The sequence below is a fragment of the Cuculus canorus genome, chromosome 1, assembly GCF_017976375.1.
Source record: "Cuculus canorus isolate bCucCan1 chromosome 1, bCucCan1.pri, whole genome shotgun sequence".
Taxonomy (NCBI): Eukaryota; Metazoa; Chordata; class Aves; order Cuculiformes; family Cuculidae; genus Cuculus; species Cuculus canorus.
In genome coordinates, this window is record NC_071401.1 from 32,525,308 (window position 1) to 32,788,670 (window position 263,363).

Genomic DNA, 263,363 nt, shown 5'->3' on the forward strand with positions numbered 1-263,363 from the left:
TTATCCCCTATGAGAAAGGAAGTGGAAGTAATGAGGAGAGGTATATTGGTGGGACTGAGCAGCAGGAAGGAGATGACATTTCAAAGCAGGAAAAATGCAAATGGGAATCTATGGAAGGCTAGTTATGGGGAAGACATGAGCTGAACAGAGGAGCAGCATATGTATACAAGAGTCATTGCTCTTACTATACATATGTTAGTCTTGGTGTCGTGCTCTACGTGCCTCTGCATTGCTTTCCCATCAGCAAAGTAGGGAAAAGTAGATGCAGGCTTCTTCTCTATTTTCTAATTTGCTCAACCATACCAATTACATATTCTTTTCCACCTCAAATAAGCAAGTGAATACAAGAAGACAGAAAAAAATGAGATTGCAAGACACACTCTTTCACATTCTTACAATTATCAGACTAGATGTATCCTTTCTGCAGCTCCATGGAAGGCAATGAAGCTGAAATTAGTTCTTCATGCATGGATTACAGTACTGCATAGTGATTTTTAGGCATCCATAAAATGCAGCGTAAATAGTTTATGCTCAGTCCTAAGGGTGAGGTGTTTCATTTGTTTACTTCTGTTAGATTGTGGTTATTCTGCAAGCTCAAGAAAATATCTGATTGAAAATTTCAGTACAAATGAGAGAACTATTCTGAAAAAAGGGTGGAAAAGAGATACGGAGTGATAAAATGAAAGTCAAAAAGTATCTCCATTTGAAGGAAGCTAGAAAAATAGTTTAGAAAAATACAGTAGATTTGTGTAAGCCCAGAAATGACAGGAAAAGCAAGCAAAGTTATTATGTCCATTTTCAGTTGTTCAAGACAGAAGAAAATTAGAGAGACATGAAAGGCGACATGGGCATCGTGCCAGGCAACTTTATGATGGGTAAGAGTCAGTTCAGACTTGTCATTTTGTATTCTTCCTTTGCCTATGGCTAGCACTCATCCATTAGGTTTTGTTCTACATCTCATCCGTATCCTGAACACAACCTCAGATGGACTCAGTTCTTAGATTTTCTTCTTGAAAGAATAAAAAGTTCACTGAGGTGGAGGAGAATTGGAAGTCGATAACCTTTTAATAAAGAACAGGCTGCAAATTTAGGTCATTTCATAAAAAGTAATCAGAACAGAAAAATTGCAAAAAATCGGATTAGCAGGATAGAAATATAAACACTGAACACAGTAATAACTGATATAAACTAAACACAAGTAGATAAGGAGACTGAACCTTCCAGTCACAATCTGTTGCGTTAGTGCAGAGATACACATATTGGTGAATTCTGTTGTTTCTGGTTCTTAAAGAATAAATGTCACTTCGTGTCCCCTGACTGCATTTGAAGTCAATAAATCCATCTGCTGCCTTTCACGCATGCAGAAAGCATTTATATGTTCTGGCCATGTTCATTGGCCAGCTTGATACAATTAAATGATCTGCATGACACATTCAGATCCTTGAATTTAAGCCATTGATTTAGTTATGCATATTGCAGTCTCTCCCAGCTACGGGAGGAAAGGGGAGCACAAGTAGCAAAGTCCTAATGTGTATCCCTTGCCATTATAGGTTGTCAAAAGTGATGTTAAGGTGTTTGACAAATAATAAATAAAAATGGCAGCTGATTTCGACAAGTGCAGTCTGTTTTAATTTCTTTTTGTAAAATCTTCCCTTGATGTTTTTGGTAGTGCCTCTGTAGACTGAGGGGAGTGTGGAGGATAATGTATATCTCCTTCCGTTAAATGAATATAACAGCTTTATTCAATGGCAATATGTTAACTCATCAAAAGTCATCGTCTTCATGCTACACAATAAAACATTCCTTAATGCAATACAGTACTGTGTTTTCCTTTAGCTCACCCAGAAGAAAAATTCCACATAAACTATTTTGTATCATCTGTTGCTTTGCCTAAGCAAGTTTTCCCTTTAGAAAATGACCCCTGTGACATGTTAATTAACATCTTGTCTGGGAAAAGTCTGAATAAGCCTCTTGCACTGAACCAGCCTTAGCATTCTAAATTATTTTTCTATCCTTCCCTCTCTACACTTTTCTATTGACCCAAAGCATATTTTCTTTTTTTTTTTTTTTCAGAGAAGCTTGAATTTCATTCCAGTTTTGGGAGAAATGCAAGCCCAACCAGCTGTCCATAAAGACTGTCCCATTTTATTAAACATTAAAGCTAAGCAGAATTAGAAGTCTTTAATATTTCTTCTACAAATACTGTGGTTGCTTTTGATCATTCATGTAGACATAATTTCTTTTTTTTTTAAATAACACCATTGCTAAAGTATAATACCAAAGCAAGTCCTCTCCTGACTTACTGAATCCATAACTTCTGTTTTAAATGCAGTTCTTTGGTATAGAAGTAGTATAAAAACCTTTTGGAAGAGAGAATGTTTTTAAGAGAAAAGGTGTTTTTCTCAATCAGAAGAATAAAAGCATTCTAGCTCCATTTGTGTTGCATGACTGAAGTTTTGCCTCTTTGTTCCCATTTTTTGGCTAGATCTGACATACCCCTCACAAGAAACTGTGGATCTCAAGGGAGGGAAGAAGGGAAGAGACTGTAACGTATTATTCACTTGCATGTTACAAAAATACCTTTCACATGTCGAGTGGTACAACGTAGGTGGTTTAACTCGGCATTATCGTGCACTGCTACTCATCTATAACCACACTTTTTAAAACTATCCCTGTCATTGATATGTCTACACAGAATGTGATCGTACTTTTTACTTTGCTGCAAGAAATAGATTTCAAAATACTAGAAACAGCTCAGAATGAGACTGAGTGTTCTTTACTAAAATTTATATATATGTATGAAATATGATTTCAAAGATTTTATTTTATAGGAGTTTATAGAAAGAGACGTTTCTATTTTATAATTTATTTCATTAACCAAAAGAATTATTTGCAAAGGATTTAAAGCAAACTCATACAGTTATACAGTACTGAACTCTGAGGTTTAAATGATATTATTAGCAGAATTGACTATTTTACAATCTACTTGGGCAAGTTCAAGGCAAAAAGCTTTCATGGCACTGCACCTTTCCATGACCCATGTAGCAATATGGGCTCTGGTTACTTGGGCAACTGATCAAAAACTTCACCTTTGTGGTAAATGCAATGCTAGAAAGGGATGAAGAAAAGGAAACACGAAAGAAGTGAGCTAATTTGAATAGAAAAAGAATAATGCATAGGATCATGAGCATGGAAGAAGTTTTAGCTGCTAATAAGTACAAGAAAAAGGATCCAGTTCTTACAACATGACAGTATGAAATTAGGTGGCATTTAAATAAAAGGTGATGAGAGAATTTCAGAGCCCTCACCCATTGAGTTTGACTGAAAATGCCAGATTTTAGTTATATAGAGGATGAACAATGAAGGGAATACTTTGTCCCAGTACAAAATGAAACATGCAGATATTGTCATGTTCTGGCAGTAGGGAAACCTTGAGCTTGAGAAGGTCTAGGTTGCTTCTCTGGGGCACACCTTAAAATTCTGAAAATAGATACTATCTATTCTAAAACTACTTGTTAGCACTGCAATAAAATCTGAGGTTTTTCTACCTTATAATAGTGATGTAAAAATTTGATTCAAAGAGACTGGATATGCATACATTATATATTTAACATGAATATTTTGAAATTACATGAATTAGGGATACAATTCTCTCTATTTCCATTTCTCATTCAGTTTTGTCTCCAGTCCATAAAGATTGGACTTCTATTCTTTTAAACCTTTTTCCAGCAGCAAATCCACAGAAAACTGCTTTTTGCCTTGCACCTTAGAAAGCCTTTCACCAGGAGGGCACAGAGATGTGATCCTAGGAAGAACCAGACCAGTATGAATCCAAGTCTCCAATACTATTACACATTTTGGGGGCCTTATAAGAAATAAGGCAAAGGATACAAGTGCTATGGTCTGCAGTTTTCAAACCACAAGCTCATAGAGTAAGTGTGGATACGCGTGTATATTCTGTGAGGCATCTGATCTGCTATCTCTTAGCAATGTAACAGAATTTACAACAATGAAAAATTAAGATAATAATCAGTGGTTTAAAAATCCCCTAATTGAAAGGTGCCCTATTATCATTAAAAGGGTTTGCTCTTATTCTACAGTGTAATATTATCACAGGTAATTCCACAGCAAGCAAACGTACTATATTGTAACTGTTACCAGATATTGCAGGGTCAAGGAATGGCAAACAACACAGAATACAGGTGACAGTGTGCTTCTGATCATTTGATAAGCTAACTACGAAAATTCTAGGGCAGCAGCCTACAAAATGATACTTCAAAGAACAAAACAAAGCATCTGAGGTCATGGAAGCTAAAGAGCTGAACATATGCTCCCAGCCTGATCCTCTTATAAGGGTGCACACAATCTTTACTGTGCAATAGGAAACTGTATTATCCCTGACATCGGTGCAACTGTCTCTATAATAGAGTGGCCAGCCTTGACACTAGCCTGGACATGGTGAGTGTCCAGTAAAGAGTCGTACAAAAAAGATCTAAAGGTCACAAATCTTCAAAACCAATCTGAATAAATTGCACCTTTTAACTTAATTTCTGATGGCTAGAATTTCTTGCACTTCTCTTTGTTGGAAGAAAGACTACTCTATAACCAAAGTGCTGTTCCACATACTGGAATTACAAATTGTGAGCAAATTAAATCAAACTTTTTCTTATGCAAACTAAGCAGATTGTTGTTTTGTTGTTTTTGTTTTTACTGTAACGCCTATTTTTTAATCTCTCCATCAGTCTAGGCTCTTCCTATATGCTCTACACTTTTGTGGGAGGTGGAAGGGTTGAGAGGATCCATGTCTTAGTTAAAGTTAATGCAAAAAAGATCTCCTTGTGTCCTGAGTGAGGAAGAAAACAGCGACAAAAAGGTGGGAGTTGATGCTGAAAATACAGATTATGGTGTTTCTCTCCATTCTTATCAATAAAATTATTTAGTGGTTGTTTTTTCAGGCATGGTCAGACATCTTCATAAATTCAGGTTGAGGATCATTCTGTGAAGGCAGATGCACAAATTTGACTTCATGCGCTGCAGGTTCAGAGACCAGATATTCCTGTTGAGTAATACTAAGTAAATGTACAAGTTCTTTGAGCCCAGAGTTCCCATGTCTCTCCACAAAAACTAGAATGCAGTTGCCTTTTGCTATTACCTTCTAAAAGCTTGTAATATCTCTAAGTGAGCTTTGTCCCTTCTGTGAAGACTAGTTACAAAATTGTTCTTGGATTTGGGTTTTTTTGCAACTACACATTGAGCACAAAACTCCCTCCTTTGAGGAACCCAAACACTGGAACTGACTTCTGCTGATGGTTTGCTTCAAACCCAAGGAAACTTCAGTGCATGGATACAAAGCATTGTCAGTTGAGAGCTCATCTACAAGATTGTCTCTCCTTTTGAACTTCTATTAATTCTGTGACTGAAATAAGGACAGGGTCTATTTCTGGTTTTAAATATAATTTAATATGTAATTGTTACTCAGTAAATGAGTTTACATGGGATACAATGATACAGAATTTCAACCTTACATTAAAATCTGTCTTACAAACCAGTGTAATGTTGCTGCTGATTAAGATCAGTGCTGTCAAATATTAACAAAATACAGGAAATATGTCCTTCTTTTCAGGAAATGTTTGTATCATTGAGTCAGTAAAACTTTTTCAGCTTAAGAGAATCAGATTTAAATACCACTTACAGACATGCTTAACATAACAGCAATAAATATTACTGGTATATTAAGTGTTTCCTTAAATTCAGAAGCTAGTAGATGAACTAATTCTATGTTAGCTTTTCTATTCCCTGGCATAACATGATAGAACAACTTGATGAAGTGTTTGCTATATAAAAAGGTTTCTGAAAATATTTCAGGAATTGTACTTTCTGTATGACATATCAGTTTGGGGTCTTGTGCTATATTGCACATAATATATGTGTCTTCTTTACATATTACAGGTATGTATTCATTGATAGCTAAAGGGAGGAAAACAGAAAACTATGCTTCTTTCTTAAGGGGTACAAACAATACTTTTATTTTCAATGACAGGATTGATGTTATCTGGTTTTGAATCCTAGAACACTTTATTTTAAATTTAGATTTATTTAAATGCAAGTGAAAATATATGTGGTATCACTAAACTGATGAAACTTCTGATCAGAACTCTATACCTCAACTTTTCCTCTATTTATGCCATGAAAACTATGAGAAAAATAGAGAAAGAAAGAACCATGATGTTGGATCTCTGGCAGCCAAGCAGATATCTTTATGTTCCAGTCGCTTTCTGGAGATAAGTGCAATCACCTTTTTTGCCCTAGAAGGTCTTTTCCAGAGGAAACATAATATTTCTCTTGCTCATAACTTCTCTTGCTTTGTAGAACCTCAACACTAAATTTCCACACTTATTTCCTGCTTTCATCCGTTTGTCGGTTTGCTTCTCTCTCTTCCAATTTATTTCACATATTCTGACACGATCCATGAAAACAACAGATGAAAACTTCATCCAAGTGGGCGTTATCTACGAGGGACTGCAAAACAAGAGCTGCTTTTCCAATAACTTACTGCCTTTCAGGTTAAAAATTCCAGAACCTACTGCAATTCTCTAATGTGAGTCTCAAAAGTGAGTTAGCATAGAGTGGTAGTTTTGGCAGGGAAAGATCTACTGTTGATTTCAGTAAGCTGCGATCGAGACTTGCATTCAAACAAAATTTTGAATCTAACCTCTACCAACTAGATTTGGATACAGAATTTCTAATGTGCAATGCATAGTTAGCACTGAAAATAGAGCTCAGCAGGAGAAACAGAGGTAGTATAAAGGAAAAGTAGGAGAATGAGAAGTTAGGTGGTTACGTGGGAACATCAGTTAAAAAACAGTTGGCAGATTAAAAGGCTTGGGGGAGAAGGGAATGAGGAAGGAAAGAATGAAGGAGAGAATGAAAAAAGGAGGAAAGGAGGATGGGGCAAAGGAAGGAAGGAGTAAAGAGAGAAGGAAGAAGGGAGAGAAAGATGGGTATAAAACATAGGAGGGCATATTAAGTCACGCAGTGGTTTTGCTGAAGTCGTCCTGGGCACAACTGCAATTCTTCAAAATTTTAGGGCTTCCGGTTGTATCAAAAAAAAAACTGCTAAAAAATTAAATAAATGCTGCTAAAGAGTTACCAAAGAAAAGTAAGAAGATTTTTATTAGATTTCCTTTGATAGAAGTGGGACAATATCAGTATCTTGTCCTGACAAGAAAGTACAGTAAATTTCTCTTCCATTGCCCAGCAAAAAATATCGTTTTGATCAGCAAAGAAAGAGGAATGGGAATACTTTGAGGTGCATATGTTGATTAGCTATGAAATGGCAAAGTAAGCATATGAAGCACTAGAAAATTTAGTTCAGGTCATATAGCTCAACCAGTTCAACAGGATACACCTAATTTAATTAATAGTTGTTACTGAAGAAAGGGGTACATATTAGAAATAGTGTCAAAATACAGAAAAAATACTGTCAATGTAAAAGGAAAGGTAAGGGATAATCTTTAATTCTGGGATAAAGGAAGAACACAATGGAACTAGAGCACAGCACATGTCTACTGAGACCACTGAAGAGGTTTCAAAAGGCATACAAAAGAATCATTTTAATTAGATAAAGTAGTAGTTAGGTGGCCTTGTCTAACCTACTTTTGGCTGTCTAAGGTAACTCATTCAGACTTGAGCTAGTGAGGCAAAGTTCCCATAAGAAAGCTCCCATGTTTCAGGGAAAGAATTTAATCTGAACTCACGTACCTACCCCAGGTTAAGATGAATCGCCCTTTCAAGGCATCTATTTTTTTTCTCTGACTATAAGGTGAACCTCCTGTTGACTGACCAGACTCAGATGACTAATTTCTATTTGCTCAGGTTAAACCAATTCAAGGCAACCAAGTATATAATCTGTCACCAAATAAAACAGCAAGAACTTTATTGAGATGAGGAAGAGTCTTGTACTGGGTCTGAAAGGACTGTGCTGAGTTAAATCCAGCCAAACATGCTTACAACTGCTCACTCACTCCTCTCTTGCATGGGACAGGGAATGAGTAACCATCTGTGTGAGTACTGGCTATTGGGTGGAGTCAATCCGCCACAACTTGATGTGTTGGTCAGTCTTCTACTAAAATCCTTTATTTTGCCTGTTCAAGAGGACTTTTTATGTTGGTCAATCCCATTGAATTAGAAGACTGCTACACAATCATTTATAAACTCCCGGAGCTATAAAGGTAATCTGAAATACTCCTATCATTAAACATATTTTGCACTACACAATCCTTCTATCAAGAAACAGTAGGAATCTAAACAATGGCTCTTTCATGTAGACTTGTTAATAACAAGAAATTTTTCCAGTACCAAGAAATCAGGTTTGTGAAATATAGATTTTTAGCAGAATCATTTTGCCTGAACGGACATACTTGGCAAGAAATTAAAATCTAGAGTTCCTGATATGACAACGTAGATAGGGAAGCAAGCTGAGTAAATTAATATTTCTTTTTTAAAAAGGGATTACTATGTTTAATTTTACACACTCTCCCTATTTCTATCACTTCATTTTTCTGTGTGATTTCATAGCAATAGTTTCTTCAGTTTGTCTCCCTCCAGTGGATTAAAATCATAGAATAGCTTGGGTTGGAAGAGATCTTGAAGATCATCTAGTTCCAACCCTCCTGCCACGGGCAGAGAGGCATCCCACTAGATCAGGCTGCCCAAGACCCCATCCAACCTGGCCTTGAACACTTCCAGGGCATCTAAAACTTCCTTGGATAACCTGTGCCAGTGTCTCACCACTCTCATTGGGAAGAAATTCTTCCTAACGCCCCGTCTAAATCTGCCCATCCCCAGTTTATACCCATTCCAAGTCACTCTATCACCACAAGCCTTTATGAATAGCCCCTCTCTATGTCTCTTGTAGCCTCTTCAGGTACTGGAAGGTCGCTGTAAGATTGTCTCAGAGCCTTCTTTTCTCCAGGCTGAACAACCCCAACTCTCTCAGCCTGTCCTCATATGGGACGTGCTCCAGCCCTCTGATCATCTTTGTAGCCTCCTCTGGATCCATTCCAACAGTTCCATATACTTCTTATGTTGAGGATTCCAGAACTGGACACAATACTCCAGGTGGGGTCTCACAAAAGAGGAACAGAGGGGCAGAATCACTTCCCTCACCCTGCTGGCCACACTTCTTTTGATGCAGCCCAGGATGTGGTTGGCCTTCTGGGCTGCAAGCGCACATTGCCAGTTCATGTCGAGCTTCTCATCGACCAGCACACCCAAGTCCTTCTCTGCAGCACTGCTCTCAATCACATCATCCCCCATCCTACATTGAAATTGGGGATTGCCCCGACCCAGGTGTAGGACCTTGCACTTGGCCTTGTTGAACCTCATGAGGTTCTCACAGGCCCAGTCCCTCAGCCTGTCCAGGTCTCTCTGGATGACATCCCATGTGGCAACTGCACCACTCAGCTTGGTGTTATCTGCAGACTTGCTGAGGGTGCACTCAATCTCGCTGTCAATATCATTGATGAAGATATTGAACATCATCGGTCCCAGTATGGACCCTTGAGGGATACCACTTGTCACGGATCTCCATCTGTACTTTGAGCCATTGACCACTACTCTCTGAATACGACCATCCAACCAGTCTCTTATCCACCAAACAGTTCACCCATCAAATCCATATCTCTCCAATTTAGAAAGAAGGATGTTGTGCAGGAGCCTGTCAAAGGCTTTACAGAAGTCCAGACAGATTACATCCACTGGTTTTCCTGTGTCTGCTGCTGTGGTTACTCCATCATAGAAAGCCACTAGGCTGGTCAGGCACAACTTGCCCCTGGTGAAGCCACGCTGACTGCCATTAATCACCTCCCTGTCCTCCATATGCTTTAGCATAGCTTCTAGGAGGATCTGTCTCATGATCTTCCCAGGCACAGAGGTGAGGTGACAGGTCAGTAGTTCTCAGGGTCGTCTTTTCCATGGTGAAGAATTTCTTCCTAATGTGTAGTCTAAATCTGCCCCTCTCCAGTTTATAGCCATTCCCCCTCATTCTGTCACTACAAGCCTTTGTAAAAAGTCCCTCCCCAGCTTTCTTGTAGCCCCTTCAGGTACTGGAAGGTCGCTATAAGGTCCCCTTGGAGCCTTCTCTTCTCCAGGCTGAACAACCCCATCTCTCTCAGCCTGTCCTCCTAGCAGAGGTGCTTTAGCCCTCAGATCATCTTTGTAGCCCTCCTCTGGACCCGTTCCAACAGTTCCATATCCTTCTGTTGGAATTCCAAACCTGGACAAAGTTTCTTGGAGGATCTGTTCCATGATCTTCCCAGACACAGAGATGAGGCTGACAGGTCGGTAGTTCCCAGGGTTATCTTTCCCAAATGGGCACAATGTTACCCTTCTTCCAGCCACCAGGGACTTCTCCTGACTGCCATGACTTTTCAAATATCATGGAGAATGGCTTGGTAACCACATCTGCCAATTCCCTTAGGACTCTGGGATGCATCTCCTCAGGTCCCATAGGTTTATATATGTTCAGGTTCCTCAGCTATTCACAAACCTGATCCTCCTCTACTGTGGGAGGGGGTTTTCCCCTCTGGTCACCATCTTGCTGTCCCATGACCCATGAGGAGTAAGGAGAGCAGTTATCAATGAAGACTGAGACAAAAAAGTCAAGTACTTCAGCCTTTTCCTTGTCTGTTGATACAAGGTCACCATTTTCATCCATCAGTGGGGTATGTTCTCTTTAACCTTCCTTTTCTGATTGACATACCTGCAGAAGCCCTTCTTGTTGGTCTTCACTTCCCTTGCCAAGTTCAGCTCCAGCTGTGCCTTGGCCTTCCTGATCCCACCCCTACACAACTGGGCAGTGTCCCTATACTCTTCCCAGGTTCCCTGCTTGCACTGCCTGTGCAGTTCCCTCTTGTTCTTCAGTTTGACCAGTAGGTCTTGACTCAGCCATGACGGTCTCTTCCCTTTCCTGCCTGATTTCCTACATCTGGGGACTGAGCACTCTTGTGCCTCATGGAAAGCATCCTTAAATATTTGCCAGTTCTGTTCTGCTCCCTTGTCCCCGTGGATCATGTTCCAGGGAATCCTACCAAGTAACTCTTTGAAGAGCTGGAAATCTGCTTTCCTGAAATTTATGGTCCTGACTACACTCCTCACCCCATATCCCTCAGGACCTTGAACTGCACCAGTGTGTGATCACTGCAGCCCAGGCTGCCTCCAAGCCTAATGTCACTGATGAGTTCACTTGTATTAGTGACCATGAGGTCCAGTATTGCACCCCCTGAGGTGGGGGCCTGTCTATGCGTTAGCAGAGTCTTTAATCTTGAATTTTTATTTTTTTCTTCATTCTTACTGTGTGGCCACAATGATACTATTATAATCAAATAATCTATACACAGCAATGCCTCTATTCCATCCCTGATGACTGCATCTTTCAAGCTTATATTTGTTCCTATTGCCCCAGGTATCAGCTGTCTGGGCTACAATTCATGCAAAGTATTCCCAATCCTCTTCTCACTTTAAAGAAATATAATTATAGTGTATTGGGTTTTGGTCATTCTTCTGTCTCCTAAAACAGTTCAGGGACTGGATCAAAATGCAGGTCTGTGTGAATCAGACTTTTCAGCAGTCTAAATTAGGACCTGGTGAATCAAAGTAAAGCTAGGCACAGTCAAATCATGTCACAAATATGGAATGCCTTTGCTAAGCCTCCAGCAAGTATAATCTTTCAGCAACAGCACTATGTTCTCATACTTGATGGATAAAAGGTAACATGGCCTACTCTATTTTTCTGAAGGATCCCTCTGTAATTTTGGGAAAAATTATATTTAATTATAACAAAGACAGAATATGTCTTTGGCTTATTTTTATTAACTGTATAGAGTGTGGTGGATCAGAGCCCTTCTGTGTTTAACACCAATAAACCACAACAGAAAGGAGATTTCCTGCCCCAAAAACCTTATGCTACAAAAGGCAGAGCAGCCAAAGAAGTGGACACATCAAGCAGAAGGTGGGAATGGAAGGAGGTAATAAGAACTGACAGCAGTTGCTAAATATTATTAGCATTAGTATGGGCTGCCAAATATCTATGTAACTGCAGCGTTACATAGGCAGAAGAAAGGTTTCAGGTTTACAAATGTGGATCTGAAGAAGGAAAAGCTCATGATCACTGGCATGTCTGTGTCTGAACAGGCATACCTCTTCCAGAGCACAAGTTTTTTCCTTTGAATTTCCATTCAAGCTGTACTGCTGATTTTCTTGCCTCTTGTGCTTGTTCCAGAAGGCACTGCTGTTCAAGTAGGACATTAAATAGATTGTTGTAATTAAGCAATTAGCTGCACAATTAAATCTGAAGTTAGATCAATGTGACACGTACTTCTGTAACTGCTTGTGAAGTGACACCCAAGTTGTCTGTTCCCTGTTCACTGGGCTACCACCTCCTCTTCTTCAAATTCCTTCTAGTACTATTGGCAATAATAATTCAGAATGATAACAATAAAAATCACTGTTAAGTTCCTGTATACTGAGTTACTCAGCCAGCACACTTTTACTCGGGTGTGTTGCCTCACATGGCAGTGATCTGATTCATATTGCACCAGCTCAGAGAGCAGAGAGAGGACATCATAGTTATCCCCACTTCCCTTCATATGCCTACCCAGGAAGTGATTTCAGGTGTTGATTTAGCATAACAAATATTGTAAGAGGGCATTATTACCTTCTCCTCGTTATCTACTATAGTACTTGCTTCCACACAGCATATCACACAGCGTAACCGTGGTTGGGCTGTCAGCCACTCTTTGTGCAATATAAATCAAGGCCAAGTACACTCAACTCTCACAAAAAAATCCTCCCTGCCATTTATTGTTCCACATGGACCAATTCTGCTAACGCCTACCCACTTGAATAACCGCACTCATTCTTTGAAATCAAAGTATGACTGACTAGTTGCATGCAAACTGGGTTAAGCCCTTAAATTCTGAGCTTTTGAAGACAAAACTGCATCTGACATGCTTTGCAGTGCTCTTGAACTACTTCAGCGTACTGTGAAGTAAGGAAATAAAAGTAGAAATGAAGGCAGGGCTTTTCAGATGTCCTTACACTGACTTTCAGACAAAACCAGTGCTAAACACTGAGAAAGGAACTGTGAATCAAGAAGAATAGTGTCCCAAGTACAAATGAAAGCCCCACAATCCCATTTAAGCATTCTTAGAACATTAAGCCATTTAAGATATTAGGACAGCAAAGGACCATTGTTCAGGACAGCAAGGGAAAGTCAAGGTGGGCTGGGTTACTCCTTCCAATACAGACAGGTACCGTATTTTAGTTCTGAAAATATAGTCAGAGGAATTTGACATCTTTTATTATTTAAAAGGCTCCATTAGAGGCTTTAAAAGTGTTTATTTTAAGAAGCAAAAACCTTACAGCCACTGGTAAAATAAATAAATAAATATCCAGCTCCAAATATATGAGGTAAACATGTAGAGCATTAATCTCCTCATAATTACCATTTTCACATTTCTTTCACTTGTCATAAAACTGAATCTACCCAGACAGTCTGTCTGATAAAATTATATAGTTAGCTACAGTACATCAAAGAGAGCAGGTGAAAGCAAGTTGCATATTCACACATACTGAAATTCTGTTTGACCTAAAAAGAAAGAGGTTTTTACGATCTCCTGTCTTTAATTCTGGAATCTATCCTCACTTAGTGTAGATAATGTTTCTAATTTCCAATTCGAACTGTCTCATCTGAACAAAGTTGAGAAGCAAAACAAATAGCTGAAACAGCAGATTATATAAGGTTGGTCTTTGTCTAGTTTGTAAAAGACAGTGCTGCTCTACCAAAAACACTAAAAGAATTCTAATCAAGTCAGAGTTTCCCTAGAGGATCTGTGTTAAATAGTCTTGTCCTGAGAAAGTAAAGATTTTACTTCGCTTCAGATATGGACTTCATGAGAGATGAATATAAAACATTTTCAAGGTCCCTTCTTTAAGGAAGAAAATTCTGTCATGGCCTCATGACAGCTGGTTTTTTTATTATTATTTCTTAAAGATTTTTTAGGTCATTCTTTAAATACAGATTTAATCAATTTTCAGTTTAAAATTCCTGGAAAAAAAAACCCTAATTAATCTTAATTTCCAGTAAACACAAGAGATTATATCAGTGCCACTCTGTGTGGGATTTCAAATCTCAGACCAGGTCATTTAGAGCTATTTTAAACCTGCACTTTTGTGCATGCATAGCCTGTAGAGGCTTTCCTTGGGTGTTCACGCAATGCTAATGCAGCCGTAACGTACGGGTCACAACGCCTCTTCTTGCACAGAAGGCAAAATTTGCATATTTTATTTACATTGACAAGGTCGAGGGATCGGGCTGCTGGCTATGAACTCTGCTGTTAGATGGACCCAGAACATACGCCAGCAGGGGATTCACTGGCAGCTCCCTTAAGCAAGGATTTAGGATATTAGTGTCTAAATGGAACAGTTGGGTGCTCACCTCAGCCTTCATCATAGGCTAAATCTTTCACCATGTGTCACCCACGGTTCTATGCCATGGCCAGGCAGGCAGGTTGATAATTTTTTGTGAAAGTAACGCCTACAGAGAGTTCAAAGGTTCAGAAATGAGGCAATAAGTATTTTCATCTTCTGGGATTAAGTAAGCCCCACAAATGGCCTCAGGCCCTGCTGAACTAATGTCGCAAGTTCCACGGCTAGAGTAAAGTGAAGTTTTGTTTGTTAGCAGCAAATATGAGTTGGTGAGATTGCCTCACAATTTATTGAAATTTAAATAAGCTTTGTGATACACGACATTAGCCTGTGCTGAACAAGGATGACACTGAATTAAAAGGGGGTGAGATTAAATCGTGTCTTCAGGAACTCTGGCGTTTCACTGATGATGTGTCACCCACACATGCTGTCAGTGACCCTTTACAGATAATTCTGTGCAGTATTCTGTAGACAGCAAAATGCAATCCATCAAGACATAAACGTTAGGAAAAGACACAGTTTTTACAACTTAAGAAGAAAGGAAATCTATTTCAACATGAAACCAGATAATGATTTCAGGTAAACTTTGATCAGATATTTTAATAGAATCATAGAGTCGTAGAATAGTTAGGGTCGGAAGGGATCTTGAAGATCATTCTAGTTCCAAACCCCTTGCCATAGGCAGGGACATCCCACTAAACCAGGTTGCCTTGAACATCTCCAGGGATGGGGCATTCACAACCTCCCTGGGCAACCTGTGCCAGTGTCTCACCACTCTCATAGGGAAGAAATTCTTCCTAATGTCCAGTCTAAATCTGCCTCTCTCCAGATTATACCCATTCCCCTGGTTCTATCCCCACAAGCCTTTATGAATAGCCCCTCTCCAGCTTTCCTGTAGGCCCCCTTCAGGTACTGGAAGGTCGCTGTAAGATCTCCTCCGAGCCTTCTCTTCTCCAGGCTGAACAACCCCAACTCTCTCAGCCTGCCCTCATAGCAGAGGTGCTCCAGCCCTCTGATCATCTTTGTAGTCCTCCTCTGGACCCATTCCAACACTTCTATCTCCTTCTTATGTTGAAGAATTCCAGAACTGGACACAGTATTTCAGATGAGGTCTCACAAGAGAGGAATAGAGGGACAGAATCCCCTCTCTCGACCTGCTGGCCACGCGTCTTTTGATGCGGTCCAGGATGTGGTTGGCCTTCTGGGCTGCGAGCGCACATTGCCAGCTCATGTCAAGCTTGTCATCGACCAGCACCCCCAAGTCCTTCTCTGCAGGGCTGCTTTCAAGCACATCATTCCCCATCGTGTACTGTACTTCTGCTTTGCTTTTAATGGTACAGCTCTACTCACATTTTGTGTCTGCCTTAATCTGAGTTTGGAAAACCTCTGGGGTATGGGCACAAGAGACTGGGATGCTTTTTGCCCAGATACTACCCATCCACTCTACTAATACGCATTGTGTACACTTGTGGCCCACCTCATTTATAAAGCAAAACACTAAATATGAACAAGTGAAGGTTATTTAACAGATATTTTACATCGGTGTTGGAGGTGGGTAGGAGCATGCAAGAGTTGTTTTAAAGAGTTAAGACAACCATGAAGGACACAGGGAAGGACACCAGAAATCTTTGCCAACGAGCATATGTTTGATGCAAGTACAGTTAAATCAAATAAGCCCCAAATGAGCTGATACCTTACATGTGTGATTAAAACATGCGTTCTCGTGTTCCTCAAATTGAAGTAGTCACTGCCCTGGTGCTATCTTTGTTAGCAGGAAGGCAAGGATCTCAATCTGTGGACGGTCTGCCTCTCTCTTCTTGAAGAGATCATTGTCTTTTGTAGTGCCAATGCTATGCTATGTATTCCCTAAATCCATCAGCTCCTACACATGCACTGTTAATGCACACTAGGCTTTATGAAGCTATGAGTATCTGTGAAACCAGTGAAATCATAGTTTCTGATCATCTCATTAATTTTGTATGGAAATTTTCATGTCAACAGCAATGTAACTTCAATAACCTAACAATATCATTTGGGGCATTTAATTCCTGAACACACGACTTCAACGCAGTTCTGAAATCACTAAACTGCTATATTAGTTTGCTGGAGCATTTTGTAGTTTTCTAAGTTAAAAGAACTAACAGTTACAGAAATCAAACACAAACCACTCTCATGCCCCAGAATCCAAGTAATGCATCAGCTGAGCTGCCCCTACCACCCAGACTAACAGCATGAGTGAACCAGGTCAGTATATTTTCAGTGGGATTCATGACTACTTTTGTCAGCAGCAGAGTACTTGGGGCTCCAGTGGTGGCCAGGACTTGCAAAACACAGTGCTTATGGTGCTTTCAGCCTCTGTCTTAATCTCATCCTCCATTAATTTTAGTTCATGTAGCCTTTTACTCTCAGTTTACATCCATCTAGTGCCTTCATTCTCCCCTCCCATTTCCCCTTTGGTTCATTATGCCTAATTCAGCGTTTTCTAACTGTCCCTCTAGGCTTGCCTCTTCAACCCGCTGCTTCCCCCAGCCTGGGGCGAAAAGGAGCACTGAAAGCATGTCAGAGAGCGTCTTTGTCTGTAGTGCCTTGGAGAAGACTTTAGAGCTCCCTGGCCTTGGAGGAGAAATAAAAAGGGGGAACTCTGGCTCAATTGATGCAGTCTTATCCTAGGTCGTACTTCATACAAACAAAACAGGATGAGTTAGCTGTTCAGCTAACTAATGCTAATGCTTTTCCCCAGTTTTCAGAATCTCGTGACTGAGCAAAATTTGGGGTCATCAAAAAGCATCTTTCTGAAACCAGAATGACTGTCTTAGTAGAATTCAAGCTGATTCTAAAGCTTGGGAATGGCGAAGCTCCTAGTTTAAGCACTGTTTTCATGTGGGTAAAACCAGATGCAGATTTATCAGGCAGAACAGAGTTTTTAACCTTCTTTAGTCTCCTCTCAGGTCTCCAATAGCACCAAGGATGGTAGTAAGCATTTCCCTTGTGTTGCGGCTGCTCAATTGTGTAGCCTTCCCAGTCATCTAAGGGGTATAGCTGCTCCCAAGTAAAACACTTCTTTTTTCCCTTTTCTGAAAAATGGCTAAGCTATTTTTGTTCAAGTTTTCAAAAGAAGTTTTCAGCCCGAGGCAGAAATTCAGCATGAGAAATTTCTGTCCAAATTATTAAAGAATGGTGGAGTTACAGACTACTAAAAACAGATGGAGTTTGGCATAAGAAATTACAGATGCCATCACTTATGGCTTAAGCTCTGTAAGATTCTATACTGTAACACATATACGAACGTGAATATGCAGTAACACTGAGCAGAGTACTTGTTTTTTTCTTACTTTCTATGTTCCTTTAAAAAACAAATTATACAGATTTTATGGCTGCAATGACGACCTTCTAGAGATGTGCTGCCAAGTTGCTAGAGGCTGTTAGGTCAAACTTCCAGTGAGCAACCAGATGGCAAGAACCTCTTTACCTCCATGTCATTATGTCTTAAAAAAAATCAGTAATGACTTTATCCTTGCTGTTTCAGTTCAGCTTAGCAGTGCAAACAGCATAGAATAACACAGAGACAGAGGGGTCTGAATAGATATTAAGAAAGCTAATGGAGTGGATGTTAATTTCTTGAAATAAGTTGTCATATAAACAGAGAACAAAAACCTTTCAACCCTTAACCGAAACCACAGTAATTATATATTCTTCTGGGGTGGAAAACCCATTACAAACACAATTTATTGTACAAAATCTAGCTTTGACTCTTGCCTATTTTGTAACAGTGCAGAAAGAAGAGGTTAGTATTCTAATAATCGTTCAATGCAAAGAAAGAAATTATGAATGAAAGGCAGTTTAGCAAGAATGAGGAGATAAGACAGCCGAGATTAAGGACCTGGATATCTTACCAGCGGATCCATTTTTTAAGCCAACTTGGATTAAAATAGCAGACAGATTTAGGGTTCAAGTCAACAAAAGAACAGCTGTCCATTTCCATTTTTATTTGATTTACGTTGTTCCCAATCGATTCCATACCAGAAGCACCTTCTGGTATTACAAAGACTCATTATATTGAATTAGAGTGGCTCCATGGAAATCAGTACTTACATTTGTTCAAAACTGATACACAGCAGAAGAAAACAAGCCAGGCTCTCTGTATATCTGGTATCTAAAGCAAGCCATCAGTGGCTACAGGTAGTTTGGGAAAACAACTATAAATTTTAAACCAAGGAAATTCATTTTGCTTAGTTGAAAAAAGAGATAACACAAGTAACCTCTTCATCTCGGGAATTAAAATTATTGCTAAGCAAGGCCTGCCTCTATGGCTTGACTTTCTCTGTTAGTATCGCCAGATGGAACCCACACCACTAGGGAATTGCATCAATGAATCCTTATAGTCTTCCTTTTTTGCGTCTTCATATTTTCTGGACATAGTTTAATGTTAGACCTACACTGTAGCCAAAGATTTAATAGTAAATGAAGACTGACTGACTTCTACTACTTTGGTTCAGCCAGAACATGTAGGTAAAATTCAGGCCTCACTGCATTCAGTGGAAGATTACCTACAAACTTCAGATGAAGGCAGGATTTCATCTCAGCTGTCTTCTCTGTTCTTGTGCAGGAGAACTGACTAAAACTAGGCAGATACGATACATTGTTCATTATAGTCTGCACCTGTGTCTAATATAGTCTTGCAGCTAGAGCTACATAGCAAAGCAGTTGACAGCTACTAGAGAGAACAGTCTGGAAACTGTCAGCTCACAGAGATGCTTTTTGAGATCTCACTCCTTGGAATAAGTTATTTTCTGTTTAATCAAAGGAAAAGTATTTTTGTTAAGAAACTTCATGTTCCAAATAAGAATGCTGTTAAGCCAGGGAATGAAAATATGAAATAGCTGTTTGTTACCAGTGCTGTAAATCATCTGTGAAAGCCTTCACAAACACACCAGATGCAGATTGCTAAATCCCTCCACTTCATGACAGCACTGAGCCACTGACAGAATCGTCATAGATAGGAGTGTGCAAGTCCCTGATATGTAACACATGTACGCATCAGTTATGATTAGCAAGCAAAGCAGATGCCATATTCAAGCAATAACGTAATATTGCATAGCCAGATAAGATTTCAAATGTGGGTATACACACGTATATACAAGAAAAAGTAGGTTCCATACATTCACATTATTAAATTATACTAAATTTTGAATGGTGTCATGACTGACCATATAGCATAAAAACGATGGAACATTCAAGTTGTGCATTTGCTTGTGTATTTGTGTATTCACAGTATATACAATACAATTTCCCTCCCCATAATTATGCAGAGAGATAACAGTGTTTCCATTAGAACTTTTCCAGCAATGGTTTGAAAATCATTAAATATAGTTCTATTTTGCTGCAAATGGAAACTTGGAGGCTGAATTCAAGGCTGAATTCAAAGTTCTGGAAAAGCTGACTAACTCAGAATTTTAAGACAATGCTTTAAAAAGCAAGACATTTTATAGATACATGACTCAGAAAGGGCTGAAATTTAAAGCATTTAGCTTGACAGGTGTATATATATACACACAGAGGTAAAAGGAGGCTTAGTACATTCACAGTGTGAAATTACTGTGAATCTGTACAAAATTGTGAAACGTCTCATTATTTCCATCACGGCATAACATCTATTCAGTATTTAGGTTATGCATTTAATTGCTTGCATATCTGCTGCAATTTATTACTGTTTATTATATTTTCTATAGATACAACAAGAGGATCAATGTAATCTTCTAGTTTAATATCCCTGATATTAAAGCAAGATATATTCATAAACAATTCCATTATTATTTTGCCTCATTGGTCTTCTACTCTGTTATGTCAGACCTTCTTGTTATCTAGCCTATCTTTAGCCTGCAGCATTCACCATCTTTAGCTTATAAGAAATTAGGGCAATATCCATAAAAGGATGCTTTGATTTAGTTTACCCTGCCGTAGACCTAGAAAGCAGGTTTGCAGACCTATATTAGGTACTAAGAATAGAATTCATACCCAACCAATGTACTAGCCAAAGGGAAACAACGGAAGCTCATGAAATCTCACCTCTCTTGAAGTGTTTAAAACACCTAATACTGAGCCACGGAAATGCGTCTAGGACAAGATAAACACTCATAATGTATAATATCTTTGGGGGGCTTAAGACGTCCAAATTGTTTATGTTTAAACGGATGCTTAGCTCTCTCTTAAGTGGTTGTCCTCTGAGATAACTGTTCAATTCTGAAAACATGCAGGAAATGGGAAATCTACCAGAGAAAAATTCTCCCATCCCCACAGGCAGGATACCTAAAAATTGAAGTGCAGGCAATGGAGACAGTGACTTGACTGTGGTTCTACCTTCTGCTAAGCTCCTTCACTACCTTTTTACTGGTGCTGAGATCCAAGTCTCAACTAGGCTTAGTCTGTTAGCATGAAAGCTTTAGCCTTTCACAAATTAGTGCGAAATTTACTCCCAAGCTTTTACATAGATCCAAGAGCAGTGAGTTGAATTGAAACAAAGCAGTTTTGAAATCTACTTCAATAACATGGTTGGCCTTGATGATCTCAGAGGTTTTTTCCAACCTCAACGATTCTATGAACATCATCTTTTGCAAAAATCTCACATCTAAGCCATGAATGTGTGAAACAGCACTCCTGAGGAACTTGGTTCCTGTTCTTCTTCAAGTATAAAATAACTTGATCCCAAGACCACAAGTGGCACTGGCACAGAACGGTCCATGAATTAAGCAGGATTTAAGAAATCAGAGATAGGTAATACCTGGAGCACATGAATTCACCTCATCCATTGCTGCCCACAACCCACTTCCCAGCATGTTTTAAATGTTTCCAGCTATAGAATTCAGCCTCTTTCATATAAAATAATAGCACATCATGTTGCCCTCAGAGCCAAAGGTGCCATCCCTCTGACTGATTGCACCATGGGCACCAGCCCAGTACTGAGGGGCCCACGGCTGCCCCTGCCATCACCACCCACTTTGGCTAAAGGGGTCCAGGGCTGTCCTGGCCATTGCCCCCCACCCTGGCTAAAGGGGCCCATGGCTGCCCCTGCCATCGCCTCCCACTTTGGCTAAAGGGGCCCAGGGCTGTTGCTGCCCTCCTCCCGCCCGCCCCCCCCCCCAGCCTGCCCCAGCCCTTGTTCCCCACACTAGCTAAAAGGGGGGCCAGAGCTGCCCCTGCCATTGCCCTCCACCCCAGCTAAGGAACCCAGGCCTGCCCCTGCCATCTCTCCCCACTCTGGACTCCACCTGCCATCGCCCTCCGCTCTAGCTGACGGGCTCAGAGCTGCCCTTGCCATCTCCCCCCTCCTCCAGCTGTGGAGACCTGGGGCTTTCCTGCCACCGCTCCCCTCCAGCCAGGTCCCCGCTGCCCCCGGGGGCTCCACAACACCTCCCTCCCCCCGAGGTCCCGGCAGCACCGAGCGTACAACACCCTCAACCGCCGCCCCCGCGTCCCGGCCGGCCCCTCCCCGCCGCGGCGCTCGTTTCCGGGGGGACTTTGTGCCTCGCCGTTTCCCTTCCCCCGCTCGGCCCGGCTAGCCCCGGCGGCCGCTTCCGCGATGCAGTCGCGCGCTCTGTGCGGGGCCCCGGGGCGCCGGGTACGGCTGCTGCTGCGGCACGTGCTGCGCCCCGGGCTGCGCCCCGGGCCCCGCGCGCGGCACGGCTCAGGTAACGAGCGGCGCCTGCCACACGGAGTGCGGCGTCCTGGGGTGAAGCGAGAGCAGGCTACGAGGATGATGCGAGGGCTGGAGCAGCTCCCATGCGAGGACAGGCTGGGAGAGCTGGGGTTGTTCAGCCTGGAGAAGAGACGGTTCCGAGGAGACCTTATAGCTGCCTTCCAGAACCTGAAGGGGGCTGCAGGAAAGCTTGGGAAGGGACAAGGGCATGTAGGGATAGGACGAGGGGGAATGCCTTTAAATTGGAAGGGGGAAGATTCACATTAGACATGAGGAAGAGTTTCTTCACGTTGAGGGTGGTGAGGCACTGGCACAGGTTGCCGAGGGAAGTTATGGGTGCCCCATCCAAGGAGGTGTTCAAGGCCAGGTTGGATGGGGCCTTGGGCAGCCTGGTCTCGTGGGACATGTCCCTGCCCACTGCAGGGGGGGTTGAAACTAATTGGATTTTAAGTACCCTCCAACCCAAACCATTCTATGATTCAGATAAGTAGCTGTATTATTTTAAGAGTTAGACAGAATGCCCCTTGGACAGCCCATTTGCTTTCAAGCAGTGTTTTTCCACTCTTACGTCTTGTGTGCATCATGATCTGTGCTGAACTGATGTGTCTTCTCTAGTCACCTCTGTTTGCATCTTTCCCTGTTTCAAATGCAAGGTCAGACAGAGCTGGCTCCAAAGCTCCAAATGAAGAAGAGTTTTGACTGCTGTTATGTTCACAGTAATATAAAAAATAGTCCTTGGAAAGTAATAGAATGTGCATAAGTTTTCTGGGAAAATTTATCCGTATGCATATAAATAGGAAATACAACCTGTCCCCAGCTCATCTCGCTGCACACGATTGATGGAGGTCGCTCCCTTGTGTTGTCCAGGCCTGGCAAAGGGTGCTTGCTTTCTAAAATTCCAAAATGAGTCTTAGAGTGTTTATTTGGTGGCATTTTGCTCTTGCAGGGTGGCCTGGGGACATCCTGAGTCAGGCTACTTCCTTATGGGCTGCCAGTTTGTGCTGCCATCCCTGTGTCTTCTTATGCTTCTGAGTGTTGCGTGACAGGAAAGGGCAGAGTGCAGCCACAGACACGTAGGAAGCTTTAGTTCAGCTTTCCATGGCTTCATTCAAAGCGTTTCACCTGCAGTGAAGTGAGGAGCAGTCCCGCCCCCTTTGCCTGTGAGCACTGCTCTTTGTCAGGCAGTTTATTATTACACTATCCTGCCATGCTTTCTGTGTCAGCATTGCATGGCTTTGCCCTTCCGCTAAGGCAGAGCTGTATCCGTGTCAGGAGTTGCCAAGGCTGACACGTGTTGGAGCGTGCCTGCAGCGTACGGCAGTGAGATAGGGGGTTGACCTTGAGCTTGCACATGCTAGGAAGGATGACCTGAACAGTCCTGGTGTATCCTCTGGTGACCTTTGAGACAGATGACAGGCCTGTGCAGAGCAGAAGTGGCTTTTGGAAACAGTGGCATACGCCTGTGATAGCTGGGGCTTTTCTGGATAACTGCAACAAAGATACTGAATACAGAGTGAGTGATGAGCAGCTCTAAATTAGGGGCACAGAGTGACAGCGAGTGATTCTGATGGTGTGGTACTCTCTAAAGCTCTTAATTGCACCCTTTTAATAACCATTTATCTAGATTTTTTTTTTAATCTCTTTATTAGTTGACGTGTTCATTTCTTTAAGTATGTGTTTGGCTTCTTAAAGGTTTTTCAAGAAGGAAGCCTTTGCAGAATAGATAACTATAAAATTCCTTCAAGAGTTTTTGAGTAGGAAATATTTTACTTATGAAAAGTACAGAGGAAACTAGAGTTGTGCCGTGTGCATTTGCAGCCCAGGAAGTCAACTGTATTCTAGCCTGCATCCAAAGGAGTGTGACTGCCAGGTTGAGGGAGGTGATTCTGCTTTTCTAATCTGCCCTTGTGAGACCTCAGCTGGTGTACTGTATTTAGTTCTGGAGTCCTCAGCACAGGAAAGACATGAGTCTGTTAGAGTGAGTCAAGAGGAGGCCACAAAGACGATCAGAGGGCTGGAGCACCTCCTGTATGAGGGCAGGCTGAGAGAGCTGAGGCTGTTGAGCCTGGAGAAGAGAAGGCTTTAGGGAGACCTCATAGGAGTCTTCAAATACTTAAAGTGGGCCTACAGGAAAGCTGGGAAGGACTCTCTTTATCACGGAGTTCAGTGATAGGACAAAGGGGTAACTGTTTTAGGGTGAAAGAGGGGAGATTTAGATTGGACATCAGGAAGAAATTCTTCTCCTTGAGGGTGGTGAGGTACTGGAACAGGTTGCCCAGAGAAGTTGTGGATGCCTCATCCCTGGAGGCGTTCATGGGCATGTTGGATGAGGCTATGAGCAACCTGATCCAGTGGAAGGTGTGCAAGAGGATTGGAACAAGATGATCTTTAAGGCCTCACGAACCCAAAGCATTCTATGATTCTATGATTTATCTTAAAAGAAATAGGAATAAAAGGGAACAAGTTAACAATGTGTGAACAAACATCTTACCAAGGTAGCTCAGGACTTTTCAGCCCTTTGTTGGGATGAATGACCTTAAGAACCAGAAGAAATTCAGCAGAATGAAATGACAGCAAATGTGATATTACTAAAAACACTTCATAATTTCAATGTGCTGTGGAATGTAACTTGGCAATATTCACGGATGCACTGTATATTTATATGAAGAATAAAATTATTCCCAGTTAGAATGAATGGTGGTAGTAGTTTTAGGAGAAAGATTTAAATCTCAAAGCTCTAGACAATCTTTTAGTTTATTATAGGCAGGCTAAGAGAGTGAAGTGATTGGACGAGGGGTAATGGTTTTAAGCTGTAAGAGAGGAGGATTTAGATTAGATATCAGGAAGAATTTTTTTCCTGTGAGGGTGGTGAAGCACTGGAACAGGTTGCCCAGAGAAGTCCTGGATGCTTCATCCCTGGAGATGTTCAAGGCCACCTGATCAAGTAGAAGGTGTCCCTGCCCGTGGCAGGGGAGTTGGAACTAGGTGATCTTTAAGATCCTTTCCAACCCAAACTATTCTGTTATATTCTAAGAAATAATATTAGGAATATTTGCCCTCCCAGCACCTGAGACACTTTATTAATTATAGTACTTCATCTGCCTTTATGAATTTGGGATGTTGATACTAGGAACACTGTTGATTATTTACGTTTAATTTTATTAGTTTAAATTTATAATTTGGTACCTTTTAAGTGTAAAGGAGATGATGTTGTCAGTTTTTGTCCTGTATTATGTGAAGGAGTCAGGCTTAGCTGTTTAGCTTTGTCTTTGTAATGCAAATATGGCTTGCTGGTACACAGGGTGCTATGGAGGAACTGCTAGAGCTGTCTAGTGGTAAGGCTTAGGAGAAAAAGTGCAAAACAGAGGCACACAATGACTAAAGGGTAATGGGAATAGCTAGGAAGAGTTTGGATTTGCACAGCTTATTTAATGAGGGAAACTTCAGTTATAATAACAGTGGGAAGCATGAATATCAGTTTCAAATCAGTTTTAATGGAGGTTTCCTGCTTCCTTCCAAAAGACTGAAGAAAAATCAAGGGTTTTGTAGACTGCAGAGTTATTTGTGATGAATTATTATTTTAAATGCAGTTTAAAATAATAAGCTGAACAAAGTGAAATTTTATGTAACTCGGTCCACTGATATTTAATTATTTGCATCTGCCTGTATATGATGTGGAACTTATGAAAAAATCTGACAGAATGTGCAATATCAGAGTTGCCTTAAGGGGTTGGTGGGAACAAATGCTGAGTTTGGTGAAAACTGAAAAGCTGAAATCAGTGCCTGTCACACAGTACAGGCAAAGAAGTGTCTTTTGGGTGCTTTTATGTGTACATAAAACAACTTACTCTTGGTCATTTGTGTAGACCAAAACATATGCTAGTTTCATTTGCGGTTTTCTGCATTTCTGCCTGTCCAGGTTTACTTCCTGTGCTTTCCAAAACCTGGTCACTCTAATTTTCTACTCAGACCTGTGTTTAAAGCCTAAAAGATCTCAATAATACCTACAGCAATATCTACTGAATATAACACAGTCAGCTGTGAAAACTGTATCAGACTTCAGAATCCTGTCATGCTAATCAGCGTGATCTACGTGATTGTGGTAAAAATTTATAATCTGAAAGAAGACTATGAATGGGACTATGTGTTTAGCAGGGTTTTGGAGTGGCTTTTTTCCAGGTCCGTTACTGTCCAAAGCCTAAAGTAGTGGTTGATGATGGACGTAAATGCTTTTCAGCAAATTCCCTTATCATCTTAACCTGTGTCATTATCTTGTTGATGCTCACAACTGGGAGAGTGGTTCTGACCGTATATTTTTCACTGGCAAAACCTATTTAAAAGACTTTGTTCTTTCATCTGTCTCTTAACATTCATGTAACTGTCCATTGCTTCTGTAGTTGTACTTATGGGGCTGCATTGTTGTGACCAAAGTCCAGTGATTTATGGCTTATGAACAGTTGTTGTGTCAGCACAATGGAAAAGGCAGCAAATGGAAACAGAAATTGTCAAAGCCAGTTGTCTGTGAAAGTTTGCAGAGTTATGCCTGAGTTATGTCAAATTGAGAGAAAGGATTGGTGGCAAAAAAATAGTCTTTTCTTAGACACGTTGATATAGCTGGAAGAAAGGGATGAGCTCTCAGGCAGATAAGCTTCTGTACACTCTTCAGTAGGATTTCATCACTGTTCGCATGAGTAGATGTCAGTAAATAGATTCTGAGTTTTAATATTTGTTCAAAGTTTAAATTTTCCTGTTTTACAACTGTTACAGTCCTGATAAGTGTTGATGTGTTCTGTGCATCCTGCCTATTTTACTACATAAGGCTGAAGCTGAACCTTTTTGTCAGATTCAGGGGCTCAGGATAGTTGTGTAGGAGATACTATATGAATTTTAAAGCTCTTTTTTTCTATTTTGATATCTTTTCAGTAAATGGGAAGGTTTTTTTTTTTTAAAAAAATTCTCTTGATTTTCAGTTGTTTCTTTTCAGTTGAAATACATTATTGAAATTATGCTAATGCATTTGATAACTAAGCTCAATTTAGAATAGAATGATAGTTTGGCTTTTCTGCACTGAGCAAACTGTACCTCAGGAATGCTCATGTAGTTTTAAAACGGAACACTAGGGATGGAGTGGACATCTATTACCGTATCAGTAAGAGGGGGTAGTAGATATTGCCTTCTACAGACAGCTAGCAGAAACCTCCCGCTTTTGGGCCCTCATACGCATGGGGGATTTCAACTGATGTCTTCTAGGCAGGCATTCTGGCATTGTGCATGCACTCTTGGTAGCTTCTAGAATGCTTTGGTAAAAATACTGTGATGCAGATGACCGAGAGCTTGGACTGGGTCAGCTCTTTACATTATCTACTGCTCACAAGTAGGGAAGAACTGTGGTTGGACTTCAGCACTGCAGGTTTTTATTTATTCAGGAGAGTGGTAGGTAAAGTCCTGCAGATAGCAATTGTGAAGAAGCAAGTTATCCAGGAGAGCTTGAAGATTTAAAAAAAAAACCCTAAAACCAGCTCAGGAATGAACCATCCCACAGTGCAGGAATATCTGGTGTTTCAGCAGGAGGCCTGCATGGCCAAGCATGGAACTTTTCAGTGAAGGGGGCATACAAAAGTGGAAATAAGGACAGACAACAGAAAAAGAGTGTAAAAGTGCCATTTAGTGTGTCAGGACAAAATCACTGCTATCTGGTAAACTACATATCTTTAGTCCAGAAGGACCTTGATAAACTTGAGGACTGGACCGAAAGAAATGACAAAAAGTTTAAGAAGGAAAAATGTGCTCCTGGGCTTGAGCGTTGCTGTGTGTCACTACTGGCTATGGGGGGACTGGCCGAGTAGCAGCTTTGTTAAAGAGGCTGTGGTGTTGCAGTGGATGTCTGGTTGAATATGAGCTGACACTTCATAGCAGATGTGGCGAACCACAGAATGGGCTGCATTAGGAGGAGCGTGGGCCATGGTAAAGGGAGGGTTAATCTCTAGAAATCGCTGGTGAGGCTCAGCCTGGAATGCTGTGTCTGGTTTTGAGTTCCTTATTTCTAGAGAGATAGAAATTGATGGGAGTCCACTCAAGGGCTACCAAAATTGTTAGGAGCCTTGAGCACCTAATTGTAGGGAGAAGCTGAGGCATCTGGACTTGACCCAGACCTAAGGGAGGAAAAATCCATTGGTAACTTACAAATATGATTACAAAAATTATGAACTCTACTTAATAGTGGCAAATGAGGAGTCAGTCATCACAAACTGGGGCTTGGGAGGCTCAGACTGGCTAACAGGACAAATGTTTTCACTAGGAGAGTAATGCAGCAGGGGAAGAGATTGACTGCAAAGGCTGTGGAACATCCATCCTTGAAGGTTTATTAGACTCCATCAGCCAGAGCCACAGCTCATCACATCTCACCTTGGTGGTAAGGTGATATTGAGTAGGAAGTTGGAGAAGATGACCTCCAGAGTCCTCTCCAACCAGTATTTCTGAGTGTTTTGGTAATCGATGAAATGAGCAGCTTAGCTCTTCTTTCAGTTGGTAAGGCATGTTCTAAAATTTATATATCAAGTCTATGTGAGATCATCATGGCATTAAACATATTTCAAACTGACTTTTCACTTCATAACACACTTGTAATTGAGCATCTTCAGACTCCCTGCCTTTAGGGTATGCTATTGGCCTAAACTAAAAATAGCTCTCTACTAAGATGTGATTGTAAGCTTCCTACATGGTTGGATGTCAGATAAGAGTCCGCTTTCATGTTGTGGATCCTCTACTAATGCAGAAAAATGGAGGAAAGGTGCATTTCCAGGAGTAAGTACAGGGTTTTCTTGTAATGACACTTTGGACTTTCATCAGTAAGGAGAATCATTAGCTTAAAGTAGATGATAGTTGAAAAGTCATGCATTAGCTTCAAAACTGAAAATGAAAAAAAGAAGATCTAGCAATAAGGTTGAGTAGAAATCATTTCACATTTTATATTGGAAGTAATTGTTTTGTTTTCTTAGAAGGAAAGACTTCCTTTTGCTCATAAAAAAAGGGTGACTTAAATGAAGTGGATTTTGTTGCTTAGATTGGAGCTAGGTTTTGTTGTGTAAACATCCAACCCTCCGTCAGCAGCTGTTGTTGGGCTGCAGCATCGTGGGCAGCAGCTGAGCCTCCACATCATCTGTATGCAGGGACAGCAGTGGTCAGGGAGCAATCCTGGCAAGTGTGGGAAATGTGTTTCTCTTCTTCATATTAATGTGCTTGGGAGGCTGCCAGCACCAATGTGAGGTGCAGAATAGGTTAGTGTTACCTGGTGACGGTGTGTAATGTTTGCAGCTGTGAAGATGGCCAGTAAGACCCGGCGTGAAATGAGAGAAATAAATCAGTTGTGTAGACAGGGCTACTTTTTTTTTTCCTTTTTCATTTTTCCTTCTGAATAATGTATTTAGAAAAGTGGAGGAAAAAGAAAAAAAAACAAATGCTGGAATGTGTCATTTGTGTTTCTTCAGAATAAGTTGGCTTCTTGAGGATGAGGGCTGACACTTTTCTGTGCCCTTATGGAAATATGCTGGATAGATATTAGCTAAGAGCATCTTCGGGGGTTTAGTTTTTGGTTGGTTTTTTTTTCTTTTTTTTTCTTCTTTCCTTTCCTTCACATTAGAATGAAATTGAGGCCTGGAAATATACATTTGAATATAATACAGATTTTTAAGTTTCCTGTAACAGGTGTGATCTTATCTCACAGAGATTAGCGTTAGCAGAGCTTAGCACTTTCACAGTTTTAATATGCTCTTGCTGTTTCTGGCTTTTGAGACCAGATGGATAGTCTGTGTACAACTGAATGTGTCATATACGAAGATGACTGTTGGTGTATGTTAATCTCATATAAATTCTGGACTAAAGAGGCCAAAAGTCAATAATTTCAGCCACCTAAAAACTCACTGTTCCTGGAGCTTCAGTGTAGTGCCTTATAAAAACCCTGATAATATAAAGATTTACAGATGGGAGTGGAACTGTTTCTGTTGTGCAGTCAAGAAACTAAACATGTGTAGATCTGTGCAGGGTGTTTTCTTTCGCTGTTGGAGCCTTTTCAAATTTAGTAATTTCCTTCTTTTTTTTTTTTTCTGAATGTGTCATTTCACCAGAAATATGGCAAGGAGAAGAAATAAAACTCTTTTCTGCTTCTTAAGTTTTTCAGTTGTAATGAGATACAATCTGTTTGTCCCCAGATATGACCAGCATTGCTTCAAAAAGAAGAAGAATGTCTGTGAACTTTGAGAGAAGGGACAGGCATCTTGGGTGGACTACAGGGAGGAAGTGAGATCATGCAGAGGAAAAATCAGGAGGGCTAAAGCCCAACTAGAGCTCAGATTGGCCAAGTCGGTGAAAGATAATAGAAAAATCTTTCTATAAATACATTAATAGTAAAAGAAGAACAGGGAGAATATGATCACCTTCTACGACAAAGTGACCAGCCTACTGGAGGAGGGAAAGGCTGTGGATGTATTCTTCTTGGACTTCAGTAAGGCCTTTGACACAGTTGCTCACAGCATTCTGCTTAGGAAACTGTCTGCCTCTGGCCTGGACAGGCGCACACTCTCCTGGGTGAAAAACTGGTTGGATGGTCGGGCCCAGAGAGTGGTGGTCAATGGAGTTAACTCCAGCTGCAGGCCAGTTACAAGTGGGGTTCCCCAGGGCTTGGTACTGGGTCCAGCCCTGTTCAATGTCTTTATCAATGACCTGGATGAAGGCATTGAGTGCACCCTCAGCATGTTTGCAGATGACACTAAGGTGGGTGGAAGTGTGGATCAGCTGGAGGGTAGGGAGGCTTTTCAAAGGGATCTGGACACGCTGGACCTCTGGGCTGAGACCAGTGGCATGAGGTTTAACAAGGCCAAATGCCGGGTTCTTCACTTGAGGCACAACAACCCTATGCAGTGCTATAGACTTTGGGAGGAGTGGCTAGAAAGCTGCTTGAGGTAGAAGGACCTGGGGGTCTTGATTGGCAGCTGACTGAACATGAGCCAGCAGTGTGCCCAGGTGGCCAAGAAGGCCAATGGCATCTTGGCTTGTATCAGGAACGGTGTGGCCAGGAGGTCCGGGAAGGTTATTCTCCCTATGTACTTGGCACTGGTGAGGCCACACCTTGAGTACTGTGTTCAGTTCTGGGTTCCTCTCCACAAGAGGGATGTTGAGGCTCTGGAGCATGTCCAGAGAAGAGCAACAAAGCTGGTGAGGGGGCTGGAGAACAAGTCTTATGAGGAGTGACTGAGGAACTGGGGTTGTTTAGCATCGAGAAGAGGAGGCTGAGGAGAGACCTCATTGCTCTCCACAACTACCTGAAAGGAGATTGTAGAGAGGAGGAAGCTGACTTCTTCTCCCAAGGGATAGGGGCAGGACAAGGGGGAATGGCCTCAAGCTGCGCCGGGGGAGGTTCAGACTGGATATCAGAAAAAAAAATTTCACAGAAAAGGTCACTGGGCACTGGCAAAGGCTGCCCAGGGAGGTGGTCGAGTCACCATCCCTGGAGGTATTTAGAAGGCGGGTAGATGAAGTGCTCAGGGACATAGTTTAGTGGTTGATAGGAATGGTTGGACTCGATAATCCAAGAGTTCTTATCCAATCTAGTGATTCTGTGATTCTATGAAATAATTTAAAACAGTAGTGGCATTTTTTTCTCAACATATAGGAAAAGATAGCAGGATTAGGCAATAGTTTCTTCTTGGGAGGGGGCAAGAGAAGAAGGATAGTTGATATGATACTGGCTTTTAAATAGAAGACTGCTCAAATGTGCCAAGTGTACAATAAAGCTGCATCTTCAGGAAGCTGCCTTACAAAGGTGGTAACATAAACCTCCACCGCGAGCCAGAACAAAGGTCCGTCAAATTCTACTATTCTGTATCGCAGAATGGTGAGTAGGATATGCTGGGGGAAAATAAAAGCACAGGGTGTTCATTCAGGGATGCTCTGCCAAAGTGCTCTCGTTTCCTCTGGCTGCTGCCTCTGCAGCTCAGGGGTTTCTAGGTGAAGGTGGTTGGTTTCTGTTCATTAGCCTTCAGTGGACTGAGTGCAAGAAATAATAAGCCTGCTCACCTGAGGAGCCTTTGTGGGTTACAGTAAAAAGCAGATGTAGGTATTGATGTTGTTATCTGTAAAAACTGTCTCTAAAGGAGGGTGCGCTACATTGTGTGTTGCAGTTACTGGCTAGCTGTATGTGTGTGCAAATTGCCATTTCACAGGGATGCGATTCACACCTGTCTATTCCAGATGCAGTCGAAGAAGTTCGTTGCATGTCCTGAGGCACTATTTTCATATTCCTTATTTTAGAGGGTCTGTTCAGGGTTCCGATGTTGGGTCAAGATCCTCCAGTTTCTAACCCATATTACATGGGATCTTAAACTACTCTGTGATCACCCCATGAATGAGATGTTGCCCTTGCCCTTTGGATTCTGGCTTATTTGGCATTTGTTTTGTTTCAGCAGACATAGCTCTTTGTGTACATTGGACACTGCTTGTACCTGTGTTCCCCAAAGACTGATACCAATTATTACTGCTTTCTGTTTGGGAGATAAGAAAGCAGGGGCACACCTTCACTGCCTGCCTAAGCAAGCCTGGTGCAGGCTACAGAGTCTTCATTGCAAAACCTCATGTGTATAGCTTTTGTCCACCATAGTGTGGTAACAGCTTGTGAGCTGGGTTGGAGTATTTATGGGATACTCTGTAATTTGCAGTAGAGACAAATAGTTTGAGAAATATGTTCTCAAATTATGAGTCTTGCTGATTTAACACCACCATTTTACCAAGCAGGCTGTTGTCAGTTCCTTGCCAGCTGGTGAAACACTGGAAAGACAGTCTGGGATGGCATCTCTGTTCAAAGAGTTTGGAAACCAAGTAACTAAACATGAGATTTCAAGTAAGTACAGAACAAACAAATGGGACCAGGAAATACAGCCCAGGTGCAAGTGTGTGGTAAGATTAGTGGGCTAATCCCCCCTTTGTGCTCATCTAGCTAGGAAAATAGACTCTACTGTCTTGGCTTATTGTTACTTAAAGTTCTATTAAACACTGTTAATATTTTTACTTTGTGGACAAATGCAAGTTAGAGGCAGTGTTTGTCTTCAGGCAGCAACAAACCTGTTAAAAGCTGAATGCCCTGACTGTGCATTACGGATTTTGTGTGCTAAGCTCTCTCCTCATCTTGCACATAGTTCCCTCCCAGCCTGTACTTCATGAAAATGTGCAGGGAGTGTTGGTAGCTGGAATAGTTGTGAAATTTTTGGACGTGATTAGATGTGTTGATCAAGGGTTAGCATGTTACAGATTGACATAATTACCACCAGAAGAGATGCATTTTCTGCCTAGACCAAACTCAGTTGAGTGTTTGGGTTTGGTTTTTTTTTTTTTTTAGAGACTACAGGAAATCAACTAAGGCTTTTCGATACTGTGCCAATAAAATAGGTAGTTAGAATTCTCTCCCGTAGATGATATAATCATTCCAATGTATTGAAAAAGTCTGACACCTTGTTGTCTCAGCATCTGTTCCCTATGGTGTTTTGGATGACTCTATGTATGAAAAAGTATTTACAACTTGAGCTGAGGTGATTTAAGCTAGGAGCTAATTAGTCATATACTCTTGTCGCATTGCATGTTGGCTGGGTAATGGTGAGAAAATAAACTGGCACTAATTTCCTAAGGATATATCAGGCAGCCTGCTCTTTTTAGAATGTTCAAATTCTTCCTAGCTGAGCTAATGAGAGGTGTCAACTTTTGCAAGAATCAGCAGGCTCCTAGGATGTTTTATCAACTTGGATGCGTTTTGGTCCATCCTTTAGCTGTTACCAGTGAGAAAGAGGAGTTGGAGGTGCAGCAGAAGGGAAACAGGAGATGATGCTTAAGCAGTAAGGTAGTTGTCCTTGCTTTAAAACTTAGAGAAGTGGGCAAAGCCCTGGGAGAGCCAAAGCCTAGGTCTTTACTCCCTGCGGTGCTCATGTCTATCGTCCAGTGATTTTTTTAAGCTATATAACACTTTCTAGAATGGGGACCAGGACTTTGAGCTGTTGTGGGACTTTCTTTTGGAGTGAGTTTGAATGCTTCAGGCTGAAGAGGGCACAGTACTCTTCGGTGCATTGGAACTGCAAATTCAACAGGGGCCAAGAAATGATCTAAAGCTTTGAACTGCTGCCTAGTCATTAGCTTGGCCCCTGCTCTGTTTGGGACCATTTCACTTCCTGGCTCCTACACAGATCTGCCAGAGTAGGGTGCTCTAGCAGGGAGGGTGGGAACTGCTTGGTGCTGCTTATCTGTAGTAAAGGCGATGAGCCTTTGGCCACCTTTTACTTATCAGTGCTGCTATTACTAAGGCTTCCACTTTCTGGCAAGCCGTTGAAGCAGTTTATTGTCACTTAAGATGTGAGATCAGCCACCATCTTATGACCTTTTGCAAATATTTTAAGGGAAAAAGAGGGCGCTGATTATTTGGACTTCAGAAGTAACATAAAGACCCACATGCAGGCATGTATGTCAGGCTCCGAATCCCAGTCTCGGCGTTATTGTTAAGCCCTTAAATTTGGGTGGAAATTGGCTATTACCATTTTTTTCTCTGCTTCCTATCTGTTGCTGTAGGTGATTCTCCTCTGGCTGCTATAAATCTAGTCCTAAATGTGGAACTTTTGCCATGGATTGTGTGAGTCATGTCAGAACCTGGGGATTTTTGGCCTTGTGAGATCTGCAGTAACATCTGGGTACACTGGAAGAGAACTGCAATGGAATGCAAAACTAGAGTCACTGCTAGCTGAAAGGATTACTCCTCTGTGTATGAGAGGAGTTTTAGTTGCCTCTGTCAGTTTGGAGAAGCTTCCTCTTCATCCCACTCTGATTCTAGCATTGGTCTTCAGACTCTTTGACTCCTTAAGCAGTGCTGGAGATAGGTGGCTGTAAGCCGTGTCCTCTTGAATGCAGTAGGACAAGGTTAAAAACAACAGCAGGATTTTTAGAGTTGGATCTTGTTCGTGGGCTGTGTCTTTTCTACATCTTATTTATCAGAAAAGCACAAGCTAAAAAACAGTTCCAAAACTTGGCCTCAGTTCATGGAAAGGTACTATGATCGCAGTACTGGGGCAAAACTGCACCCCTGCTTAGAAGTCTTACTCCAGTAATCCTCTCCATCCTTGCACATGCACTGCAGTGCCTGTTGGGCGGTGAAGCTGATGGGATCATAGAGTCATAGAATGGTTTGATTTGGAAGGGACCTTAAAGATCATCCAGTTCCAACCCTCCTGCCATGGGCAGGGACACCTCCCACTAGATCAGGCTGCCCAAGGCCCCATCCAACCTGGCCCTGAACACCTCCAGTGATGAGGCAGCCACAACTTCCCTGGGCAACTTGTGCCAATGCCTCACCACCCTCATTGTGAAGAAATTCTTCCTTATGTCTAGTCTAAATCTGCCCCTCTCCAATTTATAGCCATTCCTTCTCGTCCTGCCACTATGTGCCTTTGCATAAAATCCCTCTCCGGCTTTCTTGTAGTCCCATTCATAGTATCATAATATAGTTAGGGTTGGAGGGGACCTTAAACATCATCCAGTTCCAAACCCTGCCATGGGCAGGGACGTCCCACTAGATCAGGCTGCCCAAGACCCCATCCCCCCAGGCCTTGGGCACTTCCAGGGACGGGGCATCCCCAACTTCCCTGGGCAACCCGTTGCAGTGTCTCAACACTCTCATAGTGAAGAAATTCTTCCTAATGTCTAGTCTAAAGCTGCCCCTCTCCAGTTTATAGCCATTCCGCCTTGTTCTGTTATCACAAGCCTTTATGAATAGCTCCTCTCCAGCTTTCCTGTAGGCCCCCTTCAGGTACTGGGAAGTCACTATAAGCTCTCCTCTGAGCCTTCTCTTCTCTGGGCTGAACAAGCCCAACCCTCTCAGCCTGTCCTCGTACGGGAGGTGCTCCCTTCAACAGCAGTAATGGAAAAAACATTGTTTTACTAGAGTCATCTTAGCTTCATGTTGTTAATACTCTTGAACTAATTTGCATGGCCCAGATGGTCTTTTGAAAAGAAATAAGCTCATTTTCTTGGCTTCAGGGGTTCTGGGTGTTGTGCTGTTTTTCTGTGATGACCGCTGCCTTGGTGCTCGCCCATTTCCTGTCTGCAAACCAGATTTCACTTCTGATTTTCATGAGAAAGTACACAGGGCATATCTTGCAATTTAATTCAAGCCTGTGGATGCAGAAAGACAGGTAAGACAGGCAAGTCCTAGTAAGAGGCAAGAAAATAAAATGGCCAGGTGCTTTAGTTTAGGGGAAATCTGGAACAAGAAGTGCTTGAGACCTCTTAAAGCTTGAAAAGGTGCCAGGTTCTGCAGCCATACCAGTCAGAGAGTGCAGAAAGGACCTGCTGACACGAATGTATGATTTTGTACCTTCAACCTTTCAGGCTGTTTAAAACTCAGGAAAATCATCACCCCAATAAGTGTTTCTCACCACTAGCTCTGCAGATAAACAGTCTAAGGATTTCATTTCAATAAATCAACAGCAGTAGCTGGAGTGGGGTTCTGTAGTAAGCTTGAACTTCATTCCTCCCAACAAAATAAGTTATGGTTATAACAACAGCAATAAACGAAAAAAGTCAAGGAATATTAAGTGTAAATTGTCTTGGTACCTGATCTGTTGAAAAGTAGCTGAGCCTAATTAGTAAATTAACAGTTTTCTAATGCATTAGAAGCTGCTTTCTGAACACGCAGTCAGCTTTACCGTAACAGGCTTATGCTTTAAACTTCTTATATAAGGACATTAAACACTTTAAAAGTATCTGGGAACTAACAGACTTCTTTTCTCTTTTTTTTCTTTAGGTGATACTGTCACTATTGGAGATGTGTCTTTTAAACTCAAAACACCTAAGAACCCAGAACTTGTTCCACAGAACTACAGTAAGAATCTGCTTTTCTTTTGAATGGATTTCAAGGCTTTATTTACTTACTAAAGTCACCTGAATGACTTTGCTAAAATTATCTAAGAGGTATGTTTTGAAAAAGCTTGCAATGTAGGGAATGCTGTCTTTGCTGAGTTCTTTACTTTATCTCTGGTTCAGGTGGCTATATAGGAATCTCTTAACTTTGAATGTAACGTGTCCCATTGGTCAGTGGGCAGTAAAAGGGCCGTTTGTGTATACTTAAGTATTCTGCTCAAAAGGGTTCTTGTCTATCTCATTCTAAAAATAATACAACAATCTCAAATCGTTTGGTCTTAAAACTGTGGCAGCCTAAAATTATTGTTTGTTTGCAATATGATTATTTGTCCATGGAGTTTTCTTCTGTATGGCAGATGTATGGTGTTTTTCTACTCTGGTGCTTAGTATTCCCAGATTGTCATGTTATTATTGTCAGCAAACACAGAGATCTTTGCAGTCCATCAAGTTAATAGGAAGTCAATTACGTAGTGGTAAAAAATGTTATCAGATACTTACAGAAGTCACAGCCAATTATACACATTAACAATGCTCATACATATACTTACAACAAATTCACGTTATATTTTGATACATTATTAAAAAAGCTGTGGATTTGCAGCCATCCGCATTTCCTGTTTGTTGAAAATACATGGCTTCTTGAGCCTTTCCTTTTGCATGGTGGATCAGCAAGTGAATCATGCTTTCATTGTGACGTTTTCCTAGCACAGTACAGGCCAACTATTTCCTAAGGATCTAAAATGTTCACTTGCCATTTGTTCGGTACTTCCACATGCAGGCTGCTGGATGTCTGGCATTGAAATAAAAAAAAAACAACCCATGAACAACTGATTTTTCCACCTAGATAAATTCTCAGACCAAACTCAAGCACACGTGATATTCTAAAGGGATGTGTAAGTCTTTTACTGTACTTAGACGTGTCCAAGCATTGAGAACTCCCAGTGGCTCTCATCACTGGGCTTGCGAGGTCCTACAGTTGGAATCTGAGGATAGTCACTCACTTCAAGCCAATTTGCTTTCTAACATATCTAAATCAATTCCATGATATTTTGAAAAGGACATCAAGAAAACTGCTGGGACAATGGCATTCTTAGGGGATGGAGGATGGTGGGGTTATTTGGTTTGGTTTGGTTTGGTTTGGTTTGGTTTTAGAACAGTGGCACTGATAATATCAGTAGTAGACTTGCCAATGCACAGCTGGCAGGATGGGATAACTGCTGGGTGAGGGATACTGAGGGCAAGAGGGATGTTACAGGTGTACAGGGAATCTTACTGGTACAGTGTCAGAAAGGGCAGGGGCTGCTGTATGAAGGTTCATATTGTTGTGTTCTTAGGCTATAGTAATTAATTTCATTTGACAGGCTTAAGGTGGCCCTACTTGAGCAGGGGGGTTGGACAAGATGACCTCCAGAGGTCTCTTCCAACCTCAATTATTCTGTGATTCCTTATTTTGTGGTAACTGTGGGATAGTACATCTGTGTTACTCTTGGTGTGTTTAGGTTACTGTTCCTTAGCACTCTTCTGGTATGCAACCTTTCTTCTGAAGTATTTGCCCTTTGAGAGCTGTAGCAGGAACGCAGAGGTGGATTTTGCTTGCTTTCAGTCTTTGATGGATGTGAAGTCTGCCGGTAGTCTACTAGGCCAAATTTCTGATCTGCGTCTGGATCATGGGCTGCTGAATTCCCATATCCCACTTAAGGAATGGGATCCATCACACTGTGATGCTTTCCTTCCAGGTGATCTATAGTACCAAAGATACCATATGACATGTCTCAGAGACTGCTGTTACAGGGTAGCCCGTGAGGAAAGATTTTCTGCTTTAGGCTGTAATGACACTTCCCCTATCTTGTGATCACCCTGGGAATGTGGCTGAACAGTTGAGAAATGCTGCTCTGTTTCATTACTTTTTATAGCTTCTTAAACGATCAATTTCTGATTTTCATTGTTTATTCTGTATGTCTGTTCTCTCATCTTTACCATGACTAATGTGATGTGTTTCGCTGGTTTACGTTTCTTGTAGACTGTTTTGTTTTCTGGTTTTCTGTGCCCTGCCAGATGTGTTAATTTTAACAATTAGGCCTCCCTGCCTTTCACTCCTCGAAACCATGCCGTTACATGTTTTGGGTCAATCTGCACTTTTTAGCAAGATAAATGATATTTCTACATTGCTATAGCAGTATCTCATTTAGTTCTTTGGGCTGGGAAGAGAAAAGAATTATGAAAACATTTGGTAGACTCAAAGAATAAAAAATTTTTCTAGTTAACAATAGTAAGAAAGAAAAAGTACTTGAAAACTAATCTGATAGCAAAAAATTATTAAAAATGGAATGCATACAATGATGGGATCAGCTAAAATATGCTACTACAACTAAAAGAAATGTTTGTGAGCACATATTAGGTGTATTATTAGTTGTTTCTCTTTCTTTTTTTTTTACTATTCATGACTGAAAGGAGCCGGTGTCATGCTTGGGATACTGTTTTTCATCAGTATTCATGTACTTATAGTAGGAATTCTTAAAGTACAAAATTTAGCTTAAAACCATAAATATCTAAAGTAGTTAAAATTAGTTAAGGTGTAATACTCATGTATTTAATAGCCCAAAATAATCAAATACTTGAGTACAATTTCCTTGCATATTTAAATTTAGGATTTTTTTTTATCCCTTAGTGCTTCAGTTTTATGGTTATGCTACTATGGAGAACAAAGGAATAGAAAGAAAGAATAGAAAGAAATAATTTGGTTGTCCACTTAAGTAGTAAAAGTCTCTGAAACGGCCTCAGACATTCATAGAATCATAGAATCACCAGGTTGGAAAGGATCCACTGGATCATCGAGTCCAACCATTCCTAACACTCCCTTAAACCATGTCCCTAAGGACTTCATCCACCTGTTCCTTAAACACCTGCAGGGAAGGCGACTCGACCACCTCCCTGGGCAGCCTGTTCCAGTGCCCGATGACTCTTTCCGTGAAGAATTTTTTTCTGATATCCAGCTTATCTGAACCTCCCCTGGCGGAGCTTGAGGCCATTCCCCCTTGTCCTGTCCTTTGTCACTTGGGAGAAGAGGCCAACTCCCTCCTCTCCACAATCTCCTTTCAGGTAGTTGTAGAGAGTCTCCCCTCAGCCTCCTTTTCTCCAGGCTAAACAACCCCAGCTGTCTCAGCCGCTTCTCATAAGACTTGTTCTCCAGCCCCCTCACCAGCATCGTTGCTCTTCTCTGGACATGCTCCAGAGCCTCAACATCGCTCTTGTGGTGAGCGGCCCAGAACTGAACACAGTACTCAAGGTGCAGTCTCACCAGTGCCAAGTGCAGAGGGAGAATAACCTCCCTGGATCTGCTGGTCACACCGTTTCTGATACAAGCCAAGATGCCATTGGCCTTCTTGACCACCTGGGCACACTGCTGGCTCATGTTCAGTCGGCTGTCAACCAGCACCCCCAGGTCCTTCTCCTCTGTGCAGCTCTCCAGCCACCCTTCCCCCAGTCTATAGCACTGCATAGGGTTGTTGTGCCCCAAGTGCAGGACCTGGCATTTGGTCTTGTTGAACCTCATGCCACTGGCCTCGGCCCAGCGGTCCAGCGTGTCCAGATCCCTTTGAAAAGCCTCCCTACCCTCCAGCTGATCCACACTTCCACCCACCTTGGTGTCATCTGCAACTTGCTGAGGGTGCACTCAATGCCTTCATCCAGGTCATTGATAATGACATTGAACAGGGCTGGACCCAGTACCGAGCCCTGGGGAACCCCACTTGTAACTGGCCTGCAGCTGGAGTTAACTCCATTGACCACCACTCTCTGGGCTCGACCATCCAACCAGTTTTTCACCCAGGAGAGTATGCGCCTGTCCAGGCCAGAGGCAGACGGTTTCCTAAGCAGAATGCTGTGAGCAACTGTGTTAAAGGCCTTACTGAAGTCCAAGAAGACTACAGGCACAGCCTTTCCCCCATCCAGTAGTCGAGTGATTTTGTCATAGAAGATGATCAGGTTAGTTTGGCAAGATCTGCCTTTTGTAAACCCATGTTGACTGGGCCTGATCACCCGGTTCTCTTGCATGTGCTTCATGATAGCACTCAAGATCACCTGTTCCATGACTTTCCCTGGCACTGAGGTGAGACTGACAGGCCTGTAGTTCCCCGGATCCTCCCTGCAACCCTTCTTGTAGATGGGCACAACATTAGACAGCCTCCAGTCCAGTGGAACTTCCCCAGTCAGCCAGAACCGCTGGAAGATGATGGAAAGCGGTTTGGAAAAGACATCCGCCAGCTCCTTCAATACTCTTGGGTGGATCCCATCCGGCCCCATAGATTTGTGGGTGTCTAGCTGGGCAAGCAAGTCTCTAACCGCCTCCTCTTGGATCATGGGAGCCTCATTCTGCTCCTCTGACTCCTGGGTTTGTACACAGAGGGAACAACTTTCCTTGCTATTAAAGACTGAGGCAAAGAAGGCACTAAGTACCTCAGCCTTGTCCTTATCCCCTGTCACTGTTGTTCCTTCTGCATCCAATAGAGACTGAATATTCTCCCTCGTCCTCCTTTTCTTGTTAATGTATTTGTAGAAAGATTTTTTACTATCTTTCACAGACTTAGCCAATTTGATTTCTAGTTGGGCCTTAGCCCTCCTGATTTTTTCCCTGCACGATCTCACTTCCTCCCTGTAGTCCACCCAAGACGCCTGCCCCTTCCTCCAAAACTCATAGATGTTCTTCTTCTTTTTGATGCATCTCAAGATCTCCCTGCTCAACTAAGCTGCTAGGATTTCATTTTTTAAGAGCGCCCAGCCCTCGTGGGCTCCCTTGCCCTGAAGGACTGTCTCCCATGGGACTTTGCCAACCAACCTTCTGAACAGGCCAAAGTCTGCCCTCTGGAAGTTTAATGTGACTGTTGCTAATCCCCTTCTTTATCCCACATAGAACTGAAAACTTTATCATCTCATGATCGCTTAGTCCCAGGCGTCCTCCAACTGTCACATCCGCCACAAGACCTTCTCTATTCACAAACAAGCAGGTCAAGGAGGGCACCCTCCCTTGTTGGTTCACTAACCAGTTGTGTGAGGAAGTTGTCTTCCACACACTCCAGGAACCTCCTAGACTGCTTCCTTTCTGCTGTATTGTACTCACAGCAGATATCTGGAAGATTGAAGTCACCCACGAGGACAAGAAGTAGAGATCTAGAGACTGTCCCCAGCTGTTTATAGAAGAGCTCATCAGCTGCTTCTTCTTGGCTGGGTGGTCTGTAACAGACTCCTATCACAAAGTCCCCCTTCTTGTGGGCTCCTCTGATTTTAACTTATAAGCACTCAGTCCCTTCCTCACCGTAATCCAGTTCAAGGGTATCAAAGCACTCTTTAACATAGAGGGCTACGCCGCCTCCTTTTCTACCCTTCCTGTCCTGCCTGAAGAGTTTGTAAGAACTAAGAGTAGGAGATTGAAGTTACCGTTCTTTTACTAGTACTGCATATGATGTTGTTTTCTAGCTCATGATTTCTGTAGAATAGAATGTTTCTGCTCGTGTTATTCTGCCAGATAAAAGCCGTGTTAAAATGCAGTGATGTTGAAAGCACAAATCTATAATATGCAGCAAATTCAAGGGAAGTCATAGCTTCTTCTGAACTCAGCATTATTACTCTAAGCTTAAAAGTAGCCTTAAAAATCTGAAAAATATTGTAACACCAGTAAGGAATATAAATGTATTGCTTACATACAAAAATTCACAGTTATCGTTTTGTCACATAATTAATACTGAAATATTTCATTCTTTATGCTATCAAATTCAACTGGTTTTTTTGATTCCTTCATTTAATCTTGTTGCATTTTGCAGAAATGGATAGGAACAGTGCAGCTGGTTACTTCATGTTTTCATGTCTTTGCTTTTCAGGTTTTATTCTAGGTACCTGGCAAATTCTATGTGAAGTACTCAATTTTGTGTGTTAATGTACGATATTAATTTGTTTTACTGTTGTTGGCAAATGGCTTTTTATTGGAAGATGATAATTAAAGGTACATAAAATCTGAATTGTTCCTATTTTTCTTCTATAAGTGACAAGTGAAAATGAGTCTGACACAAGGGAATTTTGTTAATGGGATTTCTGTCATAACTGTCTGACATTCTAGAAAGAGGGCACTTATTTTTGCACTGCTTGTTCTTTTATCAGTAAAAATAAACCCTATATTTTTAAAATTTCACCGTACCTGAAAAGCATGGTCGTTTCTATAATTATACTTTGGAGAAACTTTGTACAGCTTTCCATGATAGCTTAGATCTAAAATTGAATTGAGAACACACAGTATTTTATTAATTTATTTTTTTTACATTGAGTTCGTGTCAGTACGCTGCTTTTGTTGGTGATTTTTTGAAGTTTTATGAAAATGACAATGTACCTGGTAGTTCATATGTTTATTAATCTTGACAAAACCATTCCTAACATAGGTCTTTCAGGATGCTTTTTTCAATGATCACAAACCCTTGTTAAAGCAGGAAAAGGGATGTTCTCTTGGAACACCTTGTTTGCCCTGCTGCTCCCTGAAAGCATAACTGTATTTGGGAGTTTGGCTGCAGTCGTATTCCATGCAACTGCATTGAACTGTGGAAGGTTAATTTCAGTGTATGGGTTTGTGTCCGGTGTCCCCTGAGTCTGAGCACCCTCCTCAATGTGTGATCATAAGTGACATGCATGTATGTATACAAGGGGTTAAGTGATAAATCCTGTTAGTTTTGTCAGTTGGGATATATGGAAAACTAACTACCATGAGGAATTTAAACAAAAAGTGCATATATAATAATGAAATACAAGAAAGTAGCACCAAATGGATTTTTGTGCTTGAAAGGGTGTTGTTTTAATGTTGAGGAAATTTGGGTTATTTCTCTGTGGTCGGCTCAGTGGTGCCAGCAGTTCCTATTATTTATTCTTCACTTGCAAGATCAGTATTGTCTTCACAGTATGACACCTCAGTGGCCTCCCAGACAGTACGTATGCGTCACGTACTGAAGCGGGGCAAGGTGGGGGGGCATGGAAACCTTCAGCAAAGGTCTAGGTGGAGCTGAGGAAGTGGTCTTCACTGTTCCCTGTGCCTCAAAGCAGGGTCAAATGAACTTGAACCATTCCTGGGAGATGTTTGTCTTCCTTGTTCTTAAAATGTGCCAGTGATGCAGATTGTATGACTTCTCTGAACACTTTGCTGTAGTAATTAACAATTCTTGTGTGAAAAAAACCCTTTTTCTGATGCCTCATTTAGATAAATTTGGACATACTGTGAATTCCCTGGGGCTTGTTCTATCTAGCAAAATCGTGATGTACTTTTTTCTTCACTGTAACTCTGTCTTGCTTATTGGGAAACAGTTGTTATGATTTCCAGCTATTTCTTCTGTAGACTGAGTTCTTTAACTTTTCCATATCTTCCAGACTTTTGATAATTCTTGCTCATTTCTAGACTCTCTCGAACTTTTCAGTGCTGGACTGAGCTGTTGTGCTTGCAAGTAGTCACAATATGTCCCTCCATTTGGAGTCTGAGCTGCAGATAACTGCTCTGACTATGTATTTCCCTGCGAGTTGTACATGCAGCTATGAATAGTTTCATTTATTCCATGGTTATATGTCACTAAGAGAAACTTAGTCTTCTGCATCCCATTCAATGTTCCTTCCAGAGAGCTATTTAGCTTTACATGATTCCTTTATATTCTCTTTTAATTTATAATTACATGGAGAAATAGGATTTACTTATGTAGCTCTTACACTTCCCTGTGAAGCAATTGACTCAGAAGAATGATAAATGAGTTTACAGTCTCACCAAGAAGTAACTTCCCCCCTTCTAAGCCCCTGCAAAGGCTCACAACTTGTTTCCTTACCAGCACAGGAAGAAAAATTTTTGGAATGAGGAGTGTTTCCATGAAAAATTTATGAGGAAAAATAGTATTCCAGTGAAAACTGTCTGTGATGTAACCACATTATGAGACTTTGTAAACTCCTTGGTCTTTGCGCATCAGTGTAAAATTGGCAAAACAGCAATGTTTTACTTGTAAATGGCTAAATGAAAGCAGCTGAGAGCGGGGCACATGTAGTGCCTCCGTTTTCACCTTGGCTGTTCTGCCTCCTTCACCATATCCTGGACAACTCACTGTCTTCCTTCATTTTCCTCCAGCCTGAACAAGCTGCGAAATAAGATTCAGTGAGATCAGGTTTTTTTTAAACATTTTTCCTTTTTGCAATGTGTTTGGTTTTAGTCAAAGGCTTCCCTCGGTGCTGGATGCATTGCAAACTGCTGTGTACAGCTGAAGGACCACCTCAGTAATTGAATGAAAGGAAGATCTTTTTCCCCTGATGAAATTTTGCCTCCCCTGATAAAAAGGACTGTTCTCAGACTCTAAACATGCACTGTAGCAAAGGTTCAGGGAATGCCAAGGTTTGGTTTTGTTCCGTTGAAAACTATATATTGGTGTCTCCTAAGTGTCTGTGGTTATTATGTGATTGACCAAACTAGAGTCATACAGGGACATGAGCTCTAATGTATTTTTTACTACATCTGGAATAGATATTCTTTGGAATCAGTTCATTTAACTGCCTGTCTCTGAACAGTGGAGAGAGGTAGATGTCTCCTTCATTTATGGAATTTCTTCTGTAGGTGGGACACAAGGACTTGCCAGCAGATACCCTCTGCTATCTCCAGTGAATCTTACGGCTTCAGTGAGTGTAGCACGTGCCAAGAATTTGAGTGAGCTGGAAAATTTCCGAGGCTAGCATAGCCATTTCAGTCTTGGTTTTATCAAAAGCTGATTTGTGGATCAAACGAGCAGCTGCTGCATTTGCTTCAAAACCTATCTATAACCATTTTCTTCTTTTCTTATTTGGGGATTTCTCTGTTCAGCTTCAGCTACTCGCTTTACAAAATGTTTGCGCAGATTCTGCTAGGTGTTGTCCTACTTATCACATATTACAAAGCAATAGAATGCAATCGCTTTTACTGGACATCCTGGATACACAGGAATAGCAAATCGTAGCACCGACTGCTCTCCTGCATGTGCCAGATGGTGTCTTTGAGAATACGCTGTAGAGCCTTCCTACGCACCATCCTGCAGATTAAGAATGTAGGGCCAGCCACTGAACTACTGCAGATCAGCAGAGTACCACTAAACAGATTGTGCAAACCCAGTTTGCATTGGATGCTATCTGACTCATGGGATAATTAATAAAATTTGCTGTAATATACACACTGATGCTTTTTTCAGCTAATTTGCCCTGCCTTCTAAATGTCATAGTAAAGGATTATGTGGCGCTTGTAGTAAAGTTAATATACAGTACTTGAACAGAGAGGGAATTTTTCAAGTCATGTTAGAGGAAACGTAAAAGCTTTGCAATGCAGATACCATGGTACAAGAAGTCTAAACATGTAGTAGTGTATAAGATACTTGTATATGTGCATGTGAAGTTGCCTTTGGAAAACATACTGTGCTTTGGAGACAGTTTGCGTAGCATGGACTGTGTGGACAAAGAAGAAAATTTTATATTCTTCTGATTTTAGAAGGACGTAACTGGGAAATTGAAGTAGGCTTAATATCTGAAATGATATACAGCTATTATATGTTAGAATAGAAGGAACTGACAAGTGGAAGCTGCTGTCATGAAAGTTCCCCTTAGGGGATGCTTGCTTTGAATTGTTGGTATTATTTGTAACAGGCTTCCTTTGAGAGAGTTTGCAGATGGTCAGTGTGCTGACTTTGTGATTGAAAACATGTATTATTGAAAACATGTATTAAAATTGATCCAGCTGTAATCTACATGTGAGGATAAGGATGTGAATGGTGAAGCAATGAAACCATTTTCTAGGAAATGTATCAATAAGGAATTGTCTTCCATTTTTTTAATTAAAAAATAAAGTTAATTTAGGAAATTATAGGAGATTTTTAAAAAGTTTTATTTTGCGTATTAATATTTCAGAGACCATTTGGACTATATTAACGTAATGACAAGACTATGAGTGCCTTATATATATCCATTAAGGTTTACAGGGGGATCATGTTCCTTAGATGTTAAATTCTTCTGAATGCTGTACACTCATGTTCTCTTTTACATGGCAGTTTGCCTTGCAGATGCTGCGAACGTTCTTAAATCCTGTTTCTATTTAAGGTACTGCTTTTAAGTCTGACACGAGTTTTTTCTTGAGGCCATCCTAAAAATAAAAAAAGATAGCTACACATATTAATGTGAATTACACCAGAGGTGTTTTGTAGGCATGCTGTGTCAAAGCTGGTTTTGCTGTGCTTTTAATGCATTACTTTTGACATGAAAAAGCGCACTGTTTCAGCAAGATTTCCAGGATTATTTGTCCATTTATGTAATGCAACTTTTGTTGTTGAGAACTACTGTTATAAAAATACAGTAAAGGCACTTTGACCTGCTCATACAACAGGTAGGGGTAACGACGAATGTGTCAGCGTGATCTCAGTCTTGCTTTTTTAATGGTACTTAAATGAAACACTTTGTGTTGCGCTTTTCAAATTACCATGCTTGTACAGTAGCTAAGTTTGGGCAGAGCAGTAGTTCTGCTGTGCTGCACTACCCTTTATTTCCCAAGAAATGTATGTGATAGAAACTTTCTTAATTTTCTTGAAAATCTCGTAGAAAGGAGCACGTTATTCTCTGTGAGGGGTTTATTTGGCCTGTTTTGTATGGTATGTGTGACGTGCATTGCTTTAGGAAAGCAGTATTGCAGTGAAGAAGAAAAGATTCTTCCATTCGTGTGTTCTTACCATACCCTATATGAGAACTAATCTTGGGCATGCTGATGACAGTTGTTTAGAATAAAAAACAAAACGAAGGAGCAAACCTGAAGCGTCAATTTACAATTAACCTGATAATCCTAATGCTCACTTATGCATATGTTATCCTTGTACATATTGGTGGTAAGAATATAGTCCATTTCTCTGGAAGTGGAAGAATTTGAATGGTTGTTCTGAGTGCCAGATCAAAACATTCAGTTAAAGTTTTGGATAGTTTTCTTTAGCCACTTTTATGCTTGAAAAATCTTCCTTGAATCTCATACAATCATGTAATACTGTTTCTATGATCTCACAAAAATTAATTCTAGTTTTATTGTGCAAAGATTCAACGGTGAACTGAAACCCCTCAGAAGGGGCACTATTGCTTGCTGTCCTGAACTCTGCCCTGCATTCACTGCCTCCCCTGTCTTGGGAAAGCTGATGTAGAACCAAGGCTTGCTTTTTGAATTTTGGCTTCTTATTCCAACCAGTAATCACGCTGAAAAGAGCTAAGTAACTATGTATTAATTTGAAGATTTCATCATCTCTTGCTCCTTTCTTACTGCACTTCAGCATCCCAGATACAACCCTTGAGCTTCAAATCCTATCATTGGTCTTGGCAGGTTGTTCTGAGAGCAACCATTTATGTACATGCATACATAAATCTTCCTCCTGGTTTGTTTGTGTCGTCCTTCTCCTCCTGTGCTTGTGCTTTTTGATTGTGTCTGAGAAAGAGCCAGGCTTTGGGAAGGAGAATTCTAGAGATAGAATGACATATGGCAGCGGGAATGGTACTCCTCCTTCAGTGTGCGCTTTCTACATGGTTGAAAGCTGTGCTGCCAGCATTTACATACATGTGGTAATGTTTTTAGTTTAGTCATCATCAGGTTATTACATTTTGAAATAATAAGGGATATGCTTTGAGCTGGTTTTCTGGTATGATTTTGGAAGCTGTATGGTATTGATGTAGTGATATGGCAAGGTTTGTGTTTCCTTGATAATTTGATTCTGTGTTTTATGATGTCAAAACGTAAACAGGAATGCAGTTGGTTTTTTAGAAAATAGTGAATTAAATATAGCCCTGAATGTTAATTTTAGTCTGATGCAAGCGTATTTTTATTTTTATTTCAAGTTTGTGACTCACAGAAGCATTGGGATATAGGCTAGATAAATCTTTTACAAATTAATAATGAATTTATACTAACTGATGCTGAGAAGTCCACTCAAGACCAGGTAATAAATAACAACTTTGCATTGATTGGCATAATGTGAAAAAAGAATCAACAACTTTTTTTTTTTCATTTTTTGGTGTTTGTTTAGTTGGTTTTATTAAGGATGAAGTTGGGCAGAGAAAAAGACAATGGATAAGATAGTATGTGTTTACTTACATGTAAATTACGTAGTCCAATGTAAACTGTGTGGAATTACCTGCTTTTCAGCTGTCCAGCTTTAGGACAGCACGTCCTTGTGTCTATGATTTGTTTTTGGAGAGAAGAACAAAAAATGTGTGAATGGCCAGATGTCTAACACTTCTCAAAATTAAATAACATGTTTTTATTTTTGTGTTTCATTCAAAGTGACAGATTCTTTGGCCCAGTCTGTAGTCCACCATTTAAGATGGATAATGCAGAAAGATCTTCTTGGCCAAGATGTCTTTCTTATTGGTCCTCCTGGGCCTCTCCGTCGATCCATTGCCATGCAGTATCTGGTAAGTATGTTGGTTTGAATTCTTGGAGATGTAATCATTTATGTCAGTTAGTCATTCCTCCACTAGTCAAATTGTAAAAAGCAGTCCTAGAAAATCAGCAGACTACTTGGGAGGTAAATCAGTTTCTCCATAAATGTGTTTTCCAAATTTCAGTTTTTGTTATAGATGAATAGAAAGTACAGACATTTTGATACATGTTTTTCTGCTTAAAATCCAGAGGGGGGGGGGAAAAAGGTTGGAAAACTGTGTTACCATATGCTATCACAAATGGAGAAACAGTTTGTTCTAGGCATTATGTATGTTAGAAGATTAAGATATCTGCCTACTTTACGGACAACGAATCAGTTTTGCTTGGTTATGTAAAAAAAGAAATGAAGGAAAGGATTTGGGAGGGGACTGTTCTGAGTAACATTTGGGAACAGTAATCGTGAGTGATTAGAAAGAGTAGATGCATGGATGATCTTCTCTTGGAATGTGAGAAGGACTTGCCTATGTTCATCTGCATTAACTGTGATGGTGCCACATGAAAGATTTCATGTTTAAATCATCGGTGCCCTTAAATGATCAGGAAAAGGGGGGTGTCTGACTGAAAAAGTGATATGGGTAGGACTTTGTCCACCATGAGGTCTATCTAGAACCTGTTTGGGGAAAAGGATCACTAATTGAGTTGCATAGGCAGTTGTCATAAAGATCAGCCATTCCCTTAAAAATCAAAAGATACTTATTCAAAGACTAGTTATTGGAGGTAAAGCATATAGGAGAAAGCTATAAGATTTTGAACTTTGGAAAGAAGAACTAAGATTTCTTAGTTCAGTAAACCAGATGTGCTACTTGATAGCACTTGATTCCTTAAAATAAGTGAGAAGAGCTTGGTATAACCTGAAAAGAGGACTTAGGAAATTCCTGATATCCAGTCATGGATGTAGAATGTGTCCTATTATTTGTACTGCTGTTGGTATGCACCTAAGCTCTATTAGAAAGTCTGCAGCTTACCGTTTCAATGCCATGCCAAATAAATATGTGAAGGCTGGTCTTCGCATGTGAGTTGATACATGCTGTGGTCTCTTTAAGAAAGATATGTAAGCCTGGAAAACTTTTATTTGCTCGTGCTGAAAGCTGGTACTATGTGTTTACACATATGGCTAACTGTTGAAGAAAACTCTTATGTATTTCACCTGCTGGTTTTTTTTTTCCTTTAGTTATACCTACAGCATAGGAGAATCAGTGGCTTTGTAACCAATAAGCAAAAATTTTTTTTTTTTACTGAAAAAGTAAAAAGGGAGTAATTTTCATGGATTTTTTCTTTTTTTCCTTGATGTTTTTCCATACAACTATAGTTAAAAGCTGCCTTTAAAAGAGATATCTGTTAAATACATCATGCCTTTATTTGAGGGGTGAGGGCTAAAAGCATTTTAGTTAAAATACGTTAGCTAACTGAACGCATGTTAACCCAGATATGGAAGTAGCAGGAACGTCAAGTATAAATACTTTTTTTTTTTCAAGATGAAAAATTCTAAGTATATCTCATATTGAATCAAAATAAACAAAACAGTAACCCAAGGGCTCACATTTTTTAAATAGACTATAATTTTACAGATGCAGACTACATGTCATGACATTAAAGGAAGAGAAAGGGTAAGAACAATGTAGTTCATCAGTGTACTGACAAAGCATGTGCGGGTAATAATCACAACTGCGTCATGGTATAAGTGTAACTGAGGAGTAAGACTTGAAGCTTTTTAATCTTTTACAGAAAACTTATGAGTTTTATTCATGATTTGCAGATGCTGATTGTTTTTCAGAGTCCAGATCCAGATTAACTTGCAGGGTGTTACAGATATTCAATGGAAAGAATATATAGCTGGTTATTATGTTTTTAGAACAGGTTTGGGGAAAATAAAAGTTTATTGAGCAGAAATCTAAACCATTTTGTTTGAGGCAGAACACACTGTAAACATTTTAAAAGTATGAGAGATTAGATTTTGTTCAGAGTTATTTCAGATAACTGTGCTGCTGCCTAGAGCTTTTATTTTACAATTATACCACCAGGCCTATTGTTAGAGTTCACTTACTGGGGTTACAGTCTTATTTTTTGTAATAACTTCAGACTGTTGTCCACAGGAACTAACAAAGCGGGAGGTTGAATATATCGCACTGTCGAGAGACACCACAGAAACTGACCTCAAACAGCGACGAGAGATCCGAAGTGGCAGTGCTTTTTATCTTGATCAGGCAAGTTGCTGCCATGTACCACCTAATTATTGTTTACAAGTAGTTTGAAGGAAGTCATGGTTTATATGATGAAAATTTAGGATGTGGATTACAGACTGACTGACAAATCTCTGATGCACTTAGAAAGTTTCATATGACGCTCTTGATCTCATTATTATCAAAAATGTTAATTTTGCCCAAATCCAAGATTTACTCTGTCTCTTAAAAGTACTACAGGGTTGATTTGTTTGACTGTTTTTGATAAACTTCTGTAACAAGGAGCAAGATCCACTCTGTGCAAGTGGCACTATAGTTGTACTGGGACTTCTCTTGGTGTGTTCCTTGTCTGACAGTGGTAGCACACTGGCTGTATTCCTGAAGTGAATCTCCTTATCTAGTTTCATTGACAAAGAGTCCAACTCATGTATTCTAAGACTGCTCTGTGTTATGAAACCAAAGCGCAATGGACACAGCGGGTGCTCTGATTCAAAAGTTCACTGCTGATCTATAGTAAGATAATGGTTTAAACACTCCTGCTGTCAATATTGCCCCAACTCATTAGCTGATTTAGTGCCACCATAGAGCGACTTTGATTAGCTAAGATTTCTCTTTGTTAGTTTTCAATGCCATGTCTCCCTTTTGATTTTGCAGGTAAAATACACTTCATTTAGGGTGTCTGTTTTCCTGGGCACCTAAAATTTGTATACAAGTTGGATTTCTAATTAAATAGGGTGGATCAGTTCCTCTGATGTTGCGGGAATGTGTGTTACGTAAACCAGTTTTCATTTGGTGATGCTGTATATTATATAAACGTATACAATGCATGTATTGTATGATATTGTGAGCATACAATGATCTGTGGGCCGAAAGGAAGATGGGAACTGCAGAGGGAAAAGAAGATAAAAGCTTTGATCTCTGTCTTAAAGAAACAATTTTGTTGGGTTTTTTGTTTTTTTTTTTTTTTTTAAAATTCCTAATGATCTCTTTTTCAGCCTCCAAACTTCAAAGAAAACCCTTAAATTGATTTTCTTGAAGCCACAATAAATGATATTGTGCAATGGAAGATCCTCAGAATGAAAGATAACTAATCCAAATCAATTTTTTTAGTTACTTCTAGGACTCTACATTATCTCATGCTTATCTAGAAATCTGAGGGTTATGGAATATAAGATAATTTCAAGTATGGTGCTGTGAGTTAGGGCTGTAAGACGCTTCTCATTTACCAGTGGATAAGAGAATTTGTGTAGGCTCTGGGATAGTTAAAGAACTCATGTTAGCTCCATGCCTAACTGCTGTTATGGACAGCCTTATCCTCGCAAGGCTGTGAGGATATCCTTACTGGATAGTCAAGGTAATTTACCCACGGTGAAAGAGCATTAGTTAACTAACATTTGTAAGAGTTCCTGTATCAGGGGACTGATAACCTTGTATTTGTCTGAAGACTGAGTGCAATGTGTGAGGCAGCTTGCTTCACTTTGTACAAGCTGTTTTGAGTGATCTCATACCAGTGAGAACACTCTAGAAAGATTAGCTTTCAGGGCAAAGGTCCAAGATTACCTTTCTTCCTCAGTCTATTGGAAATTTTCATATAAAAGGTTTTAACCAGAATTCAGCGCAGCAGTACTTCAGAAAGAGACTTTCCTTTAGCAAGATACCAAAATACTAAAATCAGTTGGAATCATGATGTCTTTCCTTAGCTCATGTCTTTCTTGTCACATCTCTAATCAATGTCTGTTCAAGCTCCGAAGGGAAAATAAGAAAATAAATCATTGTTATTCAGATGAGTGCTTTTAAAATATTGGAAACATGAAAGATGAATCTCATAAATAGTTATGGTTCAGCTGAAGTTTTCTAGCCCTACATTTTAGTTAGAAACATAAGATATGGTATATGGTTATGTTTAGAGCCATCAAATATCTAATTTTAGCTCAATAATAAAAGGAATAAATTTTTACAGGTTACACTGGGGTTTGAATTTTAGTTAATGCCATGATTTTGAGGTTTGCAGATGGCTGCACCGTGAAATAAAACATTACAGAAGCTGGGCACTACTCTTTCTAAACCCCAGAACATGAACTCTTTCAGGACAGAGAAGGCTATCAGTAGATGGCCGTAACAAAATATTCCCAGAAGCACTTGGATTGCTCACATTGACATAGGTGAGCTAAAGAGAAGGTGAACTCATATGAAGAATTGAAGATACAGGCTATTCTTTTCAGATTTACACACCGTTTCCCTTCCTGTGGAACCTCAAACTTGCTCTTTGTGACACCCAAGAGAAGACAGCAAAACTTGAAAGTCTGATTTCCAGAATATCCACTGTATGAATTCTGTGGGTCAAATAAAACTTAGCTGTTGTTTGAGATAAATGAAGTTCTTTGCCTGCAAGTCATAATATGGTAATGTAATTATCTTACACTTTGAGTAACAATATACTGTAATGAAAGCTGGCATCTTTTACCAGAAATAACTTTAATATAGTGAATCATCAGGTTTACAGACGCATAAAGGTTTGCAAAGTTGTCTGTGAGTAATTAAGATATTATGGTTGTTTATAGCTCTACGTTTAATAGTGACAGATTAAGTACTTTAAATTGATATCTAGAGGTTTCAAGGCATCTGATATATTTTAACATGAAATTATTGAATATGATTGCAATTAGTTATTTAAGATACCTTTGGAAGATTTGGAAGCAGTGATTGAACTTCCATATTGAAATGCATATTGAAGGGTTGATGTATCAAATATTCTTCCATATTAGCATTTCTCAGTCCTAGAGTGAATGAAATGCAAGAAGATTTGGAGTTAGCAAGTTAGAAGAGATATCTGACAAGAGGGGGGTTACCTCAGAAATAGAAGACTATTAAATAAAGATAACTGTTGAAATATCGAATTCATCCCCAAATAAAAACATTTTAAATGAAGGACCTGTTGTTGGGTAATGATGAATTATGTGCTTTCATTCAAGTACTGACAGCAGAAAATTCTGTATTCTTTCCTTTACCTTGGGCCATTAGTTTTGATTTTCAGCTGTTAATTCACTGTTAAAAGCCACAGAAGTGTCATTCCTCTTATTGGGACAATTAAGTAATGTCCTCATTTTGTTCTGTAATTTATTGCATGGGTTAATTAGGTTGTGTATCAATTAATTAGTTAGAATTACTTTATATTACTTAAATATTTAATTGGTACCTTCAAATCTTGTTTTTATTGACAGAAGAGCTTGTCTTGCAGAGTGGGTTTCTCTAAGTCTTCATAGTTGAGCCACCAACTTGATTGAACCCCTGTGGAGATACCAAAATCAGCCTATTCTATTTTCAAAAGTTAAGGAGTTAGATTTTATACTACTATGTTCTCTTTTTATTTTGCCATTTACGATGCAGTTTTGCCTTTGTTTTGGGTATACAGATATAAAAGACGCATCTCTGGCTTAAAATCTCATTACTACAGCCTACTGCATTTTTAATTATGACTTCGTTGTATCGTTGGGAAACCGGTTAAGCCATTTGGTTAGTGCCTGAGAGATGTGTTTCTCCAGGACAGGGCCACAGACCATGTTCCTTAGAATACCTGGTTTTGTTTACTCTCTATCTTCCAGCTTTTGCATTGAATAAAGCTTTCCAAATGCAGACCAGTTCATGAAGTATAGTCTTTCTGTTCAGGACAGTCAAACTAACTGAGGTCAGAATAATTAGAAAAATACTGTATAGTTATGTACTGAAGTATTACAAATACAGTGTCATATTTTTGAATATTTGCTGATTAAGCTGTAGCTGAGTGGATAAGCATCTGTTTGACTGCATATGCAGAGTCAAGAGTCAGTTTTCGTGCATCTTTGAACTGTGTCGTGTGCTCGTTTTAATGGAATACTTTTGCACCTCTAACTACACCAGCATCGTAAGTTATGCGATGATAAAATGTAAAATTGATGATCTTCTGTGGCTTGAAAGACTACATGTAGTAATCAATGAAACATCCAGAGTGACAGAAATGACAGTTTAAAGTATCCTGTCTGTAAAATGAGCATGGTGTGAAATCCTCTGGAGTAGCACTATGCAGACTGGAGTTTGGTTCTTTTAATGAATAAAAGATTAGAAAGAGAATTATAAAATAAGACTTAAGATTAATTGAATGAAGTTATAATCATATTTGAGAGCGTGCATGTATACATCCATATATATGTTTGTGTATACATGTTAAAAAAAATTATTTCTATACTGTAGCAATGAGATGGGTAAGAATAATTCAACTTTAAAAAAATATAACCAGTGAGTGCAAATGGTGTAATTCTGTGACTTATTAACTTACTGCCTTGGAAGTGACAGTGAATTTTTCATTAGCTGGTAAGTTAGCCACAGCAAAGGCATTGCCAGAAACTGTAACTTAGCTGACTGACTGTCACTGCAGTCTCTTCTCTGTCTGTCTAGTACCAAATTTACTTTTCATTCTGCTACCCATCAGGAAGAAAAAAATCAAGTAGTCTATCTCCATTATTCATGACCAGAAGATGAGAATTGTATAGAATGAAGATAAGAACACCTAGATTTCTGTGTTTGTAGGCATTTGCACTGATGAATCTGTTCAGAAACTCAAAATTCCTTGCTCCTGGGCCTGCTCTCTGCCCAAGATACAAAATGTTTTACTTGCTTGATGTAAATGTACTGTTGTACTGATATACCTGGTGTAAAGTGGCTAAAACAGCCAGATGCTGCCTGGGTGGGGACATAATCTTGTGTAAATACAGTCTGCAGGCAGTTTCTAAAACATCTGACTGTTGTGTTGGGGGAAGAGGTGTTGGAAATAAAAAAGATCATTTGAAATGTGGTAGTTCAAAAAAAGGCAAAAAAAAATTGTATGGAGGAAGCTGAAATCAGTGACTGGGGAAGCTAAAATCAATGACTATGAAATGAAAGACTGTTCCAGTTCTTGTCACATTAACATATTTATGATCTTATCATGTGTCAATTCACTTCCTAGAGTAAACTTTTCTAGCCTAGTTTTCTGATTCAAATTACAATAAATTCCATTTGTTTCTTTTTAGTTGTCTGTCTCCCTTTCCCCCTCTGCCTTTCTTTCTTTTTTTTGCCATGGTGTTGCATCAGGAATTAAGTGCTCACTGGTACAGGCCATGCTTCATCACATTAACTGCTGCAGACAGCTACACTGTCTTTGGGTACTAACTGCCTGTGCTGGTGGTACACTGCAATTTCTCTCTCATCTTTTTCTTTAATAAAAAGGCAGTAAATAACATTTTTAAATGCAACCTGCCCCATACTTTTCCTAACCTCATGGAGGAAAATTAGCTATAAAACCCACACGGAAAACCCTTGATTAACTCATTGTGGAGGTAGACCATGTAGTGGAGATACAGCTTTCCGCCATTACAGTGGTAGAAAAAGGTTGAATTATTTATTTCTTAAGTTACTTTTCTAGTTTCACTAACCACATGAGTTACTGTTATATTGATTTTAATAAAACCTGAACATCACCTTTAGAGTATATGTAACTCAGTATATTTGTGGCCTAAATTATATAGTAATAAACTATAGTTTATTATAATATACAAAATGAAAAATTTTGTAACAAAAAATAGAATGTGCAGCTTAATTGTAGGTCTGTTTGTAAACTCATCTTTGAATGGCATTGTACATTCAGAACTTTAATATTAAATGCATGTTATTTTAAACAACTAACACAAGATTTTACAAATATTTAAGGAAAAGGTAGCATAAGTTTTTTTATAAAAAGTTGACATTGTTGGTTTTGAATGTGTTGAACATGGTTTTTCATAGCCTTTTAACTTACCATGTAATTTTTTACAATTCTTCTGTTTTGGAGGAAGTACATTATCATTTCAATCCGTTAAATAGTTATCCATTTCAGCATTGCTCAACAGCTTTCCCGTTTGCTCAGCTCATGAGAGAAAGCAATAACTAAGGAATTAAGATGCTTAAAAACTGAACAAATATATTGAAAGATATTCTTTGGTAGAGGCATTCCATTAGAGATGCTGTTTAGTCTACAGCTATTTTTAAAAATCTAGCAGCATAGGAGATAGCCTTATATGCTTCACTGCCCTCAAAACCTGTTTGTACATCTATCTTTAGACTGTCTCTAAACTTCTAGATAATTTGCTATTTCCCTATAAGTATTATAAAAAAGCTTGATGATCTTATTAGTTTTGTTGCATCTTCTTAAAAGAATAACCTGAGGCACTTACAGAAAATTGCAAGTCTTGGCTGAATGTCCTCTTCCTTTCCCAGTAAATGAGGAGTAAAAGCTCATGAGTACTTTGTCCTGCGTCTCTGTCATTTCCTTTCCTGGTATGTTTTACTTGTTGGTTAGTTTTAATGATTTAAATTTGAAAAATTTGATTAATTGTACTTTACGTATGGAATGCAATTTAGAAGAGGGAAGAGTAACTGGAAAGCTGCCTGACAGAAAAGGACCTAGGAGTGCTGGTGGACAGCCAGCTGAACATGGCCAGCAGTGTGCTCAGGTGGCCAAGACGACCAACAGTATCCTGGCTTGTGTCAGAAACAGTGTGGCTAGCAGGAATAGAGGACTGATCGCCCCCCTGTATTTGGAGCTGGTGAGGCTGCACCTGAAATATTATGTTCAATTTTGGACCCCTTAGTACAAGAAGGACATTGAAGTGCTAGAATGTGTCCAGAGAAGGACAATGGCGCTGGTAAAGGGTCTGGAGCACCAGTCTTATGAGGAGCGGCTGAGGGAACTGGGGTTGTTTAGTCTGGAGAAGAGGAGGCTGAGAGGATACCTTATTGCTCTCCACAGCTACTTGGAAGGAGACTGTAGCAATGTGGATGCTGGTCTCTTCTCCCAGGTGGTAAATGATAGGATGAGAAGAAATGGCCTCAAGTTGCACCAGGGGAGATTTAAATTGGATGTTAGGAAAGATTTCTGTACAGAAAGAGCAATCAAATATTGGAACGGGCTGCCCAGCAAAGTGGTGGAGTCTCCTTCCCTGAAGGTGTTGAAAAGCCACATAGACGTGGCACTTTGGGACATGGTTTAGTAGGTATGGTGGTGTTGGGCTGACAGCTGGCCTTGAGGATCTTGGAGATCTTCTCCAGCCTCAATGATTCTATGATTGTAAGATACCAATTTTCTCTGAGTTTTGTTATATTTGGTAGCTTGATATGTTACAAGGACTCAAAGTAATGTCCACCTCCAATCCCTGGAAGATGGGCTGCATTTAATAGTTCAAGTTCTGTTGGTGTGCTGCAGCCAGTCAGCGTTGTCCTAGCTCAAAACCAGACAGTTTTCTGTTGCCTTTACCAGGTGGTTGTTAAGGATCTTTTTTCACCCTAAGAGACATCTGGACATATCATTGTTGAGATGTTTATGAGATACAGGAGTAAATGGAAAGACTTGGGTGGATGGTGGGAACAAGTTACTGTGTTGCAACAGACATCTGAAATGTAGGGAAACCTTACCTCATTAGTTCTGTTCACTGAGCTACTTATTCTGTTGTTTTTCAGCAGTGTAGTTTTGGTTGCTGTGCTTGAGTTGTCATTACAGGGATCCAGTTTGCAGACCAGGGGCAAGTAATCTTCTAAAACCAAACTTGTCTTGAGATAGATCCTTAAAAATAAAAAATAAAAGCTCTTCAGAATTCCCCAGGAGCCTTCCTCAGGGATTTCAGGGTGAACAGAGTTGTCTGGTTTATGATCTCCATTTTCCTGAGAAAAGAGAGATACCATTTCAGTTCTGGTATTTTAGACTATACTGTTAAAGTTTCTTGTGCTTTTACAAACTATTTTCAATAGCTTTATAAAAATGTTCTCCTTTATGTGGTGTTTGTGCATTTCAGTATGTGCATTGCGATGAGCTTTTTCTGTCCTTCTTCCCTTTCTGACGCTGTATAACTTCTTTCACATGCTTATACACTGTGATTTATGTCAGAATTGAGGTTTACAGCTTCCTGCAGTTGTCATATTTTACACTGCTCAAGTGGAGGAGCTCACCATGGTTGAACTGTGAGAACGACAATGAACGTCTGCTTGGGGATATTTTGTTCCTAAAGTGGTTTTGCTTTTAAAAGATAAAAATATATTTTTGTAGGTGCAGTGTGGAACCAGGGTGAGCAATCTGCATTATGTATTTGCTGCATAGAGCCATTACTCTGAGAGCAGCACTGCGTAAAGGGTTTCTGCTCCTGGCGTGCAGTAGCTGCAGGTATTCCCTGGAGGAGGTACCCAGGTTACCATCCTCACACAGCCCTAGGAGCACAGGTGGGATACAGTAGTGTCTGTCCTCTTCTGATGAGCAAAATAGCCCCTCACTGCAGTTACAATAAATCTGAAAGTAAACATTTGACAAATCCCTCTTCGCCTTTTAACAAGAATTAATATTTTTAATCTCAGAGATATCATGAATTGCACAATATAAACCTCCCTCCATCAAACTGTGTTTTATATTAAACATTTAGTACAGATGAGGCTGGTGAGTGAATAAGGCAGCACAGCTATTTCTGTGTTTTCATTATTCAATTATGAAGATTTGTTTCTTGGAAGCATTTTTTAAAAATGATTTTCAGTGACAGGTTGCAAACTTACTTTCCTTCGTCTGATTTTTTCATGCATTTTAGTTTCCATACGGATCTGTCAATACACAGATAAAACTGAAAGAATGATTCAGAGAATGCCTTGTAGTACGCCTAGCTTATTGCAATAACTTATTACTCATTACCAACCACAGTGTAGATATATCATAGTTCAGCCTCAGATGTGCAGCTGTTTGGATCTTAAGAGTAGACTTTATGCTATTAAAAACAAGATCTTTAGAGACAGATGAACTGTGCATTTATTTAATTGTATTTTGGAGAACAATTTCTGATATTTCAGGTGTGCTTTGAAGATACATAAGGAGCACAATTTGTAAGAAAGCCAATCAGAGTAAATAAGCACCCAAGTGGTGGTGGTGGTGGTATCATTGTTATGGGGTCTCTTTGACTAAGAAGTGAAAAACCATGGTTGTGCGTTCAGCCATTCCCAGAGCTGGTTATGAAAGTACATATTGGTAGCCAAAGACCCTCTGTAGCATATCCTCTGAAATATCACTGTACTGAGCAACAATATTTTGAAGATAAACTTCAAACAGTTTCCAAGCTCTGGAAACCGTGTACTTTTTAAAATTTTGATCCTGTAAGCTGATGATCACAACACGGTGTAGTATGCTTTTTCTCATGATTGCACTGCTAATGGAAAGCATCTTCTTTCTTGAGGTTAATAAATGTTATATACTTCCTGGTAGTCACTGTCTACCTCTACAGCAGATTGCCTTCATGTGTGAGTTCAGGAGAGAGATTTATGTTGGTACTGAAAGCCTGTTTTTTCAGCAAGCCTTCATCCATAATGAGTGTGTCTCAACATGAGTCAAGAAGATTCTATGGATACTCAAAATATTTTGAAACCATATGAACAGTATGTGTATTTTCCTCTGGCTAGTAAAACTCAGTCATAAAGTCTTCTTAGACTTATAATACACAGAATCCAACCAACTTGGCAAATAAATTGTTTGTTAAACCATATTCTGGCTGTACCTCCAAACTACATTTAGACAAAATAGGATTTTGTTCATGCCAGGTATTAGTCTGGCTGCTGGAGACATGGGTTTTCTATTCAAGCAAGTTGGAACAGATTTTTTACTTGACCAGTGACCTTCCTAGAGAAGAATGATAGTACAAAATTTGTCTTTTGTACAGATTTTATGGGATGAGGAGAGAGGGATTTTATATTGCCTGTAGAATATGATGTCCTGAATTAACAGCAAAAAAGAAATCAATTCGCATACTGATTGCTTTTGGAAGGAGTTGGTGATTCAGTGGAAGAGAAATTGAGGGCTATTACTTGTTTAATGGGATTATTCCAGGTTCCTGAGATACTCATTATGAGACTACATATTAAAAAGTCATGTGGAATGACAGAGAAGGGAACTTCATCCAGAGGTATGTACCAGGGTTTGTCAGAGCCTTTTTTCAGTAGTGTTTGCTTGAATCCAGGTTAGGTACAGGAATTATTTCCATCTTAATAACAATGTGAAAAGCTTACATTATGGCTCATTTGCCAATAGTTATTTATACTTCTATACATTACATAAGAAGCATGGAAATTGGTTAGTCTTATCATTTAGTGTCATCTTTATCATCTCAGGTGGAACTCTGATTCTGTTGTATGCTTTGTACCATGTAACAGTCCATTCATTGTACTAAACAGTTCCTTGTTTCTAGTTTATGCTTTTGTCCTTTATACATCTGCTTTCATTTGTAATTATTTTTATTCTTGTTATTTTTGTGTTCCGATACCTCTTCATTATTCTTTCTCATATCTTCCCTCTTTCTCTCTGTCCCAGTTTTTGTCATCTGTTGTATTCATCAAAGATTTCCATCTCGCATCATATGACACGTTCTTCCGTAGGAGTTCATAGGAGAGGTGCTGGGGAGGGATTTCATTTGTTCTCCCTTCGCAAATGTGCTTGTGTCGCAAATTGTGTTTAAATGTAATAAGAATGCAAAGGAAGACTCTTTGGTGCCTCTAAATGTTGCCTATGCCTAAACATGCCCCATTGTTTGGGCTGATGGTTGGACTATATGACCTCAGAGGTCTTTTCCAACCTCCTATGATTCTATTATTATTATCTGATTAAACTTATGCACCTTGGAAGTAGACAAGAATGCACTGAAGTATTTTACTGGACAGTAGTTGTGAGTATTATATATGAAATGTAGTTGATTTACCTAAGTGAATGTCATTGACTGCAAGGAAGGTGCTCAGAATTACCAGCACCAGAGTTTAGTTTTACATTTTGGCTCTGTATTGTGCACTTAAATAAGCAGTCACATATAAACAACTAATAAAGAGAAATACAGAGAATAACTTTCTATCCCAAAGGCTTCAAAAGATTATCAAGTCAATTTTTATTCTGGTCTTGTAGAAAAGCATGTTCAGTGAGGGAATGGAATTCTAAATCTTTTTAATTCTATCACACTTTTTAACATCTGATTATTTGTAGCGCTATTTTGTTTTTATCAGCTATGTTTGGTTTCAGTAGACTTATGTTCTAGTCAGACTAAAATATTGGACTGAAGATGATTTACACTGGTGCATAACCAGAGCTATCGAAAGGAATACCTGACTTTTTTGCAAATGTTTTGTAAGTATTTTTGTCATAATGCTCGGCAGACATGAGAGCGTTTTTTTGTATTAAAAGAGAGCAGACCAATACCTTGCATGAGAGTATTTTTATATTAAATATTTTAAATACGAATTTTAAATGTTGTAATATAATTGTAAATATGTAAACCCACCTTGATTGTTTGTTTTCTTTATGAATAGCTGTCCCAGAATTGTTAGGTTCTTAAAATACGTGAAAAACACAAAATATTATGCAACATCAAATAGAAAAGGTTCCACATATTAATCTATACTGGGTGTACACTAAAATATCTGAGAGGTTTTACATTTTAGTCTGTTGGTACAAAATACTGGAGCTTATTTTTGTCAATCCCGGTAATAGTTAGGAGATAAAAGTCCAGCTCGTGAATGTGTAGCACTGTTTGGGCAATTAGCTATCACTCTTCTTAGTCATTATGATATGAATCATATTGATTCTTACAGAAATGAGTACTGTGTTGGGAAGCACCTGCAAGCTCTTTTTCAGGATGATTTCATGAGATACGTAATGCTTATTTCTATTGTAATATTGTGGCTTTTTTTATTTTTGAAAAGTGTGCAGTTCGTGCAGCTACTGAAGGCAGAATCCTTGTGCTGGAAGGTTTGGAGAAGGCTGAGCGGAACGTCCTGCCAGTGTTAAATAATTTGCTGGAGAATAGGGAAATGCAGCTTGAAGATGGTCGTTTTCTCATGTCTGCAGAGCGTTATGACAAACTTCTGCAGGTATGGAAATGCTATTTAGATTTTCTGGTTTTGTTTTCCTTATAGCGCTGAAATACTTTTGTGAAGGGGAGAGCAAGTAAGAGTGGAATGGGGGGGATCTCAACAAGGTGTTTTTTCTGGGTTGTTCCGTGGACTGAAATAGGGAGGGTAAACTATCTGAGAAATCATACTACTGCTTGCAAAAACAAAGAAGTGTTTTCATCTGTTTCTTGTCTGTTTACATGAAAAAAAGTAGTCCAAGTTAACCTTGTATGATGCCTGTATGTTTCAGAAATTTGAAAGGCACAATGTTAAATTAGCCACTTGTGAAAAGAGGTGTAAGTTGAAATTGTTCCCACGAAGGTCTGATAATGCTTCAGCATTGCAATAGCTTTTAAACTCTTAGGACACCCAAAAAATGAGGTCAAGATGGACAATACCGTATGCATCAGTGCTGTCTTGCCTTTAATATAGAAAAGTATATGTCAACAGCCTATCTAAATTGTTGGAAATAAACTATTTTCTTTTGATAGGAAACGAGATTTTAATGTCTGCTACTATTGCTAGTTTTGCTTTTTTTTTTTTTTTTTTTTTTTAAATATTTGGGTCCTAATGCTTAAATTTGAGGTGATACATTTCAGCCTTTTTGGAACCTCAATAAACTTCATCAGACATTTTCCAGTAGTACCCTGCACCTTCCTTTCAGGTACTGTCATTTCTGACCACATACCTGTCAGTCTCCCATAACAATCTGATCACCGCTCACTTAAGTTTCTGTCTGTCATGCCTAACTGGAGTTAGGTGTATAATTCAGACCCATGTGGCACTGGAATGAAATTTGTAATAAGCCTTCTGTCATTGATCCCAATTTATATGAGGTTGCCAATTATACTGATGTATGGTAGTGGATTTCTGAAAATATATCATTATTTCTTATGCCTCTTATCTGTGGTTACAGTTCTTTTGATCCGTCTCTTTTCCTCTTTATGGTATTAGTAGATGCAGTCGTTGGAAGCATTATTACTATATTTTTAAAGTAAGCTTTTAAAATGTAGCTGTATTTAAAGACTGAAAATGAGAATTCAAACATAGACAGATTTGGTTGCATTTATGCAAAGCATCTTCCTTTTTTATCCTTGTTAACACTTTTCTCATGATGAAATGTTACAAAATGAGTGCCTCAGGCACACTGCTAATAGTATATGAATTAAATAAATCTCTTGCTACAGTGCTAAATCTAATATTATTGTTCTACTGTTTGGGGAATATTGTATTATATAAGCTAATGTTAATTGTCTCCTCTCCTGCATGAATAATTACTGCATCTAGGTCTGCAGGAAATGTACTCCTGTATGGTTTCAAGGAAGACTGAACTGTGATGTCAGAAGATTGAAGAGTGCATTTTTTGCTTGCAGAAGATCTTTTACATGACAACAACTAGAATACAACATTTAATGTCATAATATCATAGTATAGTTAGGGTTGGAAGGGACCTTAAAGATCATCCAGTTCCAACCCCCCTGCCATGGGCAGGGACATCCCACCAGATCAGGCTGCCGAAGTCCCCATCCAGCCTGGCCTTGAACACCTCCAGGGATGGGGCAGCCACAACCTCCCTGGGCAACCTGTGCCAGTGTCTCACTACTCTCCTAGTGAAGAAATTCTTCCTAATGTTCAGTCTAAATCTGCTCCTCTCCAGTTTATACCCATTCCCCCTGGTCCTATCACTACATGCCTTTATGAACAGCCCCTCTCCAGCTTTCTTGTAGCCCCCTTCAGGTACTGCAAGGTCGCTATAAGATCTCCTCTGAGCCTTCTCTTCTCCAGGCTGAACAGGCCCAACTCTCAGCCTGTTCTCATAGGGAAGGTGCTCCAGCCTTCTGATCATCTTTGTAGCACTCCTCTGAACCCTTCATGTCCTCATGAAGGAATCTAGTTCTGTAGTATTGCTTATAACAGAGCATAATTTGTAAGTGACGCTTACTAAATGCAGGTTTTAGTCTCCCTTAAAGTTATAAGAAGAGAAAAAAAAAGAAAAAAAAAATTGCTGGTCATAACCGACTTCTAATGTTTTAAAATGGAATAAATATATATTGTTTTTTCTTTGTGAAAACAATGTTGTAATGATACCTTTTCAACTTTAACCATCTGTGGGGTCTTTGGGAAAATTTCTACAGGCCTGAAAGCTGCACCTAATCAAGCATTCTTCCTATGTTAATTTTGGAAAAACTTGTTTTTCTTGTTTTCACCATCCACAAATTTCACTAGTTCAATGCTTTCTACCCCCTCTGAATGAAAGATAGGGCATTAACACCTTCAGGCTAAAGGATCGGCACTGCTATCAGTCTGCAGCTTAGTGATCATAAGTTTTTAATGATGTAACGAGTTGTTTTTTTCTCGTTGATTTATTTTAATTGATTTAGGATCATACAAAATCAGAGTTAGATTCATGGAAGATTGTTCGGGTTAGTGAAGATTTTCGAGTGATAGCGTTGGGCCTGCCAGTACCTAAATACTCTGGTAACCCTTTGGATCCGCCTCTTCGCTCTCGATTTCAAGCTAGAGATGTTTATCATCTGCCTTTTAAGGTAAGTGTCCTAACAGAAGCATTGGATTGTTTCTACTGAGTAGGGCTAATCTTTTCCTATTGTTTTACTTACCTTCTGTCTGAAAAGAATCCTTGAGTAATAGATTTTTCTTAAAGGCTTTGTTTTCATACTACTAGGGTCTAATAAATTCTTGAAAAGTAGGCTTAGAGTTGCCAAGGAATGCTGCAGCAAAAAAATAACTTCTGCAAAACAATATAAACCTAAAAGAAAGATTTGCGAATAGTTCTTTCATTTTTTTCCAATTAAAATTAATTCTGTGTCAAGGAGTAAGTAGACTCTTCATATCTAAATTAGAGGGGAAAACCAGAAAATGCCTCATATATCATGAGCTGTGACCATGACCACAGTATGATCCCCAAATTAATTTACTCTATGATTTTATGTTCTATTTTCAGGACCATCTTCAGCTATTATATTCTATTGGATCAAACTTTTCCACAGAAAGGTAATTTTTCATAATTAAAAAAAATTGAACAAATTAAGAAAAGCAATGTCCTTTCAGGATTCCTTGCTATTTTTCTATCTTCTGTCTCTGTATAGACACCAGAACTGAAGACATTTTTTAATATATGTGGGTATATGCTGACACAGCTTTTCGTATGCAGCCTTCATATAGTCAATCCTCAGTGCTTTAGAACTTCAATCACACCTTAGGTATTTGTGTTCAGAAATAAAGTAGTTTCAGCATCTTATACTGTATGTAACTTCTTAGACTTTAGTATGTTAAATATAGACAGCATGTATAAAACTCTGTACTTACTTTTTCCTATGCAGAATTTCTCAGCTCCTGTCTTTTGCTACAACTCTCTGCTCTCAAGAGTCTTCTACGTTGGGACTTCCAGATTTTCCTTTAGACAGCTTATCAACTGCAGTTCAGATTTTGGTATGTGCTGTGAAACATGGGCTGTGAAACTGGATGGGCTTAAAATTTCTCGAAATTAGATCTGGATCATCCGTATTGTTAGAAAAAGGTTAACACGAACATTAAAAGATAAACTGGAAAAAACTAAATATGGTTTAAAGAAGAAGATATCCAGTCAGATATCTCTGGATAATAATGTATCCAATTATATAACATAAGATTGAAGGACAGTGTAAGGCAGGACACAGGGTTGGTGATGTGATTGAATGTATCTTGGTGCTGAAAATAATGGGTTTTATTCTGCTAAATCATCTTACTTGACCTCAGGGACATCTACAGTTTGCCTGATGACACTGAGGTATTCAGTGGAGAGAAATGAAAATCACAACCTAAAAGTGCTTCTGATTTAGAGGCATGCACGTAAATCAAATTGATTGCATTACAAAGGTGCTCCATTGGTACCTAAAAGGACCCAAAACAACTATTGAAATGTGTGGGTATAGGAGACAGTTAAGTTTTACAAGATGAAGCCTACAGTAGGACTTTGGGTTGTCTGGTGGGTTTAGAATAATTGTAGGCATAGAGGGTTCCCTGAAGATGCAGATTGTGCACACCTGAAGATGTAATGCTTCCTGACAGCTACCATCCACAGGGAAATATAACATCTGCACAATTGCTGAGTTCACAGTGGCAGATCAGGCAGGTGAGGACTTTCTGCTTTCCCTGACTGGCTTTTGTCACTTGGACTTTCTAATTACATGGTAAAAAGCCGAAGTGAAGACAGAAGGTGCCTCCTGAAGGAAGTCAGGGAAATAGGACCTGTATAAAGAGAGAGAGGGGTTGGTAACCTTTTGCACGGGGGAAGAATTGGTCAACCCAGAAGGGTAAAATACCGGGACAGCTTCTCAAACGCTCTCTCCAAGGTGCAGGTGTCAGCAGGAAGGACTCTTAGGATAATTCTCTCTTGTATCTTTGTGCAATCATTTTTACCTATGGTACTGCTGATTGGCAGATTACTTCTGCATGTTTTATTGGATTATATACATTACAACATACCAATTAACTTATGTTATTGTGGTGTTCAGTCCTCTCAGTTGTGGTGGTTACCTACAGACATTTATTTTTTCTGAAGTAGTTACATCAGATGTTAAAAGGTGATTAAAATTCAAATTCAGAAAAATGAAACAGTATTTGGAAGGTTTTAGGAAAGAAATACATGTTGGATTTTAAAATAAATTGCAACTTTTTATTCTTTGAGCTCTGTAGTGAAAATTTATTTTTAAATGAATGCCAGATGGCTTTCAGAATAATGGAAAGAAAATGAGCCCTAAGCTATTATCTAAACTATAGAATGAAGGAAGCATTTTATTTTACATTACAGAATGTGAAGTGTTATCATTGCATGACAGTGTCTTTTTTAGATAGATGAGAACTGTTTCTTTCAGAATTAATTTTAAGCACTTAGTTTTCTAAGCTGATTGTTCTCAGTGATTCTAGCTACAGAATTTTTCCTTTGCCTGCTGTGTCACAGCCATCTTCTACTTCCAGCCTGGTTGATTTAACTGTTTAAAAGTGTGGAGGGAATGCATTGTAATGACTGGCTTTTTATCTTCTCTCATAGATTCACACAGTTCCAAAATGTATTTCTTAGGTTGAGAGCACCTGCCTGCTGAAAAGAACTTTTTATTGGGTGCTGTTCTAAAGAGGCTGATTTCATACACACCATTGTAATTAGTATTAATTTGAGATAATGTGGACAAATTATATGTTTTCTTTACATATAGATAGAGGGCTTTTAAAATGCAATAAAGGGCTCCTTGATCCTTTAAGCAGTCCATTTACTACATTGCCTTAAATGGTTTATTTTTATTGATCTTTTTTTAATGTGGAACATTATAAATAGTATTACTGATTATAAGTATGAATTGAATTACACATTTCATAAAATATGTATCTCCTAATTTCATTTCTAAGCAACTCTTCTTTCAGTTGAGTGCCTATGTAAATCCAAGTATATAACTGAAAACAGTTGATTTTATTTGAATTATATTATTCTCTTTTTGCTTACTTTGGTGAGGGCTTGAATAAGTAGTGCCAGCCTACAGACTTTTTTCATTAGTGTTACACACAAGTAGTCCTTAAAAATTTGCATGTCCTTTTTAATAAAAACAAATGATCAAGCATTTCTTTAGGGGTTTTGGAACACTTTTTTTCCACCATGAGAGGCTTTATGCATTTATGTCTTGAGTATTTGTAAATGCATTTTCTCTTCTTCCTCTCTTACTGCTGCAAAATAATTAAATCTTTGTCTAGTTCACGCAGCAACTGAAAAAAAGAGTTAGTTCCTAAAAGTAGCAAAGAGATAGCAAAAAAACCAACTTGTTTTTATTTTTGTTTAGAAAGTGCCAGCATATTAGTTACTCATTTAAAAAAACCCACCTATTTTAATCAAACTGTTCAGAAATTCCTAGGAATGTATTTGTTAAGTAGAATCTGTACAATGTAATACAATCAAATTTAAATACAAGAAGTTACTGTTAAAGAGTATATCGTTATTGTATTATAGATTTCTTGTTATATTGATTCTTAGCTAGCAGTACTGTGAAACTCAGTTACTTGTGGTGGGATCTGTCTTTCCTAATCTTAAATGTCTTAGCTAACTGAGCCAGTCACTGTAGCTTCCATTCATGCACAGGAAAGAAAGTAATTCTTAGGATACAATTCCTCTAATCCACTTTAGACATTCATATTAAAATTAATTGCACCTGAGCAATGCCTGTTTTGACATTTGATTGAACACTGCACGTAGTGGTCATTTGTATATTGCCTTTATAGTTTTATTTTAAGTTCAATGCTATAGAGGATTTTCAGGTTAATAGCTGATGATAGAATGAGCCAATGGTGTTTTTAATTTGCATTAGGATTCCTTTCCTATGATGTCAGTCCAGCATGTTATTGACCGACTTTACCCCTATAATGTTTTCCTTGGAAAGGAAGGCAGGACTGCAGTCAAAGATGCGTTGAAAGTAAGTATTGCACATTTATATTACAATTCCAGGAAGCATTGGATTCTGACAGTAGTTCTCCTGACCAATGTTACTTCACTACTTCTGTAAAAAAAAGGTAGCTTAAGCAAACTAAGTGTCTACGTTATTGCTGTTGCTAAAACTATTTTTAAAAAAAACAAATTTCATAAACTAGTAGATTTCATTATAGTGAAATCTGAAATCTCCACGTTCTGTAGAATATTTAGACCTATGTTCAAAAGTACAGGAAACCCCTCAGTATCTAAATGGTTAATTACCTTGAAAGTAGCTACTTATATGGTTAAGGTAGTCAAATGCTTAAAAAATACCTCTAGCATTTGACTTTTAAGAGGAGATGCTAAAATAACGATAGAGATCACATGTACCATTCCTTGGTGAGATGCCACCAAGACCTAGATATTCCTCATAATTCTTATTCTCAATAATGAACTAATGTGAAATGTTGACTTATAGTTTGTTACATGGTTAGTTTTGGATGTATAAAGATCCTTTGAAATGCTAATCTCTTGCTCAGTTGATCTAGTTGGAGTTAGAACCTGTCTTAGGCTTTACTGTCTATCAGCCAACTTTTTCATTTGGTACAAATATAGCTCCTTGTGTCAAAGTTGTTAGCGTAAAAAAAACTGTTTATGGATTGTACACTAGCCCAGCATCAGCGGTGATCTTGAGTGTTGCTTATCACACAGAACATTTGTTCAAGGGCTACCATTTGCAGTATTCATTAGTTCATTAGCTAGCAACGCATGACAGAAGTTCTAAAATAAGAATGATGCGCCTTTGTGTACCCTGATTTAAACTTTCTGCACTTTGGAAACTGTATCAATTTCTGTTCTAATTCTTAGAGAAGATCTTAAATTTAGAAGATGTTGCAAAGAGAGCTATGACTTGATTTGAATTTTGGCCTTTAAAATTATTCTGCACTTGCGGTTCTTATTTTGCTTCCCGTGAAAGAGTTCAGTCCTTTTTCTCCCTGAAAAATTCTCTTTCCTTCCCATGCAGAGAATATTCCAAGAAAGATCAGTTGTCTTTAAATGCCTCTTTTGGACAGCTTAGCTCTTCTGTGGGTTCAGCATAGTGGTTATGTGCAAACTCGTCTCATTTAAGCTCTCTGTTCCTTTGACCAGCTGGATCACCGATGTCTTCTTTGCAGTTTCCATGCTGAGACATTACTGATTGTTAGATTCTTCCATGTTGTCAGAATTCCTCTTCTTTGTTTTTTCTATTTTTTTTCAGTTTGTCTCTCTCATGTGTTTCTAGGCATGCAGAATGTGGCCTGATGATTATGTACTGCTAAATCTCAGCCATTGGTTTTGGTGGCTGGTCTTTTTTCTCTCCTCTTGAGTCTGAAGCAAAGAGATTGCCCAATTCTGGTTCTCTGAGTATCTCCTAAAGTTTCTGGTGCCTAATATTTTCAATAATTATCCTTCCAAGCCACAATTTTTTTTTTCCTTTGTTGCTATCAACTTGGACTCCGTATAGAGGAAGTTGCTTCTGGCTCAGGCATAATCATGGAATTATAGAATCATTTAGGTTGGAAAAGTCATTTAAGATCATCGAGTTCACCCGGCACTGCCAAGTCTACCGCTAAACCGTGTCCCTACACACCACATCTACATGTCTTTTAAATACCTCCAGGGATGGTGACTCAACCACTTCCCTGGGCAGAAGTATGTTTACTGTATTGTACATCAACTTCATGCCACTTGCTGATTCCATATCTAGCTATCATAATTCTAAATTAAGAACTGCATCAAAGATGTCTGTCTTACTGTGAAAGCCACAAACATTTATCTTCATTTCTGCTTCTATCCAGGTATAAGTGTGATAATTTGTTTAATTACTAAATTATCCAATTAGGCAGCATCTTTGTGCTTGCGCATGATGAATTCAAATGATACAAATTCAGTTAAATGAAATCGAGTTGTATAAATTCAGTAAGGACCTGTACAGAGATGGACAGTCCTCTTCCACTGTCCTGATTTGGCGTCTGAAAGGCCAGCTGCAGAACCCTTACTAAGATTTTAAGAAAAAAAAAAAAAACCCCGAAACAAAAAAACCTTGGAACTTTTAGGTTCCCAAGAAATTTATGTACAAGGTCTGCTGCTACTGTCTCCAAATCTTCCTTGTTTGATACAGAGGCTGCTGATGCAGATAATCTTTCTTGCTTGCCAGTTACATTTTTTTGCTGGTATCTTATTAAGAGATTTCAGTGTGGAAGCAGTTTGCAATTTTGTGTATGAGCAGCTTTGGCCCTATTGAAAATGCCATTGACTTATTAAGAATATTACAATTTACTAATGAACATAAGAGTAAGAGCATCCTAGTGGCTTTCTACAATCAGATAACCACATCAGTGGACACAGGAAAAGCTATGGATGTAATCTATCTGGACTTCTCTAAAGCCTTTGACACAGCCCCCTCTCTTACATCCTTCTTTCTAAATTGGAGAAATATGGATTTGATGGGTGGACTGTTCGGTGGGTAAGGAATTGGTTGGATACTTGCGTTCAGAGAGTACTGGTCAATGGCTCAATATCCAAATAGAGATCCATGAAAAGTGGTGTCCCTCGGATGTCTGTACTAGAACCAGTGCTGTTTAATACTTTTATTACTAATATAGACAGTGAGATCGAGTGCACTCTCAGCAAGTCTGCAGATGACACCAAGCTGAGTGGTGCAGTTTTTCACACCAGAAGGACAAGATGTCATCCAGAGGGACCTGAGCAAGCTGGAGAAGTGGGCCTGTGTGAACGTCTTGAGGTTCAACAATGCCAAGAGCAGGGTCCTACACCTGGGCAATCCATGGTTTCAATACAGGCTGGGAGATGACATGATTGAGAGCAGCCATGCAGAGGAGGACTTGGGGGTGCTGATTGATGAGAAGCTCAACATGAGCTGGGCCGCATCAAAAGAAGCGTGGCCAGCAGGAAGGAAGGCAGTTTCATCAAATCCTTTTCCATATTGCTTTTTACCTCTGCTTTTGACCACACAAAGAAAGGTGGACCCAATTCCAAAGAATTCAATTAAAAGAGGTAACAATTTTTCTGCTGCAGACATGAGAGGTAATAGAGGCAAATCAAAAAAGTGTGGCCAGCAGGTCAAGGGTCATGATTCTCCCCCTCTAGTCTGCTCTTGTGAGACCCCACCTGGAGTACTGTGTCCAGTTCTGGAATCCCCAACGTAAAGAATATGGAACTGTTAGAATGGGTCCAGAGGAGGACTAGAAAGATGATCAGAGGGCTGGAGCACCTCTGCTGTGAGGACAGGCTAAGAGAGTGGGATTGTTCAGCCTGGAGAAGAGAAGTCTTTGGGGAGACCTTATAGCGACCTTCCAGTACCTGAAGGGGGCCTATAGGAAAGCTGGGGAGGGATATTTTACAAGGGCATGCAGGGATTGGATGAGGCAGAATGGATTTAAATTGGAATGAGGAAGATTTAGTTTAGACGTTAGGAAGAAATTCTTCACAATGAGTATGGTGAGGCACTGTTACAGATTGCCCAGTCAAGATGTGGATGAACCCTCCCTGGTTCAAGGCCAAGTTGGGTGGGACCTTGAGCACCCTGGTTTAGTGAGAGGTGTCCCTGACCATGGCAGAAGGGTTAGAACTTGGATGTTCGTTTAGGTACCTTCAAACCCAAATGATTCTACAATTCTATTATTTCATGGAAGCGTAGTTGGAGTGTTTCTTAGAATCATAGTTTGATATACTATTCAGTAGGCATTCCTGTCCTCTGTTGTTTAATGGTGTCTGAAGTAGATTGAGCTGTTAGAATAAGAATATCATTTGGTGCAGCCGTTTACTAAAGCACATTTGTCTTAAGTTCATGTTTAAACATGAAATTTTGGTAGGCTTTTGTTCCAGAATGGCAGTTTACAAAGTGATGAAGAGCTGAAGTGTTTGTAAGAATGAGTCTGTATTTCGTTTTTCAACTTTAACAGGTGGTGCTGTGAATCCTAGTAGTAATAAAATTATATGCTTTTTAAGAATTATTTTACATTAGGGACTTCGGTTTAAGAAAATCTTTTTTTTTCAAAGAACTGTAAGGAGTTGGATGACACTCCTTTTTCTCTTGTTTACTCACCTTTCACTCTGTTGTATAGAATAACACTGAGAGTTCAGTAATTTCAGTTAGTGGCTTTTTTGTGCATCAACCCCTCCTTGATATGACTTCCCCTTCCCCAGCAAGTTAGACTTTTTACAGGATTTCTTTAAACAGTTTTCATGCTTTCTGTGTACAGCATAAAGTACAGTATAATGCTCAGAAGAGGACTGGGAAGACAAATGTCCTAGTTTTTGTCCTTTATATACCCGGAACATGCTGAACATTTAATTTGTACAGGTTGTCCTCAATTTTCCTGATGTGATAAGGCAGTGGAGCTAAGTAAACATGTTATTTGATGATTGTTTTTATTGGTAGCCAGATGTTTAGATCTGCAATTGGTTATTATGACCTGCAGAGATAGGTGCTCTATTATTACACATGCTAAAGGCTATTATTTGTTTCTCTTATTATTTGAGTCTGTCAGGCTAAGACTTGGCAAAGTGACCATGTGACATTTTCACTTTACATCTGTCACTGCAATCAGAATAAGTAGATGGCATATGATCTTTTTGTTTTGCTTTGGTTTTAAATGTAAATTAGACCATTGAGAATGTGAACATAAGTATTTGAGGTAAAAGTTGGAGTAAATGGATTTAAGACTTCACAAACAATTAGTCCTCAGTATGCTTCTGGCCCTGTTTTCAGAACAGTTTTAGAAGTCAGAAAGCTGTTCTTAATAATTCATTTCCCCCACCCTCTAACTGCACAGCGTTTTGAGCTTCAAGATTCCAAAAGCCGCTTTCTTCCGAGAAGGATTACAAAAGTAGAAAGTACACATGGCAACAAACCCTTCAAGGCTGATGTAACTGTTCAGATTGGTGAAAAAGAAGTGACATTCCAGGTATGAATTATTGATTCATTGAACTATGTATGTTTTTAGATATCATTAACTTGTTTTCATCTCATTGTGAATTTGACACTTACACTTGATGCTAAAACTCATTTGCGTTGAATGTTTTTGGGCAGTGTAACGCATATTTGTTAGAAAATCATTTAGCTTTAAATTGCAGATACACAAGATTTTATTTCTAGATAAACTCATACTTTCCTGTATGTGGTTCATTTAAGCTTCTTGTGTTAAAAGAAATGCTAAAAAATGGATGAAAGAAAAGCTTCTAAATTTATTTTTTTTTATTGCATTACAATAACAGAGGGTACTTGTGATGCTCTTGGTGCCTCTTTCCCTTGTACTTCTAATGAAAGCAATAGTCTGTCTACACTTCAAATAAAATCTAATGAATGCTTGGTAATGTTCTGACACAGGGTGTTGGGAAAATGGAACAAAAGTAATCATGTCAAATGTGATTAGTTTGAGTTTCTTCCAGTGAAGTTTATGACCTGCTAGGTGGTGAAATAAGGCCTTTTTCAGGAAACAGATGCTGATCTGAGAATTTGAAGTTAATGTTGAATTTGGAGAGTCTAGAGAGTCTGTAAGGAAGGTGAATTAGTGAGTCAGAGAGATCATATTAACATTGGTGAGGGATATCCGCAGTTCGTACCATGAGAAAGTGAAAAGGGGAACAGTAGCAAACGGGAATTGGTCAGAAAACAGTGAGTCTGTAGGAATCGGATTCAGGTATTTTTTTTCTCTTTGGGAGCAGAAGATTTTTGCTTTCATTTAGCATGTAGGTAATACCTTCTGAAAATACATCTGTAGAATGTCTCTTAGGGAACAGGAGGGCATAAAGAGTTTGCAGAAGAAATGGTTGCCAGACTAGAATGGGAGTTGGAATTGGAGCAAATGCCTTAACATGTGGAACAATTGAAACTCTCCAGAGTTCTGGTCAAAGTAGCTCCTTCAGATTTTCACGGCACAGATTGCTCTTTCTGTTCCATGTTTCTCTGATGAGCAATAAATGGTGATTTTTATATTTTGTCTCTAGCATGAACAGCCTCAAGTTCTTTGCAGACCCTAGTGCTGTAATTGAAATTATTCCCATTTAAGGGTTTTTTTTCATAAAGAGTGGAAAAAGGAGGTGTGAAGGAAGCTGTCTATTAGAAATTATATGATTTAATGTTTAAGTGGATATTTAGGTTTGATAGATGGCAAACATGAGCAAAAATTTACAGTAGTTTAGGAGAAGCGTAACTCAGTCCACACAAAACCTAGAGTTATCACAGCTTATTGGCTTATTTAGCATTTGTGGTTTTTTTTTTCCTAATAGGTTCCAGCTGGGACTGGGCTATTAAAAGAGCGTCCTCGATCAGATAATTTCATAAGGACTTCCAGCCATAATCAACTGTTGGCAGAAATGATGCAGTCCCATATGGTTAAAGATATGTGTCTAATTGGCGCAAAAGTAAGCATTTAAACTTTTATTCTCCATCCTTCCCCCATGCTCCTTAGAATGTAAACTAGTTCTTATTTTTCAATTTTTTAGGGCTGTGGCAAAACAGTTATTGCTAAGCAGTTTGCTGATATGCTGGGATACAGCATAGAACCTGTCATGCTGTACCAGGTAAGTAAACTATCTGCTAATGATCATGCTTTAAATACAATCCAAAATATAATACACAGATGTCAATTTTTTGTGTATGTTCTCTCTCTCGGTGATTTTTAAAAGCCACAGCTGTTTTCACTTACAGCGGCAGATTTCAAAACCACTGATGATCACCAATATGGGATAAAGAAATAAAAGATAGTGAAGATTCCGAAGATAGCAAAATTTTCTGATCATTATAGAGCACTTTATACTCTCTGTTAGAATGCTTGTGTAAAGTGTCTTTATATTGCAGGTTTAAACAGAGGGGATACTGTGCAGCAATATAGACACTACATTTTTATTACCTTTAAATTAGCCCTGATACTGCTTTCCTTTGATTTTATTGACTTCGTTGTCGATGAAAGAGAGAGGTAATCTAAATAAAGTGTAAGGACAACAATTTAACACAGTGGTTTTTCTCCTAGCCAGAGAACTGACAACTTGTTCTGTGATTCGGCATGAATGAATGTCATGAAGAAAAATGTATCTTTTGTGTCTTCTCAGTTTTTCTCCTTTTCTTTTTTTTTCCTTTTGAAGTATCTTTCCTGCCTTTAGGTCAGAGTGGTGACCACTAGTAATTCAGGGGCGTTGAATGCCTCTGGAAGACCTTTTGTCTTTTTTTGTTGATCCATATGCTATTTAATCTTGTCAGTCTTGGTTGGTTTTTTTTTTTTTATGTAAATCTTTTGTCAATATCACCTGATATCCTCTTACATGTTTATTTTTTCTGATGCCTAATATGTGGAATTTTAAACAGTATTATGAATATTGTGCTTTTTATTTTTTTTACATTTGTGTTTACTATGATGATTACAGTAGTGATGGGACTGTGTTGCGGTGGAAATTAGAAGATAAGGTTCCATGTTCAGAAGTGTTGCATCCTAGAAATATAAAATGAAGGAATATAATGAAGGTATTTAAATGTAATATATACATATTACATTCAAAGAATATTAAGTTCATTATTCATAGGTGCTATAACAAACAGAGAGTAATCTTATTCTGCCCTTAGCCTAATTGTTGTTATTTTATTTATGTTGTGTCTTAGTACAGATATGGCTTTAAAGATAAATTTAGGGTGAAGTGTGCGTTAATACTGTTTGAGAGATGCACAGGAAGTTGTCATAGTTGCCTTAAAATGGCAATTACGAGATAAAATGACAAGGAGGAAGAACTGGAGAAGTCTTAAGGGCATCCACAGACTTTGAAGGTGGTATAAGTACCTTATTGTTGCAGCTGCATTCTTTGTGAGTTGATAGAAGAAATTTACTGACAAAGTAAGGGCAGAGTGAATATTTTTACTGAGTAAACTGTAAAATTGTTATTTAAAAAGATTAGCATAGAGGTGGTAGTAATGGTTCCAGGAAGGCTGGACATGCAGAATAAGGGGGTGAAGGTTTTGGGGCTGTCAGTTGTCTTGGAGTATGGTAAACATGGTGCAGTGGGGCTGCTGTACATTTAGGGATTTTCCCTTTGATTTTGTCCAGACAGTGCTTCTGACTTTGTCACAGCACTAGAGTTTTTTTTGCAAACCCCAAGCTCTGTCCTGCTTAACAGTGGTTTTCCATAGCCAGTGGTCACTCAGAAGTGTTTGGAAAGAATTGTCAGTCTTTAGATCTTGATACACTCTGACCTCATGACATAAACTGAAAAGTCACAAGATTAAAAAGTAGAATTAATTAATTTGCTTGCTTTTTACAGTGGGGATCACATATGTAAGTTTTTCTACTTAACCTTGAGGAATAAGAACACTCTCAAATAAAATATGAAGTCAAGAGTTTCCCATGATCTTGTGAGTCAAAATACACCAAATATAACAGGATTTACATTTGTAAGTGATAATTGGCAATGCTGCAGGGGAAGGAACATTAGCATCAGATTTAATGCAATACATTGGTCTGTTTCTTCAATCCCTTTGCTTGTTTAAATTTTTCTCATGGAGTATGGAGACCTCCGAAAGAATAAATGGCAGTGATTTGGAAGTGCGGTGGCATGTGGGGAGAGAGAGACTGTGATAGAAATGGGTGGAAAGGTTGAAGGGTTGAAGCACACAAAAAGTGAGAGAAAATAGACAAGAGAAATATTACTGATAATGAATAAAGAAAGGCAGTCCATCCTACATTTTCCTGCACTGCTCAGAACCTTCCCAGACAGGATCCCACTGCTTTTCCTTCCCTCAATGTGGCTTCAGCTAATAAAGGCACAAACTCTGAAGTTGTATCTGCACAGTGGAGTCAGACAGATGACTGGTGCCCTTTTCTTGTGCTTTAAAGTGGTGTGAGCGGAGGTGGATTCCAAAGCTGCATGGCCTCATCGAGTCTATGTTATGTTCATAGCAACATACCTAGATTCCCAGCAGCTCTTATTACCTTCTATGCAGTGGTATATTAAGATAGACATGTTGTTTCTGAGCCAGAACTGAGTGTGTCCAGCTAGCCTGCATACTACTCTCTGCACTTGTCTCTCCAAACATATTTTTAAATTGTCCCAGGAAAATAACTTTTGCATCTTGACATCTTAAGGACAGGCATACCCTAACCCTTGTTTTGTTGTACCCAATATATTAATGGATACTCACCAGCAAAATTAGACAATTATTTTGTTAAAAACATTTCCACTGTTTTTCAACATCCTAATTTTAATTGCTATGGCTTCACTGAAGAGGAGCAGAAGACTTCCTTTTCGGAAACATTTGATGAAATTAGTTCTTCAGTAAACATCTTTCTTCTAGAGGGGTCGTAATTCCTGCAGAAATGAAATCTAGGCCAAATTTTGACGTATTTCCCACTGAGGTGAACTTTCTTTTAGTTTCACTAAGGTTTGATCAAGTTCAAAGGGCAAAGTGGTTTTATACAGAGGCTTTTTGGTGTCGCTAAGGCAAATAAAAGTCTGTGAGATCATTATTTGCTATAAATTCCTGTGTTGACAAGACTAAATAAGATCCACATGTGTATAGATACAAAAAGATATTTCTTATGTACGATTTCTTACATAATCTCAAATGTTTTATAGGAAGCATTGTATAAAAAATGATTTAATATAGCTGAGTTATATGTCCTCTGATAAATTTTGAGAATGCATTTGTTTTCCTTAAAATATGCTATAACATATCTGGGGCTTTGCATAGCAAAGGAATAGGATAATTTAGTGACAGAACAAATGTTAAATGTATTAATTCATACAGTAATTCAGCAATGAAATCTACGAGAAGTTTGATAATGCTGTAAATTTAGCACGTTTTTCTACTTTGCTTCAAAAAGGTATCTTTTGGGGTGTTTTGAGAGATGTACCATGTTGTCCTAAATCCATTTCTAAAACTAGGGAGGCTTTAGTTTTCCAGTAATTTCTGCAGACACAAAAATAAGTAGTAGGGCACTTATCCTTCTTCTGAAGCAAAAGTACTGTTTTTCTTCAGACTCTGTGAAGAAATGAGTTCTTAGATCTTATTATATATATAAAGTTTACTTTTATTTCTAGTATTTACTTCACCATTCTTTACAGTGTGAAAAGGCATAGCTCTTTTGATTGCTATCACAGAAAAAAAGAACTCTAAAAGCTTTTATGTCGTGAAATGAGAACAAAACTTAGCTAATACGAGTTCACAGACCTTTTGAGGACATAGATCACCTCTTCTGCTAACAGTTGGCTCAGCAAAATATTCCTTTCTCCTTTGTGATATCTGACATCATCACACAGGTTTCTCATTGTGTGCAATTCTATGTAGGCAAATTGTTGACAAAGGAAACTCATCTTGATTAGGAAAAGTTTGTTCTTAAGTTGTCTTTTAATGGAGTTAAGTGACAGCAGATGAGAAGCAGCAGCCAGCTGGGTTTTGCAGACTGTAGTTAGGGAACTTTTGGGTTAAATAGCTTAAAATAAAACATATTCTCCCTCCAGAGTTTCAGGGATAAAACCCAGTAGTGTTCAAAGTGATGTTATAACAGTTTTCCAGCAACTTGCTCCTTTTATTTCCTTGCAAAAACAGTCTTTAGGCATATCAATAGTGTTTGTGTACTGTGATGTTTTTGTTTCTAGGTTTTCTTTTTTTCTTTCTTTATGCATGATCTCATAATTTTTCTTTACTAATTCCTTCCAGTTTTTTATTTGAGAAATACTAACAAAGTGTGAGTCCAAATTGGCATGAAAAGCAGGAAACAGAGATTTTTTCACCTCATAATTGCCAAGAACATGATTAGCACTTTGAGCCATGACAGACAACTGGGTTGGAGGTTTGTATTTCTGTAGCTGCTAAAGGGGCTGAACTAGATGTTATCCTACTTGTTTTCACTCCTTTTTTCCCTGTATATAACTTATTTAGAAAATAAACAATGCAATGTAAAGTGCATAAGTTACAATGACTGTTACAAATTAAAATAAGCATTTTGTTTCACAAGGCAATATAATGTAGTATAAAGTGCCCAAAATAAGAGAAAGAAAAATTAATTAATACACTTCTATTATCTCTCTTTTGAAGAGAGGGATTTTTAGTGTTAATGTGTTATAACACTATCTCATAATCTTTTTTTTTATATCATATATTAAAAATTGATATAGAGCGAATAAGTAGGAACAATAAGTCATTGGGCAAGTACTTGGCCATAAAACAAAACCCTTACAGAAACTTCACAGATGTTAGCAAATGACGCTTCTTTTTAATGCAATACTATAATGTATCTGATTCAACCATTTAAATTACAATATAAACATTGATTTTGTATTTCAGGAAGTATTTTGCAGCAAGATACACTTCTCAGTTTATCTCCAGAAAATTAATGCATGGCTCTCAAGAGGCCGTTGGAATTACAAAGGGGCATTCTTTATAGCATGCTAGGCTCCTGAGCAGTTCATACTCGATCTTGTTTCATTGCTCTAGAGGCGAATTTCCAGAGTTGTGTTAGTTGAATATTCAGTTGTACAGCATTTACTAGTTACTGTATGCACACTTCGGATGCAAGTCCTAAAACCACATTTTTCTCTGGCTTTGATAAAAACGTTTCATGTTCTGGTTTTAGAGTAATTTGTTAATAAAATACAAAAGAGCAAACACAGCAGTTAAAAAAAAAAAACAAAAACCAAACAGAAACACAATGGTAAATATGCAGTCTGGTTTTGTAAATGTAAAGGTCTAAATGATACAAACGCAGAAGCACTGAAGGAACCAGACTTTGTTATTTTAAGGCTTTTAAGGAAATGTAGAAAGAGGAAATGATTCAGGTCATATGACGTAATGTGTTCTATTTTTATTCTTTAAAGTTCAAAAGGTGTATAGTTGTGAAAAGGACATATGCAAAAGCTACAGCTACTATGGAAAATATTTTTCTCATCTGATTTTGGGTTGTGTTCACGGCACAGCCTGAGGAAGGAATTTTGTCTTCCAGATCACAAAACGGCTAGTATGTCTTCGGTGCTCTAGTGTTTATGTGTTATGATGGAGGATCTATTACAAAATATGTGTGCTAGATTTTACTTTTGGTTTTGGTTTATCCTTGAAGTATTATCTTGTGATATGCTATGTACTTCTGGTATTTTGTGTATTGCTGACTTCCTCCTTATTGGGTCTTTTCTTCTCTGACGCTTCGACTGCATTTTCGTGCTGAGAAGCAGAATGTCCTGTTGGTTTGATTTTAAGTTTAATGATGAAACCTTTGCTGTTTCAGGTGACTTCTTCTGTGTGAAATGAATGACATTTTTTCTTCCAGGTGTAAGTTGCTGCCCCCTTCTGTACATAAAGCTATGTACAAATTCTTATGCTTGCATTACATTTGGGAGGGAAAAGGCTTTTGTTCTAGTTTGAAAGAGGTGATATTGGCAAGTCTAGAACAGCCAAAGACTATTTAACGTGATGTGTGCATGTGCATTTGCAGTAAGTTTTAGAAAAATAACTGAAGATTTTCTGCTAATATTTTTTCAGTAAATTCTCAGGGAAAACAGAATGCAGTTTTTGAAGGAGAAAACAGGTACTTGCAGGTGAATAAATTACAGCATAAATCTAATTCTTCTGATTGATTAATCCTTACAGGACATGACTGCTAGAGATTTGCTGCAGCAAAGGTATACTCTTCCTAATGGAGACACTGCTTGGAGACCATCACCACTTGTTACTGCTGCCCTGGAAGGAAAGCTTGTTGTTCTTGATGGTATTCATCGAATTAACCCTGGCACTCTAGCTGTACTTCAAAGGTCAGGATGTGAGCACGGATAAGTTGGGTGTGCGTGATGTGTTCATTGAGTACATGTGTACTGAGAAATACAATTTCTTCTGGTGAATAAGATTCTACAACTTCATGAATGGTGTAAAAGTCAAGCTGAGCAGTGAAGTTTCTAAGAATGTGTAATGTTCTGCCCTTACATACTTTAAAAGCAGAAGCAATTCTTTAATGTTCTTTAAAAGTCTGTAATACAGGAAATTTCAGCTCTTTGTAAATACTGAATGTCAGTCTGGATTGAAGAATGAGCTAGATTTTACTCTAAACTTATGAAATCTAAAAATTAGTAATATTTGCACAGTGGTTTGAAAATGCAAAATGTCAGAAAATGTTTGAAATACTTCGAATACATTCTGTTTCTAAATAAGATGTGATCATTACATTTATATGTAAAAGCATACTTTATACTGATTGCAAAGAACTCTTCCTAAACTCTATTTCATGTTTTGATAAAAAAATAAACTTTCTAGAGGAGAAGTCATAATAGCAGATACTGTTTTAATAATAATATGTATTGTCAGGTCAGATGTTTCTGCTGCTTTGTGTGCCTGCATTGTATACTGCTCTTTATAAACTTAAAGGACATCACCAAATTTAAAAGCACATTGTAACAAAAACATTTTGTGCCATCTTTTATTTATATATACATAAATAATACACATACACTTGCAGAGGGCAGAAGAGAGAATTATGCTTCGCTTCGGATTTTTCTTCTGACATGGGCATGTGTTCTATCTAGTCAACCTCTGCATAAAAAAATAAAAGCTGTCTGTATGTGTATTAGTCATTAAAGCCAACTGAATGTTGCTTCAAGAAATTAAACAGAAGTGTATTTCTGGTACAAGTATAACATTTATGTTATACCATTTATGCACACTCTAACGGTAAAGTGGAATTATTTTGTTTTTCATTTTCTTACCATATCTGTTTAAACTAAGTTGACTGGGTGGCTTTGTTCTCAAACTGTGTACCTATGCTAATTATTTTACATCCGCACCTGGATGCATCTTAAATTGGTGTAACTATTTGGTTTTACTATGACCTGCGTTGACTGAGGTAGCTTTTAAGAAAGTATTAGTAGAAATAAATATTTTAAAAGCAATTCAAAAGCTAGATCAAGCTTATTCTTTGTTTTCAAACAGACTAATACATGACAGAGAACTGACTCTCTATGATGGCACCAGGTTGTTAAGGGAAGACAGATATCAAAAATTAAAAGAAGAATTACAGATCTCTGATGAGGAACTACAGGAAAGGTAAACTGTCAGCTACAACTATAGAATGCAAACAGCATCTCTTCCTGTCAAAAGCTTGATATTTTTTAATTTTTTTTACAGAAACGTCATGCAAAATGCTTCCCTTTTAAACTGATACCTTACAGTCACTAAGAGAAACATATTTTAAACGTCAATTTCCTCGTGAGCTTTTTTCTTTTTCTGGCATGAGAAAATTATATCCTGTTTAGAGAGCTCAAACTAAAAGGAAAACATTCACTATCCTTTAACAGAAGGGCTTAGAAATTGAAACTATAAGTCCATAAAACCATAGCTAGAAATTTATGTAATATTTAATTTTGGTACATTTATTAGCAGTATTGGAAAATAAGGCTAAATTGAAGTTAAATACAGCTTGTTGCTTTCCTTTGCCTCATTAGCTAGAAAGCTGGTATTTAATTTACAACTAATATGGGGCAGGAAATCCTAAGGATGGGTTGGGACCCATTATGCTTATTCTTTTTGTTTCTTCACTTCCACTTGTCTGTGGAACTGTATGAAACATTGCACTGATTGAAACATTTTCTAGTCCTCTGATGTCTGTACTTGATACATAGTCAAACACTGCCGACCAGTTGTAGTTAATGGGAGGGATATTGTTGAGGGTATGCAAAAAAACTCATTCAAATATCTAGTAATATGTGAGGAGCAAAACATACTGTGATTCTTAAATGGCTCTAATCTCTGGAAAACAGTCAAAGTTTCATGTTGAATGTCCATGCTCATACTTAGACTGCAGGGTATGTGTGTGCCTAGACTTTGAAGATGCCTTATCAGTTATAGTAGGGATTCTTTCATGATATGCTGCCCCCTTTCTCTCAGTTGTCTCCCTGAATACAACTTTTTCCTTGGACCTTCTCCGTAGCCTACACTTTAGAAAAGCTGTTTTGCGGCCTGGTTGTTCTGTTATTTCTGATTCTCCTTTGATCCAAATTACAGTGTTTTCTTTAGAACCTGGACTCAAATTCAAGTCTTTCATGGCCTTTTTGTTTTTAATTTTCTAGTAATTATGTTTTAAACTAAGCCTACTTGTTGCAAATTGTATCCATGCTGCTCAGGCCATACACCCAGCTGGATGGACATTTCCTGCATTTGTTTTATTTGAGTGAAGAATTATGCATATTTGGGAAGTGTTCTGTTTATCAGGATTTTAAGCCTAGACTTTGAAAAAGAGGAGTAAAAAAAGGTCCAAAGGTTAGTCTTGGATAGTATCCCAACTTTGCATAGGACTTTGTATTTCGAAATTATAGTCATTGTGTGAGTTGCCTTATGAGTTGCCTTGTGAGTTGCTCTATGTCCGTGGTTTTGTCTGAGGATCTTTCAGAATGAATGGCAGTGGCTGTGGTATTTTGTTTATTGCATGGTACCCTTTAGTTCATGCTAATATACTCCAAAAACCTACAGAATTCATCACACATTCATCTTCAGCTCTGTCCCTCTTCATGGGTCCAATCTCTCTCACAAGACTAGAGCTTCACATACAGATTCCTTGTCTCCCTGTTTATACTAACCCATTGTTTTGACTTTCCTCAGAAGGGCGTCCCCTTTCCTTCAGATTGCAGAGTACTGCTTTTACCTAGCCACCTTAATATTTTGTAATTGAATTTACTGTGAATTGTTAAGACCTAATTGATTTACTCGGCTGACAGTTAGCTCTCACCCTCTAATCCGTAAATACGGGAATCTGTTGTCTTAGACAAGAATACTTTTCTGATTAGTGCTTCATCTTAAAACCAACCAATCAACCAAACAGAAACCCAACTATACAGGCATTTTGGATTTGGAAGCTCAGTGTGATCTGAGCACCACCTTGAATAGAGATGAAAATACTTTATACTGAATTAGCTGAAGTCCGTTGTTCTGAGAATCCCACCTTCTCCTGGGTGAAATATTCAATCTGGCCTGTGTTCAACTTTTCCTGTACTAACATATTCAAAAGAAGCCAGGGTAAAGTAATGCAAACATGTGTTTACTTCTTTGGTTTTGGCTATAGTTTGCTGTGGCCTCAGTGAACCCCTCCTCTGAAGAGAGGGCACTGTTCTCATCAGCCTTTGAGGAACTGAGGGTGTTCTAAGATATCATCTTTGGGTTTGGTCCGTTACATATTCTGAAAACATCACTAGCTGTCACTGCCCCCAGGACGCCATGTCGATAGTTGCTCTTTGTTGCTCAGTACTGCAGCCCCCTTGCTACTCGTCCTTAGCAGCAGCTGTTACCTGTCGCTACAAGCTTCAGTACCTTCTATTGGTGCAAAATTAGCCTTTCTCTCCAGACACTTTCTCATCAAATGATACCTAGGTACTGACGGCTGATTTAATCACAGCCTAAGAAAACACAATGGTGCTAACCATCCCTCATTTGCCTGCAAAATATGGCTTTGTGGAGGTGTTGCAGAGAATACATTGTACCTTGAATGTATTTGCAGATTGGCTGGACAAATTCTTACCTCTGAGTCACAGCTGGGAGATGCTTTCCATGTTGATGAGAAATATTATGTCTTTTGCTGTATGTCAATAGCTGTGGCTTTACCTACACTTCTGATGTTAGAACAGAACGAAAAGAGAGCTTTAGTTATCCCAATTTACTGGATTTGACTAATGTAATTTCAGTACAATTGCTCTTTGCCAGGCCTGTAGAGTATATGCTGTCATTCCCAGTTCTGCTGCAGCTGAATCTGGAATGTTTGCTGAGTGGCACGTTAAGATTACTTTTCCAGAAGGAAGTTGCCTGTGCAAAGTGGTTTTGAGTTTTGTTTGAATCAGGGCATTGTTCTGACACCTGCCCCCCACCCCCAATCTCACTCATGTAGTCTGAGGTCTCAGTTCTCATTTGTGTATTTGAAACCGATATACATATTTTAAATACAGTACATAGCATGTATGCTAGACACTTGCAAAAGTAACTTTTTATTTTGTTAGTAACCTTTTTATTACCTACTTGATCTCATGTACTAATGTAGTTCTTTATGTGAAATGGTGGAAGAGGAACAAACGTACTGAGAGGCATATTACTGATTCAGTGGAAGTGTGTGACAGTTTTAAATGCCTAAGCAGTCAGACAGGACATAAAAGAAGTAGCTAAAAATAGTTATGAGCAGAGCTGATACAAGATCAAGAGAAAACAAGGCCAACTTCAAGATTTCAGAAAAAACAATAGCTGGAGACTGGAAGGCACTTGAGATGGAGAATGGATACCTTACTGCTGTATGTAAGAGAAATTGAGAACATGGAGTACATATTCCCCCTACTTTGGGTCAACTTTGCCGTGCAAGAGTGTTCTTGATTGTAGTGACCATGTGTAGTACAGTTTGCAGTTTATCTTCCGTGCTACTTCTAATCATTCAAATACAAAATAACTCACTGTTGCTCTCTGTTAATTTAAGATTCTAATGAGGCAGCCAGATGCTGTTCTAAGTTACACATAAATTGCATAAATACAAATATGTCTTTCATAATGGAAAAGGACAACTGATAATGCTTTTTAGTAGACTCCTTGGACCCAGTACTTTGTGAATGGAAATTTAAACCAGAATTTCTGTTTAAATCTGTTTTAGAGAAAAGGAATGTTGTTCCTGAACAATTAGCTGTAACTACTCTGAACAATTTTTTAGTCCGTGTTTGTTAGAGCATTTGACAGACCTAAAGATTTTTCCCATTTAGAAGAGAAAGATCTGAGATATTAATGGAGAAGTTGTAGGGAGTCTCTTCTTCAGAGAAGCAAGGCACATGTTGTGCTAAGCTTTCATACTCCTGCATCAAAATATTTGGTATTTTTTGAGAAGTTTTAGTGCCTTTAATTTTTAGTGCTTCAACAGTAATAATATTTATGTGTAGTAGAACAGAAAGGAGAGTGCAATCCATTACTTAATTTCCAACCCTGATAAGTCTAGAGAGATTTTGTTGCTAAATAGAGGGGATGGTATTTCAGATCACAGGGTAGACTGGATGAATCACATGCCTCTGTGTAAATGTAAACAGTATTACAGTAGAGAATATGTATGTGCTTAAACCATGGCAGTGTCATGAGCAGTGCTGGACAAAGAGGAAAGTATTGTTTGGTTTTGAGATTGTTTTCAAGTTTTGCAGGTTAAAACACTATTATTTATAAATTATATCTTTGGACAACTTAATTTAAAAGTTTTATTATGTTTGTAAGAGCTAATAAAATACATTCTTATTTTAAATTACGTTAATTATTGTCTTGAGTTATATGTTCACTGTTGTTTAATTACTTTCATTACATTTCTACATCTGCTGTGTCTACCAGCATTTTTCTGAGAAGGGTGGGTGCAATAGCTCTGTCGGTACTGACAGGTCCAAGCAGTACATTTGCCTTTTGAGATTTTGGGGTGCTCCTTGGCCACCTGAAAGCCTGAAAGGTACAAGGTACCTTGCAGTATGTATGGAGTACTTTTTCCTGTCTTCTTTTTTGTGCCAGTTTGGCTGCAGAGTTAAGTTAGCAGACAGTCACAGTAAGATGACATTCACTCATGTAAGGAAATTAAGTATTTTTGTTTATGAGTTTGAGGAGGAAAAAAAAAAAGCTGTCCTTAAGAAAGTGACAGATGGTCCTTAACGATTTTTTACATAGAAAGAAATTATAGCTGCTGATTCCTTATTCATTTAATGATTGTATGATTCATTTTTCTGAACAGGTTCAGAGATTTAAGAGGAAAGTGTATTCGGGTACTGTACATATCCAAGATTTATGCATAGAATTTTTTGTGTAATCATCCATTGCGTCACTGAGACAGATACTGTAAAGGCAGTGCACGGCCTTTACAAGACAAGCAATGAAGTGCTGGTTTGTCTTATAGTACAATGTTTTATCCTGTTTGAGTAGATATCCCCACCACAATACATGCACACACATACACACACAGATAAGAAGTCTGTGGTGTAGGAAGCAGTAAGTCAGCTATTATAAGAAAATCTAGAAGTAGGTATATGATAAGTTTCTTCAAAAGTTAAAAGAAGTCACTCATAATGTATGGGTGGTTTTAATGCCCTGCAAACAGTGGATTATTTTCTGTGCGATTAGATTGAAAAGAAACACGGTAAATTAAACAAATATAAAACGTGGCAGGAAGTGAATGTAGCAAGCAATAGAAGTTTTTAATTGCTTGCATTTTCTAGCTTCTACTAATTTTTATTGTGGGGTTTTTTCCAATTTAGTCAATTTTCAGATAAAGTAATCTGTTAATTTTTAAACTGATGAAATTAAACTAGCAAGAAAGCAACAATAGGTCTTTGTGGTCCTAGTATTATAATAATTCCCAACTCATAAAATTTGATAGAGAATAAGATTTATTAAATCATGTTACAGGAAGAGACGTAGTTTCATTTTGCAAGACAGCATTAGGAATACCCTTCTGGGTTTTTTTTTTTTTTTTAAGAAAAAGCTTCCATTGCTCAGAACCATGTGCCAATAACAAGAAAATCTTTCCCTTATATCACCCTGAACAGGGTGGGTTGTCATCTTCCTCTCGAGAGCAGTGGTGGTAATTCTTGATTGGAATTAAACACTGATGTTAAAAGAAGGGCACGCATGTTATTAGAAGAGTGCTGCGCTGTCTGTGTTGTCAGTAAACATTTAATAGAGAGAATAGTGACTCTTTGTACTAATGAACTAGCACCAAATCTTCTCACTATGTTTGAAAATGATTACTTCAAAAAGTGTCAAGTTTTTAACAAAACACACTTACCTGGCCTTCATCTGCAAAGAACACAAGATGTAAAGGATTTCTTTTTTTCAAAATGTAGCACCATGTCGGAGCTCGTATTTTATTCCCTTAGAGATTTGATCTGTTATAAGATGAAACAACTTTGAAGCTCTTCAGTTTTGGTGATGGAATCTGAGAGCTTTCAAAGCGCTGCAGGATTGAGTAATTTGTGGCATTTGTTTTAATAATACACTTAGCTTGACGTTTTCAGCATTGCAAACATCAGTGCAAACAATAGGCTTTTGAAGTAGCCAAATAGTTTTATTCATGTTTACAAAATGGAAACCGATAGCAGCAATTTTGCAATATGTGCAAGTCTAGAGAGAACGTCAGTGTCTGGTATCACCTAGTTAGCTTGCCCTGACTTTGCACCTCCTCTTCTCCCACTTCTCCCTGTGCCTTCCCTGGCTGTCCCCACCATGCCTTTCAAGTTAGACGGTGACATGGAGAGCGGTACAGGAGAAATGTGTTCTCTTTCTTAGGGAAATCTCAATGCTTCTTGTCTTCTCTTGTGGTATTGTGCAAAGACCAGAACTGGTCCTTCAAGTTTGGTGGATTTCTAGAGGAGGATTGTTTTTCTTCTTAGTAATGGTTGGGGAAACTGAGTCTGGAAGTATATGTATGTTTATTGTAGTATCATAGTATAGTAAGGATTGGAAGGGACCTTAAAGATCATCTAGTTCCAATCCCCCTGCCATGGGCAGGGACATCCCACTGTATCAGGCTATCCATACACCCCATTCAACCTGGCCTTGAAATAGTTATCCTATCTAGGAAACATTTTCTTCTATTATAAGGTTGGCTAATGTTTCCTGACCTTCTTTTATGCTTAGTGACAGTGACATTCCCATTGGTTCCTCCTTCATGTGATGTTTTCAGACATCTATTTCTATTTTTATCAGTCGGGGAGTAGCTTCTAGGCTTATGACTTTCAGCTGAGAATAACTCATGCCACCCCTGTGTTTGCTTTGATACAAGAGACTGTTTGATATAATTGGTCTCTTGTATCACAAGTTTGTTGCTGTGATGAACAGATGAGCCAATTACACAGTATATTTGTTAATTTATGTTTAATAGTCATATTCTGTCTTCAGATTTTCTTGCTTATGCTATCATTTCCCGATTCAATTTACCCAAGAAGAATACTTACCTCCAAGAGTTGGAATTTCAAATGTAGTAATTTACATGGAAAAGGATTTAATAACAGGCATATCTAGTAATATAAGCTTTCTAACTAAATTTCACTTGCTTTTGCCAATTAACGTCTACTATTTTATTAAAAGTACTGTGAAATTAATTGTTGAAAACCAGCCCTCCTTACACAATTTGACTAGCTTTTGTATCTAACTTGTTACTGTCTATTATTTCTGCTGCTTCTAAAGATCATACAGTTGTGCTGATTGATGAGTACCAATAAATTCCCAGTCCCAAAAGGTGATAATTTTGTATAGATAAGGGAGACAAAAGATGTGAAGAAGGCAAAGATACCCAAAACTGAGGTAGTAATCTTCTGCTGCCCCAGCACACGCATCTAAAAGTATACATTTTAGTTTGTATTGATCACAATAAGCTTCTCTTGTCTTCAATGGAATCAAATAGGCAAGTATCTCAGAGACTGTTAGTCACCTAATTCTGCAGTGTGAACTAGGGGACACTAAAGCTAGCAGGCCAGTTCCATAAAGATTTTAAAAATAAAGGTAATAGAAGTACCTTCTACCACCATGAACAATGAATGTATTGCCACAGGAAGCTGTGGAGGCAAATAGGATGAAGAAGTTCAGAAAGGGATTAGACAGATTTGTGGGTAAACAAACATGAAAAGAAAAAGATATCTGCACTTCAATGTCTTTGAAGATATGATTGTGGGTTCTGGGAGAGTATGATGTGGACAAACTACGGGTAATGGCTAGGTTTAGGTGCTTTCCGCAGGGAGTGTCTCTAGCTGTTGTAGTCGAGACAGAACATGTAGCAAGATGAGTGAAGGACCAAGTAGGGTTTATATTAAGTCTTTAACCTGTCATTGGAGGGACCTATCTCCCCATGCTGACTCTAAAATGAGGCAAGGGTGAGATGGCTGATTTGGTCTTTGAAGTATAATTTTCAAGAATAATATGAAGTTAGGCATATTAATCCAACCCCAGGCGTCTAGGTGATTTTCCAAGGGCCACAAAGAGCATCAGTAAGGGGAACGTCCCTAAACTGTTTCTAAATCGAGCTCTTCGTAGCATCTTGGCCAATCTCTACAGTGTCATCCTTTCTGTCAGTCTAATTGAGTAAAAGAAGTTACACATTAATGGGCCTCCAGTAGATCTTGTTCTCTCTCCAATTTGCCTGTGAGACATCCTGCTTTAGGGAAAGCATTTGTAAAAGTCCATCAGGTGAGTGAGATGTGTCCATTCCAGATATACAATGCAATAGGCTGTAGCTTAAGCCTGGTATTTGTTCATCTTGATGCACGTGGGTCCTGTTGCATATGAGAAGAGGAGACTTGGGTACCCTTCTGAGTGTAAAAAATCTGTAAATTTATAAAACTGTAAGTCACGTTATGCAGTCTTTGTCTTATTTTTAAAATTAAGTTGCAGTGCAGTAGTTTGTATGATTCAATACAATAATTTAAGTGGGTTTTTTTTATTTTATGTAATAATTAAAGTTGATATTCACTGCTTATGCTAGGTAATGCATTTTAAAACTTTTTTTTTGCAGGTCTATATTTCCTATCCATCCTTCTTTCAGAATAGTGGTCTTAGCAGAACCCCCTGTCATTGGAAGCAGTACCCAACAGTGGCTGGGTCCAGAGTTTCTGACACTGTTTCTTTTTCATAATGTTCAGTCTTTAAGCAAAAGTGAAGAAATTCAAGTTATTAAAGAAATGGTGAGTATTTTCTATATTTTAGGCACTTACTTACTGTTGCTTACTGAATGATTATTTACTATCTTCAAAATACTTTGCTATTTCAGTGTAGCATAAATGAGTCTTAATTTTCAAGAATTATCAAAGCAGCATATCTGCTTATCTTTTAATGATATTGATATAAATGAACATTCTTATTGTGATGTGAAATGATGTTGTAATAGAAAAATTCTATTTGTCAGAACTGTATTTTTTTTGGTGTAAATAAAGCAACTCATTGCATCTGGTTGTGGCTGTATATGGAACTTACATATCTTGCAGTAAGATTAATTCTGTTTTTCTTGCACGCAGATTCCAAATGTACCCAGTGTTGCTGTGGAGCAATTGTTGTCATTAACACACAAGCTTCGGGAGACAAATGACACCACGGTGAGCCCTTTATTTTTTGATTTATTTTTTTTTAATTTACTTTCTCCTACTGTGACTGTTTTAACAAAGGCTGGGTGAAGCATGCTAAGCATAGTATAGTTTTATTTCAAAGACTGCCTGATTGGAAAACCAGCTCCAGAAAATTATTGTTGGCAATTACTGTACCACGTGCCATAAAGGTTTTTGAATTATGATGTACATTTTTAGAATCTGCATAAATCAGGCTTTTGGGAAAGTGCCCAAATCCCAGAGAAGTCAGCCAGAACGGTACTCATGTTGTCAGTGCGTTTAGATACACAGCTCAGTAAAACATGCTTGACTTGCCTTTTGAATAGGTATGGATATAATCAGATCTGTCAAAATACTTTTTGATGACTTTGTTTTAGTCATTGGAACTTTGATAGCTGAAATTATTCGGGCTTTTTGGAAAATGGGAGCTACCTAGCAGTTATAAAATGCTGATGGTCAGCAGCTAAGACTAGAAAAAGAGAGCTCCAGAACTCCTGGCTGCGTAACTGCTACAGGCTATTCTATTAAACTAGTAAGAAAAATAAGTTCTGCTGATGTAATAACCACAAAATGCTTTGAAAAGATACAGTCAAATCATGGTGAAAAGAAAAATAAATTATTGCTATGGCAACTAAAGCACTGGATTGTTTTCATCTAACTAAAATGTAAAATGTTTTCAGTGGAATCCAGCAGTTTAACTGATATGCAAATATAATCCATTCTTATTAGTTTTCATGATTTTAATGTGGATATTAGTTTTAAGAAGCTGAGAGAGGCTGCTATGCTCTTCTCAGCTTAAAAAAGTAAGTAAAAAGGTTGACTTTTAGGTATACTTTGAGACAATGTTGTTATTGTTATCTGTTTGGCTTCCTACGCCTAATGTAGAAATACATTGGTTTTAACATACTTGGAGTCATACCGTGCTGGAATATAGCATTACACAATCCTTTCCAAATATGTGGATTTCTATAGCACTGTGAAATCTAAATTAAGTACATGATGTTGGATGAGAGGCGAGTCACAGTACAGATCGAGGCAGGATTCTTCTAGATCAGCAGTGACATGAGACATGTTGGCAATAGCATGCCTGTGCAGAGAGCTGAAGTGTTTGACTTAGGTATGTCAGGCTATTTATAGAGTTGCCTAAGTAAGTAAGTCTCTGCCAGAGATTATCCTGAAATATTAACCATTGTTTCAAGTGATTTTATTAACAATAGAATACCTGAAGACTGTTCAGCTTATGGGCGTTGTCTGTGTCATTGTAATTGTTTGCTTGATTTACAATAGAATCTAGAGACCACAGCCAAGATCCTGTTGAGTTAGATGCCTCGAGCATATTACACACTGTCACTAACCTGATTTTGAGTTTACAGTTGTTCAATATAGAACATGAACAAAAAGAGGAAAGAGAAAAGAAAGAAATGTGCCTTTGTGTTCCTCACAGAGAATGTGTTCCTCAGATTTCACTGTCATTTGCGAGTATTCAGATGATGTGATGCAGCTTTCTCCTGTGATCCTGTCCTCTGTGCTTATTTATTTCACTGCAGAATCTGATGCTATATGTAATTTAGACTTTAAACTGCCCCCTTGTCCTGAGAGACCGGACTTGTTAAGGTGCTACAACATATGAAAACCACTACCTCAATTACTGTGCCCAGCTGCCATTCTTCATAAGTATGATCCCACAGGTTGTATCTTAGGATTGCTTACCTGCCAAAACTTACCCTACTTGGGAATCTTTCAACTGCTTGAGATAATTTTGGAAAGAAAACATCTCCAAAGGCAACAAGGGTTCTGGCTTATGAGCAGGGATAACAAGGATAGAGCACTCATCCTTCTCTCTTGCCTGTGTTTCATACATGTCTGTGTAGGTCTTGAAATAACGCTTGAAATGCCATCGTCAATTTACATGACAATGTCCATGGACCTGTGTGGTAAACTGTGATGGTTCAGAAGATGCTTCGCAATCTTCTGTCAATGAAAGCCGGAGGAGCAGGAGTCTTTGCAGTTAGCCCAACCTAAATCGTTGCTCATTGCTCAGAGCTGTGCTAACAAGTATCATCCTTTGCTTTCTCAGCATTTGAGAATCATTTTGTACAGTTTCACAGAACTGATTTTTCTTTAAAATATTAATGCCTCTTTGTCAAAACTGAAGTTTTTCAGTGGAAAGTATTGGTGCTAAGACATTTCTCATACTTAAAAGTGATTAAGGGATGAAGAAAGACCGAAACTCGCTAGGAGTTGCTTTTCTCTTATTTTTTTCCCTGGGTGGCAAATTTCAGGATTTTTTTTCCAATTGAAACAACATAATGTATTACGATAATTGTAACGCAGTTAGAAATCATTTGTATGAACCAAAACAAAATGTTTTGAAATTGTCTAATTAAAATATTTCACTTGACCCAGGCAAAACATGGCGTGACTTATCAGATCACACTCATTGTTGTGTATTTCCTGCTGAAATAAGGAACCTATTTGTATTAGATACCTTCATCCGGTAGATATAATTATAGAATGATTTCTTTCTCAGTCTTTGGATCCCTCTTTAAATGCTCACTTGTTCTGGGCTCCTTTGCTTGTTTTTAAAATGTTGCTGTATTTGTTTGATGTTTGAATGCCTTCTCAGGCATTGAATCATTTTTGTAACTCTTTGCTGAATCCTGTCTAGTTTTTATCATTTATTTTAACATGTGGACAACAGAAAGGGACACACTGTTCCAGTAACAGCCCACCCAGAGGGTGTGTGCAGAGGTGATACAATCTCCTTACTGCTGCCCAGTGTTGTCTCGTTTATAAGTCCAAGAATCCTGCCAGAAACTATTGCCAGAGCATTACATGTGGAGCTCATATTCATTTTGTGAAGAGTAGTTGACTAGTTGATACTTTTACAGTGGATGACCTCCTTGTTATTGTTAATGCTGTTCAGTGTTAGGTTTTGCGTAGCAATACGAAATACAGTTATCAGCACATTTTTCTTCCTGTTGCTCATCAAGTGAAATCATAAGGCTAATCTTTTGCTGACATCGTGATTTCCATGGCAGTGAATTATTGCAGCAAATACAGAATTATGAGCGTGCAGATTACAAAGTGAAAGCTGCTGTAGGAGGCAGAAGGCACCTATGAATTGTTCGGCTTAAATCCCAAGATCAAATGCCAGTGATCAAATAATTAAACTGCCTTGTATTTTCTGACAGGCACAATCGCTGGCTTCATCTTTATCTACTCGACAACTACTGCGAATTTGTCGTCGACTGTCACAACATCCAGATGAAAGCCTTTACTATGCTGTTAATAAAGCCTGCCTTTCCAGGTACAAGTGCTAGTTTTGATGAAAGCTCAAGAGCTTCTTGGACAGTTGTTAACAAGCAAGATAACTTTTAATGCATTTTAGTAGCTAGTACAATTGCTGTCTTGCTCCTTAAAGTCTGCTGTTTCTATAAAAGTATTTCTATGGTATTCTCAAACCTAGGAAATGAGTGGAAATTTGTACTCTTTCCTCATCGTTATGAAGATATTTGTTAACATACAAATTAGGTCACCATTATTGACATTATTCCACTGTCTCAAAACACTCGAAGTGGAATATATTAATGCCTACCATGACTAGATATTTGGTGCAGGATTGGTTTCAGTTCTAAAAAGGTGTATCTAGAAAAGTTATGAACATCCTGAGGTTTGTTTTTTGGTTGGTTAATTTGTTGTTGTTTTTTTCTGAAAGAAAGCAAATTCTAAAGAAAAGTTAGGAAACTGAATGGCTGTTGTTCTGGACACACCAGAGCTCACTTTTTCTTTAGAACCTGGGGTTCCAGTGAACTGAGTTAAGGGAAAAGGTATTTCCGAAAAAACATTGTTTCTATTGTAGCTCTTATTGGCAGTGAAGGGAGGAGATTACACACTTCCAGTCCTGATCCATCTTGCGTTACAACCCTGTTGTAATATTTGATAACACTGAAACCTTTTAAAATAAGCACACAGCCACTGATATAGTTAGTGAAGTGTGCGAGAAGTTCAGTTTTTTTGCCTAGGGATTGGTGAAATGTTGGATGCTATTTAAATGTGAAAGGAATAGAAATTCAGGTTTTGGAGGTCCAAGTAAAGTTTTTTATACCAATTTTAGATTACAGAAAATACTGAAAACTTTTAAGAAAATTGCCTTAAGGTGCAACGTCCCTGTTTTTCTTTATTTAGGTTTTTGCCAAACCTTGCCAGATCAGCTTTACATAAAACCCTGCAGGATTCTGGTATTGAGACAAGTCAAGATGACGTGAACAAACTGGAGGAAAAGGATTACACATGTAAGCTTCTGTCACTTTTTGTCCTAATCTTCATGAGTGTTAGTCAGACAGTTGAGCATATAACGGTGTATTAATTATCCTCAAAATTAAATGTAGTTTGCTTAAGTCATGTATAGCTTTGGATTTGCTATATCAGAATGCAGTACTGCTCTCAGTATGTTGATCTTTTTGTGTTGTATGCTGTGTTCCCAGCTCATGGAATTTTATTCTGTCATTTTTAAGGAGTTTCCAGTCTGTAAGATCCATGGCCTCAGGCTTTCTTGGACCACAGTTGTGGTTTGATCTTAATATTTCTTTGATCTGTTTTTTAACATTGCTTGTTTCTACCATTAAAATCAACCTTTTTCTCATTGAGGCTTTTGTGGAAGTCTTGGGTTGTGTTTTCCTTTCATTCTGGTGGATGCTTCTTTGTTGCCTTGCCTTCTTTTTATTCTCTTTAAACTGCTGTGGTTGTTACATGTCTCTTCAATGAGAAGGGCTTCATTTCTTTATCTCATCCATCTTGTTCTTGTTTTCAGTAGCCTTCAGCGCTATGCATTTATTACTGATACTGCCTTTTTTCTTGCTTTTGCTTTATCATTCCTGTGTGACCCCTGGTCTTCACCTTGGTTGTATAGCTTCTCATATCTGCTGTCAGGCAGCACACTTCGAGCAATTTTCTATTTTCCATTCACTAAACTTTTCCTTTACTCTGCTTCACCGTTTTTATCTCTGGTGTCATTCTTCTGTCTGTTTATTCTCAGTTTTGTGATGTATTTGGTTTCTGTGTTTTTACTGTTAGATCTTTGCAGTAGTAGACACTTCTTTGGTTTTAATTAATATGCATTATGTTTTTATAGATTTTTATTTGTGTGTATATTTAACTATATATATTTAAATGCAGATAGATGAGTGTATCTATTATACACATTGTATTATATCTATGCAGCCACATATATGTGTGTATGTCAATATATCAACATATATATGCGGACATCTATGTATTATAATTGTAGTTGCATTTTTTTGTATATATAAAAACTTACATATAAAAGATAATTTGAACTCTTGACAATGTGTAATGCTACCTGCTTACTATTACTTTTTTCGTCTGGACAGATCCCTTGAACTTTCCTTATATTTCTCCATTTCATGCCATAGAGGTAGAACCATATACAATAATAGGTTAACAACTAGAAACATTTATCTAGAAATGAAGCTATTTTCAGTTTTAAACTATACCAGATTAAAAAATTAGTGGGGAAAAAATATTACTGTTTTTATTACACAATATTATTGTTGACACTTGGTTGTTATTTTCGTAAGGATAGAATTTATGGTTCTTTTGATCAAAGAAACTTTCCTAATGTGCTTTTTTTCCCTCAGAGCTTAAGTTGAAGGTTATTTTAATGAGTACAAATTTAGACAGTTTTCACCAAAATGTTAATGTGTCCACATTCTGGCATTAACCCATTTGAGCAAAACTGCAGTGCTGAAAGGGGGCATCAGTAATGACTCTATGCTGTTGTGGTGCATTGGCCCTGGCTCTTAGCCAAGCACCCACTCTGCTCATCATTCACTCCCCTCTGCTCCCCACTTCCCAGTGGAGAGAGCAGGGAGAATGAAAGGGGGAAAACTTGTGAGTTGAGGAAATGTAGCCTAACAGTATTAGTGAAATTCCAGTAATAAAATGAAAGCATGAAATTAAACCAAGGCAGCAGTAATGACTCCTAGTGTTTCTTGTGGTAGTTTTCCCATAGGATCACCTATTTATCATTTATTTTAAAAGACTACTTTGCAATTTTAATGAGAATTCAAATTCATGATAATAGAACCTCTTGTTTGAAAGATGCTCTTCCAAGCATTCTCTGTCTTTAGACAGAAATAATTTACTACAACTCAGAGCCTTGTTAAAATTCGTAAATGGTTACTTGAGGTGTTGGGGATTGATTACATGTCTGCTCAGAGGTTGCTATAAGTAATGCATTTGCTTGTTTCCTGAAAAATGTCTAGGTGAAATAAAGGATGGGATTCTGAGGATAGGGTCTGTGATGATGCCAGTTTATAACTCAGCCGAGAAAATGAAGGTGCCTGATGTTTTGTTTTATGAAAATGCACAAGTAAGTACAAATCTATGTCTTCTGGGGTACAAAGAGTTTGCTAAATAATGCTCATATTTAGTAAATAATAATTAAATAAAGTAAATAATAATTTAATAATAATAATAATTTAGTAAATAATAATTTAATAATAATTTACTAACTAAATTTTAAAGGTATATTTCTGAAGTAGTTTTTTTAGGCTACAATTTTTCTCACTGGATTAGATGCTTATTTTAATGTGTCTTCACTATCCCTTTGTGAAGAGATTGTAACACTCCTGTTGAACTTTCATAAAATATGAAGGAACAACGACTGAAAGCGAATTTTGTTTGGAGTGATTTTATCAGATGTTGCCTTTAGTTGTTTTTTTTCGGCTGTTCCAGGGCTGATCCACTTTTAGATCTGGATTATCTTTTTCACCTTGACACCATGTTTTACAGACTTGTTGCATGAAGTCTTACCTGCCTTTTATTGGAATTAACACTGCATGTTTGAAAAGCAGACAAAGAGTAATTAGTTAATTAGATATTAGTCAGCAGGTTATTAATTATTTATTTTAATGATTTTGCCTTATTATTACTTGTTAGTGTTAGGTAGTAGTAGTAGTGAAGAGTAAGAGTAATTAGTGAACACAGGAAAAGGGAAGGGCTTGCCTACTGTGGTTTTCTTGGTTTTTCTTTCCCCACACTCTTTTTGTACTGCAGCTTTCTTCCCATGTAGTGTGGAAGCCTTAAAACTGTCAGGCAAAGGAATCCTTAGCAAGACCATTACCCTCTGAGTTACCTTTAGAATATTTTGCCGCTGAAAGGCAACATGGTAGCATGATCTTGTGAAAGATTTTACTTTTAGGGCCTGATGTGGGTTTGCTTACTTTTCTTCTCCTAGTTTTTCCTCCTTCACTTGCAATTTCTCCACAGAAAGACTGAGCTACATGGGTATCACCTGCTGAAGGTGATGACAGGCCGTGCAAGGGGAACAGATGACAGACTTCTTCATCTTCCCCACTAACATTTCATGTGTGATTTTGTTCTGTGTTGCCATTTCAGTGAAATATTTAGTTTCGTTGTGTTGGAAATGAAATCCTGAGACTTGACTATCTACATTGCCTTTTTTACCTTCTTTCTTATAAGTTCAGAAAACTATGTACAACCTGTGTTCAGATATTATGCATCTGTTTTACTTAGTCAGTGTCAGTTAAAAATGCTACAGGGAGCCACCTGCTCTATATCTGTCCCTGGTAGCTGTGCAATCTGACTGGTGAAGGAAGCAACAACTAAATACCAGTCAGGGTAGCTGTTCCACTTCTAAACGAATTCTATTCGTATTATCTGTATTGCTGTTTTGCAGTCTGGTCATTCAAGTGCTGTAATAATTGTTTAGCAAAACCTGCTGGAGGACAAATTTGATTTATGAGTCTAGTGCAATACAATACTTTCTCCTTGGTATCTAATAACTACAGAAATAAACCAAAACAGAAAAAAATATATCCTCAGCCCTTTGCAGTGCTTCCCAATGTAATGAAATGTGTAGGTTTTGGCTCTGTGTGCTTTGTCTCAAAACATTCCACGTTCCAGTGGAATTTAGCATTGCCATGGAACATCGCTGTTGGTCCAGAAGTGGCACAGGGATGGAAGTAATTTTTAGGTGGTATGCCAAATGCCACTTTCAGGCCAGGCTTTGGGGACCATGGACTGATAAAGTTGACACAATATTGAAATGTCTGCTTACAAGTCCTTTGTGTAAGGAATTACTCTGAAATGTCTGTGTGCATCCTAATACAATGCTAACTTCAGTCCTGGTGTGGGAAAAAAAAAAAAAGATAGTATACATAGCCTCTCTTGTTGAAAAGCTGTTCTGCAGGGGAACTATAATGTTAATCAGAAGGAAATGTTTGTAGCTTAGCACTGAAATGAAAAATATAATCAGTGTGTGTGGTAAAAGCAACTTCCTAGAATTTGTGCTCTGTGCGGTCAAAGTTACCCTCATCGTTATAAATTTCTAGTATATACATGTACAAGAAAATACAGTACTTAGCCTTGAAGTCCTCTCCTTAAATTGTATCTTGAGTATTCAGTAGTCTTCTGACGTGTCTGATTAGGATTTTGTGGTACTAAGCTGTGTTTACAAGAGTTTCTCCCCCAACCCCAGCCCCTGTTCTGGAGAGACTTGAAAACATAAAACATCTTTCACACAGTTAGAAACTGAGCATTTCTGTGCTCAGAAATTACAGGCAAGCTATTGATTTTTATTTTTTTATAAATCAAGTACTAGAGATGAGATGATCATATGAAAAATATATGTTTATCTAAAGGCAAGCATTAATTTCTCTAAGTAGATTGTCTGACCTACTTACAGATGACCTATTTTTACTAGATACACTGGAGAAATATACACGACTTTATTGCAAGTAAAGCAGTCTGCTTTGCCACATTATCCTTAAATCCTTTCGATCCTTTTAAACAAGTTATTTGTGAGAAGCAAGATAAGGTTAAATGATGTACAGCGTATGTTACCTTTTGTGGTGTTGGGTATATGTAAAATACACCTCAAGCACTTTGGCTTCAACTAGGCAGTCCATTTTAGAGGTTATAAGACACATAATAAACACTTTTAGACTTGATCTTGCATTTTCTTATCTTTGTTTTCCTTGAAAATAGAGTTTGATTAGAACAGAAAAGTATATTTGTCGTTAAGCTAGATCCAGTGTTTAATCTTTACCAAAATAAATGTGTATAATTTACATATTCACGTCAGCTGCCTTTTATTCCCTCTAGTTTCGGTTAGGTTCTTCCAGGATACATTTTGATTCCTCCCAGTACAATTGCTGAAAAATTGTCATACAGATATTAATGAACGTTCTTACACTCTTGACAAGCATTCAACTAGGTTAAAAGGAGATATATTAGGAGAGACTACGGAAAATTAAATATATGAAGGGAAGTCAGACACCCACAGACAGTTGGGGCAGAGGAAATACGTAAAGAGAGTTATTACTTTTGTTTCATTGTTTTAGTCACTGGGTAGATTGCCTCTACTATTATTGGCCGAGAGACTCGTTCTATGAATAAATAGTTGTAAGGATAAAGTTCAAAAAAATTTGGCCTCAAAATCTGAAAGTTCCTTTTGTACTGTCATTAGTGAATGCTTAAACTTGAGAATGTAAAAACAGGGATGAAAATTGTGTTTTTGTTTCTTTAGCACATGATGGTAATGGAAGATATGCTAAAGGACTTTCTGCTGGGAGAACATCTTCTTTTAGTTGGCAATCAGGTGAGTTTAGCATCTTTTACAATAGAACAAACTTATTATTTAATAATGAAATTAAATCTCTGTTTTGCTTCGTTAAAATTGCATTTGTTTGTACTACTGAAGTGTTTGACCCATTTTTCGATTCTTTATGTCCTAGTGTCCATGGGGTTTATGGGCACATATCTGTGGAAAATGTAAATGTCTTAAATACTTTTTTTCATTGCTATCAGAGTAAAAAGTCAAAACATTGCTAGTTATGTAGGACATCATTACCATTAAAATCTTCAGTTAATAGCTTTGGTTATCCTTCTTGGTTATGTATCAAACCTCTCCTTTAAAATCTCCAATGATAGATTAGGTAATACTTGTATGTACACGTCTTATCCTATTTATTGATAGCAAAATATTATTTTTCTCTAAAAGAGACACAGATTTGCCTTATTCTTTGGCTAGTATCTTTGTTGGTGGAGTGTATATTGGTGAGATCATGGAGGCTGTTGTGTTCTTTTAGTTGGTTGCTGCTGCTTCTAATAGTTTATAAGTTTTCTAAGATGAGGCATGAGCAGATATTCTCCAGTTAGGTATCTTTGTAAGTCTTTATTCTTCAGAATGATCTTAAAATATTAGTGAAACTGTTAGGTGATGTGAACAGAATTATATATTTTGTCAATTATCTCTGAAAAAAAGGAGAGCTTTTGTTCTTATTTCTCTGATACTTTCCAAGCCACCAGGTTGGATTTTCCCTCATAAAGTAATCTCTCTTTAGCTTAACTTTCCCTTGTCAAGGATCCAATAATTTTCTAGCAGATGTTTCTTTTTAGGTTTTGCCATAGTCTTTGAAAAAAATATTAACATGAAACACTAATGGTCTAACGTACATGGCAAGGAATATTAATGGTAATTGTTATTAAAGTGCATATATTAAAATTACAGCATAAAATTATATACAGTCTTGTCTATTTAGAGTCCTTGTTAACAGCTTGAATTTACGAAGATAATGTACTCGAAACCTCTGTAGACTTTTTCTGGATGATGCCAGCTTCTCCCAAAAGGTTTCATTTATTCATAAATAGTAATGAATCCATTTCATAAATTAAATAAGATCTATTTATTCTCTTTCATAAACAGTGCTCTCTATGCCAGCTTCTGAGTTGATGTTGAAAATGTTATATAGTCCAGATTGCCTGCAGGACCTGCTGTCAGGGAATAGCAGGAATGGGCTGCTCTGCAGAGAAATGGAGGCAAGACAGTGTCCTTAATGACATGGCTTGCAGTCTCACAGTGTCCAAGCAAGAGGAGCAGGTCTGGAGACACAGCCATGGTCAACCAGCTGCCCACTTGCTGTCAGACAGGTCCATGGTGATGCGTCAGGTCTGAGGTCCATCTGGGAAGTCAAGTGAGCAGGTCCAGGTTGGGACCTTACACATGCGTCAAATTGGCAAAAAAAATTCAAGACTGTGTGAGTATGATTTTTAGGGTATAAGGTATTTTCTCAGCAGTGGTGTACTTATCTTTAACAATTTATTGTGTGCCGCATTTTGTCTGAGTTTGTGAAACTGTAATTTAAGACAGTATTAAAAGATTTAACTGGGTTGGAGTGTTGGAACATACTGCTTTGTTTCTAGACATCAGCTCAGCTGTATCATTAAGTTGGAAAATCAGTTGATTTGCTGTGATTTCTCTTTGGCAAATCAGTAGTATTTAGAAGTTTTGTTTTCTACTTGCTAATGTACATCTGAGTACTTCTAGGTTTACTCTTTTATTAATTTGTTCCATGGCTTTTTATTTGTAACTTTTTGAAATACTAGTTTTAAGTTTGAGCACTGTATTTGCCATACTCTAGTCTTTCTGGACCACACCAGTCATCCTTGGCTTCTCAGGGGTGATTACTAACAATTTAGAAATTGCTTGACTAATTCCTGAAATACATGTATTGCTGTACATTTTTGCAGCATGTGATGGATCCTGTTCAAGTACTTTAAAAGCAACCATATTACAGCAATAACTTTCATGCTATATGTGTAGATACCTTCCCAAGGAAGATATTAGAGTTTTCATTCTCTTTTGTGAAGCAGATTATTAAAAAATACATTTTTTTTGCTGTTCAATTACTTCAACGGTTTGGTTGTGGTACTTGTTGGTGAACAAGTGGTTCACGGAAATTCAGTGTAAATAACTGACAATTCAAATACTTTGAACCTGGGTATTTCCAAATATGAGGCTAACATCCCTTTGGATATTTGTGTAATTTCCTAGATATTTGAGTTGGCATATACCTTAGAGCGTAATTTGGTCCATTGAAATGATGATGATCATATGAGTGAGTAGCTCCATTCAACAGTGATCAATACGCAAGGCTTGACCTGTAGTCTTTCTTTTGAAGACTGGCTTTGGGTTTGCTTGGTTGACTGAATAGCGTTTTCCTCTTTTGCCTCTTTTGTTTTCATAACATGTGTGCACATTCAAAATTCGTGTTAGCTTAAGACCTCTCTATTTCCAAGTCTGTAAATGTAGTCTCTTTAGTGTATTCATTTTAGTTAAGAACTGCCTGTTGAGAGTCCTTTTACCAAGATTGTTTTTGAGATATTAACTTTGATTGGTTATTTGAGATTAAGTAAATTAGAGTAAATTATCTTGGTGGACGTTAGGGACCGGCTTTCTTAATTAAACTGAGGAGAATTTGTAGACAAGTGTTAGATACTGACAGATACCTTTAGAAGTTTTAAACTTCTGAACTAAACTATTATACTTTATGACCCTCTTTGTTCGTGTATGTTCCCTGGAATTTATATGCCCTAGGATTTCACAGCGTAAATGTAGTATGTGAAATATGTCTTCATCTAAATAATTATTTACATAGGTTATTGATTTATTTTGGATGCTAAATGCTTCCATTTCATATATAAGCAAAGAGGTTTCTTTGGTTCCTAGGGAAAGGCAGTGGATAGGTATGAATTTTCAGCTATGAAATACCTTCCAATTAAAGGAAATGCCAGTACTTTAAATGCAGTTTCTGATATTGCTTCCTGAATGAGCCTGTAGTCCAAGTGTGAATGAGACTGTCTGCAACCATCTATAGTTTCTGAAAGCTGTTACAAAGCAACTTCTTCTCTGACTGAGAGTAAGCAGCTATTTATTACTCTCAGAGCAACAGGCAGACAACAGCAAAGTCCTTTTTAGTAAAGGTTATTTATTCCAAACTTTGAGGTGACTGTTGATTTAGTTATTGCATATTGCTCTTAAAGCTGCTCCCCAGTTTCATGAAACTAGGGTATTTAGTCTTACTAGAAAGGAAAAATTTTAGGCTGTGTTTTTAGTGAAAGTTTTCCTGATAAACTTTGTGCAGTTTGCAGATTGGCATCTTTTACTGTGTCCCTGAATTTCCTGTCTTTGTCATATAGGAGAGAAGCTATACTAATAAATAGAATTTATTTATGTGGAAAAACTTGAAAAATAGTGGTGGCTGAAACACTCTTAATTTTTCTTGCATTTTTAAATTTTACGTATAAAATTTCCCAAATTTTTGCATGTGGAAGTTGTTTAAATAGACCTGTTGGATGCATTCACCTTTACTGCTCATGGGTGAAGTTGACAAGTACAAGCTGCCTTTGAAGATACCAAACAAAATATTCATAGCTTAAGGGATTTGTGGCTTTCTGGAGAGAGAGGGCTCACAGCCTTGTCACTTCTGAGTTATTTTATAGCCCTAAAGTTCTGAAACACCTAATCACATGTTAAACAAAACTGAAGTATTTTATTTCGCATTATTCTGTTGCCATAATTTCTAGTATGAGCTCTTCAGATAGCTGATCTTGTAAATCAAAAAGGCTGTGTCATAGCAATGAATTCTGAACATTCCTGGTTTTAGGGCACAGTTAGCTTACAGGTAATATCTGATAACAAGTAGTGTTCTTTTTTGACTTTTACAGTTACTGTGTTTTTATTCACCATGTAAATACGGTGTAACTCTAAATATTATAACTATGAATATAGTATATAAATACCTTTAAAATACATTTCTACTGTGATCTGTCATGAGTTATCTAAAGCAACACAACTACAAATCTGTGTAGCAGGACAGATGCAGTTTGTACCAGATCTAGGAGTTCTGCTGTGCCTTGAGAATGGCGTGTGATCCCTGGACATGTAGTCATTAATGCTTCACTAGCACTTATCTATTCTGTAACATGTCTTTTAAATAATAAATAAGTTTTATTTTGAGTCAAGTTTCAATACGTACAGCTGATATTCTTAGGTGCATTTTAGTCAGTGCGTGTCCCTCGGCTTGCCTGCACCCTGTCAGCTTTGGCACGCAGTGCTTGGCCTTCTGCACACAGGTCATCTGTTTTAAGCTTTATGCCATTTTCAAAATGTAGAGCACAGCAATGAAAAGTGGTCGACTAGACATTACTGCCCATATCGTATAAGTGTTAACAAAATTACAAGGAACATTCTCTTTCTTAATCTTCCTGAGGAGTTCACAGAGGAAATGTGGTGTGCATTGGGTGTGCATTGGGACAATCTTGTGTTCATTGGGACCATTCCCTACTTGTCATCTTTTGCTTGTTTGTCTTTTTCCGGAATTCTCAGTTTCTCTTTTGTCTTGTAGTTTTCTTCCTTGGCAACCTTTACAGCTCTGTCTAAGTATTTGGTACTGGCTGATCTACCCTTCAAAATTACATACTTGTGTTACCAGTATCCATCCTTTTATGGTAACTTACTTAATTAAGAAGAGCTACTTTTCAAAAAAAAAAAAAGGACAAAAAAGAAGAAATATTTTATTTGTTGTCTGTCTTCAGTGATTATTGTTATTAAAGCTTAAGGGATGCTAGAGTTCCTACTTTTGTTCTGGCTTTCGTGTTGCTTATATTCTCTTTTCAACAGGAAGTGCAAAGTTGATAATCAATGAGAATAATCAGAAAAGCCATTCAGTCACTGTTTAAATTTCTGCTGGATACAGAAAACATTTAAATTTTGTCCTTCTTCATTTGATGACATAGAAATTTAGGTGGTAAAAATTGCTTCTCTCTGCTTCCCCAGGTACAAGGAAAGCACTTCACAACGTAATAAACCAAGCCTGTTCCTGAATAGCTTGCAGTCGGTTAGACAATGGAAAAATTAGATAAGGAAAAATTAGAAAGAAATATGGAATCGAGTAAGAATGAAGAATTCTAAAAAGGTGCTAAACATTGTTGTAAATAATTTGAAATAGATGATGATAAAATCTCTGACAACACTTAGTAGAAATGCTGATGTGAGCCCACAGTAAGCAGACTATCACAAACACATTAATGCAATGGCCTTTTGGCTCATTGGTAATTTATTTCCCTGATAGAATAATGTTATTTCATCCTTTCTGCTGCCTTTCCTTAATTGAGAGATCAACTTAAATGATTCCTGCTAGGAATTTATTTAATTCTTGAAGAATTTAGTACAACAAATGATTGAGTCTTTCTTAAAGATATTTAAAAGGATGTACTTGAATAGATCTGTCCTTCTAAGGGAATATTCTTCTTCTTATCTCACTGTGAAATTGAAGTAAGTAGATACTGAGGCTGTAATAATATTAGTAACTACAAAACTTGAAATAGCAAATGCTTGGCATTTTAACTTTTTTAGAAATGAAGGACTTTGTTTTCTTTCTTCAACTTATGTAAAAATGGACAGCTTCCTCTTCAAGACAAGAATGTACTATCCTAAACCAAATTTTTATTATTATTATGAGCATGAAGAAACTGGGCTCTGAATGAGCTAAATTGGGCCAAATACTATGTTTTTGGGGTTTTTTTTCCTAAGGAATTCTGTGTGAACAGTTGTGGAAAACTTGGAAAATATTTCTATTTTACTTGCTACAGTCATAACTGTGTAGGCACATATGTGAACAGGCATGTGCTCTGCTTACATTATTGCTTTCTGCCTTTATGCTGAAGAAGTTATACTGAAGAAGTTATACTGAAGAACCAGAATAATAAAAAGAATCAATTAATTGATTTTTCTTTGGCTGTTCCTTCCAACAGATTCTTTCTGTTGTAAATATTTCATATGCTTCTCTCTATTGAAACACAGTTTTCTTAATTCACTGGAAATGTTAAGATCTGATTAGGCTCACAGGGTTGAAGGTTGTATTTAAATGCAGAAAAAGGCATAAACTCTATAGGTTTAGACAAATTTGTCTAAACCTATAGTCAGAGATTTATATGAAGCATTTAATTAATTAATTCTATCAGGCAATTAATTTTAGTTGTTCTTATGGTGAAGTTTTATTATTTTGGACTATAGCTTTATTGACTACAGTTGGGTTGTACAGAGGAAAAATTTATCCCACTACTGTAATAGCTGCATCCTGAATTGCAAAATGCCTCCTGGGACCTGTAACAACCTTGTTTATATTTGAAATTGCAGTTACTGCTGGAAGTCATTTTATCCTTGATAACGAAGTGTTTACGATGTCAGTTAGGAGAATTTTTAACCAAGGGATTATTTTGCTTTCTAATTGCATCATTTCCTTTTTGTTATTCATTAGTGCAGATATTCATTTCCCATTTTTCTATATCATTTGTCCCATATGTCTGACAGAATAAAAAGTGTCTAATATTTTCTTTCTGAAATATTTTTACTCATTTCAGCTGAAACACCAACACAGATGTTCAGTTCTCTCTAATTAGCTTATGTTTATATTTCTGTTAAGTTAAGTAACTGCAATAATGCATATATAAATAACGTACAGCCAGTGTTGATGGCAAACTGGTTTGTCCTCTGAATGCTACCTTGGGTTGCAATAACTACAAATTAAATGAGGTTATGTTCTGAACCCAGTCCAAGTGCAGTCTTTTAGTGTGTTCTTATGAAAGGTAGTTCTGATTCTTTCTGCTTAAATAGCTGACAGGTAACTGTATGGGTGTCCAGAAGATCCAGTGTGATTCTTGGCACTGAGTAAGGACTCGGGGGGGAAGGGGGGGGGGGGGGGGGGGGGAAGGAGTTTTTTGTTGCTATTTTTGTCATTTCTCATTTTTGAGTTGCCAGTAACTCATTTCAGAGGGTTTTGGGGCTTTTTTTTTCCGAAATGGGTTAGCGTTTTCCACATTTCTTCTTCACCTGAAGACAACTACCAGGTATATTCTTTATCCCATTAAAGTCAGGTGAATTTGGAGCAAACCTGCTTTTGTTGGCCTTACACTAACAAATAAGACTTAAGGAAGGAATTCATTCAAACTCTTTTTTTGCATTTTTTTTAATGGTGCTAAAGAACCTCCTGAATAGCTTTGGTCTCTTCAGTCTTTTCTATTATATTGTGCGTTCTCAATGGAGCAACTGAGACAAAAGAGAAGTGGTAACTTGTCATGAAGTAGGAATGTGGAGGGATGGAATCAAAGAGCTTTGACTTGAACTTTGCTCCAGCTACTGTTGCCAACCGGGGATTTTACGTGGTACACCACAGCCTCTGTGAAGGCACATAATGTACTTTCTGGAGCGGTTCAGTCCAGAAGTTGGGCAACGTTAACATTTTTATAATAGCTAAAATCTGGTGGGAATGCCTTTTGGCTTTTGAATACTGCATGCACCTTTTTAAAAATGTATCTCTTTCTGAAATAGAGGTATATTTAAAAAGAAATAAAATGAGGTGTGTGTGGAGTCTGGCAAGATGCACGAATACAAATGAAGAAAGGAAGAAATGGGGTCATGGCACAGCTCCCATTGACTTCACTGAGTTACTTTGGTAACCGTGCTCTTTCCCTTCCTCCACAGTGGCCTCTACCATGCTTGTGTCCTCTGAGCATTCTCACAAAAGTGAGGTGCACTCCTCTTAATACCCATGGGGAGAACAGCATGGATAAAAATACACAAAAACAGCTAATTGGACCTCTTTGTAGTGGAATGGGAGAGGGAGAAAAAAAAATCTAGCAGCGTAGTTTTGTACTTGGGAAAATATTCTTTTCTATCATAAACATACAAACCACACGTGCTTTCCATTATGCACAAGAAAGCCAAATTTTTTTAATTACAGTAACCACTGTGTTTGATAGTAAGTATGTTTTACATTGATTCAATGTGTTGATCTATTTCTTCATCTTTGTACTTGCCACAGCTGGCTGGAGTCCCACTTTGCAGAGAAAAGGTTCTGTAATCCGCTTGGGATTGGTACAGAAAACTGCGTGCTGACATCTGCCCTGTCATCTTTAGCTTTCTTAGGAAAAGTAAAGGAAGATCCTTTCAGCATGAGTGTTTTGTGTTTCACTTAAGAAGTGTTGCTGTTTATTCACTTGTTTATGATTTCAAGGATCTGACTGCAAGTAGTAGGAAACAAACGTTAATAAAACTGCCTGTGTGCACTACTGGAGAATTCTTACGGTTTCTGGTTATTTTTGATGTTTCTGATGCAATTACTGAAGTTGTGTATTTCCTCCCAAAATGGGTGTGTTCTTTGAGTTCCTGGAAGAATCTGCTAGAGCAGTTTCATCTGTTGTTTTCAAAGTAGAGTGGAGACCCGTGTTTCCAGGGACAGTTTTCAGAAGTGACTGGTGATAGACATTAAGTGTGTTGCAGCTTCTTATTACACCTATATGTAAAGCTGTGGATTCTTCTAAAGAATCAGATGGAAGAAGTTTTGTGAGGGAGTGTGTGTTAGAGCACTGACTTGAGTTGGCTTTCCTGTATCAGGAGTGGAGTACACAGTAGGATCTAGGTAGTTCTATTTCTGTCAGTTCTGTGGTATTTTTTCTCTGATCTCGTGGTGAGAACTCTTCTTCCATGATTTCATCTATTACGCGTGTGTGCGCAGCTCTTCAGTTTTATAAATGTAGTCAGCTGAAACACTATGGTCCCATTTCAAGAAGCTTAAACAGTTTGCGATTCTGCAGCTGGCAGTTAGCATCTTTCAGCTAGAACTTAAGTCATAAACGTCATAACTTGCAGCTCTGAATGCTCCTATTCTGTTTCAATGCCAAGTGAAACAGATTAGCGAGTATCAAGTTGGTCTAATTTAATCTCTCTAATCTTTCTGTGGGTTATATTTATCTGCTTTACTTTACACTAATGTGGACTACTAGATGCATTCATGCAGTCAGAGTGAGAATCTCAGCAGAGAGGCAGTCTCTTGTCAAACAGCTTTTGACTGGTGAACTTTTCTTTCTAACTCTTTTTCTTTGCAAACCTCAGCAATCTCGCTGTCATTCTGAGCTCCCAGGTCTGCAGCCATGTCCTTGCAGGAGGGGATGATAATTTCTGCATCTGAGCTCTTATCTTGGTCTGCATCTACATTAGCATTTTAGACCTGATCAGGAATGTAGTTTTGAAGGTAATCTCCGTACTGCAGTTTGATGTATGTCAAGGGAGGTATGACCCAGAGTCTTTTAGGATAAGACTAAACTGGAAGATGTTCTCCAGCAGCACACTTAATTCATTCCTCTGCTAATTCCTTCTATATAAGCAGTCTAGCCTGGGCTGAAGTACAGCTCCTGAACCACATGTACAGGACCTACCAAGGTGTTAACAACACCTGATTCACTCTGTAAATTCACTTTTATCATTTTGCATAGTTTGCTAAAGCAAACATCCTGCAATCGAGAGTTATAGATTAGTCGGATCTCCAACTCGGTTCTGATTGTGTCTGGGCCTTTTTTACCAACTCCATTGGAATGGGGTTAGCAAATATTGCCAAGGCAATGCTCTAATTTGAGGTGACAGTTACAGGATGTTTCCTATGATCACTGAGAATTATGTTTTCATATTTACTGCCAGACAACATCTTATCATTCAAAGCCTTGCAATACCTTTGTGAAATCAAAGAGCTGGAAAAAATGGGGTTATTTAAAGGGATGCATTAGCATGTGTGGCATAACTCTAGAGACACAATACAGTTCTGGTTATTTCTAATAAGACAGGTAGGTATTTGGCAAATATGTACTTACGTAAAATAAAATATATGTTATTAAATTCTGTTCAGGATTCTTTGATGTGGATCAAAATAGTATTTGCCCTTAAAGGAGAATGGAGAGTATTTTAACAGTTTTGGAAAGCTATCTTTTCTTTGTTTATAACTTCTAAATGTCTTAATATCGTATTTATTTACTCCAGGGCGTTGGGAAAAATAAGATTGTGGACAGATTTCTTCACCTTTTAAACAGGCCCAGAGAATATTTGCAGCTTCATAGGTAAGAATGTGTTACACTTCCATGCTTTGTGTTTACAATCTGACTTCCCATATTTTAAAATCTGTGTTTCTGAAGTTTAATTTATTCTGTTTGTTTGAACAAAGACCCTATTGTGGCAGGTGGCACACAGACCACAGAACTGTATCCATTTTATAGGCAGAGGCAATAAGCTGACAGGTGGAGAAGATAGAAGAATCTAATGCTGTCACGTTACTTATTGTAAAAGGAAGTGGAAGTCAGAGCATACTGATATTAAAACATGTCTCAAAAAGAGACTAAAGTTTTGTTATCATTTCTGGAGAGATTTCCCCATGCATAAGGTGCTGTGTGAGGGAAAAAGTTCAGAGGTGTTTGTTTGAATATGTCACTCCTTAGACAAGAAGCAACATTTTACAGAGTAAAGGCTTTTTTGGTTGGTTAGTTTGTTTGTTTTTCTTTTGGCACTCTTGCTGAGTACATGTATTTCTTTCTCACCCATAAACTAATTCGGATTAGAAAACTATATTTTTTTCACATGTAAGCTAAAAAGCAGCCTTCAAGACAACAAACTAATTGAGAACAATTCAAAAGCTGAAATAATATCAAATTATCTGCCTGTTTTTATGACATGAAGTTTAAATCAATAAATTGAAATAAAGAAATGAACGTGTCTAGAAGAATCAGTTTCAATTGAACTGCGTCCTTTTTCAGCTTCATACATAAAATCTTTACCTCTCTGTCTTCAACATCCTAGCTTCATCACCCTGTCTCTTTCCATAATCACTGTGGATTTCCTAGTTAGCTACCATCGATACCATTAAGCATGCTAACAGTATTTCTAAATATCATACTCTTAATGGTGATCATATGCCTATAATTTAAATACAGACCAATTGAACGTTCAAAGCATACTTTTTAATTGACTACTTTGTAAGGGAAAGAAATAATTTTACTGCTTTCTTCATGAAACATATGGAGACAATTTGTTGTGAGTTGAAGGTGGACATTCTTTACCCTTTCAGAAATGTGTCTGACAGATGGTACCTAATTAGACCTTGGAACATGGGTTTCGGACTCTCTAGTTCCACTTCAAATAGTGTCTTTGGAAATGAGTGTGTACTTGTCAGATGCATATCCTGAAGCTCTGAGTTTCCAGTGAGTTGGCAAATCTGTAGGAACTTGACCATGTTGACTGTCACTTCATATAATTAGCTGTAAAAGAAATAATATGCATGTTTGTATAATAATGCGAATTCTGAGTGGGTGCTGCAACTGAATAGTATCCTTTCTAGAGTAAAGAGGTGGCATCGTCCTTAGCTATAAGATGTCCTTCTTGGCTATAATAAAGTTGTAGAAAACTGCTGGAGTAGAGAAAACTGTTACGAGAGGTTTAAAATTAATATAATGAAGATCTTTATTAACATTTAGTGTTATGGAATAAATAAGAGTAGTGAATAAATAATAGACAAAAATACTTAAAGCAAATTTCAGAAGTATGCATCTAATTGCCATTTTTCAAAACCTGTTTTTTAATGATGACAGAAGTGCCACAATCATGAATATTCCCAGAAATTTTTACTTTTGACAGCTTGTAAGGGAAATAAGAGGGATATACACCACAATGTGTAGTTTAGTGTAGTGTAGTACGTTTTGTTATGCCATGTAATTGATGTAGGTGTCTTTTATAGAAGAATATCTCACCCCTTTTGCCAACAAACAGAAACATAAAAAAAGCTAAAAATGCTATGAAATCTGGTTTGGGTTTGGTTGTTGATTGGTTTGGGTGGTGGTTTTTTGGTCATTTTTTTTGTTTGGTTTGAGGGTGTGTGTGTTACTGTCTTGATGAAATACTGTAAGGAGTTCTGATCCAACACAGCATATATTCAGTGGCATTCAGGCAGCAATGTTTGCCTTAGAGACAATGAGCTATTACCAGGAGTAATTTTGAAGCCTCAGATTTTATGTCTTGTACTTCAAGATGACAAAAGGAGATAGAAAAAAAGAAAGAGCTTTTCCTTAAACATCCTTTTTGACATCTGTATTTACTTGCTCTACCACTAATTCACATAGAATCGTAGAGTCATAGAATAGTTAGGGTTGGAAGGGACCTTAAAGTTGTCATCTAGTTCCAACCCCTCTGCCATGGGCAGGGACACCTCCTACTAGATCAGGCTGCCCAAGGCCCCATCCAACCTGGCCTTGAACACCTCCAGGAATGGGGCATCCACAACTTCCCTTGGAGTGGAAGGGTCAACCTGACCTTAGAGGTTATAAATCCTTATTCGTAACTTTTCTTACAGCACATTATTAAGAGATTTATTTTCTTGAAATTGTTAACCCTCATAAATCATTTAGGACCATAAAACTGAAAATCTTAACTGGAAGGAAGCTGTGATTTCATTTAATAAGGAGAGCATTTAAGAAAAATATTTGCTTATAAATAATTTTCAAAGTTGGCTACCTCTTCTTACATAGTTCCTAATATTAGGAGTTGATCAGGAGTTGGCCAACTCTCTCATCACATTGAATCTAGGATTACAGGACTCCCTAAAATGGGAAATTTGGGGTAGTTTGTCCACAGCCTGTCTCTGGGACAGCACTTATGAAGCATATGGCTTCTTTTCTGTGTTGAAGGAAGAACTTCGTCTGCTTGGGTTTCTCAGTCACTCCTTTCCTACAAGTGTAAGTTTCAGCTGAGAAATCCTAAATTTTGTTTACCCCTCAGGGTACAGCACTACAGGCTTGAGGAGGAATGGCTTGAAAGCTGTCTGACAGTGAAGGACCTGGGCATGTTGGTTGACAGCCGAATGAACATGAGTCAGCACTGTGCCCAGGTGGCCAAGAAGGCTAATAGCATCTTGGCTTGTATCAGAAACAGCGTGGCCAGTGGGACCAGGAAGGTGATTCTGCCTCTGAACTCGGGCGTTGGTGAGGCTGCACCTCAATTACTGTGTTCAGTTTTGTGCTTTTCACTGCAAGAAGGACATCGAGGTGCTGGAGCGTATCCAGAGAAGAGCAAGGAAGCTGGTGAAGGGGTTGGAGCACAAGTCTTATGAGGAACAGCTGAGGGAACTGGGGCTGTTTAGCCTGGAGAAGAGGAAAGGGAGAAACCTTATCACTGTCTAAAGCTACCTGAAAGGAGGTTGTAGAGAGGTGGGTGTTGATCTCTTTGCCCGAGTGATAGGTGATAGATGAGAGGGAACAGCCTTGAGCTGCACCAGGGGAGGTTCAGATTGGACAGTGGGAAAAGCTTCTTCACTGAAAGGCTTATTGGGCCCTGGTATAGGCTGCCCAGAGAAGTGATTGAGTTGTCATCCCTGGAGATATTTAAAAGGTGGGTAGGTGAAGTTCTTGGGGATATGACTTAGTAGTGGATAGGTACGGTTGGACTTGACAATCTCAAAGATCTTTTCTAACCTAGGGATTCTATGATTTTGTGTGCCCAGGACACCGGCTACATGTTACAAAACATACAACAGTGTTGTCTTGTCCAATATTAAGCTTCAGGGGTTTATTGTTTTCATCTTGGGCATGCATTCCTCATGCTGCTAGAAAGGTGAGAATCTGTGAGGCCTGTGCAGCCCAGTAAGAGATCTGTACAGAAATGAAACACATACTGGGTGACTTTCTTAGAAACTTTCATGTCCTCCAAATATATGTAACAAAGTCAAGTATTTGTGTTGCTCCGAAATGGGTGAACCCTATGAAGCCTCACAGTTTTTTGAATTTTGCTGTTACCTCTCTTGCTGTCTCTCATGTGAGTTATATGGAGAGAAATTGCAAGTGGTTCTGTACCGGAATCTGAAGCCAAATTTGGTAGACTAAATTATGTATCTGTAAAACAAATTTCATTGAATCAGGAAACAGATTTTAATGGGAACTGAAAATATCTTGTTTTAAATTGTGAAGTCTCTGGGACCAAGAGGATTCCAGAGAAGGAACAAGGAAAAACTAAAACTTTAGAGAAGACTCAGGCAAGAATATGTGCCCTATTAAGACTAAAAATTCCTTCTTAGCACTGATAAAAGTAACAGATAAATATATAAATGTAACCTCTCAGCTCTCCTGTATAAAAATGTCGGAAGATATTATCATGGACTTCAGACTACTGGCTTCTTTTATGTGATCAAAGAAAAAAAGATTAAATTTACTTCTGTTATCAAATTAGTAACCAATTGCACACAAAGAACGGTTTTGCTAGGATAAAATGACCTTCACCTGTCAGTTAAACATTTCAGTTTGAATCTATTTGGAATTAAGTCATACTATCAAGCTGCTTTTTAGATTTTTTATGACAATTATTTCTTCTCCTTAAAGTTACTATTTTTGTGAAGACTATATTACAGAGCTACAGTGTTTCTCGTTTTGTTTCCAATGCAAGCTTGATTTATGGTTCTATTTTTTTTTTAATATTGTGAAAAAACTTCTAATAGAAAGTTTCCTAGAAGCTTAGGTTCTGACTAGGAAGATGTAAAATTCAGTGAATCACTTTTTGTAGTAGTTTCTCCTAATATAAATGAGGTGCTAGGTTTTGCATGCTAAAAGCATTTGGATTAATATGTATATCATTTTTTTTTAGTCATATGTAGTTGTCTGATCTCAGCTTTCGTTAAAATACACTTCTAGTCTTTAATGCATGAGCTTAAAAAAGCAAAAAGAATATTTACATGTAGTTTATGCTCATCTGAAATCTTAGTTTAGGCAACTAAAGAAAACTGGAAAAACACTGTGGAGGACACATATTATCTGCTGAGGACCTGTGAAAGCTGCCACCCCTGCTCTGCTGGGGTTGGATTGGTTTCAAGTCATGTAATCAAAATAAGCAACTGCCAACAGGAACCCTCTCAAATATTATCTGACATCATGAGTTTTTCTCCAAATTTCTCTGATAGCAAACAACAGCCTCGCTGTCTTGGTAGTTCCTTTAAGAAAAATCAGCTATGGAAATAACATCTGTGTTCCAAGGAGCTCATTTGCTTCGTTCAGGAAGGCACAATTTTTATTTTAGTATTTAAGTACCTTTTTTTTAAAGTTTGGTATACATTATGCTTCTTTATTTTTGAGAGGTTCAAAAGCTATCTGGACATATTCTTGGGTACCTGGCACCAACTCGTCCTAATGGAGCGTGGGGGTTGGGCCAGATGACCTCCCTTCTAACGTCAGCCACTTTGTGGTTCTGTGGTTTAGCAACCATTTCTGCAAGGTAGCTGCTGGATGACCCCAGCTAGCTCTTATTCCAGATATGTCGTGCTAACGTGTCTCGCTAAATCAAAATTGTTGATCTCGTCTTCACAAAATTAGATAATCCAGCAGTGGTTGTTCCATGTGGGGAATCCATTTACACTGTCCTTAGCTAACGCCCAAATGTGTCAATATGGAACAGTAATTAAAGTTGAGGGTGATTAGGAAGCGGCTTCAGACTCATTGTTTTCAGAACAAGAAAAATAAGAACATTTTGTGTAATGAGATAAAATTTGATAACTTCTAGCACTTTCATTCGTTGTTCTGATATGAGTGTAAATGTATTGCTCAGTCAGCTATGGCAGCAGACACAGTAAGTGCTGCAGGTGGGCACTAAATGGAGCCAGAAAACATGCTTTGTGGAGGCCAGTTTGGATGGGGCCTTGAGCACCTGATCTAGTGGGGGGAGTCCTAGCCCATGGCACGGGGCTTGGAATTAGATGATCTTTAAGGTCCCTTCCAAGTCAAACCATTCTATGACTCTAAATAATGAGTAGTTGTTAAGCAGAAATTCCTCTGAAATGTTTCCTGGCTTGATGCGGTCTCGGCCATACATCAGACATCGCAAATGCAAAGATTGCAGCCTCCCATCTCCTCTCTAGAGCGTATGCCATGGGCGTTCCTCTACACAATTTAAAACGTTCAGGAATGAAAAGTACTGATCCTTTCCAATGCAATGGGAACTTGGTTGCTCTCGGCTAGTGGGATAACCTGATCGCCCCTGAGCTACTATATATGTGGCCACTGAAGCAATGATGAGTAAAATTAGTCAACCTCAACGCTGACGTCTTCAGTATGTAGATCTGCAGTTATTTAGTTGTGTAAGAACATCACCATTGCTTACAGAAATAGAAGCTTTTGATGAGCAGAGTGCAGTGTAATCTACATCAATAATTTATTGAAAGCTTATGAATGGGTTTTCCACTGCTTGGAGCCTCAGTGAATCTGCAGAAGACATGAAACAAACAGTTCTTTTCAAATGTTCTCCTTCTGTATATCAAGAAAATATTCTCCTGGGAAATCAGACAGTTTATTATCCATAAAGGAATGCAAATCTTCATCAAGTCATGTCTAAAAGGTTGAAGCTGCTTATAAATATGATCTGATGCCTTTTTAGAGTGTAGGAGTTTCTCAATTTCTTTAGCTTTTAAATGAATCTGTTAGAAAATGTAGTCCTTGCCTGAGGGTTTATAACTTTAAATTATCCATAATAAGTCTTAGTTCTCTGTGTGATATCTCCTCTTACAAGCTGATAACTTGTTTTCTGCTTTTCTAGGTATTAATATATATGCTAAAGCAATTTGGCTTTATTGTAAATTTAATGTAAATCTGATTTTTTGTGACCTTATCACTGTCTACAGCTACCTGAAAGGGGGTTGTAGAGAGATGGGTGTTGATCTCTTCTCACAAATACTAGTGATAGGATGAGCGAAAATGGCCTCAAGTTGCTTCAAAGGCGGTTCAGATTAGACATCAGAAAAAATTTCTTCACTGAAAGAGTTATCAGGCACTGAAACAGGCTTCCCAGGGAGGTGGTTGAGTCACCATCCCTGGAGGTATTTAAAAGATAGATGGATGGATGACATGCTCAGGGATATAGTTTAGTGGTGGACAGGTATAGTTGGACTTTATGATCTCAAAGGTCTTTTCCAATGAAATGGTTCTATGATTCTATGTCTTACCACTGTCAGCAGAATACTAACTGGTATAGAAATTCTGGTTTTTATTTGATAATCTTACTATTATTTTAGAAGTTACTACACTACCGTAGTTTGCTTTTCCTAACATTACATTTCCTTTCAAAGAATTTACCTATAATATTGCATCTTCCCTTTAGAATTACTGTGTTTGTTATAGTGACTGATGATTGGAAAGTGGGATGCAGCATTCACTTAAAAAATCTACTGCATTTTGCTTTGTGCCTTGTTTAGTTTCCTCAGAAGTTAGAGTAATCTGATGGTTTTTCCTTCAAAAAATTAACTGAATTTACGTATGTTATCCTTTTCAAAATAAACATAATTTTGCTGTGATCTTTAACAATCAAATTAATGGAAAGGTTTGGGATAGGAAAATGAGCTTGTGGTATCCCTACAAGCAATATTTACTACAAACTCTTCATTAATCTTTTGATGTTAATTTTCTTTCCCTCTTTTGCAGCACACCTAATCAGTATAAAATCCAATTATCTGTTTCCCCTGTGGAGGTTATTTAAGACTACCCTTTCAGCATTAATGACTTTAGATTTTTTTAAATTCCAGTTTAAAAAGTTGTTTCGGAAGGAATACCTTCCTTCACCCAAGACACAGATGAACAGCTGATTCTGTAGAATTATGGTATACCTGCTCTTGGAATTGGTTATATTCTCTTGAAAGGAGATAGGACTGTGTAAAACAATTTAAATGCTGATATAGTTCTTCAGATCTGGTTTTAAAAATAAACAACCCAGAAAAGCTGTCTCTGGAGCAGAGCGTTGTTGAAGCCAGTGCTCTTAAGCTGCACTAGTTTATTAGAGAAATCCATTGAACACAGTGAAGATGTATATGTGTTGTTTATTTGTATGTTAGAAGCTGAAAAAAAAGGCTGGGTAATTTTTCCTCGTGATTTTGAGTCACGAATATATATGTCTGGAGTATTTTCTTTTAATATTGTAACCTGTAAACTTATAGTGTGAGCTTTATTCTTTCTGCAGCTGAGGTTTGGAAATAAATGATAAGAAGACATATTTTTTTTACAGAGATTTATGTTGTGAAGCACTGAATGTATTGGCTCGCATGTAATAGATATCTTTGTAGGTTTTTACTCATTGTTCCTTTTCCCTCTTTTCCTAAGTACTTTTTCAATAAATACAGAGTTGCACTGCAGAGCTTCCAAGAGTTCATGCATGCTAATTGTCTTTTTTTCCCAATGTTAGCTTTTCATAAGCTGGCTGACTACCTCTGCTATTGTCAGATTCCGGGTGTTAGCTATTTCATTTATCTTGCGGTAGGAATTGAATTCAGCTTGACTATCCTGCTGTGTGGCTGTTACAGAGTAATATCTTAGGTTAGAAGACCCTGTTGTTTCATTTTCCTCTAAAGCTGAAGTAACAATTTCTCACTGTTCTCTCAGTGAAATGTATTCTTATACACAAAAAGGAGACCTGTAGGATGTTGTGTTTCTTCATTTACAGATTTTACAATTATGGTTAGTGGATTTCTTATGTTGTTATAACAAATTATATTAAAATGTTGCATCTCATTTTGAAAGATGGAGCACATATATATAATTCTGTAACTTGATTTAAGTTTATAACCTGAATTAAACATATAATTCCCTTTGGCCTTTGTTCTGCCACCCACAGTCATACTGAGTAATGAGCACCTTTATACTCCAAATAATTTCTTGGATTTTAAACAAATAGATGTCCTGCTGAGTAGCTATAATGGCTTGGTAGAAAAAAGATGAGGATTTAATTATCAGTGCACACAGATGCATCCGAAAGGCTTTACAGTGTCATTTTAACAGAGAAATGAGACAGCTGGTTGGCTTTTCAGAATTTCCTAACTGTAGTGATCGGATCGTGTAATGCAATGGCTGGATAATAGGTTAGCTAAAGAAATTAATTTGTAAATGTCAGTCACGCAGATTCTTTCTTTGTGTTAAGATCACCTAGTCTTCATCAGGATAATCCATGAGTGGATTAGCTAACCAGTTAACAACTTAAAATGACCCTTGGCCTAATTATTTTTCAAACAGTCAAAATTAGGTCACATCAGGTGGGTATATTCATGTCTGATTGAAATGTAATTGAGAAGATATATGTGTATATATGTACACCAGTATGTAGATAGGTGTCTCACAGAAATGAAAGCAAACAATTATTGGAGTATATATTCTGTATCTCTGGTTTTTCCTTTTGACTACCACAAAGTTCCATTTGGAGAGTAAGAGAAAAGCCAAACTTAAATCTATATTAGCTAAGCCTTAAAACACAAGGTTTCCATAGATATTCTCTTACGCTTTCAGCCTCAGTAAAAAGGCTGGGACAAAGCCTTCAGATTTACTCATTTGAAAAAAGCCTGGGACAAAGTTTTGTCTCTAATGAATGGAGCAAGAAATGCTGAACTCATTGGATTTGTGTTGAGGATAATTATATAATAAAATAGCTGTCAGATGCAGTTCCTTTCTTCTCTTTTTTTGGAGTAATTTTTTAGATTCAGTTATTTAATTGAATTTATATAAATCTTGAATATTGGCAGAGTCAGAATGGACTGAACAGTCTCTGTGGCTGATGGAAATTTCTCTTGCTGCATCTCATAATGCCTCCCTGGAAAGAAGGCATTGCTGTCAAAGAAATAATGACTGTGACAGACTAGTGTATTTGAGTACATCTATAGACCTTTGAAAAAGCTGCCTTTAGGGTAAATAATGCACCAGTAGCGAAAAATAAATAAAAGGCAGTGATGTGAGCTAATAAACAATAAACCTGCTAAAGAATTCTCCAAAGTCCTGCTGTGAATTTGAGTGATACTGTCAGAGAAGTTGCTGAGTTTCAGTAGCAGATAAGATCTTTCTTAGTTTTTTCTTTAGAGAGAGCTTGTGAGGACAGCTTGCTTGATAGAAATAAAAATGTGGTTTTAGGAAAGATATTAGTGAGCTTGTCGTATTTTTCTTTCACAACCAGGAGAAGACAGATCAGTTGAGTAGGATGACAGCATGTCAGACAGTTTTACTCACCGGCTTCTACCTTCCCACAGTCTTGCTTCTTTGTGTCAGAACTATTTTCATCCTGAGTGCCAAATACGATGAAATTAGAAGGCTTTGATATTCATGTCTTTGTTAGAGCCCAGTTAATATTAGGGTGCTAATATTAATAAATGAATGTGAATTACAATTTTTAGTTCCTTTCCTGTGGAAGTGAAATTCTGCAGTCTAATGTTGCGAGTGCCAGACATATTTTACAGTTAGGAAAATCTGCATACCGTATTGTTCAGAAATACTTCAGACTTACCATATCTTTATTATTCTATCTTTCAGTGTCTTTACATTTACATAATCCACTGCAAAATAGAAATTTTAAAAAGCAAAAATCTAAGGAGGCATTTATTTTTTAACCATTCTTTACTCTGTTTAGGTTGCGTTAGGTTTCTGAGAAACAGAAATTAATGACATCTAATTGCATATCTTGTGATTCAGAAATGAAAATTATATTTATCTGTAATAACCCTGGCAATATCACTTCTATATACAGAGCTGAATGTAATAGCCTATGCAAGTACAGGAGTCAAAACATTTGCTTATGTTATCAAGGAAATGGATTTGATATTTGACTGTATATTTAGCTTCTATAATACATTGCAAATCCGCAGAAATATTTCCTTGAAATGTTTCCTTAAAGTATTAGGCTGAAAAACAATAAAGTAGAAGAAATGAGGGAACCACAGGTAAAATAAGAAAAAAGTTAGAAACTGGATTTAGGATGTCAAATGTTCTTTCATTTTGATTCCTTTTACATGCCACCACTAGAAATCTTCCTTTCCTGCCATGATTTGTTCGCTTAATTTTTTTCATCAATTGGCTACTAAATGCAAATTTATGATCTGTAAAGCATCCTGTAGTGCTTCATCTTCCTTTACCTTATTCTTGGCCTATACTTTCCTTAGATCCTCCCATTTTTTCACCTTTCTGTTATTTTAAGGAGATCACAGTTCAGGTTTAACAAATCCTTCACCTTTTCTCCTTTGATTAATTCCCTAGGACATGTTTTCCATTAATTATTTCTGGCTGTTTAGTAACCTGAGACTGTGCCTTCATATACTCTAGGGTTTGGTGTATGCATTTTAAAATTCTCTACATCTGTGACTGTGTATTGGCTTAGACAAGAAATGATAACTGGTAATGGAGGTGGGCTGATGTATGCTGTCATAATTTAGTCCTTAGATAATCTGTTTTCATTAAACAAAAGTTGTGGGTTTATTCTTATTTTTGGATCTTTTACTGATTTCTCTGTCCAGTTGCAGAAATGGGTAGACAAGCAGGATGACAATAGAAGCTTTGTTTTTATATGTCCACAGTAAGATATTTAAGATAATCAGTTAATGATACTGTTTATTTTAGTGATTTTAAAAATTATGTGTCGCAAGTGAGTGGAATATGGATATATGTATTTTGAGGACTTTTGCTGGTTGTGACAGGCCACAATTGATGGGGTTAAATGAGATGAAGGTGGTCCCAGCTTTGTAACTTTTTCCCTCCTGGATTAAAGTTCAGATGGAGTAGCTAAACATTAAAAGTATCTCTTCCCACCCCATGCTTTATTCCTGTGCATAGGAAATGCTGTGATAAATCAATCATGAGTTTAAGGCTAAACAAGAAATTATTAGTTATTAGGGACAGAAATCCTGCTGACAGCATTTTCAAATAAAGGAAATGTGCATTTTATGCTGTCAGTTTAAAACTATAACTGGAAGCCGGCCATTGGGTATTTTGCTGCAAAAAGTACTGTGTTTGATTTCCTGTACCCATGGAGCTTATCAGAATATTGTTTTTTTACAGAGTGTTGTAAAGTTAAAGATAGAACTAAGGTGGATATTTGGAACAGTGAGTCAGCTTAGCTTAAGCAAACAGTTTTGTTTTATGAAATGACTGTGAAAGCCGAGAGATTTTTGTTCTGTCAAATCTCACATGCAGTGCAAAGGTTACTGACCTTACCTGTTGATCAGCATGTGGATCTCGGGCAGCATAAGTGAGGCTCTCCTCGTGGGTTTTGTCATGTGAGAAGTCCATCGTTCTGTTGACAGAAACTAACCCAAATTTTGAAATAAAAGAGGAAAGGGATGACGTGGCCTATTTGTCCTAGGATTGAATTGCATATCCTATTGCCCATGAAACTGTGGGAATCATGGGACCTTCTGCCATAACCCATCTGTGAATTATGCCTTTGCTCATCGATCCCTCTCATCCCTTAGGCAAATGGGATTGGTTTTACAGACCTTGACAAAGGTTTTGACAGATATGTCATAGAACCAGGAGAGGTTTTCCCAGGTTAAAGACGTGATGTATAAGTAAATCTGTCATGATGATGTCTGTTGGTGGACCTTTCTGAATTGCTCCTGCTTTTCGTTTATGTGCATAATCAGTGGTCATGACACAGATGATGCTAATAAAGTTTAAGGAATATTCTCATTACAGATTTTAATTACATTATTTTAAATTTGAAGGAAAAAATATTTCAGCAATTCTAACACTAATAGAATTTCAAAAAGAAATGCTATACTATTTAAAGCCTCTGTCCCTTTTAAGAGCTTACAGTGTTCATGATATAAAATGTAGCAAGTAAAAATTATTCCATCTGGTATAGTTTAGGTAGAACTAAAACGAGTTGATTTTTAGAATTCCACCAGAGTATTTTAGTCTTGTTTTTTTTCCATGTTGATATGTGGAGATGAACAGCTAAAACGTTAATGATTTGACTATGATACTGCAGAGAGATTTCTAAAGAGCATGCTTATCTAGAAATATTAGTAGTGGTGTGCCAGCATGCAGAAAATACAGATTCACTTTTCAGTGCTTTTCTTTCCAGGTTTTGTGAGAAATTGAGAGCTCCTGTGAAAGCCCTGGCAGAGACAGGGATACTCACCTTTGATCAATAGATTGGCACAGTGTTATTCTTGGTTCAAGTTCTTCAAGAATTATAAAAATAAGTGACAATTTTTCCTCTTAGAAAGAAAGAGCCTTCAGTTTTTCATTTATTCATTTTGCATTTTATTGTGACTGAAATTCCTGTGTAGTTTTCATTAATACTGTCTGGTTTTCCATGTTTCAGGGACACCACTGTACAAAGCCTTACCCTACAACCTTCTGTTAAAGATGGTCTTATTATATATGAAGATTCACCACTGGTCAGTAGTAACATTTGGATTGTATATTTAGAAATGTTTTTTATTTAAAATGAGTAGTTAAACATGCTGGCTTTTCAAATAAGAAGGGTTTTTGTAATTTGATTACTTTCATGAGATGGCGAGTGTGGTAACATTTAATTAACTTTTACATTGGTCACATTTGTCATGTTTGCTGAATGAGATGATAGTCTTGGGAGTCTGCACACACAAAATGAATATGGAAAATAACTTTGTTAGTATTAATCTGGCACATTCTAACCAGTACAGTGGTATTTTCGTCCTCTTCTGTAAAATCTCAAATCTGCCTGCTAAGTTGAACTGCAAACTGCTCTTGCAGCCATTTTGTAGTTCTTTCAGTTGTTGACAGTCTAGTCTTTTGTGCTTCTCTGTCAACACTCCGGTTCACTGTCAGATTTCTCAGTTCCCTCTCTAGTTCAGTCCTTTCCATTTCTATCTGAAAGAAACAGAAACAATCACTTTTATTGTCTCACCTTCCTCCTCTTCTCTCTGCTGCAGTTCAGTCACAGCTTATCCCTCTTCCAAGTCCCTTTCTTGTCTCAGTGCCACGGAGATGTCACTATTGCTGACCAAGAAATTAGTCACGCTGTTTCTTGCGGGTTTGGGGGGTTTTTTTGAGGGTTGTGATGATTTGATTCTTTTCTCTTTTAGGTAAAAGCAGTGAAATTCGGACATATTTTGGTAATTGATGAGGCAGACAAAGCACCAACAAATGTTACCTGTGTCTTAAAAACTTTAGTAGAAAGTGGGGAAATGGTTTTGTCAGATGGAAGGCGAATTGTTGCTAGTAAGTAAATAGAAAACATTTTGTTCATTTACAGTGAAATGTAACATGTTGCTGTTTTTCTGCAGTTAACTAAGTAGAGACCCAAAAGAGTCCAGATGGAAAAAATACTTAAGGGTAAAAGCTTAGGAATTAAAGTATTTAGAGTCATTTTCTTTACTATTTCTGCCATATCCACAAAGGCTTTTTTAAGTTAATTTTCCCATGAATTTCGCTGAAAAATAAAATAAAATTAAAAACCAAGCAAATAAACCCCCCAAAACTTAACAAACTGTAAGTTGACCTCTGCTTCTCATTCTCCATAAGAGATTAAGTTCTAGGTTGACGAAATTATGATCTTCATTATATCCATCTGAATAGTTGGGGTGCAATTTCATGAGATCTGGAATTGAAGATATGAGTATATCTAAGTTTGAATTGTTGAGGATTTCATCTAGTCAGACATTGCATATGCTTATATTAGTTAAGTATATCCTGCAGGATGAGAGTATTTTATAATTTTATGGAATTCATGTGAATTGCAAGAACTAAATATTTTTCATTATTTTTCAAAGAAACAGTGTTTGAAAGCACTTACACGGCACAACACTTTTGTTTTGCTTGTCATCAGGAGCTATAGGTGGGCATTTTTTTTAATCATTTTGCTAGCCAGTCTCAGTGTAATTTTTTAGAGAATGTAAAAGGATTCCTAGACACTATGTGCCGCTGGAAACATGCTGCAGGCGAACAAGTGAGTCCGATCTGAGTAATTTTGGAGAAACAGAGCCTTCATGTGTGTGAAATTGTGTCTCTGGCTTCTCAAAGACTTTGATAATTTCAGTCCTGTGTTTCCACAACAGATAATATCAGGCCTATGTAAAACCTCATTTTTTGTATCGTTGGCTTCAACGTTTTGTTGAACTAAAATACTAACAGGACAGGTAGTCCCCAGTCCAAGAACAGTGAATCCATTTCTATTTCTTAAATTAAGCACTTTGGTTAAATTTTCATGAAACATTTTATTTCATTAAAATAATACCTAGAACAGTGGTGGTTGAATGACATGCTAAGAAGCTGTTGAGCACTTTTTGTAACTGTTCTTCTAAATCTATGAACCAACATAATTAGATTAGAAGAATTCTTCCAGTTCTAAGAATTCTTCTACTCTAATTATGTTCATTTAATGAATTCATAATCACAAACCTTAAATATATAATTAATACATTTTATTTCTTTTCCAGATCATGCTCATGTGGAGGGGAGAGAAAATGTGATAGTTATTCATCCTGATTTTAGAATGATAGTTTTAGCAAATAGACCTGGATTTCCTTTCTTGGGTAATGACTTTTTTGGCACATTAGGTAAGTGATTTATATTAAATGATGGTCCTTAATAGAGCCGATTAATAGAATGACTGTCTTGACTCATTAGATTTCATAGGGAGAAGGAGTCCTATGCGTACTGATACTTCATTTCACATAAGACACTGAAAGTGATATTCGTCTTGAAGACTAACATGTAAATTTAGGTGTCTTAATAAAAGTGCCCGAACTTGCCCTGAAGTGAACAGCTGTGTATAATCAAATGTGTTACAACTAATTTGTTTTATTGCTTCTGGACAAACACAGCGGACAGAAAGGTCTTTTTTAATGAACATATATTGTATACAAATATAGCAAATACATTAGCTGTAAGCAGCTTGATACCTGACTTCAATGGTTAACACAACTCTTTACCATTTTTATACCCCACATCAAACAAGCTATGGAGCCAGGTGCTGTCTTCCTCAATACAAGAGATGAGATCTTGATGTATAATTCTTTTCTCTCCTTTCAGCCATGGAGGCTACTGTCTTTTTTGGTGCTACCTACTTCTAATCCTCATTAGCCTCTACATGCACATGGCCACTTACGACTGGCCTTATTAAAACACATATATGTATTAAGATACTGAATTCGTACTAGTAAGGCTGTCCAAATTTCACATCAAAATTTTTCATATCAACATTTTGAAAAGCTCCTGGTAGGTCCTAAAAATCCTGCATATCAGCAAAGATTCCCTGCAGCTTGATCTCACAGCGCAGGCAGGAATTTACATTGCATAACCATGAATGATGAAGAATTCATTGGTGTGTATAGTTCAGTTTAGGTGAGCCTCTGGCAAGGCTTTGGCAGTGTTATACCTGGTGGGGTACCAGATGCATAGCCCTCCAGACTCCACTGACTGTGTTGTTTATGCTACTGCACTACACATACAGGCACCCTAGTTTATGTGACTTCATCTGTTGCCTTTGGCTGTAATGCTTATTCTACAAGAAATAATAATGTACTCATAAAAGCAGTAGCACACACAATTCCATATTGCATGATAGCTTTTATTTTTCACTTATAGTTACCAGCAAATGGGCGCTCCGTGTCAGAGACCTGTTGATCTGAATTTCACCCAACTATTTTTCTCAGCTATGTTTTAGTATAGTCTATTTCTTTTTCGGGACCTTATTTCCCTCCATGCATGGACTCTTTAAACAAAATTGATCATCCCAGCATTATTGCTTTTCGCCCACAAGGCAGAGGTTTGGCTGAGGTTTTGGGGTTCTTAATTGATTTCGCTTTTCAAGCATAGGGGCTCTTCTGCTTTTAATCCAAGTCCTTTTTCAGCAGGATTTGTTCATGCTTCTACCAAGTTCTGTATGACTGTTAAAGGACTCTTTACAAATAAACTCAATTTTATAGATTACAGTTGAGGCCAATAAAGTGCAAATATATGGAATTAATATAACTTGTCAAATTTCTTACCAGATTTCAAGATAGGCAGAGAGAATAAATAAATCCAGTATTTCCTCTAGACTTCTCAGCTGAGTTTGCTTTAGGGCTTTCCTGCATATCAAGATTTTCCTGCACCCTGTGGTGTTTTGAAGGTGTTCACAAATTGGTGCCATTCAACCTGTTCTTCTTTCTTTACACCTGTTTTCTTTTCTTTTTTCTTCTTAAAGTTAATTTCACCCCTGTGATCACCTTCATTAAAATGACAGCAGACATCTCCATGTTTCTTGGAAACATTGATGTTCTTCATAGCAAGTTTTTCTTTCACATTTTTCAAAATAGATTTTGTCTCGTTTTGGTTTAGTGGGCAGATACTCAGAATCCTCTTGAACCTTTCCTTTTCTGTTTAAGATGCTTTCCATTTACAGGGACTATTGTGATGCTATCTCTTTATGAAGCACTTAACTGTATGCTTTTTTACTTTTTAGGGGACATTTTTAGTTGCCATGCTGTTGATAATCCCAAACCACAGTCGGAACTGGCTATGCTTAGACAATATGGTCCTGATGTTCCAGAGCCAATTCTTCAGAAACTGGTGGCTGCTTTTGGAGAACTGAGGAGCTTAGCTGACCAAGGAATTATTAACTACCCCTATTCAACTAGAGAAGTTGTGAATATTGTAAAACATTTACAGGTACAGTATGTCAGATTTAATTGAAAACTTGAGTTCATCACTGCTAATATTTTAATACTTGTAGGTTTTACAAAAAAGATCCAATTATTGTTTTGCATTTTTTTATTTGTTTTTTTTTGAGAAAAGTTTGCATTTTGAAGGAATCATATTGAGGTGTTCAGACAGTTTGAGGGTAAGGAGCACAGATGTACACAGCACTCCTGATATAGGAAATACCTGAGACTCTGTTTTTCCATTGTGTGAGAAAGTATTACATTCATACTGTGAATACAGAATGCAATGTTTATTTTAGCTTACATTATAAAAATTCCGTATTCAGTATACAATACTTCCAGAATAATGCAACTTTATGCTGATATAGAATTTTTAGATTTAATAGTTTCCTGGGGGAAAATGACCCTGCTGCATAACATTAATACATCACAGACGGAATTTTTCTAAGAAAAATGTTAGGTGGATAACAACTTAGTAAACAGGTACTTAGGAACCATGATTGCTTCCTACATACATTTTAACTGCAAAATCTTGAATTCTGATTTAACGATGAGTATTTTTCAAAGGTTACAGTATAGCTTGAGTTCTGTGTTTATAAATTGAAGGATACCTTTTATTTGATATTTGAAATATAAGGTATCTTAATGCTATTTGAAATAGCAATGCTTTTTTTGTTGACCTGTTTAGAATCATAAAGTAGGCAATTTTATTAATTTGTAGAGTACATCTGGAATTACTGAATTCTAGATTGAAAAATTATTAGTGGAATTATTACAAGTAGAATATAAGTTCTCATAAATTCGTTGACCTACTGTTACTGTATTTAATTCTGCATAGTACAACAGGGTTGAATTATGATTTTTTTGTTTGTGCTCATGAACATATTCACATAGACATTTAGATCCTGCAGCTTAGAATTATTTCTTTTAAAAATCTTCAGTTCATTCCAGTTCCGAGGAAACATTTTTGTGCTCCCCAGTCTCTTGGGTGCAGTGAAGTCTTGAGACAAAATAAATTGGTGCTACTATGATGTTGTTAATAGAAAGAAACAATTATAACTTTATAACTTGGTACAAAGAGTTAACAAAATTCAGACCTAAAATCAGAGGAATCCATCTTAATGAACATGTAAGCGGAGTATTTTACTAGAATCCAATACCACTTGATAGGTATTTCCTTACCAAACTGATAGGAACATGTACTCTGTTAGTAATATCACAGACATCTTTAAACAGAGTTACATTTGAAATGGAATTTGAAGAATTACACACTTGAGGAACGGTTGCTGTGCAGCTGAAAAGCTGGTAATTTGGGGTTTTTGTTACACGAACTTCTTCCCATCTTCATAGTCTGGCTGTTCCTACCTTCCATCCATCATAACCTCCTTCCTTCGTCTTCTATCTCCAAGTAATCTAAAGTTTATGCTGCCTTCTGTCACCAACTGGTGCAGAAACAAATGGACTTGTTTCTTGTTTTCTTTGAGTGTAAACAGCAGCTGATTGAACACTGGAAATGCTTCATTGCTAATTGTCTTAAGGGTGTTTACTCTCTGCTTCCATCTCCTTCACTTAACCAGATCACTATGGTCACTTCAACCTGGACACTGGGCACAGATCAGCAGGGAAGTTTCCCATCTGCTAAGTTTTCAAATTTTTCAAAGTCAAGTGTAAATATCAAAACACATCTCAAACATGCAGCTTTGATTTCTTCTGTAACGTTTGTTTTCACGATCTCAGTCTTTTTGAAAGGATGCAGCATTTTGTTTACTCTAACTTGTTCTTCAGTCTGAATAAAAAGGCTGGGAGTAGCCAAATGTAAACAATGAATATAAACATAATGGTTACTCCAAAGTAAGAAGCTTTTAGGTCTTCAGGTAGAGAGAAAAAGAGGAAGGAGGGAAATGAGTCAATAAAATTGCTGGTCCTTAGGAAGGAAGGAGGGAAGTTAGTCATGTTGTTAAACAATTTCCCTTACAGTGGTTCCACAGCCCCACTCTCTTTGTACTATTGTGTTGGTGTCTTTCACATAATTTTGGAATTTTTTTCTTCTGTAAAAGAGTGTGTTGTTTAGGAGAAAAAAATGCTGTTGATTACTGTTATTTGAGAGAGCATCTGAGCATTGAGGCTAGTCAGTTAAGAGAATATTCTGATTACTGTTACTAAACATATTATTAAGCTAATCTCTGCACTCTAATTGTGGTCTTCAATGTATAGGGTTGTATCTACAGCAGTTACAAGAGAATCTTCCCACAAAGATTATGGAAGTAGAGAGCCCATAGTAATTTAGTTATAGCTTAGACTCTGCATTCAGAGCTAGGTTGCCTCTATACTAACTTTTTCTTAAGGAAAGGGTTTTTTGCTGAAGATCAAGTACCAAACTAGTTTGAAGACCTGAAACTGCAGGCATAGGGAAAGCTGTCTACTGTAGCTGCCTAACTTGGTCACTGATCAGATTTGTCTCCACAGATTTTATAGGGAATTTGGATCTTGCAGCTTTGGATTGCAGGCGGCCTGAATATAACCTTTTTGTCTCCTTCACCTGTGGTTTTCAGATTGTGTCAAATGTCAGAAGTATTGATGCTAATAGTGGCTTAAGGGCAAGCTGAGAAGCTCTGCTCTTGCTCCATTGGGTTGGTATACAATGCCCATAACTACCAGTGTGTCCCATGACTGCTTTTGTGTTATATAGTTAATCTGATATGCTAGTTTTCATATATGTTGTTTTGCAGAGTTCATATTCACCTCATGTCCCCGGTAGATGTTAATCACGCAAGCCACATTAATTCAGATAAAATGGAAATAGCTTTTTTACTAACTGTTGAGTTTGGAGAAGCTGAGATTTTTCTGATAGGCTTGCTTTCTTCTTTGTATCTAAGATTGCTTTCTAATAGTAGGCACTAGAATAGCGATTTTCAAGCAGTAAATGTCTAAGGTACCTTCTGGCCCTGAAGTCTACTAATCATCAGGCTTTTAGGCCTGTTCAGTAAGCTCTTGCGCTAAGATAGTACTTCTCTCTTCAACCTGAACTCAAAAGAAAACTAGATGTGTCAAATCACAGTTCGCATCCATTTCCCACCTTTCTGCCAAATGCACATCAATAATAACCTTTTACCATGTTGGCCAACTACAGTGAATCTCAATGACCAGTTTTCAAAGATAATAAGATTTCTGCTGCTTTAATCAAAAAAAGCAGCTATATGACAGAGAGGAGTAGATTGAAATTAGTCTCCCTGTGAATGAAAAGGCAGGGGGAAAATTCAGCTGTTTTGTTTTGCAATAGATGATGCCCGCTAAAGACAGGAACACTACCTAATCAATCTATGCCTGTTGCTCGGGATGAGCTGTAGACATGGTGCTTCTTGCCCTGCTGACAAGACAACAGAGAAGACACAGAGGGAGTTGGCAGTGTTCAGTGAAAAGGCATTGGGGGTACAGGGAGAAGCCAAGGGCAAGGAGGAATGAGCAGGGAGGGAGAGATCTGTTAGTGTCATGAGGACAGGATGAGCCTTTGAGATGGTTAATTAAAATTCTGTATTTGTACTAGGAAGCTACTATTTTACTGATAACGTTTAAGCAGACTGTAACAATACGTGTACTCGTGGAAATTTAGATATATAAAAATATGGAACCTATCAGAACTCTGTATCAAATAAAGCATAATATATAAAAAATTTAAATCATTAAAAGCAAAAGCTATGTTACATACTGTTTTAAGGAATAGCCAAGAATCTAAGATGTGAAAATGCTCTAAGGTACACACAGAAGTGTTACTTGTAAGGGGAAGAATCAATGAATGAGAGCCAGACAGGGTGATGAGAGGATCAATATTTTCTCCAGTAATCTGGTTTTAAACATCAATAGAAATCAAATTATTTTTTCTAAAATGTTCAAGTCAAACATTCAAACTTGTTTTTTTCTCTTCTTCATATGAACTGTCCGTGCCTTTCTTTAGTAAGCAGTTGTCCAGGCAGTTATTAAAAAGTGGTTTGATTTGTTCTGATTGAAATGAGAGAGTTGTGATTTTTTTTTGGTAACTGAAGCAGAGAGCCTTTTGACAACTGGCTTGTGTTCGGAACAGGTTTTTTTGGTATCAGTGATCAGTTGTTCCTGAGGAAATAGGGTTTTTAATGATGTTCTGCTGATACAAGAGGCATGGAACTATTGAGGCAGTTCACTGAGGAGAAGGGTATCAATGTCCGAGGTTTTGCAGTTATTCTGAAGACCATGGACATACTTGAAGACTACTATTGAAAATGAGGTGGTATTTGAAGCACTTGATCAAGGTTCCTGCAATATCTAGTGCAGGGCAGATAAAAGAGTACATCATGAGTGAACAAGATAGGTTGGTACCTGTTTGTGTGTTGTGCTTCACAGTGAGAGGAAAAGAACACAGAAAATGTGGTATTCATTATTGTAAATGTTCTAAATCAATTACTTAAGGTTTTGGTCATATAGAGTGTGCAGAATTCCAGACATGCTTTGTTCTTGTTAGCAAGAAGAAAACGAACTTGAAAACAGACTGAGATAGGGTCTCAGACTGCGTACTAAGAAGCTTTTTGCTTTTAAAATTGTGTGTGAAATGTTGATACCGTCTTTAGTTAGAATAGCTGTTGGGAGTAGTTTTATTTTTAGTAATCTGTTTCATTCAGTAAGGAATGGACATTGTAGCCAGGGTGGCACAAGCTGTAGGACAACTTTACATAATCCCACAACAACTTGTATTTTGCTAATCTATAATAATGCAGAACTTCTAATAAGTTCCTCATGGAAAGGTTTAAAAAGCAGGACATAGTTTAGCATGTTTTTATACTGAAATATTCTGTGGCACGTACCCCACAGGTTTGTACAACCCTATTTCTAGCAGTGGTATTCCATTTTACCACAGTAAGTAGCTAATTTTGGTATTGTTTGTGTCATGGATATTTTATTTCAGAGATTAGATGTTTATTAAATTGGGGAAATGCTAAACTCCTGACTAAGGCTGATGTTTGATTAAGAGTACAGGACGAAACATGAAAATTTTATGTTTTTTTTTCTGGTTTAGTTTTTATTTCAGGACTCGAATGTCTTTATTTTTAATGCTTTATCTGACACTTCTGTTAAGTTTGGGTTTGAAGGTCTTTGTACCAGCCTTGCTTGCTAAAGGGGGAAAACCAGAAAAAACTTCTACTCCTTGAATTACTTATTCACACATTTATCTATCACTGTCAGTGTGTCATTCTGAGATAGGAGGATCCATCTCCTGGTCTCAAAGATCTAATACTTGAACTAAAGACATATGAAGAAAAAGTGAGAAGTTCAAAATAAAAATATTCTCATTCCTGTCTTTTGCCAAAAAAAAAAAAAAAAAAAAAAGGTAAAGTAAAGCAGTTTTACATGGTAAAATTCTAGGATATACAGTCATTCAGTGATTTTTTTAAAAAACAATTCTTTTTATTTACTACATTTACAAGACTAAGATGATTTTTTTTCAGCTGTTTTATTAGAGTGACTGTGAAAGGCTCAATGACTTAGATGTGTTAACATGTTCAACTTGAACAGCTGCTTATTAATGGCAATTAAAGCCTAAATTTTGCACAGTACCTGTTCCGTTTAAATTACCTAAATGGTACCTTTAAAAGAAAGCTTATTGGGCCCTGAAATTATGGGTGCATACATTTCCATGTTTACTGGAAGTTGCCTTAATTTAAATGGGGACAAGTGCATGTTTGCTATTGGAGTTGCAGGGCAAATCTAAAATGTGGTTTTTCTTTAAGTACATGGCACGTTTCAGCTAGTTTTTTTACTAAGAAAACAAATGTTTGTACATCGTAAGTGAATTTCTGTTTCTACTGGAATCTATCATGACCTAAACTCATTTTAATAAGTAAGCAGTGTATCTTCTGCTTTCCTGCATTCAACATTAAAAATCATGATTCTTAAATTAATTGTATAGTTGAATGTAAGAATATATGCATTTGTGTTAAATCTTCATGATTGGCAGAAATTAGTTCCAAATTTAAATGAATTATATAGTGAAAACAAATTGTGTAATGAAAATAATTATTTAAAACATATAATGTCAAGTATTTAAATAATTGTCTCCTGCTTGTACATTTAATTCAAGTTTAGAGTCGGTAAATTCATTCTGACTTTAAGGGATATACCTTCTTTATTCTTGAAACTAAAAAAAAAAAAATAGAGGACTTGAGCACTTGTCTAAGCTGAGCAAAGTTACCATTCTAACTGTTCATTTTAGAAGTATTTAATTATAGGCTGTGTCTTAACAGATATTGAAGAAAATTGAGGGTCTTTGTTTCTTCACAGAAATTTCCAGCGGAAGGACTGGCAAATGTTGTCCGAAATGTATTTGACTTTGACTCCTACAACAATGAAATGCGTGAAATTTTAATCAACACTTTGCACAAACATGGGATACCTATTGGAGCAAAACCGACCAATGTACAGCTGGCCAAGGAGTAAGAATGACATAAGATTTATATTGAGAAGACAGGTCTCTCATGACCACTTTTTTTTATAGCGTGTTGTCATGCTTCTAAATGGTTTAAAAAAAAACTGGAATACTTCTTTGGTTTAAATTTATATTCCTCCAAATAAGTTACAACAATATAAATTACTTTATGATAGAGAATTTGCTGATCACTAATATTTAATCTTTGATGTCTGTGTACATATTGATAGTCTGTATGGTAAACAGATATATATTAATAAAGGGAAATACTTGTTTCTTCTCCCGTGTTTTTTAATTGAATCACAACACATTTTTGTCCTTTTATTGACCACCTAAATAGATAGCAGAAAAGTAAGTTGTCTTCAGTGGTACTGGGACTTTGTCTTTGATACTCACAAAAAGGCTGTGCAAAAAATAGTTCTGCAGAGTAGGGCAATGCATGTAATTTCTAAGAACCATTTTTTATGTGTCTGTACATCACTAATGTTCTTTAATTCTGTTAACAGTTGACATATTACACCGTATATTTTTTAGGAGGTTAGAATCAAAATGGCTGGTTTTTAACAGTAAACTAAATTTTGAAACTGGTTTAACTCATTGTTCTACATATTGTTCTACAGTTCACAGGTAACAGGCTTAAGGAGATCATTTTGAAGAGCAGTTAGGAAGCTTTCTCTTGCTTGAACTCTAATACATCGTTTATTTATGGAGAAACAAATATTTCCCTTTCATGAAGAAATCTTTATTGTTATATGGGAAATTGATTTTTTCCATGGGATATGCTATTTTCATATTTTCTAAGTATGGGCTAATTCTTATGACATGATGTCTTGATATTAGGTGTCCATGTGTAGGTTTCTCCTGATAGAGTATCACTGTTATCATATCCAACATCCTACATATTACTATTAAAAGAAAATTAGCAATGTAATGACTGCTGTACCTTTTAATTTTGATGATAGAAGAATTACATGTGTAGGGAACCAATAATTGAGCAACTACAGTATCTGTCAAATTGACAGTACACACTTGAAATTCTTGCCATAGTTGCTTTGCTAAAGGTCAGTTGGTAACTTATGTTTTAAAGAATTACAACTTTTGTCATAGTTTTTGAGAATTTTGCTCTTTATATAATTTTTAGGAGCATTTGATGTGAGTTTACACAGGTGGATTGGAGAGGATCTTTAGTAATGAGATCAGAGGTTTAGGAAACATAAGAGAAAGACTGCTGTAATTGGGGACTGTTCAGTCTACAAGTGAGGAGATAGAAAAAGATCTGATCATTTTGAATCCATCACTGAGGTTTTATACGACAGGTTCCACCAAGGATGAGGGACTTAGAAGGTCCCCACAATACATTCATTAAAAACTTCTTTCGGTTAACAGCCATGGGTGCATACTCTACACTGAAGGCCAAGAGGAGGAGAAACTACAGGAGCAGTTCACACACAGTTGATAAAAGCAACTTTTCCTTATATCTCACCATGGAAGACTGGGACTAGGCTGGCTGCCTGGCTCTGATGGTCTGGCAGTCTTGGCCTTAGAATCTCACATCCACCACAACTGGCATTTCAGACATATTCCACTGTGCCATTCCCAGATAGCCTTGTTGTTGGCCATGAGATTTCATTCTATGGAGCTTGTAAGCCCCAGGTGGATCACCTTGAATTACAGATGCATCTTTTGGGAATAGTTTATGGATAGTTGGTTCTTTCTTGGGGTAAAAGAACCTCTAGATAACCTTTCTAAATCTGTTCCAGCTCATATTACGAGCTCCTATGATGGACACATTGAGGTAATTGGGTATGGTGTTAGGACAACTGCAGAAAAGGTACTTCCTGGAGCTGCTACATGCTTAGAACTAGAGGACTGACCTCCTTGGTATTGTTTTCTGGGAATTTTAGTAGGGTAATGGTGCCAATCTAGTCCCTCTCACTTTTTTCAGGAAAGATGCAAGTTTATGTAAAGGCTTCTTATCTGATTTTTGACCTGATTCATGGCTGTAAATCTTCACAGATGGAGTCCTATAATCTCCCAAAGCAAGTCGGTCTTGTTGCTAAATATGCTTGCCATAGGAAAGTCAATTACAGTCCAAACACATCCAGTTCTTTCCGTCTTACCTCCTTTTTAAGGGCATTTGTTGTTTTTTGTTTGTTTTCTTATTATTATTTTGTGCTCCCCATTTCTAGTGGATTCATGTCCATCTTTAAGCATTGTGTGTGAAACTGGGCAGATTAATTTCTGCTAGAGCTGAGTAGAGTAGTATGAGAGTATGGAATAGAGATGTATTTCATGCAGCAGTCCCTTTTAAAAGCCCCAATACGTTTGCATTTCTTGCAAGATTCAACTCATGTCTAGTTTTCTAAACATGAACCTCCAGGTCCTTTCTGCAGAACCCTGAAGATTACTTACCTATCTTCGCTTTATGTAATCAGCTTCATGCTTACACTCTTCTTACTGTATTGTGGTTTTTTCAGATTAGTTCACTGACTTGTCAAGATCACTTTCAATTATAAGCTTGTTTTCCTACCTGCTTATAGACTCTCACAAGCTGACAACCTGTAGGTTTGCTAGGTGTGATTTCTACAATGTCCTAGTGACAACAGCATGTCTCCACAGAGGTTCACTTCTGTGTTCCAGTCTTTATTTGCAAGACTTTCAAGATTTGCTAGCTATCATATAAATTACTCATTGTTTCCATAAAGTAATCATAGAATTGTATATTGGGTTGGAAGGGACCTTAAAGGTTATCTAGTTCCAACCCCCCTGCCATGGGCTGGACACCTTCCACTAGATCAGGTTGCTCAGAGCCTCATCCAGCCTGGCCTTGAACACCTCTAGAGATGGGGCATCCATGACTTCCCTGAGCAATCTGTTCCAGTGCCTCACCACCCTCACATAAAGGGTAAAAGATATCTTCCTAGTATCTAATCTAAATCTCCCCTTTTTCAGCTTGTCCTGTCCCTGCACTCCCTGATAAAGAGCCCCTCTGCAGCTTTCTTGCAGGCCCCTTTTAAACTACTGGGATGCTGCTAAAAGGTCTCCCTAGAGCCTTCTCTTCTCTAGGCTGAACAAGCCCAACCCTCTCAGTCTGTCTTTGTATGGGAGGTGCTCCAGCCCTCCTGTGTTTGTGGTCCTCCTCTGGACTCGTTCTAACAGATCCATGTCCTTTCTGTGCCAAGGACTCCAGAACCAAGTGCAGTACTCCAGGTGAGGTCTCATGAGAGTGAAGTACAGGAGAACCACCTCCCTCGACCTGCTGGTCACACTTCCTTTGATGCAGCCCAGAATATGGTTGACTTTCTGGGCTGCAAGTGTACGTTGATGGGTCGTGTTGAGCTTCTCAAACACCAGCACCCCCAAGTCTCTCTCTTCAGGGCTACTGTCCATCCATGTTATGAGAACTAGAATAATCAAACCTATTCTGCCTGAGGATGTTAGTCATACCCGTGGCGAAGGCATTGCTGTTGGTAAGAATGCTAATCCTGTGCAATTATGACCTTGTGCAATATTGAAGCATTTCCAGGAGACTGTAGGACAGGGAAATCATTATATTGAAATGTTAACTCCTTTATCGAGGTACTCACTGCCATGTCTTGAATCAAACAAAAAGTTTCAAATAACTTTTAGGGTGACTGTTATTTAAATTGCTGCTGAAACATAACTGTTGTGAATATAATATGGAACAAAACCACGAGACATGAGCAGCACACTACAGTACAGACTCTTAGTAGAAGGAAATTTAAGGGTTGTATCCATCTGGAATTACAGGTGAAATTTAACAATTACCAGTGAACCTTATGGGAACTTTAGGTTAAGCTCTGGAATTAATATAGCTAGTCTTTCAAGGAAGGATTAGGTGGTATCCAGTAACCATTTAGAAAAGCTTTTTTGTAGTATTTAATATCTCAAGAGAGAAATTAATTTGTAGATGCTAATTTGTTTATTTCCAAAGTTGGTGTCATATATTAGACCTGTAAAGTAGTGCTTTACTTCTTAATTTTGTTTCCTTCAGTTTTAGGGTTTTTTTCACGCAGAGGATAACTATTCTTCAAGGCACTGTCAAGTTCAGTATTGTCAGCTTATACCATCATGATATTGTCTGTGTGCCCTGGTATCACCTTTTCAATAGTTTATAATTTTTATCAGTACTGTGTGTAAAGCAGATGGCTTCTCTGGGATGTTTTGCCAATACGTAGTGGGTAAAATGGATTACTCGTTGTACTAACTCATTATCTTTCTTCATGTCCAATTATACTTTGCTTGTCCTGTTGACATCTGCTATGTCGCATTTGTCTGAACTCATGTTAATCTGCCATTTTGTTGCACAGTTCAGACTGCTGACAATTCCTAGTTAAAACAGCATTCAGCTCTAATTTTGACATTTATCCTTAATGAAATTACCATTCCATATTTTTCCTGTCACCATCCACTTCCAGATGCTTACTATAATTTGAATATTAATTTTATATAAACTGAATGTTTTATATGCAATGTAAATATGTGTATTTTAATGGCTCTAATTTTGTCTTGAGACTGTTTCTTTTCTCCGGGTAATCTGTAGTTAATTGTTGGACCTGGCCCATGTCTTGTGTGTCTCTTGTCCATCCTTTGCGTTGCAGGAGGGGGGTTACACTTGACTGTCAGGGAACGGGAGGCCTAACATGAGACTGTTTTGTATGTCTACTGCTTATATTTTCAAGCCAAACGTGATTAAATGAAGTGCAGAGATCTGTTGAGTGAGAAAATTTCCTGGTTTCAAACACATCTTACTTGCATCCAAAAAAGTTGGGTGGGTAGTCTGCACTGCTAGATGGAGCACAGGCTGTTACTGGAGTCCTTGAACAATACATACTGTTCCAGCACTGAGCTGGTTTATAAGATCATGTGTTAAGCAGTTTTGATGCCCATCATAGTTCGTGCCTGTGGCTGTAGTAGTACAGTAACTGGTTGGAGAGAATTTGCATTCGGTGGAAATTCAGTCTCACAAGATTCATAGCCATTTTCCAGCATGCTCAGAAAGCCAAATGAATAATTTGGTAAAGCAGGTTCTATTGACTTTTTGAACCCAGCTATTTGGTGTTTTGTTGTGTTTTTTTTTTTTTTCTAATTAGCCTAAAACAAATCTATTTTCTAAAATCAAAGAGGTACAGATAAAAAGAAATTGTATTCTGTAGGTGACATTTTGAAAAGTTTTCCAGCAGTGAAAGCCACTAGAGAATTATCTCTTGACAGGTTGTCTCCCCTTGGTGCATGATGAAAATCAGGCTAAATAGTAATTTTTTGTAGAATTGCCCCATCAACTGTAGGTCCTGTACAGTCACCTTTTCTGAATAAAATACCTGCTTATATAACCATTTCATGGACAGAGGTGATCTTGTAGAAAACCAGAATGCAAAATTAAGAGTAAATGAGGACAAAAAAAAAAATGTCTAAATTTTCCATGGGCAACAGACTTTGACAGATCTATAATCAAAGAACTGATCATGAATAACTCCTTAGAACTTGCTTTTAAGTCTTGCCTTTCTTACAAGATTACTACAGTCTGTTGTGTAAGTTTTCTGGTCTAGAAACCCTTTCCAGCTTTTGAGGAAAGTAAAAGTAATGGATCGCTTTGTATTCTCCAGATGGAGAAAGCATTGGAGTTTCAGTACCATTCTTACCCAGCCACTGCACTTTTATACCCATCAGATCACTTTGCTTAGCGGATTTCTGCTGGTGGTGGCGTTTCCACCTTATCCTGTCTGCCTTTTATGTATACGCTATGTATTGGTTAATTTGAAATACAGCAGTGTGGCAGGAGCATCTTGTGAAGCTTTTTACTAGTGCTCTCACTTAAGTTACTTACAAAACTTGCTTGTTACTTATATGTCCTGGGAAAAGAAAATCATTTCAGTCCTTCAGTGCGTATCATACATATACACTAGAGGAAATCTGTTAAGATATATACTTGATTTCCGTGTGGGCTTGTTCCAGTCCTTCTGCACCCTCACTCTCTTATGAAAATCATTCAAGAAGCAGACAGTTTATGAGACCTTTAACACCATCATTTTCATTAATACTCTTAGACCAGATTTATATGAGAGCAATGAGATGGAGTCAAAAAGAATTATCAGGCCCTGGAAGAATAAGATCCTTATTATTCTTGACAGAGAACTTCGTGTTATGAATTCTACTTTCTGTTTTATTCTTAAATTCCAATCTACCCTTCCCTTCTCTTTGCCATTCATGATGACTTGGTCTGCTGCTCCAGAGAAACTACATCTCAAAGATCTAGGAGAAAGGAGAAACCATTTTCCTGAGGGAAAAGAGGAACTATTAGGAAAGCAATTCTCCAGAAATCTGTACCAGCGTGGAAATGTTTTGTCCCTTTGGGAATGCAATCTGTAGTTCTGCTGCTATATAAAGGAGGATATTTGGTTGGAGCTGGTCATTAACATATGTTTTGTTTTAAAATTTAATAAGTATTCATGACTATTAGTGAACCTTTTGATTTCTAGGATATTGTTCATGGGGATAATGTGTAAGGAATTAAAATCGAAGTCCAAATCCTTGTGAAAGCTGATGTTCCATTGAGCTAATGGGAAACAATTATTGCTGATTATAGGCATGTCAGAGATTATGATACTCAGAGTCATTGTAGCAAAACAAAGTCTCCAATTTCTTTTTGCACACAAAACTGCTTTGGCTCAAGACATAGCCAACATTTTGCCAACATATCATTTTGAAACCCAAAAGGAAGCCTGAAGTAAAATTCCAGTTCACGGATAAACTGACATTTAGTTTAGTGACTTGACTCTTTGTCTGTTTTCTAACTGCATGAAAAAATTTGTCTAAGATTTGCACATATGCTGAAATAGTGTACCCTGAGTGTTTTTTCCTAATGATATCAAATGTTGTAATCTACAAATATTGTACTTGTGGGATTTTATTTAGTCTAGCTTAATCTCTCTTTTTAATTTGGGAAGAATCTGGCTAGGCTAGCTAGTTGTGAAGAATGGGGAAATGCAAACTGATATGAGAAACAATGCAAATTAAATCACCAAAATTTCATATCTATTGATATTCTTAATTAGGCAACAAACAGGCAATAAAGACTCTTCTTGTTCTTTGACTAAGAGAGGGAATTAATGAGGTGCGCTTTCCTCATTGTGTGCCCCAATGGCATATTGCTGGCAGCTGGATATTATCTATGAACACCAACCATCTATAGCATCCACACCTTATTGCTCTCTACAACTACCTGAAAGGAGGTTGTAGAGAGGAGGGAGATGGCCTCTTCTCCCAAGTGACAGTGGCAGGACCAGGGGGAATGGCCTCAAGCTGTGCCAGGGGAGGTTCAGACTGGATATCAGAAAAAAAATTTTCACAGAAATGGTCATCAGGCACTGGCAGAGGCTGCCCAGGGAGATGGTTGAGTCACCATCCCTGGAGGTATTTAAAAGATGGGTAGATGAGGTGCTCAGGGACATGGTTTAGTGGTTGATAGGAATGGTTGGACTCGATGATCCAAGAGGTCTTTTCCAACCTAGTGATTCTATATTCTGTTTTCAGAAAATGTTTTTGGCTATCTGATTGCCTTGGCAGATGATCCAAATGCAGAATGAGGATGGGGTCTGAGTGACTGTCCATCTCTGAATACTGGCTTCTCCAGGTTGCCTTGTAAAGATTAGAGGACTTTAGTGTTCACTTCCTGAGTTTTCATTTGAGTTCTCAGTTGAAAAAAAGTAGAATTTAGATTACCCAAGATTCATGTATAGTCCAACTGAGGTTTTTTTTTTATTATTATTATTTGGGATCCCTTCTTATTCTGAAAAGAGCATCAAGAGGAAATGAAACCAACTTCTGATATCTTGAGGGGGCAGGTTGGTTGGTGGGGAGAGGGGGAATAATTGTAGCAGTAGGAATGAGTATAATTAGGCAGGACAGAAGAGAGCATGCACACGCTTTTAACAAAACAGTTTAAGATAACTTCCTTAAAATAGACTTTGGAGATATTTATGGAAAGTGGGAGAAAGAACGTCTTCTGTTCTCTAGCCAAGTTCTGTAGCTGTACAACAATGTGCGATGGCATGTAATACAGACTGTTGTTTTGATAGGAGATCTTTTTAGGAGCAACTGATCCCAAATAAAAGAAACCAAAAGCGATGAGTTCATTAGCTTGAAGGGATTCATGGACGTTAATTAGTTAACTGCTTTCAGTGGTTGCAAATCAGTTCAGATGAAAGAAATAAAAATTGTACTCTCCCTATTTTGCTGTCAAGCTATTTTGTCACACACCAGTATTTTCTTTTCCTATGTAAATAAGTTTTGCTGTGGCCCATATATTTCTTCCCTAATTAAAAGGTACAGAAATGAAGAAATTAGACCAATGTAAGCAAGTGAGGCTTTTGAAGATCTCCATGTGGATTCTGTAGACTCTGCTGATCAGAAGACCATGTGATACCCTGATGTCTTTCTTTGTGTCAGTGGCAAAATGTATGGAAATAATTTGTTGAGCTTTCCTTGCACAGTTAACTTGCCAAAGTGTTTACTGTGCAAATTCTTGTGTTTTTTAGATGAGTGTTCACTGACAGGAGTTCCTTTAAGTGGTGCTGTTAACTTTGTGCCAAATATGAATAAAGCAAAGCAAGAAAAGTTTTTAGATATATTTTATTCCAAATCTCAAATAATTCAGCCTGGGAAAAAATCCATTTTGAGGACACGTTAGTGAATCAATTCTTTTATGATGCTGTTTATCTTATGACTGTGTTAGTATTCCAGAAGCTTAATATTTTTGTGATTTAAAACGTAAAATAAATGAAATCATTTGCAAGGAAGGACTTTCTTCAAAGAAAGTCCTTTCAAGAGGGAAAGAGAATCTTTAGATGTGTCTCAATGGAATAATGCAGTTGTTTAAATGATGTGTTCCGTATCAGTTGCTGGTTAATGAATGTAAAAATCCATTTTTTCCTACTTTGTTTGACAGACTGCCATTACCAGATCATAAATTTATGGGCTACTGGAAAATCGATCAGCTGGGGAATGCAGGACAGAAACTGCTGTGTCCAACAGAAACTAAAAAAATAGATGTAAAGGTTTGTCTTTTGGGGTTTTTTTTTCAAATTCATATAACGCTGTGTTTATGTATTGGGATGTGAAAAATCTAAAATGTGAATATTTTTTCATGAAAAAGGGTTTATATGAACCACGGTCCTTGTTACTGTTCTTGGGGTTTTTATACTGATGTGAAAAACGAATGTTTTTATTTACCTAGCCCTCATAGTGTGAGATGTGCTTTAAAATCGGTAAGTTTTAAAGGTCAGAAGCTCTTGAAAAGAGGTTCATATAGTGATACTGAATATATTATATTTGAAGGAACTTTATAGCTGGCTTGGATGTTTAGAGGTGCTGGTTTTAGGCCCCAGATCTCAATTTTTGGATGAGATCGGAGACTGAAAAGAAGGCTGTTTTCTGTTTCTATTTTGCATGCAGCTGAATTCTCATGAGTTTTTGCCACTGCCAAGTTTGAATCTAAACCTTTGGTACAATTTGACCTGAAGCCAAAGCTTCTAAGTCCTTTTCAGCTTTGAGTTCTTGGCTTAACTTCGCTTATTATTACTTCATTGAATAAGGGAAAAACTAAACTGCTGATGTGATGTAGGGGTGAGATTTAAACTTTATATAATAGGAAATCACCTTTGAACTTCTTCAAAACAAAAATATTCTGATTTTTCCATTGTATGGACTGTGTTTTAGCAGTACAAGATACCTCCTTCATGCCACTGAGCGTGGAAGTTTCAAACCAATAAAAGATTAAAGGGGAAGGGCAGGATGGTTTCTATACTGTAAAGAAAATGGCAATATGGATGTTCAGAGACCCTGCAGGAAAAGCATTTCCTTCTCCCTTTTATTTATTTAGTAATTGGTCTGTTTCAATAGTATGAACAGTCTTGAGGAAGACACCTAGATTCCCATAAAGAATGGTGAGAGAAATATTTTAACAAGCCCTCATTGTTATAATTTTTTCAGGGCCCTGTATACTTAAATATTCAAGAATTTCCACTGGAACGACATGAAGCCAGATCCCTCAGTTTTACAGAAGAACTCGCTTTTTGGACACTGCCTTTACATGACGTTAACTTAGTTTGTGATGTCATGGTAACAAAAGGTGCGGTAAGGAAAGCTAGTAACTTTTGTAATGATCCCCAATGTTATAAATACATGAAATAGCCTAACGACGAGAAGAACTTGACTGTTGACCTCATAAATGCTCGCTGATAGCCAGTGGCAGAATAGAAAAGGGCAATATATGGGATTCTAATTATAATAATCCTGCTCTGGTGCATTTAAAATAGTGTTTATTTCTGGCTATGTTTACAATGGACTATAGGAATAATGCCAAGAAATGCAATATGGCAACAGACGATATGGAGTAGAGGAGTGGAATATAGGAATAATAATTGATCTTTTTGCACATTTTATTTTAACAGTAAATGAAATAAAAAAATAAGCAGCCACTGAAATGGGAGCATAACATCTCTGAGACTCTGTGGTCTTTATAAAGATGTGCGTCCTTCTCAAACTAAGAGAAGGATGTATAATTGAAGTAGAATGCAGCCACAAAATTGCAAGTCTGTCTAGGCTTTATATTCAACACTGTGTTGCTTTAGAAAAATAGTTCTTTGACTTTTCCTGTCTCTCTAGGTCAATTCGGTTCTAATACAAATCCTGTAACTTGCTGAGTGCCATGCTTGGTTTTCTTGTGCTTATACTGATTAACATTCTTTCTCACTGGATCAAGCCTGCCTTAATTGTCTACAGTCCTTGTGTTCCAATGTGAATTGCATCACTGGGAATATTAATAAATGTTTTTAGGGTTCGTCATTAAACGTGTCTAATCTTTATTTTGTATTATAAACACATCACTAATGATCAGTACTGGAATGATGTGTTTTCTGCTTGTAGCCATAGTTTCAAATATATTAACAGACTTGTGACAGCAAAACAGAAATTGTATGGCTTTGGATTGATTGTAAGAATTGTCTGGAATCAGTCAGGAAGGTTCTAAATGGGAAAAGTTCCATACAAAGTTTGCATTCATCTCATGTTTAATTATTAAATATATTGATTGAAAGGGAAAATGAGATAAAGGAGGAGGGAGAACCAAGTTTATAAACAAACAAAAACATCCAGGGTTATTTTGCATATACTAGTAGACGGAAGGCTCTTCAGTCATATCTACACAAATGTGTCTTGGACTACTTATTTAAAGAATTAAAAGTATTGTAGCAAGATTCTGCCCAATACCATTTAGTTAGTATCAAGAGACCATTTGTCTTTGTGTCTTCCTTTGTCAGTAATGGTATCTTTGCTGTGTGTCTTGCTATATCAACTGCCAAGTTTATGATGTATATATTTCCATAAAAGTAATGCATGATGTCAGCAGCCTTTCATTAATTTTATTTTCTTATTTCAGAAGAGGAAGCTGAAAACGTTCTTTATGTTACAACGTGTAATCCCGTTTCCTTGTACTTCATGAACGTTTCTAGTAAGAGTGGACACTTTGTGGATCTTTATGACCTCTTCCCAAGAACAGTTGGAAGTGTCTGGCAACCTTTTGTGACTGTGGCTCCCCTGGGAAATCCACTTAAAGGTCAAGTGGTTCTACATGAAGCGGAGGTAAAAAAAAAAACAGCTAAATGTTTAGTGATGAGCAAACTAGTGTCATAAGGGTAGGATTGCTGAGAAGTCTGCCTCTGTAGATTGGACAAGCCTACTTCCTTCTGCGTGTTCTCTTTTTCACTATACTTAAAGCTTGGAAGTTACCTTCAACTTTAGTTTTTATGTGGAAATTTTTCTCTTGCAGTTTTTAGCTAGACAATATCCTTTTGCATTCTTGAGGCCAAGTTCCACCTGCTTATCTTATTTCTCCTTCTGACAGATAGAGATTGTCTTTCGTGGGAGAAAAGGAGATGGTGAGTTGCGTTCAGGAATCTCAGTCAAGCAGCACATGTTTGCAAAGTGCAAAGTAAGCTGTTTCATGCTGTGAACTTAAGTTCTGGTCCCATCTTGTTGCCTTCTTACTTTTCAAGTAGCATATGAAAGAGACATTTCCTGGGCCACAAAGTAAAATGTTGCTTTTATTTGCTTTGTGCCACTGATTTCACTTTATATTGTGACTGCTGATACTTCTCATTCTGTAACGTCTGAAGTACTGAAACTAGAAAGAAGACTATCTAGACCTTGACATTTAGCATATCAGCAATGCAAATTTAGAACCACTGACGACTTCGGTGTTGATTTGACTCAAATACTTTTTTTAGTCAAGTATTGCATACATTTCACATGCTTTCCGCTTTCCATTACAATCAGTAAACTGATTGGAACGTTTCCAATTCAAAACTTCTCTGCTCAGCAGTGGGAAGAGACAACAGTTGGTACAGTGCTGCTGCTGTTTGTTTTTTAATATTATTAATGGGTTTTTATGTTGCCTGCCTAACATTATATTTAAACTTGATGCCTTATGAGAAACACAATTCTTCCATCTTTAGTAGAACTGCCTATGCCTTTTTATAGCTTTGCCTTGGACACTTTCCAACGCCAAATGGAAAAAATATGATTCTGAAGTTACCTGCTTATGGTGATTTCCTGTGCAGTTGTCTTGAATAGCTATAGAATTATCATATAGACTATTTTGAGAGGCGCATAACACAGTTGTTTGCTTCTAAACCATCCTTGGCCTTTTTTAGGGAATTCAACACAAGAAACTGTAAAACAGATGGCAGTAGGTCTTGTGTATAAGAATGTTTAGAATGTCTCACACTTTTTAATGTAAAGCCCATCAATATTCTTTGCTTTCTAAGTCTCTGAAATTCCTACTGCGAAAATAATTGTCCTGTTAGTTTTGTTTTAACCAAATCACAGTAGCATTTGGTGTCAGCAATGTTCTTTAACAAAGGTTCATCCATGAAGCTTTAAATAGTCGACTTTGCAACTAGTTTTGCCCATCCTCTTGGAATGTATTTTTCACTGACAATATGAATGAAGCTCTGAAATAGTTTGTTCTGTGGAGACTATGGTAGCTCAGTGCCCCTTTCCAGATTACTTCCATTGAGCTGTAACCTAATTTTTTTTCTGTGGTAAATGGGATGAGGTTTAACAAGGCCAAATGCCGGGTCCTGCACTTGGGGCACAACAACCCTAAGAACCCTATGCAGCGCTACAGACTGGGGGAAGAATGGCTGGAGAGCTGCACGGAAGAGAAGGACCTGGGGGTGCTGGTTGACAGCCGACTGAACATGAGCCAGCAGTGTGCCCAGGTGGCCAAGAAGGCCAATGGCATCTTGGCTTGTATCAGAAATGGGGTCACCAGCAGGTCCAGGGAGGTTATTCTCCCTCTGTACTCAGCACTGGTGAGACCGCACCTCGAGTACTGTGTTCAGTTCTGGACCCCTCACCACAAGAAGGATGTTGAGACTCTGGAGTGTGTCCAGAGAAGAGCAACAAGGCTGGTGAGGGGGCTGGAGAACAAGTCTTATGAGGAGCGGCTGAGAGAGCTGGGGTTGTTTAGCCTGGAGAAGAGGAGGCTGAGGGGAGACCTTATTACTCTCTACAACTACCTGAAAGGAGGTTGTGGAGAGGAGGGAGCTGGCCTCTTCTCCCAAGTGACAGGGGACAGGACAAGAGGGAATGGCCTGAAGCTCCGTCAGGGGAGGTTCAGGTTGGATATCAGAAAAAAATTCTTCACAGTAAGAGTCATTGGGTACTGGAACAGGCTGCCCAGGGAGGTGGTCGAGTCGCCTTCCCTGGAGGTGTTTAAGGAACGGGTGGATGAAGTGCTTAGGGACATGGTTTAGGGAGTGTTAGGAATGGTTGGACTCGATGATCCAATGGGTCCTTTCCAACCTTGTGATTCTGTGATTCTGTGTGATTCTGTGAAAGCTTGAATATGACCAGTTTCAGACTTACCTTTCTTAGCAAGTTCTACAGGTGAACCAATCCTGTCTGAAAATAAGCCTGTAACACTGCTGGAAAATGGTACAGAATGACAATATCATGAGTGCTTTGTGCTATCTTAGGGCTTCTTACATAGTGTTAACCTTAAGGTAGCTCTTACTCATTGAATATGGAAATAAGTTTCATTAAACTTCAGACTTGGTTGCAAAAAGTCAATTAGGATGCCATTGAAAAGTAATTTTAGACTTCTTGAGGGACTCGAGTAAGCATCTTGCACAGAAAAAATGATGAAAAAGAATTTTCTTGTGTATTGCATGTTTGTATCCATGGACTACATCAGTAATTTATTTGGGATTGTTTTTAGAATGAGGCACCGAAGCATAGGTCATATGAATGCTGCTGATGTACTCTTCACAGCCACTGCTGTCTTTCCTTACATTAGGGTTCATGGATTAGGAGCTCTGCATTTCTAGTTACTACTGAATCAAAAGAGGAATTCTTAGCTAGATTTATTTTTCCACCTAGAGCTTAGGCTTTATTCCCAACTCTTCCTGCAGTGGAGCCATGGGGAAAGCATGTGCTTTCTTTGCACCTGTGAAATGAGGTGGATATTGCTCTGTATGAAATTAAATCCATTATTGTTTATATTAGCAGGTAAGCATATAGTCTAAGCTAATTATCCAACTACCTTCTGTATCTCTTGGGAAGATGAAGTTGGTCTGCAAGAGCAGTTCATCCCTGTTTAAGATACAGCATGGTGAATTGCCCTCTGGAGGTGCCTTTCTCTTTCCGCTGGCTGCAGAAGAAGCTTTGTCATATAGTCAGGATATCTCCCTTCAGGCGTACTAAGGTCACTGGCAGACGTAACCTCAGAATTTGCAGCATTCACATGTTAAGACAAATTGATTACTGAGACATCTGTATTTCAGGCAAGGCTCCCAGGGTTAACTAGTTGTGCCTCAAACAGAACTTCAAGAAAAACAAGTAATGTAAATTATATATGTGATGCTTTAAAGGTTCATCTATATGTATTTGCCAAAAAGACCAAGAGGTGTTAACAATATTTATAGAAATAAGAAGTTGCATTTATTGAATTAAAGAAGTCCTCCAGTTGGCAGCTGGTATTTCATAAATAATACAATCATTAATTAGACAATACCAAAAGCTAAAGATTTTTCCCAATTTTTTGTTTTAATAAAGGTCTCTGGAGATGAACATTTCTGACTAAGTTATAAAAAAAGGACAATTTTAAATGGATGATAACCTTATTGGAAAGGATGAGATGATGAAATTGTGGCTCTTCAAATAAGCTTGCGTGATTTATTTCCCAGATGAAATCCATCTGGATTCAACAGAGCCCTCCAGTGAAATAAAATGAAAAATTGCCATTCCTTCCTGTCCTATTAAATAAAATATTACTAAAACTAAACTCCTCAGAGATTTATCTTTGCTGGGTTTAACCCCAGCTGGCAAGTAAGCACCACTTGCTCGCCCACCCCCATGGGATGAGGAGGAGAATGAAAAAAGTAAGCCTCATAGGTTGAGATGGTGACAATTAATTAGGACAGCAGAAAGGAGAGAGAATAATAATCATAGGATATACAAAACAAGTGATGCACAATACCCAGTGTGCAATATTCGACCCATCCCCAGGCAGCAATCTCTGCCCCTGGCAAACTTTCCCAGTTTATATTCTAAGCTTGATGTCATATGGTATAGAATATCCCTTCGGCCATTTTGCGTCAGATGTCCTGGCTGTGTCCCCTGCCAGCTTCCCCTGTACCCTCCACCTTCTTGCTGGCAGGCCAGCATGAAAAGCTGCAAAATTCTTGACTGCTTAGCAGCAGCTGAAAACATAAGTGTTTTATCAACATAATTTTCATCCCAAATCCAAAACATAGCACTATACCAGCCACTAGAAAGAAAATTAACTCTGTCTCAGCCAAAACCAGGACAAACTTAATAGCATGAATCAGAGAGCTATCTGCTCTTAAGCCACCTTTATATCTTCTTGAAAGAAAGAGTAGATTATTCTGTTGGGAGCAATGGCCATTGGTCTCAGGGAGAGCAGTCGGTTTTGGCTCTATCTTTTTGTTCAGACTAAGCTGACAGACTTGGAAAAAACTCTTCAGAAATCTTAAGTCATTTGCTGATAAGATGGGAATTCCATTCGTCTTTCCAAAGCAGCAAGGCCTCTGCCTTGTCCTCCCCCTATTTCCTATTTCCCCATATCCCTATTTCCTATAAAGCTTCATGCCTGCCTATTTCACTTTTCTTTTTTATTTTTCTTTTTCTTTCTACAACTATTGCTTTTATTGCTCAGAAGGAGAGCAAATACAGATTGGAAAGAATTTTGATAACTTTATGCCTGATTTTATGTGGGACTATAGAAGGAAAATGCACAGAGAGAATTGATTTGCATGTAAATTAACTGCACACATCCATTTTTTCTCACAAGTACACTATTGAAAGGCTACAACTGGACTGACAGAGTAGCCTGCAGTCCGCCTGAAGAAGCGCAATGGGCTTTGCCCAGGCAGTGTCCTGCCAGCATCCTTTAACTCCGTTTTTATCTTTTTCAGTCAGAAAGGTGGGATTGGAAGGGAGGGAAGGGCTTTTGTCTGTCCCATGTGCTGCTGGAGCTCCTTGTCAAAGCTCTCCAGTAGTGAGGGAGAGAGGGAGTCTGGCACAGAAGCTGACTCAGAGATCCACCTCGCTCACTGCATGTAGAAGATGGCAAACATCCTTTAAAAGAAGGCTTCTTTTAACAGGTGTGATCCGGCCTTAAACACAAGTGCAGACCTGCTCATGGAAGGAACCGCAACCTACTAGTAGTAACGTCTGAAGCCTCTAGTCTCAATGATATTCTGGGCTGTGTGCTCAGGAGGAAGGGTGTATTTTTTTCAGTAACTAGTTGACGTTGTTATAAATTATCTCGTGATCTTGTCTAATACTTTCCTTTTCTATAAGCACACCTTCTAAGCACACCATTCCTTTTTTATATAGAAAGGTGTGCATCTGCTGCAGAAAAGGTGAAGACTTTCCTTTTCTATAAGCACAAAGCTTACTGCTCTAGTTGCTGTTCAGTTCCCTGAAATCTCTAGTACAATCAAGTCTCCCAAACCATCTGTAAGACACCAGTCATGATAAATGGAACACCGGTAATGTGCTTGCACGCATTTCCCACCTCTGAAGGCATGGTGGTTTGAGCCCAGAGGCGTAAATTCTTCCACAGTTTTTATTCACTTGAACCTAAGGAGCAATATGATATGTCTTTATCTATGCCTAATATTTACAGTGTCAGAATTGTTACATGTGTATTACTCAAGAGGTCCTTCTGTGGCATTAATGGAAAAGGTGCTGGTGGAACAGGAGGCAAAGAGAGAGACAGTGGGGTTACCGTGCCAAGCTAAGGATCTGCCTCTACTGAAGCTGGGTGTTAAAGAGAGTTGGTGTTTTCAAGCTTGCTTGCTTACGCAGGACATGAATCTCAGGACCAGAAAAGCATGAAACTATGAGACTGAGTACAGGAAGAAGAATACAAGAGGGTTAAACTGAATTGTTTATACTGTCCCACTCTGAAATTTGTGTGTATTTCTCCCTGTAACTCTCCTCTCTCTCTGTGAGACCATAAGAAACAACTTCCCATACCAGCAGTGTGAAATCACAGCCCTGTTTGGTTTAAGGACTTTTAAGAGGAAAATGCTGGCTAAAATAAAAACAACAATAAGGAGAGGGAAACTTTGCAGTAACTAAAAATAAAGGCACACCACTTCATGAGATTGGTTATTGCATCTGTCCACAGTTTGAAATTCCAGACACTGGAGTTGGGAGGTCGCCCAAAGGTTACTTTTCTCCCAGTCAAGAACAAACACAGTGGAATTGCACACCAACGTCTTTTCCCAGCCCACTTGAAGAGTTGCCAAAGCTGCTCTTGGATGCGTTCGCAAGTGACGCAAAAATCTATTCTTAATCACAGACAGAATATACATCAGTCACTTAGCACAGAAGGAAACAATTAACATCAAAAGGGGTGGACTAGAGAAGCTTTTTATATTACCAACTGCTCTCATAAATTTAACGCTAAGTGGAGGAAAGTAATTGATTCATATGTGTTCTTTATCTCACGTGGAAGACTAATGCATTTCTTTGGTTCAGTGGTGCTGTTGCAGAATTATATAAATAAAATGTGGCAGAAAACCAAAATTCAAAGCAAATGCCCTATTTTTTATTCCTGAACCACATTTTTATAATTTTGGTTTGCAATACATAAGCAAACTTCTTTTTTTAGAGGTATTGAACTCTAGCTGAAATTCCCAAATGCTCCAAATGGTAATATTTTAAATGCTTTACCATATTTAGTTTCAAGTGACTGTCGTTATTAAATAAAGTTAATTCTCCCAAATAATCCTAGTGAAAGTATGAAGCATACACAAAAAGAACAAAACTTCTGTGACTCAGATTGTTTGTATTTGTATTATTTAGGAGGATTTGTGGGAATTTTTGTTTTATTCCCTTAACAACTATCGTGCACTATTACAGATGTTGTACATAGACAGTTTACTTTTAGTAGGTCCTTGCAGAACCTAATGTCCTTGCAGAACCTAACATTTCCTTGAATGAAACAAAAAAAATTTGACCCAAGGCTTAACTAACTTGTTCTTTTGTACCTTTTTAAATTTCATTTGATGCAATTAAGGTTAGCTCTGAATGATTGTTCTGTTAAATTCTTAGTTAAACACATTAAGAGCAGCTACAGTACTTTGTAAAAAGAAGTGTTTAAGATATCCCCATCATTTGACATCATGCATGAAGTTAGGGGCATTGGACTTGATCGTAGAGGTCTTTTCCAACCTTAATGATTCCATGAGTACAAACTGAGAAATCTGGTTCAACATTTAGCATATGGTATTTTCACATATGATACGTGAAGGACACTTGCACCACTCTGTTCAGTATCCTGTCTACTTCTGATCTACATCCTCAAGTCATCCTGCTGCCCACCTACCTCTGCCACTGTAAGCTGTCTAAGCATGCGGGTCACAGAAGGATTATCACACACTGGGATATTTAATAGACTCCATAGTATCAGGAGTATGAACTTAGAACATACAGAGCCGTTTCTTCTCTCACCAGTTTTTCACCTTCTTAACTTAAGTAGTGGGTACTTTGGAGGAATGCAAAGAAAAAATAAAACCAGAAATGAAATATTTTAGTGACCTGATGGAACAAAACCTGTAGCTCACTACAGCCTGGACGTGTAAACCATACTAGTCTGGTTCCTGGAGTTTGTGCAGAAATCAATGTGAGATGTGTAGATAAAACATCATGGAAAAACTGAAATATCATTCCAGCCCTTAACCTCTACAATTAAATTTCTCCATGAGCTTTGAAATAAACCAAGAAGATTCATCCTACCTTTTTCAACAAAATCTAGATCACCTTTTCAAGATGTCGAAGTTGCTAGAGTTGCATAAGTGCTTCAGATAGATTTGTTGTAGTCTCTTAAATGGGCTTGACATGTACATGGTTCTGCTTTTCATTTACAGAGCAATGTTGTGTTGTTGCTGGATACAAACAATGGTGCCCTTCGCCGACTTTTGCTCTTACCGGATACTCAAGAGTCTCCTAAGAGAACATCTTGGTGGGGCAGCAAAGAAGAGATGGTGAGGAATGGCATCTGCCTCTATTATACTAAGATGTTTTTTAAAAATCAAGGTTCAGTATTGGAAAAAAATTCCTCAGAAACATTTATCTTTCTTTCTTTACAGAGCAAGCACTTACTTGTTTACGCTTATGAATGTTTAAGTGACTTGCACATGAAATAGCATTGTTATGGAATAGCGATATGCAAAATAAAAATAAGTTGTATTGTCTGAGGATATGTATCTTTAAAATGTCCCTCTTTGGAGCTAGGACTGGGAACAATGGAATGTTTTGCTACAAGGGATTATTTCCAAAATAGTGAATTCAGTTATGGCGCAGTTGTATGACTTGAGAAAAGGCAGGCTAGTTAGAGATAATTAATGTTGTGGATTATTCTACATAAAAGAAAACTGTAGTACACTTTCAGGGGAGTCAGGGGAAACTCAGTGGGATGAATCTAACAAACACTAATTGCTGTATGACATATTTTTATGCAGAGCAACTACAAAATGTGTCGAGAGTTTTCACACAAAAACTGGCTGGTGTTCTACAAAGAAGAAGGGTGAGAGTAAATTATATCCTTGTATTATATTGATTTATAATAAATCTCCTCATGTACATCCCTAAATGATTACTTTTTTCTCGGCTTCCAATTTTACAGAAACTGCCTTATTGTACTGGATGTATTAGAGGGTCAAACTCATACCATCTCACTTCCTATCAATCTGAAATCTGTTTTCCTGGTGGCTGAAGACCGATGGCTCTTGGTAGAAAACAAAACAAATCGGTTAGTTAAGCCTAGTTTTCTTGAAGGCATTATTTCTTGTTTATGTTCAGGAGTTTTCACTCCTGGTCTCAGAGTTGTTTTTTCAGTTTGTGAGACTGGCTAGACTTAAACAGTTGGCGTTTAAGATGCAAATCTGCTCTTGTGAAAGTGCAGTTAGGCTTTAAAGTAGGAAATGAACAGGATATGCCATACTAAATTAATGTCTTTGAAAATCTAGATTAGCTCTGATTGTATGCATGTTAGTACTGGTTTTGATGATCTTTAGATACGAGAATATTGGTGGACATAGTTTTGGAAATACAGCCATATCGTCCAGAGTTAGTGACTGCTTGCTTTGCTTTCCTGATCACATGGAAGAAATATTACTCTGCTGTTTTATTTTTATAAATACACAGCAAATAAACATGTGTAAATGATTACCAGAAGACAAATCTGCCACTTGCTGGCTTACCCGTTCCTATCTCACAGATGTTTAGGACATCATATTTAGTTTTAGCAAAAGGTGTTGATAACCTTGTTTATATAAACATAGACTGTTTTCGCTGTTTCAGAAGATAAAAAGCCTTGTTTAGAGTTATAATCTTAATCAGGAATTATTATAAATGCGTGTCCTTTACAGGAAATTTCTTTTAACCAAGCGTGCCCATATGGAAGCTGAAGACAGTGAGGTTTGCCAGCTGTATGCATTGAGTGAAGAGCTAGCCGACATGGGATTTGGCTTAACAACGGGTATTGAATGCAAGCTTGGCTTGTTCTTTTCCTTTTTCTTCTTAGTTTTTTTTTTTTTTTTAATCATTTCTGTGTTTGCAGCTGCACAAACAAGGCTCTTTTACTTTAAAGGTCTGGGTAACCTTCGCTCTGAGTCTGTTTTTGTCGTCCCCTTATCATGTTAGGTTAATAATAACTTCTCACAAAGCATGGCAAATTCCATGCTCAAATTTCAGTTTGCTGAATAAAGCATCTTTGTTTCATTGCAGCATTTAAGACTTTCAGTCATAGACTTTTGGGAAGCATACAAGCAGGACAGAATGAAAAAGGAGAAAAACAAACTAGGCAGGAAATAGAACGTAAGAATAGAAGGAACCAAATATGTTGATGGGTCCAGCCTGTATGTTAGTGCAGGTCTGTTACATACATTCCGATGAGCCACAAGACATTTCCCAACACTTAGAAGAATACAAAAGACCTACTGTCAGAAGTCACAATTTCTGAAGTTCTGCACCTTGTGCAAAGGAGGCCATGGAAGCCATCCCAGCTGTGTTAAAAGATACGGGGAATTTGTTCAGTAAAATTCCCAGGTGGTGCTAGGCGTTGGGGCATGTCTTAGCTACAGAAGAAGGCAGAAATCTCCAATGGTTATCATTCTGCCTGGTGTTCAGATCTTTTTCAACCCTGAGCATTTGATCACAGTGCACAAGTTCTTTAGTCTACCTGCTTTAATAACACTGTAAATACATCTGCATCCCACCTAACAGACTACAGTCTCTGGCCTGTCTCCTGTGTTTCTCAGGGAGACAAAGTTAAAAAATAGATAAACCACTTTGTTAGAGGAAAAAGTTTCATCCTGGTCCTTCTGGCTAGGATAAGTATGAAGAATGAGATTAACAGTGTACACATTATAAAACCAAATGTTATTGACAAATAACAAATATGACTTATTTTTACACAAAGAGCAACAAATTGGGTACCAAGAACACTAACCTCAGCTGAAGTATCTAGGATCCTTTTTATCTCTTGTACAGTTTACTCTATCAACTTATCAAGCTGCATCAGAGCACATTAGTTTCCTTCCTCTTACTACCTTATTTAGAAACCATTATAGAGTATCACTCCTCAGATGGGTAGAAATGTTATTACAGTTTCCAATCTCGAAGTATTTGTGGATAGTTTATTGCTGCATGCTTTTTGTGCTATTTTTATCCTTTGTTATCTTATTTCTTCTCTTCCAATCTAAAAAGTTATCATATCCCTTCTCCACTTTTTTCCAAATCATCCAGCAAACCCCGAATATGACATCTTCAGCCTGTTCTAATTCTTTGAGGCAGAGCCTGTGGCAGGAGAACTAAGAAAAGGTAGACCAGTGTGGGTTTGCCACTGACCCAAACCGGTAGCCTATTCATCCTTTGAGGGAGGAAAGCTTTTCTCCCACTCTCAGGTAAAAGAGATAGTTGCCCTATTGAAGGTGGAAAAAGTGTATGCTGCAGAACTGAAGATCGCAGCTCTGACTGTGTTGATAATATGTGGCAAGGTAAAGGACTGTTACAGTTGCACAGAATAAAATTTAATTTTCTTTACCTTAAGCAAAAAAGAAAACTAGACCATTATTTATCAGAAATGTGTTACAAATAACATTCTTTAAATTGCAAAGACAGTAAGACATTTACCAAGAAATATCACGTTGACATTTACCTGTGCAAACCTACGTTTTGCTTTTTTGTGCATTTGCATTATAACAGTCTTCAAGAAGATCACATGCTGTTCTATTCCATGGGCTTCTTGCCTCATTTGCACAGTAGAGGGCGAAATTAAGTGGTATAAGCATCTACAAAGCTACCATCTCCTGATTTTAAGTACTTAACATTACAAAAATAACATTATTTCCTGACTTCTTTTCTGTGTGGCAGTATAGTATAGTGAAATCTTCTGCTTTTTAGTAGTTTTATGCTTAAAGTAATACCAATGATCAGTGCTCAGGACTCTTACAGTTAATATTGTTTCCTATTGCACATCTGGATTTAATGACATTCATTTTGTTTAATTTCCCTGTTTAGGGTCAGAACTGTCTGTGCCGCATGCAGTTTCGAGTGACCAGCTATCTTCAGAAAACCTCAGTGCAGCTGTGGGACAAAAGATCAGCTCCCCCAACAGGATTTTCTCGGATGAACATAATTATGCTACTATTGTTATTGGTTTCCCAGACCTCTTGGTAAATACTCAGCATTATTATACAATGAAGTAACGTGCTCATTTATTCTCTAACCAGTCAAGTACCTGTTTACCAAACGATATGGAAAAAGAAGGGAATGACAGTAATGACAAATTCATGTACTGTACACCATTTGATAGGGTAGTCTAAGCTGGAGGGATTTCAGTGGAGTCTGAAATAATAGGAAATTGGACAACATAGTGTGTAGCGCAGACAAAATTCGGTGTAGGTAAGTTCTGAATAGTGCTGTCAAGAAAAATGTTTTTGAAGTCTTGAGGTTTTATAGATTTTTACTTAGAACTGAGAAAAAGGATATTAGTATCATTTTGGATTGTTCATTGTGAACTATTTGCTCAGTATGCAGCAGGTAGCAAGGCTCTAGAGTTAAGAAAAAAGGTACAGAAAATGATAACAAAACTGTACAGCCCCTTCATTATTTAATAATCTAGTTGAATGTAAATACTGCATGTAATTGTGCTCACTCCTGTGATGCAAATAGAAAAGGACCAGAAAGGAATGTGCAGTTTAACAGTGTAATGGCTAAGGCTGTTGCAAAGAATGGAGGTAAACACACGGAAATTAAAAGCAGCATGTTTAGTTCTTTGGCTTTATTTGTATTTACTACCAAATGAAACATAAAGTGGGTGGTGTTTATGGAATAAATAATTCTATGTTATATTTGCTTAAAAAATTGGGGTAAATTAGAAAATTTAGCTGTTAACAGACCTGAGTTTTAGGAAAGCCAAAGGATGGAAGAAAATACTCTGAAATCGAAAATTATACTAAAAAAGGTTTTGTTCAGTAAGTTACTCCCTGATTTTGCAATTAGCTTTTGAGTATTACTTGATTTGGATTTATATTACCAGATTGAATCTACTAGCTTTTGGTATTATTTGTAGTAGATGTGAATTTATTCCGAAAAAGGCAGGTAATCTAGAGAAGGAAGTACTAAAGAGGTAAATTTCAGTGCCAATGCTGATAAAGCATTTTGCTCTCCCTGATTTAGACTGAGGCTCCGACTTTCCTTATACATGATTTTAAATGTCTGTGTCAATGTCAGAGAAGGAGTGCTAATTGTGAATGTGACAAAACTTTGGATTCAGTGTTTAGTGTTAATGGTGTAGGTGTGTAGTATGATCAAGGTGTCTAAGCTCTTACTCACAGTAGTAGTGCTCAGCAGACCAAGTGGAGAAGACTTCTTCAAGGTAAAATGATTTGTTCTTTACGAGATACTGGCTGTAGTGGTACATGAAGCACCTGGCTTACACATGGACACCTACATTTATGTCTCCAAACCTGGTGCTAAATCCAAGCCTTTATGCCTAGCTTGGAATTTATTACTGAAATATCTGTTTCCATTTATCTGGATTATTGGAAGCTTAGTCTATGTTAACAGTTGGTTACACAGTTTGATTCTGCGTTAGGTTATTTCAGTGCTTTCTGTTCCTGATTCAACAAGAGGAAAAAAAAGTTGGTTCAACTTCAGGTCTTCAAAGAGTCTCAATTCCTAAAACCTATGCAGGTGATCTGTTGTTTTTCACTCCTATAGGAATTTTTAATGACAAAACAAGCTAGGTCTTTTCCTTGTTATGTGGTGACACGAGTGGTAGCCACAGTAGCTACATTTGATTTGAAATTATTATAGATAAGAAGTGGAACTCATCAAGAAATGTTTGTTCTTGGGCTCAATATTAATAGCCTTTTTTTCAGTAGACTCCTTCTCTCTTGCAGTCTCCCAGTGAAGTGTATAGCTGGAAACGAAACTCCTCTCTGAGTGGCAAACGTGCTTCTCCTTCTGATCCATTTTATTATGGATCCCAGAGGAAAACAGGAGCTGCAAAACAAACCAATTGTGTAACTTTATTGGCTTCTAATCAAATAGTCAGAATTTTAGCACCTGGAGATGTGCCTTTGAAAGACATTTATCCAAAAGGTAAGAGGTTCATATAGTAGTGCTGCAACAAATGTACACACTTGTTTTTGGTTTCTGAACTGCACTAACTCATGAGTTTTTCCAGAATGTTTTTGAAGAATCACAAAGAAAAAAAAAAAAACACAACACCCACAAAGAAAGCATTTGAGGAGAAATGAGATTAGTTGCACTTGGTTTTAAAACTAATTTGGATCTTATTAAAATGCTGAATTGTACTTCTGAGGAATTAACAGGCTACCTACGCTGCAAATATGCCAGTAGATGGATTTTTCCTCTGTCCACACTGGGAGCCAGCTACAGGCATTCCAGTTCAGCAGTTGGCCTTCGCCAGTATTTCCAGTCTCTGCTTGGTGCCACGCAGACATACAGTGATAAGACAAACCTGTTGTCCATCTAGCTCAGTATTCTGTCTCCTTCAGGGCAAATAGGAGAGGTTATTTCGAGAGTGCCTGTGAGCCCATCTACTTCTGTGTCTTTCCCTCATACACTCTCAACATTTGCAGTTGCTTTGTTAGGTATGTTTCAGGGAATATCCTTGCCTTAGCCTTGAAATCTCTTTTTATGTTGTCTAATAGTTTGTCTGATCCCTCTGTGTGTCTCCACAGCAAGCTCGCAAGTTCACTCGCTGTGATCATCTGATCTCTTACCAGGTTTATCGGGTGCCCCTCATGCATTGCAGGGTTGGGTGAATAACAGTTCTGCAGTCACTTTAACTATCACCTTCATGACTTTGTAAACTTCAGTCAGATCTGCCTTCTCTCCAAACAGAAGAGTTCCAGGCTTTTTAGTTATTATCTTGTCCAAGAGAATGTTGCATGAGCAACATTCACATAGGGTAAAGCCATCCTCCACTTGTACACTAATAATGCAGATATAGACTACAGACCTTCAGACTTTTTTGTGCTGTCATGCCGAGCTTTCCGTTACCATTGTATCTTTAGCTTCTTCAGCCAATAATTAAAATTTACCAATTATGCTAAATAACAGCTTTTGTGATTTTTGTATTAATTGCCTCTAAAAATCTCCAAGGAAAGGTCACTGTCAAAAGAGAAAGCCACCAAGATATTTGTCTATGGAAGTATTGTAAGTTTTTTAAATTCATCAAGACAAGAAGCTATTCCTGATTTGCTCTGTATGTGAACTCTCTGGCCCAAAATAAATGCTTTATTCAAAATTAATTCTGTTTTACACAATAAATGATCTAATATGTCTGCCCTCATTTAACGCAGGTTAACTTCTCTGTGTAGAGAAATCCTTTTATTTATTAGTAAAAGGATAAAACATTTACTTGACTAAAGAAGCAAAGTCAAATATATAAACAGTATAGAAAACTATAGTTATCTACATTTGTAAAGAAAAGGTTAGCTTTTAAAAAGATTAAACTTTGTAAAACATAGTTAGAGTGAGCATGATAATCTTTGAAGTAATTATACCACTCCAGGCTGTAATCTTCACATGTTTTAGAAACTGCTGAAGGATCAGACCAGGCCATTTTTTTTAGGCCTTCGTGGTAAAAAAAAAATAAACAAATCTGACTCTGAAGTGGATATGAAAAAATCAGAAGGTAATTATTGTGAGTTTTTGTTAAAATTAGTTTATCAGTTTGGGAGTGAGGGAGGGATATGTTGCTTCCAAATGATACTTAACGTTGTTGACAGTTATTTCTAAAAGTCTTTTAAGATGCTGTGGTATATCATACTTACAATGCTAGATTGATGTAATTAAAAACCAGGGAAGTTTTTCATGAATACTAGATACCAGTGACCTGAGCAAAGTATATGTCTTAGAAAAGCCTACTTTCTGAACAATCAATTTAGTTTATAACTGTTGTATTGCTGAACAAGATATACAACTTTTTTTTTTTCCACAACTGTGGTGAAATATATTAATGAATAGTGATTGGTAGCTTTAAACTTAGAGAGCATTTTGGTATGCTCTTTACAGTGTTCTGTGTCCATTAATGTTTAAGGCTGTCTTGAAGAACATTATCTTTTTTTTTTTTTCTAAATGATGTTTTAATTTATGAATTACCCAAATTGATCTTAACTGAACCATGTTTAATATGACCTTACTTATACAATTAAATTGGACCTGAGCAAGACTTCAGGTTTTCTGTTCAGCATTTCGGACATTGCAATTTATCAGCTAATGGTTAGTTTTTCTAGTGGGGAAGGAGCTTTGAGTGGAATCCTACAGAGCCCTGTGCTGCTCAGTGTGGTCATGAAAAAAATAGGAAAATGAATGAACAGTGAGGTGACAGTGTTTGCTGATGATGCTGGTTATTATTCACAGTAGAAAAGATTCACCATGAAAGATTGCAGAAGGACTGCAATGCTGACTGCAGTAGAAATGGCAGATGAAATTCAGTGCAGATAAATGTAATGTGCATGAAGGAAAGAAGAGTCCTAATTCTACATCTAAAATGACGGGGCTGACCAGTACCTCTAAGGAGCATGATTTTGGTGTTGTGGTAGATAGTTTCATTAAAATATGAGTTCAAAGCTCAGTAGCAGTCAAAAAAAAAAGCAAATAAAATGTTAAGAATCACTTGGAAGAAACAGAGAAAAAACAGAGAACACCTTTGTGGTGTTCTGTAAATCCATGTGTCCTTAACACTGTAGTTTTGGTTCTCCATCTCAGGTGGGAGAAGGCTGAACTGGGATAAGTTCAGAAATGGGCAACAAGGATGTGCAAGATTACGTTGCCCAGATTTCCTGCATGTGGAGGCAAGATCAGGAAAAGGTTATATGGGAGAGTTCTGCAAGAACATGTATGTCCTGGAGATGTGGAAAAAGCACAATTTTACACTCTGTACTAGAGATAGGGGGCAGCTAATGTAGCTGGTAGGAACTTCATCAATACAAACAAAAAGAGGTGGTTCTTCACAGAGCAGGGAACCAACCTGTGAAATCCTTTGCCAAAGGATGCTGAAACTGGAGAAACTCATGGAAAGTTACTGAATACATAGACATAAAAACATAGACACCATGTTCAGTTTAAGAAGCCCTTAGCTTGAAACTGGTTGGTGGCTTGAAAATACCATATGTACTTACCAGTTCTTACACTTTTCAAACATCTAACTACTACTCTTGGAGACAGGATACTAGATTAGAGGGGCCTAGTATTGCTGCTGTTACAGCATGAATTGAAAAACCTTTCCAAGTGTAAACAGGAAAACAAGAAGAGAGACATTCATGTATGCACTTGGAAGGTGAGTTTGTAAAGGCATAAATCCTTACTGTGCCCATTTGAGAATCAGTATTTGCAGCCCTCTCTGCTGGGCCATTGTTTCTTGTGGAGTTTGCCTCAGTCTCGCTAACTGACAGAATATTTAATTGAATGCACATTCAACTGCTACCAGTCGCTGCTTAACGGTCTTGATCCCCTGGTGATTTAATGTTGCCTGTTCCTGACTGTGATGCATAATTAATGGAGGCCTTTGGACATTTGATGACTTGTCTGGGCTCTTGTTTCTGTATTGGAATTGGAACCCTGTAGTTACTGACCTATGAAAGCTGTATAAGGCTTCATTCGTAAGTCTTTTGTATCCTTTCCTGGGAGATGGTATAGTGAAGCAAAGGCATCCCATTACATAAAATCAAGTATATAGGAGCCCCTTGAAGTTCTTGCACTAATTCTTATGTTGTCTTTGGGAAGTAGTTCTATATTGTTGCTTTCTTTCTCATCTCCTTGGACAACTGGTCAGTTCTGGCACACAGCCTTCGATTTCTATTAAGAATTCAAAGTACTCAGCCAAACTCTAGTGAACTCCAGTATGTATTACCAAAACTGTTCCAGGAACAACAAGTGAAGAAATAATTTCCTTTATGTTTTATTGGAACTGTAAACCAGCATAATAGTTATGTTTTAAAAGAAACATAGTAATAATTTCCCAAAAGTCTGCCAAATACATGTATGGCCACAAAATATAAATGCAGACAAGAGATCATGTAGAATCCAGCAAATAAGTGTTAGTGTTATTCTAAAAACAAGGCTTTAGAAATGAGGGCTACTTAAGAGCAAATGTTTACTTGGATTCTCAGCACTTTCTTCATATGAATATAAAATAACAGTCTATCAGTCTAATACTGGGTGTGCGTCTTTATTAGTGTAACAGTAACTGGAAGAACATCTAGTATAACACACACAGTTACAGGAATAACCTCAACATATCATCTGGTCCACCTATTTATATAAGGACAGGATGACACATGTTTAGACTCTTCTTAACTGATGTTTGTCAAACAATCGGCCTATTCTAATGATTCACTCTCCTTGTATAATAAAAGCTTTTCCTAGTATCCGTCTTTTTTTGTTGTAAACAGTACTGAATAGATCACGTCACCTCCACTAAGTCAGGATAATATTGCTCTCTTTATAAGAATCTTTGATATTATGGGACATATGTTTTTCCAAAAAAAGTATCTTTTTTGACCAAAAAAAAGAGAAATTATTTCCTTACATAAGTCTTTGTATCCCATCTGTTCTAACCTATTTGTCACACCGAGGACTATCTCATGTGTCTGAATTTTACTTAAAGCTGGATGTCTAGAGCTGTGAGTAGCTGTTCTTCTCTGAGGGGGTTTGGCAAGAGAGGAACAAAGTGCACTTGTTTGGATCTGCTGTTCATATTTCATCCCAGATTCCTGGGTGCAGTTCTGGGGCCTGGCCAGTTGTTCTTCTGTTGCATTTGAACATTTGATAACCTTTTCTTCAGCTTCTACTCTGCAATCCTTTGTCTTTTTATAAAGATCTTTTTATAGATCTTCATCAGAATTTTTAATGTCTACCTTATTCTCCATTGCTACCTAAAGAGAGAGCACATTTTAAAACAGGAACAAAATGTGGGCCAAACAAAAAGTGCTCTGTGGCCCACAAACCTCCATTTTTCCAGGCTTTTTTTTCTTATTTCCAATCTGTTTGATCCTTCCATTTTAATAAAGATGAGTCAAGTAAACAGATGTGCTACGGAAGATGTGCATGCTATAGATATGTAGATTCAGTAGATATGCATAAAGTGCTGCTGTGAGTTACTCTTTATACTCAGTTGAATATTTGATCCCATTATACCACTGATCATATTGGTCTTTTCTGTGTGTCCTGTGTGCATCAACACTTCTGCAGGTAACATCAGGCTTATCTTCATTTCAAGCAGGGGAGAGATCTGCTGCTTATATACATATATATATATATATATATATATACACCATGCAGTATAATTCAGTTTTCTGGTTTCTTTTCTGAAAAACTCAAGTTTCTCAATTTATTCCAGACAGATAAAAGCCTATCTGGAAGCCACTTCTGAGCCCAGTCAGAGCGTATCCATATGTTTGCAAGAGCCAGTGTAGGCACACACACATGCACAGACACATTTATCTCTGAAGGAGGGACCATAGTATCAGCTGTACTCATTAAACTGTCTATAAACTATTAAATGCCTGATAGTCTAGGGCTATTTACTATGAAGTTATAGAATCTTTGCATACTGAGAATCTACCTGCGAAAAGAATGGTTCGATTTAAGGCAACAACATTTGGGTTAATATTATTGAGAAATTTTCAAGTGTGAATCATAAGCACCATGTTTTGAAATGTTCCTCAATATGCTTTTAAAGTCATATATACAGCTGGCATTATCTTCAGTGACTGATAAAAGCAGGGAGTTAGGGACTGCGTTAATGCCTAAGTAGTGCTTTTGTGAGTAGGGCTGTACTTGTGTGTAATTTTGACATTTGCTACACAAATACATTATTCTTTTATAATTCTGCCTGTCTGGTTGCTCACTATCATAATAATAAAACAATTTTGTATTTGCAAGTTATACCCCTATGTTGAATGTGAAAGCTTATCATTTTCTGACAGGTACTGTATAATGAAATGTTTAAATTTAATCTGCTAAATGCAAGTGCAATAACCAGTTAATCATGCAGCAGGAAAATAACATGTTTGTTTATTTTCAGATGTTACTCCTCCACAAGCTTCTGGATACTTGGAAGTAACAGACCTTAACTCAAAGAAAATCAAATACATTGCAATTCCTAGGTAACTGATTTTATTGATTAGGCAAAAGAAGAGCAAAGATAATTTAGTGTATTAGTATTTCAGGACAAGCAAGTATTTTATGATGTGGAAAGTAAGGCTTTCATATCTAGTGTGTACAATTGTGCAAATCTTGCAGCATATTTTTATCAACTATTTTTATCTGTTTGCTAGGTGATGCCAATGACAATGTAGCAGGTAGTTAGTAAATATGAAAGGTAACTTTATCTTCTCATTTTCATTCCCTTTACTCTTTCCCCCTCATCACACACCTTTTTTTTTTTTTCCCTCTACCCTCTTTCATTTTGTTTTACTGTCTTTCCTTTCTTTATCTCTGTCTTTAGGGTCCAACAAAGACAGGCAAAATGATCCAGTGCTAGGTGTTAGGAAACCAGGAATCAAGTTCCTGTCCAATATAAAGTTCACCTTGAAAAGTGAGCTTCTCTCTGTTCTGGTTCTCTCTTTGGAAAATATACATTCCCTTACAAGTATCTTTTATGATATATTAAAATATACAGGATATATGGCTTCTGTATAGTTTTAAGCTGTCTCTTCCCATTGTAGAGTATACTTGCAAATATTTTATGATATAAACATAATTTTTTGTTAAAAACTTTCATTTTCCACTGCAATAATAATGAAGGATTTTGTTTTAAATAAAAGTTTCTCAACTTTCCACATTTAAATAGCGTGTGTGTGTGAAACCCACACATCAGTATTTTACAGGTTTTTTTTAATTTTATCCATTTGATGTTGGTTTTGACCACATTAACTGATTCTCTTTTAAATTAATTCTTCATTACTCATCTGTGGATTTTTTTAATTACTAGGGAATTAATTTTGGACTGTTCACCATTTTCTAGTGGATCTCTTGGTCTACATCTTACACAGTCATTCAGAAATATTAAACATTACCATAGAAATACTAGCAAATCACACTTTATTTTACATTGTGACTTTATAAGAAATTACTAAGCATTCAGCTTTGTAACTTCAGCATCATGATTCTTAAATTAGTATGAGAATTTAAGCTTTTCATGACAAATCTTAGCAGAAGTCCAGATTAAAAATAGCACTTTATTAGGAAATGATAAATAAAATGATTTTTTGTATTCATTAATAGTTCTATCCTAATATCTAACAACCTTCCTTCCCTCTGGCATAGCTAACCTGCTAAAATGCTAAGATAACTCTTCTTCAGTTGAATTAGTACATGGTGATTTCAGGCATACGTATAAGCATGTGTGTTGCTGCTTCTTCTTTTATCTTTGAAGATTAGTAATTGTAGTATTAGCGGAAGTTGCCAAGTCATTATACATGTCATTAACAGTACTGAAAAAAATGCAAAGAATCTTTACTACTTTATCTAAATTTCCCTTCATATTAGATAGCTATCAGGCCCTCTGTTTCAGCAGTAAATTTTTGTCTGCTAGTGGACTGTTTAAAACAACGCTAATGTTCTCTGTGCAATAAAGCTGTGCCGTCTTTAAATGAGTGTTTCAATCTTCGTTTTATTAAAGCACTAGAAAAATGTGTTACTTGAAGTTGATGGAAAGGTCTTTTCCTCAGTGCCCAGATCATGTACTCTCCTATTTCTTTTGTAGTTTTGTATTTTTCTATAACAAATTCTTAAATTTTCATATTCTTTAGAGTTTGTTGTAAAGACTGATTTTCTTCAGATAGATGAGAGATAGCATTGGGTTATGCGACACATTCCCTTTCAGCCTGGTCTTTTATACTGCTTTTAATACTAACAAGTGTCTTTCAATCATATCCACTTTCAGTAGGTGGAATATTTCAGGAAAACAGTGGGTCTGCAGGGCTTTGTTGTAGTCTCTCATGGAATGAGGATATAATTTCATTTAATTGCTGCCTTAACTACAGAAATGATCATCCTCTTTTTAATTGCAACGTCAAGAAAAATCACATTAATTCTTGTTTTTCAGATCACAGTCTCTCTCTCCTTATACATCTTGGCTGTCTAAGATCTCAGATGCCGATGCCTTGTTGGCACCACTGGGCAAAGTAGGTTTGGTGAGTGTGGACATGGGAGGCGGTGTGAGGCTTTGGGAGACCGGGCTGGACAGCCTCATGCGGTCACTGCAGGACTGGAGGAACATGATTGGCCAAGAAGATGGTCGTCCAGTGCAGGTAGGAGTTTACAAAGCTGATGATGCAGGCTAACTTTCATCTGGGAGAGGGGGCAAGGGAGAGCTGTGTTGAAAACAGCCGTGAAGTTGAAATTTGCCTTCAAGAAAAGCTGAATAAAAGTCTTCACTGAAAAAGAAGACAATAGCTTAATTAGAAAGCTTATTTGTGACCCCTGTAATTATGGTTACTGACAGTCTCTTTGTCTTGAAGTGTTTGTATTTTTGCCAACTTCTAATACATTTAAATGCAAATTAATTCTTTATCTCCTGCTGATTTTTAACTGCAACTTTCAAAATGTAGGAGAATAAAATTAATTTTTTAGGAAAGCATCTCTATTTCCAGTGTTCAAATACCTGGGGAAAAAAATGATTGTGTTTGTACTTTAGAAAAGAAGCTGGAAACCTAGATGGAAGACACCTTCAGTTCACAATAGTGCCTTGGGCTAACTCTGAAAATTCACAGCTGAGCAGAGTTACGAGGGTCTCCATACAGCCGTGTTCTCGTGTAGAATATTGAGGGAGATGTTGAAAATATGCAGCATATACAAGTTGCTGTGTGTACGTGTATATATGTATACACAAGTGTTAATGTACTTGTACGATCACTGTTGCAGAACAGAGTGAAAATTCAATTTTCACTTCAATTCAAGTTCAATTGCGTGTTTAATAGCTGTTAGTGACTGGAGAAGGTATCACTTTACTTTGAAGAGCTAGAGTGTGCATCGGGAGGACTTCTCCACTTTTGTGGAAGACGGGAAGCTCCTGTCTGTCTGCCACTGCAATTACTTCTGTTTCATGAATTTCTGTAACCACTTTCATACTGTATTATAGTGGGGAAACAGGATAAGTATTTTCTAAATTAGATCTGTCTTTGGTTTTGTTTACAAGGCATCCAGGTATCTCAAGTGTGGGTGGGCTTTATTAGGCCAAAAACATAGTTCTTTCACTTTCTTTTCCCACTTCACAAGATGTTCTGCAGCTACAGAAAGTAACAAGAACTGACATGTTCTTGTTGCTGGACCTCAGCAGATGCTTTTGATAAACATCATGAGGAAACTGTTACCCAGTAACACGTTTGTGTGGATGACTGTTGCTTTTCCAGTGCAATTTTTATTACCAATGCAGTAGCACTAGCACCATCTTATGGTCAGATATATTCAGTTTACACTATTCCAATTTCATTTACTGATACAAATTGACTGGTAGAAATAAAAAGTCAGGAGGAACAGTTAGAGTTTTACTTGTCTTAATGAGGGTTTTTTATTTCTTTTTAAATCTTTTTTTGATAACTTGTAATTTTATTCATCGGTATTACTGTACTGTCAATCTTATTGAAATATTTGAGGATACTGTCTTGAAAAATACACCTCATCAGAAAAGTTTAAGTCATTTAACTAGTAATGTCAAGTAGCCATTTTTTTAAAAAAACTAAGAAGTTTTCCCACAGTCACAAAGCAGTTTTCAAGATCTGTTGTAGAATTTCTCTCTCCTGACAGTCTACCTCTTTAAAGAGTGGGCACATTACAGGGTAAAATCTTGTTAGAGTCTCTTTCTTCTTCCTATCTGTCAGTGCAGGGAATACAGCTGAAGTCAGTGGTTTGTCAGAACTCAAAATGGCATACTGTTTGATTTGATCTGAGCTGAAACAAAGCCTCCTATGTGATCATAGTATCATAGTGTAGTAAGGGTTGGAAGGGACCTTAAAGATCATCCAGTTTCAAACCCCCCCCCCCCGCCCCGCTTCCATGGGCCACAGCTTCCCTGGGCAATCTTATGCCAGTGCCTCACCACCCTCATAGTGAAGAAATCCTTCCTAATGCCCAGTCTAAATTTGCTTCTTTCCCGTTTATACCCATTCCTCCTGGTCCTGTCCCCACAAGCCTTTACGAACAACCCCTCTCCAGCTTTCCTGTAGGCCCCCTTCAGGTACTGGAAGGTCACTATAAGATCTCCTCTGAGCCTTCTCTTCTCCAGGCTGAACAAGCCCAACTCTCTCAGCCTGTCCTCATAGGGAAGGTGCTCCAGCCCTCTGATCATCTCTGTAGCCCTCCTCTGGACCCGTTCCAACAGCTCCATATCCTTCTTACATTGAGGATTCCAGAACTGGACACAATACTCCAGCTGAGGTCTCACGAGAGAGGAATAGAGGGGCAGAATCACTTCCCTCGCCCTGCTGGCCACGCTGCTTTTGATGCAGCTCAGGATACGGTTGGCCTTCTGGGTTGCAGGTGCACATTGCCAGCTCATGTCAAGCTTTTCATCAACCAGCACCCCGAAGTCCTTCTCTGCAGCGCTGCTCTCAAGCACGTCATTCCCCATCGTGTACTGAAAAGAGGGATTGCCCAAACCCAGGTGCAGGACCTTACACTTCAGTTCTTCAGGTGTCTGTGATTAACTTCTTTTTCTGTACTTTACACACCTTGCTTTAAAGGGAAAGATTATGAGAATGGAGAAACTTTTTTTTTACCAAGGCATTGCATAGCAGTAAGCAATAAACAATAAATCAAATATTTTATTTGATTTTATGTACATCTCCAATAAGATAATAGATATCGAGTTGCCATGTAAACTCTTTGTAAAAGTACTTTGCTACTTGGAGATAAGGGTCTTCATCTTTCCTACTTAACTCATTTTTTCAATGGACTTAGACAGAAAGGCAGTACTTATATTAAGACATTCATTTCTGAAAATGAAAGGATCCTGTTAGCTTGAAAACACGTTCATGTAGATTCCCTGTGTAAAGTAAGCATAGCAAGAACTCCAGTCATTCCTGTTCTAGAGACAATTACTTTGCTAAGAAAGCTGCAGCCAAATATTTCCTGGTTCCTGTTTTTACAGAATGGGAGATATTTTGCAACCATGTGTTGATCTGTAAATTCAAGTGTATCTATAGTGTTTCACGTCCATCCTAGTATCTTGGAGTGTAACGAGGCATCTCTAATTCCTTATCTAAACCCATCATTCCTAATTATCTCATAGCCGAAGCTCACTAATGAAAATTATAAGTATTCCACATATTACTGGTATTCATTCTCCACTCACCCCCAATTTATCCTGCCATTGATGCATCCTGCAGAGCTACTACAGGCACAGCAAAGCTGTTTAGCCCTTCATAGTGATGTTCTTAGACCAACACGAGACCTGTTGGGAACCACTGTTCTGCAAATATGCACAGAATCTCTCTGAAGCTTCCTGACCTTTGAGAGAAAGAGGAATTAGAGACCTTTCACAATAAATGTGGATTTAAAGAACTGGAAACATCTTAATGGATGGGGCTTTGAGCAACCCTATCCAGTGGAAGGTGCCCTGGCACATGGCAGGAGGGTTGGAACTGGATGATCTTTAATGTCACTTCCAACAGAAACCATTCTATGATTCTATTATTCTCTTATTCTATTATTGTGTGATAGGTAGCTCTGTGTGTGTGTATATATCCACACACATATATATTTGCATATGTGCATACACATGCTGATATACCTGCACGCGTACACACAAGTTCATCTTTTTTTGTCTACATGTCATATCTGGATGTTGACTCCCTTGAATGAGAATGACCTCAGGAGATCATCATAACTTTGCAGGTACCCAGTCCCTCGTGGACTATATTTTATAGCAAACAGGTGTTGGAAGTGAATTAAGATAAAAAGATTTTAGAGGAATTTCAGAAAAAGAACTTGGGATTCCTGTGTTACACATATCCTTAGCCATGAGGAATGCAACAATACTTCTTCCTCCTTTTGTTAGATCCTTATCTGTAGTCAGCCAGTTAACAGACCTGTTGACACAAGTCCTTCCCCTTATCTGGTTCTTGCACCCAAGGGGTTATTTTAGCTGCTGTGTGCCTGATCTAGAGCTAAAACATAGCTGAGAGACCTACCCAGACTCAGAAAATTAGACACATTCTGTAGGTGTATTCGCAACCTCCTTTTTCCAAGGTATTATTTATGGATTTAAGGAATGATTTATTAGAAATGGAAGGGGATTTCCTTTAATAATCTTTCTGTTACTTGGGCTGAGACCAGAAAATCTGTGATTGCTTGATTCTGTGCCATCTTTGGGTGATGATCATCTTGCTCCCTTCATTGAAAAGTCTCATTTACTCTATTTGTATTCCACTCAACTAATCATGTAGAACTCTGCAATGAATTATTCACCCTTTAAGTGAATTAATGTTTTTGGTTTTTATTGAATTTTGTCAAGCTGCAGTTTGTACTTGAAAGTTTAGGGTAGTGCAGTTTCATCTGATGAAATTTAGTTTTAGGTTGGATATTTATTTGAAGAATAATTAATTCAGGAACTTCAGTGATTCCAACTTGTTTCTGTTTGCTGCTCGGGATCAACTTTAATGTATACTGATGATTTTCCTTTTTCCTTTCTTAAAAGTGGCGTTTTCCTTTATAACATTTTAACAAAACCCCAGCCCTTTCCTGATGTTAAGGTTGAGCTGGGCAAAGCTGCAGTTCAAAATAAAAGCATGACCTTTATGAAGAGTGCCTCATCCTTCTCCCTACGACCACTCTTCCCGGCTCTGAATTCTCTACTTTACACCAAGTGGTTTTTCTCACCACATGAGGGCATCGGTGAGTTAATAACAGTGGTTTTGCTCGTCCCTTAAATACCGACGGTATACAAACCTCGTAAGTTAGGAAAAATATACGCAGCAGAGAGTATTTCTAAGTTTGGAATAACCGTAGGATGGCATTCTTCAGTCCTAGATGGGATCCTGAAAGACTTGAGATACTGCAGATTGCAGTTATCTAGTCAATAAGTGGATTACAAGTTACAGTTCGGTAGCATTTGCAGTTCTGAGATCTTTCTGAGATCTTTCTGAGCCTGAAAACCACAGTTTAGGTCTGTGATCTTTTCCTTGACTGCACGACTCATTTTAGCAAAGCAAGGATGAAGGAGTGAGCAAGTGGCCATGTGGGCACCTTAGCTTTTTCTTTGTAAAAACCTTCCTGCATAAATATTCTGTACAACTGTAAATACTACAGCAGTGACCCTGTTTGCTTGTATTTTGTAAATGTTTATTGGGTTGGACTCATTAAATCATGATGGTTTCAGTTTTAGTGAATGTGTTCTGTGTGGAATGATCCACTGGATGCTTAAAAGGATTTAGTAGAAAGGTTGACCATTTGTTTGTGACCACATACAACAAGGAGGAATTCCATTTATTTCTGTTATGAAGATGTTAAATCCTCTGAAGAATGGCCAGCTCTATTTAAGTGTAATTGATTTGGGAAGGTTTGGGAAATGGAAATACAGTCCATTTTTTAAAATACAGATTTCTTCCTTGGTTGTTAGCCTGAAATTGGAGTGTTTTTTCAGTTTTTTCTCACTTTTAAAGTTGTATCTGCAGTATTAAAATAAGTACTGTATTTTCTGTAAGAGGACTAGGTATGAGTTAATCCTGGCAGGGCCAGATATGTATTAAAGCTAAGAGGTGAAGGGTCTGTTCTCCTGTACATTGGAAATCAGAGTTTCTATGCCAGACTTCAGGCAGAAACTAGCTTTTGTTGCTGTGTGCACTGCAAAGGAGCTTTTCTGGCAAGTCCTCCTGAATGGGAGGCACTGACACATCCTGCGCCCTTCAGGAATTTTAATGAAGTAAAGAATACAAAAGTAAGCTGCTGTATTAAAAGACCATCTACCCTCTAGCCAGCTTACTGTGTTGAATAGAAGACTGTCGTGGATGACAGGAATATTTACAACCGAAAAAAAAAAGATCTACATCAGATACATCCCAGACTACATCAAGAAAAAAGTCCTTTGCATTTTACTGGAACCTGACACTCATTTATTACTTTTCTATTCGGAGCTAGAAGTATTTTCAGCCTTGTCTGACTTGTGTTTAAAAAGTCTAAAAGATACTTCCTAACCTCTATCCATGAATTCTTTTTCTGCCAGTGCTTAAGTTGAAGTTCACGTTCTGCCCCTTGGTTTAGAGTCAGCTGGTTTTTGCAAGATTGTTATGGAGTTATGGGCATCCAAGACAGTGAGAGAGCCATTGATTAATTCGCCTGCAGCTCCCAAGAATAATGATAATTTCAAGTGGGAAAATACAAGAGGAGATGAGATTCCCTCTCTCTTTTCCTCTCTCCGCAATAAAGATAACTCCTGGAATTTGAGAGACTTGAATGTGAAGCTGATGTTTAGGCTTAAAATGCATAGGTGAAAAGGTGACAATGTTGAAGGTCATGAATACTCTGAACCATTCATGACTCAGTAATAGATACACTGAAATGTTCATTTCCATTGACTTCACTGTCTTTTACTCATTAAATTGGATACAATTATAATCATGTTAATCAGAGAGATAGTAACATAAATTCAGTCTATATGTACTTTGAATAGTTCCTTAAAAGCATGTCATAAAAAGTTAGCCAATGTAATGATTTTATTGCCAGCAGACACATTAATGTGACGTGCTGAAGACCACCTATTGTTTCTTTTATTATATTTATTTGCTTGGCCCAAGCCAGCTGGAAGCACGGCACTTGTTAAGATACAGAAATGCACAGTTATATAACTTTGTGCACCACCTTTGAGGTGGAGAAGCTTCTTTTTAAAGACTTTTTTTTTACCTCAGTTTCATTCCAATGTATAGGTAAGATTACTGGGTGCTAAAATATCATTAAGCTCACTTATATGAAATCAGCTGAAGCTAAATATGATGATGCTTTTGGTCAATTTTATTCATAGAGCCAGAGAGATTTGTTTGCAATATGTTAGAAGAAAATGAAATCTGAGCTCAAAAGGGAAGTACTGTAATTGTGAAAACAGCTCATCTACTAGAATGAAATACTGATAGAAGCATGGGACATAGATCATTTTAATAACAGAGTACAGCAGCCCTCTCCATAATTCAGGCACTTTTGTTAATGGGTTATTGCAAGCTCCTTTCTTCCCATAGTTGTTAGTGTCTTGTAGAGTCAATGCATGTGGTATCTGGGCCAATGGGGTGATTCTCATCAAATTTGGCTCCTGTCTTCTACTGAGGAATGATAAAAATATCAAAATGTGACGTATGCTGGTGCTTACTTGCTCTCCAATGGTTAATTTCATGTTTTCACACTAGAATTCAATAGAATTCGATCCTGCATTCAGTTAAGTGGCCTGTATGTCATTCTAGATCCTCTTCCAAACATGGTTAAGATTTGCTTACTACACAATATAAAGTCCCTTTACCACAGTTTTCCTTACCAGCTGAAGTCTAGACAAAATACCAGCCTTTGACTCATCTTCAGAGTGGCCCCTGTTACAAATTGGTATGCATTTATACCTCTATCTTCTTTACTTTACTATTTGGAGGATGATAAGATCACCTAGTTTCCAAACTGAATGTGTTTGTATCTGTTTCCCATATTCAGTTGGCTCTTAGATTCTCAGTGTTGTCAGAAAAAAAAAAATTAAGTGTAACCATGTAGAACTGTTTTGACATCCATTCGTATATCTCAGAAGGAACTGATATTGAGCAAGTTTTTCAGAGACCAACATCTCTCGTTGAACGTAAAACGAGTGTTTAGTTCTCTTCCTGCCTGGCTGCCCTTGCTGTCAGGAGCGAGTGGATGTGTAAGAGGCAGGACCAGAAAAATAAGTCAAAGCATTAACAATTCTTGATATTTGCTGCTGTTTCTTCATTTCTTTTTCTCTTCACCACTTCCTTCATACCACTGCCTCTTGAGAAAAGCATGTTCCTTTGCCATCTTTAAGACCTACAATCTTCATGTTCTCCCATGAGATTTTTGTTTGCTTGCTTCGTTGATGTTGGAAGACCTACAGAGTCTCCATCCACAAAGTCCTTTAAAACACACATGCCACCCATTGATGTAAGTGCCTGAGAATATAATATAGTCGAAGACGAGAACAAAAGGATTGTAAACCAGGAACTAAGATCATTGATGATTACTGAGAATTTGGACTTTATAGAGAATAAAATAAGAATCAAATGCATCCCAGGAGAGGATGGCAGTTGTGTTTCTTTGTGTGGTGAGAACTTTGAAGAAGAACCTGCCCAAATGGGCAGTTGAAAGTTCCATTCATGGTCTGATCATGAATCACCAATGTGTATCAACAAGTTTAGATAATGCACAACTGCCATATGTGTGTCGTGAATGTTTTGGAAATTGTGGTTATTTTGGAAATCAAAAGGAAGTCTCAGAAGGACAAATTCACAGTTTTTCCAGCTACTTTACTCTGCCTCATACCTCATAGCTGAAACTCAGCCCTACTAGACTGAATTCTTCTGTTGTTTTATAAAGCTGTAATATGCATACCAGGCAGTATGGAATCTTCACAACAATTCAGTAATGAATAGCGCCTTTCAGTCCATGTACAGCTAGAAAGAGCACAGATATGTCTCAAAAAGAGTCTTAGTCAAAACTCTCACTGAAAGAAACAAAGTTGATGGAAGTCTTGCAATAGATTCAAACGGAAACTATTCAAGAGGGAAGAGATCAACTTTTGAGCAAGCAAAGTATTTATATATTTGGAAAATATCCATCACAACAGTAAGATAAATCTCAGTTGGTTTAGAAATTCCAATCAGACAATCTTGGAAGTTACTTTGGCTTTCTTAGATTTGCTTTAGCTTTTTCTGTACTTTTAGAACTTCTTTTTCTTGTCTTCCTTCTCAGTCCAGAGAAACTAGATTTTTCCCACTGAATGCCTTTCAGTTTGCCAAGTTTGTAATACATTCAGGTTTGGATCCTCTCCCTTAAATCTACCTTTCCAACCATTTCTAACATAAAGAATTCCTCCAGCTCCCAGAGGAGTGACTTATCTATGGCTCTTCCATCTTTTTACATCTGTCATGATGAAGAAGGTATCGTTGTCCAGAAGTTTTTCCCTTCAATTTTTTTCCTCATCCTTCCTCTGATTTCACATCCAGACTCAGTGATTTATGGTTTACTTATTTCTAATCTATTTCTTTATGGTTTACTTCTTTCTAATCTATTTGCTAGCCTAGCTTTTACTTCATAATAGCCACTTCAGAGCAGAGAGAAGGTATTAGTTTCAAAATCACCTTGAAACACTTTGGTGGAGACAGGAATGGGGAGGAGAAAAACCTGATGAATCACCAATGGAATTGTTTAAGAGCTCAAAACCAAAAAAAAATCCCAGGAAAGTACATCCCAAATACTTTCTCCAAAGGGCTCTACAGTGAACTAATTTGACATTTTTCTAAATGCATGGTAAATTTAATCATCAATTATCCCAGCAAACCAGTGCTAATAAAAATTCGTTGTTACAGCTATTCAGACATAACAAATTTTTACTACCTTCTGTGTCACAGATGTTACTTAAAAAGCAAGTAAGTTAATGAAACTGCTGCAGTTCACTGGCATGACATTAACACATGTGCTGGTGGTGTTCCGTTCTAGTATCCTTGAATTGTCAATTATTTTACCTATTAACTTATTAAGGACATATAAAAAATACTAAGGAGATCACTTTCTTTAGCTATGATAGATTGTACCACTTGTCTCTTTTTCTTTCTCTCATGCAATTCTTTTCAAAGTTTTAATAGAAATCAAATGTTGGATATTCTGTTGTCCTTTTAAGAGTAATAAGTCACAAATCATTATAAAAGATTTTTTATTAACCACATGCTATTTCAAACTTATGAATTCCTGCTTTAGTTAGATCAACACTTCTGTAAAATACCTGTGTATTCGAAACTTGTCTAGTGCATGTGTACTGGAAATGTTAGTGAACAGCTTATGTGTGAGAAATACATGTGAATAGCGTAATTCTTTTGTCTACAGAACTTTTCACTCAAAATTTAAACAGTAGTTGTATTTCAAAATATTTAGTGAGTTTTTTTCAATGCAAAAACTTCATAAAAATAGAATATGGTATTTGGATCACCATATTCTGACCCATAACCCACCACTGTTATGTTTGCCTCTTAGAGCTTCCTTTAGCTGATAATTTTTCCTATGAAGATCCCAGAAGGATGAACATGTAAAAAATTTTCCAGCATTTTAGTGTTCTTCTTTACAGAGTAATATTTTGGTTTCATGAGGTTGACTCTACTGTTTTGGTTTCATAATTGTATTTTAAACTAAGTTCAGTGGTTTTTATTGATGAGTGTTTCTGATAGTATTGAAATTTACCAGTTATACAAAAAAGAACTGTTTATTTTGGAGGAAATCTCTTGAACTAAAAATGTATCTAACACAAAGGGCAACATGCTGTTTTGGTTAAGTGTCTTTCTTCCTTTACAGATGTTAAATTAATATAATTTATCAGATTAGATCTTGATTTTACACTAATGACATGGTTCACAGAGGATGTATTGTACCTCTTTAAAATTAATATAAATTCTATAAAGAGAAAGGAAATTAAGTTTTGAATAGCTGCCAAGACACTGTTGTCAGAGCACATGTTTTCAGTTCAAAAACATGTATGGAATTCCTGTTGGCATGAAGTTGAGTCTGCAAGAGAGTGAATTCAAGAATTAAAGTGCTCTGCAGTCCTAGTGAAATTCTGATAATGCCAGTCAGCTTCTTAAAAGGTAATAAATTCTTGTTATTGGGGCACATAAATTCATCAGAGAGTTAGATGTATTATGGTAAATAAGAAGAAAGTTACTTTGTAGAAGTTAAAGGCATCAATTTTACATCTTTAAGTAAGATGTCATTAAGTTTCATTAAAAAATAGTTACATTAAATTGTAGAAGATTAATAACTGAACGGCTGTTCACGCATGAATCATTGATTCACTGTATGACTCAGAGTTTGTAATGGGAAGGAGTATTTTTACCCCTTCAGTCACCCACTTAAATCCAGCCGCAGCCTGAAGTGACTCAGCCTTGACCATCCGACAGCTGTTGAGTGTTCAGCTGTGTGGTGAATCAGTGGGGAAAAAGCAGTCAGTAGAGAGATGTACCTGTCTACTTCATTTGAACTAGCCGTTTACTGACAAATCTCAGAGAAGAACATGTCCTTACTTTAGTCCCTGTTGATGAAAGGAAGATCCATCTGCCCATCAATGAAGAATGCGGAGCTGTAGCTGGTTGTGCGTGAAATTTGTAAATGAATGTACAGTCAGGTGTTGCCAATACTACAAGAAGCATTCAAACTGCAGAAGGTCCTCTCTGCAGGAGGATTGGAATAATGTTGGCGATAATCAGTAAGCACTTTTCTAGCATGCATAAATTCTGAATGCACCTAGTGGTTTGGATGTGGCTGTCATCTTAGATCTGGTGTGGGTCTAATGTGCCTCTCAGGAGCCCTGTTTTAATCCTGTTGTCCTCATCAGGTGCAATGTTGCATTTATTGAATTGATGCTATTCCTACAGCTCTTTAGTAGATCTAGTATGTTCTTATTAAGTTGATAGACAGATTTTCCTTGCTATAAGAGGGATTTACAGTCCTATTTTTCATTTTACAGATAACCATCCAGAGAGACAGTGGTTTGGATGTCAGTTCCCCCAAACATGGAAAAGTGGATCCAGCCAACATGCCGCATGTTGGTGGAAATACTTGGGCTGGCGGAACAGGTTTTTCATTCTTACGTTTTTTTAATGTATCATTGAAGGATGTCTAAGGGGGATGCTATGCCAGTCAAAAATGGATTTATACAGGGCCATCCTCTGCTTAGAGTTATTTTATTCAATACAGGGTTGCTTTATTGCCAGTCAAAAGAAGTATTTGCAGTCTAAGTTAAACTGTATGTAGTAGATCTCCACTTACATTTTGATGGGTTTTTTTTTCATTGGCCCTATAGAGGACCAGAAGCTTGCAGTCATAGAAACTAAGCTGAGGCATTTGCAGTTCTCTTAGATGCTTCTGTAGCCACAGTTTACGTAGCATAGGCAAGAGGCACACAGAATAAGCAAAGTGTTTCCTAATTCTGAAAGGGCATGATAGTGATCACTAGGTCAAGTGGTCTGGGAGCAGTGTAAACCAACAAACTCTAGGGAGAAGACAGGATCTGAATGAATGGCTTTAAGAACTGACAGCTTTGAGGAGATGTACAAGACTTATATGATCTATAGTCCCCTTTGTACAAGATGGAAACTGTTATGAATCCAGCCTAAAGAGATTATGAACACAAGTATTTGATTTGAGTTGTTCTTAACCGTGATAGCTGTTTGGTTTTGAAAATCTTTGGCAATAAATATTTCCACTGGGGATTGTTCACAAATTTTTTTGAACATTTGTGGATATGACAATGGACGCTTTAAAGAAAATGCATTCCTATTTGTTATTAAATGCATATTCTTAGTTATTTTTTATCTCAATCATGTTAGGTGGGAGAGACACTGCTGGGTTAGGTGGCAAAGGTGGACCATATCGACTGGATGCTGGCCATCGGGTTTACCAAATATCTCAAGCTGAAAAGGATGCTGTTCCTGAGGAGGTAAAGAGAGCTGCTCGAGAGATGGGTGAAAAGGCCTTTAAACAGAGGTAATGTGAAAGTCTTCATTTTCCCTTCCATTTCCCACAAGAATTTGAAAAAGATGGCTAAAAAGAATTTTCTTTCCTATCTCTATTGATCAATTACCTTACCCTGATCATTATCATTTAACAGAGTTTACCAGCATATGTTTAACTGCTCTGGACATGATGGATAGATGTTTTATTGAATTGAGCCACAGTGTTAAAATGACTGATTGGTACAGTAAAACATAACTAGATGAATAAAGACACTGATGTGAATATATATCTTTCTTTAAAAGGGATCCATTATATGAAAATTTCTTTGAATTATTATGAATCCAGATTGTATGTTGTTAGGAATTCATCAGCTAACAAATGTCATTCAAAATAGACCATTGGAAACAAATTGCTTCTGCCTGAAAGAACTGTAGCCAAATGCAAAGGGGATTTGAACAATTAGAGCTCAGCAAAGACTTCTAGATGAACCAGAGATCTTCCCAGCATTAGTTGGGAAGACCACGTGGTTACTAATCAACTGTTTCACAGGCTGTGCACAAAGATTCAGATTTCTTCCACTAACTGAACTCTCAAATCAGACTCTGGTACTTTACATAAAAAAAATGAAAGTGCATTGGTGGTCATACCAAGTGAGTTTTATGTTTCAGCCCTGGACATGTTGCAATGTATTTATCTGAAATTAGCGAGTACTAGACACAGATTAAAACATCAGAGCAAATAAATTTAGAAGTGGCTTAATCAGCCCACATTTTGTTGCTGTTCACAAAGCGATTCCCAAAAGGGGGCAAATCTGTGTGCTATGAGGAGCAGGTGAGATTGCTGTTTCCTTCAACTGGTGTGTAAATAATACAACTGTTAAGCATGGAGTGCACGCTGCACATGAATCACCATATTTACAAACAGCAATTAAACTACTGCATTCAGGTCAGATTTATTTTAAAATCATGTTTTTATTACTAAATTACCTGTAGCATTTAACATATAATAAAGACAGGGAAAATGTATAGGCTGTGTCAGTGCTTCAAAGGAAAAGACATTCTGAAAGGCAAAATGACTTTTAATAGTGATTTAATTTATACAAACAACATACAAAAATTTTAAATTAAAAATAATTACCTGAGGTTTTGGTTTCAGGAGGAAGGCAGAGTTTGTTTTGTCTTTTTCTCCTGGTGACATGGTGGGAGGAGTGGTGTAAATGGGGAGGACTGCTTTTAACCCTTTCCACATCTGCATTCTTTAAAATTCCTAATCAGTTGCTTCGTAATAGAAACAATTGCTATGAATGGTCTTGGATACTGTACACCTCTTTGTGCATATACATATGTACACACATGGCATACTTTGATGAGTTTCTACCTGCCTGTGTGGTGTTTTACAAAATTATACTAGGTGAAATTCCTGATAGTACTACACGTTGTGGAAACAGTGCAGCTGAGTCCTGTAAAATCTGAGTATCTGTATATGGGATAACATTTCACTGCTAAAAACACTGAGCTGTCATGTGCCAGCTGTAAATGTAGCCTATTCTGAAGCCACATTTGACTTGGATTGTTATTCTCTACCTGTTGGATAGTTGTGGGAACTAACAGATAAAAGTTGAGAATAGGGAAGTCGGAGTCCTTAGGCTGAAGAAAGAGAAGTGAGGGGGACTGAGGATTTCACTGCTTTGTTTATACATGGTTATCTGCAAGAGAGAATTTTAATATGAAAGTTATTGCTTGCTTTCCCAGCTGGATAGTACGTGCAGTGGAAAACATTTTAAATTGCCTTATTTCACTAGAACAAAGTTAGCAACTGCTCTTGAACAGATGGAGTGTTTTTCATGGTGGAATTCTGAACTAGCTTTCTTTGTGAATTGACGTGCAGTCTAACAAAGTAAAACTGCATGTGAGGGTTTTTTTGTTTGATACAATATATTTTCTTCATTCTTGTGAATATACTAAACTCCATTGGCAGGATCCATGAATTAAAGTCTACGGCACTGAAAGTTTCCTTTTCCTGCTGCTAATGAATAGTATTTGGCTGTAATGACTGTCTATGAAAAATTCTAAATGGGAAAAGACATAGTCATATTAAAGACAACAAAGATTTGATCTTTCATTTTATTGTTGTCATTAAAGGGCTAGTCTAAACAGCAATTCTCGTGTGAAGTAGATGTTCCGGGCAAGTAACACATGATGGTATTAAAAAACTTGTCATTAGAAATGTAGTCTATACAGACTTTTATAATTTGTTTAGAAATCAGTATTTTCAAAACAGTGTGAGTGAGGTTGTACTGTTCTGAAGTGCTTCTTTGAAATGAGCTGTGCACAGATAGGCCATTATATTTTAGCTCAGCACTGAACCCAGACATGTGCTGGATGGGAGGGTGGGCAGATACACAATTGCTGCCTCACTAAATGATGCTGGGTCATGGAAAATACTGAATGGTGCACACTCCCAAGATATTCATCTGTCCCCTAGCTTGTTCTTCAGCAAAAGAACTCTGACTCTGTAATTACATTCCAATGTGAGTCTCATCAGTTTAAGAGTGTCTGCTTAGCTACGGTTGAGAAGAATGATACAGAACTTTAAGGCAACACATGTTAACTTACAGAAAAAAAGCCATATATCTGGTTTTGTGGTGCAAATGTGTTCTGTGTCAGATCTCTGGATAGGGTAGTGGTCTGTGACATGACTCATTTGTGGAGAAGCATACTTTTGTTAATGCTCATTTAGAACTTCTTTGTTTCAAGATTTCTTTGTCTTATGAAGCACAAAGATAGGTATTTGAGACAGTTACTAGTTGTAGATCTTCAAGGACAGATTTTATAGTGTGTTTCACTTAACCTTTGAGTTAAAGTGATATGTTTAAAATACTCCGACAGTGAAGTAATGAATTTATACTCACAGTCCTTTTATGTGCAGATCACAACATCTGAGCCAATAAAACCTTTATAATTTGATCAGTTTTCAGAACACCTGATTTACTTCCAAACATTAAAGCAGATTAGGAGAGAGACAAAGGATTAGTAACTTAAATAAATTTTAATGTAATGCACTCCCTGTACACACTGGTGATCACCTACCTTTACAAAAATTCACAGAAGTGGTTGTCATTTCTTTGATTTTTCTCTTGTGCCTGATTATTACAGTATGAATTTGACTGTTGTCACATAAGCTTGTAATTTACATATGTAAGCAAAGTATATGCTTGTTTCCTAAACTGTTCTTAGCTCCCTGGTCTTTCCTTTAGATTGAAAGAGATTCAAATGAGTGAATATGATGCATCAACTTATGAAAGGTTCTCTGGAGCGGTCCGACGTCAAGTTCAGTCACTCCGCATCATCTTAGATAATCTGCAGGTAATCTTAGATTTACTGCTAATGGAACATGGTGAGCTCATTACATCAGGCCCCTAATACTATCCTGCTAATATCATGTTAGCATCTGACGATCATACCTTTGAGGACTAAGAGCAGATTGGAGTTATAATCATGGTCAGGAAAGACAGTCTCGTATTTCTGTTTCAAAGGCAGCTTTTAAGTGGGTCCCATTGCTCTTCTCTGGAATGTTACAGTATTCCCATACCACGGCTTGCAGAAATTACTTATTCGGGAACACTACTTTGTGAAAGAAAATACTGTACATTACTAAAAGAATACATGGTGGTGTGTACATCACAGTTCTTGTGTTTAGCACCGTCTAAAAGAGTTTCTTGTCTTAGAGGTGCAAATGCTACAGATGTTAAAAGAAACACTCACTCCAGGTCATAGCTTCACTGCACATGCAGCTGAAAACATGAATGTTTTTCAATTTTGTGTTGAACTGTTGCTAATGAAAATAGGGGTAGCCTAAAACAGGGGTAGCCTAAAATAGGGGAGCTGACCAAAACCACATTTGCATTTCTTCTAGTAATTGATCCTGTGACTGTTCCAGATTTTATTTATACTAGTGTTCACTTATGGGGCAAATAGAATCAGAAGTGCATAGTTTCTAGGGGGAATCCGCTAATCTTCAGTGAAAATTAAAGGGAAATTATTGTGCTCCTTATATGATATCCCTGATTAAAACTATTTCTGTTGAAGGCTGCCAAGCACTGATATACATGCATCTTAGCTGATTAGTTTGTCAGTGTGTTGGTTGTGATCTGTCCCCCAACTTCAGCAATAGAACTGAAATATAGACTTTCAGTCATGCAAAGTGATTTCTTTCTCCTCCTGGGTGAAAAAATCCAATCTTCTGGTGCTGCAAGTAAAGGTAACATTTTTCATACTTTGCTTCTATCTTTAAGCCATTGTGACTAAAACAATGCTGCTATATTCACATATATACACAGAGAACCATTATCTAATTTTTTTATGAATGTATCAATTCCCAGAGCTCCTCATATAATGAACATTTAAGATTGTCAAATTTAAGTGATTCATGCGCCTAATATGTGTTACGGTTCAGGCCACAGGCTTTTCGCTCATAAAAACAGGTTTCAATTGAGAAATTTTAGATGTAAGTCTGTTTTTCCTACATCATTTATATTTAGGTGCTTTTTTGCCATGTTTTTAGTAGACATACCATTCACACTCTAAGTGTGAAGTGAATAAGTAAATATTCAGTTTAAAGTCTATTTTTTCAGCCTGCCTGGGAGCCAAAATTCTCACATTCAGGGATCACATTAATCATATTTGAAATATAATGTATTTTAATATAAGGAGACATATCCTGTTGGTTTGTTAAAAAGGTCACTTTAATATTAAAGGCAAAATCTTTTAAGCCTCAGTATTTTATGAGACTGTGCTAACTTCCTGACAAAATCTATAACAGCTAGCCACACTAGCCTACTGTATGATGAAAAACTGAACTCACTGAATTTGAAAAAGTTTTTAGAATAAGAGCAATATTGAGAGTAAATTTTTAACTTTATAGATTTTTATTAATATTTTTATAGGGTTTTTTAATAGAAGATGCACTAGGAAAATGAAGGTAGTTGATAGCAGGAGTTACTTAGTTGCAAAATGCTTGTTAATGGGGAAGCTGAGTCCAAACATGTTTCATGTTATCTTTTTGAGAAAAAAATAAGTTCATTTGAATTCTTCAGCACGGTAAGTCATTCAGCCCTGATGAAAGACTACTCCTCTATCTCCCCTTTTTTCTGGATCGTCCTATGTACACCAGGGGTTCTTAGCTAAAATTGTTTTCTTTCTGTTATCAGTCAGACATTCTTCGTTTCTCAAATAAGAGGTCAATGGCACAGTCTGTTGCAACAAACTCTGTAACTCAGTTATCTGTATGTTTTTAACTTTCTGAAAATCCCAAATTACCTTCTCAGTAGAGAATGATTTTGCTTTTTTAAAAATGTTTGAGTTTGCTTTGTTAAAACTTGGTGTTTTCACATAATGGAAATATATTGACTGTGTTTATTTAACCTGGATTTTCTTTGCAACATACACCTTTTTATCGTTAGGTTTGTGAAGTTTTTAAAAATATGTTCCTTTGATTAAATTTTACATCCCAAGAATCAAGAGGCTGAGATTCAGGTCCAGTTGTCAATTGCTCTCAAAAATTAGTAGCAGCAGAAAGAGATATTTGGAATACACTGATCCTTGGAAGTGATACATAAGTACAGTCTGAGAATGTAATTTCACTGTTTATTTTACTTTGCATAACTCACTGGTCCTTGTCAGCTCTTTGAACAACATTAACAAAACATTAAGAGTTGTCACTTCTGTAGAAGTAGCAAAGCTAGAAGTCCAGAAAATCCAGTCAATTATGAGCTTTCTTCTCTCTTCTAATGGTGGCCAAACCCTGAATAACGTGTCCGTATGAACTCCAGATTCAAAAGCTTATGATCAGTCAGTCACTCAGAAAGGCCTTCTTAGATTTGAGATTACTTGCCTTCCAGAAAGTACTTCTCTTTTTATTGACGATAACAGAGGGAATCTGGGGAAACTGTCCCTGTAGCTTCTGAGCGTTATTTAGGCGCCTATTTTTGAACTGGGCAAACCTTAGGCTCAGTCGCTGATGTGGACCATAAAAGCATAGAATCATTAAGATTGGAAAAGACCTCCAAGATCATTCAATCCAACCATCAGACCAACACCACCATACCTCCTAAACCATGTCCCAAAGTGCCGCATCTACACATTTTTTTTAACACCTCCAGAGATGGTGACTCCACCACTTCCCTGGGCAGCATGTTCCAGTGCTTGAGAACCCTTTTGGTGAAGAAATTTTACCTATTATCCAATCTAAACCTCCCCTAGCACAACTTGAGGCCATTTCCTTTTGTCCTATCACTTGTGGGAACTGTCCGATCATAGCAGCAAGAATAAAATAGTGGTAGTCCTATACTGAACATGCTCAGGGAGCTGGTGATGCAAAAAAATGTGTGACCCGTCAGCTGTAGTTTCCTGTAGTTTCCTACTTTATGTTTTCCCAGAAACAAATGCAGACCACAACCAACAGTATTTAATACCATCGTATATCGTTACTTCACGTGCGCGTATTTTTGTGTGATATTTACAGACATCACATATATTTTGTAAGGGGTTTTTTGTAAATGTGCCTTTGGTATCTGTCAAAGAAAAGAATTACTGCAAGGGTGTATTGTGATGCAGCCATTGCCATGTTGATAAGATACAGTATTTGACATATTTTTCTAATGTCAAAAGCAACAAAATACAGTATTTTTTCATTAATATGCTCACAGTTTATTGCAATAGTAGTGGGTTATATGCCCTTCTAGTGAACTATCAAAGCAAGGTATATATGTAATAGTTCTTTTTTTCTCTTTAAATTGTAAATTCTTTTAAGCTTACAAAAATTATATATTGAAAATGCTTTGAAGCTTTTCTGTAATATATGCGTGCATTGTATAACATACATGCTTAAAGGGAATTTTTCAGTGTTTATAAAAGGAAATAAATTCTTAGGAATCCTTCATGGAGGTGCTAAGTAGACTAAATAATTTTAGCATTATTTTGGAAAGAGCTTAGGTCAGGTTTTGTCAGCATTCTTTCCTGCGTTTGGAGAGAATGTCAGTTCTGTGTACCTCCAATAAAACTCCAGCTCAAATACTGGCTTTTGTTGCACAAACTTCAAAAGGTATTAGCCATGCCTATAGTTAAAAGTAATTTTTTTTCTTACGCTGCTGTTCCTTTAACAGCAAATAGCCACAAAGCTAAAGCATTATCAATGAGAACAGTAGAAAAACTAGTTGAGAATTTGCTCAATAAAGCCAAAAATTTCTTTTAAAAAGTCTTTTCTGTTGTAGGCCAAGGGTAAAGAAAGACAATGGCTGAGACATCAAGCTGTTGGAGAGCTAGATGATGCCAAAATCATTGATGGGCTGACTGGAGAAAAAGCCATATATAAACGACGGGGAGAACTTGAGCCACAAGTAAGTATCCAACAACTGGCCAAAAAAAGATAGAGAAACACTTAACCACTTTGCTGTGTTTGCAATGGCTGTACAAATATAAGTGGAGTTTCAGTGAATCATACAGAGAATCTCAGAAGAATCTTGGGAAGATTGGGAAGAATCTTGGGAAGGCCCTGAGACAGAGGCAATCATCAGATGAAAGATGTGCTTCACTTTTTGTAGTCATACACATGTTTTTCCTATTTGCCCCAGTCAGAGAGAAGATGCTGATCTAGGCAGTCATTTATTTTGATCCAGTGCAAAGATTTTTATGGGTTTTTTTATATTATATTGAGCTGAAGGGAATTAGCACAAAACACTTTATTCGTTTGTCTAAGAAAGAGGAAAATATTTTCTCACTAACTTAATTTAATTTTTTATAATAAATACACTGATACCATGGGAAATGAAAAAAAAAATCTTTTTTTATGAATGTCTTCTCCTTATTCCGTTACATGCGAAGAATTTCAACTTTGACAGATTTTTGGATTTACAAGAATAAAATAATGGGAAAAAAAGTGTGAGGACAAGCCATTAAGATATGATAATGTTGTCTGTCCTATGGCTTAATTCAGCTTTTCCTTAGAAGACATTATGGTCAGGCCTGTGAGTCAGCAACAGAGAAATCATTTGAATCAAACCAACAAAACCTGTCTAAAACTGGTAGACCTAGTCCATAATACTTAAAAGTAATAAAGATAGACTGCAGGTTTTTAAATCTTGTTTTTTGCCATCTCATCATTAATAGCCTTGTACTTGAATCCAGACTCATCTCATTGTTCACTAAATAAAACACCTCCCCTGAAGTTACTGTGCCAAAAAGCCTTAAAACAGATGGGGATTGTTTTCAGGAAAAAATAATGGTTTCAGCATCAGAATGAAGAAGAAACTACTAGTTAATCAGAACAAGACTTCAAACATTTTTGGAATGTTATTCACTTCAGCAGACAAGTTTTTACAGTCTTCTACATGTCCCTGTTAGTACCATACGCCAAAGAAAAGCATTTCCATTATGAGCTTTGGCAGAAAGAGCAGATTTGAGAGTCTCTGTACTGAAATAAAATGTTAAGAATCAAAGCTGAGACAGAAAAAGTATTTACCTGATAAGCATTTGTGGAATTTTTGGGTGTATTTTGTTCCCAGTCATTGAAGGTGAGGGGGAAGAATGAATTGAGGTACCTGTCAAGTAACTGGTTTGAAACAGTTAGAAAAAACGTTAAAATGTTTTTGTTCTTTTCTTAAAAAATAATTGCTGTTTGCTGGATAGAAGTTTATTGCTTCACGAAGTGCACTGGGTTCTCTTTCTGAAATGTTTTATAATTACTGATGTTTAGCTTTCCGATTAATATTGGCTTTTTTTCTGCTGTGTTTCCCTGTCAGCCTGGGAGCCCCCAGCAGAAACCTAAGCGTTTGCGCCTGTTGGTGGATGTTTCCGGTAGCATGTACCGCTTTAATGGGGTGGATGGACGGCTGGAACGCTCCATGGAGGCTGTCTGCATGGTCATGGAAGCTTTTGAGAATTATGAGCACAAATTCAAGGTAATTACAGCTGGGCTAGGAGCTCTGTGGTTATTGCACAGCCTGTGTGGAGCAGTGGAAAAAGTGTTTCAGCATTCAGTCTAGCCAAAGAACATTATTCATTCCCACAAGGAAATAAAGGCATTAATCTGTTTCTAGCAACCTGAAAAATAATACTAGTGAATGGATAAGAAACATTACGCACTTCAGCAGGGGAGGATTCAATCTAAGATTTTTAAGACTTTGATTTAGGGGAATTTCCTGTCTTTTTCCATATTTATCTGTTTATTTGTTTCTTTGAGCAGAAGTGCTTAAGCCTACAGAACACAAGTCAATACGAGCTTCAGGACATCCAAAAAGATACCCTGCCTTTCCATCTGCCCAGAGTACAGACTGTGTGTCACAGGAAAAGAGCAAACTTCTTTGTCCCTTACTTGTGCTGTCTTTCAGTTATCTGAAAACAAGAAAATAATTTCTTGTACCGAATGATATTAGATTCCAAATGGTATGTAGTGGTAGCCTGCAAAGGAAATGTAAATAAATTCTATATCCTTTTTTGTCTCAATAAGCCTGAACAAGGTCTAGGGTATGTTTCTTTAACCTTAAAAAAAAGACAGAAATGGCTAGTCTCAAGTTAAATTTTTGACAAACTTAGTGTTTAGTGGAAGAATAAAGATGTCCAGTGCCTTTACTGATGAGCATCTCAAATAGAAGACTTAAAATATACCCAAGCAAAACACAAAATCTCGTAAACCAAATTAAAAGAGAACTTAGTCCAGATCAATTCAGTCAGGTCTGCTTCACATCATTCCTCCAACATCCTACAGGTTTCTGTTCTTCAGTAGAATCTCCCGTATAAAAAGAGGCTATACAGAGGCATGTACTTTTAGAATGCCTACTAAAGTACAATAAAGCAGTCTACTGTTTGTCAGAGGAAAGGCTATGAAAGGAGACAGGCATTATTTTTTTAGCCTACTTTCCAAAGGAAACGAGGATGTGTACTACCATAGTCTCTGGCAGCAATGCTTTCTCCACCTTAAATGTGCTTAAACAGAGCATGTTGCACAATTCCAAACAAATTTGAACCCATGATTTTGCTCCCAAAGACACTAAATTTCTGCAAGTGTCATGAAAATGGGCCAGGTAGAGAATGACACTGTGTATTTCTGTTGGAGAAAAATGCTGTAACTATAAGCTTAGATCTTAGCCCAGAGAAGCCATGTGGGAACTCAGCTGTAATTAAGAAAATCGTAAGAAATAAGGGGTTTATTGGTTTGGCTGCTCATGTATCTCCTGCTCACTGACAACTGAAAAGTTAATGACAAATATTAACACACAGTGTAAGTATACGATATGATTTGTGTAGCTCAGTAGATCAGCCATATCTGAACAACACACATATTAGTATGGCCAAATGCAGGATCATCCAGAAGGAAACAGAAGTAATGGACACAAGGATAAATATGATATATTGGAGTATAGTCAACATGGCTTTTGTAAGCACAAGTAATGCATTCTGAAGAGTCTCTGTGTATGTGACAAGCAAGTTTGATTGATAGACTCTCCTTAGCCAAAGGCATTTGACAAAGTTCCTCACCAGACAGTCATGAAGAAATTATACTGCTTTGGGGATAAAAGAGAAAGCGTTCAGATAAATGAACTACTGCTGAAAATATAGAAAACAGACTAAGTGCTCATTGTTTAGAGTCAAGAATTGAAGGAAGGTCACTGGTGGAACTGAGTTGGGATTTGTGCCAGAACCCATATTGCCATGTTGTTCTGTATGTTTGTAAGTGATCTGTGAAAGGGGATGGATAAAGAGGTGACAGAAGTTACTGGTTGTATGAAGTTGTTTGGGAAAACAAAAAGGGAAATCCAGCTGCAATAAGTTGGAGAAGGACCTGGCTATAAATGGTGAGTGGGAAATAAAATGGCAGGTGGTTTTCAGTGCTATTAAATGTGAAGTGCTGCAGATGGCAGAAAACAATTCTGATTCTAAATACACAGTGGGGAAGTCTCAGCTATCTGTTAGTGCTCACTCTCAGCTGTAGTGCTTAACAAACAAATATTGTAATTATGTTGTATAGTTCTTTGATCACTAAGTACCCACCAGCTGTCAAAGAAAACTAATTGAATGTTAGAAACTGTTAGCAAAAAAACAGAGAATAATACAGAAAGCATCAGAATGTCACTGTAAACATCCATAGTGCATTCACATCGGGAGTAATGTGTTCAATTTTGCCCCTCCCCCCCGCAAAGTTCTTGTAGAGCTGAAAAAGAAGAGAAGCTGTTAAAGATTCTAAAGGGTATGGAAGTGTCCCCATACAAGAAATGGCTAAGTAAGCAAGAATTGCTCAGTTTGGAGGAGGTAAAAATCAAAGAGGTGATAAAGTCTTGAGTAAAATGGAAATGGTGAGCAGAGGACAGTGGTTCACTCTGTTTTACTACAGCTGTTCTGCCCTTGTTATGAACAGTGAATTATTTTACATTTACACAACAGAGGACAGTGGCTTAGAAGATAATGACACTGAAAAAAAGATGTAGCATATTGGCAGGCAACCAGCTGTCATTACTCCCAGTGCAGCTCTATAGCTGAGAACACAGATGTGATCCTCGGGTTACCTGGTAAAGGAATAACATGTAGAAGCAGCCAGCTCACTGTGCAGAATTAGTAAGATCATTAAGAGCTCTCTTCATTTCTGGAATTTAAAATCTGTTTCATTACCTTTCAAATCACTCTGTGTCTGTTACAGATTATTATATTTTGCTTGGCAGTAGTTGCTATCGGTCAATGTTTTGCCCCATACATACAGGAAAACCTTTATTTGGTTGAGCAAATAGCTCAAAATGCAGTTAATTATAAATGTGCCCCTCTAACAACCACTAATCATTTATAAAAACACTTGCAGAAAAACCGTGTGCGGTTATTAGATGTGAAAATTGCCACACTGATGGTAGTAATAGAGTAGTAATGTTAACCTTACAGTCTGAATCAAGAGATCTTAAGGCCGTTTTTATACTTAAAATAACACTGGTGAGGAAGATGAAATTTTAGTGACATGCCAAGACAGAAAAATTGTCATCAACTTCTGCATCTCTTCAGTCTAGGGTAACTCTCCTGCATTTAAGGGCTCCTTCCACTGGGTAGGGAACTTCAGGGGACCAGTAACAGCCCCTTGATTCAAGGCTGGCCGGGTCCGGTGTGAACTCTGTCAGTGTTTGCACTGCTTTTACCCAAGGGAAGAAACATGGTTTTCTTCTTCCACATCTGTCTTGCTGCCTCAATAGGATATGATTCACTCTAAGGATGATATATCCAAGAGCAGACCAAAGATGACTATGACAGCAGATGAGATGTGGCCTTAAGTTTCACTGGCCACTGAAGTCATCCCACAAAATGAGCAGAGGCATTTATTAACTATTCATGTTTCAACCGTATTCTTAACATGATCCAATGATTGGGCTGAAGTATGTCTTTTTAACCCACATTACACAGTCCTCTCATATGAGAAACCTCCCATGCATATGCTGATGGACACTGAGTCATTTCTTTGATAAAAATGAATAAAAAAATAAAAATAAATTTCTGAAATCTCCAGCTTGAAAATACAGGTTTCTTTTTTTGTGTATAATCTGGTATGGCAGTTGCTACACCTGCATGAATGTGATCAATTACCAGAACGTGTGCCAGTTCCTCTGTTGCTAGTGAGTGTAATTAGGTCTTCAAAGGGTAAGAGAGCCAGTGATTGTTTCGAAGTATCAGTGACTCCATACTGTAAAACACTGACACTTTGCAAGGTGCTGCTAATTTTTCTCAGGACGAAGCTGAAGTTTGTTTATGTCTGCAAAAATAACATACATTTCTCATATCCGAAAGAGGAACTATGTAAAAAAACAAGAGAGAGAATACGCAGCTGTGTTGTGTGCAATGAGAAATCTGCAATTTATCACTTTTTTCCTTTATCTTCCTTGTCCTCTTCTTGTCTTCCAAGAGTGGGTTTGTAATAGTAGACTTTTTTGGCCTTTAGATATGCCTGCTATTATCTGTTCTTGTTGTACACTCATCTGCAAGGGTCACAACATGTGCTGCAAATTTGAGAAGTTTCTTGTTCAGCTGAGGGACCATCAGGCTTGTTGAGCACAGCGTTCAAAGGAGATTTACATAGTAAGGTTCCCTTCTGCTGTCTTAAGTGCAGTGCAAATTTTGGAATCCAGTTCTTAGCCTTTGCTCAAGATCACTTTTCTGCTGGTGCTTGGTTTAGTTCTTTGGTAAATAACATTGTGAATTAATCAGATGAGTTTTCGTTCGTTGTTTTATCCTACCAGCTGCACTTTCCCCTTGTGTGTTACTCCTTCGTATCACTGTTGATGTTGATTGTCTGATTGTCTGTACTAAGCAGGTAATGAGGGTATCCTTCATAAAAAGTCAGACTAGTGCCAGCAGGTATTTGTCAGCTTTTTATGCTTGTGTCGCACAACCTGCCTGCTCCCATTTCACAGAAGTGCAGGCAGTGAATCATTCCTTGACAAGGGGGAAATGGGAATTTCATCCCACAGTCAGGAAATCCATTTAAATTAACAGCCGTGTTTCAAAGCCCTCCTCCAATGTCATCTCTTCCATGCTTCCCCTGAAGTGCGCTATTAAATAAGAGTGGGAGCGACTGAGATAATAAAAGCCACATTCTCAGTTGTATCCTAATAATGGAGGTTAAATATTTTCCTACAAATGCCCCTTGACCCCTTTAAACATGTGGATACATCACTTAAATGTGTAAGTTATAATAAGCAAGTTATTTTGCAGGATTGAAGTTCTTATTTCTTCTGTACATCTCATTTTAGACGCCAGTTATTTGAAAATGTACAGAAGAGCAGTTTGTTCTTTGTTTTATTTGAGGTACTATTATGTCTGTCACACAAACCGTATGGTTTTATATCATCCTTAATTAACATCATTTGCACACATGATGGCGGATTTATGAGGCATGTCCAGTAAATTATCTAAGCACTGATTTTATGAAGCCTTTAAAATATTGTAACTAGTTCCATAGATGGCATGTTATATAACTGGTAGAAAAAGTTGAATTGTTATTTATAGCAATGTTGAAGGTGTATTACAGATTTTATATGGTGATTTTAGCATTCCATGTTTGTAGAATTTACTATGGAGGCAGCACTGTTAGTTCAGGAAAAGAAGAAATGTTCCACATGCTTGGCAGAATATTTTCTTTTAAATAATGACCAAAATGTTTGAAATAAACTCGGAAAACAGTATTCAGTGTTGTTCAAAGAAGAGATGAATTTATAAAGATCTAGCCCTCTGGCAGAGGCCTGTCTAATTCACACTGCCTTCTATATTCAGCACGGGTCTTCTTTCAGCTTTTTAAATGCCCTCAGAAATTAAACCTTTTGGCCTGGCAGCTGCAGAAGGCAAAGTCTTCCATTTTACCCATTTTAGGCAGCAGCAACCATCCATTCAGTACAAAATGTGACAGCGGAATAGTTATTGTTTTAACCTGTAAAAAAGGAGACCAACACAATGATGCTGTTTCAAGAGATGTGTTTACGTATTGTGTGCTCACAGCCCTGAATATAGCAGTTCTTGTCTCAGTGTACCTGAGGCTATTGGAAAATGAGCTGCTGTGCACCACAATAGTACATTAATTCAATTAAGCTTGCAGTATAGCAAAGATGTATTTTGCTGCTGGATTTGTCCTGGGAGCCTGGGCTTGCAATCTGCTTTATAAAACAAAACAAAAGTCAGTTCAAAGTAAGATCATATCACAGTTTTTCTCTCAGTTGTAACTCCATCCACATAAATTCCTATAAGGAATTTATGAGAAAAATGCATCAGATCTTTGCTTCTCAGAGGCCCTTTTTCTGTTCTTTTCACTAAGTTTTCATTTTGCTAGCACAGAAATCAGGAGGAGGTAATAATTTACTGAAAGAGAACCTGAGTGAGCAATTTAAATCCTCCTTTTTTGCCCTTGCGGAGTCAACTTCTTTGACCCAGTTTTACTTCTGTCCCAAAGTCTGTATCCTGAATTAGGGTGGACAAACATCTCCCTTCTGTCACCTCTAAAACATGGCTGTGAGCCTCTTCCCACCTCTCCCGCCCAGGCAGGATATCTCCGGCTGCGGTCCTAAAGGCAATCCGAGTCAGTGCTGCTGCATTCCTATCCCCTTCTTTGCTGGGACACGTACTCATCCAACCACACTGTTTAGTGAGCTAAGTTGCCCAAAAGCAACTTGTTACACTTGTTAGGTTTTGGCTACTCTTGGTCCCTGACTTTCAGGGTGATCAGAGGACCTTGAGGAACAGCGTGCCAGGTCTGGTCACCACAGCACTTCCTTTCCACAGCATAGCGGGATCTTGCCTGGCTTTTCAGGAGACCAGAATGCAGCAGCCAGTAGGAAGCAAACAGCCACTTCTTCCTTGCTGCCTCACCAGCCTTTTTTTTAATCAAAAATAGCATAGTAGACTGTCAGCAGAGAAACAAGGAAACAGATAACATCTGTTAAAGATAAGTTTACATACTTGGGTGCATGCATGGGCACACATAGAGAATAATATGCAGCTATCCGAGGAGGGAGCAGACAGGACATGATGTTCCCAGGTGAACGCCTTTACATGCCTGTGATAGTTTGCTCAGGTCATTTCAGCCTTGCCTTGCCCATACCCAGGTTGTATGAGTTGTATGTTCCCACCTCCTGTAAGAATGTGGAGGGGACCCAACCAGAGAGTCAACTGCTGGTGTTTCATCTAGGAGCTACAACAGTTCCCTTTACACAGACTGTCAGACTGAGTTTAAACCCAGCCTTTCTGAGACGAAAGGTTGTGCTTTCCTTAGTATGTGCTGAGAATCAAAATGATAGTCCCAAATAGCAAAGTTTGGCCTCTTCCCATAAACTCAGTATGGCAGAGCAGATACCAGAATCCAGTGGAAGAGGTCGTGAAATGCTGGGAGGGAGCTCATTATGAAAGAATCAGCCTTCTTTTTACAGATGAGAATGACAGCGTTTTGCTTTACTTAATTAGGTTGTTGATTTAAAAGTGATACCGAATACAAAACTGCTCAGCAAAGCATGTGCAGGGTTTCATAATTAAGAGCCTGCCCTGTAGATCTGTGGACATTTATGACATTGTGTAAGAACCACATTAGCGCTGTATGTTTTCTGCCCCATTAAACCCCTGCTTTATTTAGCTCCTCTGATTTGAATAATCTCTAGTTTTTAAAACAATATGTCTGGACACTCTTTTTGTGTGTGGTTCCCATTCTGGATTTATTCCTGTATTATTTTGGAAGTCTGCTGAATGTCACCTCAACATTATTCTCAACTTATGTGTGTTTTCATTTGCCATATCTATTCTTGGAGAAAAAAAATGGTTTGGGGAAGACAGGAACACCAGCTAAATATTCATCAGGGAAGAGAGAGCCTGAAGCATTATTGGTGATAAGAAATAGGTTATGAGGAGAAAACCTGTGTCAGACTGGAAACTTTTTCTGATGCTGGGTACCAAACACTAGAAATGGAAGAGCTGAGGAGAAAAGGAACAGGGAAAGCCAACAGAGGAGAAAGAAATGGGATTGCGTGAGGACTAGGTTATATAAAGATTTCATAGGGAAAGGAGGTCTAGGTTATGTAAGGCTGTCATAAAATGGTCTGACCTTGGGTGAAATAATCTATAGTATGTGGCAGGTTTAATGTTTTGCAGAGGGAGGTGTCACCTTAAAAAGTGTTGTTCCAGCTGCTATAGCTTTCTGTTACGTTTGATATATTTTTAAGCAAATTGGTCATATGGAAACAAATAAAAACAGCTTTGTCCATAAAGAATGACATTTCTTCAGTTTCCAGGACCCAACTTATACCAAATAAAGTAGTCTTCAATAGGAAAACAAAGACAGAAAAACTTAGAGGAATAGATGTCCCTTTTACCAAATGTATATGTGAGAAGTAGGGATGGTGAACCCAACAGGGACTTGTAGGCAGTACTTGAATAAAAGATGACAGTAAAGCAAAATATTGCACAAGGTCAGATCTGTGCCAGCTAGTCAGGGGGAAATGCAGCTGTGTTCATGTTGAGGAGTTGCCAGCTCAGGCCCCTCTGAACTCAGGATCCGTGTGCTATGCTCTATTACTTGGTGTAGACAGCTCTTAAATCCACTTTTGTCCTGTTCATGAATTCTCCCTGGGATGACTGCCACATCCACAACACAAAGGGCAGGTCAGGACCTTGCCATAGCTCAGCTCATCTTGGTTTTCATGCAATGACAATAAAACTCTCACATAAAACAAAGACCTTTCCAATATTACGTTGTTTCTTCAACAAGATACTTAAACTGTTATGGGTCTACATGTCGTTTTTGCAGCATCTTTCATGGGAGAATGACGTGCACAACATCTCATTTGAAAATGTACAGAGACTTGGAATTCACTACTCTACATAATTTCAGCCATGACTCTGATGTGTTATGCACAAACATAAGGAGTGCTGATTTTCAGAAAAGGCTTGTCATACTTTTTTTTCTTTCCAGAGCAGAATGGGGTCACAAAAAAGATCCATCAAACACGGGAGCTACTCTCAAACAATGCACTTCTTGTTTGTCAGACTTAAGAGGACAAAAATTGCTACTTTAAAAAAATACACAGACAATGTGAGAGGGCAAGGCCTTGATCTTATGCATCACTGCTCTGCAATTGGTGGAATGATATGAAAAACAGACCATGGAAATAAGTAACTGTTCTTTAATTTCATTATTTAGCAGTTCTTTCCCATGTTTTCATGTCAGTGAGAAATTGCATGTAGTTCCCTTAAGCAGCTCATAAACAGAAGCAGGCAAGAGTATTTGGGTTTTATCTTTGAAATTGCCTTTGATCTGTCTCGTGTCATTGTGACCCAATGTTCATTCATGACTAACAGATAACCAAAGAATTTTCTTTCTTGCAGTACGATATTGTTGGACATTCAGGAGATGGGTATAACATTGCCTTGGTTGGGAGTGACAAACTTCCCAAGGACAATAAGCAAAGACTGGAGATCCTTAAGGTAAATGCTACTGATAAGTGATGCTCGATAATTAAGGATTTTATGACTGCAAAGAAAAACATGTATGTGGGTCACAGAATGTAAAACATAAAGAGTAAATGGAAGAAAGACAAGATATGAAAATATGTGTGTTTGCATAAAATTGAAACAGGACCTTTCAGAGACATGGCAGAAAACAAATTATGCCAAGATAGTAGAAGCTAGATGTGCCTTTTTCTGGACTGGTGTGCCATAAAGGTGTCATTTTTTACTACCTGTCAAAGGATATAGGAAGGTCCGAGTGTTACACCGTGAGGTAAATAGCTCTGCCTAAATCCTGTGTTGATATTAAAAGTGTGTAAGTGACTAATTTAAGCTGTAGAGGGATCCCAGGTCAGCGATTTAGCCCGATACCTTCAAGAAGTGGTGTGTCACAGTAGCAGTGGGAAAATGTGTCAGTGCTAGACTCAAAACATATTAAATCAGAATAGCAAAGTGAGTGTATTCCTAAGATTTTACTGCAATAGGATGCAGAAAAAAAATGAATATATTGTAGGACTTACCTGGTTGGCAACTTGATAGGTTAGAACTGTGTGTTTGAGCTTCCTTCAAAAAGTATTTTTGAAAGATCAGCAGTTATTGGGGTTAAAAGGACTGGATTTTCTAAGTCGTTGCCTTCTACACAGGAAACAGTTTCATCAATGCAAACAGTGGATTTATTTCATAAAAGCTCAAATAAACCATTTCTGCATTTTAAAACCTTGCTGCCAATGTCAGGAGTCAAAGATTTGATGAATCTTGATAAACCATTAGGTTTTGGAAGTGCAAATTATTAACAGGCAGGAGCTGGTCACAGTATTAGGAAACTAAGCCCCATTTTCTTCCTTAAATAGATGGGAATGTAGCTACTCAAATTGCAGCTGATCAAAGTATTTTACCTTCCTTAAGGTCCAGTCCAATTCTGTTGATGTGTGGATTTTGTCTAACTGTGTTTTTAAGAAGTGATGCCTGTCTTAAAATACAATGTATTATGTACAAAAGGCTGCATCTTCTGTCTTATCTAGAGCACTGTCCACATTTCTGAAGTATCCCCTAGTACAGCATAACTGAATATTTGCTCACCCCTCTGCCAGCTGAAATTAATGTTAATTTATAAAGTCATCTTACATATTTCCACTTGATTATGCTGTGCACACAGACCATGCATGCCCATGCTCAATTCTGCATGAGTGGAGACCATACCTTGGAAGGGACAGAGCATGCCATTCGTGAAATCACCAAGGAAGAGGCTGATGAGTATTTTGTTATCGTCTTGAGTGATGCAAATCTTGAGCGATACGGTATTCAGCCATCAAGGTTTGCCCAGGCTTTGACCACCAATACTCAAGTCAATGCATTTGCCATATTTATAGGATCTTTAGGAGACCAGGCAGACAGGTAAGTATATTTGTTTTATCCCTAATGTAGTTTTCATTCATTGTAAATTTAAACTATGCTTTTTTTTGCAATGAAGTTAGGTATAGTTGCCCATGCTGGTGTTCTGCAGTAAGGTTTTGATCACAGAATCATAAAATCAGAGGATAGTTTGGATTGGAAGGGACTTTTCAAGGTAATCTAGTCCAAACCCCTTCCATGAGCAGGGACATCCTTCAGTAGAGCAGGCTTCTCAGAGTCCCACCCAATTTGACCTTGAACACTTTCAATGAGGTGACATCCACAACTTCCCTGGGCAACCTATTCCAATGTCTCACCACCCTCATAGTAAAACATTTCTTCCTTACGTCCAATCTAGTCTCTTTCAGTTTTAACATTACTCCTTGTCCTGTTACTACAGGCCCTGGGAAAAAGTCCTTACTTCTTCTCTCATCTCTTCTTACAAGCCCCCTTAAGTACGGAAAGGCCACAATAAGGTCTCCCTATAGCCTTCACTTCTCCAGACTGAACAACCCCAACTCTCTCAGTGTTTCTTCACAGGAGAGGCATTCCAACTCTCTGACCATTTTAATGGTCCTCCTGTGGACCTGCTCTAACAGATCCATGCCTTTCTGGGGCTGGTGGCTCCAAAACTTAATGCAGTACTCCAGGTGGGGTCTCACCAGAGCAGAGTAGAGGTCCCTCAGCCTGCTGGTTGCATTTCTTCTGATGCAACCCGGAATACAATTGGCTTTCTGGGCTTCAAGCTCACACTGTCAGCTCATGTCTAAGTTTTCAACCATTATTCTAGATCTTTTATGTACTGTCAAGAAACAGTAGCTTCATAGAACCATAGAATAGTTTGGGTTGGAATGGACCTTAAAGATCATCCAGTTCCAACCCCCCTGACATGGGCAGGGACATCCCACTAGATCAGGGTGCCCAAGGCCCCATCCAACCTGGCCTTGAACACCTCCAGGAATGGGGCAGCTACAACTTCCCTGGGCAACCTGTGCCAGTGCCTCACCACTCTCAGGCACTGGAACTTCAACCTGTGTCAGGAAGGGGACTGGTTTGTGGGTCCTTGCCATTATGGTCAGCTACTTCAGAGCATTCCAAGCATCCAAAGGAAGCACCTAAGGCCATCCTCCCCCTGGAGGGTGTGCGCTATCCCTGTATGTAATATCACTGCATAATCGTGATGGCGACACAGTGCCTTTGCCATTGCCCAGCATGGAGTTTGAATGCATGTGGGTGTCAAAGGCGAGATTAAAGCAAGAGAAGATGGAGTTCAATGGTCTTTAAAACTGCCAAAATTTGACTCAGATACTCTCCTTGTTTAGAGACCTAAATTCTTTGGAGAGTCTGAGCCAATATGCTCATTTTTAGTGCTGCTATGTAATTTTACTTTAAATTGTTCGGGCGCAGGGAAAAATAAGGAAATTCTGTCCCAGGTGGTGTTTCGTATCCACGAGGACCAGCACATGCAGCAAAAAGCTGGTATAGCCATGAATATGAACAGTGTCTTTTCTGCTTCTGTTCGAGACTTCAGCTAGAGCAGAATGAGAGAAAGCCCAAAGGGAACTGTCCCTCAGTGCATAGTTTTAATCAGAAAAAGAGTTGAAAGATAGAGCTGCACAGCCAGCGTCAGTCATATCTGCAGGTCTGTACATCAGAGCTGCATTATGCGTCAAAAACATAATCCATTCTGAAAGATTGTAATTACAGAAAGTCTTTTTACTTCTGCTAGGAGTTAAAAAAAAAAAAAGCATTGACCATATCCTGCTGTGTTAGAGGAGACCTTATAATTGCCTCGTTCACTGGGTATGGAAAACACACACAATGCTGTCACTGAAATGCATTTCTATGTATGTGGAAGTGCAGAATTAGACAAAGCCTTCCTGTAACTGCTGTGGGGGAAGGTGAAGGGAATTCTCTGTTGCAGTTTTTTAAAAGCTCACTTTAAAATTGAGACTTAATTTAGCATTGGAGAAATGGTGTGGAGCATAAATTCCTTTTTTTTTTCTTGAAAAAATAAATTCCAAGGCTGCTGGCTGGACTTGAGGGAGATGGAGTTTGTAACATGCATCTTGTTTAGCTTTTTTAAGGGGGGTTAAGCTGTGAACAAAAATGTGTCAGGCTAATATTGGCAGAAAAATATCTTTCCATGTAATCTGCAGTGATCTCAAAGAGGAAACACAAAGAGCACATTTAGAATCACTAGCGGTGTTGAACAGAAAGAGCTGTGGGTTCATGGTATCTATTTAGAGTAAGTAAATATCTTCAGTTTCAGAGTAAATCTCTAGCTGCCCTCAGAAAAGCAGTTGTAGTAATACCTCTTGGGGTCACTGGTACCTTGATCAAAACAGACTTTTTGTGTGTCATAGAGAGGACATGAATAGAATCTCTAGAAACAGTCTTGATTGTCTTGCTGAAAGGACCTTTGTGATTTAGCTGCTCTCAGTGTTTCCTCCCACTGCTGCTTTCCCAAGCCTTTAATTGCATGATGACAGTGATGTGAACAGCATGGATTGGCAAGGTATTCAAAAGGAAAAACATCCTTTCTTAAGGAACCCAGGCTTGCAGTAGGGAAGATAATTTGAAATGGTGATTGTGTCTTGTCCCTCATTTTGCTCCTTAGGCTGCAGAGGATGCTGCCAGCAGGTCGGTCTTTTATCGCCATGGATACCAAAGAGATCCCCCAGATTCTGCAGCAAATCTTCACATCTACCATGTTGTCAAGTGCCTAAACATCACTGATGTCACAGGGCGTGATTTCAAAGAAGAAACCCACTCCCGGTGGAGATATGAACCCTAAAGCTGAGGATAAATACAGTTATTAATAAAATACATGTTGTTTTCTAATCAGCAAACCAACACAAATCTGCATGGCAAAGAATTGCGGTGGGGCGGAGGTAAATTGCAGAATGGCAACAGAGCAAATGTTTTTTCCGGAGGGACAAATAAATAAAGGACAATTAGTGATCATTCCTCTGCCTGCTGTGCTGCCAGCATTATGGTATCATCTCACCCTGTAAACATGGTTCACTGGGATTTCATAATATTATGCAAGGCAGAGCCAGGCAATCTGTTTCAGTGTTTTGCTTGCATATGTTTGAATAGGTAGCAAACTGCATCTCTGATTGAAACAGGACTGCTCTTGTCAGGCAGGAAACCCTTCCTTCTTCCGCTGTTGCTTTCATGTCCTGACGAGCATCGAGGCTTCACTGTTGGATGCTGGGAACAATGGAGCAGTTTGGAAACACTGACCATGACATGTAAACATTCATTATCTGATCAGATACGGTGTTCAGGGTTGTCAGACCTAGAGAAAGTAGCTGTTAAGAAGGGAAAAAAAAAAACCCAAAATAGCTTCTTTCAATTCAGCCTATGAAAAGTAAGGGGAAAGGGTCAAAACGGTCTGAAGAAACCAACTGTCTCTGTTTCCAAGGAGGAACTACTGCTGTGTCTCCTTTGCATGACCGATGATGCTGTCCTGCTGCACTGTTGCACAGAGCTCTTCTGTGATCTGTTCTGCTTTGGTCTTTTGAAGATGAAACTGGAGGAAAGATCTTGGCATGAGAAAATGAGTTCTTTTTTATAAAGGAAAAGGAAAAATATCTATTTTTATTTTAGCAAGATATCTGTGTTGGGGTATATTTAATATCCGGGGTAGTTGTAAAGACTTCCTCTATTATTCATCAGCTGGTGTTTGCGTTGTCCCATGAGGCAATGATCCCTCTATATCTACTGAAGAATTGATGTCTTGTAGGAGCACAGGAGTACTGAAAGTGTACTGAGAATTGAAAGTGTGGTTTAACTAAGCAGGAGGGTGTGCATCATCGCTGATCTCTGTTGGTATTAATTTGTGGGTAACTGAGTAGAAAGAAAGTCAAGGAACAGTACATATAAAAATCTGAAGGAACTGCAATACTTCACTTCTAATATTTCTCTTAATCCCATAGTTGCTCAAACCTCGCTGTGACTGTTGTATTTGGAGAAGAGGAGACAAATTAAATTTGATCTTGTTAAATACAACCATAGGTGTTTTAAATGATGTAGTTTCTGGTGGTCATTCTTTACTCCATCAGTCCTGCAACAAAAATCTTTCCAAGGCATCAAAAATGTCCCATATTTAGGATGTGTTTTGAAGCCTGGCCAGCTTCAAGACTCTGTATGGCAAGAGAAGACGGAAGACGTTTTTCAAAGGCTTGTTAGTATTGTTATGATAACTATATATGTGAAAACAAAGAGGTTGAAGATGCAATTCCTGTTTGGAGAGAAGGGAATTGGGAGGAGAATGTTGGGAAGGTTATCGCTGGCTGGACAAACACATGTACACGCACATGCACATGGGTGCAGCTACAGAGGGGAAGTAAGCTTCAAAATGTAAATATCTTGGTCCTGTAAACATATGACGAGATACTAGATGCAATAAAGAACTGACATATTAATGTCTATTAGTGAATATGGTTTTATATGGGAATTTCTTCAGCGCCTCTGCTTTAATTGCAAGTAGCCCTTCAAAAAAGAAGCATTTTATCACAGTTAATTAGCAAATATTCTGTACACTTTGTAGAGTACTTGAGTGGATAAGCTTTCTCACATTGGATTTACATGCAGTTGTATTTATATAATACTGTTATATTTATTATAGAAAAATACCCACATTATTTAAGGTAAACTTTAAGGTAAATCTAATTTTAAACCTTTTGTTTTATTATTCCTGTAAGTTGTATTTCATGCCAGACTATTTAAAGTTACCTTTCCGTACTTTTTGTTTTTTAAATTTCTTTCAGGAGATATCTGTTGTGTTTCAGTTCATGTTTCATGGTCCCGCAGGATACAGCCATGTCTGGGGCCAGACCTGGGTAGGAGAGTGTCTGGGAGAGGCTGGAAGCAGTTCTCAGTAAACTTGGAGAGAAAGGGAGAATAATTGAATGAAATATCTTTCCCGTTCAGAAGGAGGGAGTTTGGGTTTTGTTTTTAACAATGCTTCATTGCAGAGCATATTCAACCCCGCAGCATCTCTCTAAATTGTAACAGTTCAGGGCAAAGTTTTCCCCAGGCTGTGCGTCTCTCACCTGCTTTAATGCCCATCCCTGCCACAGGGAAATCAAACCAGCACTGCTTTTTCCTGTCTTGCAAGGACTGGCAGTGTTATTTCACTGCTCAGAAATTCAGCAAATACTCCTCCTTTATGTCCCTTGAACTTGCAGAGCTTCTTAATATGCATTTATTTTTAATTAGTAAAATGCTTAAGAGTAATGTGGCTTGATTTAACCAACAGCAGTGACTGCTCTCATTGCAATGCATGCACCAGGGTTGTGGCTCACTCATTCTTGCTGAATGCATGTCAAAGTATTTTTCGTCTCTTCTCACAATTTATTAAGGCACTTTTGCACGCACCGGTTTTTATGAAAAGGCACTGTTTCGGTGAATGGATAGAGCTGCTGGTTGGGGTGAGTCCTGACCTATTGCTAATGCTTTAATAGCATTAGTCACATCAGCAGCAGTGATTTTAACTACCTCTTGTAAAGCAGATGCTCTGTGTGTTCATGCTCACTCTCTGATTAGTAACAATACAAAGTCACTTAGGATTATTACTTACTGAGGTGCAAAAAAAATACAGAAAGCCCAGGCAGGTGTGATTTCAGTCAGAGCAAAGCCCATTTGATATTTAGAGACATAAGCAGCCTCATGCAGCTACATGTAAACGTGACGGGTTAGCATGAAGTGCAACAAGAGTTAGGAGGGACTTATAATCTTGGACTCCAGCTATGGGGTTCTTTTCCCCCCCACTTCTTTGTTTTACTGACACCAGGTGCCAAACATGATTGTGAATGTTGTGCTACAGCTTGTCCATTAGCCTAATAAAATTAAGACTGAAGATCCTAGTCGCTGATCAAATATACTGATGTTGCGTTCCAGCAAACAAGCGAACAACAGGAGATTGAGACACTGTATGACGTGAAAAAACAAACCAAAAAAAGAACCCCAATGCCTACTTGAGAGCACAGGTAAGAGATGCAAGAATAATAGAGGTTTTCTTTATCTATATAGTTAAGATTTTTTAAAAGTAGACATTACAAAAAAATATTAAAATAGTTGGACAATAAGAAACCAAGCAATTGTCGTATGTTGGCTGTTGCACATTATGGTGTTTATTAATAATAATGTCCCTGTAAAAATGAGAATATGCAAGATACTTATGGAGAAATAAAAATCAAATTCCTAACCATGTATTGAATCTGGAAAGCTGGTTAGAAAATTTAATTGGGTGGAACGTCTAGATCAGAAAATGTTCAAGGTTGAGTCTAGTCTAGTGCTTTAAATGCTACTGGTTTAGTGTAAATAGGTAAAGCTCTTCAGTTTATCTACTGGAAGGGAAGTTTGGGGTTGGATCGTAGGTAGTTGTGCTTCTCGGGCAAAAGTCTATTATGGCCTTATTTAAAAAAAAAAAAAAAAACCAAACAAACTAAACAAACAGCAACAACAAAAAAGTTCCTTGCATTTTATCACTCACTGTTCATAGAATGACCCGAGTTAGAAGGGACCCACAAGGGTTATGGAGTCCAACTTCTACTCCTGTATAGGACAACACCAAAATTCACACTACATGTCTGAGTGCATCATCCAAATGCTTCTTGAATATTGTCAGGCTTGGTGCTCTGACTACTTGCCTGGGGAGCCTGTCCCAGTGCACCACCACCCTGTGTGAAGAATCTTTTCCTGATATTCAGCCTGAACCACCTCTGGCACATCTTCCTGCCATTCCCTTAGGTCCTGTCATTGGTCACCAGCAAGAAGAGATCAGCACCTACTCCTCCTCCTTCCCTTGTGAGGAAGTAGTGCTGATTGATGAGAAGCTCAACACGAGCTGGCAGTGTGCGCTCGCAGCCCAAAAGGCCAACCGTACCGTTTCTTGGGCTGCATCAAAAGCAGCGTGGCCAGCAGGGCGGGGGGGGGGGGATTCTGCCTCTGTATTCTGCTCTTATGAGAACCCATCCAGAGTATTGTGTCCAGTTCTGGAATCCTCAACATAAGAAGGATATGGAACTGTTGGAATGGGTCCAGAGGAAGGCTACAAGGATGATCAGAGGGCTGGAGCACCTCCCATACAAAGACACGCTGAGAGAGTTGGGCTTGTTCAGCCTGGAGAAGAGAAGGCTCCGAGGAGACCTTATAGCGACCTTCCAGTACCTGAAGGGACTACAAGAAAGCTGGAGAGGGACTGTTTACAAAGGCTTGTAGTGCTAGAAAGAGGGGCAATGGGTATAAACTGGAGAGAGGCAGGATAATCCCAGGATACAGTTGGCCCTCTTGGTTGCCAGGGCACACTGTTGGCTCATGTTCAACTTGCCATTAACCAGAACCCCCAGATCCCTTTCTGCAGGGCTGCTCTTTCTGCCGGTATGTGAGGAGAGCAAACAAACTCTCTTGTCCTGACAATGAACATTTTAGAAAAGGAAAGTCAACATTTCTCTCTCTCAGCCCCTGTACAAAGTATGGTAATGACACTCAACACATGGAAGCATCTTGCATGGTCTGTGATGTGTGGAAGACATTTTATCCAACATAATAGGTGTCCAACAATCCCTGAACATCAAGTGAAGCAAGTTATAGTCTTTAACCCTGAAATGGTGCCTTGGGCTTAGTTAGTGAATAACAGATATTGAGTCCCAAAGCATTGGAGCATTTTGGAATATTCCACCTCCTCAAGACCCTCCCATATCAGTTGGCCTAAAATGCCTCTCACACCATATGGAGCTGTGCTATTCGGATATATTTTCCAAGTGGAAAAAATCAGCATTGACATGACCGTGCTCTTCATTATGAATGTTAGTAATCCTCCCAACTCTAACTCCAGGAGGTGTGATTGTTTACAACCGTTTGTAGCAAACAGATTATCGAAGAAAAAAATATACTTCAACTGGAAAAAGGATTCCATCTTTCTAGAAATGAGCTTTACAGAAGACATTTTAACCCTTAAAAAGATAAAGGGTCTTTATCACCAGTCATGCGCTGATTCAGTACAGACTGAATCTAAGTCTAATAAGCAGACTATTTTAGAAAGTTCTTTTGTAAAATTGCTGTATGAATACAATTCTATAGGTGGTTTATTTCATAGAATCATAGAATGATTTCAGTTGGAAAAGACCTTTAAGATCATCGACTCCAGCCATCAATCCAGCCCTGCTAAGTCTGCCACTAGACCATGTCCCTGAGTATGGCATCTACTTGTCTTTTAAACACCTCCAGGGATGGTGACTCCCTGGGCAGCCTATTCCAATGCCTGACAACCCATTCAGTGAAGAAATTCCTCTTAATGTCCAATCTAAATCTCCCCTGGTGCATTCTGAGGGCATTTCCCCTTGTCCAGTCAGTAGCCACTAGAGAGAAGAGACCCACCTTGCTACAAACTCTTTTTAGGTAGTTGTAGAGAGCAATAAGGTCTCCCCTTAGTCTCCTTGTCTCCAGACTAAACAACCTCAGCGTATGCCCATCCAAGTTATAAACCACCACCTTCTCTCGGAGACTCTGGGAGACCACGTCAAAGGCCTTACTAAAGTCCAGATAGACAACATCCACAGCCACTCGGTGAATTACCTGGTCATAGAAGATCGGTTTAGTCAAGCAGGACCTGCCCTTCCTGTACCCATGCTGACCGAGCCTGATTGCCCGGTTGCCCTGTGTGATGGTACTTGAGATCATCTGCTCCATAACCTTCCCTGGCACTGAGATCAGACTGACAGGTCTGTAGTTCCCTGAGTCCTCCTTCAGGCCTTTCTTGTAGGTGGGCATCACACTCACAAGCCTCCATTCCAGTGGAACCTCCTCGGTTAGCCAGGACTGCTGATAAATGATGGAAAGTGGCTTGGCAAGCACTTCACCAGCTCCCTCAGGACCCCTGGGTGGATCCCATCTGGCCCAACAGACTTGTGTACATCTAGGTTATGTAGCAGGTGACTAGCAAGTATGCATGCAGCTGCAGCGTGAGGTACATTATCTATTCTGTACCAGCAAGTCTGAAAAAGAGGAAAACTAAGTCATTCTCTGATATTACAAGCATTAAAACGTTATTTGTATTATTCAGGCTTCAAACAGGTTGAGTTCGTGATATCACCAAAGTAAACGGGTAGCATTGCCTGACTGGGAAGTGCTTTTACCCTTGAGATTGCTGTGACAATGTGAACAGCACCGTCACCGATTAAAATGTTTTAAAGTCAACTACATTTTCTGAGAAATAAGTGCCTGTGGAAAGTTTTGAAGAAGAGATTCAACATTTTTCAAGATGAAGATGATGGTGAGGGTTTTTTTCAAACATGAGGACAGCAGAGAGTTTGAATAACTTTTATTTTCAGGACTAGCTGTTCTCCAACTTTTGACAGGATAAATAAACAATTGAAAATCTACTTAGAATAACCAAGCAAATATCCTTAACATTACTCACAGCATCATTACTCTGAATATCTGGCATTGGTTGCAGTAGGAAAACCCCTGTATCTCCCCACCCTACACCTATGGAAAATCGTATTTAAGAAAAAACTAATCACAGTAAGGATACCAGTAGCTGGACATGTAGAAAACATCTCCAGTTTCGACCCTGAATCCCCCATCCACCACAGAACGTTTTGCTCTGGGCAGACTGAGCTGTGCAAAGCCAGGTAGGGCTGGAAACCTAACCCTGCCCCTGGTTGCCTGATGCTGCAGATCCCCGCCAGCTGGCTGTAATCTGGCACCAGAGGTACCCCAGATCAAAAACAACTTTAAGGGAAGAGAGCAGGGAGAGGAATAAAAGACAAATTCCTCATTTTCAACCTGCTCAGCTTCCTGAACTGGCTTCTCTCAAACACCAGTGAAAGCATAGGCAGGAGAGATGTGGAAACTTGCAGATGAAGGGGCAGGACTGGGAAGATCTGCCAGGCAGAACTACAGAAATAAAATTACCAACAGTGAAAGCCACATCGCAGAGCCAGGAGAGGCTCAGCAGAGGAGGCACTTCAGCTTGCAGAGCAGGAATGAGATGTTGTCACATCGTGGCCAAGATTCGATGCAGAGACCACGCAATACAAAACCATCATGACAGAGGGAGAGTAGGCTCAGAGACAGATCTCTGCTTCTAAAGTCAGCACCACATTGAAGCTATTATGGTCCCTTTGCCTTCAGCCCTTTAACTCAATGCCTAAACGTCCTCATCAGTAACAGGCAGATAATAAATTCCTTCCCTAACCCAGGCACGTGTTCAGGATTAATTGGGACTTGTTAACATCACCAAATGGTCAACACTAAAACCTGTGTGTTCCCTGAATACTAATTTTGTAAGCCTTTTTCTTTTTTAAATGCATACTAGTTGGTTCCTTCTAGTGAAAGCCAAAATTTTAAAGTCCCTGGAATCTCTTTGTGAGGATGAAATCATTCACTAAGCGCCCATGAACTAAATACACCCCACAAATATGGGGGGAACAAAGAAGTGCTTTTTATACTAGGATTTTATATAAACGACTTCTTAGCAACAGCCTTTTCATTTCAAATAATTAAATGAGTATTTTATGTTAACTTCTCTGGCCAGGCTCTCTTAGTAAGATGACAATATTACATGCAGACAGTGGTCTGGAAAAAGTCCAAAAATGGCATCACTTGGTTAGGAAAATGTGTTATATGGGGGAATGTTATGAGGAATAGTGTCCCAGATATCTTTGCTGTCATCATGACTAAATGATGCTCTGTGCCATCTGTACCAGTGTGCATTTCAGTTTGGATTTGTTTGACATCCTTAAGGTCACCTATTATAGTTTCCAAATTGACAATTAGAAATAATATTCGTTTTTTTTAAAGAAATGCATTCGGGTACAGGCAGGGATGCCTCCCTGCCATGACTTACAGAGAAGTGCCGAAGCAAGGAATGTGCCTCCCTGTTATTGTAGCACTGTACAGCTATGCCTGTCCTAGTAATATTTGGTGGTAGCAAAGGAGCACCCTTAGCATTGACTCATCCCAAATTCCTGCTTGGCAGTGCAGGGAAGGCTAATGCAGGGACAGATTTATCAGGGGCAAGGATATCTACATGTCTCTGCTGGCCCATGCAGCTCACACTCCTCCAATCCAAGCTGTGGACCTTGCCAGCTGCTCCTCTCCTGCCCCTTCCTTCCCCAAGCTGTGGGTTGTGTCTGCTCAGGATTCTGCCGTCCTCATTCACTGCTTCTGACTCATGGGAAAGCCCACAGTCTGTTTCAATGAAAAGCTCTGCATTCAGCAGCAGAAAATGCAGCTGAAATTTGATTTACCAAAATGACTATATATTTTTTTCAATCCAAGTTATCTGAAACTGCTCTGCAGATCCCTTCCATTCCTCGCTATCCCGAACACCTTTAGTGTTCCTTACCATATGGAGGGTGAACAGAGACCACTGAAACTCTGCGTCGCATAATGTGCCCCAAAAGAAAAAAATCATACTAGAGATACTGCACATGCAGCCCAGAAAGCCAACTATATCCTGGGCTGAATCAAAAGAAGCGTAAGCAGCAGGTTGAGAGAGGTATTACCACCCCTGCACTCTCATGAGACCTCACCTGAGGTACTGTGTCCAGCTCTGGAGTCCTCAGCACAGGAAGGATTTGTATCTGTTAAAGCAGAGCCACGAAGATGATCCGAGGGCTGGAGCACCTTGCATGTAAGGGCAGGCTGAGAGAGCTGGGATTGTTCAGACTGGAGAAGAGAAGGCTCCAGGGAGACCTTACAGCAGCATTCCAGTACTTAAAGGGGGCTACAGGAAAGATGGAAAGGGTCTTTGTATCAAGGAGAGCAGTGATAGGACAAGGGGGAACAGTTTTAAGCTGAAAGAGGGGAGATTTAGGTTAGGTATCAGGAAGATTTTCTTCAACTTGAGGGTGGTGTTTTGAGCAACCTGATCTATTGGAACGTCCCTTCGAACCCAAATTATTCTGATTCTATGACACATCTGCTGTAATCCTCCTCACTCCCTCAGTTTTCTGAAACAAATCAATTTTGATGTAGCATGGTTCCAAGAGAGCAAACCAGATACCAGAGGAAAACCAAGACATTGCATTCATCAATATATTTGCTATAAGACCATGGCTTAAGGACCATATTTGTGTTTAAGCACAGACTTAACAGTACAAGTCTTGAGCATGCAGATGGCCAAAGACTGGCAAGCGTGTCTGTAGTGGGAAGGCATGCCAAAGTAGATGTAAGCTGGCATCTGAGGGTAAGAACGATATTAGGAACAGCAAACACCAAAAGAGGCTCCCACGTTGTGGTTCATGCTCTCTCAGGACCATGTTGACCTGGTGCATGTGGTGCTGCAGCACCACAACAACTCCCCATGGCCTGACCAACTTCTCCTCTGGTACTATCTTCTCTCTTGAAGAGGACAGAGATTGTTTCCTGCTCCCACAAATGTAGCTTGTGACAGGAAGGAACACAAAGTCACTGTGATTTCAGAAATTCACTAAGAATGTTGTAGTTGAGCACTGAAGAGGTTGAGGCTAATGCGAGATTGGATGGGAGTGATCACTGCAAGTGTGGCTGAGAGAATTTTTTAAGTTGTCCTATTGTTTCTTATTCCACAATTTTTAAGTCACCTTATTCTGCCGTTTTGCTCAAGAAGGGTTCCATGCCCATGAAAGAGCAAGTTTCCCTCTTAGTTATGGAGCACTCAAGAACCCAAAGCTCTCCTCTCCTTTAGCGCCAGCTCAGAAGAAAGCTCACTGTCTCCTTCAGTCACTCCTGTCCCTGCTGCAAATAGTTTCAGCAGACCAAGGTACCTGTATGGAGTCTGGTCTTTTGCAGAAAGGACAGGTTGGAAGCAGATCTTTAAATATACAAGATATGGATTAACACAGCACAAAATCCATGCAACAGCCCTGAGCTCCAGCATTCATATCCAGACATGAGTGGCGTTATTGCTGATTGTGCATTGGGCGTCGAGAAGTATAAATTCTTTTATTTAGATTTTAACATGTGATATTGTAGCTTTAAACTCATTAATAATTTTTATAATGCAGTGAAAACATAGAGAGTCCTTCTCTGCTTTTTCATTATGAGTTCAGCTGTGAATTTTTATCCACGTGCAAAGGAGTAGATACATTATTCATCTAGAGAAGAGATGGATACTGCCAAAGGGCAAAATATCATTTAAAACTAGTATCTTATGTCATTAATCCAATACTTGAAATCACAAAATATAAGAAGACTGTTTCTATAAATGCAGCTCAATTATTTACAAAGCAGTTGAAAGATTCTAGTGCTTTAACTTGTTGAAAGTAGATCAAAACCTATTAGCCTGCTTTTTTCAATCCTCCTTTCTCTTTAGTACACCATCTAAGGTGGCTCAGGATTGAGAGGTGGATTGACAGTTATTTTACACACAAATTAAATCTCAGTCACTAGTATGTACAAGTCCCCTAAATGAGCCACTCATTCTTGTCTCGGCATTATTTGTGTGCCCTGACTAAAAGATTTTACAAGCAATTTGCTATAGCAAGTCAGTAATTTACAGTAACCAGTTAGAGCGAGTCATTACATTAATGCCTAAGCATGACGCTTACAACGAACTACCACATGAGCTTTGTGAGAAGGTATTTCCATCCACAGAGCACACCTGTGATAAAAACCACCACAGTAACTGCAGCCTGTGGTTTTTAGAAGCTTCCTACTTCTTTATCACTGATGTGCAATCTCATCTGAAGTTCAGATGATTTGCAGGGGGAAAACCAAAAAGAAGCAGCTCCAAAAAACAAATGTTCAAAAGATCCTTCCCTCCACCACCAAAACCAATGAAGAGGGAAGAGGGAAAGCAGGAGGGGGAAATTCATTTTGCTAAAATAAATGAGACCAGAAATAGATGTGAGATGGCAGGCTACAAAGGGGCAGGAACTGATATGGAGACCAAGCATGGGTGTCAGTTCCAGGGTCATAAAAACAGTAACATGTAGATTTATTTCTTGTTCATCATTTCATCTGAGTAACGGTAGTTACTTCTAGCTATAAATGACTGAGAGATGTCACAGAAAGTTGTCTTTCTCAAGGAAACAAATGCTAAACCATAATACAACTACTGCACAACAGCCAGGAACAGGGTGACCCCCACAAGGCATTTTGCTTTTCTTCTAGGACAAAAGGTACTATTATAAATATATTATTATTAAAATTATATCAATTTTATGTCAGTGTCACTATATTACTGGAAACACGATTAGGAGCGATGGGTATAAACTGGAGAAGGGCAGATTTAGACTAGACATGAGGAAGAATTTCTTCACTTGAGAGTGGTGAGGCTCTGGCACAGGCTGCCCAGGGAAGTTGTGGATGCCCCATCCCTGGAGGTGTTCCAAGGCCGGGTTGAATGTGGCCTTAAGCAGCCTGATCTGGTGGGAGTTGGCCCTGCCCATGGCAAGAGGTTGGAACTGGATGGGCTTGAAGGTTCCTTCCAACCCAAACCATTCTATGATTCTGTGATTCTAAGATTCTACGATTCTACAAAATCAATTTCCACATACTTCAGTAACTTCTGTTTGTGGTAATTTATTAACAATAAATAAAGAAGCATCCCTTCAAACTACAAGAAACACAACATTTATCCTAGTGGAAAACAGTGCAGATTTGTTCTTCCCCCTACAATATGCAAGGAATTATAAGAATAAAGAACTAACACATGATGAAGAAAATGTGTTTTAAAAGCACTTTCTCTGAGGGGAAAAAAAAGCTGTCAAATATTACGTTTGGAACCTTTAAAATTATATTTCATTATTCCTTTCCCAGAGAATGATATAAATACTATAGCAAGTGACAGAAACAATCATTTAATAAAAGTATGTTTTTATAGTAGGACTGGCTGGCTCAGGATATCAGTGATGGAAGACAGAACCTTTCCCTACGTAGCTCATGAGTCCATGTCCATCCCTGCGCAGTAAAGAACCAATATTATTATCATCAGATGGCTGCCTGGGGAACCAGAGGAAATGAATTAGTGGTTTTTGTCCAGTCACTGGCACTGATTGCCATCATTGCTGACAATATTGTTAGAGATGCTTGAAAGCAGACCTGCCTTAATGAATACAGGGGTTTTTTATTCTTAGCAAAGCTTTAGATACTGTCCCTCACAGTATCCTTCTGGATAAAATGTCCAGCACACAGCTAGGTAAGTCCCTAAAGGTGAACGACTGGCTGATGGATCAGGCTAAAAGAGTTAGAGTAAATGGGGTTACATAAAGCTAGCAGCCAGCCACCAGTAAGGTTCCTCGAGGCAATTTTAGGGACAGTGCTCTTAAATGTTTTCACAAATGATCTGGATTTAGAAGTGGGATGTACGTTAAGTTTTCCAGTGATGCTAAATTAGGAGGAACTCGAGGGTAGAGAGGTCTTACAGAGAGATCTGGATACACCAGAGGGCTCAGCAGTCACCAGCTGTATGAAGTTTAACAAGAGCAAGTGCCAGCTTCTTCTCTTGGGACAAAGTAGTCCTGGTTATACATACAAACTGGGAGATGAGAGGGTGGAGATCAGCCTGTAGAAAGGGATCTTAGGATCTGGGTTGTTGGCAAGCTGAATTATGAGTCAACAGCGAGCCCTGGCAGCCAAATGCCCCAGCCAGGTCCTGGGGTGCATCAAGTTTAGCATTGCTAGCAAGTCAATGGAGGTGGTTGTTGCCATCCACACTGCAGTGGCGCAGCCACACCTTGAGTTTTGTGTGTAGTTTTGGATGACTCAACTTAAGAAGGACATCAGACTATCAGAATGTGTCCAGTGGAGGCCAAGATGATGAAAGGTCTCGAGGGCAAGAGGAGAGCCTGAGGTCACTTGGTTTGTTCAGCTTGGTGAAGAGAAGGCTGAGGGGTGACCTCATCACAGCCTATGACTTCCTCAAGGGGGCAGTGGAGGAGGTGCTGCTCTCTCTGGTGACCAGCGATAGGACATAAGGAAATGAAATGAAGCTGCATCAGGGAAAGTTCAGTTTGGACATTAGGAAAGTGTTTTTCACTGAGAGGGTGGTTGGTCACTGGAACAGCGTTCCCAGGGAAGTGGTCACAGCACCAGGCCTGTCAGAGTTCAAGGAGTGACTGAACAATGCTTTTAGTCATATTGTTTAGTTTTAGGTAGTCCAGCAAGGAGTTGGACTCAATAACCCTTATGGGTCTCTTCCAATTTGAGATATTCTATGATTCTATGAAGTAGTCAAGAACAAATGTGCCCAGGCACAAACAAGAGTCAGAAGAGACCCTAAAAGAACTCTTTTTGTCTCTATTTAACCCTCTTGAGCATTGTGAAGAGCAACTCCCAGTAGGTGTCTGACTCCAGACTTGGTGTCTCCTCATACCACCCAGCAGCTCTTAATTGTCAGCTCTCACCATTCAAGGCCAGGGCTTTGCAGAGAAGTGTCTCCCTGTGCTTTCAGCTGAAACGTCTTCAGTGTGTACTCCAGAAACAAAAAGCACCTCTTCAGAGGGCCCGGGGTGTCCTATCTGTCATCCTGCAGCCTGCAAAGCCCAGCCTAACTTGAGATGATGGCAGATGGCAACCTAAAAGGTCACAAAGCTTTTTCCATTACCGTGGAGGAGTCTGAAAGCAGCATTATTTAACTCAACTGTCTGCTCTTAACAAAAGGCACATTGTTTCTCTGGATGATTTCTTCTAGGAAAAGCATGTGTGTGAATGTGGGAAACTCAGGCTGGCAAGGCAGTGAATGTCAAAGTTTAATCATTTTTCTCAAAACAGGAATCCAAGATGTTGCGGGGTTTGAAAAAATAAAAATCAACCTCCTTTGAACTGGTTAAAGTTTCACATTGTCCAAAACCAGGTAAGTGTCCTTCACTTTGCTGTTAGATTTTAATTAGCCTCCAGAGTTCTGGACAGACCTGTACCCACCCTGTAAGTGACCAGTTGCCAGGCTGAATCGCCACTTCTTTCCAGGCAGTGATGCGCATTTCCATCCAGCTAACGTACTGAACCATACACATCCCTAACTAGTGACGTAGCTGCTAACCTTGTCCTCCACTGCTTTAAGGTATAGCTCACATCATATAACGTTTCTTCCCATTTCTTATCTCATGTTTTTTTTAGTAGGTTCACTGCAAGTGGGGAGGATTCACTGTTTTTAACCTTGTTATTTGAGATATTTTCTTGAGGCTGCTAAACAGCCAGCCTTGTCCTTGCGTGGAGGAGGCCATACAAGTACACTTGCATGCCTCCTACAGGGAAGCAGGAGGGGGAGAAGAAACAAGCAGGGGCTTTCTCAGAGAGCATTAAAGTGTTATGGTACAGGATTAGGTTAGGTCAAGATAGGAATTAAGATTCTTGAAAAAAAACCCGTAATTAAGACAGTTTTAATTTAACAGGGGCTATAGCATACAAATATTAGAGTATTCCTAGTAACTGAAACTCCCAATATCTTTGCACTAGTCGTGGAGCTTGGTTAACACTAAAAGGCACCAAGATGAAGTACACTCTCCCTGAAGAGGGAAATTAAAATTAATTGGTCCATTAATACAGTTAGAGTTTGAACATTATTTATTTTCACATCTGATGCTGTGGTGCTGGTGAAGACATGGCTGGTAGTGCTGTTCAACTTTATTTTTCTGAAAAGCTACTTATTTTATTTCTATTTATTCAGTCTCTTGGTGGTTACTGTAAAGTGCACCAAGATATTTGTGATGATCGTTTGCTTACGGAGAAAACTGAAAGCAAAAAGACACATTCTACCATTGCGCAGCCAGATGTAATTGCTACCCACATAACAGTTTTGACACAACCTGTTTGTAGCAAAGTGCTTTGGGGAAGGTCCAGCTCCACCTCACACATCCACCTGAAGATGACTCTTTCCATTCAGCCTGATGGGCTCTGTTAATTTATGCTACGCATACCTCATGCATATAAAAAAAAAAAAAAAAAAAAAAGAAAGCAAGAACAATCAGAGGATTCTGAGGGGATAGCTTTGCTTTCCAGGTTGAAAATGGCAAATGTATTATCTCCCATGGCTCAGGGCCCACCAGGCACAAAAGGGCAGGGGGCTGGCAGCCCTCTGGGTCAGATTTGAGACCATCAGCCCCAGCCTCCAACATGCAGAAAAGCAGGAGGAACCTAAGGACACAGACAAATAAGAAGCTCAAAATGATTAATCTCTCATCCAAGGTCCATCAGAGTGTCAGCATGCACTAAACCATCTCTGGGTCTGCCCAGACTTAGACTCCACAGTCAGCAACTGATACATTTTTGTGTGTTCCTCCACCTTTTTAGCATAACTCTATCAGAAAAACTTAAAATCAAAAATTTCTCTCCAGCCCCTCTAAATGCAAGGACAGAGTTTGATATTAAAACTCCAGACATTATAATTTGCAAGCAAACGTCCCACTATGCTGTCATTGTCACTGGCTGGTTTTTTGCACATTTTGTGCCTGAGAAGAAACATCTCCTTTACCCAAATAACTGGAAGAATAGGGAATATAAGGAGATTACCCAAAAGACACCCTGCCTCAGAGGTGACCCCTTCCTCCTCTGGGTGCAGACCACCAGCCACTGCTCCATGGCTGCCAAGTGGGCAGGTGGGCCAGGCCAAACAGGAGAGCTCTCCCTCAGCCAGGGAGAACCAGCATGCCATGGACACTGATACAAGGCACCTCCTCCTGCAGAGAACTGGGTGGGTGCTGGGACCGGGGAGGCTGGTGGTGAACACAGGGCAGCCTCCGAGCCTGCATCCCCAGGCCAGCCAAGCAAAACATCCACATCATGTTTCTAGCATTTCCTAAGCCCTGTGAGCCCAGGAAATCCCAATCGCTAACCAATCTCTCATTATCTTAAAACCAAAAATCCTGTTAATGGCTTTACCTCATACCCTGCAGCTCTGGAAACCTGCCCAGCTCCTTCTTGAATTACTTACTTCAGCTGATTATTTTGGCAGGGTTTTTTTACCCCCAGATCTTGGCTACCGTTCCTTGGAGAAACTGTACTGAAAATTCTTGCATTGTGGTCGCCTGTCCACAAGCCTGGCTCCACAGGACTTTTATTTCTGCATCATTCATAAACTACAAACTGGGCAAGCAATTAAACAGTGCAATGCACAGAGGCTTACAGGCACCTAAAAACCGATTAACGACTTCACCATGTGTTCCTTATGTTTTTGCACATATCCATATAATAAAAACACTGACAGCATTTAAAGTTGCTTACTGTAGTCTAATTTAAAAACTAAGTTCTATGGCAGCAGTTCTCCCATAATGGGGCTGAAAGATGCAGGTCCCACTCCTGTGAGTTCTTTAATAAAGTTCTCATTTAAAATCTGGCATGCGGTACACGAGACAAAAGCCTTCAACTTACCCTTTATTTAAAACAAAGTTAGGGTTTAATTTGAGGGTCTTTTGAAGGCCACTGGGTTTTAATGACCATCCTCGTTTCCAATGCTGAAAGCCAAGCAGGGGCTACACAAAGCCATGATGCAGCCATGGACAGCCAGGAGGGAGAAAGCAGCTCCGAATTTCAAGCTGAGATGTTGTCCCTCCAGAGAGCAAACAGAGAGATAGGATAGAGTCTTGATTCTCCAGAAGTATGCATCTGCACCAGATAAAATGTAATGGGCTTCTGCAGTTGTCTCATGTGTGTTTGGGCTTAGTTTGAACATCATTTCTTGGTTGATGCCTTTGGGAAGTTGCATCAAACCAAAGCTGCCCATCATTTGCTCTTCTTGGTGTGGGGGTGTAACCACGGAAGGGTTTCAGCTGAGCTCAGTGCTAACCCATCAGTGCCTGCTGCCTCCTCAGCTGCATCTTGAGCCAAACAGCTCAAACAGGGCATTAAAATGCTTTTTTCAGGAGAGGCAGACAATTTACAGGCAGGTGCTCTGTTGCATCAGCTGCCACTATCTCTGAAGCAAAAACCCACCGGCAATGCTGACAAGGGCAATGGAGACCAAGCTGTACAGCCTGAAAGGAAGAACTAGGATTTATCCCTCCTGAGACAATATTGGAATTAATACTCTAGGGAACTCAAATAATTTCCCCGTTCCAAACTTTAATTGCAGGCCTGGTCTTTACCCTACTATGTCTCTCATCAGAAGACCACTGTTCTGTTGAGCCAGGTGGGCTGAAGGACTCAGATCTCTTTCAGCCCCTCACAGCCCATCAGTAGTTCCCCTTTGTCCCAAGTTCGCAGCACAGGCTAATCTGGAAGTCGTGCACTTCCAGCACACCAGCTGCTGCATAATGCTGCATGAACAAAGAAAACCTCTGTTCCAGGCCTGGCACCTCCCAGCAGAATAACCTCCTCTTTGAGGCTCCAAAGAGCTCAGTGCTATTTACGGCAGTTCAGTTTCTATTCTTCAGCAATTTCATGTTCATTGAAAAACAACTTTCTAATTTTGTAACACCACAGAAAAAGCACAGACGGGACCGATTTGTCAGCTGCTCCTGCCTGTGAAAAAAACAGGAAAAATCACAGTAATTTTACCACAGTCTTACACCAACTGACTGCTCTTCCCCAAGAGAAAGATCTCCCACTAAGCAGTTTTTCAGGCTCTGTCTTTGCAGGTGGACAAGTATTTCACCTCTGGCAAAGCAATTCCTCAAGGGTGATGGTCACAATGGGAAGAAACACAGAGCATAGGAGTCACAGAAGGTCATTTCACATTTCCAGACTTGGAAAGAGCTGTATAGTCTCATCAACAGTTGCAGTTAAGACTTTTCAAGACAAGATTGGCAGAGCTGTCACACTCCTGAGGTGTCCCAAGCTGTCACCACAGTGCTGCTTACCCATACTTCTGGCCATATTTGTTTTGCTGTGCACAGAGAGATTATTTGATTACGCCTCTATGATATACGCACTTGTGCAACACGATCTCTGAAACCACTGGTCCCTGCATACACAGTAGTATAACATGAAAGATGGAAAATGAAACTTTTGTGTCCCTTTGCATTGAACAAAATCATTACAAAACAAAGATGTGGCTTGCCCTTACTTGCTGAGCATATCTAGAGGCTTCTGTAAGATAGCAGTGCAGCTTCTGATCTTCTGGGAAGCTGGAAGGGCACCGGTTTCTATTTATGATGAATGCAAAAAGTGGCTCCCTGTGATTTGCAGCATAGAATCATTGAATCATAGAATGGTTTGGGTTGGAAAGGATCGTCTAGTTCCAACTACCTGCCATGGGCAAGGACACTTTCCGCTAGATCAGGTGCTCAAAGTCTTATCCAACCTGGTGTTGAATACTTCCAATGACAGGACAGTGACAACTTCTCTGGGCAACCTATTCCAGTGTCTCACCACCCTCACAGTTAAGAATTTCTTCCTAATATCTGTTTTAAAACATATGAGGACAAAACTAACATCTCATCGCTTGGGGCTATTTGGGGATGAGGAAGGAGACAGTTCATAAAGCTGTGAAAGAACTACAAATAGACTACGGAAATAGCTGGAAAGATCCCTACAACTGTCATTACTCGTCATGGACATATGTAGCTGTCATTGCTCATCATGGACCTATTTAGCTGTCACAACACCTACTTGAGAGGCCTAAGGTCCATTGTAGTTCCTGACCCTGGGCTGAGGGCGGTTATCCATCCCTGCTTGCTAGCCAAGAGGCAACATTGCAGGGCTGTAGTACTGATCCTTGTTCTTGTCTGAGAGGCCGGAGTCTGTCAGCGGGCAAGGAAGCCCAGACCAGAATGATTTACTGATCAGTTCTCCAAATCTCAGGCTAGAAGAGAGCAATTTGATAAATTCCTAATTTATCAGCAGATTTAACAGCACTTCAGAAAGAAAACTGTCTATATAGATAGTGGATATCTACATGCCAACAAAGACAGTGGCACATAGAGCAAAGCCATAGTCACCATGCTTAACTTCTATCATGACTGAAAAAAAAACCCTTTTTATCCCTCTTGAGCTCCAGCTTACTGATTTTGGAGCACTCAATTTTTATTCAGAGATCATGAAAGTCCACTTGGAGACCACATAAGGTGAAATTTTCCCCTTCTTCTTAAGTGAAGTTTCCAGCCCTTCTGATTGGAGGGAAAGTTATAAAAATATGACACAAATCAAGCAAAGGATTACAATGCCATAAAGCAAAGAAAACAACAATAAATTGATGTCTTCTCTGAAATTACGTTTGAGACAGTTTGGAATCCAACTGATGTCTTTTGAATATTTGCCATAGTTTTAGCTTCCTAAAATTTCACATCTAAGGAAGGCAGACAAAACCACAGAGGAGTGTTTGACCTGAGCAAATCAGAGACACCATCCTCAAAGACAACATGATTTTTAGCTAAGCGTGTCCTCAGCATTTTGCCATTTGACCTTTCTTACCAAACAGTACTTCACCGAGAGGAGTGGGAGCTATTCCCCCAGCAATTTTTTGAGCCACTTTCTTATTATTAAATACTTGAATATCCTTTAAAATGCTGTCCAGATTTCATATTATCCACCATGATGTGTTTGCTCCTGCTTAGTTGGCCATGTCCTCAAAAAATTCTACTTGCATGACTCTCATTACCCATACAAAGCAAACGTTTGACCACCAGTTTCTAAGTCTTTCAAAGGTCTTGCAAAATCAGTACGAACTGATTCCAGCTGGGGCATTTCACAGCTGTGCTGTTGGGGTGATCTGGAGAGCCTTTTTCCCCACCTTCATTGTGCCTCAAAGTCCAAGGCAGCTGATGGTGCAGCTGGAGAACATGCTGGAGCATTTCTGGTCTCCTGTTCATAAGAAGGGAAGAGGAGAAGCTTGAGGCTGAATCTCCCGTCAGCCTGATGTTTCCAAGGTCAGAGTATCACTTATATTAGATACAGTGGGCTTAAGACAATATCAGCTGTTGCTAGATATAATCTGGGATCTTGCTGCAAGAGAACAAGTATCTGGCATCCAAGGTTAGCATCGAAGCAGGAGCAGGGGTCCTTGCAGACTGAGCATCAGAAGATAAAAATGAGGGATCATAGCACTAAAACCTCAGCAAACGCAGCAAGGCATGCCATACAATAGTGTATCAGACTAACTATCCAGAAAAGCACAACTGGACGAGGTGTAATTACTTAAAGTTGGACGAGTGTGCACGAATCAGACTAGCAAAATAAGTTACTGGTGGAGATTACCAGTATGCTGGTATGCTGCATGATGGAGATGACCAGGTTATCCATTAGATGGAGTCCCCTTCATATATTCTTGGGACTGTAATTGATAATATTTCCCTCCTTCTGCAGGATTTTCCATGTTGCCAAAGGTCCTTCCAGTGCAGGATATATAATCTAGTCTTGCCTTACTAGCACTGCCTCCTCCCATCAATGCAACAACCACAAGTCCCAGTCTGGGGCTCTCTGCAGCCTGACTCAGATCAGGGGTGGCTCCAGACCAAGGGCTCCCCAAAAACAGGGATTGTGATGAGCTCCTTTGCCCACTGAAAGACTCCAGCCTCTCAGCCAAGGACAAGGAGCAGTACTGCAGCCCTGTATTGTCGCCACTTGGCTGACAAGCAGGGACGGACAGCGTCACCCCAAGGTCAGGAACCACAATGGGTCCTTCTTCCCAACCCCCCTCTCATTTCCCAACGTCTATGTCAGAACACATTGTTTAAGCATTACTTAAGTACAAGAATATAAGTAGCTGCAGTAACTATGTCACAGATGTTTTTCTGCCTGATACTATCAAGATCCGTGTATTTAAACCTAAGCCCCGTATACAAATGATGGAGCAATGAGCTGAACCAATCTGCCATTCGCTTGGCTTTTGTGCTTCAGCAGCGAGTGCTCAACTGCACTAGAACTCTTCTCCCTTCACAGACAGAAAGACGAAACTGAGCTTTTAATCTTCTACCACTCCTCAATTTGTTCCCTCGCTGAGGACAAACCTTCACAAGAAGTCACAACACTGGCTGAAAGGAAGGGGATATTCCTCTTCCCCTGTGAAAATACTTTGCTGTATCTGAGGTTGTAGTCACAGCCAGAGACCGCTGCTTCTCCTGTGGTTTCATTTCACTTAAAACCAATTACAGTGTTTAAACATTTGTCATTTAAATGGTTCACAGTAGGATTAGCTCCTACCTCACCATAGTTTCAGACTAGGTAGTTTAAAAAATAACAAAAGGCAGAGAGAAAACTTCTCCGACTGTGGTCCCATGCTCATCTGCTGCTGACCTGGCACACCTGCAGGTCCCTAGCAAGCTGGAAGAGGTAAGGAGTGGTCTCACATCTCCCCAGTCATAGCCTCAGCTCCAGACACTGGTGACTGCCATTTCCTTTACAAAACCAATGCAGGGCCTCTATGGGGCTGCTGGGCATGCTAAGTCAACTAACCAAACAGAAAACTAATCCCACCAAAGCAAAGCAAAACATGGGGTTACCGTGTGCCTGGGTTGTCACCAGCTCCCACAGAAGGGCCAAAAGGTGACATGTGGGACTGGAGAGAGGGGAGCCACCCTTTGGGCTGCAGCCTACATAGAACCAGCTGGCTCATTGCTCTGCTTGCGGGTGGTTGCATCTCCTTGTCTCAAGTGTCTTCTGCTCAGTTTCAGCATCCACATCCCACATAAACAGAAGGTTTTATCAGCAAGATCACTGATACAGTTAGTAATTTAAAAGCCTTGGAAGCCTTTCCACTTGAGAAATTTTATGGTCTCCTGCTGCCAGTATTTGGTCACAGAGACAGGCTCCTATCTCAGAGATTGGCTGCAGACCTGTGTCCTCATCCAGCCATAAACTGTGGGCTTGGAGCAGAAATACTGGAGGAAATCCTAGAGTGTACACCAAGCACAGAAAGTCAGAGTAAATGCTCACAACAGTCCCTTTAGCCCTCATCTGACATGTGAACTTAGACCAAAATAAGGATCTTGGATGTGGCCTGCAGGGGACTGAGGAGTGACTTGGCCCACACACAGTGCACAGGAGCGAAATTTGACCTGGGATGTTGAAAACTGCTTCTCAAAGTCAGCACATGTTTTGGGGACCTGAAAAGGTTTCTGAAGGGAATCACAGCCAGAGGCTGTCCCCAAAAAGGGAGGAGTCACATCCCAGTGAGTCACCTCCTTCTGGAAGAGGATCGTTTGCTTGCAAGTCATCTTTATTTCAAGCAAAGTCAATCACTCCTGGCTCTTGCCAAAGCAACATTACACAGACAGTCCAGTGGAGAAGAATGTCCACACAGCCTTTCCCAAGTAGGGCAGGTGGCAAGAGCTGCGCTTGGTAGCCCAAATCTCTTCTGGAGACCCATTCCTCCTCTCTGAATCCTAAAACCCAAAAGCAGATGGGAAGGCAGTGGAAACAGACCTAGAGTTCAAGCTGGAGTGGTTCAAGTCCCCAGGAGAGATGTCATGGCCTCCTGCACCCCCCTGCAGTGAGTCAGGGGCCTGGACGCCCGAAGTGCACCACCCTGGCTCTTGTGCAACTGCTGAGACCAACCCCTCTGGCTGCAGGAGATCCTGCCAGCTCCAGTTCCTGTTAGTGGGAGTAATTTGTCAGCAGGGGTGCAAAAGGGGGAGCACGGGAGGCAGGACAAAAGGGGAGAAAGTGGAAAGAGGACATATTCCAAGAAAGCCAGAAAAGCACTTTCACATACTACATAAATAAATACTGCTTTTCTGTCCCTAATTATAAAACACATGAAAAATGACCCTTTTGCCGTTTCTGCTGATGGATCCAGGGTAGGATTGCAGTGCCTGCAAGGGCTGTTTCTGGAGGGGCAGACACTCCCTAGAGATTCTCTTCACATCACGATAGAGGCAAGGAGAGAGCTGCAGACATCTACCCGTTGCCCCTTCCTATGGTGGCTGTGAATCCAACATCTGATAAGTCCCAGATATTGGGCAACTTTAGAACCTCTAAGGAAAGGAAAAGATTCCTCCCCGTACATACCTCAAAACTCTCTATTTCCATTCAATGAAGCATCCTGTAGCCACCAAGCTTACCAAAAAACATAAATGGGAGGGACTGATTTATAAAAAGGGAGTAGCCTGTGTGCATGTAGGAGGAGAAACCATACACTCAAGCTTACTTGCGCAGGAATAGACCCACTTGATCCTTGTTATTTCAAACCATCATCATTTCCCTAAAGTTGCTAGCAACTTGGGTTGACTTGGCTTGCAGATGGGAACCACCAGGATAGCATCATACATGGGGTCAGGCATAGGAGCTCAGAGTCTTTTGAACATCACTACACAATTGTAGTGTGGTAAGTCACGTCAGCTTCTCCTCTGGTCCGCTGAGGTTTCACAGTACAGAGTCAGCAGCTTTCTCGGCTCTGGTTAAAGCATGAAGTGAGCTAAATAGCAAAAACTGGTCTGAAGTCAAGCCTTTAAAAGCTGAAATGGCTGTGGTTTACATGTAATCCACCGCTAAAGTAGGTCTTTGACTGTTATTGAGCTGGCTCTCTGGTGCACATTCCTGCATTGGGCCTTTCAAATTGCATCAGGAGGGAACATCACACGACACTACAAGTTGTTCATAGCCCAGATTGTAGTTTGGCTTCTGAAGGAGAGAGCAGACAAGCCAGGTAGTTTCAATCTTGCCATGCAGCAACATCCTTGTGTCAATAGTTGGGTGTTGTGTGGCCAAGCTTCTGTTAAAAGCAGTTTATTTTTCCCAAGGCTTCGGCCAGGAACAAAATATTCTAGAAAGGGCAAGACACACAAGGTCTATCCATCAGTTTCTTCCCTCAGTGTGAGTGACAATATTATTATTAACACTATAATCCATCTATCCAGCGTATCTGAATGTGATTCAGAACCCATTTCTGCCAGCCCTCATTCGAAGGTACTAAATGAGGGTACCCACGCCAGAGGGCATGAGGCTTTTAGTGGGCTTTCATTCTACCAGTCCTACAATTTCCTGAACCTGCCTTTCCTACTGCTGCATGGATTAGGAATGGTTTACATCAGTAAATAGAGTTTAGGGTCAAACTTCCTTTAAATAAGAAGAAAACCCCTAAAATGTCTGAACAATGTACCCATCAACTTTAGCAAAACTTAAAAGCTGTTCTCAATCTGAATCTGCTGGGAGCTTGACAGAGCCGTGCGTACCAGTAGTCCAAAAGCAAAGGCATCTTTGCCCCCTTTAAGGAAAACCAAGCACCCTGGGTTTGTTCTTCACCCAGCCCAAAAGTGGATGGGATCACCCAGGCAGCAAAGTCCAATGGGAAGTGCAAACAGAAGCAAACAGAAACACTGACTCAATGAACATATATACACCCACATACCATATAAAAATATACAATTTTTTGCTATTTCTCTTCTACTTTCATGAAATCAGATAAAAGCATCAAACTGGGCTCTGCACGTAGGCAGGCAAATCACACATCACGTGAACTGGGGCTGTCTGGAGATTTTACATCTTTTTTCCATTAGGAACAAGAGATTGTTGTAATTCTGGCATGGAGATGAGATGAGCTGAAGGCATCAGTTTCCAAGCAAATACCTATGATATCAGCCTGATCATGGGGAAAATAAAAGTTCAACTACACAGCAGCTGGAGAAAAGCCAAAGAATAAGCAAAAGGAGAAGCCTAGCACTTGTCTGAGCATAACGAGTAATGTTTGGTTTCCCTGCCTTCTCCCTTTAGCTCAGTCAGTTTGCAACAACACATTGCTACACATACAGGAGTGTTCTTGCTTTATTAAAAAGTCTACATTTGCAAGGCTGGCAGGTCTGTCATCTTGCCATTTGGCACTCACAAATGCTAAGACTAATTAATGTGTATCTTGAAAGTATTTGGTACTAGAAGCAAAAGATACAATGAAACTGGTTTGGCTTTGGGAAAAGGTCTGTAAACTGTAGAGGAAACCATTTGAAATGCTATTGGTTCTTTAACAGGCACATATTGCAAATGCATTTTTACATACAGTCATAATGCAGGAATTACGTTCTGGGTACTGCAGTTTCCAGTCTGTCAGCATAGTATCACATGCAAAGACTGGAACAGCAACTGGGATAGCTCTGGGAGCTCTTCACTGGACTCTCCTGTATGGCAGAAGCTAAGAGAGTAAACCGTCTCAGCCTGGCATCCTCAAAATCCCATCTGTCCTTTCCTTGCTTCTGCAGCTTCACCTCTGCTCCTGAGCTCTCATTCTAAGGGCCATCACTGCCATATATATATACACATACATATACCTATATTTATATATACATAAACATACACACACACACACATACATATAGAATAGAATAAAATTATTTAGGATGGAAAAGACCTTTAAGATCATTGAGTCCAACCGTAGTAACCCAAACCCCAAATAGAAAGGCTTTCCTTGGGACTGGATCCACTCAGTATCTATTTCCTATTTTGGATATCTCCATCACTACACCAACTGCTCACCGCTGGCTAGAAAGCAAGAAGAAGCCTGAGCAATAAGACCTGCTTGAGGAGGGTTTTTTGTCAAAAGCTAGATGTGTCGCTATGGTGAAACAGATTGGAACAGAAGCACTCTAAAAGTGAAAATCTCTGCCAAGAAAAAATAGCTTATGGAAGCTCTTCAGAAATGTTTGAGCTTTTATTTTCCTTCCCATCTATTTCATGAGGTGCTAATGATGGCATGTCACAAGATAGCACAGAAGCTCAACTGTCCTATTGTATTTTGAGCATCAACCAATACTTGGTACTGATTTTAAACACCTTTTTTAATGTCAGACTTTCATTACACAGGAGTCAAGAGACATTTTGAAACAAAGTTGTTCCTCAAGATAGATGGGGAAGTCTGCCTCTTTGGCTTGGTAATATACATTTTATTTTTAGACAAAAAAGAAGGCAATTTTTTAAAGGTCACCACAAGGCACAACTGTTGGATGCTGAGGTTAGTTGAATGGCTCCTCCTTATTTAGCCACTCAGCCATGAGGACTAAGGAGAGGCAGATGGCCCAACCATCACTAGAGGAAAATCTTGTTTTAATCTTAAACGTAAGCCCACAGACTCAGGAATGAACTATGAATGACTGTGGATGTCTCATGTTAAAGAAATACTAAAACAGATTTGGCATTAAAATATTGAAATGTTTTGATATTGATATTGACCGCTATTTTGGTGCGTGCCTTCCCCTCCATCCCCATCCTTGATAGGGATAAACAAAACAGCCCATGCATCCAGGGCCTATCCTGTGAATTTGAGCCATTTAATCACAAAGAAAAGGAAAAAAAAAAAAATAGACAGCAAATTCCAATAACTTGGTGTCGATGCTTATAACTATAGAAATCCTTGTGGGAAAAAATCCTCCCAAGATGCAGACTGAGCGGATGATACTGCTGGATACCTTTTCCCCTAAGAGTAAGGAAAACGAAGAGCCTAATAAGGGTAAATGCTGTTATCCATCTGTCTTTAGATGCACATTTGAGGTGACTATATCTGATAAGAGGAGAATTTAATAATCTAGGGAGAAAAGCAGGATTTTTCCCTGCTAAGACTTTTTTTGGATATTTTTTGTGAATTTCATCAAGGGAAGGAAAAAGATGCAGACCTGAACTCCAGAAGAGATCACATGTACCATGGAAGTTCACAAAGTCGATTTCTACATCCCCACATGCTCGCACTCTTCTCAGGATCATTACAGTCCTATTCCCACTCCAAATCACGGGCAACGCTTTGACATTCACCTTTGGATGAGAGGGATGGCAGCATTTTAGCATAAGCATTTCACAAAGATGTCTGGTCTGAGATCTGTGGGAAAGTGTGATTTTTATGGAGCTCTAATGAGGCATTTCACCTGAGGGTGAAGCAGAACTGAGGTGTGTTGCTAAACTCAGATGCCGAACAGAGATGATGCAACACTTCACCTCAGAAAACAGGGATAAGTTAGTGTTATTGGTGCCAACAATGAATTTTCCCAGAATTTACTCTTTTTTAAATAAGTTAAGACAAGGCCAAATGCATTCCTGTGAGAGTGAAAGACTTGAAAGTGTTGGGATATTTTAAAAGAATTCTCATCTCATCTCATCCTCTTCTAGCAATGCTGGTGACCGGCTGAAGTTGAAGATGGTCTTTGCTGGAGTTAAAAGGAATGGCGCCTCAACAGCCAGTTGCAAGTCAGCTTTGGAACACAACTGAAAAAGACCAACACTGGCCAGCATTTCTCAAAGACTCACAATAATTAATATTTATCAAGAGCTGGAAACACTCCTCAAGTCAAAGAAGCCACTCAGACATCTGTCCTGTAGGGACTCTGGACTTATGGACCCAGCAGCTGTGGAAAACCTCCATGACAGAACAGCTCAGAGATGTCAGAGTTCCCCTAAAGGCAGCACAGGACGTATCAGCTACTCACATCAAGCACCATGTGGCAAAGAAGGATGCAACAGCATCCTTGGGAGAGTTTACCAGCCCCAGCAGAGCCCTCCAACTGCAGCTACGGAAAGAAACAGGAGATACAGAAAAGCTACAGCAAGAGGTGAGTCTGAAAGCACCCGATGTTTAAACTAACACACGTCAGGCCAAAATGGTACCAAAAATGATACCGCCACTGAAAGCAATAAAATGTAAACAGATTGAATTCAGGGTACATTTGGATCAGCTTATATTTATCAGTGTACTCTCAAAATAAACATATGGGAGGATATTCAGTTGGTAAATGAGCCTATTTGATAAGTATTAAACAAAATAGAACGGTACTTTGACCTATGACAGCCAACAAAGTGTGATCAAGGGCTCCAAGCAGCTCTGTGAAAAGCTAGAAACACTAGACTAACATAAGGTAAAAATGTCACTTCTCTGAGGTGCGAATACATTTTACATGTGAGGTTAAACTCAAGTGGCAGCACAAGAAGGTGCTTGGGAGGATGGGACTATGCCTCCACATAAAGACTCTTTGCAATGAGTTTTCCTCTCATTAATTCTGACACAGCTGCTCAGGAAATCAGAAAAGCTGCCAAGAAGCTATGCTTGCTTCCCACATTGCTGTGCTGTTTTAGAAAGCAGGTGAACTTCCAGGAGACACAGTGGAAGCTACAGACAACTTGTCAGCTCAGCTGCTGGGCAGTCCTGGTCAACCATGCCACTGACCAGCCTTTAGATGAAGTGACCAGGGTCACCTCGTAGAGGAATACTAGTGTCATGGAGTCATAGAGGAATAAGCGTTACTAGACCCATATTACAAAGCCAAGGCTGTGTCTCACAAAATAAATATATTCTTCAGACCAGCTACCAAATTCTGCTACGCAGACAACTAAAAGCTAGTTTGGTGAAGCTGATGGGATTCTCAACATTAATCACGGGTAAATCACCAGCAAATATAATTTAATTTGCACATAGACTTAAAAACATTAACAAGTTGGAGTGTCCGCTGGATGTATCTTTCTGTAGCACAGATTCTGTGATGGCAAAACCTTATGTTTTTATCAAATGCATTAAAAGAAGCACACACAACTGGATATGCCAAGATTTTCTCCCTCTATCGTGAGAGCCAAGTGTAAAACCAAACGCTTTCTCATCAGCATGAAAGAACATCAACTAAAAATCCTGTGGTTAAAACACCCCACAAAACAGACAGAGGAAACAGAAAACTACATGAGCCAGAAGAGTGAAGTAGATGCCAGAAAACCCTTACACATAAAGCCTCTTTCTTATCTTATTTCTTTTTGGTGCTCGCCGCAGCTCTAGTGCAAGCAAGGCGTGTGCAAGGCTGCAGCTCAGCCTTGGGGCAGGAGCTGGGCCACCCCACAGCCCAGTTCCTGCACTAAGGAGGGATGCGATGAAGGAACTACCATCCCTCATTACACAGCGAGGCACCTTTGGAGAAGGCCCAAGTTGAGAAAACAAGAGCCTAAAGGCTCATTATGTACGCTCAATATTTGCTCCTACGCTTTTCCTACGGCTCTACAATTCAGGGGGGAAGGCAGCGAGGATACAGGAGATTTACAATCCTGGAGAGATGAGCAGGGTCTCATTATCTCATCTCTGGATCTACCTTCTTTCTCCCTCTGAGGCCACAGGAAAGGGGCTCATGTCTCTTGCGGCTTTTTCCCATAGAAGACCGTGTGAACATTGAAAGAGGGTGAAGGAGGAAAAGAAGTCTGCACCATATGGCTGTGTCTGTCTCCTTTCCTCCCACCTTTTGCAGACAAACTGGCTGCCAGGCAGGTTGCAATGCTCATCTTTTGGCCAGATTTCAGAAGGGGGAACTGGAAGGAGAGGTTTTGCTATCTACCTAAATAAAAAAAATAAAGTAAAGAGAAAAGCTAATGGGAAGCGTTTCATGTTGAGAGGTACCTTGCATGGTTGGGGAAGTTGTGAAGAACCACATGGTCCATGGTGAAATGCGTAACTGAAAACACCAGTGCTTTTTGGACAAGTTTGTGGAAAGCACCAAACTCTAGTACTGTTATCAGTGGGGCTGGAGCTGCCTGGTAGCAAGCTCAGAAGAAGCCAGTAAGTTGCTTTTTTAAATTTTGGTAAATGAAGACTCAGAAATATTAGAGAGACTTGTTAGGACAAGGTCTTCCCTACAAGATATTTAAAGCTGCAGCAGTGCTGTGAGCAAGGGGCCCTAGTCCTAAACTCAGCATTAATGAAGGCTTCAGACCCCTGACACCACTGGTTTCCTTTGGCCAAGACACTGGGTGAGCGTCCAACTTTCACCATTTCCCTCTAAGTTAGGGTTGATGCGTGCCAGAGAAATCTTCCTTGTGCTTCAGTGGTGTTTATTAGAGCACACCAAAGAGCTTCGAAACAGCTGATGTGTAGCTGCTACTGCGTAGTTGCTGTTGTTGTATTAGCAGCATGTTGTACCAGCTGTCAACAAAATAAATTATCTGTGATGCTATTTGGACGCTGAGAGCTGAGCTGTTCTGTTTGCCCTGTAAGAAAAATGTGCATCCTGTTTCACATCATAAACTCTACACAGAAACAAACATAAAGCTACTGCTCATAATCAGTTTTCCAAGAGTGCAGAGATATTAAGCTGCACATGGCTGTAAGAACAGGTCTACAAAGACAGATTGCCAGAATCAGTGCCTAACACTGTGAGAGCCCACTGAAGTCACAGCTCCGAAGTGTGAAATATTTGTGGGTATAAACCCTTACTGCAACTCTGTGGCCAGGACCCATGAGCAAATAGTGGCAAGCCCCATCCACTCCTCATGGCAGCATTGCTGCCTCTTGGAGAGATGGAGTAAAACTAAGGGAGAATGTGATCACCCACTCCAGTTTAACCTAGCTATTAAGTGAAAGGTCTTCTGAGATGTTTTAAATGGTGTCCCTGAACTGCTATTTGATTTTTGTGAGAAATCTGCCCCCCTCTCACAATTTGTAGGACTTTCTGGAGCACTGACAGAGCCATTAGTCCAGCTACGCACAGACACAGAGTTAAATCCCAGCCTGCCTGCAAATTTTGCCATGAATTTTCATGCTCAGCCATACAGCCACTCATTCTGGATACTTAACCTGGAGATCATCTGTAGGAGCAACGCCAAGTCTATGGAAGATTAATTGGGACTAAGATAAAACATGAAGCTGGTACCAAGCATATTAGAATAAACTTTATTAAAAAGACCAGGTGTTCCGAGCTAGACACACAAGATAATGAGTCTTGAATGTGTAAGAAGGGCAGGCTGGGAAAAAAACGCCTGGGAATAAGTGAATTGGAGATATGACTGAAAACAGTCATGAGAGTGTAGAATAAACAAAACCAAAACCATCCTGTTTGTCTTAAGTTCGGAAAACCAAAGGGCTGTATAAAGATCTGCCTGAATGGGAGAAGTACTTTCTTAATTTGACTCCTGTATGCCATGGCGATTAAAAGAATATGCTTAGAGAAGATTATGAGGTCTGTATCTCCTTCATCATCGCAATTATCTGTGGTTGAGAAAGTCACTGGCATTTTCCTAGAATACTTTTTTTAAAAAAATACAGCAAAGCCTCCAGACAACCTGCTACACCCCCACAATGGCTGACCTGACCTTGAACACCATGTGCTGAGGCAAGGTGTACCCGCTGGGCTGCTGATGAAGAGCACCGATGTGGAGAAGCCCAAGAGGGGTGTGCGCTCTGAGGGCGCATAAAGCTGAAAAGCAAACATCTGGAGGTCAGCATTGAGATAACCAAGCACCAACCTGACACTCTTGCGTTACCCTGCCTGGCACGGTGAGGGGGACAGATGCCCCAAGGCACGGGGCTAAAGCAAGCTGCCATGGTTGCACAATGTGATGCAAAGCCTCCCAGACAGCTCACCTGGGCCAGCTAGGTAGTTTTGCCTCTGCTTTTCTAGTCCCACAAACTGCTACACTCTAAGGCCAGTCATAAGGAGGTTTATTTTGACACATACGCTTTTCTTTAGGCATTTGATTATGAAGACCAAGTGAAAAGCCTGTTTTTCTGCAGTATTTTACAATATCCATTGTAGCGACAGAACATCTTAGAGGATAATTCAGCCTCCCTTCCCTTGTTGTAATGGCTATTGAAGGAGACAAGGACAACATCCTAACTTCACTGCTTTGCTCAAGTGTCTACATCAGGTGAGATCTGTCCTGACCTGATTTCATACACTAGCAAACGCTGGCTTAGGGGGAAATGCGAAGACCACATATATACCAAAATACTGTGATTTGGTTTTTGAGACAAGAGTGATGTTTTTAACTATAAATACTGATCTGAAAGACATTATAAACAGAACAAAAGGATGGCAGTCATTATTACAACCATGCTTTCTGGAGAAGGGAATACTTCCATCTTCAAGCCTCCTAGAGAAGCCAGTCAGCTCTGCATACCTCGGGAGAATGGAAGGCCAGGCCTCTAGTCTGTATTTTTAAGAGCTGAACTGATAGATATTTCAGTTTCCAAAACATAGAAGCAAAAGAACAAAAGCAACCAGAGCATTAGCATCCCTTTGCATTGACTGGCCTGCTTTAATCCCACAAGACAACCTACATTGTTTAACTGGTAACTTTGAATATGTAAGAGGAAAAGGACCTTGAAAAGATTAGTTTTACAGCTCTAGGCCAATGAGATAAATCAGCCAAGATCATCTTACACTATTGTGAAGTTATTTAGACAGATACAGCTGTTAGCCAGGCTGCAATGACGTCAGTAATATAGAAAGCCTACTGCACTAACATAGAAAACAGGAGTTTTCCCTGTTGAGAATATGGAGTTCGCACTGCTATGCAGAGCTGGATTCAGTTCAAGAGCTGCTGCTGTCATATTGGCTTTATGATACTCACTTTGCTTCCAAACACTGTAATGCTGGAAGTTTATTTCCAACAGTCTAGCAGATGTCATGTCTAGCACCTTTAGGCACCCTTGAATAAATGAAATCTCAAGTAAGATGGGCTCCAGTGTGGTACAAATACTTCTCAGATGGTCAACTGGGTCCATCCTGTGTGAACAGCATCTGAGCTGAACTCCCTCTGAGCTGGACTTCATCTGAGTTCCTCTGCAGAGATCCACAGTGGGTGGACCGTTCCCCATGGCATTGCTGAATTCTTTTCACTTCACACAGGGTGTGAAGCAGCTGGACAATGATCTAAGCGCAACAAATAATGACACGATCTAAAAATCAAATCTGTTTGCAGACACAGATGATCCCCAGCTGACAGAAAAAAAAAAAAACAACCCACCATCCTTTGACTCTTTTCTGTCTTTTATTAAGAGCTCACAAAAATGAGCACGTTACCAAGTTTAATATATTACCACATATCAGCTGAGCCTTGGAGATGGAACTAAGGATGCACACAGTCAATAGCAAGCCCAAGATAAGACACGTCAGCTCAAGTCTCAGTGATGGCGGTTTAAACTAATCCATTTAACCTTGAATTTACAATAGGTAGAGCACACAAGCAAATGACTGCTGTACCTCACTTTACACACGTTAAGCCACGGCAATACATCTGCTTAGTCTAAGCTCCTAATTTCCATTTTTGGATGGGTGGTGTTGGCACGACAGGACTGAGAGGCTCTCTTCTGAATCCAAACGTAGCATCACAGCACAAAAGGGAGGTCAAATCCTCAAGGATTAAAGTCAGGCTGGAGTGCAGCCTCCAGCAATGCTCACTGAGGCTGGAGTAGGGCAGGAATTTTTCTCTTTTTTCTGTGCCATATGTAAACAGATGATGCACTTAAGTCATAAGAACAATCCAGTGAAATGACATCTACATTACTGCCTTCTTTCTAATAGAGCAAGGCATTCAAAACTGAGAATAACAAACTGGAGGGAATTCAGATCTACAGCTCCGCAGACAACAATCCCAGGTTTTATATCTGATGATCTCCAGAACTGTTTTAGAAGCATACATAAGTCTCCACTTGTTCACGCGTAAATAAGATTAAAAAACTCAAACAGATGGTGACTTAATTCCCAACTCCATCTCCAACAGGCGTTACACAAAATGAGGAACATGCCTTGCCTAATTTAAACCTTTGCTTATATAGGAAAAAGTGTTCAGAAGTATGGACAAGCAAGTTCAAAAGCAAGGACAGCGCGTTGCCATTCCAATGTACGGTACTGATTTGGTCATTTCCCTCTATAAAGGGCAACATCCAGCTTTAAATACCAATTATAGGCCCAAAGTGTGCAAGAGGACTGAGCGACAACTGAATGTGCAAGAGAGAAGGTGGAAAAGTCATGCCTGATACCTCAAACAATCCAATCTGAGGAACAAACAGCTGGCCATCTCTCCCCCACCCTCAGGATCATTTGAAGTGGCCTCCTCTGATACTCATGGCTTGTTTAACACACGCTTAGTCAGTTAGTATTCTGCCTTTGGGAAAGTAACATCTGCCGTTCACCACTGATCTATCATTCACCCTACCGAAAAGCACGGAAATGCAGAAAGCCAGCCAAAACTCCTGCTGCTCTTCATGCTGCTTTAAAAACACACCACACGCTAATGAAGTTTCTTGAAACAAAAGGATGAGCTTGTTTCTGCTCTCCCTGTTCGTCTTCCTTCAGCTCCTACTGAAAGGTGCAGTGCCTCTCCCTCTCTATGTGACAGTAAGCCCTACATCAGCCAAGGGAATCCCCCTCCCTGGCTTTGCACAGGAAAACATCCCTTTGCATCTGGGAATGGGGAGAAGGGCCAGGCTCCCTTCTCAGTTTCACAGAGGCAGCCAAAAGGAGAATTTACTCCTGTGTGTTTATAGTGTAGCAGCAGTGAATTTCCATAGTGTTCAGGCTTTGCCGGAGCAAGCCTACCTTGCTGTTCAAAATGGGTTTCCAGCTGTGCAGGAGCCTCTGAGGGGGTCTCAGAGCATACAGAAGCACATCACTGTCTCAGACTTGAATTACAGAATCATAGAATGGTTTGGGTCAGAACGGACCTTAAGGATCACCCAGTTCAACCCCCTTGCCACGGGCAGGGACACCTTCCACTAGACCAGGCTCCTCAAAGCCTCATCCAACCTGGCCTTGAACACATCCAGGGATGGGGAAGCCACAACTTCCCGGGGCAACCTGTGCCAGTGCCTCACCACCCTTAAGGAGAATTTTTTCATTATATTTAATCTAAATCTACCCTCTTTTAGTTTAAAGCTGTTACCCTTTGCTACATACCCTTGTAAAAAGTCCCTCCCTACCTTTTCTGTCAGCCCCCTTTAGATATTAGAAGGCTGCTATGAGGTCTCTCCAGAGACTTTTCTTCTTGAGGCTGAACCAGCCCAACTCTTTCAGTCTGTGTTCATAGAAGAAAAGCTCCAGCCCGATGGTCATTTACATGGCCCTTCCCTAGAACCTCTCTAACAAGTCTATGTCTTTCTTGTGCTGTGGGACCCAGAACTGAACGCAGTACTGCAGGAGAGCTCTCAGAGCAGACAAGGAGAATCATCTCCCTTGACCTGTTTGTCATGCCCAGGATACAGCTAGCTTTCTAGGCTGCAAAGGCACACGCTGCCTGGTCATGTTGAGCTTTCCTAAGTCTTCCTCCTTAGGGCTGCTCTCAATACATTCTCTGCTCGGCCTGTAATTATGCTTGAGATTGCCCCAACCCCAGTGAAGGACCTCACACTTGGCCTTGTAACACTTCATGAGGTTCACATGGGCCCACCTCTCAAGATTTGAATCATCCCACCTTCCTTCTCAGACTTGACAGTTCACCCACAGCAACATGAAACTTCACCCTCCTGAATCAGTTCACTCCATTTCTATTCCAAAGGACAATTTACCAACTGAATGTGCAGCAGGAAGCCTTGAAGAGAGTCTTTCCTTTCCAGAAAAACACTCCATCCACCACCCTACACTGCTGTTCTGCCTGAAAGAATGAAAAAACACATACAACTCAAGATAGTTACTAAAATGTACCCAGTTCAGAATTTCATTTTGTTACTAATGAATAAAACTGGATGAATCATACTGTGTTTAACAAGACCCCCATGTTGTTGTCAACTTTTGGAAAATCTAAAGCTGGGACACTGATTTGCATCATTCTCACGGTGTTCCCAGTCTACACAATGCTTTCCCCTAGGCTGCAGAAGGCAGGTCCAAATCTAGTTTTTAACGGATTTAAGTAACTGGCTGGCAGCTGTGCCACAAGCCCAGACACATCCTTCTCCAGACACCGACACACTCCAAGGTGACAGCAGACCAAGGGGGCACAATATCTGAACCACTAGTGCAACTGCTTGCTAGCCTGCTTCAGTCTAAATAAAACCTGGAGTTCAAAGAAGCCCATCTCACTTGGTCTGAACAGATCAGAAAGCAACTGCACAAGTAGCTCAGACAGCAGAGCCAAGTGTAATGCCTGCAGCAGCTGGAGGAGAGCTCACATAATGACATCTCCAGTGCCTAACGCATATGGAAAGAATCAGGTTCCTTGTAAAAAACACAGGTTCACCTTCCACTCTTCCAGCACAACACTGACAGCCAGGAAGTCTTTTTAGACTGGTAGACTGTTTTGGACCCAAGGGTCTGCTATCAGAAACATCCAGACACTTAAGTATTTTCTTGGTGCTACAGGATCTCCATAATTTAAGCCCATGGGCCTAAACGTCTGACCTCCCAGCTAGTACTTCATGTAGCATGTAAGTAATTACAAAGCTGGCTTTTGCATGGGGTTTGAAACAGGCATCATCATTCAAGTACTAATTTAGTGTTCTTTCATTTGTAGAAAAGCAAATCTGAAGTAATACTTGCACCAATTTTATTATTTTCCTGACTGTAGTAATTATACATAGTACAAAACTCTCTTATTTAAGCAATTTGAAAAGAAAAACATGAAATTCCACATTAAGCCAGCACAATACATTTTGCCTGACAGGAAAAGAGCTTAATTTCTACTTCCGTTTCAGAGTTTGCACGTTCACATGAAGCTTTCAGGCATCTGGATTCCAGTTCAGGGTTTATTTACATACAAAAATATATTATAATGGAAAAAAGCATTAAAAGTTCTCACCTACATAAAATTACAAATATATTTTCATAAAAGCAACTTTAAATTACAATTCAAGCTATATTTTAAAGCAAAATACAGCTGCAACACTTAAGTTATCTTATTCCATCTGCTGCAAAGTAACAAAACCGATGTTGCCTGTTAAATACTTATAGGAGTTTACAACGGTTATGTTGAGAACATGAATATCTTGGGTAGCAAAGTTATCAGACAAGGGCAGCAGCTCTCAGTGACTGATGTCACTTATCCTTCAGAGGACATTCACAGACAAGCACAATGCCAAAGATTCATTTCACATACCTGGAAATACAAAACAGGAGAGACCATTAAGCTCTATATTAAGTAAGATTGCATGTTGTTGACAAGCCAGACAGCCTATCTACGCCAGCTCACCAGACTGCCTGACAGGCCAAAATTATGCCTCTTTTTTAATTAAAATGAGAACCAAAATGTTAGTGTGTAAAAATTTAAGGCGATTACTGTCCTAACAAGTACATTAAGCTTGAAAAGTCATCTGTACAAAGTTCTGTGTAGCCTCAACCATGTAAATACAACTCCTCAAAAATGTGATAAATATCAGATGGAAGTCGGATATTTTTCCTCAGAATTTGAGAATCATAGAATAGTTTGGGTTGGAAAGAGCCTTACAGATCACCTAATTCTAACCCCCCTGCTATGGGAAGGGACATCCCACTAGATCAGGCTGCCCAAGGCCCCATCCAACCTGGCCTTGAACACCTCCAGGGATGGGGCAGCCACAACCTCCCTGGGCAGCCTGTGCCAGTGCCTCACCACCCTCATTGTGTGTCACTGGAAGACAAGTGGCACTCTAAAAATATGACTGTGATGAAACAATTAGAGATTTGCTTAGTTGGGAGGAAAAACAACCACAAGGCCCCAAACCACTACCACAGGTGGCAACCCCTGACCCCTGCTTAGATATGCCTGGCAAGAGGACAATGAAAGCAATATACCGTGGGCAGCCCATTAAGAGTCAGCTGCAGCACGGCTATGCAAGGTACAGCCATGTAAATACCTGGTCTGGGTGTTTTATTGTTCTACATAAACCTTCAAACTCAGAAGTTTTTCAGAGAAGGAATCAGTCAATGAGGTTTCAGTGGTAAAGATGGAGATAGCTCAAGCATGCGTCCATGACAGAAGTCAGGAAATGAGAAATATATTTTAAGCCAGAGAACTGAAACCAGGATTGAGATACAAGAAAGACAACAGGGAAGCTTGTAAGGGCAGCTGTCTTAAGTCCAAGGCAGGTGGCCAAGACTTAGAGAATTACAGGGAAGGGAAAATACAAGAAACTCTCAATTCATAGCTTCTTGGGGGGGGCACTTGTTCATGCTGCTGTTTAGGTCTAGTCCTACAGTTTGTTGGTTTGGGCTTGTAGTCTGGTTCTATATGAAAAAAAAAATAATATCATGTCCATAATAGCACAGGAAGAAGTAGAAAGAAGTAGTAGAGCACATTGCCAGAAAGAGAAGGGGAGGTTTTTTTGTTTTGCTGATTTTCTTTAAAAATTATATTGAAGAACCTACTACTGTAACTGGAAAATATAATTTCTAGATAGTGACAGAAAAAGTGATCTAAATTCCATTCCTGGTAAAGACAAGAACAAACTGGATTTTGATATTTAATCTAAGTCAATAAATAGATATCTGCTCTTCAACTCCTTCATAAAGCAAAGTCTAGAATAAAAAGGTTTCCCTCACCTACGGCTACTCCTCCAGTTACTTACCTTTATAATGACAAAACAAAGCGCCACTTTTTAGCTGAGTTTTCACTATTTAAGTGATGTATAATTGATCTATTCACTGTCGAGGAGAGGTGAATTGCAGCTGCCTCAGAAAGGTTCAGAGTAGAGCTTTTGTCACACAAGCTAAACCACACGCCTTGAACATGCAGGCAAAGACCAGAATTTGGTCTATTCTACATAATAATCCATAGGACTAGCAAACAAAAATGAAGCCACGTTATACCAAACTATTGCTACCCTTCCCTTCCTCCTCCCCCCATCTATTGGCTGTCTTCACTCTCTGACAGTGCAGTGAGATGCATCCAAGTGAGATGCAGCCTACTAATGAAAAACTACTTACTTGCTAGTGTCCTGTCAAGATCAGCAATGAATTCTTCCAGTTCTTTTGTGTCTCCAAGCTTTGCTGCAAAATGAGAGTAAATACCACTTAAACATGACATATTTCACTGGCCAAAAGAAACACTGGAACTACACTATCCCCCCAAATAATTTTCAGTGGGATCAAACATGCATATGGATTGTTTTCAGGGAAGTTCAGTAGGGTTGCTACAATGTCTAAATGCATTCTTAGAAAACAGGGAAGACAATTAAAATTCTAGGTTTTATAGTCTTATATTTGACAGAAGCAAAGCAAAGCAATCCTCTGTTTCATTTCCTTAAAAAGCATAGGCTGAAGAGGAGAAAAAAGCTATATGTCAACTAATCCATGTCCTTGCAACTGTGGGAGCTTCTTATTTCATAAATGCAGATATTGCATTCATGCCCCTAATCAAACCCCACCCAGTTCTACCCAAATATAAGCCTCTTAAATCATGTCAGTATCATTGGTTGGCTGTGATGTCAGGTCCTTTGATTTTGATCTATACACTACCCCTTTGGATCCAAACATCTACCTAAACTTCCACTTCTGAGAACACTACTGGTTCCATCCAATCTAATTTTAGAAGTGGCTTCCTTATCTCTGTGGTCTATTCCAAGCTGGTTCCAAGTCTATTTCTGTCTTTTTGTCTTCTCATCAGGAAGAGCAATTTGACCTTTCATGTAATACCTTTCCAAGTATTTCCTGACAGTTTAACTGAACCCTTTCCTGCTACTTCTTGCTATCATTTCTCCTTAGTAACATTATTTCTCCTTAGTATCATGCTAATCAGAAAGAAAGCATTTAACTTTTTTTTGTGACTGGTCACCGTGGAAAAGATGTGAAAGCATGAGAAACTTAGAATCATAGAATTGTTTGGCTTGAGATCATGAAGTCCAACTGCACCCGTCCAGTATTAAACCGGAGCTCTGAGCACCTCATCTACCGGTCTTTTAAATACCTCCGGGGCTGGTGACACAACCACCTCCCTGGGCAGCCTGTTCCAGTGCCTGATAACCCTTTCAGAGAAGTAATTTTTCCTAATATCCAATCTGAACCTCCCTGGCACAACTTGAGGCCACTTCCTCTCATCCTATCACTTGTTACTCAGGAGAAGAGACCAAAACCCACCTCTCTACAACCTCCTTTACTGTAGTTTTAGACAGTGATAAGGTCTCCCCTCAGCCTCATCTTCTCCAGGCTAAGCCCCAGTTCCCTCAGCAACTCCTCATAAAGCTTGTGCTCCAGACCCTTCACCAGATTCATTGCCCTTCTCTGGACACACCCCAGCACCTCAACGTCTCGTAGCAAGGGGCCCAAAACTGAACACAATATTCAAGGTGCGTCCTCACCAGTGCTGAGTACAGGGGCAGAATCACTTCCCTGGTCCTACTGGCCACATCATTTCTGATACAGGCCAAGATGTCATTGGTAGTCTTGACCACCTGGGCACATTGCTGACTCTCATTCAGCCAGCTGTCAACCAACACTCCCAGGTCCTTTTCTACTGGGCAGCTTTTCAGATACTCTTCCCCAAGCCTGTAGTGCTGCACGAGGCTGTTGTGCCCCAAGTGCAGGACTCTGGGCTTGCCTTTCTTAAACTTCATCTCATTGGTCTCCACCCACTGATCCAGCCTGTCCAGATTCCTCTGCAGAGTCTTTCTACCCTCAAGGAGACCAACACTTCTGCCCAGTTTAGCGTCAGCCACAAAATTACTAAAAGTACCTTCAATCCCCTCATCCAGATCATCAATAAAGTTATTGAACAGAATTGAGCCCAACACCAAGCCCTAGGGAACATCACTTGTGACTGGCCTCCAACTGGCTTTAACTGCATTTACCACAACTCTCTGGGCCCAGTTAGCCAGCCGGGTTTTTTTATCCGGCCGAGTGTGCCTGTCCAGGTCAGTGGCAGCCAGTCTCTCAAGCAGGATACTGTGGGAAATGGTGTCTTGCGCAAACATCCAAGAAGACTAGTTGTAACGAAATCACAGTATAGTACATGTGTGGCCATTCATTTTTTAGTATGTCTAGTCCAGAGTTAATCTAAATTAAACTAAATGAAACAAGCTCCTGGCGAGTTAGATGAGCTGCCAGACAGAAGCCACTTTTAAACAGCATAGCTACAAAGGAAGAAGCAATTACTAATACAGTGGTTGTATCAGCAGCACAAGGTCTACATGAATCTGAGTAATTTTGTTAATGTGAATGTCAGTAGAGAGCTTTGGAGGAATCACCTACTGTACCCCTGTGCTCAGGCTAAGCATTTCTGCATATAGATGGGACACAAGGTACTTAGTTGCTTCAGTAAGTAGTAACCCACATTAATTCGGAAATAAACTAAGAGTACCCCAATTCCCAATCAAGCAAAGAACTCTTATGTGGTTTGTTGTTTCAAAATCAAAAGAGTTGCTCGGTCATCTGTAAAGTATGGATGCAATGTGCTATTACTGTTTGTGGTCAACACAATAATACTTGCATCTATAGTGTCTTAACAGTAACCCTTAGTTTGTTGTCATTTGAAGAGTCAATGCATGCACATGGATCCTGACTATTTGAGAGAAGCCTGTGTAGTTGAGAACTAAGAGGAAGTGTCAACAGTTAAAATAAAGTTTACCTTTACATGGAGTTACTGAGGGAGACAGCAAGCTTGGAGTAGCAGTTGGAGAGTTAAGCTTTTCATCACTGAGGCTGAAACTATTTCTGCAGAGTGAATCTGCACCTGTAAAAAAGTTAGATTATAAAGTAAAATTAACACCTTTCTGCAATTTTGTAATAGAAATTAAGAAAGAGAAATAGGACATTTCCTGTATGAGCTTCAACATCTGTAGAACTCAAATTTACAGACTTTAAACCCAGAGGAACAAATAAATCATCTGTTGTGAGAAGGCTGTTGTGCCCACACCTACTGTTAAAAAGCAAACAGTCCTAGGCCCAGTTCTCACCTCCCAGTAAGTAAAGTGGCAGCTTTCCCTGCAATCAACATAATTTGGAAAATATTAGAGGAATGGCAATTATCCAACATCCACTAAATTAGGTCTGGTATGACCTGCCTGATTCACAGCACTCTAGGAAATTCTAGTTACCTGAATTTTTCAAAAGCTATTTAAAAAGCTGACTAAAAAGCTCCAGGACAAGAACAATTCCCCAGAACAGAGTGTTGCCCTCATCTCTGAAGCAAACTCACCCATTTCTCCATGCTCTGCTGGTTTAAATCTTGTGTTCTAGATAAATCATACAGCATCTTTTCATTTTCTTTTATTCTGTAACTCTCTGGAGTGCACAAAGGAATAAATCTGTACACAAGACTGCAATCTTATTTTAGGTGGTCTTTCAAAGAAACCCATGGAAACCAATGGGAAAGGTTCCAATACTGTTCTGATGTTCCTGGATTTTAGACAAAGCCTTAAGTTTCCAAAGTATCAAAAAAACCTTTATCTTGCCTCTTTTTTATTAAAAGAGTTCCACAGTGTACAGTGCACACAATACACTGGTTGTGGTTCCACTGGCAGGAGGAGCTGTCATTGTGTTAGAGACACTAAAACTGCCAGTTCCTGCAGTTTTGAGCTGGTGACCTGAAAACAGTAGTTCTACAAAAAGAAACCACTCTAACATGAACGTGGCAATGGTCTACATTTATTTGGCACATTTCTTAGGAAATTAATTTATGTCTCATTATATGGGGTGGTAACTACCACTGCCTGCTCCCGAGGCCAGCACTTTTGCCTTCCTCCAGCACATAAAGCGTTTGTCCTTGGAAGGACCAGCCTAGGAAGTGGTTACACAGCATTAAGTCCATCCAACTCAGGATCATAATACTTCCTTGGATGACTGTCCCATTTGCTATGCTCGGAGACAATTGCCTTAGTTAAATTTAAGGGTGTCTTGCTGAATGAGCAAAAGGGGCAGGATCACAGCTTGCCTTGTCAAGATCTGCACATCTGCTTCACTGAACACTGCCATGCCATTTACAGATACCAAACGTAAAGCTCATACAGCAGAGTAGTCAACTGAGTAAATTCCCTCTATCTTTGGGAAGAAGAGTGCATGCCCACTCCCCATCTCCTCCAGCCTGATGTCCTTAAAAGCATAAAACCACCTTCCACAGGAATAGGCAGATACAGTGACAAACCAGACCAGACAGGACGACTGCATTCATAGAATCATAGAATAGTTTGGGTTGGAAGGGACCTTCAAGATCATCCAGTTCCAACCCCCCTGTGATAGGCAGGGACACGTCCCACTACATCAGGCTGCTCAAGGCCCCATCCAATCTGGCCTCGAACACCTTCAGGGATGGGGAAGCCACAGCATCCCTGGGCAACCTGTGCCAGTGCCTTACCACTCTCATTGCGAAGAAATTCCTCCTTATGTCTAGTCTAAATCTGCCCCTCTTCAATTTGCAGCCATTTCCCCCTAGTCCTATCACTACACGTATTTGTAAACAGTCCCTCCCCAGCTCTCTTTAAGGCTCTCTTCAGGTACTGCATTTACTAAGCCTGTCAGATACTTCCTCAGCCACAGAATCATAGAATGGTTTAGGTGGAAAGGAACTTAAAGATCACCTTGTTCCTACTCTCCTTCCAAGGGCAGAGACATCTCCCACTAGACCAGGCTGCTCAAGGCCCCAGTAGATCGTCTATTTGCTTTTTCTGTGCTAGCTTCCAAGCCTACTTCTGTCGTAATACAAACCGAAAAGACTTGCATGAGAAGCTTCACCTTGGAGTATTTTCTTCTTTCATGTGCACATTGGCCCACCACAGCACTGTTTTCTCTACAATCAGCTCAGATCCTATTCCAGCAAATGCATGTGCTACCTGCATTGTGCGAATGTGAGCGATGATGCGAATGACATCTGTTACCTGGCGCTATTACTTGCCTAACTCAGCCACCAGTTGGTATTTCTTGTTGAGAAAGAAAGGTATGCTTCTTCATACTAGCTTTTTATTGTAATTTCTTTATCTTTGCTCTTAAATGCCTGTTCTCCTCTTTAAACTTGAGGAGATCAAAACCAATCTACTCGAAACTTCAGATTTAAGACCTGATGAATACAACGCAAAATTAAGATGATTTCAGGTAGACACATGGCAAAGCAAACTATTTTAAAAGTAGCTACTAAAAACATGAGTAACCTGGGATGAGGAGTAATCTGACACTGCTCTGCAGTGATGTGGGTTGCCAGTGTTTGTACAATACGATATGTACCCTATACATTAATGGACTGAAAGTAAGTGTTACAGGTATGACAAATTTCCTCCTGAAATCAGCTTTCTACCAAAACCACGTTCCTTTTTCAGCCGTGATACAAACCCTAGTGACCAAGAAACTTAGAATGGAAAACTCTAGCTGTTCAGGACAAAACCCCTACCAACACAAAAAGAAGCCAATTAACTTGGAATACCTCACACAAACAGTCTTGTAGCCAACAGAACGACTCACAGAAACACCAAAGACAAAATGGTAATGTATTTGAAAAGTGCAGAAAAAGAATCTTCAAATTATTTTGTATTTTAAAGTTTTTAGAGCCCGTTGAATTAATAAAAAATAATCCAGAGAACAATGGTTATGTACTTTTAATATGGAGTCTATGCAAGTAGCATCCAGACACCAAATATAGTGATGCTGGGAATTTACATATTACAAACCAATCCTTCTTGTACATCAAATCCAAAGCTCCAGTTGCTTTTATGCATAGTTGGAATAAAGACTTGTTTTTGAATGCTTGTGAGTGCAACTCAAATTACTAAAGCTTTAATAAGCCACTTCAACTGGCTGCAAGCTATTCACACAGTTCTTTTTATTTATATCCATGCACAAATGCAAGCCAGCACTCACCTTTAAGTCTTTTAGTGGTTTTCTCTCTGCTGTGGTTTAAGCTAAAGTAGCATCGGTTTTCTATCTTCAGCTAAGTCTCATCTAAGTAACTTCATTTTCTGAAAGTTAACTGCATGTTTTTCAGACAGTGTTTCTGTCTAGAAGCGATAACATGGGCACTGTTATGCAGAAAGGCCACTGCTCATACATATTCCTATAGGAAATGACCATCCTCAAGCTGGTGGACTGCCATAAGTCAAAGAGGTGAAAAAGGTCACACCAGCAGGGAGGGGACAGGTGACAGTCCAGGACAGGTGACCAGCAACAGAGTATTCCATCCCACAAAAGTCAGACTCAATATAAATTTGAAAGATAGTAAGGGTCTCACTCTCTTCTTCAATGGCCAAAGTCCACTGAGCCCAACTGCTCAGTTTTAGCTGATGAAATTAGCTGGGCCAGAGCTGAACCGTGACAATCTTCATACTCCTTGTATAAACATTTGAAAGTACTGCCAGCTCACCTTGCCATGTACCGAAACCAGAACACTTATTTCATACAAACCTTATGCTGGGAAATATTTATGACTGGGTAGAGAGAAAATAAGACAGAAATGTTGGTTTGAATATCTGAATGGTGTTTTTTCCCAGTCTCAAAAGGTGAAATGTTTTCACAAAACTGTGTTATCTTCTGATGGGTAGTAATATTAATAGCTTCAAGAAAACATCAACACTTATCTTTCTTAAAAAAGCAAATCCATAGTTTAGCTACTAAACATGCCAGCAAGCAACAGAAATTCTGGTGGTGGAAGGAGGAATACATTGACTCTGCCACCAAGTTCATTGTAACTGCTGAAAAGAAGGTACATTAAGAAAATACTACTGATATTGATCGTACAAGAATATCCACTTTGGCAAAACATGGCTGTAAGGCAGAAAGCTCTGAGAAAATGACACTTCAGGACTCGCTCTCTACCAGCTTCCACAGCCAGGATTTGCTCATTCACCTCCAATAATGGCTGCTGGAAGATTTCCGCTGCTGGAAGATTTCCACTGCCACACAAACACAACATCCCCTGCAACTCAATATCCTGAGGCAGATGTCACGGATGTCTTATTGCTGCTGCCTTTCTCTCCCATACAAGTTTATCTACCATCCATGACTATTTTTCATGTTGTATTTTTAGTCTACCACCTATGCGCATGTTTAAACTGTGCCCCTTTGGCTGTTTTAAAAAAATACTGTCTCCCCTCCAAAAAAAAAAAAAAAACAAACAACTTAAAAATCCCAGATATAATCTACTGAGTTGACTTACATGAGTTAAACTAAGCCAGTAGCTGCAAAATTAGAGGTTTGGAATAAATATGGGTGTATTTTGCTTTGGCAAAGTAATCTGTAGTTAGTATTGACCTTTGCTGTTCCAGTATATGCTTGCAGCACAAGGAAAAACCATGGCAATACCATGTAAATAAAGAATGTCCCAATGAAATGAGCAATTGAAAGGTTCTGGGCAATAATTTACAGAAGGAGGAAAACCTCAAACTTTTCATTTTAAAACAGGCAACAGAAAAGTTAGGCTGTCTGACTCCTTTAATATTATGCTCTTTCTAGTACCATAGTTCAGGGTACAATTTAAAAGAGCTCTGGAGTCGATGAAGTTTTTACTGCAGTTTTCAGCAGGGAAAGTTTTGGAGGGAAAAAATAAATCAAATCTCTGAAATTTTTAGAGAGGAGCTCTGAAATTCCACTTAAAGCTCTACAAATCATGATTTTATTATAAAACAATAGTCCAGTATTTAATGAACAGACTGCACAACTGATTCCTTCTCCAAACACGGCCTATTTTCTAAAATAATAAACAAGATAAAATCAGGAATTTCTAATTCCAACAGCACAAGTGAGAAATATTCATGATGCAAAGAGGTTGTTTCACAACATGCATGTCGCAGCCCTCAAGCGCAGAGTTTATTTTTATCACAATCAGTTCCACTTGGCTGCATTGCTTATTTTGTGTGGTTTTGCCAAGCTAACAAACATCTGTTAAAACACTGACACAAAAATCACACCTTTTCACTATCTACATGTCTAGGCTGCATGACTCAAAAGATTTCAAATCACATAGTTAGAAGGAAGTTATTGAGGGAGCTGAAATGCAGATGTACAAGCGTGCTGTCTCTTTATACACAACGCTTACCTTTCCACTTCCCCCCCTTCTGCCCTTCCGCTTACTATTTGTGACGCTGTGTTTCCAGCTTCAGTCTTCCCCTTTACTAACGCTTCCTTTCTAAAGTGTAAGGGAACCAGGTGCACTGGAGAGGTAAGAACAGGAAAGCAAATTTGTCATTAAACTGAAATACAGAATCATAGAACAGTTTGGGTTGGAAGGAACCTTAAAGCTCACCCAGTTCCAACCCCCCTGCCATGGGCAGGGACACCTCCCACTAGACCAGGCTGCTCAAGGCCCCATCCAACCTGCCTTGAACACCTCCAGGGATGGGGCAGCCACAACTTGCCTGGGCAACATCAGCATTAGTCTTACACTGATGCTTTCAAGAGAAACTGTCCCAAGTTCTAGCGATGCACAGACCAATGTTTTCAAAGACAGCAGAAGCATCTTAGCCTGCAGCAGTCCTCAATGGCCCAATCCCTCCCATCATGATTTTATTTCTTGAGTATGTAAACTTTTAACATCTACAACACTTTAAGGCAATAGATTTTACATTTTAAAACTTGTCCTGAGAAGGAATAGCCCGCTTGTTTCTTTGAAACATGTTGATTTAATTGCATTTCTTCATACTGGGTGAGGCAGCAGTCACTTTCCTAACATCACATGGACTTTTCTGGAAGACGAGCTTGTCCCCACCCAAGCCATCTCTCCTTTGGGCAAACAGTCCCAGTCTGTTTAGTAATTTGGAAACTATTTTATTTATTCAATCATTGCTGTTGCCTTTTTCTGTACCTTCTCTTCAGAAGATTGCAAATGTAAGCAGGCTTTTGAGGATGAATTCTGTGGTATTAACAGTGGCTTATGCTTCATCTCTAGAGAGCAAAAGCATCAGCACAACCACAGTGAGAAATCCATGGCATGTAACCGTGAATGCTCGCACCACGCCAGGCATAAGGTGCCTGCACCTGCTTGATTGTGAAATTACAAAATTAAGAGTTCTAGATGCACTCAGGGTCTTTTGTTGCACTTTAAAGACAGGAGGGATTTGTCAGAAAGCATTTATACACTCCTAAAAATAACTACAAAGATACACTGCAGGCTGTACCAGTGCAAGGACTCAATCAATACAATTATTTGGCAACACTTTTAACAGAGAGGCTGGAAGTTGAACCCCACTCCAGAAAACACATTCAGAAAAAGTGTGAAACATTTCTCAGAGCACAACGTCAGATTATCATTCAGCTTTTTGGTGACATTACAGCTTTGGTACAAGAAGTGTTAAAGCACTTCCCTTCACAACCTCTCATGAAGTCCAACTTTCTGTTCATGATCCTAAACCTAAACTTGGAAGACTGTCCCGACATTATCACATACAGAACTTCCCCAGTGCCCTGAGTAGATGCCCCACTTATATAAGCAAGCTTGCACTGCTCTTTGCAAGCTTATTGCAACACACAAGAAACAAATGGTATCTGTCACTATAGCTGCATTTACACCAGTGGCTTTTGCCAGCACAGCACCCTAACACAAATCCTGTTTTATCACAATCAACACATGTGGTAACTAACAGTTATAACATATTCCTCAACTTGAAGTTTCAGCATGATTAAAAATCTGAAGTACAAAGCTATTATACTTTGATTTGGTTGAATACATCAAGCTGAAACATAATTAGTACTTGCTCTCAGTCCAGCAAGTCGAGCGTGTCTGTTGGAGTGACTCACCAGTTGCATCACAGTTTCCAGCACTGTCCCCATCAGCTGTTGTGGTTAATGTAATACTTGGGAGCCAAGGACTAAGACCATAATGAACATCTGCACATGCGAGCCTTTCTGTTACTGTAAGGTCTAGAGTTCATTGTTATGTATAATACTTAACCCCAGCCAAGAGAGACCTTGTCCAAAGATCAGCTGGTCAAATAACAGGACAAGATGTGGGAGAGTCAAGGACTATCATACCCATTTTCCACAGTGGTGTCTTCAAATTCATATTTTTTTCTTAAGAGCCCGAAATATGTAATAATTTCAATCAGTACTTTTGGAGGTAGGTCCCTCAAGAGGAAATTTTAAGGTTAAAAACAATATTTACAGGATTAACTGTATTGATAAAAATGTTCTTTAAATACTTCTCCTCAATTAAATGAGCTCATCCTCATAGCAGAAGCCCCACGAAGGGAAAGGCTTTCCCTACCCTACCATGAAACAGTACTGTTCAAATACAACCTCAAATATTGGTTACTGGGTTCTCAAGGTTGAATTTAAAACCGATTTAGGCACTCTGAAACAAAGGGTTGCCAGGGTTTAAAATGTTGCCTCCTCTTACAGTCCCACTCTAGACTCAAAAGGGATCCCTGCAGGAGTGGCCAGAAGACACAGAGGCCTCACCTCCAGCCACAACACGTCAGTTAGGAGGACCACATTAACTAACAAACAAGAAGAGATAGCACTAAAATATGATAGTTTGAACTGTTCTCTACATACATGACAAAGACTGCTTGAAATTGTCTTGGCACTGGATAACAAGACTTTGCAAACATGTAAAGAACCTTCACACAAGAGTTTCACTCAGACTATCTGCAGATAATATTGTTGGAATTCCTTTTGCGCTGCTGCAGGTTTGTGTTGTCAGAGCTTGCTCTTTCAGGCCAGCTTCTCCTTGATCCTGCAGTGATGTTTAACCTAAGCATTACCATGGGAAAAGCGAGGTCATGAATTCAACGCTACATTTGCACTAAATGACAGAGACCAAAGGAAATGTGAACCTAGGAGAAAAACACCCTTGAGTTTGAACAGAAAGAGCCTGGGTAAGTATTCTATTCTTAAAATAGATGTAGGGAGTGTAGCTGTATTACATCAGACAATGGAGCCTGTTATAAAAGGAGTTCTTTGTAAACTTGCAATTCCTCTACAATCCTACTAGAACTTCAAAAATAAGTTGCCTGCACTGAATGATGCCTTTAGGAATAAGAGTTTTACTAGTCTGTTCCAAGGAACAAGGAGAGACACCTAATTTTCTGTTTCCCTTCCCTTAACCAGACACTCATACACTTGACACCATTGGATGCCAACAGGTCACTTTCAGTGCACCTTCTGGTCCATTATATGCCAGTTTCCAGAAGACTGTCTTCTGATTTCTCCAGAGCCACTTTTCACATGATGCATCGCCAAGGGAGGAACCCCATCGCAGGATGGAGTTTGGGAGCTTGACAAGTTCCTCATACAAGATCCTTAAGGACTTTGCATAGAGCCATCAAATCCTGTCTGTCCTGCTGTCCTGTTAATGTCTTCAGCCCAAATCAGTGCAGATTTATGACACCAATTTTTACTTCCCAGATCTTCTGAAGATCTGGTCTGATCACTTGCATGACTGTGCTGTTTCTCACCAGACCTCCTCCCCTGTCAGAGAACACCATCTCCCTGAAAAGGTCCTTCCTGTCCTTCCTAAGCCAGCTATTTTAAGCATTGTTCAAGATTTCAGTTTTCTGAACCACAGAACATACTCAAGTCACAACAAATCATAGAATCACTAGGTTGGCAAAGACCTCTTGGATCATCGAGTCCAACCATTCCTATCTGCCACTAAATCATGTCCCTGAGCACCTCATCTGCCCATCTTTTCAATACCCCCAGGGATGGTGACTCCACTACCTCCCTGGGCAGCCTCTGCCAATGCCTGATGAACCCTTCTGTGAAAAATTTTTTCCTGATGTCCAGTCTGAACCTCCCCTGGCGGAGCTTGAGGCCATTCCCCCTTGACCTGTTCCCTGTCACTTGGGAGAAAAGGCCAGCACCCACCTCTCTACAACCTCCTTTCAGGTAGTTATAGAGAGCAATAAGGTCTCCCCTCAGCCTCCTCTTCCCAAGGCTAAAAAATGTCTTTATGCACACAAGAAGATAGTTTTGGGGTTTTTTCTTGTCTTCGGAAGAGTAAATTATTTCACAAGCTAGAGAATCTATCCATTTAAGTATCTCATTTTTGGTGAAATAAGTGAGAGGTTAATATAACACTGAACACTGCACAAGTAATAGTAACACACCAGGGCTGTATTGCTGCAGTTTTCACACTTTTACTTACAACACAGTTCATGTATTTCATCAGTTTGGCTCAGTAAAGGCAGACTTCACCTTGCACAACCTCAGCCATCCAAAAAGTTAGTGTCCAGCCTAAATCAGGTGTGTGTTTCTAAACCTCCCTCAGAGGGAAAGTGATATTTGCAAAGAGTTGTCCTCCCAATACATTACGAAACAGCAGAGCAGCATCTGGATCCACGTGCCTCCACTGACTACAGAAAAAACAAACGCCAAAGGCACTGCTACACAAGGTATCCAAGTTCAGGGAAGGTAAAACATTACCTGTCAATGAAGTGAAAGGAATCCTGCCCAGGATGATGAAATAAAGGGCTCTGATAATATGGAGAAGCTACGCTCTCACAGTTTAAACTGTGTTTAAACAAAAAACACATTATTGTTTCAGTGCCAAGTCAACAGAACTGTGTGGTAAATCACTGAACTGATAAAGATGCACAATAGAAAGCAAAGGAGCGATTTTATTTTAAATATCTGAAAACCAGAAATGCTTCTTACAACTGCTTGTACGGTTCAGGAACTAAAAAAAAAAATATATGGGTGTAGCTTGTTTTTAGAAGAACTTGCTTCTGACAAAGTAGCCCTTGATTTTACTGCTCCTGAAAACAGCAGTTTCCAGCCTCACAATCTGGAGGAGGAAAGATGTTTTCTCTTCTTGACTAGCAAAAAAAAAAATAAGAGGGATAAAACTTTTTTTCCAAGTTAATCAGAAAAACTTAGTTCAAATTCCATGATCTCTTGCTCAGAGCAGGACATGAGTCACTATCTACTTCCCAGCCTCTGTGCTTAAAGCACAGCAAACATTGTTTCCATACATCCAGTATACTTGGGTGCAAGTGAGCTTAAAATCATCACCTCTGAAACAATAATGCTAGAACACAAACCTGGGTAAATTTCCATCTGTTTTGAAAAGTGGGCCGCCTTAGTTCACTTTCCTTCAGCCGTTGCTTTGGCTACCAAGCACAACGGGATGGTGTGGAGGCTGCCTGGGCACCATGGGGCACTGTCCCCATCTCCTCCCCAAAGAGCCTTTTCATAGAATAATAGAATAGTTTGGGTTGGAAGGAACCTTAAAGATCACCTGTGTCCAACTCCCATGCCATGGGCAGGGAAACCTCCCACCAGACCAGGCTGCCCAAGGCCCCATCCAACCTGGCCTTGAACACCTCCAGGGATGGGGCAGCCACAGCTTCTCTGGGCAGCCTGTGCCAGAGCCTCACTACTCTCAGTGTGAAGAAATTCCTCCTTATGTCTAGTCTAAACCTGTCCCTCTCCAGTTTATACACATTGCCCCTAGTCCTATCACTACAAGCCTTTGTGAACATTCCCTCTCCACCCTTCCTGTAGCCCCTTCAGGTACTGGAAGGTCACTATAAGGTCTCCTCTGAGCCTTCTCTTCTCCGGGCTGAACAAGCCCAACTCTCTCTGTCTGTCCTTGTAGAGAAGGTGCTTCAACCCCCTGATCATCTTTGTAGCCCTCCTCTGGACCCGTTCCAACAGCTCCATATCCTTCTTACGTTGAGGATTCCAGAACTGGACACAATACTCCAGGCAGGGTCTCACAAGAGAGGAGCAGAGCGGCAGAATCCCCTCCCTCGCCCTGCTGGCCACGCTTCTTTTGATGCAGCCCAGGATACGGTTGGCCTTCTGGGCTGTGAGCGCACATTGCCGGCTCATGTCAGTCATAGAATCACCAGCTCCCCCCAGTCCTTCTCTGCAGGGCTGCTCTCAGTCACATCACTCCCCATCCTGCACTGAAATCGGGGGTTGCCCCGACCCAGGGCAGGACGTTGTGCCTGCCCTTGAACCGGAGGTTCTCACAGCCCCACTTCTCCAGCCTGTTCAGCTCCCTCTGGACACTTGCCCCCCCCTCTCCTCAAGCCGCACTCACTGTCGCAGTCGCTGAGGCCGCTGCCCTCGCTGTTGCTGTTGCTGCTGCGCCGCTTCATGCGCTCCAGGTGCTCCTCGAAGCAGAAGCGGCGCCGTCCGGCGGGACAGGAGAACTCAGCCAGCACCGCGTCGAACTCGCCCAGAGCCTCCGCCAGGTCCCCCCCGCCGCCGTCCTCCAGCAGCGCTGCCGGGCGGAGGCGGCGTCAGGGGGACCGCGGAGCTCCGCGCCGGGCAAGGGCAGGGGACCCGAGACCCTGGAGCCCGCGTTGTCAGGGGACGCCCCGCAGCTCCCGGCCGCGGAGGCGACAGCCCGGAGCTCCGCGCTATGAGGGAGCCCGGGAGCCCGCGCGGAGTCAGGGGACACACGGAGCCCGGAGCTCCGCGGTGTGAAGGGGGACACACGGAGCCGTGAAGGGCAGACCCCGGACCGGCGCTGCCAGGGGAGACCCCGGAGCTCCGCGGTGTGAAGGGGGAAGACGCGAACCCGAAGCTCCGCGGTGCGAGGAGGCACCGTGAAGGGGACATCCCGGAGCCCGCGCTGTCAGGGGAAACCCCAGAGCCGTAACAGGAGACTCGGGACCCCGCGCCGTGCGGGCGTCAGCGCGAAGCTCCCCCCGACAGCGCGGGCTCCAGGGTTTCGGATCTCCCTCATCACGGCGCGGAGCTCCGCGGTGTCAGGGGAGACCGGGAGCCCGCGGCGTGAAGGGCAGACCCCGGAGCCGCGAAGGCGACTGCCCGGAGCCCCGCGGTGTCAGGGGACACGCGGAACTCGGAGCCGTGGAGACGACAGCCCGGAGCTCCGCGCCGTGAGGGAACACCGTGAAGAGGACACCCTGGAGCTCCGCGCCGTGATGGGGGAGATCCGAAACGCTGGAGCCCGCGCTGTCGGGGGGACCCCGGAGCTCCGCGGTGTGAGAGGACACACAGGGTCCGGAGCCGTGAAGGGCAGACCCCGGAGCTCCGCACCGTCAGGGGAGAGCTGAGAGACGTGAAGGGGAGACCCCGGAGCCCCGCGCTGTGAGGGGAAACCGGGAGCTCGCGGTGTCGGGGTACACGCGCGGTGTGAGAGGGACACGAAGCCCCGTGCCGCTGTCAGAGGAGATCCCGGAGCCGCGAAGGCGGCAGCCCGGAGCTCCGCGCTGTGACGGGAGACCGGGAGACCGCGGTGTCAGGGGGGAGACGCGAAGCTCCGCGCCGTGAAGGCGACAGCCTGGAGCTCGGAGCCCCGCGCCGCGGGGGGCACACGGAGCTCCGCGCTATCAGGGGAGACCGTGGAACCCGCACCCCGCGCTGTAAGGGGCCATGCGGAGCTCCGCGCTATTAGGGGGACAACCCGTAACTCCGCGCTGTGAAAGCGACAGCCTGGAGCTCAGAGCTCCGCGGTGTGAGGGGGGCACGGAGCCCCGTGCCACGAAGGGGCACACACGGAGTCCGCGCTGTCAGGGGAGACCGGCTCCCCCTGGTGTGAGGGGCGACACGCGAAGATCCGCACCGTGAAGGTGACAGCCTGGAGCTCCGCGCTGTCAGGGGAGACCCCGGAGCCCGGACCCCTCGGTGTGTGGGGCGACACGCGGACCTCCGCGCCGTGAAGGCGACAGCCTAGAGCTCGGAGCTCCGCGCCGTGAAAAGGGACCCCGGAACCCCGCGAAGGGAAAGCCGCGCCCGCGCCCCCCAGGGCAGGTCCCGCCGGTCCCACCTGCGCGCGCCTGCGGCGGCTTCATGGCTGCGGGCGCGCCTCCCCCGGCCTCGCGCCGCCAGCGCCGGCCCCGCCGCCTCTTATGGCCCGAGCAGGAGGCGGGCCGGGGGGAGCTGGAGGAGGGGGAGGGGGAGATCCTCATCAGGGGCTGATAAAGGCGTTCGACAACGGCAAGTGCGAGGCCCTACTGATGAGAAGCTCGACATGAGCCGGCAATGTGCACTCGCAGCCCAGAAGGTCAACTATGTCCTGGGCTGCATCAAAAGCAGCGTGGCCAGCAGGGCGAGAGAGGTGATTCTGCCCCTCTATTCCTCTCTTGTGAGACCCTGCCTGGAGTATTGTGTCCAGTTCTGAAATCCTCAACTTAAGAAGGATATGGAACTGCTGGAATGGGTCCAGAGGAGGGCTACGAGGATGATCAGAGGGCTGGAGCACCTTCCCTACGAGGACAGGCTGAGAGAGTTGGGCTTGTTTAGCCTCGAGAAGAGAAGGCTCAGGAGATCTTAAAGCGACCTTCCAGTCCCTGAAAGGGACTACAAGAAAGCTGGAGAGGGACTGTTCACGAAGGCATGTAGTGATAGGATGAGGAGAAACAGCTATAAACTGGAGAGGGGCAGATTTAGGCTTGACATAGGGAAGAATTTCTTCACACTGAGAGTGGTGAGGCACTGGCACAGGCTGCCCAGGGAAGCTGTGGCTGCCCCATCCCTGGAGGTGTTCAAGGCCAGGTTGGATGGGCCTTGGGCAGCCTGATCTAGTGGGATGTCCCTTCCCATGGCAGGGGGGTTGGAACTGGATGATCTTTAAGGTCCCTTCCAACCCAAACTGTTCTACCATTCAATGACTGCAAGCAGGGTGATAAAAGAAGTGGTCACTGTTACTAAAAGTGGGGTATTTTTGATTTAAGCTAAGAGTTCAGTTTCATCTTGAAAGTTAGACAGCAAGTCCTTGTGATAGCAGGTTTTCTTTCAAGCAGTGTTTTTCCAGATGCTGTTCATTCTTTGGAGGTGATAATGTCTTGTGTGCACCGTGATCTGTGCTGAACTGATGTGTCTTCTGCAATCATCTCTGTGTCTTTTCCCATCTCAAATACAAGGTCACACAGTGCTGGCTCCAAAATCCAAATGAGTGAGAGTTTTGACTACTGTGAAGTTCATAATAACATTAAAATTAGTCCTCAAAAAGTAAAAGAAGGTACATAAGATTTATCCATATGCATGTCAGTAGGAAATATGTTCTATAACCAGCTTTTGTCTCGGTGCACACGGTTGATGGGGATCACTCCCTGGTGTTGCAGGGGGTAATGATTTTAAGCTGAAAGAGGGGAGATTTAGATATAAGGAAGACATTTTTTTCCTGTGAGGGTGGTGAGGCACTGACACAAGTTGATCAGAGAAGCCATGGATGCCCCATCCCCAGAGGTGTTCAAGGCAGGTTAGATGAGGCTTTGAGTAAATTGATCCAGTGGGAGGTGTCCCTGCCAGGGGTGTTGGAACAGGATGGTCTTTAAGGTCCCCTCCAACCCAAACTGTTCCATGCGAGGAGGCCAATGGCATCATGGCATCTTGGCTTCCATGCGAGCAGGTCCAGGGAGGCTATTCTCCCTCTGTACTCAGCACTGGTGAGACCGCACCTTGAGTACTGTGTTCAGTTCTAGGCCCCTCTCCACAAGAGGGATGTTGAGGCTCTGGGGCATGTCCAGAGAAGAGCAACAAAACTGGTGAGAGGGCTGGAGAACAAGTCTTATGAGGAGCGCTGGGAGAGCTGGGGTTGTTTAGCCTGGAGAAGAGGAGGCTGAGGGGAGACCTTATTGCTCTCTACAACTGCCTGAAATGAGGTTGTGGAGAGGAGGGAGCTGGCCTCTTCTCCCAAATGACAGGGGACAGCACAAGGGGGAATGGCCTGAAGCTCCGCCAGGGGAGGTTCAGGCTTGACATCAGGAAAAAATTTTTGACGGAAAGTGTCATTGGGCACTGGAATAGGCTGCCCAGGGAGGTGGTTGAGTCACCTTCCCTGGAGGTGTTTAAGGGATGGGTGGACCAGGTGCTGAGGGGCATGGTTCAGGGAGTGTTAGGAGTGGTTCGACTCTATGACCCAGTGGGTCCCTTCCAACCTAGTGATTCTATGATCCTCTGGTCATCGCTCCCAACAGCATGATCATGCCTTTTGCTGGCTGATTTCAGTTAGCTAATCCTGTCTATTTGTGGTTCGGGAGGGGGTGCCTGCACTGGGTCTGTGCTGGTGGAAAGTTACAATGAGCATCAGAGCCAGGTGCGAAGAGGGAGTTGCAAAAACACACAACTGAGTCGTTCTTACCCAGCCCCGTGCTGGTCTCCACGAGTACAGAGCAGGGACGAAGGGGCAGCAGCCTGCTTTTATACCTGTACTGAGCCCCTTCCCCACCACTGCTCACTCGCCCTCCAGCCTGCATTTTACTGGCACCTGTCTGTGGTTATTGCTTGGCTCTATCCTTTTGCGAGCTGTGAAAGCAGCCACAGAGGCAGCTGGGAAGGTTCCTTACAGTGTGTGACCCGAGGAGAGGAGCAGATGGCCAGGGTGATGTGGGGAGCTGCTAGAGTACAGGCAGCCCCAGCCCCAGCTGTGTCAGCCAGGGTGTGCTCCAGTGGAGAGGTTTCCTTATTCCTAGGAGAAAGATATTAGCGCTTGTCCCGAAGATGGGTTAATCTGATGTTTATACATACCAAATATTGCTCTTGCGCTGCCTCTTGCTCATTTCATATAAAAGCTGTCTGAGCAGCTAAAATACCGGTTCTGTTAAATACCCAGTGGGGAAGATGCTGTCACATTTATTTATGGCCAGTAAAACTGAAAACAGACATCAGGTGCTACTCCATGCATATGCGTCAAGAGCTATGATTATGTTTGTGTGTTGATGAGAATATCTAGAATTAAAATAGAAGAATCAAGGATGGGGAGGGGGAGGTAAAAAAATCTCTCCAAAACTTCTCAACATTTTCAGACATGTTGTCATTGCTCCTGCAAGATCTAAAATGAGGAATAAAAACAATATTGGAGACAATAAACCATCTGTATCTAACAGATTTGTTCATGTCTCCTTACCGGCTGATATGGAGGGATTTATTTATTTTTGCAGGAGATCAAAAGAAGTTCTCATAGTAAAGTTCAATTGTTATTTATTCTGCAGCTTCCTCCTTTCTTGTGGTCTTCCTCTGTTTTTCTTTCTGCTAATAAAAGTGGCTACAAACAATCCTTTTGGAAGACAGTTGACGTAGACAAAAAGTGAGGTTAAAAAGTAGGGAACAAGAAGATATAAGGGCATGACGTCAAGAGCACAAGCAGGGTGAATGACAGTGGACACAAGGAGAGCCGTCAGGTACGTGACTAGGTGGAACTCACAGCCTAAAAAGACAAGAACCTGTCCCCACATCTGATGTCAATGCACTTTTTCTCAAGCACCTACGCATATGATCAGCCCTACTGTCCATACACAGCCCCACCAAGTACTGGTTATTTGGTCCGGCGCTTGGTTGTACAGCAAGACATGACTTAGGGGCAAAAGATGGTTTAGATCAGGCTTTAATCTATCCATTTTCGTGAGAAACACAGGCAAAATAACCAAAGGTTAAAAGTCCTCCCATGCCCTTCCTATTATTTCTCCTAATGGAGATGGTCAACCAATCTCACAGCTGTCTGGGACAGGGTTTTAGGTCACACCGCAAAGAATGAGCACGTGTATAAGGGGGTGAAGCTGTACAAAAAGGCTTGAGTTGTTTGGGGACCTTGCTGCCATGAAATGGGGAATGACCTGTCCTGATCCATGCAGTGATTCAAGGGTTTATCCTTGGCCTTCTCTTTAAATTATTATTATACTCTCAAGTTTATGATTTTCAGAATCAGTTTTAGGCATGCTGAAGAAATTATTCTCTAAACTTCCCTTCTTCACAGCCATGTATCTCCATGAATATTCGTGAAGGATCCCAACGTGCTCCTAGGGAATTGGATGCATTTTTGCAATTGATGCCAACAGGATCAGCCCACATCTGGCAAAATGGAGAGGGCACTTCTAAGAGTAATGCGACACGGCCGTCTACTCTTGCTTATCAGTAGAAACATCCAATGCGACTTGAAATATAAACCTCAGCTACTGAATCCCTCCCTTCTTCTAGGCAGCCATCCAAAGTGTATTTAAAGTGAATTTCTTTTTGACCCTTCGACACAGTGTCTCCAGATCCTCCGCAGATGGTGATGCAATGTTTACTGTGGTTTCCTACTACATTTTTACCCTCACAAACTTGTGAACAACATG

At 39.3% G+C, this 263,363-nt stretch overlaps 2 protein-coding genes across 4 annotated transcripts; one reads left to right on the forward strand and one right to left on the reverse strand.

Annotated features, from left to right (window-relative positions):
- Window positions 1-22,014: 22,014 nt before the first annotated feature.
- On the forward strand, window positions 22,015-208,215 carry VWA8 (von Willebrand factor A domain containing 8). Of its 3 annotated transcripts, none has more exons than XM_054058259.1 (45): window positions 22,015-22,172; window positions 37,008-37,085; window positions 49,449-49,579; window positions 51,701-51,811; window positions 63,542-63,709; window positions 66,112-66,276; window positions 66,693-66,742; window positions 67,072-67,180; window positions 70,081-70,185; window positions 75,020-75,151; window positions 76,476-76,610; window positions 76,692-76,769; window positions 82,813-82,973; window positions 84,142-84,255; window positions 92,699-92,867; window positions 93,198-93,275; window positions 96,479-96,594; window positions 97,473-97,579; window positions 99,572-99,678; window positions 102,859-102,930; window positions 112,984-113,060; window positions 126,085-126,160; window positions 126,830-126,965; window positions 128,183-128,302; window positions 130,192-130,397; window positions 136,697-136,848; window positions 145,810-145,918; window positions 146,853-146,991; window positions 148,300-148,502; window positions 156,329-156,445; window positions 156,923-156,987; window positions 157,087-157,212; window positions 157,832-157,941; window positions 159,984-160,138; window positions 161,870-162,071; window positions 168,031-168,112; window positions 170,056-170,260; window positions 181,660-181,768; window positions 182,522-182,678; window positions 185,905-186,013; window positions 189,919-190,044; window positions 191,446-191,604; window positions 200,531-200,629; window positions 201,807-202,045; window positions 204,663-208,215. In XM_054058259.1, the coding sequence occupies exons 1-45, from the start codon at window positions 22,064-22,066 to the stop codon at window positions 204,769-204,771; spliced, it is 5,682 nt and encodes a 1,893-aa protein (XP_053914234.1). In that variant the 5' UTR covers window positions 22,015-22,063; the 3' UTR covers window positions 204,772-208,215. The 3 variants fall into 3 exon arrangements, with proteins under 3 accessions (XP_053914234.1, XP_053914244.1, XP_053914251.1); XM_054058269.1 differs by lacking the exon at window positions 22,015-22,172 and adding an exon at window positions 36,378-36,396 and having other exon boundaries at window positions 204,663-208,214; XM_054058276.1 differs by lacking the exon at window positions 22,015-22,172 and having other exon boundaries at window positions 37,028-37,174; window positions 204,663-208,214.
- Window positions 208,216-237,539: 29,324 nt separating this feature from the next.
- RGCC (regulator of cell cycle) lies at window positions 237,540-259,232 on the reverse strand. Its single transcript, XM_054077982.1, has 5 exons — window positions 259,076-259,232; window positions 257,381-257,563; window positions 246,044-246,148; window positions 243,409-243,471; window positions 237,540-241,603 (listed from the first exon to the last, which is right to left on the reverse strand). The coding sequence occupies exons 1-5, from the start codon at window positions 259,215-259,217 to the stop codon at window positions 241,596-241,598; spliced, it is 501 nt and encodes a 166-aa protein (XP_053933957.1). The 5' UTR covers window positions 259,218-259,232; the 3' UTR covers window positions 237,540-241,595.
- Between the last annotated feature and the right edge of the window lie 4,131 nt (window positions 259,233-263,363).

What these genes read in the sequence shown, in the direction of transcription:
- VWA8 (XM_054058259.1), top strand. Translation starts at nt 22,064, where the DNA reads ATGCAGTCGCGCGCTCTGTGCGGGGCCCCGGGGCGCCGGGTACGGCTG. An exon ending in TTCTTTTAGTTGGCAATCAG is followed by an intron (nt 102,931 to 112,983) that starts GTGAGTTTAGCA and finishes TATTTACTCCAG; the next exon opens with GGCGTTGGGAAAAATAAGAT. An exon ending in AAAGACTGGAGATCCTTAAG is followed by an intron (nt 200,630 to 201,806) that starts GTAAATGCTACT and finishes CTGTGCACACAG; the next exon opens with ACCATGCATGCCCATGCTCA.
- RGCC (XM_054077982.1), bottom strand. Translation starts at nt 259,217, where the DNA reads ATGAGGATCTCCCCCTCCCCCTCCTCCAGCTCCCCCCGGCCCGCCTCC. An exon ending in GCCGCCGCAGGCGCGCGCAG is followed by an intron (nt 257,564 to 259,075) that starts GTGGGACCGGCG and finishes TCCGCCCGGCAG; the next exon opens with CGCTGCTGGAGGACGGCGGC. An exon ending in CGGCCTCAGCGACTGCGACA is followed by an intron (nt 246,149 to 257,380) that starts GTGAGTGCGGCT and finishes ACTTTTTTACAG; the next exon opens with GTGCAGATTCACTCTGCAGA.